The 288358-nt window shown below is 32.4% G+C and overlaps 10 protein-coding genes and 1 long non-coding RNA gene across 11 annotated transcripts; 2 read left to right on the plus strand and 9 right to left on the minus strand.

The window, feature by feature from the left end:
• The first annotated feature begins 12959 nt into the window (after positions 1–12959).
• LOC105337970 (uncharacterized) lies at positions 12960–29857 on the plus strand. The gene is made up of 20 exons (XM_011442923.4): positions 12960–13739; positions 19105–19245; positions 20344–20509; positions 21380–21507; positions 22141–22263; positions 22677–22826; positions 22952–23046; positions 23223–23377; positions 23987–24105; positions 24366–24473; positions 25453–25699; positions 26382–26469; positions 26623–26687; positions 26960–27095; positions 27553–27653; positions 27800–27892; positions 28028–28129; positions 28610–28744; positions 28840–28930; positions 29056–29857. The coding sequence occupies exons 1-20, from the start codon at positions 13256–13258 to the stop codon at positions 29215–29217; spliced, it is 2889 nt and encodes a 962-aa protein (XP_011441225.3). The 5' UTR covers positions 12960–13255; the 3' UTR covers positions 29218–29857.
• Positions 29858–31267: 1410 nt separating this feature from the next.
• LOC105337969 (adhesion G protein-coupled receptor L4) lies at positions 31268–51365 on the minus strand. Its single transcript, XM_034475865.2, has 26 exons — positions 51075–51365; positions 50895–50974; positions 50490–50735; positions 49025–49087; positions 48720–48863; positions 48029–48196; positions 47719–47820; positions 47185–47279; positions 46852–47046; positions 46368–46436; positions 45290–45410; positions 45005–45109; positions 44118–44190; positions 43793–43907; positions 41933–41982; positions 41228–41348; positions 40141–40241; positions 39013–39115; positions 38518–38695; positions 37046–37118; positions 36557–36623; positions 36335–36453; positions 36085–36211; positions 35190–35231; positions 32771–32920; positions 31268–32502 (listed from the first exon to the last, which is right to left on the minus strand). Exons 2-26 carry the CDS (start codon positions 50971–50973, stop codon positions 32476–32478), a joined length of 2733 nt encoding a protein of 910 aa, XP_034331756.2. The 5' UTR covers position 50974; positions 51075–51365; the 3' UTR covers positions 31268–32475.
• Positions 51366–53792: 2427 nt separating this feature from the next.
• Positions 53793–63666, minus strand: LOC136271292 (adhesion G protein-coupled receptor L3-like). The gene is made up of 23 exons (XM_066071002.1): positions 63348–63666; positions 63134–63220; positions 62685–62779; positions 61290–61499; positions 61078–61173; positions 60841–60940; positions 59816–59935; positions 59566–59635; positions 59068–59161; positions 58903–58961; positions 58569–58677; positions 58196–58302; positions 57873–57975; positions 57570–57720; positions 57307–57376; positions 57014–57074; positions 56622–56707; positions 56341–56467; positions 55971–56012; positions 55010–55090; positions 54817–54865; positions 54370–54419; positions 53793–54166 (listed from the first exon to the last, which is right to left on the minus strand). Exons 1-23 carry the CDS (start codon positions 63505–63507, stop codon positions 54140–54142), a joined length of 2154 nt encoding a protein of 717 aa, XP_065927074.1. The 5' UTR covers positions 63508–63666; the 3' UTR covers positions 53793–54139.
• Positions 63667–67850: 4184 nt separating this feature from the next.
• On the minus strand, positions 67851–68402 carry LOC136271410 (uncharacterized). Its single transcript, XM_066071416.1, has one exon. The coding sequence runs from the start codon at positions 68400–68402 to the stop codon at positions 67851–67853; it is 552 nt and encodes a 183-aa protein (XP_065927488.1).
• A 6647-nt stretch (positions 68403–75049) lies between these two features.
• Positions 75050–105220, minus strand: LOC105332667 (uncharacterized). Its single transcript, XM_066071417.1, has 37 exons — positions 104928–105220; positions 100830–101357; positions 97574–97687; positions 97207–97320; positions 95058–95171; positions 94641–94754; positions 93611–93724; positions 93234–93347; positions 91550–91663; positions 91161–91274; positions 90129–90242; positions 89731–89844; positions 89430–89543; positions 88011–88247; positions 86335–86700; positions 86087–86173; positions 85821–85915; positions 85300–85506; positions 84832–84912; positions 84214–84313; positions 82834–82956; positions 82571–82640; positions 82295–82388; positions 82105–82172; positions 81837–81951; positions 81598–81695; positions 81176–81278; positions 80512–80662; positions 80309–80378; positions 80143–80203; positions 79180–79265; positions 78055–78181; positions 77007–77048; positions 76200–76277; positions 75758–75806; positions 75596–75648; positions 75050–75508 (listed from the first exon to the last, which is right to left on the minus strand). Exons 1-37 carry the CDS (start codon positions 105019–105021, stop codon positions 75473–75475), a joined length of 4473 nt encoding a protein of 1490 aa, XP_065927489.1. The 5' UTR covers positions 105022–105220; the 3' UTR covers positions 75050–75472.
• Positions 105221–107256: 2036 nt separating this feature from the next.
• LOC136271296 (uncharacterized) lies at positions 107257–136358 on the plus strand. The gene is made up of 3 exons (XR_010709212.1): positions 107257–107555; positions 123626–124153; positions 136269–136358. It is a non-coding gene; the product is annotated as an uncharacterized lncRNA (long non-coding RNA).
• Positions 133125–144996, minus strand: LOC136271294 (adhesion G protein-coupled receptor L3-like). The gene is made up of 23 exons (XM_066071004.1): positions 144645–144996; positions 144385–144471; positions 143982–144076; positions 140924–141136; positions 140717–140806; positions 140480–140579; positions 139488–139607; positions 139228–139297; positions 138730–138823; positions 138566–138624; positions 138220–138340; positions 137847–137953; positions 137513–137615; positions 137210–137360; positions 136946–137015; positions 136650–136710; positions 136252–136337; positions 135903–136029; positions 135549–135590; positions 134603–134683; positions 134412–134460; positions 134030–134079; positions 133125–133826 (listed from the first exon to the last, which is right to left on the minus strand). Exons 1-23 carry the CDS (start codon positions 144802–144804, stop codon positions 133800–133802), a joined length of 2163 nt encoding a protein of 720 aa, XP_065927076.1. The 5' UTR covers positions 144805–144996; the 3' UTR covers positions 133125–133799.
• Positions 144997–147777: 2781 nt separating this feature from the next.
• Positions 147778–149880, minus strand: LOC136271416 (nuclear speckle splicing regulatory protein 1-like). The gene is made up of 2 exons (XM_066071426.1): positions 149869–149880; positions 147778–149505 (listed from the first exon to the last, which is right to left on the minus strand). The coding sequence occupies exons 1-2, from the start codon at positions 149878–149880 to the stop codon at positions 147778–147780; spliced, it is 1740 nt and encodes a 579-aa protein (XP_065927498.1).
• Positions 149881–171772: 21892 nt separating this feature from the next.
• LOC136271293 (adhesion G protein-coupled receptor L3-like) lies at positions 171773–230290 on the minus strand. Its single transcript, XM_066071003.1, has 33 exons — positions 230267–230290; positions 198697–198810; positions 198330–198443; positions 196182–196295; positions 194736–194849; positions 194347–194460; positions 193316–193429; positions 192918–193031; positions 192617–192730; positions 191198–191434; positions 183319–183684; positions 183091–183177; positions 182825–182919; positions 182304–182510; positions 181837–181917; positions 181219–181318; positions 179839–179961; positions 179576–179645; positions 179301–179394; positions 179111–179178; positions 178842–178956; positions 178603–178700; positions 178179–178281; positions 177525–177675; positions 177322–177391; positions 177155–177215; positions 175790–175875; positions 174657–174783; positions 173574–173615; positions 172744–172821; positions 172334–172382; positions 172172–172224; positions 171773–172085 (listed from the first exon to the last, which is right to left on the minus strand). The coding sequence occupies exons 10-33, from the start codon at positions 191253–191255 to the stop codon at positions 172050–172052; spliced, it is 2418 nt and encodes an 805-aa protein (XP_065927075.1). The 5' UTR covers positions 191256–191434; positions 192617–192730; positions 192918–193031; positions 193316–193429; positions 194347–194460; positions 194736–194849; positions 196182–196295; positions 198330–198443; positions 198697–198810; positions 230267–230290; the 3' UTR covers positions 171773–172049.
• Positions 191417–200726, minus strand: LOC136271417 (fibropellin-3-like). Its single transcript, XM_066071427.1, has 8 exons — positions 200663–200726; positions 198697–198810; positions 196182–196295; positions 194736–194849; positions 194347–194460; positions 193316–193429; positions 192675–192730; positions 191417–191434 (listed from the first exon to the last, which is right to left on the minus strand). The coding sequence occupies exons 1-8, from the start codon at positions 200724–200726 to the stop codon at positions 191417–191419; spliced, it is 708 nt and encodes a 235-aa protein (XP_065927499.1).
• A 9428-nt stretch (positions 230291–239718) lies between the features above and the next one.
• LOC105317147 (uncharacterized) lies at positions 239719–263987 on the minus strand. Its single transcript, XM_066071428.1, has 27 exons — positions 263954–263987; positions 262782–262964; positions 254105–256108; positions 253773–254003; positions 251350–251712; positions 251094–251180; positions 250687–250781; positions 247433–247645; positions 247226–247315; positions 246989–247088; positions 245998–246117; positions 245738–245807; positions 245240–245333; positions 245076–245134; positions 244730–244850; positions 244357–244463; positions 244023–244125; positions 243720–243870; positions 243458–243527; positions 243162–243222; positions 242765–242850; positions 242420–242546; positions 242055–242096; positions 241098–241178; positions 240904–240952; positions 240450–240499; positions 239719–240246 (listed from the first exon to the last, which is right to left on the minus strand). The coding sequence occupies exons 1-27, from the start codon at positions 263985–263987 to the stop codon at positions 240220–240222; spliced, it is 4818 nt and encodes a 1605-aa protein (XP_065927500.1). The 3' UTR covers positions 239719–240219.
• Between the last annotated feature and the right edge of the window lie 24371 nt (positions 263988–288358).

A 288358-nucleotide genomic window follows, 5' to 3' on the forward strand; every position in this document is an offset into this window, starting at 1 on the left:
TCCTTCCAAAACATATGATATTCAGCAACTTTGGGTAAACATTTAAGATAAGAAAAAGAAATATGTCCTGTATAAGTACATGCAGTGTTATTGAAAAAATGAGCTGGCCAAACAATAATTTCTCCATTGGTATGTTAAAGAATCAATGTGTTTCAACATTAACCTTTTTTTCGTATTCAAATCAAAAATCACTTCAATAAAATAATATTAATATTAACGAACATTAAATTATTATAAACTTAAAAATAAGCATTAGGATATGGGTTAATTTTCTCGCACTGATCTTCTAAAAGATCATATTGTTTTTGATAAATAGAATTAATGTATTCTTTTTCACATCATATTTGCAATAAACCAGTTGAAATATATTATACATTGATCTCCATTATTCATATCTATAAATCATATTCGTTCGGACATAGCCCAATATACTAGATAAGAAGTAAATTTGATGCATACTCAAAAAAGGAAAATGCAGTTGCTAAGCGATGAAGTTTTTGTCATATTTGGAGAATTCAAACCTCCCTAATTTTTCTATCTGTGTAAATTGTCGATATTGTCGTATGGGAAAAGGAAGAATTCTCTTCTAGAAACTGTTTATTAAGTTAGCTGAGAATACAATGAGTTCATTTTTAAATATATCACATTAGGTTAACAAAGTTAAAACAATCATTTATTGTATATAAAACTCAACTATTTTCACTATAAATCCTGAACATTTTTTTTCAAAGTGCGTTAATATCAACGATATCAACGCACTTTGAATTTTTTTTTCAAAGTGCGTAGACTCGGTCTAAAACGCACTTTGAAAAAAATTTCAAAGTGCGTAATTTTTCAAAGTGCATTGTAACACACCTCTCTATTTAATTTTCTGAGTGGTTTTTACATGTTTTACAGTTACTCTGTTGCACGATCGTGTGAGAACCACGCATTTGAGACATTTTACTGTTCAAAAACAAAACAATTTGTCATAGTTGCTTTTAAAGCTTTCGTTTCTTTAAACAGTCTGTGTAGGAATGTTTATGATATTGTGCTATATTTACTGTTCTTCCAACGATTTCATGAAAATTAATAAACTGCCAAGGATGTAGAAATACAAACGTGTCTAATAAATATTGAAGAGTACAAAGCACAATGCCATAGTCAAGTCCCATCAGAATATTACACTCGAAGATACCGGTATATAACATGTGATATGTTGTGAAAAGAACAAATTACAACCCTCCTTCAGAAAAGAATATTATTTGAAGGAACAATATTTATTTCCTTTTTACCCTGTGGTAAACTGAGAAAGGTACATGTAGTGACTAGTAATGCTAGTTTTAACAAGAACTTAATAGACTTTTGATGAGATGTTACTATCTAGTTTGCTCGTTAAAACAAGCTGTCAGATATTGATGTCCTTTCTTTTGATTCGCTAAAAGTTGATATTCATAAACTGTCAAACTTTAAGAGTTTATTTTCTCAGGAACTGCCTTGCTGTGTAAAAGTAAAATTGATGCAGTTTCAACTGAAATATACAGTCCTGGATGAAGTCGGACATCCATTTTGACTTTCTCACGTACCAAAGACAAAGCTTTTGTTAAAACGGCTCTATTATATTTTGGGCAATTGGAAGGAAAACATACGTATTTAAGTATGTGATAAGCTAGAATTGTTATGGGGTGTTCATTTGCCAACCTTATAAGATGCACTAGATGAAACTTCAATGATCATGCTTTGTTAATTAAGTTAATTTGTTAACTAAGGGTCTGGAAAGGCAACTGAATGGTATGTCATTCAGTAACATTTTAGCTTTCCTTAATTACCTAGTTTTGTCTTGTGATGGCAGTATTATTCATCAACGCCTTTTTGAGCTGCAACTTTGTTTTCTATCATTAATTGAGGAGGAGAGGCTGGTTCTGTATTACCTTCCAATACTACTATTCAAAAGAGAGCGCGCCTCCTTTTCGGTGCACTGAGGCTCCAGTTTCCAGGTTTCCAAAGCTCTATGAAAACAACAGAATTTTCAGTAATTTTCCCCCCACACAAAAATATAACAGTAGACTTAAGAAGTTGAACTACTGGTAATTGTTTCAGTGCTACGTGAATCATTCTGTTGATTATAATCAAAAGCAAACACGAGTTCATGGAACAAGAGGAAGTGTCACGAATTCATTCAAGAAAACTTTCAAATTGAGAAAAAAAACATACCAGCCAGAAATAAACAACAAACATATATACGTCCTACATCAATGTTTACTTCTACTCACAATCTTTCATATTCTCATTTGCGCAGCGCGGTTTCATTCACAAATGTTATGACTTAAATGTTATTTTAACGAGAATTTTTTTCCCACCTGCTTTCATGGGAAGACTAAGTACGCACCCCCCCCCCCCCATCAATTCAACGCAAGATGTCGGTTCTAATTTTCCTCGGGTGATGCTTTATTTATTAACAAATTGTTTTATTTCGGTCAAACTGCAAATATTGATAATATGGCCAGTTATGAATCTTATTGTCATAATGACAGGTTATCTGTAAAAATGATAAATAGAAAACAGTGATTATAATAGCGGTTCTTTATCAATACGGTGAGAGGTTATCAATAACATTTCGTGTTTAACCGAGTTTTTTTTTTATTAGGTTTTGTTTTCCAGTGCAATCCCACATTTTAATATAATAATGATTGTAGATTTTAAATAAGCTTCTAACTTTGAAAACATTACTAATCGCTCTTTGTTGAGTTCTTCGAGTTTCATGCTGTGTAGTAAATTGATTTGAGAACGTTCTCGTTAGATTTTCATTCTGAGCAGAAAGACAATTTAAATGTAAATAAATAGTTAAATAGTACTTCTATGCAATAATAAATTAAGGTATTCGGTATATTTTCGTTATTTTTAATTTAAGATCTAAAGTTATAATCTGCTAATCATTTTACTTAATAAAGTATTATCCAGGTTGTTTTTTATTTGAAAAAACAACAACTTTTTTAAATTAAGAATCCTGATACAATGTATCATGATTCATGAACTTTGAATCATTTCTCAAGAGCTTGGACTTTGAGAAGTTGTGTCAAACAGCAATGTGACGTAGCCCTGTCTATTTCATTGGTGGCCACTCAGCCATGGCTCTTTGAAATCTACAAATTTGTCTATATTTTAAGCTAATACTACATGTATACAATCTACAGCTAGCCATATTTCACCTGAAACTAGCGTCACTTTTAAGTTGTTTTGATGCAAGAAAAAGATGGTTAAGTCTTATCAAAAGTCCAATGTCTTGATAAAAGTGTCCTAACAGATTTAGTATGTATACAAGAACAACAGCAAAAATCATAAAAACAACTTGTCTTGAGCCAACTGAAAACATTGTTATGATTCCATGACCGCCCCCCCCCCCCCCCTCCAATCCCTCTTCCACCCCCACCCCCCTCGACAAAGCTTCTTTAGGGGATTTGGGGATTAGGTTATCTCGTAAACACTTTGATTGATAGAAAAAATCTAAGTTTACTCTAGCACCTTTTGATCTATCACTTATTGAAATATCTTTAGCGACAATCTTTACTCAGGAGCTTGGGTAATCTCAATGCGATACTGTATTTATTTAACGTGATGTTGATCTGACGAATCCGTGTGTGTATGTGTTCCAATAAATTGAATGTCAGCAATTTTCATCAGAACAAGACCTTGAAAACAAGTGCGTATGTAACCGATATTAAAAGACCATAAATCCCACGAGAGCTTTATGAAATTAAAATATTTTAAACGAAAAAACTAGGTTTTTGTAATACGTGATATGAACAGTCTCTCGAGGTGAATGACTAAATATCAAATGCAATTAACTTGCAAAGCGCATGACAAATATGCAGGATACAATTTCGATGAAGCATGACAAGTAAATATTGAAAGCTTTTAGAAAAAAAATACTTTTGAAATACCATTACAAATCAAATGCAGCAGCATGTATTTCTACTGCTTTTAAATAATCAATTTCTGTCATTCGATTTAAACTTGGTATTTTATGCACGCGCTGAGTTGCTAAATTCCTGAATAGGCCATTTCTGTCACATGATATAGTTACTATTTACATGCACCAAAGTTATATTTAAGAAATAATTGTTTATTGTAGAATCACATTTCAAAATGAATTGCCGCCTATAATATTGTTTTGAAAACATAACGTTGATAGGTAATTTAACTCTTAGTTATTTTCATTGTCCATTAAAGACATACGTTCTTTTCCGATAACAACGTGGAAGCGCGCCCGCGGAATAGAATCGACAATTTCAACTAAAACGTGTATTGTAAAGACAGAATACCCAAGGGGAATATTAAAATGCAGCATACTAAAAATAATATTGAGCAAATTTATCTTTAATTATATTTTGTTCATTATTATTTTCAATATGATGTATTTTTAATGATTCGCAACGAGGGGGGGGGGGGGTATTTTATCTTTTCGGGGGAAGGGTCCGAAGCCTCCTTTATTCGAAATTTTGCAATGGGAATTGAATGAATTTGAATTTTCAAGGCTGAGTCTTCTAATCCGCGCATGATATATCCGACATGATGGTCAGTTTTCAACTAATCGGCATAGTAAAGAAACATGACTGTTGACTTATTGCCCAGTGTTCATTATTGGATGTTCTGTCCATTCTCTTCCTAGTAATTGGATTACAAAGTTCAAGTTCATATATTTTTCCCTCATAACATATACTGTTACGTGAGGTGCAGAAGAATTATTATAATATACAAAAGTATAAGAAAAGCAGGATTTATAAAAGGAAAGCAGAAAAAAGAAACAATCAATTTTATGTACATGTAGTTATTACGTAGGATGACTGATCAAATTAAATATTTAAATAATAATTAAAGTACAGATTTTCATAAGAAATACATGGTTTGAAGATGACATAAGTGTTCTTAATTTTAACCTGTTTGGATTTTTTTTAATAATCACTAAATATTTTTTTACATGACTGTATGTGTGACAATGCACTACATTCTAAATTCATCGGCTTGATTGGCTTTTAACAAATAAGCCGCACTTGCGTCTTCACTTGGAGTATTCATATTTATATGAGTATTGTTCCGCCTACCAATTTCTATAGTGAGGCCGAAAACGTCTCAAAATGATACGCAGTTATGAAAAAAATCAACATTAATTTCATAATAGAAGCTATAAAATTTAAGGCCTACGTAATTGCTTAGAAACGGCTGCAAAGGTTGTATTTCTCAGTTCTGAGAAAATTCGATACATGTGGGGAAAGAGGCGTAGGCAAGTTTTTGTTGATCCTCAGATGAAATATTTCTAGTGGAAAAGATTTTCTTTCGAAAAAAAAGTGTAAATTCTGGGCTAAAAATAAACGATTTCTTCCCATTCAAAGTCGCAGAGTGTACATAACTCTTGACTGTCAGGCAGTGGAAATACAATATTGCATGCACAATTCGCATTCTCCTCCAGAAGCAGGCATGAATGTAAGGGTGTACGTCAGTGCTAGAGAAGATTAAAGTAACAACTTAAGCACTGACACGCACATTGGCGAACAGTGCCAATATAAGATGGATTAAAAAGTATGATAAATCGACTCGCGCGATCATCCTGTTCCTAGCATTCAGATTATGCAAGGATAAATAGGACAGTAAAATCTAATAATATACAGAATATGGGATTATATGTAAATATACTTGAAATGAATGAACAGACAGCAAAAACTTCAGTGCACTGATGCTGGAAATATAAGAATAAAAATAAAGAAGAAAATGATAAAAATTCAAAAAGGAAAAATTTACAAGTTCAATTCGGTAAAATTGTTTCAAGGCAATCAAAGTGATTCCCTGCCTGGCTAATTCCATCGGTGCTCTTCGATCATCGTAAGCAAAATTATTGTTAATGTTACCATCTTACCATCTTTTCTGAGCACAATATAGCTACTATCAACTAAAACAGGTATTATAAAGGCAAGCTCCCCCCGCGTTAGGGGGTTATGTAAATTTTTTCCTGCAATGATCGTTACGTTTATAACCCGCATGAATCATCAAAGAAAGCATTTCCTTGTTTATATTTACATTTTTCAACTAACAAATTAATAACTGATTGTAAAAAATAAGTAAAATTCACTAACTTGCTGTTAACGTACATCAACTACTTACGTTAGCTAAAAGAAACAGCCAAATCGTCTCCTTTTGGAATTTGAGTCTGACATCATCATGATTATTTCGTGCAGTCCGTGTTTTTCTTAGGTCGCTGTAGGTTTCGACAAATCGATAAAAGGAGCGTGAATATTTCAGTCCTGTCAATTTCTACAGTTGTTCTATAGAGTTACGAATTAACAATGAGTTTCCGTAAACACGGGACTACTTCCAATTGACTGTTTTAAACAAAACCTAGGGAAGGGGGGGGGGGCCTGGGGGGGGGGGGGGGGGAGGGCTGATGGGGCGGCGAAGAAATGGGCACGTATTATAATGTTTACCGCCTTTACCTGGTACTTGTACATACTCAGCTCTAGGTCTTGTCCGGGTACACAAGTGTTTAAAATTAATAATTGTTCAACTTTACTTTATACAACGAAAGGAACCTGTCATAATCTTGATTACCATCAAATATACCGGTTGAATAAACAGACTTTTCGTTCTTTAATAAATGATACTGATAGATATCAGATAAGACACATGCGCGGATCTAGAGGGGGGGGGGGGTCGGGGGGGGGGGGTCCCGACCCCCCCTGGAAAATGAAAATTTATTAAATTTACATAGTAAAATTATCGCGAAAATATGCCTCGGACCCCCCCTGGCAAACACAATTATCCTTCGGACCCCCCCTGGAAAAAATTTCTGGATCCGCGCATGAGACAGCAGGAAAAATTCATTATATGTCTTATGCCTCGCCGCCTTTGAAATTGCTTCCTACATATGGTGCATCAATTAACTGCAGTGAAACAATAGAGTTATCCGGATCCATCTCATTCGCATGCATAATTTTATGTAGAAGACAGATAAAGTGTGACATGGAATATTCCCGTTTGACTGATATTTATGAGAACAAAATGCTGTCTATACGAATTTAATTTGCATCCGATCATAAACTTGCATCAGAGAAGCATTTATCTGATCCTAAAATGCCTTCTTTTTTATCATCAGCGCTTACGGATTATTGAGTGGGTGAACGAGCGAGCGGTTAATATGAGCATGTGGGGATTTCGGCGTTAAAAAAACCCTGTCTAACACGGTCCCAGGGGCAAACATCGAGTCTATTTTTGCAAAGGAAAGAAGATCAATTGTATTAAGTCATGATATTCAAGCCCCAGTGATATAGTGATATCAAGAAATACTTGTTCCAGCGTTATAATTAATTAATGTGTTAGTGTATCAGAGCTCGTACGTTAATAATTAAAAAGCGTTTTGTTTCAGAAGTGCATGACATTTACAAACATATCCACGCAAAAAGTCCGATATATTACAAGGCCGCGAGAAATATTTCAAAAAGATCCCCTTTTATACAAATACGTTTTTAAAAAGAAACATTCTTCCTCCTATATAAATGTATAATATATAAATATATATTATTGTGTAATAATAAATACGATGTACTGCATGCAAAAGATATTATTTGTGTGAAAACTTCTTGAATCGAGCTTTTTCTGTTTAGGATTTACTCGAGCATACATGTACATTCATTTCAAAAGCAATTATTCTAATTTCAAGTTTTCAATACTTAAGAAATAGTTTAAAACATTTGTATAAGCTCGGATGTGTAGATATACATGTGTAAAGCAAAACAAATTGTATAAGTTTTGTAAATGACTCGACAGGATTTACCACTCAACGCTTCGTTTTTTATAAACATTAAAATTATCATAGAGGATATGAACATTTTGCGCTGACTTCATCTTACTCTGAATCAATGGAGTATAGAAATTAGGGGGAAGCCCCTAATTACTTCATAAGGGATAAAGAAAACAACTGACTTTGAAAAACCATGTCAATCATTCAAATGAGCTGGTATCAATTCAAATAACATCAGTTTTCTAAACATAAAGAATCGAGAAATGCTCTTCTAAATTAAAAGGAAAATACAGTTTGTGATTAGCAATTAATAATAAAGGGCTAAATTTCCTTTTTATATGAGTAATAAACACACAAGTCATATACAATTAAGAATTTAGAAAATCTTGAGTTTATTTACTAGTATGTGTTTATCTGGGGATGAGATTGATCACCTGGTCACTGACGTCCACATTTATTCACAAAACTACAGGCTCATTAATTTCATCAAAACAATATAATTATGATTAGCAGGTTTAAATACTATTATAATGAATTAATAGTTTTAAGACGTTTTGATGAGATATATCAACAATGTCGTTGCAAGCATGATCGAGCTTATATATATGATAGGCTTATTGGGTCGAAAGGTGTGCGATGTGGATTGTGCGTGTCTATTTTTATACATGTATGTACATGTAGCGACATTTGTAAAAATCAACATAGTACCTCACAATTGCCCCAAAATATAAGTTGTTTTTTTTAAATAAAATCGTTTGGATTTTCTTGGCATGTCAGATGAAATTAATGCTTATTTCTTCATGTTACCCTTGAAATGTCCGTTTTTTATTCTTAATCTTTAATGAACGGTGTTTTATTAATAAAAAGTTTATAACAGTTCTGCTTCAGACAAAAACCTAGTTCAGGATACATTTAAAGACAACTTTAACATCTTTTGAGTGAAAATTCAAATTCTCATGAACAATTTTTAAATGGCGGCGATTATTGCATTTGTTCATGTCTTTTGATGTATATTCAACCCAGGCACGAAGCATCGTTTTTGAAAGTGGGGGGCCAGACTCATCCAAAAAATCTTGACAAGCAAAAAAAAAAAAAAAAAAAAAAAGGAAAATTTAAACTTTTCCAAAATCGTCAAAATCCTAATCCGTGGGGGGGGGGGGGGGGGGGGGGGGGGGGGGGGGGGTGGTGGGGGGGGGGGGGGCTGGCGTAGTATATAACTTAAATTTCAATCCTCATTTCCTTATTTTCATATCAATTTTTTACATACTCCCAAAAAAGTGGGGGGGCCAACTTCATGGTAATTCAATTTTCTATATGTAAATTTTAAAAAAAATTTTGCTGCGAGAAAAAGTGGGGGGGCCAGGCCCCCCCTGGCCCCCCCTGATGCTACGTGCCTGCAACCTACATCTGTTTACAGTTTTTGAGGAAAATGCATGATTTATAAAATTAATGTAATGTAGTGATTATCATATCTAATGACAAAAAGGAAAATGAAAGAAAACAGACAAATTTAGCACTGCAGCAATTCAAAGATCAGCGGAAATATACGTTAATCATTTTCAAAGATAATTATAGTTTTCCTGTGGAATAAATTACATGTATATTAAACATCTGCTCAACGCTACAATTTCCATGTTAAAAGGCGATAAAACAATTATCAAGCAAGATTAAAAACAAGATTGGATTGTACAGGGGGTTTTCTAAGCGTGTGACTGTGTTTACAAAAACAAACAAGGGCCTGTTGGCAAAACTGCTCGCCTGAGCTTGTATGGACGAGTGAACATTCGCTACGTTTGTATTTAAAGAAACAAATACAGCTAAATATAAACAACTAAAAGAGATAATGAGTTGACAGAGAAAAATACAATTTAAACTTTAAAGAATAGTTTTACTTTTATATTAAGCAATATATTAATGTCTTTCTCATGTTAATTATGTTTTGAGGTCTAGAATAAATTTTCATCATAACTGGTAATTTAAAAAAAATCTTGAATCATAAAATTAAAAAAAAATCAATTTTAGGACTTACATGTACATATATGCATTTGTTCGAGGCACTTGCAAAGAAATAAAGAAAGTAAAATGACCATTAATAAAAAATGGGAATATTCTTATCAATTAGGTTGGTGTAAAGAAGAATTATTAACTTGAACCAATATTTTTTCAACGAAGTTCATTTGCTCTAGGCTATACATAGTTATAAAACTATCAAAGCAGCTATGTTACTTTTTAGAAGTACATTTATTATTTTAATAAAACATTTAAAAATAGTATTTTGATACTACTTTGGCTTATGTAGATAATTTTCCAGTAAATAAATAGTGCCTGTTTGGGAGGGTAACAGTTGAAATTGACACCCCGAGAAAACCATTGTCAACTGACGCGAAGCGGAGGTTGACAATGGTTTTCGAGGGGTGTCAATTTCAACTGTTATCCTACCAAACAGGCACTATTTATTTTGTTATACTGAATGTCTTAATTCTAAAGAAAACTGCTTTACATAGGAATAACGTGAATTCTACGGCGAACCGTACGCGCATAATTTTCGCGCATGTAACAATTTTTATTGTTTTACTTCCATGTTAAATACTGAAATCTGATTGGTTTAGACGCAGTTCATAATTCTTTCTATTACTCTCAGCGTTAGCAACGCACTTAGCAACGGGTAAAATTAAAAATTGTTACATGCGCGAAAATTATGCGCGTACGGTTTGCCGTAGAATATACGTTATTCCTATATAAAATCAGTAAAATTTTCTTAAAAATTAAGACATTCAGTATAACAAAATAAATAGTGCCTGTTTGGGAGGATAACAGTTGAAATTGACACCCCTCGAAAACTATTGTCAACCTCCGCTTCGCGTCGGGTGACAATGGTTTTCTCGGGGTGTCAATTTCAACTGTTACACTCCCAAACAGGCACTATTTATATAATGTTACCCGTTGCTAAGTGCGTTGCTAACGCTGAGGGTAATAGAACGGATTATGGACTGCGTCTAAACCATTCAGATTTCAGTATTTAACATGAAAGTATAACAATATTAAATCTTCATTCACTTATGTCAGACCATTCATACATGCAAGAGACTTAAGTTTGACTCAGGTGAGCTAAAAATAAACAAAATGCGATTGGTATTTCTTTAGAATGTCGAGCAATTATAATTTTGATTCTACTGTATAGTACTTTTATATAACCTAAATATGTACATTCACGTCTGTTGTTCCCAATTATTTCCCTACAATGCCCGTTATCGAACAAAACAAATATCTTGTTAACGTACGTGAATTACACAAGTCAGGCACGTAGCATCGGGGGGGGGGGGGGGGGGGGGGCAGGGGGGGCCTGGCCCCCCACTTTTTTTCGCAGGAACAAATTTGTTAAAATTTACATATAAAAAATTGAATTACCATGGAGTTGGCCCCCCCCCCCCCACTTTTTTTTGGAGTATGTAAAAAATTGATAGGAAAATAAGGAAATGAATAGTGAAATTGAAGTTATAAACTACGCCAGCCCCCCCCCCCCCCCCCCCCCCCGGATTAGGATTTTGAAGATTTTGGAAAAGTTGAAATTTCCTTTTTTCTTTTTTTCTTTTTTTTTTTTTGCTTGTCAAGATTTTTTGGATGAGTGTGCCCCCCCCCCCCCCCCCCCCCCCCACTTTCAAAAACGATGCTACGTTCCTGCAAGTAGAAAGAAACGTTCGACAAAAACTTATCTATGCAGACACATTTATCAAATGGATAAAAGAAATATGCATCACAGCTAAGCACAAAGTTGACGAGTTCAACTTGGAACGTACACAAGGAAAAATTAAATCTGATATACTTTCTGTGCGGCAAACTTTATCAGTAAAACTATGAATAATGCATGTCATATTAGATATTTACAAAATCAAAGTTTTGCCCCAATGTTTTCATCAAATTTTTTTTGTAGAATTGCACCCATCACTAGAAACTCGTTAAATTCTTGGCATAGACAGTCAACCATTACTGTTTTTACATTGTTGTGACGTAATGTACTATAAAACTGAACTTTGGCACCTGTTGAATACCCAGATAATATAAAATATGTTTTGATTCGAGATGGAAACGTTCGCATTTATTGCTTTAGGTCATTGTGGTCGGATTCGAGCTCCCTGCTTGAATATCCGGAGTTAACACATTAAAGGGCGATTGCAGCTTCTCGGGACTTTCCGGAGTCCTGAGCTTGAAAAACATTACGAATTTATAAACATTACCGGATGTTAGAATTTTATACATGCACAAAAATGTATTGCTTCCCATCAATTTAAGTATTAGTTAGACAACCTCGTATATCTCTTCTATGTTATATTTTAGGGTATAACATTGAATTTAATGATTTTCTAGCTCACGACTAAACAGATCGGAAATGTGTGTGTGTGTGTGGGGGGGGGGGGGGTGTTTATAAAAAGGGGGGGGGGATGGTTGTCGTCGATGCCTAAACGTATTGATACATTGTACATTCGAGATGTTTGTCCAAGCTCTGCCGGAAAGGCCGTAGTTGTTGTTGCTTTTTTGAACTGAATTTAAGGTAATGTATTTTCCAAAATTCTACAATCCCTGCCGTTACAATGTTAAGTTGCATGTATATGCCCTTAATCAATAAAAATAATCACTTTGTTTGCTGTATTTTTTATTTTTACACATGAATAGTAATGTTATGGAAATAGGTCTAGATTTATATGCATGTGTTTATTTTTCTATCTAATCAATTAGCAAAATAATTTACCTAATTGCAATTTCAAAATCACTACATATAGCTTTATTTAGAATGTATAGAAGAGGGGGCGGCATTTGATTCTGCTTAAAATAGATCTAGATAAACAAAAAAAAAGAAAAAAAAAGAAACCCCCAAATCTATTGATTTATCATTGCTCTCTCTAATGAGGATGCGCCTACTACCGTATCTTTAATATGGGTGGGAAAATTGGATGTTTGTATGTATGTATATAAATATATAATAGTATAAGCATCCAAACTCCCACCTCTGTTCTCGCTCGGTCGTTAAATTAAGAAAGCGATCAATATGACGTGCACCGTGCAGTCAGTGTTGCATGCCTCCCCCCTCCTCTCTCAAAATACATTCGTAGATCGCGTCTAGATAATTGACCTCGAACGTTTTGACACGAGGCGGAGACTGAAGGCTTTGCATATATAACCACTCGTCTCAGAAGCAATCCTTCTATCAATGAAATTCTATCGAACGCTCTTTCATTTGTCCGCATATGCATGTAGACGACTCTGCTTTCACTGAATCACTGCTTTCGATTTCTTTATTTTTATTGACGACCGGTGACGAAGACTAGAAAGTGTGAAAGAAAACAAATGTACAGGTTTAATGCGCTAATCCTCTTCAGCTAATTCCAGAGGTTAATCTGCGATTGCAACTTTTTAAATCACTTGTATTAATTATTTGTATGTGAGATATCGCGATCCATGGACCTATAAAATAACTCAGCGTGGTGCAAGATGGCAAGAAACGGAGTCGTATTCGTTCTCCTTCTGTCGTTCAATGTGATGTACGGACTAATCATCCACACAGAACCAGATAATCTACAAGTGGCTGTTACGGAAAATGTCGTACATGTGACTGGCTCGATCCTGTCCAGTAATCTAGACAAACTTAGAGGCCACGTACTTAAAAAACTCAGAGCAGGTTTAGAGGTGTCACCAGATTTCTTGACAAATTCAAATCTTTCTGCTACAATCAAAATATGGTGTCCAATATCTGGCTCTCGGGTCTTTTGGGTCTCGCCACAGATTCTAGTGAAACAGTTGGACAATGCAACGAAATTATATCTTGAATTTGCTCTGCCTGAAGAATACAGCTTTGAGTGCATCAACAGCGATTTTTGGAACTTGACAGTGTCGTTTTTAAATGGAGACAGGAAACTGAATACTCAACGATATAAACAGTCTTTAAGATTTGACAAGTTGGAAGCATATTTTCAAGGTAAGAAAATATAATCCACATTTTGCCTTTTCCTAGCAGAATATGTTTTTCTTTATTACGGTTGGTCAAACAGTTTCATAAACAATATAATACTAGGCTCTGATAGTGAAAAGAGACACATTGTATGGTAGGTGGGCTTAATGCGAAAAAAATGCTAGTATAAAGGATTACTTTTTATACAACCCCTCTATTCATCTCGACTGCAATCCGAAATTTATGATATTGAATTTCTGTTTTTTACACTCTTCTTTTCACTTTTTATTTTTTTAATCCCGATAAACTTGTATCTTGGATTTAAGTTGTTTAATAGATGAAAAACGAGTAAAATTTTCAGAACCATGCCAGTTTCATATGATATGTGCTTATCAAAAAATAGAAAGTTACATGTAGTGTAGTACTTTTATTTGTAATGTAAGTTCAATTAAAATGTCCAATTCATACTGTGACAAGTGTTCTATATAACTTATATCATATTCTCCATGACCTTAACAAAAATTCACTTAATAAAAAATTAAAAGTCAATCACTGACGTTTTTCTCTTAATCGTCGAAATGTATTCATGGGTATTATTGTCACGTTTGAACTTAACAGCAGTAAACATTATGAATGAACAGAGTTTCCAATCCCTCGAGATTTCCAGATTGAAATACCTAGAATTCGCGTGCGTTACCAATAAAATTGTAGGCTTAAACAACAGTGATATGATATAAACACTACAAAACAAATTAAGCAACTGGCACACAGAGCTGAGATTTGGTGCACATGGGGTTGAAAGCAGGGAACATTTTTCGCTTGGATGTTACTTATTTTATGTGCAGCTAATTGAATAAAGACATTGTAATTTGGTGTACATGTGGGTGTTGTAAAATTTAATTTTTTTTTTTTTTTACAAATATCTCGACAAATTACTAAGAGTTATGCATCGATTTTCAGAGTGATATGACAAAATGCGCTTAGTAAAGATATGCTCGACATCCACCCATTTTTCAATAAATCATTCAGATACGAAAGGTTAACATATTCCCATTAGAATCACTTATATTGATTTTTTTAGCTTCAAAAAGGCACGTATCTGAATGCGTCATTTATTTTAAACACCAGATTTCACGACAATGCTTTTATTTCCTGCTGTATATTACTTTCACACTTCGTTATTAATATTAAAAAAGAGCTACTGTTACTGATATAACGCAAGCTGCCTCTCAGAAATAATTCCATAAATCACGCTTTGCGAAAAAATCCAGAAACTTTCGTAACCTACATTGCACCTTAAAATGAAAGTAGAAAAAAGTAATTTTAAATATCTTTCATTTCTTATTTTTCACATCCTAGGGAGAAAATAATTTCCTCCTAGGACTTTGAAAGCCAATGTGTTGTCTACGCATTCCTTGGCTTTCTACCAGACGTATATCTTTTGGGGGTTTGTCAAGTCTGATGATTTTGCCTGATTTCCTAGAGATTGAGCTCTACATTTAACGTTTGTTTTTAACTATAATTCAGGGAAAATCGTCCTCGAATGGATTACAGAGAAGACGTGCGTCAATGGGTTCTCTCTGGCGGACGGCATTCCTTCCAATTCTTTTCAATTAGAGAGAAATGAGCGTGTACGAGAGCAAACCATTAAACGAGAATTACAGATCAAAGCTATTTGCCCCTGTCCCTTTTGTCTTCTGACGCGGGTTCAAATCAGAATCAATGGCAATTTATAGTTAAAATTTAAAAGATGTTGCACACGAAGTGACCATTGATAATAATAAATTGGTCATTTAGGTGATATTTGCTGAAGCATCTGGTAGTAGGCTGACTGGTTTTAAAGTAACAAACTTTCATGAGGTAGCATTTCAAACATCATGTCATTTCCACAAAATAGCAGAAAGCACTGTACCTTACAATAAAGAGGTTTTTTTTTTTATTCAATGAAAACAATACTTTATCAAACGTATCGGTTGTTTCTTGCTTAGTTTTCATGTTGTAATTTTTGCATTGACACTGACAAGTGATATATCGCAAAACTACATATTATTATGTATGCAACATGTGATCTGTTTTTACGTATTCATTGTATTTAAAAATTTTATGTGTGGAAAAACAACAACAGTGTACGTGTTTTCCGTTTACAAGCCCTCGTAAGAAAGTTAAAAGTAGCACAAATCTCTTAATGCACAAAAAACTACTACGGATTGTAAACAAGAGCATTAGCGACATAATCTGAAGATTTGGACGATCGCATAAATGGTATCCTCTCTTTGACCGCGTTAAAGCGAGCCCAGATTAGTCTCCAAATCCCTTTACCGTTTTAAGAGAACAATATTAGTCACCAACCTGTGGTGTCTGTAGGGTAAGATAAACAACAATTACAACATGACATTAAAGGAAGCGATTTGAATAATGATCATGGACATTATCTGTCCATTATACGCATCGACAGAAAGGATGCAGAGACTAGACAAATGGTGGTAAACAAAATTGACACATCCATTATGACTAAAAAAAATTGTGACGAAATCGATAATTTAGATCTTAATTAAGACGATTAAAGATACACCGATGTCGCTCTCCGTTTGTTCGACTACAACGGCAAAAAGGACTATGCGGAAAGTCAGTAACTTTACGATAACAAGGTTAATTAGAGGAGAGAGATGAAATAATCAAAGAAAAGTAGAATTAAAGCGATCGACAGCAGAGGATGGGCTTGCTGTATGCATCCAAGTTCGGCGAACTTGGGAGCAACGTAAGTTAGTTACGCAGACATGGACACAGTCGGTTTCCTTAAGAGTATTCAATCACAAATTAGCGCCGCATTATCACTTAACATTATGAACCACACAGAGAGCGGATGTTTTCGTCACATAAACCTGGGAATCAATCCGATATATTAGATATAAGGGAATATAATAGCTAGATTTGAATGCTTTTGTAAAGGAGGGGGGGGGGGGTCAGCAAAGTACATGTTCCTATCAGATCCATATTACATTTCATATGTAGATATTTTTTTTCAGCTTTAAACTACTATTTAGTGAAGAAAATTTTCGTAAGTTTTAGCTTTTAAATTTGAGCATTTTCTCATGTCTTTACACAAAGGTCTTCGTAGGAGATGTCATGTTGAAAATTTTGAATTTACTGGGTGGATGTAAATGCAAAAAATATACAACATGACGTAATTTTGTATTTACACCCACCCAGTAAATTCAAAATTTACAACATGAGATATAATACGTTCTAATACTGTCCAAGACCATACGACCCTCTTTATTTGTTGAATCCGCTGAAAGGTTCTCACTGTCAAATATGAACATGTGTATTCATCTTTTTAGACCTAGCTAAAGATACTCAGATAGGACCAAGAAATGCAACTGTTTCGAAGGTCGATTTTTAATGTAAACATATATATTCTGCGTTAAGGGGGCTAGGTGTGGTCAACAAATTAACACGTAGATCTGCCTTAAACGCTGATGTAATATAAAATGTGTTCGGGCATATAAAATAACAATTAGTAAAAAGAAAATTTTTGCATTAAAATTTGAACATTTTCCGAAATGTTTGAAAATGACCCCTACCATCAGCGCTTTTAATTTGACTAAACTAATAAATGAGGTAAACAGAAACAAACAAAATTAAACAAAAAACCATAAAAAGATCAAGTTGGCATCTGCTCCTAAGAAATTGTTTCACTCCACCGAAAACAAAACATGTTGTACAAAGTTTCACTAGACGCCCGCACGTCACAAGGTGGAATATAAATTAAAAGCATGCATGTTTGTTATTTGTGAATGGAGAAACATGAGTTTCCCACTTCTGAAATAACCTTGAACTTCGGTTTATCAGCAGTAATCCCAGCCTCTTTACTACGAATGACGCCAATTACTACGACATATATTTCAAGGTCAAGAAAAATGCCCTTGAAAGTACAACCACATTATAAGAAGTGCAAAGATTGAGCAAAGTTACCGCAAGTGTTCATCGTTACCCTCAGATAAAGCAAACATAACTATATCATATTTTAAAGACACATACGCATATATGCATAATCTTTGAAGCTGGACGTGTATTGGTGGATACGAAATTCTCCTATGGGAGATATCAAAATTCCAGCTACGGATATTATAATGTATTGACATTTTTATCATACATTATTGATAATGTCATTATGTTTCCAACTTAATAAAACGGAAAACGGGATCATTCTTCGATTCCTTATGGAATCAAAAATCGTAAAGTTCATTGTCTTAGCCTCGTTATATCAATAATTTACAGTGATGATATCTTTATTTGTGTCACTATGACGGTATATTTGCGTATTTTGCACTTTTAGGTGAGGCGCCAAGAGAGAGAAAGGAAATAAGCTAGTCTAAGAACATTACATGTATAAGTATCTAGCCTTTTGGCCGCTTGAGATCAATGAAATGGGCTAAGTGATAGAGAAGAGTTTTTATGGGGCCATTTTTATCGTTAGGAAAGAAAGTGCTGTTGTCTCAAGCAAGCTCTTAAGATCTTGTATTTTAAGTTTTCTATACACGTATCTTCGAAACTTAAATAAAATTTGACTGTTTCATGAAAACTATTGATCATTTTGATTTGAACAGACCATGTCGTAGGTGAATTAAATAGCTATTACATGTACGATTGTATATGGTTCACTAATTTACATGATGATGTAACTATCTAATAAAAATATCATTAATTGCCGACACTTGGTTAAACACTTTCAAAATATAAAAATGCTTAATACTTATTTATTAAAATAAAGTTTATTTTATCAGGTTGGATACTTCTTTGTCCAATGCTAAATGTTGATAGCCACATATCTAATGCTAAACATTGAAAGCTACATGTCTAATACAAATTAACATTGATAGCTACATGTCTAAAGCTAAACATTGATAGCTACATGTCTAAAGCTTAACATTGATAGTTACATGTCTAATGCTAAACATTGATAGTTACATGTCTAATGCTAAACATTGATAGTTACATGTCTAATGCTAAACATTGATAGTTACATGTCTAATGCTAAACATTGATAGTTACATGTCTAATGCTAAACATTGAAAGCTACATGTCTAATGCTAAACATTGAGAGCTACATGTCTAATGCTAAACATTGATAGCTACATGTCTAGTGCTAAACATTGAAAGCTACATGTCTAATGCTAAACATTGAGAGCTACATGTCTAATGCTAAACATTGAAAGCTACATGTCTATTGATAAACGTTGATAGCTATATCTTTAATGCTAAACATTGATAGTTACATGTCTATTGATAAACGTTGATAGCTACATCTTTAATGCTAAACATTGATAGCTACATGTGTAATGCTAAACATTGATAGTTACAAAACATGTATATTTTCAATATATTTCAGAGGCCGACTGTGACTATAACACAAGCTCGTGTTTTCCCTGGAAGACGGATGGGACAACTGAAAGCTTTAACTCTTGTACCTCTAGTTACTGTGAAAACATCCCTAAACTAGAGAACAGGCTTACGTACATGGCTGCCCCAGGTAAACAGTAATCATTTAAGAAATTAGGTTTCATTTTTGGATTTTCGGGTTAGTCACGTTATGACATACCCGTATTTATAAGAAACTATCCTGTATTCCTTTATCCTTTTGTAAATAGAATACCGTTTAATGAAGTTGAACGTTCGATGTTTTGTTGGTTGTTTAATCGAAAAGATGGGCCTTTTTTTTTAACTGCATCGCTCCTCCTTAATAGTTCTCAGTTAATGATATGAGTACATAAAATTAATCAAAACAAGACACAATCTGGATATTCATACATGTCATAGTTCAGGTTTTAATATGTGCATATTAAAAGTATGTCCAATTCAATTCATTATCTACAAATCGCCGTACATGAGTACAGGGCCTCTTGATAGTTTCCCATTCACCATTAAGATTTGTATTTTCATATTTGGTTATGGGAAGATCAAGAATATCTCGTTATGTCAAGTGTTGTGAGAGGGCGAAGTGCTACTGTTTGGCGTTACCACTTCGGATATATATAAGTGAACAGGAATCGAAGTTGTTTACTATACAAGTACCTTGTACTTGATGATGTCAGATGTAACACTGTCTGCCTGGTTCTACAGGGGTGTGATGAATAAAGCAAACAATAGTAGATATTACATGTATAGCATGATGACAAAAAAAAGACCAGAATAGAAATGAAACCCAACAGGTATATTAATATCGATCAAACTTGGCAATCAATCTAAAATCGATTGTCTTATTATTCGTGTTATTGCAGATTATACTTCAGAATCGTTTAGACTCATTTGCCCCTAGTAACTTAAACACTCGATGTTCTCTTCAAGGACGGGCCTTCCCCTATGTTTGAGACGTTAGCTGTTCAGTTAATGTGCAATAAACTTCGATTTTATCCTAGCGGCCGAGGAAAATTAGCATTGATTTGAACTATGAATTAACGCAAATCAACGGAAAGATAAACTATAGAATGCAGAGAAGCAGAGAAGACGTTTTATAAATGCCATCACTATGGCTTGCACATCTCTCTCTCTCTCTCTCTCTCTCTCTCTCTCTCTCTCTCTCTCTCTCTCTCATTAGAATATCTACAATATTACTTTTTGGATTTTGCAGAGTCCATCAGAACGTATTGGAAGTCACGTGATATATACGGAAGTGGAAGTAGCTGCTCCTTAAACCTCTACATGACCGCCCATTCGGCGACGTATCTTAGAGTGTCAATCAATTCATCTAAAGGAACAAGCTCCTTGTTGCGGGAGAAGTTTAACGAGGAAAACATGTAAGCATCACCAATTGTCAAACAGGCAATCGAAACCCGACTCATTCATTTAATACAAAATCCTACATTATACACAATATCTTTAGGTATTACTTTTGTACATATCACGATACCAACATATGCGTAATTTATCACTACATCTTTCCAATGTTTATGTGTGTATAATTCAGTGAATTGAAAGAAGATAGTTCAAGTCTTGGGTTACTTAATTTCTTTGCGCTATTATTGATCGACATGCATTAACCTGCGCTAACGAACGTCATCGCCAATTAACGAGAAAATGGTTAATTTTACTGGCAGTATTTCTTGTCAGGGTAATGAATTAGAAGTTCCACATCACGGGATTCATTCACCTGTAATGCAATCTCGTGGACATTAGTCAATGATTCTCTGACGTAAGCCGCCTTGATAGGAGTAAGAACATTTTGAAATTCGCAGGACACATAATGGAAAACAGTCTCCCGGGGACTAAAAAAAGAAGATAATATGTTTCATCTCCACGTACAACACTTTGTGTGGGATTATTTAGTGCATACATATGGATTGTCCGTAAATATGAAATGGAGCGTTCATACCTTAAAGCTGTTCTTGACACGAGTACCGCAATTCAATTATACAAATTATCACCGAAGGGTTAAAACACAATGAATGGAAAATCAATCGAACTATGCTCCCCTGAACATTTTGAAATCGTTCATTCATGTAAATAAATTTTCTCATTTTGGTCACAAATATGGATAAATGTAAAAAAAAAATAAAAATGCGGAATTGTCACGAAAAACAGATATGCAAGACAGTTCTGTGTTAATCGGATAGCGGAAGAAATCTTTCGTTTTGTTGAAATTGAATTGATTTTATTTGCCATTTTAGGGACTGGACAGTGGTTAAAATTCCTATCGGCAAAGTAGACGAAGTCTTTAGACTGAACGTGTGTATTTACACGATTTACATAGCAGCTATCGAGAGGATTTGGTTGGAGAATTGCACCGCCATGGAAGGTAAAAAAAGCAGAAAGAGCATCTTAAAACATTTTTGTTGCCCGGTTTTTATTCAACACTTTGATAGAAGCTTTTGTTTATCCAAATGATAAGATATTCAACAGATGCCTTTACTTCTTTGTTATAAGAAATATTTCGAAAGCCTCTGCCAAAGTAAAAATTAAAACGCAAAGCGGGTGCCATTGATTGTTTCCTAATTCTCATACAGTATACGTATACTACGTACATTCCCTTCTCTCTATGATCCATGCCCGTTCTTTAAATTTATCAACATATTCTTAATTTTCCCATTGATAGACCATTGTAATTTGGGTTTTTTTTTTCAATAATTTTGTTTCAATTACTAAAGAAATATCTTTATTATCTACTATGGTTTTAAACAATAATTTAATAAAAGTTATCATATTAAAGTAACATGTTTAAACTTTGAATCATTTCAGTTGGTTTCCTACAAAATAATGATGCTAAAGCGTGTTGTGAATTCATTTAAACTACTCATTTCACGTCTTCCTTGTCACAAGTAGTGACGCATATGTGCCTCTTTTCAAAACAACATCTACATAACGCCTCAAGACCATATTTTCCAACAAACACTTTTTGAGGACAGTCTAAATGATCTGTTTGTCTTTTTAGCGGACACCAGCTGTGCGGGCGATGACTTTCGGTGTTCCTCTGGGAAATGCATACCACGTGACCGAGTGTGTGACCTGAATCCTGATTGTCCACTTCTGGATGATGAAGACAAAGAGTTTTGTAGTATGCGTCATTATTGGTTTGTTTAAAGTATCAGCAGCGTTTCGTCCTTGAATAAACAAAAAGTCCTTGATTTTAACACCTCAGAGTGGGAAGGGGGGTGTTTTCTATTTTTGAAATGCATTTTTTTTTCTTTTGAGTTGAAGTTATATTTTTGAAAAGTATTCATCAATTATTTTTACCTCCGGTGTTGCGACATATTCTTTATCATAAATAAGCATTGTAAATCAATGATAACTGCATAACATTTATGAAAGTCTATTGGTAAATTACCCAATATCAAGTACCTTCTAACCATAGAGCATCAATATAAAATAATTGATTATAAATTACATAAATATAATGCTGACCAGCTTTGAATTAATGCATTTCAAAACGAGTTGCTACATGTACCATTTTTATACTTTTTGTTACAGAAAGTCAGATGTATGAGGAATTTTGTGATCTAGAAAGAGATACCTGTAATTGGACTCCAACTCCAGAGTGCTCGTTCGCGAAACAGGACCTCTTTATTTATGATCCAGTTCTAATGAAACATAAGAAATATTGCAATTATGATGAACAAGGTATCATATGTTCAGTATTTAGCAAGAAGATGAATTTGTAATTTCTGATTATGTTTCAAAGAGAAAGAAACACTAATTATTGGATACATTAACTTCTATTTTATATCGGTTATTATTTTTTTTAGATTTTGTCTTCGTTGCCCAAAATTGCAAAAATGGTGTCCATTCGTCTTTGACGAGTCCATTGATGCCTCCTTTTAATTCTTCAAAGGATTGCAGGGTAGAGACATTAAATGGAATAATTTTACAAAGATCCATTAAAGTTGTGCAATACAGTGTAATTAGAAATGGATTATCAGGTCTATCGTAGAAATTTAATTTCTAAGCAATAAAAAATGAAGACAATTTTTTGTTCTTCCTGTGGTTTAACAAAACGGTTTTACTTTTTTTTTTTAGTTACGTCTTTGGTATGTTGCCGATATGTTTGATGTTATCAAAGTCAAGGTGTGTTCTAACGAGTCCAGTTGTATCATCATCAAAAGCTTGACCAGTTGGGGAAGCGAGCCGGAATGGAACAGGGTGTCTATACCTCTACCACATCATTATCAGCCGTAAGTAGGATGCAATGCTATGAGTGATGCATGGTCAAAGAAGGGATCAGAAAACGTTTGGAAAACCTAGGCAATTAGAACCATTTTAACAAGAGCTTAGACTTTGGTTAGTTGTGTCAAACAGCGACGTGACGTAGGCCTGTCTATTTTATTGCTAGCCACTCAGTCATGGCTCTTTGAAATCAACAAGATATGTCTGGCTTTTGAGCTAAGACTACGCAATCGATGCTTATTTCGATATAAACCGCGTCATTGTTAATTTGTTTTGACGCAAGGAATAGATAGCTACGCCCTACTGAAAGTCCAAGGTCTTGTTAAAATGGTTATAATAACAGTATGTACATGGATCTAGTGCATGTCTAAATTACAATATATACATATAATCTAGTCCATGTCTAAATCAGGACTTCTTCCTTTTAAGTTAACTTAAAAAAGAATGTTTAAAATGTAAAAACTAACTTCAATGTGTATCTCTATTATATGTTAAAAGAATATACATGTATTAAAATACATTGATGTTTATTTGTTAACAACCTAGTTCAACTGACTGCATATCGTAACTTTGTCAAAAGTCTTAGCAAGTTGACATGTCGTTTGTGTCTTTAAAAGGTATTATGTCGTATTGCAAGGGAAGCAGGCATACGGCAAGGTGCTACTGGATCAGATTAGTTTTACGGCTGACTGCTTCACAAAGTCAGACACATGGCAAGAGCCACGTTTGGAAGAAGGTAATGGAAGCAGATGTATCATCAATTAAATCAATATTTGATAATATGAATATATACTTATCAACGAATTGAAGGAAGGTTAACAGTGTAAGAAAAACTGCTAAACATTTTAAACATGAGGTGGTTTTATCAACGTCAATCCTATCATTAAAAATCCTGATTTTGGATTTTTGTAGAGTCGAAATTCATAACATTCCCTAAGTCTATCTTTTATGAAGAAAAAAGAAACACAACAGTTTTATATTTTCGTACTCTTTTAGTGTCAATGATCAACAACACTGAAGACAGTTCGGACTACATTCTGACAGTGATCGGGGTGGGAGCTGGAGTTGTTCTGGCATTGATAACGGCCGTAGTCATTTTTTCAGGTATGTTTCACAATACATTCATTTAAATGTTATACATATGATAGATACATATATTATACATAAGAAGGATACGTCTGTTACAATGCACTTTGAAAAATTACGGACTTTGAAAAAAAAATTCAAAGTGCGTTAAATTTTGGGACCAAGTCAAGCACTTTAATTTTTTTTTTTTTCAAAATGCCACATACGTCGTGAATCTCATATAAATAGTCAAAATTAAAATGTATAGATAGTGAAATTATTTTATCTAAACATTGATGGATTTAACTTATTGTCCAGAAGAGACGACGAATAAGTATTAGATTGATTGCAACGAAATTCAGCTTTGCTTGATGTTAAAGCTGCTTGGTCCGATTTTATATCAAATTTTATGCACGCTTTTAAACGATGGCTATGCTTAGTATATGTATAATAATAGACATTGCAGTAGTTTTACCCGTCAATTATGCCAAATTTCAATGAAGAAAAATACGTACAAAATTTGCTAACAAAACAAACGACATTAAAAGGTACCGCGTTATTTCGCCTCATGTTAAATTTCACCCCTGACGACGAGACGGGTATGGTTGTATTACGACTTTGACATCGCTTTAAATAAAGGTCGAAATGATCAGACAATTACAAATAAACATGTGTACGTTTTGTTCGCTAATATTTCCAAAGTCTGCTTTCTTTACAATCGATGCATAGCATGCGGGTTGAATAACCCCAATCATTCGGGGGACGAAACCAAGCGGTTTCCTTTTCTAAACATTCCCGTGATGCATTTTGGTTTGTTTTTTCGTTTGCCCAAAGAGAAATTATTTTTATTTACTTTGAATATTTCTAACTTTGAAAGGAGACTGATTCTGCTGGTGTAAATAGGAGAAAGTCCATAACTTTCTAAGATGAATGATTTGTATGGAAAAAATTTTGATACTGTAATTACAAAAAAATCGGACCAAGCAGCTTTAATGAATTTTTATCTACAAATTTTTAGTTTTCAAAAAGAGACGAGACATCAAATCTAACGAAAGCTGCCAAAATATACTCCCGTCATCCACTGCATCTTCCGGTCTTGATGGAAAATGTTCTTTTCCGGTGGATATTTCCGATTCCTCGTCAGCGGACTGTGAGCGCCAGTCCTTGGTTCCCAGTAACCTAGCGGTCTCTAGCATCTCCCCGTATTACGAGTGGACCGAGGATAAAATCAGAGATATTCCGAGAAAGAAGATCACACTTGTAAAGTAAGTCAAAGTTCAAGGGTGAATTATTTCACAACTATTTACTGCGGTATTTTTCACCATGACAAGAATGTTTTCACATTGTGATTTTTTTTATTTACTTTATGGATTTAAATATAAAATTTACATTATATAACTTACTATATGTACATATCCAAGACTTATCACTGACAAAAGGTTTGTTCTTGCTCAAGTCGTCTCTCTTTATTTCCTATTTAAAAAAGATAAGAAAATGTTGATTTTTGACTGATTTTGATTAAGATACAGAAATACCGTTTCTTGTTTAAGATAAATCGGACAAGAGAACAGAGATATCGATCTTGAGTTTTAAATCTGTATTATCAATCACAGGCTTTAGTTATAATTGTACAAAATCTGCCAGAAAAACCCAAGCTTGGAAAAACAACGAACAACAGATTCTTTCAATTGTGCTAATATTTGAAATTACGTGACATCTGCACTGTTAATGTAAGAAAAATCGCTCAGTTTTTCATAAACTTATCAAATGAATGTTTGTGAAATTTGTCGAGTAATCTTTCACATAACATATATTTCTGAAAATGCATTGGTTTTTTTTCTGAAATAAAATTGATCAAAAGTTATTCAAAGAGAAAATGGGTTCATGATTATATATGGGACACCCTAAAAAACTGCTTAACGTAAAAGCTTAAAATATCTATCATAGGTTACTTGGTACAGGCGCATTTGGTGAGGTGTACTATGGGATGCTGGCGGACGTATCTCGTCGAAAAAATCTTCCTATAGCAGTAAAGGTAATTGAACTTTGCATGAAACATTCAAAATAATTTTAAATATGATAAGACAATGCAAACAACAATAATTATTGCACGTCCATTGTTATTTTCATATTAAAATGTAATTCAGTTCAATAAAAAAATCGGATTGAATATATTTTTGTTTCATAGAAACTAATTACTTTATGTCCGGAGCAAACAAAAGCAGAGCTCTTCTTTGAAGCAATAACCCTGAGGTGAGTAATTCGTGTAGTTTCTGATTAAAGCTTCACACTACATAGGGATTGCCATTCATACCTTTCGAAATCAATTTCTTGAGTGGTATATATGATCCAAAAATCTGTTTTGAAACTGGCAGTGTAAATTTGATGCACATGTTTTCTATTTACATGTAATGAAATTTACAGTTATAAAACACTGCACGCATATGGTTTTCAATAAACTTCAATGAACACTGTTTCTATGTTTTATATGACATCCTCGCCATTTTGCAATTGTCTATTTTTAGCAAGTTTAGCCATCCAAACATTGTTCGATTTCTCGGGATATCGACAGACGAGATGGACCAGTCCATGTATCTTTTGCTTGAGTTGATGGAAGGTGGCGACTTGAGGACATTTATCCGAGAGTCTCGTCCGAAGCAGGTATGTCTCTTTTTATAAAAAAAAAAAACCAAAAGGGGTGTGTTGGTATCCGAAAGTTGAAAGCATATGTTTTGGTAAAACAAAATCCATCAAATAAGATGGTTTCAAAACTGTTTGATCGTTGAATGATTTGTTCAAATTTTAATCCTTCTTAAAACAATTTTATATCATATTTACTCATCTAGATGCAGTCGTAGCAAAAAGATATATTTTTAATATATAACGTACATGCTAGATGTTTCGCTTTTCAAAAAAACTGTTGAGATACAATATATAGAGTAAGACATAAATTTATATTATCCCTTTTACATGCTAACCGTTGATATGAAGTTACGGAATTTTGACTTTGATGTTATAAGTTGATTAACTTTAAACATAATCAGTGTGTTTTAATTACGGATTTCATTTGGGAAGTTTACAGAAGATGTAATTGGTATTGACATGCTAATTTTTACAGCCAAATGAACCCTCCTACCTAACACTCCATGACCTCCTGAAGTTAGGAATGGATGTAGCTCGCGGATGTCAATACTTAGAGCAGAACAAATTCATTCATAGGTAAAACATCATATATGATATTATTTGACGTTGATATCAACTACATTGTACATGTACATGTAATATCCTAGTAGTATTGTGTTTACGTAGATGTGGAAATCAACTTGACGGCTAAAATTTAACTAATATTTGTTACTTTTATGTAGAGATATTGCTGCAAGAAATTGTTTACTAACAGAGAAAGGACCAAATCGTGTAGCAAAAATAGGGGACTTTGGAATGGCTAGAGACGTTTTAAGGTAAATAAATGAAATATAAGAAAATATCAACGCATTATCAAGAAGCTATTATTTATTTCCAAGGTTCGTATAAATTTTTGATCCCTTTTGATATAGCCTATTTGCTTGCTTAATAAAAACATTTTTATCCATAAGGACAAACTACTATAGAAAGAATGGTAGGGCGATGGTCCCCGTGAAATGGATGCCCCCGGAGAGTTTTCTTGATGGAATATTTACTTCCAAGACAGACATTTGGTACGTGTAATATTTAAGGAATAAGAAATCATTTTTTGTGTATTATGAGGTGATAATTTCGGTCGGAGCTTGGTCAAATCCAATAAAGACCGAAGGGCTTGATGATAGATTTGACCACACTCCGACCAAAATGATCACCTATTCATATTCAAAGAATGATTCCTTATTTATATTATTTCCGATTTTTACACTTTAAAACAATATATTTTAAAACCACTATTTTTTATGTAGCAGATACAATGTATTACTTCGCGGCGCAGTCAATTATAAATACCGCTTTTCGGTTATGCTATAAGACACTCATGTTTCATGAAGTTATTAGGTTTTAGGGTTCAAAATTAATTTGTAATGTTATCACTGACAAAGACATTTAAAAATTAAATATTAACCCATCAGTTTTTATGAAATATTGAATTGCTATTTGTGTTTGGATTTTCCAAAGCGCCTTTCATGAAATAAATAGAATGAATCTATTTACAGGGCTTTTGGAGTTGTATTGTGGGAATTATTTACAATGGGTCACGTGCCATATCCCGGCAAATCTAACGATAACGTAATGAAGTATGTCAAGGGTGGAGGAAGACTTGAACAAACGCCACTGAGTCCGCATCCAGTGTAAGTGGAAAATCACATGGCATTTTAGGACATGTATCACACATATTTTCTAGCGACTGGCAATTTACACCAAATGTGCACTTGTGTCTTTACAGATATGATTTAATGATGCAATGTTGGCATGTGAATCCAGATTTTCGACCAAATTTTGCATCAGTTGTGGATGAACTAGAAAGAATTTACAATGTAAGATCTGTTCAAATCAGCCTTTTTCAAATTTTTATCTCGTGCAATTTTTAAATATTACAAAACATTATATTTCTTATGTGATCTATGTTCATGTATTTATTTTACAATAATAATTCGTATAGGAAGAAGAATTATCATCCCTGATAACATATGAAGATATCATGGGTATCCCATCAAACACTTGTGATAAAGATCACATGACATCCGGTAGTGTGACGTATGCAACGGATATTAAAGAAAGTAGTAGCAGCTTGAAGTTGATGTCTGATGCTGATGGTGATTAAATAAAATGCTGGCTTTCATTACGTTTGAAAGAAAATATCATTCGGCTGTTTGATGCATTTCGTTTGGCATATTCCACAGGCAGCTTGTATATTTGACTAGTTGTATTGAGTTATGCATATTTTTCATCAAATCATTATGAAAATGAACAAAAATCAACGAGAGCAAGAGAGCAAAAATGAGAGAGAGAGAGAGAGAGAGAGAGAGAGAGAGAGAGAGAGAGAGAGAGGGGAATTAGCAGAGAAAAAATTACTTTTGAATGGTTACTTGGTTTTCTGTGTATTTTTTTATTGTTAATTGTTGACTTGTATATTGTGATTTCTGTTAAACGAGACGAGGAAAACTCTACAAATTGTAATGTTTTTTAAAAACCATATGATGTACTGCTTGTAACATTCCAGTGAAGTGTGTTCTTTTCACGCTTGATGTTTTACAAGAAGCTAAAAAAGAATGGCAAAATTAACCCGACTACATGCTTCAAATCTATAGACATTACTTAAACCTACTTAGTGTTAGTAAAGACGAATTGTAATATCTAAGAAGGTTTAAAAGTTTGATAATATGTATCTTATCCATCGTGATGTTGTTATTATTTGTGAGAAACGAAGTCAAACATAATTAATAAAATGTTTATAAAACAGATATATCAGGTTTAGTTGTTATGAATATTTTGTTAAAACAATTGTTGCAAGAAGGGCCGTTGTTTAAATGGTGACCATTGTCTGACAGTAGTAGAACGTACATGTCTTTCAATGTACCCCCTCTCTCCCCTGGATCAGACAGAAACCCATCTCAGGGTATAGAATGAAGAAAAAATGGAAAAATGTTTTAATGCCTCTCTAATTTTGTTTTTTATTCCGTTTCAGTAAAATTTTACGCAATGTATGGAAAAAAAGAAACACTAATAGCGATGTTGGCCCCGCTCTAGAATCAGAACCCCTACCTTGGGGGTGATACAATTTACAATTTTTGAAGAGGATTTTATGGTTTTTCTATATACTGAAATCTGTTTTTCCTCAGTTTGAGCAAAAGTAAATATTTTCAAACGCTAGGTAAATTAACATTTTTGACATTTTTCGCTCTACCCTGTAAGTAGAACCTCGGGGGACATGAACTTTACAACTTTGGTATAGATTATTTTTTTTCAGATGTGCAGCTTTTTTTTTTTTCAAATTCTCAATTTTCAGCTTTCTTTTTCCTGTTTTGGGACCTCTGTATAGAAACGGGCCCTCTTGCCTTAAAGATGATTCATACCACATTTAATAGAATTGGCGTAGTAGTTTACAAGTTGGCGTGTTCAATTGTTAATGCATGACGCACAAAAACGGACGAATACCAATTGCATTAAGTCACCTAAGTTATCCACGTGACCTAAAATACATGAGCATTTGTCGACGGGATTGTATAAAACACAGCTTATAGAAACCTACATTTAAATCGCTATCGTTCCCCACTGTTCATTTCCTAGTTTTCGTTTATTGGTCACCGGAGCCATAAGTGAGTGTGTATTTTTAGTTTACGGATGGGGATCTCGGCGGTTTTCAAGACATTTGGCCAATTTCTATTTACGAAGGGTTTGGAGCATTGAATTTCTATATGGTCATAACCTAAATATCCTTTTATACCTCTAAAAGATGATTTTAAAGCGTAAATCATATTTATATGTCAAGGTTAAACAAATACATTGTATTTTTCAAAGATCCCGACAAAAATGACAAGAAGAAAAGACATATTTTCATTTTCAAATGAGAATAAAAGAACCAGATACTGGTTCTTAAAAAAATAATTTTTGAATATTTCTCAAAAAATTTCAATAATTTTGAATTATCTTTCCTTGTAAAAGGGTTCTTAATTTTCACAACATTGAATTCCCTTTGCCTATGGATGCTTTGTGCCAAATTTGGTTGAAATCGCTCAGTGTTTGTGAGAAGATAGTGAAAATGTGAAAAGTTTACAGACGGACGGACAGACAGACGGACGACAGACAAAATGTGGTCAGAATAGCTCACTTGAACTTTTAGCTCAGGTGAGTTAAAAATCAAAGAAAATATGTTCCAATACGTATACTTTATTCAAAGCATCATTGTACAAAACAGGCAACAACATCATTACACAAATTACAATATACTCTGCATTTTGATTAAAAATTCCATTAAGTAAAATATTTATATGTAATAAAAAAATATTTGTAAATTAAGTCGATTGCGTTCAACTTAACATGGCACAGACATAATTAAATCAAATCATTAACATCATTAACATACATATTCGAAAACGCAATGAGTTTAAACAATGACACTAAGCAGAAAAACAACAATCAGAAGAGAGACAAAGGTAAATAATATCATAAAACAATGTATAAAGAAGTATGACTTTTAGAATCGATCTTGGCATGATTTTATCACGTTTACCAATAAATACATTTACAAATACCTATCCAAAAGTAAACATAATTTATACACTGTATAAATACTAGTATATATACTCACACTACCGTGCTTAATATATTTAAAGACTGAGTTGGACACTATGAGATTGTAATAGATGAAAGGTTATCGCGTTTAGGGTATACCGTGTATTCACTGGCTAAATGTTTTCAAAACGTAAAGTTGTTAAAATGTGAATAGAAAACAACAAAACATAATTTAAATGATTTAACAATTAAACGTCGTCCAGAAAACAGATAATGGAAGAAAATGGTATATATTATTCCTTTTAATTAATATGTATGTCACTATATTACGTGTCCTTATTCTTATTACTGTAAAACGTTCTATTTCCTTACCTTTTTTTAATTTCGCAACTACAGTTTATTTTATTGCTTGTTAAATTCCAAAATAGATTATGCATCTTAAGTAAATAAGAGGAGAGTAAGAATTCAAAACAAAAACATCATGTATATGTATGTAATTGACCTACATTTCTTCACTCAGCAGATTGATTTTATAAATATAAATCAGCTACAAGTACATTCTTACTTTATTCTTATTACACTTGTTCTGTATGCAAATATACTGAAAAATCCATTATATTTTTTTTTTTTGGGGGGGGGGGGGTCCCCAGCATTTGGGAAACATCAACATTTTTACGTACATTCAAGACGCATATTTATTTAGCATAGTATCTTTTGACCTTTCATACATACAAGAGATAATTATGATACATCACACATACTGAAAGAAGCAGCGAGTCCAGTGCAATGTACTTTATACATTTATTGTTTTATCTACATGTAATTCTTTTAAAACAATTATCCACCTTCAATTCTCTTTCGTAGTTTTGGCAACCTATGAAGAATAGAAAAGAATTTTAAAACTTAAATACTTTAATATGCTAAAAAGTCTCATGGTTGTTTATTTTATTTTATTGATAAGTGATAGAAACCCTATAATATTTTTTTTCGGAAAAATAAGAATTGACCTTCTGTTAGTCTAATTCTGAATCGATACATTCATAATATGAGTAAATGTTTAATAACACTCAAATGCTATATTTTAGTAAACATAAATGTATATTTTTAATGAAAAGAATAAGACAACTCAATGCTTCTTTTACCTCTGTGAGTTCATGGTTTGACCCAAGGCTTGATTTAGCTGTATTGTTACTTGTAACTTGGTGTGACGATGCTGCTGATTCAGATCCTGTTTGGCGGGTGTTTTTACTCTTATCAATTTTCCTGTATTTCTTTGCAAACGCGTCTTTCCACTGAAAAAAAATGGAAATTTGAGTCTTCTAAACAGAAAGATGGCTGCATTGAGTTATGCAGAAAACAGAAACAAGAGGCCCATGGGGCCACAACGATCACCTGAGCAACAATGGACGTTCAAAAGATATTGTGCCATATGGTCCCCCGGTAGAATAACAAAAAATAAATATTGTGAAGTATTCGAATGTTACACTTATTTTTGCATACACGTAATCTTTGACATTGTACCTTCATGAAATACAATTTTTTTTTACCAGAATAAGAACATCCTACGCAAGATATAAAACTAAACATTTGGTAGGGGTACACTGTTAAGTTGTTAACTTCCAATTCCCTATATTTTCGTTCTGCCTCCCCCCCCCCCCCCCACACACACACACTTTGTAAAGCGATCAAATATATGAGAGCATATAGGTACATTTTTTTCAACAACTACTTACTAGCTATTGTAATTAATAAAAAATATAATAGTTATTGATTTTTTATTTTAAAAAATCCTACATGTATAGATGTGGAGAAGAAAATTGTACCTCAATGTGCTCAATTCCTCAAATTAAAACATTCACAAATTTATTTGTCTTCTCCATTATAATTAAATGCTTGTTATTTACTTTGCGTACAAACCAGGATAATTTTCCGCTGTGATATTTTCTTAGGAATAGCGATAATTACTTTATCCCCGCAACAGAAATGTGTAAGAACTATGGAAACTGTTTAAAAGATGTCGTTTTTATTTACTGGTGTCTGAAAAACTATCAAAATTGATGTAGATTTCACATTATTTATTGTATAAAGAGGGGGCCCCAGAGAGTAGGTATATACAAAATATCATTCTTTTATTTTGTTTGTACAAGTATTTAACATACTCTAATTCATATAGAATTTCTAATGTTCAACCAAAATTTCAGCGTCAATCGTAGAATTATAAGCAAGATACAGAGCTCACAGTTCGCCTAGGTTTGAGTCATATTTTGTTCACATGAGTTTATTACATTCGGCTTAAGATTTTTAACTTGGTACTTCCTATTCAGCATTTAAAATGGAAAAAAAGAATGGCCTAAGATTTTATATTCTTTTATTCACTCAAGACCAGTTCACTGGTATTTGAGGTTCAAAATCAGTTTATACAAATGTACACAAACACAGTCAAGGATCACAAGTACAGTAGGAGTACTTAATAATGAAGAAAAATGGTTAAGTTTACAATACAATAAGTTGTTAAAGTTGGTTTCTTGAAGAACAGACTTTGAACATTTTTTAAATAAATATTGACAATTCTTTTACTTTTTTAATCTTTAGTTTTTAAGATATGTGTACAAGCATAAAATTGTGAGCAAATATCTCTGTATCTTGCTTATAATTCGAAGCTTAACACTCAAATATGGTTAGTAAATAGAAATTGTAAACAATTAAACAGAAGAAACATGCACTATAACAAATAAAGAACACAATTTTTTTTTTCGAAATGAATCATATATATACATGTATATACCTACATATTTCCGTCAGCGATATCAAACTCTATTTAAACTGAATAAACGTGAGAAAATGCCGAGCATCTCAACAAAACCTATTGCATTAATCTACCATTACGCAAAAGATAATGCCGAATTACCGATAGAATGAATTTTATATCAGTACCTTTTTGATATATCAGATATTGCTTAATTTGCGCAGGTAAACAGTTAACTGTAGATGGCAGATTAATAACTGCCAATCTTTTGATTTGCCCAGGCCAATTCTTGCCTACCCATTTTACCGGATGCCGAACCCGAAGCTATTAGACTGATTGAAACATGCCTTTCCTTTATTATTATTTTCGTAATAACTCAGATTTAAAACAGAATTCGCTCTTAATTTTGCATTTTATATCTTCCTTCCCATAAGGATGATTTATGCTAAACTACGTTGAATTGGAATCAGTAGTTCTAGAGAAGAAGATTTTTAAAAATGCACCCCCTTTTTTACAGTTTCAAGCTTTTCTCCGCTTTGAATACAGATCGGACTTTTATTTCTGCAATTTATATTTGCCCTCCCATAAGGATGCTTTGTGCCAAATTTGGTTGAAATTGGATAAGCGGTTTTAGTGAAGAAGTTCAAAATTAAAAAAGTTTACTGACGGACAGACAGACAGACAGACGGACGACGGACAAAATGTGATCAGAATAGCTCACTTGAGCTTTCAGCTCAGGTGAGCTAATAAAAAGTATTTGCGTTAAAGAAATTCAAGTTATACATGTAAGGTACAGCAAATACGGTATCACTTACTTTCTTGTTCAGTGGTACATGGACAAGAAAAATAAAAAGTCCCTGAAAATTTAAACAGTATAGAATCAACATGAGAAAGTTCAAAATTTTAGAAAAAATGTCATGTACTTAATTAATTAATTCCTTAACAGACATTTATTTCCATGCAAGGAGTGTGTGCAATTTAGAGTAACAAAAAATTAACTGCATGGTTCATAGATGTAAAAATTAGTTCCATTTTCTGTCAATTCTTTGACACTGAAGAAAACGTAACATTAAAGTAGCAATGTTATATGCATATAGCGTTGCTTATTTACCGTAAAATTAGAATTGCTTATTTATACAAACTAGTTATATAACAAAAATCCATTTTTTTTACCATATTTTTTTCGTATAAGGAATGAAACCACAAATCTTATATAAGATTATCAAAGTGACAGAAGCAAGTTACAATATTATAAGCAAGAAATAATATAAGTGCTAGACCGATGAAACCTTTATTTATGAAATCTCGATTTTATGTTACAAAATGTTACCTAGCTTTTTAAAACCAAAAATAAAATTCAAAATGTGTGCTATTGCCCATAATAAAATTATACAAAGTCGTTTAAGATATATAACTTGAAGACATTTTAATGATATTTTGATAATCTATTCACTTGAGTAATGATATTTTTGATAAGTTGGAAATGTGTGTCCATCTAATTCTAAAATTGATATACAAATGTGTGAAGTACATCTATATTTGTAATAAGAAAATCGATTAAAAGAAAAGCATGCCGAGTCATCTGTGGAAAATATTCAATTTGGCTTTGTGTTGATTCGGGGAACATAGAGTGGGCGTGCTGACTTGTCTGTAAGAATATGTTAAATTCGAGGAATACTTATACAAATTGTAAAGTTAGCCAACATTTACCTGGAGGGAGCTACTAATGGTGAAAAGATACTGGAAAACTTCTGTATCCTTGTTTATTGAAAGTATACCAAATAGCCACGTAAATCCGAGAACTGGAACAAGGACCCCAAAATTCTTTAATGCTTGTCTGGAAAAAAATGAGAGACAAATACATATTTTGGCAATTTTATTTCGAAAGTAATGTTTGGTTTAGACTTAAAACATTAACAAGAATGTCCCATGTCTATTGATACAGAAGGATTTAACTTACCTTGCTTTGGCAGCATTATCAGAATCACCGTTGCCCTCCGTTTGTTTGCGCAGACTTTGAAAGGGTTTTAAACGAGCGACAGATACTTTAATCAGTGCTATCAGAATGATGATGTTAATCTGAAAAGTCATGAAGTTAAATAGGTTTTTTTCCTTTTAGGCAGGGTATTCTATGAAGTGAAATTCAACGTGAAATTCAACGTATTTTTATGCAAGGTCTTACGAGTACAATAAGGTACGCAGGAACAATGAAAAAGTACAAAGAGCCACTCTCGGTTGATAACCAGCATCTGTATATCAAAATAAAAAAATTGAATCACACACTAGATTCTGTTTCACAACAATTTAACAAAGTACACATCATTAAAAGGCAAAACGATATATTAATACTGCTCCTCAGTTATATGATTAAAAGAGTGTTGTCGAGATAAGGCATGAAATAGTTAATAATATCGCCCAATTTCTAATATTTAAAGGCACTATCTTTAAATTTCTTGTGCTCAAGAACCTATTTTGAATATATTCTGTTGAATAATAAGCGATATAAACAGGTTTTTTTGTCTTTTGTTGTGTAAACAGGAATTAAACACATGATACCAAGAATTTAAAACGTGATGAAATACATTATCTATTTCAGAGTTAAATCAATCTTATTGAAAACGTTTGGAGTTAATGTTTTTATTTATCATATAAATGATGCTTATATCCTTACATGTTTGGTAAAACGTAAGTCCCTTTACTATAGAAAAGTCCTACAGTTGACAAAGATATGGCCAGTGGTATTCCTGTACGTAATAAGAAAATAAATTAATGCCTAGACTTTGAAAAAGATTAATTTTCCATGTTATATCCATAAGTACAATCATATATAATACATACATTCCAGTTATTAGCCCTCATTTGACTGGCTAAACTAATTCATATGTGTCGTATGACATAAATTGCCTACCTCACAATGCAACGCGCGTAAAAAAACGTATTCATCCTCTTGACGTATAAATTGGTTTCAATAAAATAATGGGCCATATTTTCTTATTTCATTTCTTTACTACCGAATTAAAGGACTATTCTGTTATACGAGTATAACATAACTTGGAATAGTATACACTTTTTTCATGCCGCTTCCCGATTTATGAAGCGTAAATTGCTCCCAAGTTAAGTTATATCATATAACTTTGGTAAAAAAAAAAATTAAAAAACATCTTTCGTTAACTGTTTACATACAAGATACTTCTAAGCTTGTGTAACATTGTCAGGTCATTAAGGTATATGTTTACTAAGAATGAAAAAATATTCCACTGATGATAATGAAAAACAATCTATTGGGTGTAAAAGACCTATCATGGTAGTACTATTTTTCACTTTCAAAAAAGTAGGTCAATGACCTATATTTTGAGATAATGGCCATTGAATATTTCTTGAAAATTTAAGAAAAGTCCCTAAAATGTTTACACCGTGTTTGATATTTTCTTAATTGTGTAAAAAATAATTGCTTAACTCTTTTAAAAATTGAATACAGTTTATGAATAGCAGCGACACTAAACAGACACAAAACATTAAGTTTTTATTCACAATTTTTATAAATATTCCAGTCCGAATTTCCTCTATCAGTTTTTAAATTCCTACCCTTTTTGATTCAATTGTACAAAACAACTGAATGATGATAATACTGAAAAAATTTATAGCATTAAATTAGGGATATTGACCTTACCCTGCAGGCATAAACGTTATATGAGGGCAATGATAAAAATTTTGAGATGTGGTGTCTTTTATTGTTTTTAAGCATTTTTCAATATTGTTGTACTGAGTGCCATTCGAATATCTAAACGAAAAAGTGAGATAATACCATCAGAAAATATGCAAAATTATGTTAACTAACAAATAAAATCTTAACTTTGAATATTACAGTACTACCAAAAATATTTCGGTGAAGAACAGAATCTGAAAAATTTTGTCCGAATTTCCTCTGTTTTGCTTAAAGTCCAACTTTGTTTGAGCCTAATTCCATAACATAGTAAAAAATATCGAATGGTTTTTCAATAATAATTCATTTCATAAATATTTTTTAGTGTTTAGAACAAATTTTACTCAAGACATTGAACTTTATAACAATCCGAATGTGAGAACTCAAACCCTGAGTAAACAACGTCCTTAACACATAATCCACTTATTGTAAATCCTTACCCCATCCAAAAAGAAGATACCAAGGCAACGATGATCTACGGGAAAATTGGTCGGCCAATTTTATCCAGATGGAAGCCAGTACAATGTTTCGCAAGTAATGTATACCAATACATTGCATCATAGAGAACATGACCAGCAGCATAAAATGTAGCAGGAAGGTAACGGCTGTACACAAGATCTGGGGTTATACAGAATAACTAGCAACGTAGTAAACACGGCATGAATAATTATTAGATTATCTGCGCTGTGCCAAACCTCTGCGTTGAACTTGGTTTCTTTTGATTAAAAAATGTGCTATTTGCTCAGGATAACATGTAATGGATAATTATTCCTTTCAAAACATTGATATAATAAGTCATATTCCTACCTATTCTATAAACATAAATGTTACTAGTATACGGTACTTATATTTTGCGCATTTTAATTCCCTTTTGAAAAACAATATTCATTTTAAGAAAGTCGCATTGTAGTGTGTTTATTTCTTTGAAGACAAACCTCATTGTCTGTCGAATCCGTTCCTGTCACAAAAACAGTGTAGGAAATTGCCAAAGCAGCACAGAGATTCATCAGCAGGACTGTGACGTCACTCTTGACGTAACTGAAAATATGCAATATGATAAACTATTATAACCGTGTTTGCTAATTCGTGTTTAAGTATTGAATCCTTATTTTTTGAAAGATATAGCCTCATAACTGCAACGGTGTGAGCATACGAATTGAATAACGCGCGTTAGCGCGTTATGAAAATTTGTTTGCACACACCGTTGCAGTTATGAGACTATATCTTTCAAAAAATAAGGATTTAATGCTTATATTTACATTTTTTTACCTTCTTGCCTTGGACGCAAATGCGAATTATACCTCAAATTACTGTATTATCCTATGGGTAAGTTCAAATTAATGGAAGAGCCACAGTAACAGCCACAAGCGTGAGGCCTGTTCAACAGAGCGAGCGCTCGCGAGCGCTCGCCAAAATTCCCTATACCCGCAACACAAATTTTGGCGAGCGCTCGCAAGCGCTCGCTCTGTTGAACTCGCCTTTGATTTTCGCTTGTGACGTTGTATTTATCAGCGTTCAACGTTTGTGACGTCACAATTAAAACTCGTGTTTTTACCTTTTTGTACTCTGTCTGTGTTATGGTACTATATCTGCAGTAGCTTTACATGCAAAATTTATGGGGAATGTAAATATTCAATAAACGACGTTAGTTTAGGGTTTAATATAAACCCATGATAAAATATATATTTAGGGAACTAGGAAACATCAAATGAATTATATGTTAACATGCTTTATTTAATATGTCTTGTATTAAATATAGTTATTATTTTAATCAGAAAAATATTCTTAAGGTTCATACATTCAAACTTTTTTACCATCTCTTTTTGGTGGAACATCTGGTCACTTTTATTTTTTATCAATATTAAGCACCAAGTCTTATGAAAAGGCTAACATGCCTATACAATTAGTATTAAAACGAATTTTAAAAATAATCGTAGTATGATAGAAAAGAAAGTCCAGATGATGATTATGTTTTAATAATTGTTTGTTTGGGTATATCTTATAACCAAAACAAAAAATAAACTTTAAAGCACCATTATTTGACACATCGTAAGTGAATTTACCTCCAAAGGATAATATGCATCACAATCGTCAAAATGGCAAAGAAAATTGAAATCGCACTTCCAATCGTAGATATTGTAGAAATAACGTACGCGTTTGTTATCTGTAAAGAAAATATTATGTGGCAACTACATATCTACATGTATAGTGCAACAGTACCTAAAATGGTAAATTTGTTGACAAGTATTGTTATGTAGTACAGATAAATTCTCATATTCATGCTGCATTCGAACACTTTGTACAACACAGAGGTTAGTACTTTTTTGTGAAGGGTTTAAGCTAATTTATGAGTCCCTTACTGGTTTCGCAGGAGGGTACTATAGCTTTCCTCTGCGTCCGTCTGTCCGTCCGTCCGTATGTCTGTCCGTCAGTCCGTACCACTTCAGTTTTCCATACTTTTATTCCTTATGCGTAAGAGGAATAATATGAAATTTGCTCAACAGCTTCAAAATGTCAAACTACAAATCAAGTTTACACTTTTGTAGCGTCTTGTTGACATATTTGCGAGAAAATTAATTCTTTCTATTCCAATTTTATAATGTTTGAGTTCGTTATCGGGTTCGGTGTGTATTGAAGAAACGAGGAAAGTATGTATTCAGTAATAATAATATTGTGCATTACTTGTACCATTCCTTTTATTGATTCAAACAAAGAAATAAGGTCTGTAAAATAGTTCCAAGCAGGGTGTTGTAAATTTAATCGACAGGGTTTTTGTATTATTACAATCGGGTTCGTTATCGGTTGGTCTGTTGATTCGGGGAACAGTACACGGTAAGAAATGATATTCTGAATTCTGCATAACAGTGCATTTTTCACAAATTTCTACTAGCAAATACTTAATGGACTTGGCGAAATTACAGGAGATAAAATTAAAAAGTATTATTTTACCCCTGTTTTATTTAATTTCTATATCAACTATGTAGTTTGAATTTCCTCTGTTCTTTTATCTCTGATTAAAGCATAACATCTCGTTTATAATAGTTTTGAAATAGATGTATGCTTCAAGGCTTTCATAGAATAATACAAACCGGTAGGGGATGTGTATTGTTTGTGCAATATTCTCAGAATGCTTGTTTATAAACAATTTACCGTCGAGTCTAAACTCATTAATACTGCAAAATTGGTCAGATGATTGCACTGGCAAACAATTTCATTGGTTGACAATGATACACGTGTACACCCGTCTGTCTTCCAAGCACCCCGACCGCTTCTACATAAGCACAAAATCAGACATTAAAACATAACTTTATAAAAGCATTACAACTATGAGGCACTTTTTTTTAAACCAACTTATACAGCGACGACTTGATTTTGTGATCAAATGGTGCGAGAAGTAATAATTTCAATCAAAACTATAGTTAGATCTCAAAAACAGGAGTACTGACAAAATAAGTTTCATTAACTTAGTTACTTAATTAGTATTTTAGACTTTGAAATAATGTGATACCAAATGAATCATGTCATTATGCTCAATATTCGCAAAGGCAACAATTTTTTTTATATAAAACTGCCTGTGATGATGTTATATTTGATTTTTACGTACAAGTACTAATGCGCTATTTAAAATAAATATCTTGCATAAAAATGCATACTAAATATGGATTAACACATAAAAAAGGGTAAAATATGTCATAAAAAAATATCTCATGGTCGAATTTGTGATCGTGTATCGCATACGCTCGGGGGTAAAAAATCTCCCAGCATTTATTAATGAATTTATACACTATGCCAAATTATGAGAGATACTTTAAACTGGTTTAAACTTTCGGCAACAAATTAGTTTTCTAATTTTACCTAGCTGCAAAATCCCAGTAGACACAAATTGCGGAAGATAAGTCACCAGTCTGTATAAAAAAATATAAAATCAAATGATTTTTAGATAATTATTTAAACTTTAAATAAAATATACATGTGTACCTAAAAAAAACTATGTGATAAAATTTTTATTTTCAGATAGACTTTAATGCAAATGATCAATAAATCGTACATGTGTACTAAATAATGTTGTAAAAATTGTGATAATCATGCATTTACTTTTTCTCAAACAAATATATGGGACCAAAGGAGACAATTTATAAATATTTCATCAATCTCAGGGCCTGAACCCCTGAGCAATGAGTGATTTTACAATTTTAATATTAGACGGATTCATTGACACCATAACCGATGCATTAAGTTTTCTTGAAATAGGAAAATATTTTTTGAAGATTTAATGAATTATTAACCATAGGGTCTTATTGGCCATATTATATGGCTTGAATATTTCTAAATTTTAGTAGAGAGCTTCATGGACATTATGTAATCATGTACAAGTGTATTTAGCTTTCTTTAAATATATATGGAAGAAGAGATGAAGATATTTTTTTTTAAAAGTTCCTACTTTTCATTACATGGCAATATTGACCTTACCAAGGGGTCTGAACCCCTAACCCAAAGGTTATTAATGATATATTTTAAGTAGAGGCCTAAATGGACTTCAAATTCATGCATTTAGCGATCTCCAAAGTACATGCGAAAGATATGAAGATTTTTCCTAAGATTTCATACATATTTATTATACGATTATGCTGGCCATACCTTTGGGCCTGAACCCCCTGACATAAAAGTTATGTTTTTTGCAATTTAATTAGAAACCTTCATGGACATCGTGATTATGCATTTAGTCTTCATGAAATATAGACTGAAGTTAATGAGAATATTTTCAAGGTTTAACTTTTTGCACTTTATAGTCATTTCTGCCTCGCCCTAGGGCCTTATCCCCCGAACCAGAGGCAGGGAATATCAAAATTCATTTTAAGAGGTTAATGGACTTTATAACAACGCTTTTTCTTATGTCTAGAGGTAGAGTTCAAAGATATTTTTGAACATTTGACATTTTTTGCGTATTTGAGCCGCACAAGAGGCCCCGGAAGAGGTAGGAAATAAATTCTATTATATTTGATTCCTCTTTTTCTAGAGAGACATAAAAGAAAGCATGATAACTATTGGCCTTGTAGTTTTCAAGAAGTTAGAAATGTAATATTATTAACGCACGACGTACGACGATTGAGGAATACCAATTGCAATTGATCACGTGATTGACTTATGAAGTCAATTAACGTAAAGCTGTTTTCTTTGATTTTAAAATGTAACAAAACAGCAACCATCTTGTTTTCAGTGGTTCTAGTATCTTGAATATCTCTGACGAAAAATAAAGTTTGAAAGCATAATTTTATGTCCATGTTCCTTACACTACTGGTTCTAAAAAGTACAGAAAGTGCCATTTTTACTGATAATTTCTTATGCATTTAGAATTTAAATATCCTGGTGGAGTCTGAATTTATCGAATAAACACTTGAAAATAAATTGCAATATTTCTGAATAATATGTTTTCTTTTAGATAAAAGGCAATTCTTTGGGCTTAAATAATATTATCAGTAATTATTAGAAATGTTCAGTACCATCAGTAAATCTCAGTAAATCTCAATAATTACCAACATTCACCGCAAAAACATCAGTAAATATCAGAACCGACAGCAATTATCAGTAACAACTGTAAAATTATCACAAAATATCACCAATTCTCAGCAAAAACAGTACAATGTCAATACATATTAGAAATTATCAGTTAAAATGGCACTTTCTATAGTTCTCAGAGCCTGTAGTATTACTGACCTTGTTTATCGTAGTAAAGTGTAGGTTAAGTGGTGGAGACAGCGTATCCGGAGCGGTGTCCAATTTTAAGGAAAGAACTGGTGTGCCTACCGACATTTTTTTGTTCCCCGGATTTCTATAAAACAACCTTGATTTGAACACAAGTTCATAACATATAATATTCTACAAAAAAATATTTATTTTCTTAAGCTTTTAACTGTTAATACGTTTCATAAAAATTGACTATTTTTCATGAAATATTTGTTATGTACAATATGAAATATTAACTCAAGAAACATGGAAAATCGTTATTTATATAATCATATAATTAGTACGAGTAACTTACGTAGATGAGTTAGTGATATTTGTAGAAAGAATGTCTCCAATTGTTTTATAAATCACTGCAGTGTAAAAATTTTCTGAAATGAAAATGTAAATCTCAAAGATGTTTCAGTGCTGCGATTATTTGTATATAATTTGTAAAATCATTAAGATATTTTATTCATATCGGATATAGAACTGCTCATTTATATGCAGCTTTTCAAGGAACAAAAACACTAAGACGTACGGATGTTCTAAAACTCAAGTGTGATTATCAAATGACCGACGTAACTTGGGGTTTTCAATTGGCAGATAGAAGGAAACTAGATGTTTACAATAAAACTCAAATTTTAGTGTACTGAATAACACGAAAACATGCTCTAAATCATGTCAGCCACAACATACCTTACTTGACATATTTTAACTCCTATAACATAACATACCTGACACATTTAAACTCATACAACATAACATAACTGACACATTTAAATTCTTTTAACATAACATACCTGACACATTTAATCTCCTACAACATAATATACCTGACTTAATCTCCAACAACATACAAAACTGACATTTTTAATATCTCACAACATAACATACCTGACACATTTATTCTCTAATAACATAACATACCTGACATATTTAAACCCCCACAACATAACATACCTGACATATTTAAACCCCCACAACATAACATACCTGACACATTTATACTCATACAACATAACATAATGGTAACTGACACATTTAAACTCTTGCAACATAATACATGTATACCTGACTCATTCAATCTCCTACAACATAACATACCTGACACATTTAAACTTCTATAACATTACATAACTGACACATTTAATCTCTCAAAACATAATATATCGGACACAAATAAGCTCCTGCAACATAACATACCTGACACATTTAATCTTTGACCCGGTAAAGAAAGGTAAGATGTGCCAGACTTGATAACTGGAAACGTAATGCTATTGGTTGAATTCAAAACAGCATAGTCCAAATCTATGGAGGGAAAACAACTCTTTTTATAACATTTTTATAAACAAATCATATTTTATATTGCTTTTTTGTTGTTGTTTTTTTAGGCTGAACTTTTAACCGCTCTAAATTAATTATAATTATTATTTAGATTAGAAAATATTTATCATTTTAATATAGACACTTTAAACAAAAAACACCCACAGAAGTTTTCTCCAATAAATGTATTCCCCTGTCTTGTTGATTGTTTTGCCTTTTGTTTTGCATAGACACTGAATCTCTCCACTAACTCCATAACTGTCCCTGCATCTGACACATTTGGTTTCTGCAAAGTATAAATTTTATATTTTTCTTTCGATTTTTTTTAGATGAAAAATTGTTTTTAGAATTTGTTAAAGACAATGCTTAATTTACAAGCACAAAAAGGAGAGGTTTCCTCATTTAAACTGATATCTTCCGACTGTTATATAAAAATTAGTGAAATAATAGTATGTATGTATGTATGTATGTATGTATGTATGTATGTATGTATGTATGTATGTATGTATGTATGTATGTATGCATGCATTGCATTTATGTATGTATGGTTCGTTCGTTGATGCAACTAGTACTGTGCTGGATGATTATGTCAGTGCCAAGGTGACATTTTTGCACCCGGCTTAGCTGCATGTGTCGAAAAATTCAAAATATGCCTTATGATAAACCAATGCGAGTTTTTCATCACCTTTGTTATTATCGTATCTCTCCTGCCAGGTGAGATATTAACCTTTAAAGAATAAATTTCGACAGGAAAAGAATTTTTCCCATAGGAAAAACAAATTCCTTATAGGATATTTGGAATGTCCTACCGGATTAAAAGAAATCACCATAGGAATTTAACTGCCGATAGGATTTGAACAAAACTCCGATAGGATTTAAAATCCGATAGGAAATCTTAATTTCGTGCTGGAAAACTAGCTGCTTGATTCAAATTCCTTTAGGAATTTTGTTTTTCCATGGAGAATTTAATTCCAATCGGATGTTTTTGAAAATTTTCAATCTTTAATGTAGAAAAGTTATTTCTCCTATGGGTATTATTGTTTCCTATAGGACAATATTTTTTAAAAAGTAATTATCTCAACTGTCAGGTGAGCCACAAAAAAACAAAACAAAGCGGGTTTATACTCTGTAGACAATGGTCTATTATTTGATATATCAATTTTTATGACGCTGCATTATAAGCGGGTGCAAAAATGTTACCTCTGCACTGGCATAATTATCTGACACAGTATTAATTACTTACCGTTGATAATGTCATCCATGCATCATTGTTTCTTGTTGATAAAATGTTGTCAACTGATCCAAAAAACGACTTAAAAATAAAAAAAAATTATACATACTAAAGTGTAGTTGATACATCGCATGTGCATTATTTATGAAAAAATACTACTTCGACGAAAGGTAACTCCCACAAAATTAAGTCTAGAGAAGCCTATTACATGTAAAGTACATATGATTAAAATCCTGGCAGCGTCATTTCCTTGACATTTGGAATCTTTTTTTTTTTTTTGAAACTCATACATGTATTTATTAACTGGCATTTAAGTATTGCTGTTTACAATAAACATCCATCAATTAGATTGTTAATGAAAATCTCAATAAAGAGGTGCAAAGACCATGCCGAATTTAAAAAAAATAATAACTGTAATGAAATTACTATATAACAGAATGATATTAAATTCACAAATGAGAAAAGAATCATAGATTTTGATAATGGGTTGAACAACCTCTTCGTTAATGGAATCGGACTTGTTGGCTAATGTTACGATTCTACTCAAAATTTGGAGTGTTCTGTTCAAACCTCCGGATGAACTTCCGTTCTCAGAAATTTTTTTAATCCCGCTTAAGGTAGAATTTATTGCATTGCTAATTGTAGTCGGGGTTGTCAATCCGTCTTCCATCTCTGCGTAGATCGCATCCAACTACGAACGACAAATGAATAGGTACAAAATTAATAACTTGCATACATTTTTCTAAGATCAGATTTATCATTCAAGAAGTAACTCTCTCTCTCTCTCTCTCTCTCTCTCTCTCTCTCTCTCTCTCTCATTATTCCTAACCTCCTGTTCCAGTGAATCAAAGTCGTTTTCTGCACAGTAGGACAAGTCCGTAAAATCCCATATTCCATACAAATCACAGTAACGAGATGAATAACCTGATTACATGAAAAAAGAAGAAGAAATTTCCAAAATATTACACGTATCTTTGAAAATATTCAACTTAAGAATTGCAAATCTAAGAACTTGGGTACTTGCCAATGTTTACGTTAGATTGTATGGCTATAACGGTAAAACATTTTTTTATTAGTTTAACGATTGCAAGTACCTTTTTTGATTTAGAAGTATATTTACAAAATAAAATCTGTTAGGTTTTCTCTGTATAGAGTCAATTCATGTATAGTACGTAAGAGTTGTGTTCAAAATAATTATATAGAAAAGGTTAGATGCAAAACTTTTAGGAAAAAAGAAATAAATAAAACTAATTTAAAACCTATCTAACATCTCTAATAAGCATAGACGCGTTTTAAAGTTTAGTGAATGTCAACCCCCCCCCCCCCCCCCAAAAAAAATAAAATAAATAAATAATAAAATCACCTGTTTTGTCAGTGGGGCACGATCCATATTTAATTTCTCCACCGTATGTGTTTGACCAGCTTAGTCCGTATTCATCAAGACTTGACGCACATATCGTGTCATCTAGTAAGAAAAAACTCCAGTTTAGAGCAAGTTTACTATTACAGAAAAGTGAATCTAAGAACATTAGGTCAGATTTTTGTTATACAAAAAGAGTGAGAAGAAATCGCAAACATTATGTGTTTACCTGAAAATTTATACCAATTTTCCACTTGTATTACTAATTTAAAAAGAAGGGAGAATACGAGAAAAATAATATTCAATCTGATACCTGCTGTATAGATGTCGACATCTACAAGTTTTGACTGAATAGAATACACATCTGAGGTTTGGTTATTGATACACCTGTATTGACCCGCGTCCGAGGCATATGCATTTTTCTTCATAAACACAGCATACGAATTATCACTTGAAGAGGTACTTATCCAAGTTTTGCGTTCTGATAATTTAAATTGGTAGGTTCAGTGGCAAATGACAATGTTCAAATGAATATTAAAAGAAAAAAACTTTGCCTATAATGGATGCATAATTTAAGTAAATTACAAGTTTATAGTGTGTGCTCAATGTAAATTGTTAGTAGTTTTCATTTTTTATTCTTAAAAATATTAAATTATTTCACCCTGGCCAACCAAGTATAAATCAGATTATTTTCTTATATTCAAGCCTTTTTAGGTAAGAAAAATAGTTGTCTATGTTATATCAATTTTTATTTTGACGTGCTAAGAATGTTTCCTATAACAAAGGTAAATCATTCAAGATTTGACCTTGAGCCGAGGAAATGCCTTATCATGCAAGTCATAATTATTATTATTTGTATCATGAGTGAAGACAAGTAATAAGAAATAAAAGCAAAGGAAAATTTTAGCAAAATACTGAACAAAACCAATAGGAAATATTAAGTTTCAACAATGAATTTTAATAAATGTGTTTTAAGCTTGGCAAGGTCATTTAAGCTTTCTCACCATTTACAGTATAAGGCGCTAGGCGAATCAGAGGAAATGATGTCTCGTGTCCGTTTTGTGTCCAATAGCATACAATAAATATTGTATCTCCTTCCTTTATCAGCAGTGTATCCCTTTGCACTTTGAGAATGGGTTTTGCAAATACTTAAAAAATCAAATGAATTTTAAATTTCCTGTATATTGTCATAAAAAGGATATCAATATATTGATTAAAGCTTGACGATGAAAAATCAAAGATATCTTTTTTATCTAATAGCAAGTTCTGTTGGAATTATTGTTTCTCAGTAAAACTTGAATTATTTTACCTGTAACTGTTGCTGTCCTTGTTATAGAAACGTTGTCTACTTTTACCCTAAATGTCCAATTCCCTGCAAGTTAATCAATGACAGACACGGAAATTACATGTCTCTAGATATGCTTCATAATGTCTTTTACTAATTAACAAGTTTTAGTTGTCAGTGAGTCCAAGACTATTTGCATTGACAATTAATAATTGTTAATTAGTAAAAGACAATCATGTATTAAATCCGAACAATTGAGGATTATCTAATTATTGCAACTATACGGCTAAGAAGATGTGTTCATTTCGTTTTTTAATAATAGATTATTTAGAGTTTTATTAACAGTTTTGATTTTAAGCTGAATGCGACTTAATTGTTGGCACAGGTACACGGGTACTAGTATATAAATCATCCCGTTCAGCTACATCAGTTTGAGACCTGAATGTCATGACCAACATGTAGTATACACAAGTTTTTCGTTGTCTAAGATTCTGCACAAAAATCTTATGATAACATCGCAACAGACATAAAAATGAAATGTTCTTCTAAACAGGTACAATCTGTGCAGCAAAACGTTTTGAAGTGTTAATGAGCACGGACTTTTATGTATATATCGGTCTTAGGGATATGGAAAGCTTTTTTGCGTTTTTAGCTTTGAATAGCGAACTTGGTACTCTGCTTTTGAATAATTTATGATTATTTATTAAAACAATTTATTTTAAATTGAATGAGTGTGCATTTAGAATAATACTGTTACAAGCTACTAAAGTTATAATTTAAGCAACGTATTCGAGTTGATAATTTATTTTGTTATACTCTCATGTTAAATACTGAAATCTGATTGGTTAAGACGCAGTTAATAATATTTACTATTACCCTCAGCGTTAGCAACGCACTTGGCAACGGGTAACATTAAAAAATGTTACATGCGCGAAAATTATGCGCGTACGGTTCGCTGTAGAATTCACGTTATTCCTATATAAAAGCAGTAAAATTTTCTTAAAATTTTTTAAAAAGACATTCAGTATAACAAAATAAATAGTGCCTGTTTGGGAGGATAACAGTTGAAATTGACACCCCTCGAAAACCATTGTCAACCTCCGCTTCGCGTCGGTTGACAATGATTTTCTCGGGGTGTCAATTTCAACTGTTACCCTCCCAAACAGGCACTATTTATATAATAACAATTAGTTATTTGTTTAGCAAACAACTGATAATTTGTTATAACAAATACAAAATATACTGCTGTAGTCCTTAAACGCCTCGTAGATAAGTGTCTTTTTGTATAAGAAAAGCTTAGACATTATTCACATGGAAGTCACTCATGACTCATGTATAAAGTTTGAACAGCCCGTCGGTTCCCGATAAGAATAAAACCGGAAATCCTAAACAGTAAATAACGGAAGTGTTAGACGCTGTCCAATGTTAATGCCCGTCCTGAGTTACAGGCTTACTAAGTGGCATAGTGTTGGTATGAAAACATTCTTACCTGTATCAAAGAGAGTCACATTTTTTATTCTTAATGTGCTAAACACATATGTCACATTCAGTTCAAAAATTCTCTGTATCTTTTCATTCAGTCTCGAAGTATTGGCTATCTTCATTTCATTTCGGAGCCACTGGACTTCGATGGTTTTATTGCGCCCTCCGTTGGTGACCACCTGTGCTTTTAGGTCTATCGTGTTTCCTTGGTGTGTTGTAATGTTGGTGGTATTGAGAATCACCACAGTAAAATCTACAGAGCGAAACATATAAACAAAAACTAAAACATGATGTTAAAAAAATCAGATCAATAATAACACGTTATCTGACAAATAAGTAAATAGAATTAATTAACACAACTTTATTCTAATCATAATTTATTAAACGAGAAGAGGAAAAGAATTTGGCATACTTGTAAATGAATATACGTTTTTTCGCTGTACCACAATTAATGTCACAACGAGATAGATGAGGTTATCAAGCACATTCATCCTGAAATAAAAGGATATTTTGTTTCTTGTTAAATTAAAGATAACGAGTATATTTTCATTATTTACTGAAGACACTTGAAAAAAGAAAAAATCATATTCACCTTATGGCCGTCCTTATCAGTTATCCATGAAACATATCACATAGTAAATCTGGCTTGATTTATATCCTCCATCAGGATAAATAACCGAAAGATACAATCTACTTATTGTGAAATTTTAAACACTTAGTGTTTGTTTTACAGCGACGTGGCCAGCAGAGAAAAAAAGAGAACTTTCGTTTTACTTCTCAATTTACATACATAACATATTGTGTTTATATAATGTATACCGACGTATTCCATTTGAATTGTTATAGTGGCTCAATATAAGGGTTTTAGTTTAAGATGCATCTTATATTAGCAACAAAATGGCGTATTTGGTAAAATTCATGTAGAATTTAGTTTTTACAACAAATGGTTTACTGATAACATTGTTCTTCTGCGCAACGTTATTATGCTGTATTTCCATATATGGAGTATGAATCCATATATTTCGCACGGAAATAAATTGTAAAACAAACCTCTGTAGAAACTTAGATGACTAAAAGTTATACGTTACGTTTATCCATTGGTCAAATATCAGCAACTCAGGAAAGATTGCGTACTGCGTGAAATAATAATGATGACACCAGACTCAAATTATCATAGGAATCGATTATGTTGTTTCTTTTAGCTAACTAACTGATGTGCATTAATAGTATTTAGTTAATTTCACTTACTTTACTTTTACAATCAAATTAAGAATTTGTTTAATAAAGATGTAAATATAAACAATACACTGCTTACTTTGACGATTTAAGCGGGTAATGAACGCTATGATAATTGCAAAATACTAACACTGCCTGCGGGTTATGTATTATTATTTTTTTGCAGGGTCGCCACCTTCATATCCCGCATTAATCGCCAAAGAAAGCATATTATTGTTTTATTATTTAAATGATCAAATTTGTTTTCTAAATCAATGATACGAAAAGCAATACTGAAAGCCCAAGTGAGTCTGTCTGTTTGTCTGTTCGTGTGTAAACGTTTCACAATTTCAACCTCTTCTCCAGAACCACTGGGCCAATTTTAACTTGGCACAAAGCATTATTGGGTGAAAAAGATTCAAGTTTGGTAAAATGAATTACAAAGGGCAGATAAATTAAGATTATTGAAAATATTTTTCAAAAATCTTCATCCCACAAACCATTTGGCAAGAAAAGCTTGAACTTGTATGGTGGCATCCTTTAGGTAATGTAGATTCAAATTTGTTCAAGTCACGACCCCTGGGGGGGGGGGCAAAATGGGGTGGGGTCAAGATTTACATAGGAGTAAATAAAGATTATCATTAAAATTCCTTCCTATGATGCATTTTTAGGTAATGTAGATTCAATTTGCTCAAATGGTTGGGCCACAATGGGGGGATCATAAGAAAGTTTTGAGAAAATGTTAAAAAATCTTTTTCTCAAAAACCATTTTGCCAGAAAAGCTTGGGTAGAAGCAACCTCGGGTAAATGTAGCTAAACGTTTGTTCAATTCATTATCCCCAAGGGTAGGGTGAGGCCACAACGGGGTGGGGGGTAAAGTCTGTTTTACATAAGAATATGTCAAGAACATCTTGAAAAATCTACTTCGCAAAAACTTAAGTCTGTGTTGAAGCATCATCCGGTCGAGTAGATTCAAGTTTGTTCAAATTATGATTCATGAGGAATGGTTGGGCCACAATGGGAAGGGGGGTCAAATTTTGACATAAGACGATATAGAGAAAATCTTCTGGAAAAAGCGTTCAGCCAAAAAAGCTGAAACTTGTGTGAAAACACCGGCTGTGGCGATGAAAGTTTGATCAAACCATATGCATGAATCTATGGAGAAGAGTGTGACCACAAAGGGAGTGGTAATTAAAACGGCAGATTTTTTCAATTTTTGCACAGGATCAACAAGGTCTACTGTACTTCATTTTTAAGAAATTTTGATTTTGATACCATAACCGATTTGATCAGAGTTATAGCGATTGTTGCTCAGATGAGCGATATGGCCCCTGGCCGCTTGTTTAAAAAGTCTAATAAAATAGAATACATGTTAACATTACAGGTTGCTAATCGTTGTATTTGACTTGGCTCTCAGGAGGTTACAATGCTTAGGAACTTTGTTACGTTTAACTAGCAGAAACACAATATTTGCTTTTTTAACCTTTAAATTTACATTTTCTCATTACGTGCAAATATTTTTTACTTAGCAGTCAGAAATTGGCGAAAATATTTGCTAATATTTAATAACTTTATACATACTTACTCATTTGTGTAGCTTAAGACGCACACCCAAGTACAAGAAAACTGTCCTTTTTTAAAAATGGTGGAAAAATATCAGAAAAAAACTTGTATATTTTGAAAATTGTTTTATAAACCACAATAATATTATAACAAATCATATTAGATATGAGGTTCAATTCCGAAAACTGCAAAAATATAAAACTGCTTATCACACCAGTAGTATAATTTTTGTAACAAAAAATTTTGTAGAAATGAAACGGCCAAATATATTATTACATAACTTTACAATAAAAATATTTACAAATATACAACAGTAAAGAAATCGTATTTCAATCATACGAAACTGAATATGAATAATATAAACGATCAGCTTTTCAATTTAATTACCGAAATATAGAGACACAAAAAATTAAAACACTTAAGATTCCAAACAGCGAATAGGACAATCATTAGGTCCTAATTTTGTCTTGTAATAAATTATTTATTACATATTGATTTGTTATAAAATATCTAAATTGACATCAGATAAAATTATTATGCATTTGGGTCAAAGGTTATAATTACAAGATTTAAATATACAGTAATAAAAAAAATGATACACAAAATACGCATAATTAAAACATTTTTTTTTAAAAAATTGAGTTTTCAATTGGAATAAACATTGCAAACAAATGAGAGAAATTTATTTACTCCCTTGCGTTTATTATCGATGCTACAAATACTGTACGAAATAAGTAAAAAAAAAAAAGAGAAATGATTATCTTATTACATCTGACAGGATTAGTATTATGCTAGTTAATCATATCACAAATCCTTTCCTCATGGATCCTTCATTGAACAGCTGTGCTGTAGCATAACGGAGTACGGCAATCTAGATGTTTACTGTCTCTTATTGAACAGTTTGTTCTACAATGATATAAATAGAATAGGACGTATATTGTCATTGCGTGTTCAAGCAAATACTTAATATACTGAACATTAAAATTATATTGTCTTTGATAAAAGTGTGCATTCAACTTATACATCGCATATGAAATTTAATACCGAATACTCTTATATGTATTATTGATAAAAATTAATGAAATATATCACTAATCATTTATACTCACTTGTACACTACAGCGCGGAATGATGAACATATTTGATGCCGCTGTGCCATCTATACAGAAGTAAATGATTATTGTGCTGTTTCAACATACATGTATTAATGTTATCAACCTGACGTAAATGGCCATGAATTGTATCAGTTCAGACATATTCTAATGAAAACTTGTTGCATATAATTTATATTTTTCATATTTTGTTACCCGAAAATTTGTCAGTTATAGTAAAGCGAAACTAAGCTGTCTGCGAAGAGTTATTAATCAGGTCAGTGGATGGATTGATTCAATAAACATTGGTTTGAATACCGCAGTAACAATAAATGTTTAAATCATTTTACCTTGTACAAATAAGTCAGATTGTTCTTTAGTTTGAAATTGACACTTTGAACAGAGCAGACAATTATAAGTAGTTTCTTAAGTACAATTGTAATTGTCTTCTTCCATTAACTGTACCTTCACGCTCTTCAAAGTTTTGTTCCTCTTCTGAATAAGAAGTCGACACCTTTAGAAATTGCAATGAAGTTGAGCTTTATTATTTTTTCATTTATGATTTTTTTCAATTCACAATTTAGTAATATTGAAAAAATAACATGTATTTCAAAAATACTTATTTCATTTTAGATTTCAACTAAATGTCTTTTCTTACAAATTTTGTTGTCTTTGAGGTCTTTGAAATTGATGATTTTGAATCGTATATTTTAATCTTTCTCGCAACTGCTTCTCGCATCTACAAACAAGTAATGCCATGTACTTAACAATTATCAGAAAATTCTGAATTTATCTTTGTAATTCAGTAATTCAAAGTAGCAATGTTTAGAATTTCATGTTTCATTTCCATAAATTGTATAAAATAGTTTACAGTGCATAGAGTTTTTAAATGCATACTCCAATACATAAATGACAAGATACTAAGTTCCTGTCTTGAATATAAATATGCAGTGATCTGTCACAAAAAAATGATATATAAAATGATATATAGATGATTATAAATCAAGTTATCTAGAGGAATATCACATTAATTCATTCTATACAATACACTCGGTTAGAGCGATGTCCTAGGGACCATGACCAGTTGAATTGCTTGCTAAATCCCTAATTCGGAATATATCCGTTTAATGAACTCGTAATAATAAGCACAACGAATTCTTTATATATACATGTTTCCTTCAATAGTACTATCATTTTTGCTTATTGAGGCATACACTTAAATACTTCCTCTAAAAGATATATAATAGGGTGGTGAATATAGGGATTATAAGGGGGAATCATTCAACAGGTTTTGTCAATTGTCATTGCTATGTTTTAAAACTATAAAAGAATGCACCGTAAAAGAAGTCAATTTTGTTATTTGTCACCTTTCCAGGGCTAAACATCAGTTCGCAGAATCCGTATATTCCTTATAACCAAGTAACCAAGACTAGACACTTCACAAAATTTCCCTTTATATGAGATTCGGTATGTTCGTGTTTGCTCGACACGAGTTTCACTGCATTATGGTGGGTTTTTTTTTATAAACAATTTGTACAATGTATTTCAATCTTAATTTGTCAGAAGCAAATAATTTCTATTTTTATGGTTTTTCTAGAAATAGATAGAAATGATTTTACCTGTGGATTCAAGGCAACATAAAACAGAAAGATGAAGAGACCCTGTATATAGAAAAATAACCATGCATGAATTTGTCTTTTTTTAACATGACGAAAAAATACGGGACACTAAACACTTCCGTTTACCTTTTGTATTATGGTCACTTGTTTTCGTTTGTTTTTTTTTTGTTTTTTTTTTTTTTTGGGGGGGGGGGGGGGCTTTTATTTTAGACACACTGTTTATATGTTTATCATAATTCTGATATCAATATGCAAATAAGAAAAAAAAGTTACAATTATTATTATATATTGAAAACTAATGCATAGTTCTTACAATCATGTGGTACTTTTAAAATTGACAAAATAATACATTATCTGCCGAATAATTTACCTGAAGGGAATTGAAAACTGCAAACAAATACTGGAAAATTATTAGATCCTGATTCACGGAAAATATTCCAAAAACCCAGGTGAGGCCTAATATTGGCAGCAGCCCACATACTCCCTTCAGTCCACTCCTGTTAAGTAAAATATAAACATGAAACATATAGACCAAATTTTCCTCCATATCTAATAGTAATGTTCATGAAATTTTTCTAAGAAAAATGGATATACAATATATGTAATTCCAAAATCTGGAAATTATATATAAATATATATTTTTATACTCACAATGTTTTTTCTTTCAGAGATTTTTTCATCATAAAAGAAGACGTATATATTCTGCGCATGACGAAGATGACAATAATTAAATTCACCTAGAAAAAATATTAAAGATCACGTTAATTCATGGGATGTACATTTTTGAAAAAAAATTAATTATCCTGTTGTACATGTAGTAAAAATCAAAGTATAGTAATCATATTTTGTGAAAGGGATATTTTGTGAACGAGGATGGTGAACTTTATATTGAAAGTGGAGATAAGAATGGCATTGCTAAAAATATTTCATTCTTATCCAATAATATTTAAAAGTGTAATATATTACTAGACGTTTTTCAATCCATATAAGAAGCGACGATGACTTCTTGTCAAAGGTTTTTAAAAAGCTTACCAAAAACTTACCAAAACTATACAAAGAACCGGGACGATGAACCCAAACAAAGTGGTGTGTCGTAGCCAACAGCTTCAGAAAATAAACAAATGCCAAATATTATATTTCGGTTAAGAATTTAACAATAGAAAACAAAAAGTGTTTTTAATATGTATACAAGAATATGCAAGGAACATGCAACAAATTGCTTTTAATACAATATATATTCATAAATATAAATGTTAAACTTCTCCCTATTATAGTACCGGCATATGGGATTATATATGTAGAACTTGACCTTATATTGAATTTCGATATGGCTTACTATGATTCATCACCATATCCCTCCAACTGAGATCCTCCCAAAGTAATAGCAACAATGACTGCCGGTAAACCTATAATTTAAAAAAAAATTAAACGTTAATAAGGAAAATTTAAGGGTGTTTTGTTTTAATTAACAATTCATTTTGCTTACAAAATGTATTATTGCAGTTTTGATAAGATTTTTTTTTTAATCTTTGAACTAATATTTGACTGTCTTGTAACAAAATTAGCCAGTTTTGTTTAGAATTCTAAACCACTACTTACCCCAACTAACCAGAAGGAAAATAGCAGACCTTGACCTTGAGCTGAAAACATCAAAAACTGCAATTGCAAGATCGATGCCTAGGCAGAGCATTGTAGTGAACATAGCCAGGAAGAAGTAGTGCAAAAGAGCAGCAATTATTATACAACCTGTCTAAAAATAGAAACAAAAATAATGTGATTCTCTTAAAAGAGAAACACCTCAAACTAATGATGTTTCCTCTTCTAAATAAAGAGATCACAAAAAGAGACAAGTTAAACATTCAATGTTAAGAGATTTCAAGATAGAGTGGAATAAATAAGTACCTTGTTTTCCGAATGTTCTACAGCAGTTAGGAACAAAAGATATGCAATACACAGAGCAGAACATAGATTAATGACCAACGTTGAACGACGAGATTTTATGTATCTGAAAAAAAGTTAGTTTTGTCCTCACATGAAATCTTTTGAACAATTTAAAACAGAACTTATATTAATTGATCAATCTGAATATACATGTAATGCCACTATACTCTTACCACTTTTTTAAATATCTAACCCATTATATATAGTAATCTATACACATACGAGAAGGATAAAAACTATACAACTGTAGTTGCATATTAAAACTATTAAACAACCTGCATTACCTCCAAAAGTAAATGTACAAGACGATTGTTACAAAAGCCCCAATTATAGAGAGGCTGCATCCGAAGACAGATATTATTTTTAGTCGTTTGATGTCTTCCTTTGGTATCTGCAATATAAATATGTATGTTGTTAGTTAAAGTAAATAACAAATCTTTCATTCTGCTGCCATTAGTTTTTCCTTTTATCGACAGTTTCTAGTCAAAAAAGGGACAAACTGCGAACAGATAATAACCTCCTCCCCCCCCCCCAGTTTTTTAAGAATGGAATTCATAAACCTTGTTCTTTTTATCAATTGGCTCGCATATACACGTCTCTAATATAGGTATTCAAATCAACTCAAATGTCCTGGAGAATTTTCAAAATTGTATGTACCTCTTCAGTATAACTCATCAAAATGGCGAAGTTGGTTAGATGGTTGCATGAACAGTTAACCTGGGAATCTGTAGAGTTCTCTAAAGAACATCCTGACGTATTCCAAACGCTATTAAATAATTTAAAAAGGACATATTAGCAGTATCTCCTTAGACATTATCAAATATAATATTTTTATTCCTTTTTTGTTAGAGTATTTTTCATAGGATTTCAATTACTGGGTTATCTATTCTATACACATAACTATAAGTTAATGTTATATCACAAATGTGCATGAACATTGTTTTTGTACATTTATATCTTAATTTATAAAATGTTTATCGAAAACCGTTACCTGTGTGTATCACTATTATGTTCCCACAAAAATACACACTCTGTCGAATTTCCGGTAACCTTGAAAAAAACCAGTAATGTGTTATATGTATACAGTAGGATTACCAGACAATTCAATATGGACTACTAGATTTGTTGAAAAAGGGTAATAAAATAGTTAAATTACATTTTTCCTTTGGAACAAAAGTGTGATATTTTCATGTAGATACTGTGAGTCCAGCCCATTGACAGTAAGGGACAAAACACTGGATCCGACCTTCCTGTTTAACACCAATATCATATTATACAAATATTGATCCGGGTTGGTGGCAACTTTGATCGTTTTAGCGCCAAGGGACGAAATATTTAATATCTTAGGTCGAAGGGGGCTGATATAATTTATGTTTGGCCCGCAAACACAGTCAATATCTGTTTTCTTATTAACATATGAAGAAACAAACAAAACAAAAAAATACCAGAAATGACGTATAAAATTTTGTTTTCCTTTTTAGCTTGTTTTCGTTGTACTTGGAAAGATAAGGAGACATAAATATACATGTGATGAAACTTTCATGAAAAGAATATCATATTAGTAACACTAGTAGTTGACGTTCCGAAAGATATTGATTTAAATATGACCTTAAAGCATACTTATGCTACATGAATGGTGTTCTTATAAACGTACGTGTAATTATTAGAGATGAACTCGGAGCCAATATTTTCATATTTAACAGCTGTGAAAGCCACTTCAGTCTCTGGAAAGTATTGATTTGTTGATTAATCATATTTAAAATTGATTTTTACACTATTTATTCCATCAAATAAACTATTCATGGCAACATCCTGTGACAAAATAATAATGTTTTGATGTAAAATATAATTATCTTTTTCAATTAATGGAATACATATTTATATAATCTTAATGTGAGGAATACCACTCATATTTTTAAAAGCTCCTTGTAGTAGCACGAAGTGGGTCGTCTGTTGACTGCTATCTTCTGTTTCCTTTGGAAACTTAATATCAGTATTTTTGTCAATCTTCTCTATACTCAACACTATACAAATGGAAGGACGCGGTAAAGAAAAGAAAATAAAAAAACGAATTATATACAGCATTACATTTCATTAAAAAAAATACGAATAGAAAGTTAAACAGATAGAAAACATTAATATTGCCTCGCGGAATAGATTGCGTAATAATCAAAAATAGATGAACATTGAATATATATTGACAAACTGACATGAAACATAATTATAATTGCGTATGGTAAATAGTCAACAAAGCGTCGATTGTCTGTGCATTTAATTTCGGAACTCCACTTGAACTATTCGAGTTGCTACGTTAAATTCAAAGTCCGATAACTCTAATCAACTTAATTAACTTTTTTACAAGCAACAAACTCAGCATCGCTGACAAATCACACAAGAACAACCAATACAAGTTAAAAATGATGTTCAAAAATATTAAAACGTTTATGCTAAAGAAAATTTTCTTAGTTGCTTGATTCAAAATCTATATTTAACTCGCTGAGTTTGAACGGTACCAAAGGGTCTTCTTTTGAAATGAAAACCGCCATTGTAAAAAATGGTGGAAACAGAAAACACATGATTAAAGAATGAGTAAAAACATGAATTAGAAATATGTACTGTTGACTTCAATCTTACTTTTAACTAATTAAAAAGTAAAATCATTTTCGTTTCATTTTCGAAGAGGGTTAATTATGTTTTTGCATGTTACTTTAAAGAAATTTCTATTTACTAGAATGTTTTAGATACTATTCCCCCCCCCCCCCTCCGAGTGCAAACCACGCTGGGGGTTTATTGTGGATAGGGTTCGGATCCCACGCTCCTGTGCTTTACACAGTGCTTTACACAGTTTTATCAAATATTTAAACGAAGCTAGCAAATGAAGTTCTAAATGAGATAAAGTTTTAACGTGTATAAAATTAAATCAACTTACACATATTGTGCTTTTTCACCGTGACGTTTTGGTTGACTTTCAAAGCACTCGTCACAGATTTCGCAAAACTATTCACAGATGCTAAGATTTTGCTTGTTACCTGTAAACAATAAACCATGATATCAAAGGTTAAATTAAAGAAAAGTTTAATTGATCCAAATTAAGCTTTACGCAAGAGGTGTTATAAACTATAGTGTTTCTCTCATATTATTACGCGTAAAGTTCGAAGATATATACCTTTTTCTCTTTCTCTTTTTTATGTGCATTAGTATATCTCGATGCCACATTATTTTTTCCCGGGCCAAGTATGTGACTCACTATTTCCATGAAAATCTTATTTTGTATCAGAAAGAAAAAATATATTAATTAAACAACAATAATTTAAGAGCATATGTTTGGCAATTATATAAATCATTTATTGATTAAAAAATCAATGATTAAAATCACACCTGTGTTGTCTTGTTGGCAGCCTCCTGGTCTGTGAAGCTGACTTTTGTAGATATGGTAGATATAAGGTCTACACTTTGTTTGATGTCATTGTCTGCAAGTTTGTTCTCATTTGAAGAAGAGGTAGAGTTGTTAACTACTAGTATGCTTGATATAGTGGATAAGGATGACTCCACGATATCTGCTGTTAATTTTCCAGTTTTGCTGAGAACCTGGTATATATAATGGATATCTCATGATTTGTGATGGTATATGATTTTTATCCAAAGAGTTGTGTGGGTTTTTTTTTTAAATCACACAATAAAATTTGATAAAATTCATATACCATCGCAAATCATGAGAGATTCTTTTTATCACATATTTTACTAAGTATCTTGGTAATCTTAACTTTTTCTGTAGAAATTGTAATTGTGCGCCGCGCAACCTATTATCTACAAGACGTCAACAACTTTACGCATGAAAAAAAAAGTTCCTTGACAGACAAACATTTCATTTTTCGAACATTTTTATGAATTCATGAAATATAATTGAAACAACCTCAAATGTTTCACATTAACAAATCAACACTTTTCATCGCATATTGAGCTACACATGTGATATAAAAGGCAACCTGAACTGTTTATTCTCAAATAGTTTATTATGATGGTTATCATCTCCCCAGGAGGTGAGATATGTTTAGTTTGAAAACTGGAGACTAATTTGTGCAAATTATCGGCATGGTCTGGCAAAGGATTCGATATGATACGATAAGTACATGTACATTAAATTAGTTTTTTTTAGATTTATGAAAGCAATCATTTCAAATATAAAATGTCGGGAAAAAGGCTAGACTTGCAAAAGTGTTCCTTGTCATTGCTCTCTTTCTACGGCTTTAAAGGGGTATCATTTACAGGAAAGCGGATACACATATTTAAATATCTATCAAAACATTATCAACATAATAAAGACATAGGCAAAAATGTTTTTCCAACCATTTTTTGAAGGAAGGAATTGATGAGCTGTGAGTATCAAGCATTTTGTCCGAAAATTGAAACATTTTGGAGCGTACATGTAGCATAGAAATCTTAAGAACGTTTAACGTTAAGGAAATCGTTTAGAATAGGAATATGCATACATTTTTAAAACCAAAATAAAATAGCTAAATACAGTAGTAAATTTTAAGAGGCGGTCCTTCGGTTATACATGCAATTTGCAACATTATTGATTTAAGTAAACATGAGAGTTGACTTTATTTGCACAATAGACCTTGTAAATATGGATAAGTAATATGTCATCATATAAAAGCATGCATTTCACATGCAAGCAAACTTGTTTGAAAATATTCGTGTTTTTCAGAGTGGTGAACAATACAAAATGAGTTCAAACAAGTGGCATTCAAAATGCAATTAAATACTTACGTTTTCAATCTGTTCTAGTTTTGCTTGTTTACAGTTTTCCGAATTGTTTTTATTATCCCATTTCCCATTTATTCGGCATATTTTAGTAACTACACCTTAAATTACAGAAAATCCAATATGTAAAACTGCTTATCGGTTCAATTAGGCTAAGTATACAAGTTATTTCAAATACGTATAATGATTTGGAGCCAATGGTATTTTAGACAAATGTTATTACTGTTAAATGACTAATGATGAAGATACTTGGGATGATATTGATGATGATGATGATGATGATAATGACACTTTTGAGAATCTTTTTATCTTTAGCAGTTCAAATTGATAATCAATATATTTGTAAGTTTTGTCATAAAATGTTTATAGTATTTTCCAATCCAAATATGATTTTAAATTCATTTTAATATTTCGATTTTTTTCAAAACAAGTATAAAATGAAATAGCATAACTACCTGAGTATCCCATGGGACAGGGGATTGAAGCGTTTAGTCCTGTTTGTGTTGATGGCCATTGATCGTCAGATTCACAAAGTTTGTCCCCTGCGTTTCAAAATTTAATGAATAAAATTAAAAAAGGAAAGAAAATCATCTGGATGGATAGACAATCATCGAGAGAGAGAGAGAGAGAGAGAGAGAAAGAAAGAAAGAGAGAGAGAGATGACTATACCTTGTCTCACTACAGTTATGGTAGACGTGATGGGGTTATTCGAACAGTTGCTTAACCCGCATTTTAATGTCATATTTGACACAATGGAAAAGTTGCAAGCAAAATTATACTTAGATTTTAAATGGCAGTCTTGAACTTCTGTCATGTTTGAAAAGCACATTTTTATAACCGTGCGGTTTCTAAGATATGTTTCGTTTAAATTTGCGACGTTACAATTGACACTGACTTCATCCCCTTTCGTCACAGAAGTGCGAATTGGTTTGATCAGAAGAACAGGTATTTGTTTAACAGTAACGTTAGTCACTGCTTGTCCTTGGTAATAAACTCCATGATCCTTTATGAGAACATCACATTTATATTCTCCTAAAAAAGTATTTTTATTTTTTAAATGTATTGTATTAAATGTAATACATTATATCATGTCACTGAATACTATACGTAAGAATTTTCATTATATATTATCGAACGAAATGCATAAAATTAACCAATCGATCTTATTATTAAATTCCCCACAGGTCATAATATTTCTTAAATTAGTATTCTCACTTATTCGAAGGAAATAACAATTTTAAGATAATCATCATGTGAAATAATAGGTTTTTAAAAATCAATGGGGAATTCTTTGTTGCGGTAGCGATCATAATGTTCAAAATGCTACATATATTTCATCTATCCTACGACTCGATTCATCTCAAGTTTCTGCTTCCAACACTTTATGTTCTATATTTTGAAAATCAATAATACCTCTGTGTCGAAGATTCGATTATCTACTCAAACGAAAAAATAATATTTCCCTGTGCTGAAACGCTTAATATCCCTTTAGGCTTCATAATACACAACTTACAAAAGTTCACGGGAATTTACATTGCAAGCGACATGAATAGTACATGTACCTGAATGATAATGTCGAAAATTGTGGAAGGACATTCGAGAATTTTCTCTAGGTTTACAAAGGGAGTGTGTGAAGGAAGAAATCCTAAAGTTTTTGACAAATATTGATTTGAACTGTTTTTCACTGACTGGTTTGTATATTGATTAAATGAAAATAAAAAGTGGTGGAAACGGTGCCTTGCGACATACACAGGACGAAAAACCATCTTTAAGCAAGTCCTTAAAGGTGGCTTAAAGGTGACTTAAAGGAGCTTAAAGGCTATACAACCTTTAAGCCGCCTTTAAGTCACCTTTAAGCAAGTGCTTATATGTCCTTAATGTCCAAACTTCTTTAAGCCACCTTTAAGCCACCTTTAAGCATCTTTAAGTGGCATTTACGCTCTCTTTACACTGCCTTTACACTGTCTTTAAGTGGCCTTTAAGTCAATATTGATCAAGCTGAACAATAAAAATATATATTAAATGCAAAAGCTCTTTTATAGAGATGGGAGGGGGTCATCCGAGTGATAATATAATTTCCAAGGAAGGGGGGGTGTTCCAGGCGGTTTTAATCGTCGCTCCATTAAACACAGATCGCTATCATCAGCACCGCTCCGATGGACACAGATTGCCGTTATAAAATTCTTTATAATTTTTGGGGGGTTTCAAAATTATTGTAGGGATGAGCGCAGTCTCTGTATCTTAATATGTGCATAAAACTAATTAAAGTATGTTTGTTTCCTATTATAAATTAATCGGTGAAAAAAAAATCTCTCTCTCTCTCTCTCTCTCTCTCTCTCTCTCTCTCTCTCTCTCTCTCTCTCTCTCTCTCTCTCTCTCTCTCTCTCTCTCTCTCTCTCTCTCTCAGTTCATCCGGTTATTAAACAAAATAAAGATAGTGAACCAAAAATGCATGATTTAATTTGTTAATCGGTTTAAGGTTTGTATTTTTTTTTTAATTTTCATTATTTCTAACTCTAGATCTGCTAGATACATGTTAAAGATGAAAAGACTCTCAACTGCCTTTGTTATATCGGGCAGGATATTACTGCTTTGTTTGTCTGGACATAGTTTTGTTTGTTTGTGTATATCTAATTAGAGTCTATTGTTTGTCCAACTTAAGAAAACCCCTGGAACTAACACAGAATATACAAGATATACACAACAGTTGTGTCGTGTGCCCATGTGCATGTTTGTGTATATCTAATTAGAGTCTATTGTTTGTCCAACTTAAGAAAACCCCTGGAACTAACACAGAATATACAAGGTATACACAACAGGTGTGTCGTGTGCCCAGGTGCACGTCAGGGTTTCTAAAGGCGTTGAATCTTAGTATGTACGAGTATACGATAAGTTTAATGAATAAAAGTTAATTTACATTTGTAATTTATTTTCAAAGTATTATTTCCTAGCTCTGGGTTTCAAAGATGTTACGTCTACAAATTAACGATACATGTATGTAAGAGTAAAATTTTGAGGCTAATTAATTAATGTACCGGTGATCATAAATAGGGGTTGATTATTTAAATATATGTATAAGGGTAAATATGTCAAATATACCCGGCCTGGCACATCATATAATTGTATGTACAAGTCATTTGCAATTGCCAAATGCAGTAAATACGTCACCGGTAATTGGTTAATTTTGTTTGTTATAGAATTGATAGTTTATAAATCATGTACATACAATTACATGTAAATATTTAAACATATTGGAACGGCGCCGCGATCATGAAAACCGGGAAATTGCGGGAAATTGAACAAATACCCTAATAGTATTAATGCATTTAATAAAAGAAATGATTTCATTTTCTTTCTTACATTTTTATAGCTATAAATAAGATGATCGTATATCTACTCGGTTTAAATTTATTAACTACATGTAAGAAAGGCTACTATAGTGAACCTAACGGTTTCCATTTAGGTATAATATATTTTTGTTCACTGAAGACCAAGTTCCGTATTTCATTCTAAATACATGCATGCATGTAATTTATAAATTAGATATAATTGATTGTTACAAACTGAATGGTTTGTCAAAATCTTTTCAAGTAAACACATTCAATACAGTGATTCAATATCCACTGATATATAGGATATAAAAAAATTCTGTAAATGTAAGTTGCCGTGGCGCAGAGGATGTGTGGTGATGCTAGTAAACTAAGGGTCCCGGGTTCAATTCTCGCCGTGGTCGGTTTTTTTTATGTGTTTTTTTTTTCATTTTTCTTTTTAGAACAAACACCGATTTAATACCTTTTCTTTCATAAAGTTAATACATTTTGTTGGAAATTAGGCACAATATTGAATTAATTTTTTTTAATGGCTTAAAGGTGGCTTAAAGGTAGCTTAAAGGTGGCTTAAAGGCGGCTTAAAGAAGTTTGGACATTAAGGACCTATAAGTTGTCCTTAAAGGTGGCTTAAAGGTGGCTTAAAGATAGTCTTTAAGCTGCCTTTAAGCCATCTTTACGCTTTCTTTAAGCCACCTTTAAGCAATACATATAGCTTAAAGGTAGCTTAAAGGTGGCTTAAAGACCGTCTTTAAGCTACCTTTAAACACCTTTAAGCTATCTTTAAGGAGGACTTAAAGATGGTCATTCATCCTGTGATACCTTAAATAATTATTACTCAAGCAAACATCAAACCTTTTGATAGGATGTTAACGTGAAGTTTCAGCTTAGATTCGCAGTTTGATCCATTACACGATGAATATATCTCAGTAATCGATGAATTAGATATTTTCAGACCATTTTTACTCCATGTAGTTGTTAGGTTGTTGCTACTTATAATCCTTTCAAAACAGCAGTCTATATATCCTATTTTCTGTTCCATGGTAAAGGCTGATGAATGTATGGATACATTAATTTTCACAGAAGTAGTGTTACTGGTCGTTGTTGCTAATGGAGCAGAAGTAGTGCTGCTGGTCTTTGTTGCTGATGGAGCAGAAGTAGTGTTGCTGGTCTTTGTTGCTGATGGAGCAGAAGTAGTGTTACTGGTCGTTGTTGCTAATGGAGCAGAAGTAGTGTTGTTGGTTTTTGTTGCTGATGGTGCAGAAGTAGTGTTGCTGATATTTGTTGCTGATGGTGCAGAAGTAGTGTTACTGGTCGTTGTTGCTGATGGAGCAGAAATAGTATTTTTGGTTATTGTTGCTGATGGTGCAGAAGTAGTCTTACTGGTAATTGTTGGTGATGGATCAGAAGTAGTGTTACTGGTCGTTGTTGCTGATGGAGCAGAAATAGTCTTAGTGGTCATTGTTGCTGATGGATCAGAAGTAGTGTTATTGGTCTTTGTTGCTGATGGATCAGAAGTAATGTTACTGGTCGTTGTTGCTGATGGAGCAGAAATAGTCTTAGTGGTCATTGTTGCTGATGGATCAGAAGTAGTGTTACTGGTCGTTGTTGCTGCTGGGGCAAAAGTAGTCTTAGTGGTCGTTGTTGCTGCTGGGGCAAAAGTAGTGTTAGTGGTCATTGTTGCTGATGGATCAGAAGTAGTGTTACTGGTCGTTGTTGCTGCTGGGGCAAAAGTAGTGTTAGTGGTCATTGTTGCTGATGGATCAGAAGTAGTGTTACTGGTCGTTGTTGCTGCTGGGGCAAAGGTAGTCTTAGTGGTCATTGTTGCTGCTGGGGCAAAAGTAGTCTAAGTGGTCATTGTTGCTGATGGATCAGAAGTAGTGTTACTGGTCGTTGTTGCTGCTGGGGCAAAAGTAGTGTTAGTGGTCATTGTTGCTGATGGATCAGAAGTAGTCTTAGTGGTCATTGTTGCTGATGGATCAGAAGTAGTGTTACTGGTCGTTGTTGCTGATGGAGCAGAAATAGTCTTAGTGGTCATTGTTGCTGATGGATCAGAAGTAGTGTTACTGGTCTTTGTTGCTGATGGATCAGAAGTAGTGTTCCTGGTCTTTGTTCCTGATGGATCAGACGTAGTGTTACTGGTCGTCGTTGCTGCTGGGGCAAAAGTAGTGTTAGTGGTCATTGTTGCTGATGGATCAGAAGTAGTGTTACTGGTCGTTGTTGCTGCTGGGGCAAAAGTAGTCTTAGTGGTCGTTGTTGCTGATGGATCAGAAGTAGTGTTACTGGTCGTTGTTGCTGCTGGGGCAAAAGTAGTCTTAGTGGTCATTGTTGCTGATGGATCAGAAGTAGTGTTACTGGTCGTTGTTGCTGCTGGGGCAAAAGTAGTCTTAGTGGTCATTGTTGCTGATGGATCAGAAGAAGTCTTACTGGTAATTGTTGCTGATGGATCAGAAGTAGTGTTACTGGTCGTTGTTGCTGATGAAGCAGAAGAAGTCGTACTGATCGCTGTTGGAAAAATGGCAGAAGTAGTCTTACTGGTCAATTATTGTGTACAGGATCATTTTATTTTAAATGAAAATGATTTTATTTATTAATCATCATTGAAAGATTATTATTTCATATTTATACAAACTCATTAAGAAAACCCATTTGAGTTTAAAAAAAGTTTCAGGACGACTATTTTTTGTCGGAAAGGTTTTATTGACAAAAGTGACAGAAACAGGAAATTTAATGAATATTCAATATAATTTTCCGTTTTTATATTTTATACTTAAGGCACTTTTTTAACATTTGATATGTTTGAGCACGATTTATGTGTCATGAACTTAATTAGATATTGAGAGTGTTATAGACTCTTAGCATAAAATCATGCAAATATAGAATAAAATTTGAAATGTTTTAGGCCAAAATTTGCAAGAAGCTTATAAAAGTTTATACTGGAAGCCCTCTATCTAAAATATTACATCACTCACCCCAAAATTTTGTTTTGTTAAAAAAATATTGAATATATACATGTATCTCGGCAAACTGGGTTAATCTCAAAACATTCTTGATATACAAAAGTCTGGCTGAAACTGTATATTAGGTGAAAAAAGGTCAAATTGAAAGGCCCATTACTCAGAGGGATGGAACTGCCTCCTCCCCCCTTTTTTGTATTTTTAAGTATGTTTTGTCTAAAGATTTCAATGATATACCTCACTAGAAATTCTTGAAACAAAAACACTGAGTGCCTTAGGACAATTGAAATTGTCAACAAATTTATCATAAGATTTTCCTTGAATATTCACTATGTTTGGTTTAGTTATAAACTATCAGTTAGTAGAAAAGGCAATTCTATACATTTATCTTAAAATATTTTTAAAAATACGTAATATTTTTATCAAGTGTTCTTTTTTTAGGAGATACACATGTAAATAGAGTTTTGAAATAGTCACAAACATCGAGCCCTCTTAATTGATTGCAATTTTGTGTTTGTGCTGTTTGGCGTTTGTTTCATTTGCTGCGGAGAAGGGGGGGGGGGGGTAAGGAAAAAGTCCATATTTATTTTTAGTCATGCGACAGAAAATCTTTGCATTTTTAAAGTTTTTTTTAGTATTCGAACCATATTTTTTCAAACAATCGCATTTTCTGTTTCTTTTAATTGACTTTTAATTTGCGTTTCAAAAGTTATGTTTACTTTCAAACTCAATCAACAAGTCTTATAATAACTAAAAACAATCAGAAAGCGGATTTTTTCCAATTAAAATTCGTATAAATGTGACCGTGACATTACAAATTTGACTTCTGCACCTTCCAGAGTGGAAGTCTCTATTTGTGAGTTGAAATTTGAATAAATTATAGCCCGCCAATTCGAGAAGCAAGGGTTGCGATTTACTACAGGACCTACAAGACATGACACTGACAATTAAATAAATGAGAGTTTTCATTTGCCATAATTATAATAATATCGTAAGAATCATTATTCATAATATTGCGAAGGTTCTTTGTATAACGCTCTCTAAGCCCAATGGCCCTTAAGCAGTTTAGTATCAGTCCAAATGAATCTTATTTCTTCACGATTTCAAGTAAAGCATTAAGTAGTTAAAGTAAGTTAAGTAAAGCAATTACCATTACACTTTGGAATATGTGATTGTTTTAAAATGAAGTATTGATACACTAATTTGATCAAAAGGGTAAAAAATGTACATAATTGCTAAAAAAAAAAGAAGTATAAACTATTTTTTAAAGGGGCATGGTCACGATTTTGGTCAAATTTTATTTTTCTGTTTTTATTATTTACAACGCTTTATGAATGCATTTTAAATGATCAAATGAAATTTGGGTGCCTGTCGATGAGTTTTAAGCAAGATACAGGGCTCACAATTCTTCGTCATGTAAACAAGGCTCGTGACTTGTTTTTGTTTACATAGGTTCAATATACCTGTAAAAAATCTTTTTCAAGATGATTTGTCTATATTCTTTTTCCTTTTCAGCATAAATAAACAGTTACTAACGATTAACACATTCATTTTAGGTTTAAAACTGGAATTTTCACTTCAACATTCAAAATGTAAACAAAAGCTTTGTTTACATAGCGAGAAATTGTAAGCTCTGTAACTTGCTTATAACTCAATAAATGCCCCTCAAATTTTGGTTGCCTATTAAAATGCCTTCATGCAGCATTATAAACATTAGAATCGAAAAAATAATTTTTGACTAAAATCGTGACCATGCCCCTTTAAAAACACACCAAATGAACGGTAATTCAAAATACATGCATCTCCAAGTTGTTTCATTTTAAAAGCGATGTAATTTAAAAAATGAAAGAGATTACGAAAGCCAAATTGGACACTCCCCTCCCCCACCTCTCAAGAAAAAAAATGTGAAGAACAGAAAGCTACAATATGTAGAATACATAAACTAACAAGAGAGAATTTTAATCTCTATACAACACAGTGAAGACTGTCAATAAATTTTTTCAGACAAAATGTACGGGAAAGTGCATTATGAAATCACAGTATATTACAAACCTCTTAAGTACCAATTAATTCATTTATAAGCAGAATTAATTCATACTAATTTTTTTATTAAAGGAGCATGGTCACGATTTTCGTCAAAATCTATTTATCTGTTTTCATTATTTTCAATGCTCTAGAAAAGCATTTCTACTGATCAAATGAAATTTGAGGGTCAGTTGTAAAGTTATGAGCAAGATACAGGGATCACAATTCTTTGTCATTTAAACAAGGCTCTTGCCCTGTTCTTGTTTACATAGGTTCAATATACCAGTAAAAAATCTTTTTCAAGATGATTTGTCTATCGTCTTATTCATTTTAAGCATAAATAAACAGCTCTTTACGTTTAACACATTCATTAGCTCTAAAATTGGAATTATCATTTCAACATTCAAAATGTAAACAAAAGCTTTGTTTACATAGCAAAGAATTGCAAGCTCTGTAACTTGCTTATAACTCAACGAAGGACACACAAATTTTGGTTCCCTATTATAAATGCCTTACTGAAGCATTGTGAACATTGAAATCGGAAAAATAATTTCTGACTAAAATCGTGACCATGCCCCTTTAAAAACATCAAATGCTAATTTTTACAATTTTGATGTCCGTTATATCGTACACACTGAAAATAAGCGAGAGATCGTTCTCGCTGTACTACAAAATATGACATTTTTAGAGAAGAGAAATAAATGTTATGCATGTAGACTAACGGAAAATTATAAATGAATATTTTGTTCAACATTATTATCAGTAGAATTCTACTTATTCTGGAACTTGGAACTGTACCAGTTACATCGGCTAAAATTTAACGTTTTCTTTTCGTATTTCCTTATTTCTTGATATTTTTTTGATAAAACTTGACATACTTTAAATCGGGAACTCCTTACTTATGCATCTTTTATACTATATCAATATTTAGAACCCAAAACATCTTGTTTTTGTGCTTTTTAGCACGCCCCGACTTTACCGAGTTTTCACGATTTACTGTACCAGGTATCAGTTTTGTGTTAATAACATAGTATAATCCCTGTACAGGTTGTTTTATACTCTGCTAAATGTAATTTGAAATATTCTCTTTGTGGGGTCAGCACACTATTCGTTTGTTATCATAGACACCATCGTAGACTATTCAGTACATAATTGTGCAATTAAGCGTTCAACCACGCTACTATTCTTTCTGACTTTAGTGAATTCCTTTTGTTTATACATGTTACATGTATTGATATTATATGTCAAATCAAAGAAGGGATATGATAACGTTGCACAAAGAGGTAATATTCTATTTTTAACTTATTACGTCACGTCCCCCACTGCTGAAAGTGCAAAGATGTAAATCAGTGGTAAATAATGATCGTTTAAGCTCATGTTTAAAAGTTTGAAGGCACACTTACTTCTCTCTTTTTGAAACAGACGACCGAATTAAAAAAATCTCGGATAGTCGCGTTCTAAAAACCCGAACTCTCAGTGTAGCCGATAACTGCTTTTAGCCGATAAATGATATAGTACATGTACCGGTATAGTTTTATTTTCAATTTGTTATATTGTATTATGCATCGTTAAATGAGGCAACCTCAGTTGTGTATGAAATATCGTATATCTTAATGCTGGGTACCTAATTAAATCATTCATTTGCAAGGGCATACACTTATCTGATCATGACAAGCTTTTACATGTGAATTTGAAATATGCTTTGTAATTCTAAAACTCCTGAGATCCTTGTTAAATCTTACAAATTAATTATTTTTTAATGAAATTAAAACTGTGACCTTCTAAATTATTCATCATATGCATTATTAATTATGGTTTCTATTAACAAATAATTTTTCCTAAAAAAGATCGCGGGCGTGTTTAATTAAGCATATGGGCAATTTAGCGTATTATTTTGACTGTTATATTCAAAATCGTGAAATGAAATAACTATTTTGAATAAGATAAAAAAATTAATAGTATCCTTTAAAACAGATGGCAGTGCAATAAAATCGGGTAGTGCATTACTGCCACATTGGTGCATTATCAACTATAAATAGTTTACGTATATATTCCTTAACATAAAATGAGAGAGAACAACACTACCCATCGGTTTCCAAAATAAAATAAACATACAAAGTGATGGCAAAACATCTCAGTTTAATCAAAACCGCTGCTAGAATTCTTTGTTCTACTTAATTAAATAGTTATTCATCCGGCTCTCGGAAAACCTTCCCAACTTTTTAAAGTTTCGACGGAAAACGGCATATGCATCAAAACAACACAAAAACATGGGATTCTAGCTGACCTTTTCAATTTAAGCATTGATCAAACTAACGATACGTATAAAATTTAAAGTGCAATATATACTGGGTAGTGTTGTTCTAGTCGGATTTTTATATCGTAAACAACGACATAGGAAAGCCTGGCCGAGAAATAAAAGCAAATTTACATACCTTTTAGCGAATGATTGATAAAAAGAACATCTCTCCCAGTATTTTAATGTTCAATTCTCCATAAATCACACCACAATACTTTATTAGAGTTCTTAGATTAGTTATATTTTGAATATGTTTACAATGCTTTCCAATAAAATTCACACGACATTGAAATTTTAGTCATGACGTCATCAATGTGTAAATTGACGTAATACAAACTAATTTCAGACAAAAAATTGTCTTCAGTATTTTGTATTTGTTTTTGGTCTTCGTTTCGTTGCTTAGATATTTGAATATGTACATAATAACTAAGATTTGTGATTTCACGGAATTACATGTAACTCAGGTTTCAAATATTTCCTTAACGCCCCCTCGTTTGCAACATTTTACAAAATCTACAATAAAACATCAAAATATTTTAAAGTTCAGTTGTACATTTTGACATGATTATGCCGTTGCAATATTGAAATTTTTAAATGACCCCAAAACCACAAATACCTCTGCTTGTACCATGCGATTACCATATCACAAGACCTCTATGAACATACAATATTGTATATATATATATACATGAATTTAAGCGACTGCTATTGATTTTAGAAATAACATGCCCGTTGAACTAAAGTATACGTGTTTCATCACACAAATTCACCGAAATTTTAATTGGCCGCCTTAACTGTACTGCGTATTTGTTGTATTTTAGACTTCTTCCTGGTTAAACTGGCAGATGGATGATGTCAGTAATACTTATAAACTTTTTTTGTTCACATTTGTTTTACACCGCATGTATTTGCCACGTGTAATGTCTGGTGTTCATTAAGAAATACTCTCAAAAACTTTGTTTTTCTCACCTGTAATTGCAATAATCCACAATATCCAAATCATCGAACGATCCATTTCTCTTCTTGTCTCTTATTTCAAAACAAAATAGCAATCTTGAGCAAAATGCAGAAAATTGTTTTCATTTAACAAAGCCAATGTGAAGAAACGAAAAAAGAATCCGTTATCACGTTATCGACTTCAACAAACTTGAATTATCAAAGTAAACGCTGTTATCATCCTTATCTCATAAATTGTACCTCCTTCAATTCCTTTAAAGTATTTTAATAAGATATACAAATGCATCAGAGTCGCTATATCACGGAATATTTTATGTTTTTGGATTTTTATTTTAGTTTTATTTTTTGAAATCTGTGTTTTCGCAGTTTTAAATGTTTTACTTAAAGAAATGGATCTCTTTCATATAGATTGATAAATAATTAATGCATTTGAGATTGCAATTCCTTGCATTAACATTTACATTTAATTGCCAAAATGTTTTAAATGTTTTAATTACAAAATTTCTATTTCATGGGAAAATGCCGAGACATTTTTTTAAATGTTATATCTGAAAATGATGTTGTATCAAATTGCATATATGTATCGTGTTATTTACTTTCACATATAAACGCATATATTGACATTTTCACTGTACCAATTTTGTATTAATGTAAATAAAAGAAAACTCTTTAAACGCATTTATATTATTGCACAACTCATAAATTGGTTGCTAAAACATACATATTCCTAAGTATGCCAAAACAAGGTATCACGACCCGGTAAGATAACACAGGACCAGGCCCTCTCAGTAAATAAAACTTACTAAATAACGGTATCAGCGATTTATCAAATTTGTTTACAAGACCTGTGATAAAAATATTATGCAATGTTTACAGATACATTTACCCTGATAATACACCTTAACTATCTAGCACTGATCATTTAGAAGAAGATTTATATATTTTTTTTTTATTCTGATAAATAACAATTGTAAATAACAGTTATAAAGTATCATTATATTGAAAACAACACAACACACACAGTCATTATTAAATCTTTTTTTTTCTTGTTTTCATTTAAAAAGAATCCTAAAAAAAACTTGTGATACCGTTATTTTTTAATTCTCTTTTTAAAGAATTCATAATCAAGTCCATTGTTTTACTCGAATTATTCGATAAACATAAGTTGGTAATATGATTTGGTTGGCTCCGTAAAAATATTTAGGAGTTCACGTTTCATTCAAGACTTCGTCAACTTGACTTGAAAGGTCCATGTTGTCCAACATTCTGTGAAAAAAAAATGATTTTGTAAAATAAACACAAACTGTTAAAATATCACAAAAACAACTTTGGCTATAACAGTTTGCAACATACCGATGAATCTATTTTTGGTATCGCAATTCCTGTTGATTCATTTCTAAAACCTTCTGTTTTTAAAAGAAGATAAGTTATTGTAAGTGTACAAAATATTATATTGTAATTTAAACAATAAAGCGCATAATGGTGATCTGCTAAAAAATAGGGAAAATACTTTACCGTTTGATTCCTCAAAACTTTGCATTTCCTTTGAACTTGATTTTGATACCTTAACGTTCATAGATAAAAAAAAATAATCATGAGTTAATCATTTATAAATAATTTATACATTTATGTAAATATTACATTTACAAAGTTTCGGGGGGGGGGGGGTATTTTCTTTGAAAAATAATTCTAATATTGACAGATGACTGATGTAATTCATGCTATTAAAGCTAATCAGAAAGTAACAACGTACAACAACTTAATAAGCTCAGCTACAGGAATTTACGAAAATAGACAAAAATGTCGACGTGTGATGCAAAGTGATGATATTTTTTATTTAGTCTTTTGACTAGGGGTTGTAAAATGAATCCAGCACAAATCGTATTTCACGAAAAGATCCGCAACTGAATAAAATACCTTACGTAACTTTTTAAATGTAGAAAAAATGTAAACTTACAAATTTGCTTTTTGATGTTTTTGTTGATAATGTTCTTGATTCATATTTCTTCACTTTCCTTGATACTGCTTGCCGAACCTATTAATAATTGTATGTTTAGAACATGCCGACACTTGCATATTTTATTTTAATTGTAATATACAATATGATAACATATGACAATATTCATTAATTACTGTAAATTCATAAAAGAACTTGTAATTTGAAATTTTGAATCATGTTTGGTTACAATATCCAATCTTGCCATTGTTAATCGGTCTAAAGAAATGCAAGGAACACATTAAACATTTTTGCTGACAAAGTTTTTGTAATAAATACTACGTCTCTTAAAGATGTCGATGGGTTAAAAATACTAGTCATTGAGAGGTTTTAAATAAAGAAATAAGATCATTTTAAGAATACACTTTGGAACCAAATTAATTGATGACTGCATAATGTTTGTGAAATGAATTATTTCAAAAGGGACGTACTTTCGAGAATTATACAATGCACAATTTGCGTTTTGTGATTTGTTGGATAATAGTTTTTCTTGGTAAATGGAACCCATTGACTGCACAAAAATTAAGTCAAATGAAATATAATTATTTAATAAGGTTGTACCATTATTTTGGTTTAATGCCAACTGTTTTCTTATCGGACCATGTTATTAATATCCTTAACCACCAAAACCTCTAAGATTCATACTATCATTATTTTCTGATAGGTTTTACTATATTTACATGTAAGATATGTTTCAATCTTTAATAATAAAAACATTTTTTCCAAGTTTCATCATATGAATCAAATACAATGTAAATAAACATGTACCTGGGTATTCAGTAGGACATGGAAAATAAATATAAATAGGCCCTGTAAAAAAAAAGAACATAGCTGAAAGCATTGTTAACTTATACCTTTCATAAAAAATAAATTGAAAGTGGGAAGAACCAATGTCCTTCAACTTTTGAAGAAATAAATATTTAAGTTTAACTTTTTGTATCCATAATTAAGATTCAACAAAATTATCTTCAATAAAGTTGCAAGGTAGCTAGATAAGTGAATATATTTCGCCAAAAATGATTTTCACATATTACATGCACATGTAGGACATTAATAAAGAAATAAGAACTATTTACTTATCATTTTCTGTGAAACAATATTTATCAAAATATTATACATCTAGTTTATAAAAATAACAATTTTGACCACCATTTTGTTTATTTCACTTAATGAGGAGTAGCGGCCGATACTGTGGAATCATTAGATCTCGTGGTGGCTCAATTTTCGTGGAATTCGTGGGTACCTCTCATCCACAAATTAACATCTCCCATGAATGAATAAATTAGGGCTATAAAGTCATATTTCTCATGTATGTATACGAAAATACACGAAATTACGTCCACACAAGCCTGTAAAATTTGAGCAATCCACCAAAATTGCCCCCCCCCCACGAATTTTAAAGATTCCGCAGTATACTAACCATCATATCTTCCTTATTTATTAGATATGATGTCTTTAGCTTAAACACTCTCGTTTAAAAAAGAAAACAGGCAATCAACATACTTCTGAAAAATAATTATTCAGCTATATACTCATATAGAGCTCTCCTATTTTAAGGGAGATTAAGAGTAGGAAAATGGTCACAATCCCCGAGCCTCTTAACCACTAGATTATTGTAACAACTTTTTAAATTAGACAAATAAAAATATTCGGTATTCTGAGAAAATAGAAACTGGTGCGTTTCGGGTTTTAATTGGAAACTTATGTTTGAAGATAAGTTTTTATTTACGGACAATTTTCCAAAAAATAAATTAGATTATACTATACATTTTGAACATCATTCACATAAAAAAAAAAGAATCCCTTTTTCACTTACCTGAAGAGAATTAAATATAGAAAATAAATATTGAAATACAACGGCGGCTCCTCCAAGAGACAAAACTCCAAAAACCCACGTTAATCCAAGCGTGGGCAGTAACGCACACATCCCTCGTAAGCCGCTTCTGTGATGTAGAAAAAAATAGTGCATTGTATAAAGAAAATAAACATCACATATTACAATGCAACGAAACAAATAACGTGTACGAAGTAATAATTGTTTTATAATTAACGATCTTAAGATTAATATTTGATCTCTCATGGTTTGTGATGATATAGGATTTTTTTAATTAACTTTTTTCATTTCACACCCAAACGTACATACAGGTAATGGCCTATTTAATACAAATAACTGTTCAAGTTGAAACATTTTTATAGAAATTGAAATTAACCAATATAGCTCTTGAGGTTAAATATTATAGATTTTTGATATCGAACATGAATTTTATCTAACGAGTTGTGTGTTTTCTATTCCAATGGTGGTGAAGGAAATCATTCAACGAGCTGAGTATAAATCATATACCATCGCAAACCATTAGCCAGTAGTTATCCTGTGTTTAAATCATGTTTATGAGATTTTTCATTGCAAAACTACCAAAGGCATTTAAAAAAAAAAATAAGAAAAGAAAAAACTTGTGACGTCATCACAGTTCAATAACAAAAAATCATTATATTTACAAATATTATCTACACCGCAATATGAGCTGAACATATGCATTTGACAAATATTTCAGTTAAACTCGAATTCTTTTATATTATGAGGTGATTAAATACGTCGGGGGAGGGGGTCAAATCCAAGAAGTCCCGAAGGGCTTAATGATAGATTTGATCATTCCGACCGCCTCTGACCATCACATAATATTTTAATAATGATTCCATTATTACTTATATGTTCAGCAGTTGTACGATTAAATATGAAAATAGTCATTGATGAATCGTTATAAAATTGATTCGTAGTGTAACAGAGGAAGACACTTGAAAATGTTGCAACTATTCATTAACTTAAACTTTGATTGTTTGGTTAGTATACATGTTATTAGTTAATAAATTTTAAAAAAACTCTTTTTTGTAGATCAAACATATCGACTTACTTTCACAAACACGGTAATTTTTTAATACTCACATCGTTTTCTCTTTTACAGTTTTCTTCAGCATAAATGACGAAGAAAACATCGTTTTCATAACGATGATAAGAATTATAAAATTAACCTGAAATGTAAAGTTAACATATGTATTTAAATATCATATCAAAAATAAAAGAGAACATTGCTCTTTATTAACAAAAGAATGATGGGCCAAATTTCTAACCTATGCAACAATTTCCAAACAAAAATATTGCAAGAAAGATACTACTTCAAAGAAAACCAAAGAGACAAGTAAGATACTTTTTAATTGCTTCCGAAAATTGGGATTATCGTTCGTTGATTATTTTTTCGTATTCAAAGATGTCCCCTTCACTGCTTAATATTCTTATCACAAAAACAGTTATATCTCAATATTATCTCTAGACACTTTCAGATACTAAGGTCTCATAGTACATGCATGAAAAATCTCCGATTTCTCTAGTTAGTCTATGAATTTGTTTCTAGCTGTAAAAAAAACAACGTTCATGTGTTAAGGTATAATTCATTTGCATACAGTCCAAACCCCAGCCCCAGCCCAACCCCCTCCCCCCTAATTTTCAAATAAATTCTATATAACATTAAACCGCCCACAACCCGCTGGAACTAAATAAATTGTGGTGATAGCCATCCTCTACCAACCCATTCCCAGTGTCAGGTTTGGATAAAAGCAAAAAAAAAAAAAAAACCACATATATATATATATATATATATATATATATATATATATATATATATATATATATATATATATATATATATATAGTTTTTTTTAAAATTTTTTAAATACAATAGATTGCACAGGAAACCTAATTTCAATTTGGTAAATAAACATAGCAGCTTGAAAGTAGTGTTTTCTTTTTGTTATTTTTGGTTTGACTGATGTTGTTTCGTTTTCTATAAATTGCGTAATGGCATAATATAAAAAAATATGAAATCCCTTATTGTGTCAAATATAATTTTACCAAGATTATTGCCAAGGCTGGACCAATAAATCCAAAAAGTGTATCATTTCTCAACCAACAACTGCAAATCAGAAAAAAGTACGATAAATTATTCGTTGATGTGTACTTTAATACATTATGCTTAAAGAATTTAGTGAAAATGTCAGAACGTAATATAACTACTCACAGTGTTTCATCTCCATAACCACCTACGTTTGTTGACAGTAGGGTTATTCCAACAATCGCAGCAGGCAGGCCTATTTGTGAAAATATTATACAATATATCTATTTTCCAAAACATATCTCAAATAATACACAATCCAAACTTTAAATTGTCAAGCTTATTGCATACTTTGTCAAATTTATAATAACAATGTAAAAGAAAGATACCCCAGCCTAAAAGTAGCAAGAGGCCGGAACTAGATCTTGAACTGAAAACATCCAATACAGCGATAGCCAGGTCGATTCCAAGCGCTAACATGATGCAAAACATGGCGAGGAAAAAGTACTGCAGCAGAGCTGCAATAACACTGCACCCCACCTAGAAATGGCAAGTCTACGTATCACCAATTATAAACTGCAAGGACTATTCACTGATGAAACATACTGATAACATGTACTGTAAATTCCTAATTAAACGCGAGGAAATAATATCCGCGTAAAATCGCGAGAAGCATCCTTCGCGGATTTTAAAATCTCGCCATAATATAAGGAATTTACAGTATATATTAGGTTCATATTTATACATTACCCTGTAACATTAATATTTTATCATTTGTGTAAATGAAGAACAGTGTCTATTTACTTACTTACTTACTTTTAACCATTCATTTACTAATTTCTGTCACGAATAAAACATAGTAAACATACGAAAAGAAAACGTGTATGTTTGCAGCCTTAAATTCCTAGATAAGTGAACAAGGACCTGTTTTTTTTTTATCTAAATGAAACATATCATTGTCGGATAACAATCGATCATATGTTATTTTACAAAGACTACAAAGCTTTTTCTTACACAATATTTGTTTCTCAAACATTTTTTAAAAATATTTACTGTATCATTGGTTTGATCCAAAACTGTTAGGAACAACAGATATGCAATGGAAAGCGCTAGACAGAGATTGATAATAAGTACAGACCGACGATTCTTCAAGTACCTAAAAACAAATCAACATTAAATAATTTAACATTTAGAAACATATATATATCCATGGCCAAATTAAGGTTATTTCAACCAAAATGGATAAAAATATCCATATAAAATATTGGAATAATATTGAAAATTAAACTGCATTCTAAGGCTTAACATTTGAATTAAACGATAATTAAAAGCTCAAAAACTTACATGTAATTTTCATGTGGTTATTGAGTTCCAGTCTGGTCAAATGTAAGTTAACTTTAGGGGTCCTTTTTATCACGTTAAGTTGTAGATAAAACACATTATTTTTTAAATGATTTTGAAAAAAATAAAAATACCTCCAAAAGTAAAGATAAATGACTATAGTGGCCAAAGCTCCTAGGACTGAAAAACTGCATCCAATGTAGGTAATTAATGTCAATGCTTGCGAATGGCTCTAGAAATTAATGTAATTGATTTTTTTTAATGACAACCTACAGAACACGCCAACTAAAAATACTAAACATAATGACCGCAAAATTATTAAAAAACAAAACACAATTATATTGTATTGAATAATATTAGTCAAATTATTTACACTGGGAGTCTTGGTCAGACTCATCAGAATGGCAAAGTTGGTTAGATGGTTGCACGTGCATGTAACCTGAGTGTCGGTGAAGCTTTTTAAGGAGCATCCAGACGTGTTCCATACACTAAAAAATAAATGTTGATTGTAAACAAAAACAGAGACAGAAGAAGAAAAAGAGAGAAAAAAATACCATTGTAAAAGGATCACAGTTTTTTTTAATGAAAAAGCTGCTGAAATTTTTTGAATTTCTGTGAGCAATTATGTCTTAAAATCTAACCTGACTAAATTATTCCGGTCTTCTGACAGGAAGACACAATTTGGAGAACTAGTAGTACTGTTAGAAACCTTTTGAAAAACAACATATGCACTTAAATATACACGTTTAACAAACTAGTTTTCTTTTCAAATTTTTAACAAGATTTCAAGAATTACTAGTTCTGCAAAACAGATAATGAATACGGTCGTACATTTCTCCTTTGGAATGAAAGTGTGATGTTTTCATTAAGATTCGTTGAAATCAATCCGTCAACGGTAAGAGACAAAACGCTTGAACCAATACTCCTGTATTGAAAAAGACAGACTATGTAAATAGTAAGCAAGGTTCTGTTCAAGTCATTAATATTTTATTTACAAACAGACTGATGGATATGCCAACAATACATGGGGTTGAAATATTTGATCAGAATTAGATTTTTTTTTTTTGCTGAGGGTTGATAAATGTTTATTGAAATTATGAAACGTACGTTTCATTTCCAGAGAGGAACTCGGAGCCAATGTTATCATACTTAACAGCCGTGAACGCAACACCGTCTCCTAAAAAGATCGATTGATGAAGTGATTGATTGTAATGCAAGCTTAGTCATATTTATGACACAATCCAGTATATACAGTTAACTTATTATCAAATATTTATTTTATATTATGCTTCTTATTTTGATGTTAGGCTTAAACCTTTCGTAAGAAATAAAATAACATCAAGATCTATTAAACCCCAATTAATAATTACCTATAATATCTCCTAAAGCTTCACTTGGCAATGTGAAATGGGTTGTTAGCTGTTGACTGTTGCCTTCTGTTTTCTTTGGAAACTTGATATCAGTAGTTTTTGCAATTTTTTCTATGCTTAAAACTGTGCAATATAAATAAAACATGATAGGTATTAAACACCAGGATATATTTGATCAAATCTGTCAGTTGAGTTTTCACATTGAAATTAATTCAACGTTTCTTCTCTGAGAATTTTTTTGTGCTACTGTGGGTTCAATTTTTTTATTATGCTTCATATTTGTAGATTTAGTGGAGTTAACCTGTCACATGAAAAAACATTCCAAACAAATTAAGAATCGAACTCATCATTCGTTACACACAGAAGCAATTTACGAAATCGCATCCGAGTGAGCCTGACAATACCTGAAATTTACTGATTTTAACGTATTCCTCGGGTATTACTCTGTACAGTAGTTTCAATTTCCAGAGAGAATATATGTCAACTTTTTCAACAATAAAACATTTGCAAAGTCAAAGCAATCAAGTTTATGATATACGCATATTTATGACTCTGTGGTATTCAAAGTGTGATGATTCGATCTAGATTTCGTTTAAAGAGTATTTTTAGTTAGATAAAAGGCTTGAACTTTGAAAGTTAAGATACCAAGCAACAGAGTAATGAATGTTTTATAGGGTTGTACAGTGGAGCCTCAGTTATCCGGACGCTTTCGTTCCCATGTCCAATCGCCCGGATAGGTGAATCGTCGGATATCTGAAATGTGTCTATTGTTTTCATGAATGATAATGTATTTGTATACAATGGCTCCCAGTGTTGATACTCGGGTTTTTTTGCCTTTTATACCATATAGCAACACATGCTAGAGTTGTCTGCTTATATGAACGTTTTTAGATATAAAGATCTCTGCTTTATTTTATTATTGTGGCATGAAATATTAACCGGACAATAATGATAGCCGAATCTAGCTAAATTCTTTGTGTCCAAGTGTGATATGTGTGTGATACACGGTTGTTTGCAATTTTCCAATTTTTGAAAGTGATTTGGGAGGTCAGTGCGTTTATACAAGCTACTCATAAGGGTCAAGCACGTAAAAAGGTGTGAAACTTAATTAACAGGGGTAATCTTTTGTACTGAGTAGGGTATTATCAAATCTTACCGTCCGGTTAAATGAAGCAAGATTAATAGTAAATCAGTGTTTTGTGGTAAAAACAGACCGTCCGGATTCCGAACGCGGAATTCCGGATAAATGGGACAAAATAATGTATAAAAAATCTGTTCCCAAATAAAATCGTCCGTAAACTTAAGCGTCCGGTTATCTGGCGTCCGGATATCTAAGGCCCCACTGTATATCTTAAGATAAATAAAATAAATCTTTCTTACGCATGTTAGTCTTGTTGACAGTTACTGATTGATTAACTTGTAAGGCCTTGGTCACAGATTTCGCAAACTTGTTCACCGATGATAATATTTTGCTCGTAACCTGCAAACAATTTATATTGTTATGAGTTTTTGACATATGCTTAATGAATATCAAATATCATTTAAAGGGTAAATAAAATATTTTATTTATTAAACATAACAAATCGACCGTACTTAATAAGAAAAAGTATTGCCAACATTTTAAAGTTTATATCTGAGTCTGTTAAATAATTGACAGTGAAAATAAGGACCTTAAAAGCGAGTGATAAAAAATTCAAATGTAAGCTGAAAACTGTATCCAATCAAAAATATTACATTTTATCATTTGTATTACTATAGATATTTTTTGGAAAAAAATTTAACCAACTTGAAGATCATTATATATGTTTTGTAATACATTTATTTAGACCAATTAGATTTTAAAACTTTTGTCTTATTATCGTAACAAGACAGAATTGTATTCAATAGGGATAAAAACATTTATTTCCTGAAGTAAGTATCTGCTTTATACAAATATTAGTTTAAAATCACTTTGATTTTCATTTGCATTGATTTTAATTACTATATTGAAATAACTACCTCTTTTTCCTTGGTTTTATTTTTAGCTTTCACTTGATTTTTTCCATTGTCAAGTATATCGCTAACGACTCCCATAAATACCTGTGTAAAAAATGTTATATCAAATCAGACTTTCATGTGAATGATTTATAAGAATAGAATTATGAAACATTGATGCATTATACACTGAAATAAGGTTGTTTTTTTTATTTTACAAATCTGCATGATTTGGTTTTTTAACAATAATTTAATATATTTTAACTCTTACATGTGTACAGCTTAAGTTATTTTCCAAACAACTAATGGCAATTTATTCAACCACGTTAACTTGCATTCCAGAATCTGTCTGTCTGTTTTCTCTTTTATTTACGGTTGTATGTTAAACAAAAAAATCTAACGAATTTTTTTTATAATACCACAGGACTTCTTACACTTCTTATGTAACGTCCAATCTTTTGTCGAGAGTATGTTCAGAGAAATAAGCATTACCTGTGTTGTTTTGTTGGCTGAAGCTTGGTTTGTAAAATTGACTGTTTTTTCAGATATGGTAGATATCAGGTCCACACTTTGTATGATGTCATTGTGAGCAACGTCATTATCATTGGAAGAGGTGATGGAGTTGTTGACGATTGATGAAATCGACGATAAAGATGATTCTAATGCATTCTCGGTTAACTCTGTGGTATCATTGAGGAGCTGGAAGCACAATGTATTGAGTTATATCTTTAGAATTACTGAATTGATTTATATTAAAATTAATTCTGATAATTTCTGCGAATTATAATCATAATAGCCACTGACGGATTGGTTTTAAAGACGTAATTTAACATCAATTAAGTTCTTTTTATGAACAGTTATAAAAACTGGAAAAAAACTCGAATAAAATCTTGTTCGCTGTGATTATCTTAACGTTGAATGCATGCTAAAATTACAAATCTCAAAGAAATATCGCCGCTTAAAATTATATGCGAAACTTTCACAAAGGTGCGGAAACCTTATTAAATTATTACGTTTTCGATCTTTTCAAGCTCTTCTTTTTTACAGCCATCTGAATTTATTACGGTTGCCCATGATCCAAGTATTAAGCATTTTCTAGTTTTTTCACCTATAATAATAAAAAACAATTTGATAGTTAAGATTTTCTGCTGTAATGGTATAAAAAAGAATCAGAATCTCATTTTGTTCAAACTTTTGATAATGCAACATTTTAATTGCAAAAATATATTTCTTTTGAGACATATATTTGTATCTTCTAAATTAAAGTCTAATTTATTACCCGAATACCCGTTTGGACATGGGATTATTGCTTCCTGTCCTGCTTGCGTTGTTGGCCAGTCACCTTCCTTTTGACAGAGTTTTTCACCTGAACACATAGGATAAGTTTTGCATAAAGAAATGTGCAACTGTAGTTTTCAATGTTTCATAAGAGAGAGAGAGAGAGAGAGAGAGAGAGAGAGAGAGAGAGAGAGAGAGAGAGAGAGAGAGAGAGAGAGAGAGAGTGTGTGTGTGTGAGAGTTACTCTACCTTTCTTCAAGACAGTGATTGCAGAGAATAATTCTGAGGAACTACTGGAGCAATTACTTCTCAGTTTGCATTCAACGGTAACATTAGACGCCGCAGTAAAATTACAGGTAAAGTTGTGATTAGAATTGTATTGACACTTTATTTCTGTCTTGTTCACACACATTTTGATATCCGTGCCATTCTTTATATATGCATTTTTCTTGTTTGTGACGTAACAATTAACATTGAAAGGACTTCCTTCCTCCACAGATGAACGAATAGGTTTAATCACGAGAATGGGTTTTTGCTTTATATTTATCTGCGTTGTCATTTGCCCTCTAAATATTATTCCCTGAATTTCTTCTTTTACGTTGCAAGTATACTGCCCTAAAATGATAGTAGAAATGATTAGAATACATCGGTATCAACGTGAGTCATGTGATACAACAGAATATATGTACCGGGAGAATGATATTTTGGGGGGAGGGGGTTATACTTTGTATTATTATTATTATTTTAGATTTATTTAAAAAAATATGCCAGATGTGCTTTTCACAGTTTTTTTTTCTTGTGGATATTAATTCCTTACGTTTAATCAGGAATCTGCATTAGTTATTAATTCGCAAACAATGCCAAGGCAGTGCTCATAATGACACATTATTATGAAGTTGATGTTATATTTCCACGTATTTATATTTGTACTATACAAATGAAAACTGTTACGTTACGAAAAAATGAAACAACATTTTAAATGTTAATTTGTTGAAATTGTAAATCAGCAAACGATTAGGAGATTTTTTTAATTTGTGAAATCAGCGTAACTTTTGAATTTAATACAATATCACAACAATAATTGTCTTCGTGAAGTGACTTAGCAATATGGTCAATGGAAATAATTTTGATTATAATCACTCAATTTTTGAATAAACTAAAATGGGAATTGTAATGTTTAAATTTCAAAACTTGTCGCGGTTAGGTATTGTGCTACGCTGTTTTAGGCAACAGAATAAAATAAAATGTTCCATTTTCAATCCACGATTTTTTAATAGTGAGTTACATTCACTTCCAAAGTGATATATTAAAGAACAATTTAAAAAATGACTTTTTAACGGTTGAGAATGATATATAAAAAAAATATACCTGAGGCAAATAATCTGGGTTTTTTTTTCTCAAAACACGGTAACAATTGCAATTGTTCATAATGTTTCTTTATGATAATTGCAAATGTATTACTACGTTATTGGGAACACAAATGTTGAGGTAATGAAAAAGTTTTGTTTAGGTCTGAAACATCTTCGATTTATAAGTATCTCTGACCCACCGTTATCCTCTTAGCAAACCCCAGACCACAAACACCCCGCTCCGGACCACCTGCCCCGAAAATATAAAATCAACACGACCCAGCCTACTCGGGAAAACACAGATCTACTTCCTGAAAATTATTACAGCAAGATACACATAAACAATTCTCGCAAGCTCTGAGAGAAGGGAATTCAACGAGAGCAATTGCTCAAATGAATTTTATTATCAGAAATATTCGTAGGTTTGAATTCTATGATGACCTCTCCCCATGTTAAATTGGTTTCAGTAAATTAATGGGTATATCAGAGATACTCTCTCTCTCTCTCTCTTTCTCTCTCTCTCTCTCTCTCTTTCTGTGCGTAATCATGCTAAATGAAATGAAATTTAAAACTGACCTTCTGTCAAAATGTCAACCTTTGTTATGGTAAGAGTGGACACGCAGGATAAATTCATATGGCACGTTGAATGAATCACGTGAGAATTTGAGTTAGATATCACAAGTCCATTCTTTGTCCAGTTAAAATGAAGATTGTTGATAGATGCATTGCGGTGTGAAATATAGCTGCAGGCTATCAGCCCATTTTCTTCCTCCACAAAAGGCGATGAATCTACTGCTACTGCCAACACACTATCTGAAAAAGCAAATTCTTTTTATGTACCATACCTATTATCGAATAATAAAAAAATGCAGTGTTCAATAAAAGGATTAGAGACTACTTTGTATCAAGTGTAAAATCTAAAGATGACAAACATTAGACATTTAGGGGCCAGTCCCATTGATATGATGTCAGCTGACAGGGATCAGAATTCATTTACCTTTTTCGACATTTAAAAAATGTTTAAGGGGGCAATCTTTAACTCATTTGAGGGACCATGTTACAAATGATTTCATATTGTTAATCGCTTTATTTTGAACATCTTTTCTTCGATTTTAACTTTCCAAATTGTTAAAATTTGAAACGAGACTTTTTTCATACTAATTGTTACACCATAATAAATCACCTAATTGTCTACGGACTTTTCCGGGTTTTTTCCTGAATACGACAAAGAGCACATGGCGAGTGTAACCGGTCAGCAGAGGATGCTCACTCATCCTAGCCACCTGATCCTACCTCTATCAGTTTTAGAGGTCTGTGTTCCTCTGCTTTGAATTTGGATTTCGTTTTATGGATTTTTGAGATGTTTGACAGTTTGTTATTGTCATTTTCCATTCTTTACTTTGCGATATTAAAGATCAAAATATTCGACTTTTTGTCATTTAAAATCCTAGATTACAAAACAAAGAGTAATGAGTGATATTCCATAGGTAAAAAACGTTACCACGAACATAATTTCTGCTATATAGTATTACAAAAAAATTGGGAATAAAAGTTACTCTCCGCCCCTATTAAGAAGAGCCAGTCCCTTGATGACAACTGAAAGCTCTTGTTGTTTTTTATATATTTTGTTTAACAACTGTTTAGAAATTCAGTATCGTTTTCGAGATCATTGTAAACATCGTTTTTATAGCCTACTCTTTAACACTTTTGAGCGGCCGTGTAACGAAGAAATTGTGCTTGTATATGTTTAAGAGCGTATAAGACAGTTCTGAGCATTATTTCTTCATTACTTTTATAACTTTTGTTTACAATATCAACATCCGAAATCGATTAGGAGAGACTTCTTCGACAAACCAACCAGCATAAAATTATAAAAACGTCAAAATTTTACTTTTGATTTGGGAAACAGAGAAGATAATTGAAAGCAACCTCGTACATGTACCTTAAGAATCATAAAATTTCATTCATAACACACTAAACATATGCAATACGTACTGATTTCACAATTCTTTCCGTTGAATCCAGGAACACAACTACAAGAGTAGTCACTGACCAGGTCTGTACAGGTTCCATTGTTTTGACAGGGACCTGGGGAGCACTCGTCAATATCTGCAATGTCATAAAGATATTTGTTAATTCAAGAGAAACAGAAATCTTTAAACTTTGGTCATCATATGCTCCAAAGGATATTTGAATCCCAAGTAATCGTCAATAATCAAACACTTGAGGAAACATTTAAATTTGTATTTTTTTAATATCCAATCATGGGGAATGTATGCACAATCATACTGCTTACTGTATTCACAATTTGTTCCATTGAACCCTGCGACACAAACACATTGGTAAACGTTTACAAGGTCTATACAAGTTCCATTGTTTCGACAAACGTCTGCTCGGCAGTCATTGATATCTAAAATAATTTTCAAGTGCATTTTTAATAAAAACAAGTAAAAAAGAATGACTGCGTCAAGTGCATAATTATCAAAACAAGTAAAAAAGAATGACTGCAATTTTTGATAAACATACTGCACACAAATATTTTCAGTTTTAAAGGAAAAGGTACACACTGTAATCAACTAAAAATAACTTAATGTCTTTCAAATAGAATGAATAAAATAATATTAAAAATATTAATACCATCTTTCCATTTTGTACAGTTTGATCTTAAACAAATACTTCTTTAAAAGTTCTTACCATTTTCACAGTTCGTTCCATTAATTCCAGGAACACAATTGCAGTGGTACTCGTTCACCAGGTCTGTACAGGTTCCGTTGTTTTGACAGGGATCAGGGAAACACTCATCAATATCTGCAATTTCATGATTTCAAAAAAAAAAATGTTGATCAGAAATAATTGAAATATGTTGGTCACCACTGTTTGCATTTACTACTACATTTGCTTTCAGTCTTCAAAAACAATGATACTCTAAGCTAGAAAATCGTCTCCTCTAATAGCATCTGAGAGTTTGAAACACAACAGTCAATCTATCACAGATAGCAAACGCTGCTTAACCAAAGAAAAAAAAATAAAATTAGATAGATATACTCAAATTTCAGGTACGTCTGACAAAACAGTCTTTACCATTTGTGCAGTTTGATCCAACAAACACGTCTATGAAATTTAACCGTTTCATAAAAATAGCAGTTAGACCTCCACAAGTTACATTGCCTGAATAATCTAAGTCTCAAAGCGTATAGTCTTAAATATGTGACCGGGTGAACGTAAAAAGTATATATCCTCTTACGCTACACAACAAAAATGTCACATTTCCTATACCTCCATTTGAAATTGACTCACAAACCGAAGGCAACATTCCGAACGAACCATAAAAAACAACAACTACAAGCATATATTTAAATCGTTGGTGCCCTTTCACTGTAATTAAATACCGTGTATAAGATACCAATAGAACTTTTTAACAATGGCACTTTTTCATTTCAATTCCCGATTTTTAGAAAAACACCCGAGAGGGACTCATTGTTCACTACAATACTTAATAAGACTCTACTGATTACTATTGATAACAAGGTCCCGAAATCTTATATTTCAAGCTGAATTTGCTGCATTCTATATACCTCATGTGTCGGCACAAAATATTCGACTCCGGTGCAAACACCAATATTTCATTTGATTCATTAAGAAAATATATACAAGCAGTTAACAACTCGAACATATTACAATTTACAGCGTTTCATTCAAAACAAATTACCCATACGCAGAACGTACTGTTTTCGCAATTTGTTCCGTTGAATCCAGGAACACAACTGCAATTGTAGTCATTGAGCAGGTCTGTACAAGTTCCATTGTTCTGACAGGGACCTGGTAAACACTCGTCAATATCTGCAATTTCATAAACATATTTGTTATTCCCAGGGAAACAGAAATCTTTAAAGTCTCGTCCTCATATGTGTCATGTGACATTTGCAACTTCATCGATCGTCACTACCATGATATATTAATCAAACACTTGAAGACACATCAATATTTGTTTCTCACACTCCACAGCTAGAATGGTGTGCATCAACTCACAGACCTTGAACATCTTACAAATAAAATGCAATCCTTGCATGGTGTACCATTGGATCTGAAACAAATACCGCATTAGCAGTACTTACCATTTTCGCAGTTTGTTCCATTATATCCAGGAACACAATTGCAGTGGTACTCGTTGATAAGGTCTGTACAGGTTGCGTTGTTTTGACAGGGATCAGGGAAACACTCATCAATATCTGCAATTTCAGGAGTTAAAAAACAAAATCATTGATCGTGATATAAATGAAATATGTTGGTCACCACTCTTTGCATTCGCTACTACATTCGTTTTCATCCTTCAAAACCAAAACCTATTCTTAATTAATAAATTGTCTCCTCTAATAGCATCTGAGAGTTTGAAATGAAAACACAACAGTCAATCCATCACAGATAGCGAACGCTGCTTAACCAAAGAAAGAACACAAAAATAAATCCGGATAAATAAACTCAAATTTCCGGAACGTTTGACATAACATTCTTTACCATTTGTGCGGTTTGATACAACTAATACGTTCATGAAATTACTCCGTTATATTTGAATATAAATTAGACTTCTGCAGTGCTGCATCTCGTAGTCTTCAAAATGTAATAGTATGATCGTAAAAGGCATCTATCCTCTTACACTACACAACACAAATGTCACATTTCCAATATCTCCTTTTGAAATCATCTCACAAACCAAAGGCAACATTCCGAACGAACCATATAAAGGAACAACTACAAACCATATATTCTATCTTAAGTGACATTGCATTTTAAACAAATACCCTGTACAGTGGAGCCTCAGTTATCCGGATGCTTTCGTTCCCAAGTCCAATCGTCCGGATAGGTGAAGCGTCCGGATATCTGGAATGTGTCTATTGTTGTCATGAATGATAATGTATTTGTATACAATGGCTCCCAGTGTTGATACTAGGTTTATTTGCTTTTCATTCCATATAGCAACACATGCTAGAGTTGTCTGTTGATATGAACGCTTTTAGAAGAACTTTGCTTTATTTTATTATTTTGTCATGAAATATTAACCGGACAACAATGACAACCGAATCTAGCTAAATTCTTTGTGTCCAAGTGTGATATGTGTGTGATACACTGTTGTTCGCAATTTTCCAATTTTTGTGATTTTGAAGTAAGTGTGTTTATACTACTTATGAGGGTCTAGCTCGTAAAAAAGGTGTGAAACTTAATTGACAGGGGTAATCCTTTGTACTGAGAAGGGTATCATCAAATTTTACCGTCCGGTTAAATGAAGCAAGATTAGTAGTAAATCAGTATTTTGTGGTAAAACAGACCGTCCGGATCCGGAAAGCGGAATTCCGGATAAATGAGACAAAATAACGTATAAAAAAAATCTGTTCCCAAATAAAATCGTCCGTAAACTGAAGCGTCCGGTTATCTGGCGTCCGGATATCTGAGGCCCCACTGTATATGATACGCAGTAGGCACTATTTTCACAATAGCATTTTTTTCTTGTACAAGTCCCGATTTTTAGACAAATACGCGAGAAGGACTCATTGTTCACTGCAATACTGAATAAGACTTTACTGATTACTTTTGATAACAAAGTCCCAAACTCTCATATCTCAAGCTACATTCGCTCCATCTTAGATACCTCATGTGTCGACAAGAAAAACACCATCGACTGTGCCCCTAACACCAATATTTCATTTGATTGACTCAGAAGATATTTACAAGCAACGAACAACTCGAACACTTTACAAGATATAGTGATTCATTCAAAACAAATTAGGCATACGCAGTACGTACTGTTTTCACATTTTGTTCCGTTGAATCCAGGAACACAACTGCAATTGTAGTCATTGAGCAGGTCTGTACAAGTTCCATTGTTTTGACAGGGACCTGGTAAACACTCGTTAATATCTGCAATTTCATAAACATATTTGTTATTCCCAGGGAAACAGAAATCTTTAAAGTCTCGTCCTCATATGTGTCATGTGACATTTGCAACCTCATCGATCGTCACTAACATGATATATTAATCAAACACTTGAGGACACATCTCACTCTCCACAGCTAGAATGGTGTGCATCAACTCACAGACCTTGAACATCTTACAAATAAAATGCAATCCTTGCATGGTGTACCATTGGATCTGAAACAAATACCGCATTAGCAGTACTTACCGTTTTCGCAGTTTGTTCCATTATATCCAGGAACACAATTGCAGTGGTACTCGTTGATAAGGTCTGTACAGGTTGCGTTGTTTTGACAGGGATCAGGGAAACACTCATCAATATCTGCAATTTCAAGAGTTAAAAAACAAAATCATTGATCGTGATATAAATGAAATATGTTGGTCACCACTCTTTGCATTCGCTACTACATTCGTTTTCATCCTTCAAAACCAAAACCTATTCTAAGTTAATAAATCGTCTCCTCTAATAGCATCTGAGAGTTTAAAATGAAAACACAACAGTCAATCCATCACAGATAGCGAACGCTGCTTAATCAAAGAAAGAATACAAAAATAAATCCGGATAAATAAACTCAAATTTCCGGAACGTTTGACATAACATTCTTTACCATTTGTGCGGTTTGATACAACTAATACGTCCATGAAATTGCTCCGTTATATTTGAATATAAATTAGACTTCTGCAATGCTGCATCTCGTAGTCTTCAAAATGTAATAGTATGATCGTAAAAGGCATCTATCCTCTTACGCTACACAACACGAATGTCACATTTCCTATATCTCCTTTTGAAATCAACTCACAAACCAAAGGCAACATTCCGAACGAACCAAAAAAAGGAACAACTACAAACCATATATTCTATCTTTGGTGACATTGCATTTTAAACAAATACCCTGTATATGATACGCAGTAGGAACTATTTTCACAATAGCACTTTTTTCCTGTACAAGTCCTGATTTCTTAATAAATACGCGAGAAAGACTCATTGTTCACTGCAAAACTGAATAAGACTTTACTGATTACTATTCATAACAAGGTCCCAAACTCTCATATCTCAAGCTACATTCGCTCCATCTTAGATATCTCATGTGTCGACAAGAAAAACACCATCGACTGTGCCCCTAACACCAATATTTCATTTGATTGACTCCGAAGATATTTACAAGCAACTAACAACTCGAACACTTTACAATTTATAGCGATTCATTCAAAACAAATTAGGCATACGCAGTACATACTGTTTTCACAATTTGTTCCGTTGAATTCAGGAACACAACTGCAATTATAGTCATTGAGCAGGTCTGTACAAGTTGCATAATTTTGACAGGGACCTGAGGAGCACTCGTCAATATCTGTTTATTTCATAAACATATTTGTTATTCCATGGGAAAAGATATCTTTAAGGTTTGGTCCTCTCGCGTTTCATATAACTTTTGCAACCTCAATGATCGTTAATAATACCATGACATATTGAGGCAACACTTGAGGAAACATCAATACTTGTTTCTGAATATCCACAGACAGGAATAGTGTGCATCAACTCACAGACCTTAAACATCTAACAAATAAAATGAATAAACTGAAACTGGATATTTCAATCCAATTTGTGCATGTTGTACCAGATCTGAAACAAATACCGCATTGGCAGTACTTACTGTTTTCACAGTGTGTTCCGTTAAATCCAGGAACACAATCACATTGGTACGCGTTGACTAGGTCTCTACAGGTTGCGTTGTTTTGACAGAGAATATGGTAGCACTCATCAATATCTGCAATTTCAAGATCTCAATAATACAATCATTGATCAGAAATAAATGAAATATGATGGTTGCCTCTGTTGGTTTTTGTCACTATATTCGTCTTCATTCTTTCGAAACATTGCTTCTTTAAGCTACTAAATATTCTCCTAAGATAACATCAACAAGTTGGAAATGAAAATTCAACTATCACTTCATTGCAGGTATTGAACGCTGATTAACCAAAGAAAGAACACAAAATAAATTCGGATGAATAGACTCAAATTTCAGGAACGTTTGACATACCGTTCTTTACTATTTGTGCGGTGTGGTCCCACAAACCCGTCGATGCAATTACGCCGTTACGAGAAAATATAAATAAGACCTTTACAAGTTCAGGTTTGACAGCGCTTTGTCTCATAGCCTTCAATTTGTGATAGGATGAACGTAAAAGGTATCAATCTGCTTATACTACACAACACAAATGTCACATTTCCAATACCGCCTTTTTGAATTCAACTCACAAACCAAAGGCAACACTGCAAACGAGCCAGAAAAAGTTATAATTACAAACAGCTTATCAATCTTTGGCGCCCGTTCGTTCTTAACAAATACCGTGTATATAATACGCAGTAGGAACTATTTTAACAATAGTACTTTTCCTTTACAAGTCCTGATTTTTAGACAAATACCTGAGAGGCACTCATTGATTGCTTCAAACCTAAGTAAGACTTCAATGATTACTCTTGATAACAAAGTCCCAAAATATCATATCTCAAGCTACATTTGCGCCATCCTAGATACCACATTTTTAGGTAGGATAAAAACATCATCCACGCCGACGCTATCACCAATATTTCATTGAATTGACTAAAAAGATATGAACAAACAGTAAAAACTCGAACATATTAGTATTTATATTGTTTTATCAAAACAAGTTAGGCATACACAGTACGTACTGTTTTCACAATTTGTTCCGTTGAATCCAGGAACACAACTATCTGACAACTAACTAACAACTAACTGTCAATATCTGCAATTTTATAAACATATTTGTTATACCAAGGGAAACAGAAATCTTTAAAGTTTGGTCCTCATATGTGTCATGTGACATTTGCAACCTCATCGATCGTCACTACCATGATATATAAGCCAACACTTGAGGACACATCAATATTTGTTTCTGACTATCCACAGACAGGAATAGTGTGTCAAAGCTTACAGACCTTAAACATCTAACAGATAAATTGAATAAACTTAAACTGAATATTGTAATCCCATTCATGCATGTTGTACCATTAGATCTGAAACAAATCAATATCTGCAATTTCAGGATTTCAAAAACAAAACAGGCACGTAGCATCGTTTTTGTAGGTTAGTGGGGGCACAATCATCCAAAATCTTTACACGCAATAGAACAAAAACTTTCCAAAATCTTCAAAATCCTAATCCATGGGGGTAGCATATCTATAACTTCAATTTCACTTTGCAATTTTCGTTCGATTTCCTTACAAACTCTAAAAAAAGTGGTGAACTAACTCCATTATAATTCAATTTTTTTAATGTAATTTAAAGAAAATCAGTTGCTGCAAGTAAAAATGTTGTGGGAGGGGCAGGCACCCCCTTTCCCCTTCCCACCTGATGCTACGTACATGTACCTGCAAAATCATTGATCAGAAATAAATATAAAGGTCGCCACTGTTTACATTTGCCACTACATTCGTTTTCATCCTTCCAAAATCATCCTTGGATAGCATCAAAAAGTTTGAAATGAAAATTCAACAATCAATTTATTACAGAAAGAGAACATTGCTTAACCCAAAAAAAAAAATAGAACACAAAATAACTCTAAATGAATAGCCTCAAATTTCAGAAAACCCGTATCTGCAATTTTATATACATATGTATTATTACAAAGGAAACAGGTACCTATCAAGTTTTGCCCTCAGATGTTCAATGTGACATTTGCTACCTCAACGATCGTCAATATCATAATACATTAATCAAACAGCGGATGAAACATCAATATATGTTTCTCCATTTTTACAGACAGGAATAATGTGCTTACTGTTTTCACAATTTGTTCCATTAAATCCTGCAACACAATCACATTGGTAGTCGTTCACCAGGTCTGTACAAGTTCCATTGTTTTGACAAGGTTGTGGTTGACAATCATTAATATCTAAACCAAAAACAAAAATGCATCTTTGAAAAATACAGATGAAAAAGACTGCCTTCATTTATCCAATTAATGCATACGTACAAATACAGATCGTACACTATCAATGTACATGTGTACATAAGTAGAACGGAAAAGATTATCAACTCACAAACCACAATACTTTGGATTAAAATGAATTACATGATACTAAATATATAATCCCATTCTTGCATTTTATATTTGGATCTGAAAAAAAGACCGTATTAGTACTTACCGTTTTCACAGTTTGTTCCATTAAATCCTGGAACACAATCGCAGCGGTAGTCGTTGACCAGGTCTGTACAGGTTGCGTTGTTTTGACAGGGATCAGGGAAGCAGTCGTCAATATCTGCAATTTCGAGATTTCAAAAAACAAAGTCATTGTTAAGAAATAAATGAAATACTTTGTTGCTCCACTTCGGTTTGCGTATGCTATAACATCCGTTTAGAACCATAAAAAGATGATGCTTATCGATACCACAAATTATCTCCTCTGATAACAATTAAGAGTTTGAAATCAAACTAAAAAATTAAAGTATTTCAGATCGAGAACGCTGCTTGATCAAAGAATAAAAATAATAGCATGCCCATAATTTCAAAAGCGTTTGATCATTCTTGACCCTTTGTGCACTTTGATCCAACAAATCCGCCTATTGAATTATACTGATACATGTAGATATTCTCCACAAGTTCTTATGTTTTGTCAAGGCTATGTCTTACACTCGTCAATATGTGATAGGATAAACGTATCTACCCACATAAACTTCACAATACAAATGTCACATTTTCAATTCCTTGTTTGGAATCAACACACAACCAAAGGAACATTCAAAACAAAGCGTAATAGGGAACGGGCAATAACATTCATTCTCTATTTCAAGCTACATTTTCTCAAGCCTAGATACCTTATATGTGGGAAAGAAAAAAATCAACCACGTTGACACCAACACCAACACGTAGCAAAAGATAAAAAAAATGTTTTGTTTTGGCAAATAACGTACATATAGAATATCAGACTTATTTATTGATATATCCGAGATCAAAACAGTAGTGTCTTGTTGTTTACACCTTATATTTAAAATTAAAGATTTTTATTCAAATTCAAATTCCAAATAAGGAATAAATTTGATCATGAAGAAGTTTTTTTTCGGAATTACAAAACTCGTTCGTTTCTATTGCTTTTGTAAAGAACTGTAAGAGTAGTCGAATTTTGTTGACAAAACATCGTGGTTTGATATTCAGAAGAAGGGAGTTTGTCGTCTGAGATTAATAAAATCATTTATGAGTGTAGAATGGTGAAATTCCACCGAGGGAACAAGATTCACGGTCTACGACGAGTATACTATAAATGAATATTTCTCTCGTTTTATTTTACATTAAAAAATGATGCGTGATTACTTTCTGTTACGATGTCAAAAAGAGTTCAATCAGTTTATCGACCCGCGTACTTTAGATCAAAAGTCAAAATGAGAGCATACGACAATTAAATAATATTCATATAAAAATATGACAAATTGTAATCAATTATTCAAAACAATTTTTTCATGGAAAATTTCAATTTATCAATATGCATTTCCCAAACAGCAGACAGCTTTAGTACGTACATTTGTAGGACAGAAAAATCTCACACTGCACGCTGTCTCACACTTGACAAACAGATCTCACACGAATGAAAATTCAAAATTATCAAGAAAAAAACTTCCATCATATGCAACTTCGTAACGGATCAAATTCTTTCACTTGGATTTCGTACGTTTCCTGTCAGATTCCACTCATAAAAAGTCAAACATTTACCTTTTTTTAACAATTTTTGATTTGGTTTTCTAAGATGTAGTCTAGTGGTCCATCCTTCTTTAAATCCTCCGTAATTTAAATACTGATTGATATCAAATAAAGCGCGCTATTGTTCTAAGTACACAACCGTTGCATAGGTTGTCTACCTTTACTTAGATACATATCACTGTTTGGCGCTATTTTTGAATTTTCAGTTTTCAATTTTCAGCCATTATTAAAGATATTCAAACTTATCAGGTAAAGCTTTATATCCCTTTATTGTTATTTTATCGATATTTCATAAACACATTTTAATAAAAGCAGATGTATTGTGGAATTATCGATTTTCAATTAGAGGGCAATACACCCCTTAGACGATAGGCTGAAACAGAGAAATATATGCCCCGAGGGTGATACAGTCCTAGCTTACGGCTGCTGTCTGACCTAGTCCAAAACACGCGTATCGGGGCTGTCTCGCCGGGTATGACCACCATGCGCGAGGCCGCTTTTGCTTAAGAATTTCTAATATCTAGAAAATCTTTAAAGATTCATTTAATTTTTTTAATTTCCAGAAAACAAGTATTTTTTTTTTATTTTAAAGCGCCAACACTTTCAAAACATCCAGTCGATTTTGCTTCAAACAGTTGTCCCTTATAGGTTCCTAACATAATGATCTGGCCACTAAATCATTTTATTTTTTAAAAGATTTCGAATTTTGTGATATTTTATTCTACAAGTCATTACAAATTGTTCCTTCGTCTTGATAGGACTTTTCATTTTAGGGATCAGTTACTACCTATTGGGAGTAGCTATGACAGGCTTAAAGATGGCATGTTATTTTAAACTAAATTTTGAACAACTACTCAACAGTAACCTTCATAATATTTTTATATGATTTTTTATTATATTATATAACTTTTCAACTGTTTAAGATATGGCACCATAAGATCCCTTATTACCTAATATATATATATCGAGGTTAAAAAGCGCCAAACAGTTGTAAATCATTGTGAAGATCTGTTTGCTTCATCAAAACGAAACCTCTGTCGGTATTTTTAGATTTAAAAAAAACGACTTTTTGTCGCTTTAGATCTCAATTTAAGGAACTGGCCTCACAATATTGAGGTCATTCAAATGCTTGGTATTTGCTGTATTTGGTCCTACAAAATGTTCCTTAGTCTTGAAATAAGTGGGAAAACCAGTTTTAGGTGCCACTCACATAACTCCTTACTGGGAATTCCGCACAAATTTTATTCTTTAATGATTCGCAAAATATTTGTTGTTTTGATTTACATTTACGAAATATGAAAGCTTTTAGATTTTAAACCCTAAAGATCACTTCGTACGAAGCATATCGACATTAAAAGGGGTCAAACTGTAGTAATACGCCAGTGAACATTTTTGCTATATTGATGCTTAACAAAATTTCAATATTTTTTTTTTGAATATCAAGAAAAGACTTATAACCCTTGGTTCCTTAATTCAAGAAGCCGTCCCCCAAAAAGGGGTGTCTGCATCAAAAATTTTAAAAACTGCCTATAATGATGACCTCAAGCAACCATCTATGGTGCTGGAAATATGTCCAATGGTCTCTACTATATCACTGGACAGTATTTGCAGAAAAAATCATGAAAACAGAAACAAAACAGTACAAGAAAAGTACAAGGGCTTTCGTTTGAAATGGAAGACGATTAAATAACTCAACAAAAAAATATTACCAGTGAAAGTAGTAGACAGTGGCTCGGTTGTTGTAATGTGCGTTGTTGTATTTTGAGTGGATGTACTGTCTGTCGTTGTTATTTCTAATTCAGTAGTTTCTGATTCAGTAGTTAGTTCTAAGGTTGTACTCTCTGTCGTAATAGTTGTTGGTTCAGTGGTTGTAATTTCCGTCGTGAGTGTTATTAGCTCCGTATTCGTGGAATTCAGTAATGAAGTAGTAGTTAATGTTGTTGCATTTGTTGTTGGTTCTGTGTTCGTGGAATTCCACCCAGAAGTAGTTATTGTTGTTGCTATTGTTGTTGCGATTGTTGCGTTTTCCATCGGTATCGTTGGTATTTCAGAGGTATTTCCACCACTCGTCGTTGTGGTTGCTGACTCGGTGGTATTGCCATGTTCTGAACTCAATGAGGTTTCTGACTGGGTGGTTGTTTGTACAGAATTTTGTGTAGTGTCTATTGCTATCGTTTCATAAAGCAGTGTTAATTCTTCAGTAGAAGTTGTAGTGGTTGAAGCCTGAACTGAAATTCCTGCAACAACATTAAACAGTTAAAAGGCGATTTTTAGATAATTTAAATTTGCATGAGATATACTAGTAAGGCATTGCATAAATTTATTTAAGAAATATTCAATTTTAAATTTCAAATAATTCGATAGTTACTTACTAGTAAATACATAAGGAGGTAAATGGCTAAAAACCATATTAAAGATTTAGAGAGACCATGTTCCAGGATCAGAAAACAATCTTAGACTTTGGTCAAAATTTGTAAATTGTCATATCGTCTTTTGATTAAATACATCGAAAAAAATTAAATTCATTTAAACTGTGGCACTATATTATGTTCATAATTACACATTTTAAGCGTGGATTTATGACATATTACAATTTCACAATTGAAAGAATTTTCGACTGAAGTCTAAAAATGCTTCAGAATCCCTAGGCCTGATTGGAAATTTTTTTGAGCATCCACTGTGGATGTTTTGTCATTATATAAAAGGTTTGAAGTATCACGATTACACAATCAATTGTTTTTCACAATTCATAAGTTGATAGATTTTTTTTTATCAAGAACATTCTTATTTAATCTGAACAACGAGCAATCCACGATGCCTTGGCAGCTAAGCTCCTACGTGATATGTAATTAATATTACCATTTTTCTACCCTATATATACAAAATATACTAAATTCTACCGTATCAGTGAAGTCTCCAATTCCGGGTCACGTCACACTGTTTCGTTAATATTTGGCAAAGGTGTTCATACTTTATACATATTGAAATAAGTAAAGTTTGTGAGCTATTTTACAGCCATTTCTTTTTTTTAAAATAAATTCCCGGGAACTTTATTTACGGAGGTATTTCAACAAGGCCTGGCTTCCCCACTTTCGAATCATTTCCTCCATTTCCGGGTCATGTGACTTTATAGTCTCTGTAATATCGGGGAATCGTTTTGGAGAAATCGTTTTTATGAATTTACAGCATTGAAAAAATATTACCGCTCAAGAAAAATATTTAAAACTACTGATACACAAGTAGCAGGGACCCATTTCTAAATATAAATGAGGGCAGTGATTCTGAATGAAATAATCATTATGAGACACTAAATATAATATACAGTAAGCAAAGAGAAACAACGAACAAGATAAATATAATGACAACAGATCGGCATTGACCATTTTATTGAATTGAATTTCTTTCTTTCCTAGCTCTTACAGGTAATCACAAAACCACAAAAAATATGTTTCAGGTAAACTGACCCGCAATTGTGTAAACTCCTATAGTTTGATTTATCAATAAATGTAAATCTAATTGAGCACTTATTAAATCGAACATTATCTGACGGATATGTGAATGCATGTGCAATATTGTGCAGCTATTAATACTCGGCCAAAACTTTCACATCAACCGCGCTGCAGCGTAAATAACGAAAGTACCATATCTATCAAAGATGAGTGAAAATCTCGATCTCGAAAGCGCTTGATTTCTTATTTCGTTTCTCGGATGGTCTGTTAATGTTTTCTTTCAAATACTTTTACTGATCAAATACAGAAAGGCCATAATTCGTGATCAGTCTATTTATAAAGTTTTTTTCTGCTATATTTTAAACAATATGACATAAAAATTATAGGAGTGACCCGGAATTGGAGACGACCCGGAATAGGAGACTTCACTGTATTTAGTGGGGTTATTATCAAAATGGACCAAATTTTGTTATATTTTGGAGTATCACAAATGAAGATTGGTACGATGGTTTCATTAAAAAATCAAGAAAAATAGTTTTGATATTTCGAAGTGATACACCTTTTACTTCTTCTTATATATTATCATTTATTACGTAAGTTCCTACAAAGCCTACTTTTATTATAACGTCATAAAAGCACTATGGCAACGCTCACCTACCAAACAACGGAAAATCGTGTTAAAAAATAAAATCTATACATTTTTATCTTTTAATTTATTGTGTTCAATTAAATAAATGGTATTGGAAAAATGTCACTAGGTATAACTACACTGTATTTTACTAGAATAAGCAACATGCGCAATGAAAACTAAAGTTAAACTTCATAATACGACTTCGCTGTTTCTTTTATCTAGCGTACTGGTTTACATTTACTTTTACAATCAATTTATTAATTTACTAAAAGAAAGATGTAAATATAAATGATAAAATGTATTCTTTGATGATTCATGCGAGTTATATGTATTTTTTCTGCAATGACATTTACCTCCATAACCAGCATGAATCACCAAAGAAAGCATTTCATTGTTTAAATGTTGATTATTATTCCTTAATGCAATTGGACTAAATTGCACTAAAATACATGTAATAGTATCACACATTTTAAGGTTGTGACTTTTATGATAATGAATTTATTGCAACATAGTGTCGTGTTTAAGGATATAGCATTTAAAATCTACAGCACAGGAACATCGTATCCAGTCCACTTTCTATGACATGTATATATTATTTATATGTATGTCATATCCGCATGAAACACGGATACGATGTCCCCGTGTCAACAGTAAGAATAAACCCACGTATACCAATCAAACCATGCTTATGTCGTGACTTGCATTTGTTTTGATATCGTTTTACCTCAATATCTGGGAGATTTAAACAATTCTTATTCGGTCGTTTAAATAAAGGAATGTCCCCTTCGCATATCATCTCCCGAAATACAGGACAACATGCCTTAATCTTGCAAAGTTTTAAACAAATATATACATAATGTAGTTATCATTTATTTTGATGCATATGCCTTTAATATAACAAATGGTTTCGTAATATGTACCTTTCCGTGTACGTATGTATGATATAATACATTAACTTATTATTAAACTTTAATAATTTTTGTACGTCTTATAATATGTTGATAAGTTTGCTATCATTGTATCAACAACAAAAAGTTTTATAACTACATCAATAGAGCTCAGAATTGTAGACTGTTTTTTTTTATTATTTTGTTTAAGTTTTATTCAAGTAGATTGCTTCCGTGGTCAACCTGCGATAATAAAGTTAAACAGTGAGCTAGTAGCGCTTTTCTCCATGGTTTTCTTTGCGAGAATAAGGGGTCATCTGTCTGTATATCTACTCATTGCGATATTGTTTGAGATCAGGGGTTTCCTGGAATGTGGTTGTACTTCAAGGTGGTGCAAAGGTGGTGGTAGTGGGGGTATAGATACTTAAATGACAGGAAAAGGAAATGGAAAGGGATATTTCATGTTACCTCAATGGAATGGGGGGTATAGATACTTAAATGACAGGAGAAGGAAATGGAAAGGGATATTTCATGTTACCTCAATGGCAGTTCAAAAGGATTGCTGTTGTCCGTTCAATTGAACTTTGATCGAATTTAAAAAGAATTTTCTGTGCATACATTGCACATGCAAAATGGGTGCATTGGCTATTGATATTATTTTTTTTAAACGGCGGCATGAAAAATACTACTTTTATATTTCCCCTTGCTTTTTAACACACCCATCATGACCAAGTATTATTTTCTAGTTATATATGTATGTATGAATACGTAGTTAGTTATTCACGTCTTGGATTCTGAGAATTAAAACCATGTACAAAGAGACACAATAATAACCCTTACCTTGCAAAAGACAGTAAATATATCCAAAATGAAATAAAATAGACATGCTGTTCCAGGAAAAAACTGGACATTTATTCACAAGTATGCCCCACATGCATTCGGTACTCAAGAGTACCTAATCAATAGTGATTTTATACACCTGAATATGTGTTTCTCCGGGTCTCACTCGTTTAAAGTGTCTGCTCTGATAACTGCAATTCTTGATTGAAATACAATCTTTCTAGGATGTAATAACATATGACAAATATAGTGCACATTTACACCGGGTACGTTACGACGTCTATTTTAAATGCACCGGGTAGCAAGGTGGATGGGTTTTTTAATTAGTCAGACATTTTTAAATGTCTAAAAGAAACCTCAAAAATCTGTCTAAACATTTTTTTTAAAAGAATGAATGTTACGCAGGTCTGTATTCGAATTCTGACTGACATTACCTTTAAACAGATGAACAGATCTACTGTTTCCTACACAGGTGCTTGAGGACAGGATCGACCCCCCCCCCAAATCAAACCCCCCCCCCCTCCCCGATTAAAGACCCCCGGGACTTTGTTTTTATTTTTCTTTTATTAAATTATCTTTTTATGATATATTTCTAATCTAATTTATACATTCATTACCCAAAATTACCTAAAACAAATATTTTTTTTAAAAATCAGACCCTCTACATATGTACAGAGGGTCTGATTTTTTTTTCAAAAATGTTTGTTTTATGTAATTTTTGGCAATGGATGAATAAATTAGATGAAGTAGTGTTACTATTGGGCGTTGTACCAAGAATAACAATACTGATGGTTCGGATTTTCATATATATATATTCTGTATTAAAATGAACAACCCTGAAATATACAATGAGAGTATGCCTTATAATATGCACAACATTATAATGATATAAACAATTTATACGATGTACATAATCATATGAGTTATCGCTCTTACATAAACAATTACTTCATCCATGTAATTTCTACACGTACATATGCAACATTACTATAAATCATATATTTATACATTTAGAGATATATCATATATATGCATCTCTATAATTACAACAATTTATAGATTTATTTAGGTAACAAAATATTGTAATACCTGATTGTGGATCAGGGTCCACTTCAAATAATTATTGCAAATGCTGTTAATCAAGTCAGGATCCTGTTAAACAATAATGTATGCGTATCGAACACTATTTTTGATAAATACCAACAAATAATAATTTCATTATCTGCTTTCACTCTTAGCATTCTCACTGAATAGTGTTTATGTAAAAACTATAGACAATCAAAAATATTACGCTATTTAATTAGAGTTTAACTGTGAATTAAAAAGTAAAAGAACTTACAGTATGAGGTCATGTCAGAAGTCGTATTTATTTGACGTATAATCTCAGACATAAAATATCCACCTCTCCTGAGCTCGACAAAAAACTAGCCCTCACTCAAAATCTACCTGCCGCGCACCGCGCGAAAATTCTCTCAGCCAATCAACAACCAGAATTAAATATAGAACTGACCATTTGCTATTTTTAACTTTAAGGGATAACACGTATAACACAACTTTTTAATATGAATGATTTTATTATTGTAATGATAAACGTTAATTTGTAAAGCTGAAATAAAAAATGCATAAAATAATATTTACGAAATTCAACACTATCACATACACATATTGCAAAACATCTCTGACCAGCATCCAGAACTCTTAAAGAAAAAAAAATCTGAATGATAAAAAACACAAAAAAGTATATTTGGACAATGAATGTCAATAGGAAACCACAGGTGCTTGAGGATACGATCGACCCCCCCCCCTTCCACCCCAGCCCCAATATATAGACCCCCGGGACTTTATTTTTCTTTTTTGTTAAATTATCCTTTTATGACATATTTCTAATCTAATTTATTCATCCATTGCCAAAAATTACATAAAACAAACATTTTTGAAAAAAAAATCAGACCCTCTGTACATATGTAGAGGGTCTGATTTTTTAAAAAATATTTGTTTTAGGTAATTTTGGGTAATGAATGTATAAATTAGATTAGAAATATATCATAAAAAGATAATTTAATAAAATAAAAATAAAAACAAAGTCCCGGGGGTCTTTAATCGGGGGGGGGGGGGGTGGATTTGGGGGGGGGGGGGTCGATCCTGTCCTCAAGCACCTGTGTAGGAAACAGTAGATCTGTTCATCTGTTTAAAGGTAATGTCAGTCAGAATTCGAATACAGACCTGCGTAACATTCATTCTTTTAAAAAAAATGTTTAGACAGATTTTTGAGGTTTCTTTTAGACATTTAAAAATGTCCGACTAATTAAAAAACCCATCCACCTTGCTACCCGGTGCATTTAAAATAGACGTCGTAACGTACCCGGTGTAAATGTGCACTATATTTGTCATATGTTATTACATCCTAGAAAGATTGTATTTCAATCAAGAATTGCAGTTATCAGAGCAGACACTTTAAACGAGTGAGACCCGGAGAAACACATATTCAGGTGTATAAAATCACTATTGATTAGGTACTCTTGAGTACCGAATGCATGTGGGGCATACTTGTGAATAAATGTCCAGTTTTTTCCTGGAATAGCATGTCTATTTTATTTCATTTTGGATATATTTACTGTCTTTTGCAAGGTAAGGGTTATTATTGTGTCTCTTTGTACATGGTTTTAATTCTCAGAATCCAAGACGTGAATAACTAACTACGTATTCATACATACATATATAACTAGAAAATAATACTTGGTCATGATGGGTGTGTTAAAAAGCAAGGGGAAATATAAAAGTAGTATTTTTCATGCCGCCGTTTAAAAAAAAATAATATCAATAACCAATGCACCCATTTTGCATGTGCAATGTATACACAGAAAATTCTTTTTAAATTCGATCAAAGTTCAATTTGAACGGACAACAGCAATCCTTTTGAACTGCCATTGAGGTAACATGAAATATCCCTTTCCATTTCCTTCTCCTGTCATTTAAGTATCTATACCCCCACCACCACCACCTTTGCACCACCTTGAAGTACAACCACATTCCAGGAAACCCCTGATCTCAAACAATATCGCAATGAGTAGATATACAGACAGATGACCCCTTATTCTCGCAAAGAAAACCATGGAGAAAAGCGCTACTAGCTCACTGTTTCACTTTTTTATCGCAGGTTGACCACGGAAGCAATATACTTGAATAAAACTTAAACAAAATAATAAAAAAAAACAGTCTACAATTCTGAGCTCTATTGATGTAGTTATAAAACTTTTTGTTGTTGATACAATGATAGCAAACTTATCAACATATTATCAGACGTACAAAAATTATTAAAGTTTAATAATAAGTTAATGTATTATATCATACATACGTACACGGAAAGGTACATATTACGAAACCATTTGTTATATTAAAGGCATATGCATCAAAATAAATGATAACTACATTATGTATATATTTGTTTAAAACTTTGCAAGATTAAGGCGTGTTGTCCTGTATTTCGGGAGATGATATGCGAAGGGGACATTCCTTTATTTAAACGACCGAATAAGAATTGTTTAAATCTCCCAGATATTGAGGTAAAACGATATCAAAACCAATGCAAGTCACGACATAAGCATGGTTTGATTGGTATACGTGGGTTTATTCTTACTGTTGACACGGGGACATCGTATCCGTGTTTCATGCGGATATGACATACATATAAATAATATATACATGTCATAGAAAGTGGACTGGATACGATGTTCCTGTGCTGTAGATTTTAAATGCTATATCCTTAAACATGACACTATGTTGCAATAAATTCATTATCATAAAAGTCACAACCTTAAAATGTGTGATACTATTACATGTATTTTAGTGCAATTTAGTCCAATTGCATTAAGGAATAATAATCAACATTTAAACAATGAAATGCTTTCTTTGGTGATTCATGCTGGTTATGGAGGTAAATGTCATTGCAGAAAAAATACATATAACTCGCATGAATCATCAAAGAATACATTTTATCATTGATTGTAAAAGTAAATGTAAACCAGTACGCTAGATAAAAGAAACAGCGAAGTCGTATTATGAAGTTTAACTTTAGTTTTCATTGCGCATGTTGCTTATTCTAGTAAAATACAGTGTAGTTATACCTAGTGACATTTTTCCAATACCATTTATTTAATTGAACACAATAAATTAAAAGATAAAAATGTATAGATTTTATTTTTTAACACGATTTTCCGTTGTTTGGTAGGTGAGCGTTGCCATAGTGCTTTTATGACGTTATAATAAAAGTAGGCTTTGTAGGAACTTACGTAATAAATGATAATATATAAGAAGAAGTAAAAGGTGTATCACTTTGAAATATCAAAACTATTTTTCTTGATTTTTTAATGAAACCATTGTACCAATCTTCATTTGTGATACTCCAAAATATAACAAAATTTGGTCCATTTTGATATTAACCCCACTAAATACAGTGAAGTCTCCTATTCCGGGTCGTCTCCAATTCCGGGTCACTCCTATAATTTTTATGTCATATTGTTTAAAATATAGCAGAAAAAAACTTTATAAATAGACTGATCACGAATTATGGCCTTTCTGTATTTGATCAGTAAAAGTATTTGAAAGAAAACATTTACAGACCATCCGAGAAACGAAATTAGAAATCAAGCGCTTTCGAGATCGAGATTTCCACTCATCTTTGATAGATATGGTACTTTCGTTATTTACGCTGCAGCGCGGTTGATGTGAAAGTTTTGGCCGAGTATTAATAGCTGCACAATATTGCACATGCATTCACATATCCGTCAGATAAAGTGCTCAATTAGATTTACATTTATTGATAAATCAAACTATAGGAGTTTACCCAATTGCGGGTCAGTTTACCTGAAACATATTTTTTGTGGTTTTGTGATTACCTGTAAGAGCTAGGAGAGAAAGAAATTCAATTCAATAAAATGGTCCATGCCGATCTGTTGTCATTATATTTATCTTGTTCGTTGTTTCTCTTTGCTTACTGTATATTATATTTAGTGTCTCATAATGATTATTTCATTCAGAATCACTGCCCTCATTTATATTTAGAAATGGGTCCCTGCTACTTGTGTATCAGTAGTTTTAAATATTTTTCTTGAGCGGTAATATTTTTTCAATGCTGTAAATTCATAAAAACGATTTCTCCAAAACGATTCCCCGATATTACAGAGACTATAAAGTCACATGACCCGGAAATGGAGGAAATGATTCGAAAGTGGGGAAGCCAGGTCTTGTTGACATACCTCCGTAAATAAAGTTCCCGGGAATTTATTTAAAAAAAAAAGAAATGGCTGTAAAATAGCTCACAAACTTTACTTATTTCAATATGTATAAAGTATGAACACCTTTGCCAAATATTAACGAAACAGTGTGACGTGACCCGGAATTGGAGACTTCACTGATACGGTAGAATTTAGTATATTTTGTATATATAGGGTAGAAAAATGATAATATTAATCACATATCACGTAGGAGCTTAGCTGCCAAGGCATCGTTGATTGCTCGTTGTTCAGATTAAATAAGCATTGTAGCAACCTCTAATGATACAACGTCCACTAATGATATAATGTTGCATTAGTGGTCAGGATGTTGACCACTAATGATATAATTTTATCATTAACGAACAACCTAACCGTCCGCTAATGATATAATTTTAGATTTATATCATTAGCGGTCAAAAACCGTAACCTCTAATGAAATGGGGAAAAAATGAGAAATAAGGACTACCTTGACCACTAATGATACACATTTGCACACATTTTTAATTGCATTAGTGGATGGATTTGCAACCTTTAATGATATAATATGATATAATTTAATATAAAAGTATATATATATATATTTGATTTGATTTTCATACGATACTGCATAAGAATTGGTTAATTTTTTTTTATTTTTTTGGGTGGGGGGGGGCGTTATTTGATCATATACATGTATTTTGTCCTTTAAAATACACCATTCTGACATTACCCTGATATTTTGCCTTTTTACTTGAACTGAAATAGTCGCATACAGACAAAATACATACCATTTATGACTTCGTCTGTTTACTTGAAGATTCAAATTGATTATCATTAATCAAAAAGGAGTTGTGCTAAATATTTTTAGTTGAAGAAAGTTTGAAGAAAAGCAATTTTACGATATTAAAACATTATTGATAAACTTTTAGCGGAATTTTATTAACATGAAAAAGGTCCAATTCATAAGACTTATTCTGCCTGGTGCAGGCAGATAGCTAACCTTGCACAACGCAAACAAAAGTCACACGGGTTTCATATTTTATTTTGTGTGGAAACGTTTCCGTCATGAATAATATTGGTAAAAAACTACGACAAATAGAAATAACAAATTACTAAATAGGAAAATATAGAATTTAACTTTATACCTTTAACTGTAAATTACATTAAAGACCATAATGGTGTGCCATACTTTTAAGAATGTTTTATCTGTAAAATAAATTTCCATCTGTAACTATACTTCAAAAATACAATTTAATACTAACAAATTTGAGCAATTACTTCAATAAAAAAGACTTACCTAGTGGTTCGAGGCACGCATCTAACAAGATTGAAGACGATTGACAAAGATAGACCGGACTGGTCAGTAAGGCTGACAGGAAGTGAGTGATTGACCAGATATAGTTAACTTGTACCAAAAATGATTACCGGGTATATTAAACTCAAAGTGGTTAGCTTGTAAAAAAAATATTTCTGAAGAATTTTAAAATTAAACCATAGACAACACAAGACTATTTGCTATTATGGTCTGTAGCACAATTGAATCACTAATTTATTGTTAAGTTGAATATGTGGGTTTGTTAATTATACCTTAGAACAACAAAGAATATGAAATAATGTTGGTTGAATTAAAACTACTTCAACAATGGGGATTATGTCGGTGTAACAAAAAATGTTAACCCGGGTTGAAAATTGACCCGGGTTTGATAAAATTATATCATTAGTGGTCAACATTCTGTCCACTAATGCAACATAATATCGTTAGTGGACAGTGTATCATTATATAAATAGTGCCTGTTTGGGAGGGTAACAGTTGAAATTGACACCCCGAGAGAACCATTGTCAACCGACGCGAAGCGGAGGTTGACAATGGTTTTCGAGGGGTGTCAATTTCAACTGTTATCCTCCCAAATAGGCACTATTTATTTTATTATACTGAATGTCTTAATTTTAAAGAAATTTTTCTGCTTTTGTATAGAAATGACGTGAATTCTACGGCGAACTGTACGCGCATAATTTACGCGCATGTAACAATTCGTTGTGTTACCCGTTGCCAAGTGCGTTGCTAACGCTGAGGGTAATAGAACAAATTATCAACTGCGTCTAAACCAATCAGATTTCAGTATTTAACATGAAAGTATAATAAAAGAGGTTGCTACATACCACGTTTTCAGTCAAATGAAATATTAAATGATTGAAGTCAGAAAAATCAACCTTTGAAATGTCAAATTACCCAAGACGGTGTAATGAAGAATAATGACCCCCGTAGAATAATGACCGGGGGTCATTTTTCTACGTAGAATAATGACCCCTCTAGCTGAAGAATAACTGGATTTTTCTGAAGAAAAAAGACCCAGGGGTTATTTTTCTTCATGTTAAACATGAAGAAAAATGACCCCCATAAAAAAATGACCCCCCTCACCTGTAAACATGAATAGAAATTGGTTACCCCGTATCCAAGATATGACTTTGAAATTGCTTAATTTTCACTCTGTTTAACTTATCTTAAAGTTATAAACACCGAACTTGTAAATAAATCGCTGTATATATAGTTTTTCATATCCGTAGCAAGCACACGCAAAACACTCTGACATTGCCACAAATTGATTGTTAACAGTTACGGTACTTCTCTCGTCGACATACGGCGGGAAATGACGCAAATAAAGAAAAATTCATATTCAATGAGGATATTGTGTGATAATAAACGAACAATAATCATGAAAGAATAATTGTTGTATAGATATAATATTCATTGATGAATGAATTGTCAATCGAAGAATGATACATGTATATATCTTTATGGAAAAAGACTAAGGGGGCAGGTAACGCAGGAATATGAATACTTCTTATTTACATTTCTTGGGGAAAGTGATTTTTAACAAAAGTCATTCTGCGTTAGTTTTGTTTTCTTCTACGTAATACAAGAACATCAATATTCTAAACATTTGTTGTAATGTTGTTTTGTGATCATGAATAGACTTTATTCTTTTAGAGCAAATTTGTGAAGAGTACCTGACTATAGTAAATCTTAATAGATAATAAACACTGATCGATTATGATAAGAAAAGATTTTTTGACAACCAAATTTTTCCAGTAAAGGAAATCCACCATACACCAGAAAAACCTGTACATTATCATAATCCAATGAGTCCAAGTTTGTTTGCAAAGAAAATTAAACAAGTTATTGCATTAGAGGTCGTTTATTCAATGAATTACATTTGTATTGTTTTAAAATGAAAACAACAGAGTAAATAATAAAAAATCATTGAATAAATGACAATAATTTTGCAAAGGTGGGGTTAAAAACCGCCACCTCACAAATAAACAGTGTTCATATGAAAATATGGGGAAAAAATCTTACATACTATATCGTATGTTTAAAGGAATGTGGGTGGGTGGGTTAAACAAAGTTCATGAAAATTTCTTGCGTCCAGCAGCCAGAACAGAAAAAATAGTAATGAGATAATATTCACATCTGACATGATATATTACGACAATAATTAAATAAAGATATTCGAATGCTAGACGTGTTAATTGAACTATGGTGAAAACATACTTGACACCTAACTCTCGGTGACCCTGTTGTGCGCAAATGCAAATTACAGACTATCAAACAACCTGGGTAACTTGACCACGGGGTGTTAATAGATATACCCCTGCATGCGTACATCTGCTTATTATACATTTATAATGCCAGCTTGATTTACAAAGAGATATAAAGTTGACACATACGTACCATGAATAATTACAAAATTTGTTCCCAAAAATGGTTTTATTTACAATAAAAGTAGTTGTTTCTAAAAGCGTTGATAACAGGTTAAGGCCCATGTTAGGGGTTTATATCCCGCTTGATTTTGATCACACGATCTTTATTGTATCCAAAGTTACCAATGCTCATACAAACTATTGATGCATTAATCATCTTGATATTAACTCAACTTACTAAAGTATGCCGAGGATAAAGTAAAATATACTTTCTGTACGAGTCCTCTCAGTACTTTGACGATTTTCCTTATTGGCTGTTAACCTCTACTGGCGTAATGGCTGCTGTCAGTGCCTACTAACTACAGCTTGGTTATAATGCCTAACAGTGGAGTAAACTTTTCATAATTTTGGTTTCATCATTAATTCTGGGTGATGAACTTGTAAACCCAGCAGTTTGTATTGTGGAAATCCTCAATGCAAGTATAATTCATGAACAATATGAAGAATATAGAAGATGCAACGGCGAAGCGCGAACATGCGAAGACGAAAGTGCTAAGTTGCGAAGGCGCCTTTGCAACTTCGAGCGCACTCTCGCCTTCGAATCTTCGCGCTTTCGCCTTTTAGCTCACCGAGACAAAGTCAATGGGAGCATATGCTATACCCCCGGCGTCGGCGTCCGGTGTCGTATATTTTAAGGTTCGGTCCGTAAAATGGTCCGGCCGGACCTTTAATGTTAGCATTTAAGGTCCGGCTTTCCCCTATAAGAAAAGGTCCTACCCGTAGTCACTTATTGCAATTTATCTCAGAGTTATTATTCTTTTTGCTCATGTGCATTTACATGTATCTAAAATATGTCTTTGTTTATATAAACCACTCGGCCATTATATAAATAGTGCCTGTTTGGGAGGGTAACAGTTGAAATTGACACCCCGAGAAAACCATTGTCAACCGACGCGAAGCGGAGGTTGACAATGGTTTTCGAGGGGTGTCAATTTCAACTGTTATCCTCCCAAACAGGCACTATTTATTTTGTTATACTGAATGTCTTTTTTAAAATTTTTAAGAAAATTTTACTGCCTTTATATAGGAATAATGTGAATTCTACAGCGAACCGTACGCGCATAATTTTCGCGCATGTAACATTTTTTAATGTTTCCCGTTGCCAAGTGCGTTGCTAACGCTGAGGGTAATAGTAAATATTATTAACTGCGTCTTAACCAATCAGATTTCAGTATTTAACATGAAAGTATAACAATAGCGAATGGTACATCACAGTATAGCCGTATCACTAAATTATGTTGTGGAATATTAAATATTGATAGCGGATTAGATTTTGACAAATTGTTTGCGAATCGGAGTAAAAAAGAATAAAAACATGAGTATTTTTACAATAATTTGAACACATTATTTACACGTAGTCCCGTTGTTTTTAAATCTCTTTCGGTGTATACGGATTAGCGGAGGATTTCACGACACGTACACACGGGTAAATGAAGCCCTGCAGGCATTCACACCTTACCTAATCAGAATAAACCCTAATCTGAGAGAAAAAAAAGGCTCCACTGTGGTGTTCTGCACAAACAATATTGTCTTTTTTTCTCGTGCTTTGTTTAATTTTCAATAGATCAGGAACGTTTGATAATATACTAACAATTCATACGTCTTTAGCTAGAGTCAATCATTATTTTAGGTAATTACTAAAAGGTCGCACATGTGCATTACCTGGACAGAGGGTTTACATTCACAATATACTTAGTAGTGTATACGTAACTGTGGTAACTATAAGGGCGTGTAAAGACAAAAGAAATTAATTAGATGAAACATGTACAATGTACTTAAATTAAAAAGCATCTTTTGACTGACTGAAGGTAAGGTGTTTAAAAAGGATTAAAAGTCTGATAATTTGTTAAGTTATAATCTCTCTCTCTCTCTCTCTCTCTCTCTCTCTCTCTCTCTCTCTCTTAAGGTTTCAAAAAAGATAGAAGGTATATTATTTGTGATAAAATTGCTATGATACTAAGCGTTTTGGTGCAGAAATATATTTGTAAACTGTCTCGCAATCATCTTCAGATTGCTGTCTGAGCGCCATTAAGGCACCATTTTAATTTGTTTTACTACTTCACATTTTAAAGCCTCAAAAAATTAGATGCATTTCTTTACATGAAATATTAAAGAATGATTTAGTTTAAAGGGAAAGGTGGAGAAAAATTATGACATTCTTTGATCGGAGCTAGTGATCAAAGAAAAAAAAAATTTATCAGTCAAATAATCTCTACATCATTCGAGCTTAACGTTAAATGAGACATTAATTTAAATTCGGAGACTTCACACTGAAAATGACATTCTTTGATCGGAGCTAGTGATCAAAGAAAAAAAATAATTATCAGTCAAATAATCTCTTCATCATTCGAGCTTAATGTTTAATGAGACATGAATAACATTCGGAGACACTTACACTTTTCAGATCACCAAATACACAACACTGTGGGATTGATACGAGGGTTGCTCCAAAAGTAGTGTCACAGTTGCAATAAAATCATGAAAACTCGCTGTAATGACAAAATTTCGAAGTGTATTATATTTACATATATTTCTTTAGATCTGAAAATTTTAGTGCAAAACGATATTTGTTTCCGAAGACAACGTATATAGAGCGTTAAGTAAGGACAGTCCCCGCACGCCTGCGACGTTGTTTATGTATTTTTATCTGTAAAATCCAGTCGTCCCGGTTACCAAACACAATTCTATGTTCTATTATTGTAATTTTCAATAGAATTTTCCAGATTGTTTTCAAAATATTACACAGTGTTGAAATGGCAAATACTTGAAAAGTGCATTTCTTCTGTTGAGATATTTCAGATCTTATTGAGATGTTAATTTTCTGAGTTTGTCCGCGCGAGATCTCAATAAAGTCTAGTGACTGAACAACCAATCATTGCTATAAAAATAGACCTTAACATGTAAATGTGCAGAATAGATACATTGTATCAGTTATTAGTCCATCACTTCAGTTGTCGCCGAAGGTGACATCAAAAATCGGCTTTTTTAATGAAAAATTCTATCTATTTTAGATCCTTTCTAATGAAATATTATATAATACGTTATCCTCATTTAAGATATTTCAGATATCTATTTGATATATTTCTTTTCTGATTTTGTACGCGCGATATATCAAAAACAGTAAGTGATTGAGCAACCAATTTTTGCTTTATGATAGACCTTTTTATGAATATGTGCAGAATACGCATCAATAACTTGTCTGTCAGTTCTGGTCGTAACCAGAAGCAAGCAAAATTGTACTTTTTGCTTTTATAATTTTCGAAAGAATTTTCCAGACTTTTTTTTTCAGCGCATTAGTGTAATGGTAAATACATGAGTATTGCTTTTTTCTACTGAGGTATCTCAGATATTTTAAGAATTTTTTCTGATTTTGACTGTGCAAGACTCAATAACGGAAACTGATTGAGTAACCAAGATTTGCTATATGATAGACCTAAACATGTAGATGTGCAGCAAAGGTATCAATGATTTATCCGGCATGTCCAGTCGTCACCGGAACCAAACAAAATTGTATTTTTTAAAACTTTCTAATAAATGATAGTATATATTTTAATTTTTTTTTTCAAAAATTCTACCCAGGATTAAAATCTCATGGTAAATCATCGAGATGATTATTGCGTTTCTTATGTTGAGATATCTCGGATATATCGTTGAAATGTCTCTTTTTTGTTATTTTCATGTTTTATTTGAAATGTCAGAGTATCAAGAGAGGAACACGTTTTTTTCTTTTTTTATTATGGTTTTCCGCTTTGCAATTGCAAATGCAACGAAGTGTTTAATGACAACTTTTGTAGTTTAGAGTTTAGGGTTTTAAAATTCGTCTGGAAGACCTATTCGTTGCTCGCAACGAGATTGCATCTAGTTATATTTACTTTTCAGTTATAGAAGTGGGGCCCATTGCATGTACATGCATTGTATCCCCAAAAATACAGAAAAATTAGTGTTATTTAATTTTTTTTAAAAAGAAGTAGTAAAACATATTTGTAACTAAGTTTCATCCGACGTTTTTTTTTAAATTGTGACAAACCCCTGGAATTAATTTTCAAACGATTGTCCGTCTCCTTGAAATAATCTTAAAATAAGGTAAATTTGTGTGACGGTTTTGATTTTCATCTAATGACCTTCTTATCTTTTTATAATGGAGGGGCCGGCAAGAAATGCATGTTATGATATTTGTGAAAACAAAATTAATGATACACGTATATGTGAGTGTAGAAGATTAGACAATTAGATAATTAAGGGGTCCTCTAAGGGGCACAGGTATAGAGTATACCTATGTTCACCTGAAAAGTACAAGAGTTGATTATTCATTATTACTTTCGTCATATGTTGAATTCATCTTATTTATTTGTAAAAAGTTTAAAGGAATGAACACGATTTCTTTAACTAAGATGTCACTCTCCTTGTTAAGGTAGAATAACACACCTGGAAAAAGTCACTCGAATTAAAAGGAAATTTTTTGATAATGAAAGATACAATAATGTTTTTCAAAGTTTGAGGATTCAGTAATTCTTGATCATATATTCAATGTAAGAGAAATGGAAAAATATGTGAAACATGCGTATAAAATTATCAAAACAAAAATAAAGATTAAATTTAAAACAAACGACAAGCAAAACAAATGGTTTGGCTCAAATCCTAATGTAAGAGAGAGAAATGCATTGAATTCCCTTGAGAAGATATTTCTTTTAACAACAATAATTTATAAGATCTATATATGGTTTTTTATCTATACTTGTATTTCTTAACTTCCCTCTCAATTTTCTTTGACAATATTAAAATGAAAACTAATGTTTAGGGGATATCTGAGTGATTCGAGACAGTTAGTACAATTTACATGTACAAATATTTAAAAAAAAATTAACTAGCTAGTATTTTTTTCTGTACATATGTCAAATTACGTATGTTATTCTTTTTAAAGGGGCATGGTCACGATTTTGGTCAAAAATTAATTTTCCGTTTTTAATGTATACAATACTTCATTAAGGCAATTTTGATAGGCAGCCAAAATTCGAGTGCCATTCGTTAAGTTATCAGCGATTTACTGAGCTTACAATTCTTTGCTATGTAAACAAATATTTTGTTTACATTCTGAATGTCGAAGACCTAAAATGAATGTGTTAAATATTAGAAACTTGTTTTTGTTAAAATGAATTTTAAGAAGATAGAATAAGCCATACTTATCCCGTAAAGTTGCATTTTAGTGCTGAAATTAATCAAATATGATACAATGTATATAATATGCTTGTATTTTATAATATTTTACTTTATCCCATGATATTGTATCATTTGATATGATACAATGTTGTATCAAATTATATTCTATCTTAGAATACAATACCATGCTTTAATATTTACATTCACTTTCTTTCCCTCTATTAAATTGCATTTGTTGATTTGAGTGATATTTACGCACAAAACAGAAGACCCGATCACCAAATCTGGTGCGTATGAATACATTTAGTATTCCTTCAGTATTTCTCGAAGAACAAGAACTGAATCTTCTCGCGACTTCAAATAGGATAACTACCTGATATTATATTTACGCTGATAAATATTTCATTGATGTAAATATATTTTGACAGTTAAATGAATTCAATTGATTAATTTCTTAGTTTACCAAGAGTAAATTCATTAAATTACAGAAAGAAAAATAAAATTGTGTTATTAGAATTTAAAACGCTGTGCACTATTTTTGTCAGCATATTTCGGCTGTTCCAGTGGCCATTCCGTCAATTTCGCACTACTCGTTGAATAAGACAGAGCTTTTTTAAAAAAATCATATTTGCGGGAAGGAAATACATGTTTAAAAAACGTAAATACAAGCATTGATTCATTATTTGAAACGATGAGTGCAAACAAAATTTCATAACGCGCTAGCGCGCGTTATACAATTTGTATGCACATACCGTTGCAGTTATGAGACCTCATTCAAAAAATAATGATTCAATGCTTGATATATCTCACAAATTGTTATGGTATTTTATGGTATTATATGATATATATTGTAAGTATGATAGGATGCAATTTTAATTTTGTATTATTGTATTGATTAACATATGAACATATGATTATCATACAATTTTTTAACAGATGATATACGATATTGTGTCAAAACAGAATCCATGAATATCCATGATCATAAAGGATGGTTTTCATATAATATGATACAGGTGGTCTCATAAAAGTGATGCCTCATAAAGGTGATGCCTCGTCTCGGTGAGCTTTGTAATATGTTATTACCTATGTTTTATAATTGCGGAGCTCTCCATCGTTTAAAGGGTTCCGAGGCATATTTTGGATTTTTTTTTTTATAAAATTAATAAAATTAAATTATCAAGCAGGATAGGGTCCGGACTCCTATCCCGTTTTACTGCGTAAATTTATTAATATTGAATTTTCCGGGGGCGGATCCCCTCTCCCCCTCTAGATCCATGCATGAGCAAAAAGTGTCGCATAATGAAATTAGAATGTTACTGTGATTGGTCCACGGTAAACAGACGGCTGGTAAGTGACAGGAGTCTAGAAGTGCAAATGTACACATTATGGCGGACATTAAATTGTGTGTGGAGTAGATAATGATTAGGCATAGCCAGCACTGGTAAACATATATGTTACATGTACACATTCAAATATTTATAAACATTCGTACCTGTATTAAATTCTATGTAATCGACCGAGACTGAATGCAATCAAAAAATTAAAGGCGAAGGCGAAAGTGCGAAGATGCGAAGGCCAGAGTGCAAAGTTGGGAAGGAGCGATAGTAGAATCGCTCCTTCGCCTTCGAACCTTCGCACTTTAGGCATCACATCTTCGCGCTTCGTCGTCGCATCTTCGCACTTTTGCTCATTCGCCTTCGCACTATCGCCTTTGCAACTTAGGTCGAAGTGGCCCTATCAGAACACCATAGATATATGTAAATGTAATTGTTAAGATGACAACCATACCCCGATGCAATACGTCAATATCTTGTTATAACGGAAGGATTTTTATTTTCTAAGACATACCCCTTCTTTCACTTTAAGTTTATTTGAATATGAATTATAATTTCTGTTACTTTCTGTAAACTGCAGCAGTAAAAATAACAATAGTGTAAAGACTATTTCACAAATAATAAAAAAATATACTGAACAACTTTAATCTACAAGGGGGTCATTATTCTACAGGGGTCACTTTTCTTCATGTGGAGTGTGTTCATTTTTATGAAAATGACACTTATTCTTCAGGCAAAGGGGTCATTTTTCTACGTAAAATAATGACCGGGGGGTCATTTTTCTGCGTAGAATAATGACCGGGGGGTCATAATTCTACGTAGAAAAATGACCCCCGGTCATTATTCTACGGGGGTCATTATTCTTCATTACAACGGCAAATATAGCGGATAGTATGAAAGAGTTAAAGTTTTGAAACCGAAACTTTTAAGTACACACATGTACAATTAAACTGTGAAGAGCAAGTTACACTTCTGTTCAAAGACAGTTCAAAACTCTGAAGTCGGAGTCAATTTTCAACAGGGTCAGTTTTCAACGTGTCGATGTCCTTAGAAGTTTGAAAAATATTTTTCAAGCTGTTGAAAACTGACCCCAGGTATAATTTCACGACTTTTGGTATCAATTTTTCAACGTTGAAAAATGATATCCGGGTCAAATTTCAACCCGGGTCAAGATTCCTCGTTACGCCGGCGAATGCGTCATAAATGTCCAATACTCCCTAAACACACCCACGAAAAAGTTTCTGTGTAGTGTTTGTATCTGTATTGAACACAATATTTTTTTCTGTCAAATCAAGATAAGTAGCTTATTAATCATAATTTTGTTAATCTTGCAAGTTTAAGAAAAGTTATCGTTAAGTTGAATTAATTAAATAATCACTGATCGCGACTTGTCTGATAAAGATATGAAAGCTGCTCATTATTGTTCTGTCAGTTAATTATCATGACTTCTCAAAATAAATTAAAGTTGAAGCGATTTACCGGAAATATAACATAAACGGCCGGTATTGGTTTGACAATCTTAGCAAACCACGGTCAACATGAACGATCATGGTGGAGAGAGATATATATATAAACGGACACCGGACCATGGCTTGAGACGATGTTGTTTGACATATATTCCTTTTAGCTCTATCTACACAGTTTAACAACAAGAGACAGAGTTCTTAGTCTTGATAACAAACTGTTGCTATCGGGAAAAAAACCCCAAACAAAAACAAACAAAAACAAAAATCCATATCGGCATGAATATCGGACAATATTAGGAATTAAAACATGGAGCTGAAATTTTTTATCAGATACAAAATAATTAGGTAGAGCAAGTTCCATTTCAGAGACAGTTCAAAAACCTGTAGTTGGTCAATTTTCAACGTGTGAGGTCATCAGAGATTAGAAAAAAAAACTTTTTTGAGCTGTTGAAAAATGACGTTTGGTCGCAGTATTAACGTTAGAAAAGCCCCCGCCCCTCCTCCCCTCCCCGCCCCCAATATCCCAAATCAATAATCAATGTTGAAAAATGAAATCCGGGTATACATTTCACGACTTTTGGTCTCAGTTTTCAACGTTAAAAAAGCCCCCCATCCCCACCCCCTCCCCGAATCAATAATCAATGTTGAAAAATGAAACGCGGGCCAATTTTTAACTTGGGCTAATATTCTTTGTTACAACGACATGATCCCTATTGTTTAAGTAGTTTTAATTCAACCAACTTTAATTGATATTCCTTGTTGTTCTAATCTATAATTAACAAACCCATATATATATATATATATATATATATATATATATATATATATATATATATATATATATATATATATATATATATATATATATATATATATATATATATAATCTTTTATCATGTTATATCATTAAAGGTTTCAAATCCATCCACTAATGCAATTGAAATGTGTGCAAATGTATATCATTAGTGGTCAAGGTAGTACTTATTTCTCATTTTTTTTCCATATCATTAGAGGTTACGGTTTTTGACCGCTAATGATACAAATCTAAAATTATATCATTAGCGGACGGTTAGGTTGTTCGTTAATGATAAAATTATATCATTAGTGGTCAACATCCTGACCACTAATGAAACATTATATCATTAGTGGACGTTGTATCATTAGAGGTTGCTACAAAGCATGTTCTTGATAAAAAAAAATCTATCAACTTATGAATTGTGAAAAACAACTGATTGTGTAATCGTGATACTTCAAACCTTTTAAATAATGACAAAACATCCACAGTGGATGCTCAAAAAAATTAGCAATCAGGCCTAGGGATTCTGAAGCATTTTTAGACTTCAGTCGAAAATTCTTTCAATTGTGAAATTGTAATATGTCATAAATCCACGCTTAAAATGTGTAATTATGAACACAATATAATGCCACAGTTTAAATGAATTCAATTTTTTTCGATGTATTTAATCAAAAGACGATATGACAATGTACAAATTTTGACCAAAGTCTAAGATTGTTTTCTGATCCTGGAACATGGTCTCTCTAAATCTTTAATATGGTTTTTAGCCATTTACCTCCTTATGTATTTACTAGTAAGTAACTATCGAATTATTTGAAATTTAAAATTGAATATTTCTTAAATAAATTTATGCAATGCCTTACTAGTATATCTCATGCAAATTTAAATTATCTAAAAATCGCCTTTTAACTGTTTAATGTTGTTGCAGGAATTTCAGTTCAGGCTTCAACCACTACAACTTCTACTGAAGAATTAACACTGCTTTATGAAACGATAGCAATAGACACTACACAAAATTCTGTACAAACAACCACCCAGTCAGAAACCTCATTGAGTTCAGAACATGGCAATACCACCGAGTCAGCAACCACAACGACGAGTGGTGGAAATACCTCTGAAATACCAACGATACCGATGGAAAACGCAACAATCGCAACAACAATAGCAACAACAATAACTACTTCTGGGTGGAATTCCACGAACACAGAACCAACAACAAATGCTAAAACATTAACTATTACTTCATTACTGAATTCCACGAATACGGAGCTAATAACACTCACGACGGAAATTACAACCACTGAACCAACAACTATTACGACAGAGAGTACAACCTTAGAACTAACTACTGAATCAGAAACTACTGAATTAGAAACAACAACGACAGACAGTACATCCACTCAAAATACAACAACGCACATTACAACAACCGAGCCACTGTCTACTACTTTCACTGGTAATATTTTTTTGTAGTTATTTAATCGTCTTCCATTTCAAACGAAAGCCCTTGTACTTTTCTTGTACTGTTTTGTTTCTGTTTTCATGATTTTTTTCTGCAAATACTGTCCAGTGATATAGTAGAGACCATTGGACATATTTCCAGCACCATAGATGGTTGCCTGAGGTCATAATTATAGGCAGTTTTTAAAAATTTTGATGCAGACACCCCTTTTTGGGGGTCGGCTTCTTGAATTAAGGAACTAAGGGTTATAAGTCTTTTCTTGATATTCAAAAAAAAAAAGATTGAAATTTTGTTAAGCATCAATGAAGCAAAATTGTTCACTGGCGTATTACTACAGTTTGACCCCTTTTAATGTCGATATGCTTCGTACGAAGTGATCTTTAAGGTTTAAATCTAAAAGCTTTCATATTTCGTAAATGTAAATCAAAACAACAAATATTTTGCGAATCATTAAAGAATAAAATTTGTGCGGAATTCCCAGTAAGGAGTTATGTGAGTGGCACCTAAAACTGGTTTTCCCACTTATTTCAAGACTAAGGAACATTTTGTAGGACCAAATACAGCAAATACCAAGCATTTGAATGACCTCAATATTGTGAGGCCAGTTCCTTAAATTGAGATCTAAAGCGACAAAAAGTCGTTTTTTTAAATCTAAAAATACCGACAGAAGTTTCGTTTTGATGAAGCAAAACAGATCTTCACAATGATTTACAACTGTTTGGCGCTTTTTAACCTCGATATATATATTAGGTAATAAGGGATCTTATGGTGCCATATCTTAAACAGTTGAAAAGTTATATAATATAATAAAAAATCATATAAAAATATTATGAAGGTCACTGTTGAGTAGTTGTTCAAAATTTAGTTTAAAATAACATGCCATCTTTAAGCCTGTCATAGCTACTCCCAATAGGTAGTAACTGATCCCTAAAAGTACAAGTACTAATGCGCTATTTAAAATAAATATCTTGCATAAAAATGCATATTGAATATGGATGAACACATTAAAAAGGGTAAAATAGGTCATAGAAAATATTTCATGGTCGAATTTGAGATCGTGTATCGCAGACGCTCGGAGGTTAAACATCTTCCAGCATTTCTCATTGAATTTATACACTATGCCAAATTATGAGAGATACTTTAAACTGGTTTAAACTTTCGGCAACAAATTAGTTTTCTAATTTTACCTAGCTGCAAAATCCCAGTAGACACAAATTGCGGACGATAAGTCACCAGTCTGTATAAAAAAATATAAAATTATATGATTTTTAGATAATATTTTAAACGTTAAATAAAATATACATGTGTAACTTTAAAAAAACTATGTGATAAAAGTTTTATTTTCAGATAGACTTTAATGCAAATGATCAATAAATCGTACATGTGTACTAAATAATGTTGTAAAGATTGTGATAATCATGCATTTACTTTTTCTCAAACAAATAAATGGGACCAAAGGAGACAAGTTTTCTTGAAATAGGAAAATATTGTTTGAAGATTTAATGAATCTTATTGGCCATATTATATGGCTTGAATATTTCTAAATTTTAATAGAGAGCTTCATGGACATTATATATGTAATCATATACAAGTGTATTTAGCTTTCTTTAAATATATATGGAAGAAGAGATGAAGAGATTTTTTTTAAAAGTTCCTACTTTTCATTACATGGCCATATTGACCTTACCAAAGGGTCTGAACCCTTAACCCAAAGTTTATTTATAATATATTTTAAGTAGAGGGCTTAATGGACTTCAAAATCATGCATTTAGCGATCTCAAAAAGTACATGCGAAAGATATGAAGATTTTCTCTAAGATTTCATACATATTTATTATATGATTATGCTGGCCATACCTTTGGGCCTGAACCACCTGACATAAAAGTTATGTTTTTTGCAATTTAATTAGAAACCTTCATGGACATCGTGATTATGCATTTAGTCTTTATGAAATATAGACTGAAGTTAATGAGAATATTTTCAAGATTTAACTTTTTGCACGTTATAGTCATCATTGCCTCGCCCAAGGGCTTTATCCCCTGAACCAGAGGCAGGGAATATTAAAATTCATTTTAAGAGGTTAATGGACATTATAACAACGCTTTTTCTTATGTGTAGAGGTAGAGTTCAAAGATACTTTTGAACATTTGACATTTTTTGCGTATTTGAGCCGCACAAGAGGCCCCGGAAGAGGTAAGGAAATAAATTCTATAATATTTGATTCCTCTTTTTCTAGAGAGACATAAAAGAAAGCATGATAACTGTTGGCCTTGTTGTTTTCAAAAAGTTAGAAATGTAATATTATTAACGCACGATGCACGACGATTGAAGAATACCAATTGCAATTGGTCACGTGATTGACTTATGAAGTCAATTAACGTAAAGCTGTTTTCTTTGATTTTAAAATGTAACAAAACAGCAACCATCTTGTTTTCAGGGGTTCTAGTATCTTGAATATCTCTGACGAAAAATAAAGTTTGAAAGCATAATTATATGTCCATGTTCCTTACACTAATGGTTCTAAAAAGTACAGAAAGTGTCATTTTTACCGATAATTTCTGATGCATTTAGAATTTAAATATCCTGGTGGAGTCTGCATTTATCGAATAAACACTTGAAAATAAATTGCAATATTTCTGAATAATATGTTGTTGTTTTTTTAAATAAAAGACAATTCTTTAGGCTTAATATTATCAGTAACTCTTAAAAATGTTCAGTACCAACAGTAAATCTCAGTAAATCTCAATAATTACCAACATTCACCGCAAAAACATCAGTAAATATCAGAACCGACAGCAATTATCAGTAACAACAGTAAAATTATCACAAAATATCATCAATTCTCAGCCAAAACAGTACAATGTCAATACATATTAGAAATAATCAATTAAAAATGGCACTTTCTATAGTTCTCAAAGCCTGTAGTATTACTTACCTTGTTTATCGTAGTAAAGTGTAGGTTAAGTGATGGAGACAGCGTATCCGGAGCGGTGTCCAATTTTAAGGAAAGAACTTGTGTGCCTACCGACATTTTTTTGTTCCCCGGATTTCTATAAAACAGCCTTGATTTGAACACAAGTTTGTAACATATAATATTCTACATAAGGATATTCATTTTCTCAAGCTTTTAACTGTTAATAAGTTTCATAAAATTTGACTATTTTTCATGAAATATTTGTTATGTACAATATGAAATATTAACTCAAGAAACATGGAAAATCGTTATTTATATAATCGTATAATTAGTACGAGTAACTTACGTAGATGAGTTAGTGATATTTGTAAAAAGAATGTCTCCAATTGTTTTATAAATCACTGCAGTGTAAAAATTTTCTGAAATGAAAATGTAAATCTCAAAGATGTTTCAGTGCTGCGATTATTTGTATAAAATTTGTAAAATCATTATTAAAAAAAAGATATTTTATTCATATCGGATATAGAATTGCTCATTTTTATGCATCTTTTCAAGGAACAAAAACACTAAGACGTACGGATGTTCTAAAACTCAAGTGTGATTATCAAATTACCGACGTGACTTAGGGGTTTGAATTGGCAGATAGAAGGAAACTAGATGTTTACAATAAAACTCAAATTTTAGTGTACTGAATAACACGAAAACATGCTCTAAATCATGTCAGCCACAACATACCTTACTTGACATATTTTAACTACTATAACCTAACATACCTGACACATTTAAACTCATGCAACATAACATACCTGACACATTTAATCTCCTACAACATAATATACCTGACTCATTTAATCTCCAACAACATACAAAACTGAATTTTTAATCTATCACAACATAACATATCTGACACATTTATTCTCTAACAACATAACATACCTGACATATTTAAACCCCCACAACATAACATACATGTACCTGACACATTTACACTCATACAACATAACATAATAGTAACTGACACATTTAATCTCTTGCAACATAATACATGTATACCTGACTCATTTAATCTCCTACAACATAACATACCTGACACATTTAAACTTCTATAACATTACATACCTGACACATTTAATCTCTAAAAACATAACATATCTGACACGTATAAGCTCCTGCAACATAACATACCTGACACATTTAATCTTTGATCCGGTAAAGAAAGGTAAGATGTGCCAGACTTGATAACAGGAAACTTAATGCTGTTGGTTGAATTCAAAACAGCATAGTCCAAATCTATGGAGGGAAAACAACTCTTTACATAACCTTTTTATAAAAAAATCATATTTTATATTGCTTTTTGGGGTTTTTTTTTTTAGGTTGAACTTTGAACAGCTCTAAATAAATTATAGATATTTTTATTTAGATAAGAAAATATTTATAATTTTTAATATAGACACTTTAAACAATAAACACCAACAGAAGTTTTCTCCAATAAATGTATTCCCCTGTCTTGTTGATTGTTTTGCCTTTTGTTTTGCATAGACACTGAATCTCTCCACTAACTTCATAACTGTCCCTGCATCTGACACATTTGGTTCTGCAAAGTATAAATTTTATATTTTTCTTTCGATTTTTTTTTTTTAAAATATAAATTGTTTTTAGAATTTGTTAAATACAATGCTTTATTTACAAGCACAAAAAGGAAAGGTTTTCATTATTCAAACTGATATCTTCCGACTGTTATATAAAAATTAGTGAAATAATAGTATGTATGTATGTAAGTATGTAAGTATGTATGTATGTATGTATGTATGTATGTATGTATGTATGCATGCATTGCATTTATGTATGTATGGTTCGTTCGTTGATGCAACTAGCACTGTGCTGGATGATTATGTCAGTGCCAAGGTGACATTTTTGCACCCGTCTTAGCTGCATGTGTCGAAAAATTCAAAATATGCCATATGATAAACCAATGCGTGAGGAGTTTTTCATCACCTTTGTTATTATCGTATCTCTCCTGCCAGGTGAGATATTAACCTTTAAAGAATAAATTTCGACAGGAAAATAATTTTTCCCATAGGAAAAACAAATTCCTTATAGGATATTTGGAATGTCCTACCGGAATAAAAGAAATCACCATAGGAATTTAACTTCCGATAGGATTTGAACAAAACTCCGAGAGGATTTGAACAAAACTCCGATAGGATATAAAATCCGATAGAAAATCTTAATTTCCTGCTGGAAAACTAGCTGCCTGATTCAAATTCCTTTAGGAATTTTGTTCTTCCATGGAGAATTTAATTCCAATCGGATGTTTTTGAAAATTTTCAATCTTTAATGTAAAAAAGTTACTTCTTCTATGGGTATTATTGTTTCCTATAGGACATTATTTTTTAAAAAGTAATTATCTCAACTGTCAGGTGAGCCACCAAAAAAAAAAAACAAAAGCGGGTTTATACTCTGTAGACAATGGTCTATTATTTGATATATCAATTTTTATGACGCTGCATTATAAGCGGGTGCAAAAATGTTACCTCTGCACTGGCATAATTATCTGACACAGTATTCATTACTTACCGTTGATAATGTCATCTATGCATCATTGTTTCTTGTTGATAAAATGTTGTCAACTGATCCAAAAAACGACTGAAAAATAAAAAAAAATTATACATACTAAAGTGTAGTTGATACATCGCATGTGCATTATTTATGAAAAAATACTACTTCGACGAAAGGTAACTCCCACAAAATTAAGTCTAGAGAAGCCTATTACATGTAAAGTACTTATGATTAAAATCCTGGCATCGTCATTTCCTTGACATTGGAATCTTTTTTTTGAAACTCATACATGTATTTATTACCTGGCATTTAAGTATTGCTGTTTACAATAAACATCCATCAATTAGATTGTTAATGAAAATCTCAATAAAGAGGTGCAAAGACCATACCGAATTTAAAAAAAATAATAACTGTAATGAAATTACTATATAACAGAATGATATTAAATTCACAAATGAGAAAAGAATCATAGATTTTGATAATGGGTTGAACAACCTCTTCGTTAATGGAATCGGACTCGTTGGCTAATGTAACGATTCTACTCAAAATTTGGAGTGTTCTGTTCAAACCTCCGGATGAACTTCCGTTCCGAGAAATTTTTTTAATCCCGCTTAAGGTAGAATTTATTGCATTGCTAATTGTAGTCGGGATTGTAAATCCGTCTTCCATCTCTGCGTAGATCGCATCCAACTACGAACGACAAATGAATAGGTACAAAATTAATAACTTGCATACATTTTTCTAAGATCAGATTTATCATTCAAGAAGTAACTCTCTCTCTCTCTCTCTCTCCCTCTCTCTCTCTCTCTCTCTCTCATTATTCCTAACCTCCTGTTCCAGTGAATCAAAGTCGTTTTCTGCACAGTAGGACAAATCCGAAAAATCCCATATACCATACACATCACAGTAACAAGATGAATAACCTGATTACATGAAAAAAGAAGAAGAAATTTCCAAAATATTACACGTATCTTTGAAAATATTCAACTTAAGAATTTCAAATCTAAGAACTTGGGTACTTGCCAATGTTTACGTTAGATTGTATGGCTATAGCGGTAAAACATTTTTTATTAGTTTAACGATTGCAAGTACCTTTTTTGATTTAGAAGTATATTTACAAAATAAAATCTGTTAGGTTTTCTCTGTATAGAGTCAATTCATGTATAGTATCTAAGAGTTGTGTTCAAAATAATTATAAAGAAAAGGTTAGATGCAAAATTTTTAGGAAAGAAGAAATAAATAAAACTAATTTAAAACCTATCTAACATCTCTAATAAGCATAGACGCGTTTTAAAGTTTAGTGAATGTCATCCCCCCCCCAAAAAAAAAATAAATAAATAATAAAATCACCTGTTTTGTCTCAGGATAAGGGTTCTAGTTTTAAGATACATCTTATATTAGCAACAAGATGGCGTATTTGGTAAAATTCATGTAGAATTTAGTTTTTACAACAAATTGTTTACAGATAACATTGTTCTTCTGCGCAACGTTATCATGCTTTATTTCCATATATGGAGTATGAATCCATATATTTCGCACGGAAATAAATTGTAAAACAAACCTCTGTAGAAACTTAATTGACTAAAAGATATACGTTACGTTTATCCATTACTCAACATCTTCAGCAACTCAGGAAAGATTGCGTACTGCGTGAAATGATAATGATGACACCAGACTCAAATTATCATAGGAATCGATTTTGTTGTTTCTTTTAGCTAACTAACTGATGTGCATTAATAGTATTTAGTTAATTTCACTTACTTTACTTTTACAATCAAATTAAGAATTTGTTTAATAAAGATGTAAATATAAACAATACACTGCTTACTTTGACGATTTAAGCGGATAATGAACGCTATGATAATTGCAAAATACTAACATAGCCTGCGGGTTATGTATTATTATTTTTTTGCAGGGTCGCCACCTTCATATCCCGCATTAATCGCCAAAGAAAGCATTTTATTGTTTTACTATTTAAATGATCAAATTTGTTTTCTAAATCAACAATACGAAAAGCAATACTGGAAGCTCAAGTGAGCTTTTCTGATCACTTTTTGTCCAGCGTCTGTCTGTTTGTCTGTCCGTGTGTAAACGTTTCACAATTTCAACTTCTTCTCCAGAACCACTAGGCCAATTTTAACTTGGCATAAAGCATTGTTGGGTGAAAAGGATTCAAGTTTGGTAAAATGAATTACAAAGGGCAGATAATTTAAAATTATTAAAATATATTTTTCAAAAATCTTCATCCCACAAACCATTTGGCAAGAAAAGTTTGAACTTGTATGGAGGCATCCTTTAGGTAATGTAGATTCAAATTTGTTCAAGTCACGACCCCAGGGGGGGGGTGGGGGCAAAATGGGGTGGGGTCAAGATTTACATAGGAGTAAATAAAGATTATCATTAGAATTCCTCCCTAGAATGCATTTTTATGTAATGTATATTCAATTTGCTCAAATGGTGGGGCCACAATCATAAAAAGTATTGAGAAAATGTTAAAAAATCTTTTTCTCAAAAACCATTTTGCCAGAAAAGCTTTAGTAGAAGCAACCTCGGGTAAATGTAGTTAAACGTTTGTTCAATTCATTATCCCCAGGGTAGGGTGGGGCCACAACGGGGGGGGGGGGGTAAAGTCTGTTTTACATAAGAATATGTCAAGAAAATCTTGAAAAATCTACTTCGCAAAAACTAAAGTCTGTGTTGAAGCATCATCCGGTCTAGTAGATTCAAGTTTGTTCAAATTATGATTCATGAGGAATGGTTGGGCCACAATGGGAGGGGGGTCAAATTTTTACATTAGACGATATAGAGAAAATCTTCTGGAAAAAGCGTTAAGCCAAAAAAGCTGAAACTTGTGTGAAAACACCTGCTGTGGCGATGAAAGTTTGATCAAACCATGAATCCCTGGAGAAGAGTGTGACCACAAAGGGAGTGGTAATTAAAACGGCAGATTTTTTCAACTTTTGCACAGGATCAACAAGGTCTACTGTACTTCATTTTTAAGAAATTTGAATTTTGATACCATAACGATTGTTGCTCAGATGAGCGATATGGCCCCTGGCCGCTTGTTTAAAAAGTATAATAAAATAATAAAATAGAATACATGTTAACATAACAGGTTGCTAATCGTTGTATTTGACTTGGCTCTCAGGAGGTTACAATGCTTAGGAACTTCGTTACGTTTAACTAGCAGAAATACAATATTTGCTTTTTTAACCTTTAAATTTACATTTTCTCATTACGTGCAAATATTTTTCATTTAGCAGTCAGAAATTGGCGAAAATATTTACTGATATTTAATAACTTTATACATACTTACTCATTTGTGTAGCTTAAGACGCACACCCAAGTACAAGAAAACTGTCCTTTTTTAAAAATGGTGGGAAAATATCAGAAAAAACTTGTATATTTTGAAAATTGTTTTATAAACCACAATAATATTATAACAAATCATATTAGATATGAAGTTCAATTACGAAAACTGCAAAAATATAAAACTGCTTTTCACACCAGTAGTTTAATTTTTGTAACAAAAAAATTTGTAGAGATGAAACGGCCAAATATATTATTATATAACTTTACAATAAAAATATTTACAAATATACAACAGTAAAGAAATCGTATTTCAATCATACGAAACTGAATATGAATAATATAAACGATCAGCTTTTCAATTTAATTACCGAAATATAGAGACACAAAAAATTAAAACACTTAAGATTCCAAACAGAGAATAGGACAATCATTAGGTCTTAATTTTGTCTTGTAATAAATTATTTATTACATATTGATTTGTTATAAAATATCTAAATTGACATCAGATAAAATTATTATGCATTTGGGTCAAAGATTATAATTACAAGATTTAAATATACAGTAATAAAAAAAATGATACACAAAATACGCATAATTAAAACATTTTAAAAAAAAAATTGAGTTTTCAATTGGAATAAACATTGCAAACAAATGAGAGAAATTTATTTACTCCCTTGCGTTTCTTATCGATGCTACAAATACTGTACGAAATAAGTAAAAAAAAACGAAATGATTATCTTATTACATCTGACAGGATTAGTATTATGCTAGTTAATCATATCACAAATCCTTTCCTCATGGATCCTTCATTGAACAGCTGTGCTGTAGCATAACGGAGTACGGCAATCTAGATGTTTACTGTCTCTTATTGAACAGTTTGTTCTACAATGATATAAATAGAATAGGACGTATATTGTCATTGCGTGTTCAAGCAAATACTTAATATACTGAACATTGAAATAATATTGTCTTTGATAAAAGTGTGTATTCATCTAATACATTGCATATGAAAATTAATACCGAATACTCTTATATGTATTATTGATAAAAATTAATGAAATTTATCACTAATCATTTATACTCACTTGTACACTACAGCGCGGAATGATGAACATATTTGATGCCGCTGTGCCATCTATACAGAAGTAAATGATTATTGTGCTATTTCAACATACATGTATTAATGTTATCAACCTGTCGTAAATGGCCATGAATTGTATCAGTTCAGACATCAAAATATTCTAATGAAAACTTGTTGCATATAATTTATATTTTTCATATTTTCATATATATTGATTCAATAAACATTGGTTTAAATACCGCAGTAACAATAAATGTTTAAATCATTTTCCCTTGTACAAATAAGTCAGATTGTTCTTTAGTTTGAAATTGACACTTTGAACAGAGCAGACAATTATAAGTAGTTTCTTAAGTACAATTGTAATTGTCTTGTTCCATTAACTGTACCTTCACGCTCTTCAAAGTTTTGTTCCTCTTCTGAATAAGAAGTCGACACCTTTAGAAATTTTAATGAAGTGGAGCTTTATTTTTTTCATTTATGATTTTTTTCAAATCACAATTAAGTAATATTGAAAAAATAACATGTATTTCAAAAAAACTTATTTCATTTTAGATTTCAACTAAATGTCTTTTCTTACAAATTTTGTTGTCTTTGAGGTCTTTGAAATTGATGATTTTGAATCGTATATTTTAATCTTTCTCGCAACTGCTTCTCGCATCTACAAACAAGTAATGCCATGTAATTAACAATCATCAGAAAATTCTGAATTTTTCTTTGTAATTCAGTAATTCAAAGTAGCAGTGTTAAGAATTTCATATTTCATTTCCATAAAATGTATAAAATAGTTTACAGTGCATAGAGTTTTTAAATGCATACTCCAATATATAAATGACAAGATACTAAGTTCCTGTCTTAAATATAAAATGCAGTGATCTGTCACAAAAAATGATATATAAAATGATATATAAATGATTATAAATCAAGTTATCTAGAGGAATATCACATTAATTCATTCACTCGGTTCGAGCGATGTCCTAGGGTCCATGACCAGTTGAATTGCTTGCTATATCCCTAATTTGGAATATATCCGTTTAATGAACTCGTAATAATAAGCACAACGAATTCTTTATATATACATGTTTCCTTCAATAGTACTATCATTTTTTGCTTATTGAGGCATACACTTAAATACTTCCTCTAAAAGATATATAATAGGGTGGTGAATATACGGATTATAAGGGGGAATCATTCAACAGATTTTGTCAATTGTCATTGCTATGTTTTAAAACTATAAAAGAATGCACCGTAAAAGAAGTCAATTTTGTTATTTGTCACCTTTCCGGGGCTAAAAATCAGTTCGCAAAAATCCGTATATTCCTTATAACCGAGTAACCAAGACTAGACACTTCACAAAATTTTCCTTTATATGAGATTCGGTATGTTCGTGTTTGCTCGACACGAGTTTCACTGCATTATGGTGTTTTTCATAAACAATTTGTACAATGTATTTTAATCTTAATTTGTCAGAAGCAAATAATTTCTATTTTTATGGGTTTTCTAGAAATAGATAGAAATGATTTTACCTGTGGATTCAAGGCAACGTAAAACAGAAAGATGAAGAGACCCTGTAGATAGAAAAATAACCATACATTGATTCGTCTTTTTTAACATGACGAAAAAATACGGGACACTAAACACTTCCGTTTACCTTTGTCATTATGGTCACTTGTTTTTTTTTTTTTTTGGGGGGGGGGGAGGGGGGGCTTTTATTTTAGACACACTGTTTTATATGTTTATCATAATTCTGATATCAATATGCAAATAAGAAAAAAAAGTTACAATTATCATTATAATATTTAAAAATAATGCATAGTTCTTACAATCATGTGGTACTTTTAAAATTGACAAAATAATACATTATCTGCCGAATAATTTACCTGAAGGGAATTGAAAACTGCAAACAAATACTGGAAAATTATTAGATCCTGATTCACGGAAAATATTCCAAAAACCCAGGTAAGGCCTAATATTGGCAGCAGCCCACATACTCCCTTCAGTCCACTCCTGTTAAGTAAAATATAAACATGAAACATATAAACCAAATTTTCCTCCATATCTAATAGTAATGTTCATGACATTTTTCTAAGAAAAATGGATATACAATATATGTAATTCCAAAATCTGGAAATTATATATATATATATATATATATATATATATATATATATATATATATATATATATATATATATATATATATATATATATATATATATATATACTCACAATGTTTTTTCTTTCAGAGATTTTTTCATCATAAAAGAAGACGTATATATTCTGCGCATGACGAAGATGACAATTATTAAATTCACCTAGAAAGAATATTAAAGATCACGTTAATTCATGGTATGTACATTTTTGAAAAAAAAAATTAATTATCCTGTAGTACATGTAGTAAAAATCAAAGTATAGTAATCATATTTTGTGAAAAGGATATTTTGTGAGCGAGGATGGTGAACTTTAAATATTTTGAAAGTGGAGATAAGAAGGGCATTGCTAAAAATATTTCCTTCTTATCCAATAATATCTAAAAGTGTAATATATTACTAAACGTTTTTCAATCCATATAAGAAGCGACGATGACTTCTTGTCAAAGGTTTTTAAAAAGCTCACCAGAAACTTACCAAAACTATACAAAGAACCGGGACGATGAACCCAAACAAAGTGGTGTGTCGTAGCCAACAGCTTTAGAAAATAAACAAATGCCAAATATTTTATTTCGGTTAAGAATTTAACAATACAAAACAAAACGTTAAATTTTTCATATGTATACAAGAATAGGCAAAGAACATGCAACAAATTGCTTCTAATACAATATATATTCATAAATATAAATGTTAAACTTCTGCCCATTTTAGTACCGGCATATGTGATTATACATGTAGTGCTTGACCTAATATTGAATTTCGATATGACTTACTATGTTTCATCACCATATCCCTCCAACTGAGATCCTCCCAAAGTAATAGCAACAATGACTGCCGGTAAGCCTATAATTTTAAAAACAATAAAACGTTAATAAGGAAAATTAAAAGGTGTTTTGTTTTAATTAACCATTCATTTTGCTTACAAAATGTATTATTGCGGTTTTGATAAGTTTTTTTTTTTTAATCTTTGAACTAATATTTGACTGTCTTGTAACAAAATTAGCCAGTTTTGTTTAGAATTCTAAACCACTACTTACCCCAACTAACCAGAAGGAAAATAGCAGACCTTGACCTTGAGCTGAAAACATCAAAAACTGCAACTGCAAGATCGATGCCTAGGCAGAGCATTGTAGTGAACATAGCCAGGAAGAAGTAGTGCAAAAGAGCAGCAATTATTATACAACCTGTCTAAAAATAGAAACAAAAATAATTTGATTTTCCAAAAAGAGAAACACCTCAACCTAATGATGTTTCCTCTTCTAAATAAAGAGATCACAAAAAGAGACAAGTTAAACATTCAATGTAAAGAGATTTCAAGATAGAGTGGAGTATATAAGTACCTTGTTTTCCGAATGTTCTACAGCAGTTAGGAACAAAAGATATGCAATACACAGAGCAGAACATAGATTAATGACCAACGTAGAACGACGAGATTTTATGTATCTGAAAAAAAAGTTAGTTATGTCCTCACATGAAATCTTTTGAACAATTGAAAACAGAACTAATATGTATCGATCAATCTGAATATACATGTAATGCCACTGTGGACACTATTCTCTTACCACTTTTTTTAAATATCTAACCCATTATATATAGTAACCCAGACACATACGAGAGGGATAAAAACTATACAACTGTAGTTGCATATTAAAACTATTAAACAACCTGCGTTACCTCCAAAAGTAAATGTACAAGACGATTGTTACAAAAGCCCCAATTATAGAGAGGCTGCATCCGAAGACAGATATTATTTTTAGTCGTTTGATGTCTTCCTTTGATACCTGCAATATAAATATGTATGTTGTTAGTTTAAGTAAATAACAAATCTTTCATTCTGCTGCAATTAGTTGTTCCATTTGTCGACAGTCTTTAGTCGAAAAAGGGACAAACTGCGAACAGATCTTAAAACAAATATTTTTCAATGGAATTCATGAACCTTGTTCTTTTTATAAAATAACTCACATATACATACATATGTATCTCTAACATAATTATTCAAATCAACTCAAACGTCCTGGAGAATTTTCAAAATTGTATGTACATGTACCTCTTCATGCAGACCGTCAGTATAACTCATCAAAATGGCGAAGTTGGTTAGATGGTCGCATGAACAGTTAACCTGGGAATCTGTAGAGTTCTTTAAAGAACATCCTGACGTATTCCAAACGCTATTAAATAATTTAAAAAGGACATATTAGCAGTATCTCCTTAGACAATATCAAATATAATATTTTTCTTCCTTTTTTGTTAGAGTATTTTTCATAGGATTTCAATTACTTGGTTATCTATTCTATACACATAACTATAAGTTAATTTTATATCACAAATGTGCATGAACATTGTTATTGTACATTTATATTTTAATTTATAAAATGTATATCGAAAACCGTTACCTGTGTGTATCACTATTATTTCCCCACAAAAATACACACTCTGTCGAATTTCCGGTAACCTTGAAAAAACCAGTAATGTGTTATATGTATACAGTAGGATTACCAGACAATTCAATATGGACTACTAGATTTGTTGAAAAGGGGTAATAAAATAGTTAAATTACATTTTTCCTTTGGAACGAAAGTATGATATTTTTTTCTAGATGCTGTGAGTCCAGCCCATTGACAGTAAGGGACAAAACACTGGATCCGACCTCTCTGTTTAACACCAATATCATATTATACAAATATTGACCGGGTTTGGTGGCAACTTTGATCGTATTAGCGCCAAGGGACGAAATATTTAATATCTTAAGTCGAAGGGGGCTGATATAATTTATGTTTGGCCCGCAAACACAGTCAATATCTGTTTTCTTATTAACATATGAAGAAACAAACAAAACAAAAAAATACCAGAAATGACGTATAAAATTTTGTTTTCCTTTTAAGCTTGTTTTCGTTGTACTTGGAAAGATAAACAGACATAAATATACATGTGATGAAACTTTCATGAAAAGAATATAATATTAGTAATACTAGTAGTTGACATTCCGAAAGATATTGATTTAAATATGACCTTAAAGCATACTTATGCTACATGAATGGTGTTCTTATAAACGTACGTGTAATTATTAGAGATGAACTCGGAGCCAATATTTTCATATTTAACAGCTGTGAAAGCCACTTCAGTCTCTGGAAAGTATTGATTTGTTGATTTGTTGATTAATCATATTTAAAATTGATTTTTACACTATTTAATCCATCAAATAAACTATTCATGGCAAAATCCTGTGACAAAATAATAATTTTTTGATGTGTAAAAAATAATTTTCTTTTTCAATTAATGGAATACATATGTATATAATTTTAATGTGAGGAATACCTCTCATATTTTTAAAAGCTCCTTGTGGTAGCACGAAGTGGGTCGTCTGTTGACTGCTATCTTCTGTTTCCTTGGGAAACTTAATATCAGTATTTTTGTCAATCTTCTCTATACTCAACACTATACAAATGGAAGGACGCGGTAAAGAAAATAAAATAAAAAACGAATTATATACAGCATTACATTTCATAAAAAAATACGAATATAAAGTTAAACAGATAGAAAACTTAATATTGCCTCGCGGAATAGATTGTGTGATAAACAAAAATAGATGAACATTGAATATATATTGACAAACTGACATGAAGCATAATTATAATTGCGTATGGTAAATAGTCAACAAAGCTTCGATTGTCTGTGCAATTAATTTCGGAACTCCTCTTGAACTAATCTAGTTGCTACGTTAAATTCAAAGTCCGATAACTCTAATTAACTTAATTAACTTATTTACAAGCAACAAACTCAGCATCGCTGACAAATCACACAAGAACAACCAATACAAGTTAAAAATGATGTTCAAAAATATTAAAACGTTTATGCTAAAGAAAATTTTCTTAGTTGCTTGATTCAAAATCTCGCTGAGTTTGAACGGTACCAAAGGGTCTTCTTTTGAAATGAAAACCGCCATTGTAAAAAATGGTGGAAACAGAAAACACATGATTAAAGCATGAGTAAAAACATGAATTAAAAATATGTACTGTTGACTTCCATCTTATTTTTAACTTTAAAAAATCATTTTCGTTTCATTTTCGAAGAGGGTTAATTATATTTTTGCATGTTACTTTAAAGAAATTTCTATTTACTAGAATGTTTTAGATACTACCCCCCCCCCCCCCCCAGAGTCCAAACCACGCTGGGGGTTTATTGTGGATAGGGTTCGGATCCCACGCTCCTGTGCTTTACACAGTTTTATCAAATATTTAAACTAAGCTAGCAAATGAAGTTCTAAAAGAGATAAAAGTTTTAACGTGTATAAAATTAAATCAACTTACACATATTGTGCTTTTTCACCGTGACATTTTGGTTGACTTTTAAAGCACTCGTCACAGATTTCGCAAAACTATTCACAGATGCTAATATTTTGCTTGTTACCTGTAAACAAAAAGCCATGATATCAAAGGTTAAATTAAAGAAAAGCTTAATTGATCTGAATTAAGCTTTAAGCAAGAGATGTCATAAACTATAGTGTTTCTCTCATATTATTACGCGTAAAGTTCGAAGATATATACCTTTTTCTCTCTCTCTTTCTTATTTGTATCTTTCGATGTCATAGTATTTTTTGTAGAGTTTAGTATGTCACTCACAATTCCCATGAAAACCTTATTTTGTATCAGAAAGAAAAAAATATATTAATTTAACAACAATAATTTAAGAGCATATGTTTGCCAATTATATAAATCATTTATTTATTAAAAAAATAATAATTAAAATCACACCTGTGTTGTCTTGTTGGCAGCCTCTTGATCTGTGAAAGTGACGTTTTTCTTAGATATGGTAGATATAAGGTCTACACTTTGTTTGATGTCATTGTCTGCAAGTTTCTTCTCATTTGAAGAAGATGTAGAGTTGTTAACTACTAGTATGCTTGATATAGTGGATAAGGATGACTCCACGTTATCTGCTGTTAATATTGTTGCATTTTGTAGAACCTGGCGTATAAAAGGCATCATGGATTGTTTATTTCCAAATACAGTTTATTATGATGGTTGACATCTCCTCAGGAGATAATATGTTAAGTTTCAAAACTGAAAATTAACTGCTTAGTGTGGCTAAGGTTTCGATATGGTGCGAGAAGTACATGTTACTATATCAAATTGGCTTTTTAAAACTTATGATAGTAACCATTTCAAATATAAACTCTCGGAAAAGAGGCTAGACTTGTAAAGGATCCTTGACACCCCATTACTTCTACTTTTGATGACAATACGCCACAACATGTCGATTTTAGCGCATTGTGAAACAGTTAATACTGCAAAAATTTGGTGTCTATCTCTGTGGCGCAGTGGGTGTTGATTCGGTTTACCAACCCCAAGCTCCTAAGTTCGAGTACTGCATTAATTCATATTTTCATGAACACCGGTAAAATTTGAAAAGTTGATATATTCCCCAAAAGTTTTGTTTTTTTTGGTTATTTAGAATAGGCTTGTAGGCAGAACTTTTCCCAGGTGTGCAGGAGACCCTTAAAGTTTTTTTTGTTTTGTTAGTGCTCCCTTAAATACTTTTTTTATTTTTTTAATATTCGTTTTAAAAACTGTAAGCAGGTACACATATTTATTTATTTTTAACAATTCAAACAAAATATAGAGACGTAAGCAAGTTTCTCCAACCATCTTTTAAAGCAAGTAAATGTTAAGTGGGAGAGCATTAAGCATTTCGTCCAAAAATTGAAACATTTTGGAGCTCAAATGAATCGGTAACCTTAAATCTAAAGAAAGTAACTATAAATTTCGGTAAATCGTTAAGAACAGAAACATGTAAACAAATTTAATTTTTTTTTTAATTTATAAAGAAGAGGCATATTTAAGGAGGCGGTCAGACACCCCGCTTCTCATCCTCTGGACCAATCTCATGACCTTTGATTTTACGGCTGTTAATTAGAATGAACATACATCCGCCCCCTAGTTCACTGGCACATCTAGAGTGATTAACACATAAATGTAATTGAGGTATAATGCAGATATGCAATTATTTTCAAGAACCCCTCAAATTCGACTCTCTCTCTCTCTCTCTCTCTCTCTCTCTCTCTCTCTCTCTCTCTCTCATGTGTTTGCCGTTAAACCATAGTATGATGAATTCTGCCCTCACATTGTGTCAACATCAAGAAAGTGTTGTCGACATGCAAGATGATAACATTCAGATGCATCATATTATTTAACAACCAAATTCTTCAGAGAAGCTAGTTGTCATTTTTGTAAATTTACTTACGGCAATGTCTGAGATTATACAAGCAAGATGCAACATAATTAATTTCGACGGCGAAAGTGCAAAGACGCAAAGGCAAAGGAGCGAAGGGCGAAGATGCGACGGCGAAAATGCTAGTTGCGAAGGATCGATACTACATGTACTATCGCTCCTTTGCCTTCGCACCTTCGCGCTTTCGCGTTCGCCTTTTTATGTTTATGGAGCTCTCTATCGTTTGAGGATAGGTTTAGTTGCATAAAATGACATCTGAGACAGAGAACGAACTTTCGAGAATTCATTTTCAACAGCCTGCGCAGACCAATAATTGTTTCATGGGCGGTTGGGGGGGGGGGGTCTAAGCCTTTTTATGTTTGTGGAGCTCTCTATCGTTTGAGGATAGGTTTAGTTGCATAAAATGAAATCTGAGACAGAGGACGAACTTTCGAGAATTCATTTTTAACAGCCTGCACAGACCAATAAATTTTTTCATGGGCGGTTGGGGGGGGGGGGGTCTAAGCCTTTTTATGTTTGTGGAGCTCTCTATCGTTTGAGGATAGGTTTAGTTGCATAAAATGAAATCTGAGACAGAGGACAAACTTTCGAGAATTCATTTTTAACAGCCTGCACAGACCAATAAATTTTTTCATGGGCGGTTGGGGGGGGGTCTAAGGGATAATTGTATTTGGGGGTTGGGGGCGAAGCATATTTTTTGGTTATTTTACAATATGAAATTATTGATGTTACATTTTCCAGTGGGGATAGAGTCTGGACTGCATTTCCCCATTTTTCTGTTGTAAACTAAAGAATCTCGAATTTTCCGAGGGGGGGGGGGGTCCGATCCTCTTTTCCCCTCTAGATCCATGCTTGAGCAAGGAATGTCGCAATAAATTAGCATCACAGACAGAGGGTAAGTGACGGGTCTAGAAGTGCATTATGGTGGACATTATATTTTAGGTGGGGTATATTTAATGATAAGACATGTATGTCACATTACACGGTTTAGTATTGATCAACATTGATAGTAAGCGCGAAAGCCTAGCGCATTCGTAGCAATGATATCTAAGATAAATCGGCAAACCTTAAGCGAGTAAGATGCCTGCATCTAATTAATGTAATCAACCGAAACTTGTTGAAGGCAATAAAAAAAGGCGAAGACAAAAGTTCAAAGTTGCGAAGGCGAAACACCAAGCACTAGTATCGATCTTCCGTTTTCAAACCATCGCACAGTCGCCGTCGCATCTTCGCACTTTTGTTGTTTCGCCTTCTCAACTTCGCACTCTCGCATCTTTGCCTTAAAGTATGTATTTTTTCAGCTAACATGCTACTGTAAATTCCCTATATTATGCAAGAATATAAAATCGCGATCTCAGAACATTAATACATATTTCCTATCGTTATCAACTCTCAAACAAATTATTGCGAGGTTTTAAAATCCGCGAGGGGTGCATCTCGCGATTGTACGCGGATATAAATTCCTCGCGTTTAATAAAGAAATTACAGTATATAGAATTCGCAAATATCCGTGTTCATTTAAAACATTGAAAAATACAGAATGAGTTAAAAGTGTCAAATAGAATGTAATCAACATCTTACGTTTTCAATCTCTTTTAATTTAGTTTGTGTACAGCTTTCCGAAGTGTTTGTTGTATCCCATATTCCATTTGTTAGACATTTTCTAGTAACTTCACCTTAAATTACAGAAAATCCGACATGTAAAAGTGCTTATTGATCCAATTTTGACTAAGTATACATTTTATTACAAATAAATAGAGTGATTAAGAACCAATATTATTTTAGAAAAATATTATTACTAATAAATTGATGATGATGATGATGTTATTTTTGAAAATCTTATTAATTTTAATCAATTAAAATAAACAACCAAACACATCTATAATAATTCTTTTCACAAAATTTCAAAAAAATTTTACAATCCAAATGTATTTTCTAATTCATTTCATTTTTTTTTAATTTAAAAATGAAATATTATCACTACCCGAGTATCCCTCCGGACAGGGGATTCTAGCGTCTTGTCCTTGTTGTGTTGAGGGCCATTGATTGTCAGGTTCACAAAGTTTGTCACCTGTATTTAAAGATTAATTGCATAAATAAGGAAGGAATGAAAATTAATTAGATTGATAAAAGATTAACTAAATCGATACATGAAGATAGATAGATAGATAGATAGATAGATAGATAGATAGATAGATAGATAGATAGATAGATAGATAGATAGATAGATAGATAGGACTATACCTTTCCTCACTGCAGTTATGGTAGACGTGATGGAATTATTTGAGCAGTTGCTTAATCCGCATTTTATTGTCATGCTTGACTCAACGACAAAGTTGCAAGTTGAATTATATGTAGAGTTTGAATGGCAGCCTTGTAGTTCCGTCTTGTTTCCAAAACACATTTTAATAACTGTGTCACTTTTAAGATATGCATCTTTTATATTTGCAACTTTACAATGAACACTGACATTTGACCCTTTCGTCACTGAAGAGCGAATGGGTTCGATCACAAGGACAGGTTTTTGTTTAACAGTTACATCAGTCTCTGCTTGTCCTTTGTAAGTAACTCCAGACTCCTTAATCAGTACACCACATTTATATTCTCCTAAAAAGTATTTTTTATGAAAATGTACCGCTTTATACGTCACAGCTACCATACGTAAGAATTTGTGTTCTTTTGACCAAAGCAAAATGCACAATATGTACCAACCGAACTGATTAATATATTTATCATGGTCACAATATACAGTGTATCGTGAATTATTCCTCTCAATATAACAACAACAGAAATATCAAGTAATAAAACCTATGTGGAATATTTAACTAATCATTATTTTTGAGTTCGACATTGCATGTTATGATAGTGATCATAATCTATAGATATAGTCATAGTTCTTACAGCTACAATAATATTGTATTTTTTAAGTTTTTGCATCCATCACGTTTTGCTTAAGCCCCTTTCACAATTGGCGCACGGGCACTTTTATGGTCGCTTCAAGTCTCCTAAAAATAGTGGACATGCTGACTATTCAGACGCGACCAAATGCGATCAAAATTATTGCAATGCAACGCACGAACATTAGAACGACGTTTTACAACGTTCTGTGTACTCGCGAAAGCGATGCACGATTTTTAAAGATCTTAAAATAAATTGCAGGTGTTAATGCGTCTGTTTGCGACCATGAGGCAGTTGCTAAAGGTGTCTCATGTAATCTTTTAACGTTTTACTATCATTGCAATATTTATCGGTGTCAGTGTCCATGCTTTGCCACTAGTATTTACTGGATACATGGTTATTTTCGTCTTGTGATAGTTTCGCTTTTGGCTGTTGCTTTTGTCACCTTCTTGGGTGGTATCTTTTCTTGCATTCAACAAATTTTACTGCGTCCTATCTCGTGGGGCACGTTCCGTCTTCAGACAATTTGGCCATTCAAGCGATCCGATCGCATTATCTTACAACACTCGCTATCATTGTACAACAGTTGCATATAGACGCAAAACACATCGCGAGATTCAATGCATTTGCTTTGCATCTAGCTGCAGGTCTGTAGCTCCCAGTCCCAGGTCGTCCATCCGATTTTTTCCAGACCGGGAGCTACAGACCTGCAGCTACATTGCATCACGCTCTTTCTGAATTGTGCGAGTTTTGTCCGAGTGCTTTTACGTATGCGATTATTTTGGCAACAGTTTAGGAAACATATCTATTTTTTTTGGTCGCATAAATATTCTGTCGCTTCAGCCAGTGCGCTAATTGTGAAGGAGCTTTAAAGAGGTTAGATGATTAAAAAAATTCATCAGATCTACCTAAAAGTTTAGGCTATGATTTGTCTAGCTATAAACTATTAATTGAAAAGGTCCATACAATAAACCCTTTAAATATGGTTATTTCTCTATATTTTCATACAGAGCTTTTCTTTTGAGGAAGATCAATAGAGTCTTTAAAGGGGCATATTCACGATTTTGGTAGAAATTATATATCTGATCTTAATGTTTACAATGCTTTTGTAAGGAAATTTTGATAGGCATCCAAAATTTGAGTGTCATTTGTTGAGTTTTAAGCAAATTACATAGCTTTCAATTCTTTGCTATGTAAACAAACTTAAGGTTTGTTTATTTATGCTTAAAATGAATAAGAAGATAGACGAATCAGCTTGAAACATATTTTTGTACTGGTATATTAAACCTATGTAAACAAAAACAGGGCACGAACCTTATTTACATGACAAAGAATTCTGAGCCCAGTAATTGCTTATAACCTTACGACTGACGCTCAAATTTTATTTGATCATTAGAAATGCATTCCTAACGCATTTTAAATAATTTAAACACAAAAAAGAAATTTGACCAATATCGAGACCATGCCCCTTTTTTAATAAAAAAGTTCAATTTATAAAATACCCCTTAAGGTTTGACATATGACAAATACAAAAACTGTAAAAGTCTGCGGGGATTTTGCACTGCAAGCGACATGAGAGTACCTAAATGATAATGTTGAAAAAGTGAGCACGGAGTCTCCAGAATTGTTAAATGGATAAAAGAGGTTAGATTTACGTATTATAATTCCAAATAAGGAAACTATTTTCGTTTCTATGAATTTCTCTGGTTTAAAGAGGAGATGTGTAATAAAAGTTATCTTAGAATGTTTGTCACATATTTATTTCATCTATTTTTAACTGACATGGATGCGTAATCGTTAAAAAACATGTTACATACTTTTAATAGTAATAGTTCAAGCAAACATCAAACCTTTTGATAGGACGTTCATTTGAAGAAGGGTCAGATTAGATTTGCAGTTTAATCCATTACACGACGAATATATCAAAATGGCCGATGAATTAGAAATTTCCCGACTATTTTTACTCCACGTAGTAATTGGGTTGTTGCTCGGTGAATTTCTTTGAAAACTGCAACTTATATATCCTTGTTCCTGTTCCACAGTAAACGGTGATGAATTTAAAGATACAGAAATATTCACCTCTACAAAAAAATTATAAAAAGCAATTCCAGAAATGTATATCTATTATTTCATCGCTACTATGTTTATTTAAACATTCTATAAATTAGAAAATATGTACAAACCTCCTGCATGATACACTGTTGTAGTGATTGTTGCATTGGTAACAACTTGTTGTGGTGTTGTGGTCATTTGTTCTTTTGATTTTGTTTCTGATGTACTGGTTGGTAATGGTATAAAGGTAGTATAATTGGCTGTTGATGGTGAATGTGGTATCGTGATTGATTTATTTGCCATATTTGTTGTCGAAGTGTTTGAGATACTGTTCACCATTGATAATTTCGCAGGGAGTGTGTTAATGTTTACTGTTGGTGATTTCGCTGAGATCGTCTTACTGCTTGCTATTAGGGATGTCGTTAGGTTATTGGAACTGTTCACTGTTGATGATTTGGTTGTGTATGTGGTACTGTTCATGGGTGATGATGTCGTTATGTTTGTGGCACTGTTCATTGTCGATAATGTCGTTGTGTTTGTGGCACTGTTCCTTGGTTGTGATGTCGTTGTGTTTGTGGCACTGTTCCTTGGTGGTGATGTCGTTGTGTTTGTGGCACTGTTCCCTGGTTGTGATGTCGTTGTGTTTGTGGCACTGTTCCCCGGTTGTGATGTCGTTGAGTTTGTGGCACTGTTCCTTGTTGATGATGTCGTTGTGTTTGTGGCACTGTTCCCTGGTTGTGATGTCGTTGTGTTTGTGGCACTGTTCCTTGGTGGTGATGTCGTTGTGTTTGTGGCACTGTTCCCTGGTTGTGATGTCGTTGTGTTTGTGGCACTGTTCCCTGGTTGTGATGTCCTTGTGTTTTTGGCACTGTTCATTGTTGGTGATCTCGTTGTGTTTGTGGCACTGTTCCTTGGTGGTGATGTCGTTGTGTTTGTGGCACTGTTCCCTGGTTGTGATGTCGTTGTGTTTGTGGCACTGTTCATTGTTCGTGATGTCGTTGTGTTTGTGGCACTGTTCCTTGGTGGTGATGTCGTTGTGTTTGTGGTACTGTTCCCTGGTTGTGATGTCGTTGTGTTTGTGGCACTGTTCCTTGGTGGTGATGTCGTTGAGTTTGTGGCACTGTTCCCTGGTTGTGATGTCGTTGTGTTTGTGGTACTGTTCCCTGGTTGTGATGTCCTTGTGTTTTTGGCACTGTTCATTGTTGGTGATCTCGTTGTGTTTGTGGCACTGTTCCCTGGTTGTGATTTCGTTGTGTTTGTGGCACTGTTCCCTGGTTGTGATTTCGTTGTGTTTGTGGCACTGTTCCCTGGTTGTGATGTCGTCGTGTTTGTGGCACTGATCCCTGGTTGTGATGTCGTTGTGTTTGTGGCACTGTTCCTTGTCGATAATGTCGTTCTGTTTGTGGCACTGTTCATTGTTGGTGATGTCGTTGTGTTTGTGGCACTGATCCCTGGTTGTGATGTCGTTGTGTTTGTGGCACTGTTCCCTGGTTGTGATGTCGTTGTGTTTGTGGCACTGTTCCCCGGTTGTGATGTCGTTGTGGTTGTGGCACTTTTCCCTGGTGGTGATGTCGTTGTGTTTGTGGCACTGTTCCCTGGTTGTGATGTCGTTGTGTTTGTGGCACTTTTCCCTGGTGGTGATGTCGTTGTGTTTGTGGCACTGTTCATTGTTGGTGATGTCGTTGTGTTTGTGGCACTGTTCCTCGGTGGTGATGTCGTTGTGTTTGTGGCACTTTTCCCTGGTGGTGATGTCGTTCTGTTTGTGGCACTGTTCCTCGGTGGTGATGTCGTTGTGTTTGTGGCACTGTTCCTCGGTGGTGATGTCGTTGTGTTTGTGGCACTTTTCCCTGGTGGTGATGTCGTTGTGTTTGTGGCACTGTTCCCTGGTTGTGATGTCGTTGTGTTTGTGGCACTTTTCCCTGGTGGTGATGTCGTTGTGTTTGTGGCACTGTTCCTCGGTGGTGATGTCGTTGTGTTTGTGGCACTGTTCCTCGGTGGTGATGTCGTTGTGTTTGTGGCACTGTTCCTCGGTGGTGATGTCGTTGTGTTTGTGGCACTGTTCCTCGGTGGTGATGTCGTTGTGTTTGTGGCACTGTTCCTCGGTGGTGATGTCGTTGTGTTTGTGGCACTGTTCCTCGGTGGTGATGTCAATTGGCTAGTGGTATTGCTCACTGTTGATGATGTCATTGTTTCTTTACTTTGATTTACTAGATAATTATAAACCAAACCGAATTGCCTATTTTAAGAAGCATTTGTATAAGGTAAAACACAAATAATGTAGCTTCTGCTAAAAAAAAAAAGGGGGGGGGGCCTTTTTCTCTTGTCACATCATGAGGCAAGGAGAAAAAATTACTCTTAATCAATTAAGAATAAAAAGTTAAAAGGGGTTTGGTCACGGAAAGTCACCAAATTTCTTAAGGTCAGACGACACGTTCCTCAATTTTAGATAACTTTTTCCAGGAATTTGTTAATTGTTTACTACTTCTTTGACAAGCTTTGTTGTAAAAAATTAGGGTACCTTATCAGACATTTCTGCAAAATACTAGAGTATGCAATGTCCTATATAATCTTCTTAAAATTACACTTGAATTGCTGATATAAAAAAATACATCTACAGCACAGCGAAATTCACTTTATTAAAACAATATCTCCGCCGGGGCGGGGCTTTGAACTCACGACCTCTAGAACCTATACGCTTTTGGCAGTGAGCGGCCACGGTTCTAACCACTCGACCATCTAGACATATAACCAAATTCAAGTAAATTTTGATCATTTTTTAAGTAATCATAAAATAAAAATATTTTTATTGGAACTCTTTATTACGAGGAGATAAAAAAACGATTTTTGAGGAACGTGTCGTCTGACCTTGAAATTTGATTCACGGATATCCCGAGGTAAACAGCAACAAGACACAAAAAATTGTATACTGTATTTTCTGAAACGCTAAAATTAATAGATTAAGTTTAATTATTTTGCTCACATTTACAATTTTCAATATATTATCAAATTCATATCATACAAAAAATGGTGGAAAAAACATTACTTTGTAAATATTAAAATCTGAAAATTTAAAAAAAAAATAGGGTTCATATATTTGGTATCAGCCCAAATGGGTTACCATCAAAACTTCCAATCAATATCTTCGCATTTTTTGTATTATATGTAAACAATTTTTGTTACTTAGAGGTGTTGTTGCTATAAACATTTATATAGTCAAGAAAATCACGCAGAAATTTTACTTTTTATTTCAAGCTGCAGTAAAGTAAATGAGCAATGAATACCAATGTTTATATTTTAAACATAAATAAGAGTCATAATAAGTGCTTCAAAATGTTAGCATTTTCCTTCCCTTTCTCAGCAGATTGATTGCAACCGTTCTAAATTTTCATTTTTAAAATGCTTTGACGGATAGCCTTAATGCTGGGTAAAACAACTTCATACTTGGTATTCAAATATTAAATTAAATGACAGAATCAACTTTTGAAAAATTTGTTAAGTTACGAAAAAAACCACTTTGCAAATGTATAGTGTAACAATCGTTAAAGATACAACGTCCCTTAATGATATTTATTTAGCATTGCGATTCCAACGTTTAATGCTATAACCCTTTGCATTAACAGTCGACATTTTCAACCGTTAATGATGAATCGCCGTTTCATGATAAAATCATATCATTATGCATCGGAATTGCACAGCAGCCAAAACGCTCAGTGAAACAAGCAAATATTTACACTTTTAACCGCTAATAATACTTTATAACATTAAGCGTTGAAGGCTCACTTATTAATGATACAAAACTTAAAAATTTTATATTCTAAGTAACTCCTGTTCATGTTACTAATTTGCTTAACATTAGTAATATGTATTTTACAATTAAAGTAATTTTACTTAAGGATGCCTTTTTGGACCTTTTTTTTTAGCAATACCTTTAAGTCTTTATTTTGTTTATCTGCGAAGTTTCAATAAAATCGCCCGTTCATTTGAGGGGCCATCTCAAAAAAGGTGTTCATTTCCTGTAGGAATATATCGGAAACTGTCATTTTCCACACTTTAAAGCAGATTAAAAAATACTACTGAATTTTTTTTTAAATTGTTATTTTATTAGTTATAATTATTTTCTATCTTATATGCAAACATTACAAAAATCTATCGTCTGGTTTTTAGTGAGTGCCGTCCCAAAATATTAAAATGCACCAAATGTTGTTTTATATTTGGAGAATTACAAATGTAGATTGGTATAGATTGGATTCATTCATAAAAAAGAAATTCGCCCTTGAGGATAATAGTATTCTGTATTTAAAATTTCAACTGTGTAAGATATTTACTTTTCCTTTTATGTTATTTCTTATAACGTACTTTCCGTTAAAAATCTAAATATTGTCATTTGTATTTTGTTTATCGTGTTCACTTTTAAAAGTGATATAAAAAAAAGTTCAAGAGAAGTGTGAATACACGGTATTATAGAAGAATGCGCAAAATTCGCTAAAATGCGCTAAATTCGGCCTGCTTAAAATGTTTTATATGTATTGATTTACAATTTTTCCACTTACGCAATGTAAGTGTCATCATTTTACCAATGAATTAAAATGCGGAAATTCTAGCGACTCTCTTTGTTTAGTAAGACGCGCTGATTCACTTACTTTTAGGACGCAGCATGGGTAAACCTTTTAAATACCGATTCTGCTCTTTAGGACCATTTCTTTAAAAAAATTAATGGTAAGCCTTTCCTATAGTATTACATGTATGTTTGTCCCTGATCGATTTCAATTAATTTTATCATAAATTTTCATCTAATAACTAACAATGGATTTAACCAAAGTTTGATTTTTTGACATTATAATGTCTGCCGTTTCCATCAGTTTCTTATTAAAGATGAGGATTTAAGGTTTGTCGAAGATCCGGGTATGAACTTGCATGCAATGAGGTATAAAGGAACAGGGGGTCGTACCATTGATGCAATTTTATGTCACGGTGTACCTGACATAAAGAGAGTCCAGCCGAATTATATCTTCTTATATATATTATATATTCTTATGATTAGGGGCAATGAAAAACTAGAATGCAAACTCTAGGCAGTTGTAACAGCTTTACATAAAAGGTGTAGTGTTTCATATATTCATGTATGTGAATTACTTCCACGATCTAGGCAGTCATTTGGGTTTATCAACTTTTCGATGCGGCAAATGTTCTTATAAATCAAAGTACTGAAGAACTGGCGGGAGTTGATTTTGTCGATGTTTATTTATTTTAAAATCAATGATATGTTATTTTGCATGACAAGTACATGTATACGTAGTTTCTAATTTGAATTACGCATATTTTTATAATATGAATTTTTGAACTTTTTCGACTAGAATGTCGAGAAACCTCCATATGAATCATGTTAAATAATATTTAAAGATAAAATTAATTCAATCAAACTATGTATCAGTGGTAGAAATATTTCTCGAAAATTGTATGGATCCAAGCAATATTGAACTCTAGTCTCGTTCAACCAATTGCAAACGCTCGGCTGACACCGTAAATTTCCGACAAGGGTTTACGGAGACAGCCGAGCGTCGAGTTGAACGAGACTATATTGAACTCTGGCGTAGGAATACATACGACTACAAAAAATATTTAAATTGTTCGTCCCATTCAAAATCTGACTATTTTTAAGGTATTTGTAAATAAGTTTCCTTGAAAAACAATGCTTCAGCATACATTACATCGAATTCATCAATTATTTTCAAGAACTAAGTCTTGTCAGGAGCAATGATTTGTGCTGAGGTCCAAACACTGTTTCACTTTCGGTTTGTCCGCGTGACTGCATAGGAGAGTTGATTTAAAATCAACTCCCAAAAAGGACATAACCAATTTGGATAATTTAATACCCTTTTGGGAAGGTGATGGATTATTACCGTAACCAGAAGCAGACAAACATTGCGATCATGAATTTCTAGCAGACGGCGTCCGTTTAAACAAGCCGGACAATGTTCATCTGTATCGCAGGTTGCATGATCTCATTCTCCATCTTTTAACATCTGTGATTCTAATTGTAAACCTTTGTACTATAAAAAAGCAGCATCTAAGAACCTTTTGGTCTCCACCGGAGATTTTTCTCGTGCACGCAATATTAAATAAAGGTCCGGTCCTCCAAGATATTTATTGATGTCAACGGTTCTGTCTACTTTCTGTGATTAAACGGTAAGAGATTCTTCAATTAAATGGAAACTTTCACAAAATGATCTTCATAAGTTATTTTGATGTCATTTGAAATATCGTTCATTTCTATGCCCTTTAACGGGATATTTTCTTAATAAGAAAAAATGCGTACAAAATATATAAAAAATTAAAAAACGAGTATGCTCCGTGAGACATATCTTATCAAGATAATAAAGTTGTATATTTTTTTAAGGTGCAATTAAAACAAGAAAATCTTTACATGTTTCTTAGAAAATGCGTCGAGATTAAATATGAAAAAAAGTTTCGCTGGTATTATGTGAATAGTCCGCTCACAATCGAACTTGTCCGCGAACTTTTCTAACCACCCTCGTACAAGCGGTCAGGGGAGTTGCGGAAGCAAAAGGTAAATGGTATAGTTATGATAAGGACTTCTGCTTCTAAATTAAACAAGGTCATGTGCAGTGGAGGACATTCATATAGAACTGAACGTAAACGCACGTCTTACCTTTTCTCAATCTATCAAAACAACTGATTTTCACAAGGAATGGAGTAAGATATCCCCAGAGGTGTTTATTTCAAAATTCACTCAGGCAAGCAATGCAGGTCTTGCCTGTCGTTTTCATCACAGGTGTTACAACTGTGGTGGTTCGCACCTTTTCACCCAGTGCACAAACCAGGTTCAGTGGTCCTTTAAGTATCAGTTACCACACCAAACCAAATTTGCCAATTCTTCGAAATCACTCCCTTTTTTTCCTTACAATGGCCTAACACCAATCAAATTAAATAGAATTGCAGATTGGCTGTCTGGTTACGACGAAACTGAGGCAAACTATTTAATAAATTCTTTTTCATTAGGGTTTGTTGGTGAATGTCTTGGTGTTGATTCTCAAAATCTTAGATCGGCTTTTATTTGTCCGGATATAATTGATAATCAAAGTACTGAAAGTACTCATGGGAGTTGAACTTGCATAAATTTCATTTCAGTAGTATGTTTGTAGTTGTACAATGTACATTAATAACTAGACAACATTGAGATGGTCACCATCTTAAAGGGCCCTGCTTAAGTAATGGATAATAGAATGAAAAGAATATCAAAGAACTTTGCTTTGACATTGACCCATAAGTTAAACATTTTCCAGCTGGCTAAGAACGTTTCTTTTCAAATAGAGATACCTGTTCGAAACGATTCAATAACACACATAGATATAGCCGACTCTAGGGAGAGCAAAGGACCATTTCCCACAAATGATTCACTTATATTGCATGAGAAAGCATCGTAACAATGTGTTTTTAAAACAAATTTAAAATTGACAGATCACATGCATTTAAATTAATATGTCTAGCATACTGACAAACATGCTGATACAGCTCATCTCCATTTTTCAAAATGAAATATATATCTCCTGAAGTCCAATACAGATATTCTTTAAATTGAGATACTTGTACAAAATATTGATGAGTGTATTTGAAACACATTGCCTTCCTCAACTCCATTCTGGAAATATATTAAAAACTTGGTGAAAATTACCAACCACTCTTTTTTCAACATCACTGCTACCACAAGCACCTTTTTGTTGTTTCTTCCTTTCATTAGAACAAGAAAGTGATATATATCTTTTTGGCATATTGGTTTCTCATAATAAGTTGATACACTGAACATACACATCAATACGCCCTTCCCTTTTATTGATGTATGTCAGGAAAAAACTGTTCTAGTCCCATATCCTTGATTTGCATTAAATTCCCCTCTTTTGAAAGTTCATCCGCAGAAAGGTCATCTCTTTGTTTGTTCCATTTATCATTGGATGCTCAACTCTACGATTTAATCTCAATAATCAATGTTATTTTTTTCATTTCCATGTTTTTCAACTCTTGATTAGTTCTTTATTTATTAAAATCAACATCACTTTTTTGGTTCATCCATACTTGCATTTGTTGTAAAGAGCAAAACTGAGTAAGATTTCTAGTATATAAGAGGTTTCAAATCAACTTTTTTTTCTTCATTTTACGGAATAAAAACCTGCCAACTCATAAAACTTTGCCTCTTACACCCTGCAGCACAATGATTTCACAGATCACTACCATGTACAATCATAGTAAATGCTATTGCACAAATTATTAAATACCACTAAAACATCAACGTCATTATCATTTACACACACCCTCAAGCACTGTACAAAGATATTTAATTACTTTCGAGATTCAGTGCACTCAAGACTTCAATCATTATAACTTTCAGATTCGCATACTAACAAAACACACTAAATATGAAACCACAAATCACGACAAACGTCTTTTTTCAGGTTCATTCTAAAATATTCAAATAATAGATTCTTATATCACAGACATAAACTTAATCAGAAGATTTTACATAGGCCTTATTCTACCTAAACCACAAAACGAAATTATGCAAAAAGGGAGCACAAGCGAGCGCATCATCATGCAAGTTCATGTACCTTTAGGGGTAGACACAACCCTAAAATGGCTTAGCGAAGGGGCAGCATATGGCAAGCTGACAAGTACTTTTCGTAAGCTGTATTCAAACTGGTGCTATATATGTAACAAGGTAAAACGAGAGGTCAACCATATCTTATATATAATATGCTTTCGCTGCCCCTTCCCCCTTGCTAAACATGAATACTACACATCTCACCTCTCATTTTTATATGTTCTATGTAGTTTATAGGCAGGGTCAAAATTCTATGGGGTCAGTTTTCAACGTGGGGGGGGATCGTAGATCTACAGGTCTGAAATGGTTTTTAACTATAGAAAATGGCCATATTTGTCATTGATAACTCACCCTGGATCAATTTTCTCCATAAAAATTATTCTACGGGGGTCACTTATCGTCGTTACAACGGATAACTATGCCAGTGTCAAGGTGGAATTTTTACACCCGCGTAAGATGCAGTTTTTGAAAAATCCATATATATATATATATATATATATATATATATATATATATATATAAATATATATATATATATATATATATATATATATATATATATATATATATATATATATATATTCATTGTTTTATATTTATACCAGGTGATAGTTCATTGTCTAGAGAGAATATAACCACTTTTGTTTTAAGTGTAACTAACCTCACAGGTGAGATATTAACCTTTAAAAAATATCCAATAGGAAAACAATTCCCATAGCAGAAAAACTTTCCTATTGGAAATATTCAAAATCCAAAGTCTTTCCTGCAGGAACTTATTCAGACAGGAAGATTTCAAAATCCTATGGGAGTTTAGTTCGAATCCTATCAGAATCTAAATAACTATTAGAAGTTTTTTTTATTCTTGTAAAAATTCCAAAAATTCTAGTAGAAAATTGTTTTTGTTTTTTATTTAATGAGAAAAAAGGATTTTTTTGTAGGAGTTTATTATTCAAAGGTTAGATACACTAATAAAAAGGGTGACTATAAACTTCTCAAGCAATGGTCTATTATTTATATGGCATATTTGAATGTTTCGATACATGTAGCTTAGACGGATGCAAATTTAAATGCCAGTTTGGCACTAGCATAATTATCCAACATAGTGTTTAATTTGTAGTATCTTATACTTATAGCAATTGGAGAACCGAAAAAAATAAACTGCTAACGTAATTATTGGATATTCTGTTATCATCGATTCAAAATATACTGCATACATTGAAGTGATTGTTGGGAATTCGATGAACCTATCAAAATATCAACGTGATCCCTAAAGTTAACAAAATGATTGAAGCATTACTAAGTTGAAGACAATTAAGCCTGAAATACATCGTCATTCTTTACAAACAAGAGTGTAAATTAGCACAAATAATCCTCGATATTCAGTTCATTTATACATAAAATCACTACGAAACGATTCCGGTATTGCTTTTGCAAAACCGAGGTTAATGAAAGGAATGGAAATGGATACAGACGGGGCTTTCTTTACCCTATAACACGCGGGTTATCTACATTCTGACAAACCAGTGCTATCCAAGCAGGGTGGTGTTCATATTTTTCTACTTTTTACATTCAAAAACATTTTAGAGGAGGTGGGATGTTAGGTTCGGACCGGTTAATATCTGCATGGACATCGACACTCGATGTGTGTAAAGTTGTTCTCATTTTTGATCCTTCATAATTTAATCGAGATTTTGATTTGTGTTAAAGTTTAAAGCTCTTTTAGCTGAAAGCTCAAGTGAGCTATTTTGATCACGTTTTGTCCGGCGTCCGTCTGTCTTTTTGAAACATTTTAAATATTGACTTCGTCTGTAGAACCACTGGACTGCATCAATTCAAGCTTGGCTTAAAGTATCCTTAGATAAGGGGGATTCAATTTTGTGAAAATTAAGTGTCACATCCTCTTATTTGGAGTAATGCTAAGAATCGTTGTTGATATAATAGAATTTCTAAAAACAATTCTCTTCTCAAACACCTATTGGCCAGTTACTTGTGTAAAGCATTTTCAGGTTGTATAGACTTGAGATTCAAGTTTGTTCAATTCATGATCCCCGGGGGTAGAGTAGAGCCACATTGAGAAACCAATTATACATTAAATTAACATCTATTTTGTTTCAAAATCACAACAAATGTTATAATATAAGGTATCACTGAATTGCAAGATCTTAACATATTATTGATTTTCAGTTGTTTAGACTGTGGCCGCAATTACTGGGCCCCACAAGGTGTTCAAGGTGTGATGTAAGTGTACATATAGCTGTTAAATATCTTTTTGATAATTGCAATGCGCAATATATAAAGTTAAATGAATATCAAAATAGTTCACCCCATGTTTAACATCTGGAGAAAAAAGTAAAAACTTATCCAAGATTTACCTTACTACAGTGTCTATATAATTTTAACCTGATTTAATTATATTTATGGCGATTATTGTTTAGGATAGCAATGTGGCCAATGTGCTATTTGGGGGTTTTTTAATTTGAAATGATCAAAATTGATTTTTTGTTTTACTTTTCTTTGAATTGTTTATTTTGTTTTTGTTTTTTTTTTAGTTTTAGACTAGGATGTGATTAGTTCATAATACGGCTCTACACTCTGTTCGTTTGCTTGTTTCTTTTTTTCTGAGCATAATTTAATGGTAGCAATTCAATTCAATTTTAAACGTAATGTGCATGGACGCTTGTTGGTAATGTTTTATTGGCATTTGTTTGTTTGCCTTTTTTTAATTTGTTAAATTTTAAAACTACTTAAGACTTAAATGCATATCGTTTTTATTAAGGTTATACATGTAATTTATGAATGTAGATAGATAATTATTATATGTTCAAATGAGTGAATATATTAAGGAAATGTAAAATGAAATGAATATAAAGGCTTTACTGTTTCTGAGCTCGATAATGAAGGTTCCCTTTTAGATATTTCTAGTAAATAACGTACATTACTAGTTATACGAGGGTTGATACAAAAGTATTGTCACAGATGCGATAAAATCGTGTAAAATCCGCGTAAAGATACAGAGACTTTTGCTTTGAGATATCTATCTATTTCAATTCAGATTTAAAAATGTTCATACATTATGATAAATATTTCTGAAAATAATATATTTTATAGAGCGTTAGGAAAGGATAGTCGCCGCCCGCTAGCGATGTTATTTCTATATCTTTGCCGTTCTGGTAGAATTTCGTGATTAAGTACACTATAAAAATTGGTCACGATGCTCTATTTTACTTTTTAATTCTTTTTAAATATGCCTCGTATCACTATTTGCATGTCTAGGCTTTTTATTCCTTGGTCTAGAGACAAAAGGCATTGCGCAGATGTCGATCGAAATGGACAGTAATGATCCCTAATTTTTTAAAACAGTTAAAAAAGTCTATGGTATATCTGTTTCAAAATATTGTGTCGTTTTGGTCTTATCATGACGTAAAATCATGACGCAGCGATGTCACGTATATATCAGGCTATAAACATCAATATCTTGTGAAGTGTTCAACAAAATTTAATCGAAATTTTACTTCAAATTAAACTTTTGATAAGGAAAATTTTGATCTATCATTTTATACAATACAGCCCCAGTGTTAAACGCGGTGCATAGTGTGACATTACTTGTGGATTAACCCTTGTGCTTTCAGTATAGTCCGGATCTCTCAAACTAGAGGAGGTGCCAAAACATTTAATTAGAGTGATTGACCACTGGGAATTTCAGCTTCCAAATATTTCAAATATTAACAAGACATTAGAAATTAACATTTTATTAAGAAACCCACTTTTCAATTTCGAATTACCATATATGTGTTCCAAATATATAATTTGTCGTTTTCCGTATTTAAAACTTGCTTCTTTTAAAAAAAAATATCTGTCTATTATCTATATGTCTGCATGCCTGTCGATTTGGATCTCATTGCAGCTATGTATGTATGTATGACTTTGTTTATCTATAAACATGTTTGTTATCATCTATCTATCTATCTATCTATCTATCTATCTATCTATCTATCTATCTATCTATCTATCTATCTATTAGTATCTATCTATCTATCAATCTATCTATCTATCTATCTCTCTCTCTCCCTGTCTGTCTGTCTGTCTGTCTGTCTGTCTGTCTGTCTCTCTCTCTCTCTGTCTCTCTGTCTCTCTCTCCGTCCGTCCGTCTGTCTGCTGTTATTCAGTTTCCTTATTAATGCAAAACTTGTACCAAACAGTACAAGGATGTGTAATAGTTTTTTAAGGTACCTCACTACACCAAGACTTAAACTTTTTAAGTACGTATAAGTACGCGTACGTTTAGACATTACGTCACAACATGGCGATGTAAATGTTTTGTTAAATTGTTTATAAGTTTAGATTCGGTTGTATATCATCGTAGCTAAGTGGTTAAAGTATTGGGCTTCTGAACCGCAGATTATGAGTTCGGATTCGCCTAGAGCTTTTGTTCATGTTTACTAAATTAAATTTTTGAAAATCCAAAATTGCACTTTTTTCGCCTATTTGACTTAAATACTTATCCATTATGATATATATCAAAATCAAGTAGTTTCTGCTGATTTGAGAAAATATTTCAAGGTGTAGTGAGCCACCTTGAAAAAGAAATAAAAAAAGATTTGCATTCAATTGTGTATCATTAGAGAGGTTTCGCAAACTATCGTGTACGCATATGTGTACGTGTAGGAAGGAGATTATGTGGATTACGTCGTCAGTTTTTGTAATGACGAAATTCTTTAAACACAAATAACCATACGTGAACGTTGCAAAATATACGTAAGGTTAAACTTGTAGGTTATATTTACTTTTTGGCTATTAATATGAAAAACTATGTTTATTTTTGTTAAGCCTGATACACTGATCGACTTGTGGTAAACATGTGATGACTCTTGATTATATTATCTGTTATTAAAAAATCGTACATATATAACACTGTGCCGGATAATTATGCCAGTGCCAAGGTGGCATTTTTGCACCCGCTAAAGCTGCATATATCGAAAAATTCAAATATGCCATATGATAGACCACTGCTTAAAGACTTAACATCCACTATTGTTATCATTGTATCTCACCTGTCAGGTGAGATATTTACCTTTCAAAAATAAATTCCTATAGGAAAATAATTTTTCCCATAGGAAAAACAATATTCCTATAGGTACTTTGAAATTTCCTATCGGAATACAAGAACTTCCTATAGGAATTTTAATTCCGATAGGAAAACTTAATATCCTATAGGAAAACTACATGTCTGAATCAAATTCCTACAGGAAATACCATTTTCCTATAGGAAATATAATTCCTGTAGGACATTTAAAAAATCTTATAGGATTGTCAATATTTTCCTAAACACACTGAAAACAAAAGTGGTTATATACTCTCTAGACAATGGTCTATCATTTGGTATACATTGATTTTCCCGAAACTGCATCTGAAGCGGGTACAAAAATGCCACTTGGCACTGGCATAATTATCCGGAACAGTGTTTTATAATTACTTTAAACGATGGTGTTCAATAAAAATAACACTCGCTACTTTCAGTTTTTGACTGTGTCTACATGTAGTAATACTCAGATAAACAGGAGGGAACATAAAAATTACATTTAAAACATTTATAAGTACACGTTATAACTGCTAAACAAGAAAAATTATGTGAACTGGTACTTGTAACCTACACGTATAAGTACGCGTGCCCGTTGGTCTCCTCTCTATTAAAGGGTGCGTTTGCATCGCTTAATGATTAAACTTTGTATCATTAGTGGTTAAAAGTGTTGATATTTGCTTGTATTATTACGCATTGGAGCTGTTGTACATTTGTAACGCCTAATGACACACTTCTTATAAATATTGGGAGTAAATTGAACATGTTGAAAATATGCTAAATTTAATTATTTCACTTTCGCGTGCAATTTATTAAACATTACCCAAATTTTGGTACGTGTACGTGTAAACATACTTATAGCTCCACACGTACCCGTAGGCGTATGCGTTCAAATGTTTAACCTTTCTACATTAAGCGGCTTTGTATCATTGACGGTGGTTACGTAATTATTTTTCTTTCGTTAGAAAAGTGCCAATTTCAATAATAAGCTCTCCACCTTGAAACCCTAAATTGGCGTTTTTCTCTCCACCTTGAAACCGTAAACTGGTGTTTTTATCAATAATTAGTTCTTAAATAAGCTTTAAAATGTCATAATTAAATTTCTAGTACAATGGCAACGAGACCACATAGCAATAATTGTTAAGCATCTTTTCTTATTAAAGTCCATCAAACTTTAATGTATGAAAAATTTGGCGACTATGCATGTAGTGAGTTTTGATTCTTATATAGAATTTATCTAAAAAAAAAAAAAAAAGAAAGAGGTTTGATGAACATACATTTTTTCTTTGAGATAAAATATGACTTACTTATCACAAGAATACCAGTTTAGCTTCACAACCTTTTCAATTTAAATGTGACCGAATTTTATCCATATTCTTGGTAACCACAGCATTTTTAGGTAACGTTGTTGCTGATCAAACAATTTCCCAGGTTCGAATTTGTGAAGCAAGGCATTATTCTCTTGACAGCATGTTTGAGGCTGTAAAGCTTCATCTAATTCCATAACTCGAGCACGAAAAAAATGTATTTATCCTATAATTGTAAAACAAAAATGTCCTATTTTATTGGATGCCCTATAACTATATATAACGTGGCAAGCTTTCATATTACCTGTGGGGTCCAATATGTTTTTTTTTTATCGATAATGCTGTGAGTCTTTTAATTTGCATCATGCTTTTCTTCTGTTTTGAAAGTGTTTTCTTGACACTAGTTTTTCGTTATAAAATATTTAAAATGTCTTCGGCGGAAGTGAGACCCGGAAGTGAGTTTCCGAAAGTAATTCGCCTTATTCTTTTTAACATTGTTTACATGTTGGTCAATCAAAGTGTTAAAATGGGGGACGATTGACAATATTAAATAGGAAACGTACCTATTCAATTAGATATAACAATACACTGAGACATTAACTTTACAATGTAACTTATTGTTCATTACAATGGTTAATAGGGAGTGAAATATCAATGACTTTCTTTTAATCTTTCCATAATCATGTTTACATTAATACTAATCTAACAATATACTAACAATAAACAATTTTATATCTCTTAGACAACATGTCCTGCAACATGAATAAATAGGTAAATTGAATGTGATAGTATTTTCATAAACGTAAATTAATTAGAATTAAAGTTATAACTAGTCCTTGCAGCTTGATAATACACATTTTTAAAAGTAATTTTTATCGTTTAACACCGTGATATTTTAGTTTGAAACTTACTGTGGAATTTTTTTTTAAATGCAGTAGTTACATTTTACTTATAAAAAGTGAAGAAAAAAATGTATGCTAAAAGAAAAAGAAGATAATTTTGTCTGGAAATTCTGAATTATACATAGACCAAACGAAAGGTTGGACAAATTGCAGTAAATGCAGGAAATCCATCAATATAATCAAATTTCAAATAATTTAAGTATGGGAAATTACCAAATCCGTAGTAGTTACAAAAAAATATATCATGATTAAAAAGGTAGAAAAATTATATCCTATATAATAATGTAAAAGACAGTATGATTTTATTTCTATTCATTGTTACATTGAAATGGTCCCGATTCAAGTTGACATATATTTGGTTTTGGTAATACTACCCGAACCATTTGTCTCAAACTATTATATATGTTTGACACAGCACATACTTGCAACGTAAAATGTCAATGTTCTCTACGAACTACTCGCATGAATTTTGTTTTTATTACCTGTTATTGCGATGATCCATAACATCCAAATTTTCAAGCAAGTCATTTTTGTCAGGTTCTTTTATCTCATAACCTAATAATAGAAATATTTGAGCAAAAGCGGAGAATTGTCCTCTTTTAACAAAACCAATGTGAAGAAATAAAATTCGGATTCAAAAAACGACTTCAAAAAACTTGAATTATCAAAGTAAACGCTTTTATCGCCCTTATCTCTATTTGACAATCGTACCTGTAATTTTTAAAGTATTTTAACAAGTTATAATACGCATCAGACGAGCTACATGTACATCATTTAACTTTAATTATGGATGTTTTTTTATTACTTCTTTTTCGAAACTGTGTTTACACGGTTTTTACAGGGTTTTTTTTCTCAAATAAATGCTTTTCTTTTAAAAGAGGTAAATATCTCCGCATTTGAGATTCCTATTCTTTGTATGACCATCTGCATCTAAAATGGTTCACATTTTTTTCCATTTTCTTTTATATTCCATGCAAATAATATAAAGAAATTACTTGTTTCAGCTGGGAATGTTGTCGTATTATAATGCATGAGCAAATATCGTTTAATTCATTTAACATATCAATTAATATATATAGTTCTATTTCCTCATCATGTAAATGATTGGATAAAAATTGTGTAGGCGTATTAATTTTTTATACACCTTATAATTCGATTACTAAAATTGATACATTTCCAAGTATGTCAGGCAAAGTATGACCCAGTTTGATAACACAAGACATTATAGCGGTATACACATGACCTGTGATAAAAATTATGCAATGTCAACAAATACATTATCCCTGATAAAACACGTGAAGAATCTATCGTTGATCAAAACTAAAAAAAATGTTGATTGTCTGAGAGCCATTAACATGTAAATGTTGATAAGGTTTATTCATTTATCAAATATTAATATAATTATATAGCAACTGTAAATAAAAGGGTTTTTTCCAGCATACTGAGGCCACAACAATAAACAAAATCGTCATTTAATTTTTTTTATTAATTTCAAAAGAATAATTAAAAAACTTTTTTAACAGTTATTTTTTAAAAATTTTCTTCAAAACATTAATCGTTAAGTTTTTTACTCGTGGTATATTTTAAACATAATTTTAAACCAATTGTTTCTATATTGTTTACTGATATATTTATTATCTCAGCGCTTTTGAATTTTAACATGTGCGCATGGCATGGAATCCCGATCCCCATTCTAATAAGGATAAATGCGTTATGTGCTAGCCTGCCTTCTGAACTACCCATAATCCTGTGCAATTTTCCCCATCACATCCGGTTTTACATCGCTTTTATATTTTCTGCGTGGACTTTGGGGGCCAAGATATTATGAAAGGTAGAGGGGGTTCCGACTAGATACACATAAATTTAGAATGAAAAGAGTATACCGACATGTTTATCCCTTCAATCATTACATACACTGTTCTCGAATATTTTAATGACTTTCAAATGTGGGGTGAAGGTTAATGTCTTAGAGGATTTTATGTAAACAGTTTACCCCTACCACGAATACAAATGTATATATTATATGTCATTGTCTTATCTAGGCTGGGGTTCTATGATGTTATAGTTATTAAATATTAAGTAAATAATGCAAAATTTAATGTATCAGAATTTCTGACTTTTTTATCAATTCACCAAGGTCGTAATTCACAACATACTTCACACAATGCACAGCACTAACAATTTAATTTATTTTCAAAAAAGATTGTATTCTAAGGTAGAGGGAAGACCGCCCAACCTACTAAACATGATATTCAGATAAAAAGTCATGAAAAAGGTAGCAAACGTAAATATGTACTTCTGTAATAATATAACAAAGATTTTATCCTGATTCAGGTAGGCATGCATTCAGTTGTGATCCGCTAACGTTTTTTACAAGTCAACTCTTCACACACCACAAATTTGCAACGTGTAATGTCTATTGTTTGTTATTCTTACCAGTTATTACGATTATCAACATTATCCAAACTATGGAGCGAGTCATTGTTTTGTTGCTTTTTGGTTTTTTGGTCTCTTATCATAATCTAGTAGAAATATATTAATCTTGTGCAAATTGCAACAAATTGTCTTCTTTTAAGAAAGCCAATGTGAAGAAATAAAAAAAATCCGTTATCTTGTTATCTATTTCAGCAAACATGAATTATCAAAGTAAACGCTGTTATCACACTTATCTCTTAAACCGTACCTCCTGCAGTTCTTTCAAGTATCTAAATATTAAGTATTACAAAATGCATCAGAGTCGTTATAATATGTTTACGGTGTGACCGTTGGGGCAAGCGCAGAAGGAACTACACATCTCTCTCAAAAAAAGGAAAAAAATACTTTATTGTTTGATTCCTCGAAACTTTGTAGTTCACTTAAACTTGGTTTTGATACCTAAGCGTTTTTTAAACGTTCGTTTATAAATTATTTCATGATCTTATAATCCTTTATAAAAAATGATGACATTTGTTATTCAGTCTTTGGACCAGGTCAGTGAAAAATTAGCATGAATAAAACGGATCCAGCACAAATCGTATTTCAAATAATAGATTCACAACTAAACAAAATATATTACATTAAATTGCAGAAAAATGTAAACTTACAAAGCTTTTTGATTATTTTGTTGTTAATGTTCTTGACTCATGTTTCATCACTATTTCATCACTATTTTGGCACAATTCAGATGTTGCATACTCCCAATTAGAATTAAAACGGACGATATAAGGGGGAACCTCTCGATGAAAGAATATGCAATTTTTGTGTATTAAATGAAATAGAAGACGAGAGTCATTTTCTGTTGAATCGTACAATGTATTCTGATTTTAGAAGGGAATTATTTAATAATATAGGATATAATCCAACAATGGTAATGTCAAATTTAGACTGTATTATTTTTCTACTGTCCAATTTTCCGAGACAAACCTCTAAATATTTATTTGAATCTTACCTTTACATACAATCATTATTGTATAAAAAACGCAATGCGTAATATTTGTTTATATGTTATAATTGTTTTTGCAGTGACATATAGGCCCAATGGGCCGGGTGTTTCATTATCTATTTTGTATAACATTTTGTAATTTGTTATAACACATGTCACTATAATAAATTATTTACTTACTTACTTACTTACACTTTCCTTTGTACTGCTTGTGGAACCTATTAAAATTGCTTCTCTAGTACATGTCAACAGTTGCATATTTTCTTTTAATTGGTAATATGTATAATAACATATGACAATATTCATTTGCTACTAAAGATTCATATAAGAACTGTTAAATACTAGTTTTAAATCATTTTTGTTTTATCAGAATATTAAATCATGGCATTGTTAATCGGTCAAAAGTAATGCAGGCAGCATACAAAACATTTTTGCTGACATTGTTTTTGTAATCAGTTTTACGTCTCTTAATACTAATATCATACTAAGAATAGGGTTACACTTTAAAACCGATTGAATGTAAAATGTCGGTAAAATATAATTTCCTATATTCCTATAGAAATTTTGGGAAGTACTTGGATGAATTATATCATGCCCAATAACAAATGTTTTACACATATGGACATTTTTTTCTATGATATAGGGAATACATGAATTTTTTCGGATAGAAAAAATAGGGCAGTGCACATTAAGCGAAGAAATATTTAAAATGAAATTGGATAATACTAGTTTGAATGAGCAGTAGAAATAAATATAAAGGGATCACGAAATCACGTCATATACTGCGTATCTTGATAATTTCACTTGTCACAAATTTGCGGAAATAGGAAAAATCATTTGCGTTTGCCATTTTTGTGCAATTAAAAATGTGTTACAGCAAACAATACCAGATACAAATTATGCGTATTGTATATCAATTTGCGATGTAAACATAATCACGAAAAAACATTAAATTATTCAAATTCTACTTTGATTTTGAAAATTTGTGAAAAAAAGAAAATAATTGGCAGACTTTATTTGTTTCGTTAACTTCAATTTTTTTTTATACCGAATGGCAGCAAAGTTTTTTTTTTCTGATTAGTGACCGAGTCTAATGAATAGAATTTGATAGACAATACAAAAGATCATATTAATCATATAATACCCGTTAACATATCAAATGGCTTTAAAGTTCCCCAAAACCGAAGGGGGGGTTAATGATAAAAACAATTACAAAAAAACCTTCATAAATAAAGCTTATTGGTTGTCAAGTAAGGCTGAACACGCTTAGCAAAATTCATTTCACAGGACACGTGCGTTTAGAGGAGTAACAAGTTTCCGTATTTCAAAAAAGGACTGCAATACGTGGCCCATATGCATGTGCTTGTAAAGAAAATGTGAAGTTTTTTAGGCTGTATAAAAGTGTTGTATGAAAAGCATAACAATATTTTCTCTCGGTTTGAAACTTGCCTAACATCACTCGCTGTTTTAGATATGACGTTACTTGACGTCATATTCACCATACCAGTAACTCTGACCAACAAAATGTGCAGTGCCTCCTGCAAAATTATTTAGCTGTTAAAAAATAACCGAATTTGCGAAGTGCCTGAAAGGCATGAAAGAACATTTCTTTTGACACAGTATATAAATTATGATGAACAGTTATCTGTACGATAGGAATGGTTTGAAAATCAGCCCGAGTATCGGACAATCCTTTCAAGAAGTCCAATTGAAAAAGTGTTATGATAACATATAAAGCAATAAATTCTGGAACACCCCTTTATAACCTTTAAATATATTCTTCCGTTTCATAGTTTTCACACTTCTACCTTAGAGTTTATTGGTCTACTCCAAACATGATATATGTGCATTATATTAGTAAAGATAACAAGTATATTAGTTTAAAGGTAGTTATTACCAATTGTTTCTATATTGTTTACTGATATATTTATTATCTCAGCGCTTTTGAATTTTAACATGTGCGCATGGCATGGAATCCCGATCCCCATTCTAATAAGGATAAATGCGTTATGTGCTAGCCTGCCTTCTGAACTACCCATAATCCTGTGCAATTTCCCCCATCACATCCGGTTTTACATCGCTTTTATATTTTCTGCGTGGACTTTGGGGGCCAAGATATTATGAAAGATAGAGGGGGTTCCGACTAGATACACATAAATTTAGAATGAAAAGAGTAAACCGACATGTGTATCCCTTCTGTCATTACATACACTGTTCTCGAATATTTTAATGACTTTCAAATGTGGGGTGAAGATTAATTTCTTAGAGGATTTTATGTAAACAGTTTACCCCTACCACGAATACAAATGTATATATTATATGTCATTGTCTTATCTAGGCTGGGGTTCTATGATGTTATAGTTATTAGATATTAAGTAATGCCAAATTTAATGTATCAGAATTTCTGACTTTTTTATCAATTCACCAAGATCGTATTTCACAACATACTTCACACAATGCACAGCACTAAGAATTTTAATTATTTTCAAAAAAGATTGTATTCTAAGGTAGAGGGAAGACCGCCCAGCCTACAAAATTTGATATTAAGAGAAAAAGCCATGAAAAAGGTAGCAAACGATAATTTGTACTTCTTTAATAATATAACAAAGATTTTATCCTGATTCAGGTAGGTATGCATTCAGTTGTGATCCGCTAACGTTTTTTACAAGTCAACTCTTCACACACCACAAATTTGCAACGTGTAATGTCTATTGTTTGTTACTCTTACCAGTTATTACGATTATCAACATTATCCAAACTATAGAGCGAGTCATTGTTTTGTTGCTTTTTGGGTTTTTTGGTCTCTTATCATAATCTAGTAGAAATATATTAATCTTGTGCAAATTGCAACAAATTGTCTTCTTTTAACAAAGCCAATGTGAAGAAATTAAAAAAAATCCGTTATCTTGTTATCTATTTCAGCAAACTTGAATTATCAAAGTAAACGCTGTTATCACCCTTATCTCTTAAACCGTACCTCCTGCAATTCTTTCAAGTATCTGAATAAGTATTACAAAATGCATCAGAGTCGTTATAATATGTTTACGATGTGACCGTTGGGGCAAGCGCAGAAGGAACTACACATCTCTCATCATTGTTAAGTGCAACCTGTGGACTTAAACATTTATTCAAATTGTCCCACCCTAGGCTAGTACACTCACATAAACTACATGTATCACTTAGCATTGATACAATGTTAAACAGAATTGTTAAAATATCTTTATGTAAAATACAAAGCCGTTTAAGGTTTTTTTTTATGTAAATATAATTATGTTTTATTTAGCATTCCTTTGCTTTTCATTAATGATCATTAAATCAGTAAAGAATAAATTACGGGTCTGGATTATTTCTCATTTTGTCCATTGTTCTTATTTGTGTTTTAATTATTTTCCTCTGTAAAATCAGTTTTGTTTTAATTTTTTTTTTAATTTTTGTATGCTATATATGCGTTGTAGACATTTGCCATTACCTTTTTTAGAGTGTGATATCCAATATTTTTTAAAGTTTGGCCACATATGCAACTATAAAAAAAACATGTAGATATTTAACATTTAATTTTTCTCATTTTTGTTTTATTTATTTTTTCTCATTTTTGTTTTATTCATTTATTTCAAAATGACGTGGCTGCACGTAGATCTCATAATTTTCTTTTTTAATAAATTTTGGTCACCTACCTAACGTATGCATATATGATTGGATCAATATACAGTAAATTAAGCATGGAACTTGCATGTGTATTTACTTACCAAAAACAAATATCAACACAAAAATATATAGCAAAAAAGTCGCCATTAACACCGATACTGAGTACTTCCTACATCTTGTAAAGATGCTTGATCCACCTCTAAATGCGAGATCACTGTGCCGTCATACTTAACTTTCTTGCTCTCGACAGTTTTCGTAAATGTTCGGATAAATTCGGGGAAGGAAACACGTCATAATTATGTCAACAAAAGTTCAGATAGGTACAGTTTTTTTACGTAAGCAAATGTGCATATGTGTTGTTTACTTTTTTAAAGGATTTTGTATTGTTAAATAAAATATATGTATGCGATTTAGAGGTAAGAATTTTCCTTTGAAACGCTGTCTGTTCCACCATAATGCTATGCACCGCAAAGGATTATTGGGATACGTAGCCTAGAACTTTTTCACGCGGGTCCACAAAATTTTCTTTGAACTATGTGCAGATTTCAACTCGAATTTCCTCCGTACACGTTGTTTATGGAGCTCGTTACGCGAGCGGCGCTTAGCGCCGCCTCGCTGCGCTCGCTATCAATCTGTTTTATGTTTTCGTTTATTTATTTTTTTTATTTTAAATCTGTGTTTCCACGGTAATAAGTGTTTTACTTAAAGAAATGCATTTCTTTCATGCAGGTTAATACTTTTGCATTTGATATCTCAATTCCTTGGCTGAGCATTTACGTTTAATTGCAAAAATCTTTTAAATGTTTTAAATTAAAAAAAAATCCTTCTTCAATGGAAAATGCTGAGACATTTAAATGCATGTTAAATCTTAAAATGGTGTTGTGTCAAATTGCAAGAACATGTATTGCACAATATACTTTAACATATAAACGCATATATTGACATTTTCATTTTACCCATTTTGTATATATGTTAATAAATGAACACTCTTTAAACGTATTCATATTACTGCACACCTCATACTGTAAACGTATTATATTTGGCGTGTTCGATATTTTTCGGAAATTAGTTTATGAACGTTTGACTATTCTTATATATACATGCATTGCATTTAGCGATGTACTTTATTAAGCGGAAGTCGCAATCCGCCAAAAACGCTAAATAAAATACACACCCAAATGTAGTACGTTTACAGTAAATTAGTTGCTAAAAAAGACATATTTCTAAGTATGCCAAAACAAGGTATCACGACCCGGTAAGATAACACAGGACCAGGCCCTCTCAGTAAATAGCACTTACTAAATAACGGTATCAGTGATTTATCAAATTTGTTTACAAGACCTGTGATAAAAATATTATGCAATGTTTATAGATACATTTTCCCTGATAAAACACCTCAAGAATCTATTATTGATCATTTAGAAGAAGATTTATAATTTTTTTCTTTTATTCTGATAAATAACAATTGTAAAAAACAGTTATACAGTATCATAATATTGAAAACAACACAACACAACACAACAGGCATTATTAAATCTCTTTTTTTTTCTTGTATTCATTTAAAAAGAATACTAAAAAAAACTTGTGATACCGTTATTTTTAATTTCTCTTTTTAAAGAAGTCTTTATCAAGTCCATTGTTTTACTCGAGTTATTCGAAAAACATAATTTAGTGATATGATTTGGTTGGCTCCGTAAAAATATTTAAGAGTTAACACTTCACGCAAGAGTTCGTCAACTTGACTTGAAAGGTCTATGTTGTCCAACATCCTATGAAATATAAATGAGTTTGTTAAATACGCACAAATTGTAAAAACTATCATAAAACTCTTTAGCTTTTGCAGTTTGCAACATATCGATGAATCTATTCTTGGTATCGCAAATCCTGTTGATTCATTTCTAAAACCCTCTGTTTTTAAAATAAGACAAGTTATTGTTAGTGTACAAAATATTATAATGTAATTTAAACAATAGAGCGCATGATGGAGATCTGTTAAAAAATGGGGAAAATACTTTACCGTTTGATTCCTCAAAACTTTGCATTTCCTTTGAACTTGATTTTGATACCTAAACGTTGATAGATAAAAAAAAATAATCATGAGTTAATCATTTATAAATAATTCATACAATAATATAAGTTTCGGGGGGGGGGGTTTCAAAAATAATTCTAATATTGACAGATGACTGATGTAATTCATGATATTAAAGCTAATCAGAAAGTAACAACAACTTAATAAGCTCAGCTACAGGAATTTACGAAAATAGACAAAAATGTCGACGTGTGATGCAAAGTGATGACATTCTTTATTTAGTCTTTTGACTAGGGGGTGTAAAATGAATCCAGCGCAAATCCTATTTCACGAATAGATTCGCAACTGAATAAAATACCTTACGTAACTTTTTAAATGTAGAAAAAATGTTAACTTACAAATTTGCTTTTTGATGTTTTTGTTGATAATGTCCTTGATTCATATTTCTTCACTTTCCTTGTTACTGCTTGTCGAACCTATTAATAATTGTATGTTTAGAACATGCCGACCCTTGTATATTTTATTTTAATTGTAATATGCAATATGATAACATATGACAATATTCATTAATAACTGTAAATTCATGAAGGAACTTGTAATTTGAAATGTTGATTCATGTCTGTTTAATTACAAAATCCAATCATGCCATTGTTAATCGGTCTAAAGTAATGCAAGGAACACATAAAACATTTTTGCTGACAAAGTCTTTGTAATAAATACTACGTCTCGTAAAGATGTCGATGGTTAAAAATACTTGTCATTGATAGGTTTTAAATAGAGAAATAAGGTCATTTAAGAATAGGATTACACTTTGGAACCAAATTAATTGATGACTGCACAATGTTTGTGAAATGAATTACTTCAAAAGGGGGGGGGCGTACTTTCGTGAATTAAACTATGCACAATTACAAAAGAATGCGTTTTGTGATTTGTTGGATAAAAGTCTTCTTGGTAAATGGAACCCACTGACTGCACAAAAGTTAAGTCCAATGAAATATAATTATTTAATAAGGTTGTACCATTATTTTGGTTTAATGCCAACTGTTTTATTATCGGACCATGTTATTAATATCCTTAACCACCAACACCTCTTATGATTCATACTATCATTATTTTCTTATAGGTTTTACTATATTTACATGTAAGATATGTTTCAATCTTTAATAATAAAAACATTTTTTCCAAGTTTCATCATATGAATCAAATACAATGTAAAAAAAACATGTACCTGGGTATTTAGTAGGACATGGAAAATAAATATAAATAGGCCCTGTAAAAAAAAGAACATAGCTGAAAGCATAGTTAACTTATACCTTTCATAAAAAAATAAATTGAAAGTGGGAAGAACCAATGTCCTTAAACGTTTGAAGACATAAATATTTAAGTTTAACTTTTTGTATCCATACTTAAGATTCAACAAAATTATCTTCAATAAAGTTGCAAGGTAGCTAGTGAATATATTTCGCCAAAAATGATTTTCACATATTACATGCACATGTAGGACATTAATAAAGAAATAAGAACTATTTACTAATCATTTTCTGTGAAACAATATTTATCAAAATATTATACATCTAGTTTATGAAAATAACAATTTTGACCACCATTTTGTTTATTTCACTTAATGAGGAGTAGTGGCCAATACTGTGGAATCATTAGATTTCGTGGTGGCTCAATTTTCGTGGAATTCGTGGGTACCTCTCATCCACAAATTAACATCTCCCATGAATTAATAAATTAGGGCTATACAGTTACATTTCTCATGTATGTATACCAAAATACACGAAATTAAGTCCACACATGCCTGTAAAATTTAAGCAATCCACCAAAATTGCCCCCCCCCCCCTCCCCACGAATTTTAAAGATTTCACAGTATACTAACTATCATATCTTCCTTATTTTTTAGATAAGATGTCTTTAGTTTAAACATTCTCATTTAATAAAGAAAACAGGCAATCAACATACTTCTGAAAATTAATTATTCAGCTATATACTCATATAGAGCTCTCCTATTTTAAGGGAGATTAAGAGTGGGAAAATGGCAACAATCCCCGAGCCTTTTAACCATTAGATTATTGTAACAACTTTTTAAATTAGACAAATAAAAATATTCGGTATTCTGAGAAAATAGAAACTGGTGCGTTTCGGGTTTTAATTGGAAACTTATGTTTGAAGATCAGTTTTCAATTACGGACAATTTTCCAAAAAATAAATTATATTATACTATACATTTTTTTTATTAAAATGTGTATTACAAAAGTTTAGATATCATTCACATAAAAAAAGAAAAAAGAATCCCTTTTTCAGTTACCTGAAGAGAATTAAATATAGCAAATAAATACTGAAATACGACGGCGGCTCCTCCAAGAGACAAAACTCCAAAAACCCACGTTAATCCAAGCGTGGGCAGTAACGCACACATCCCTCGTATGCCGCTTCTGTGATGTAAAAAAAATATTGCATTGTACAATGAAAATAAACATCACATATTACAATGCAACGAAACAAATAACGTGTATGAAGTAATTATTGTTTTATAATTAACGATCTTAAGATTAATATTGGATCTCTCATGGTTTGTGATGATATATGGTTTTTTAAATTAACTTTTTTCATTTCACAATATAACACATTCACACATAAACGTACATACTGGTAATAGCCTAATTAATACAAACTACTGTTCAAGTTGACACATTTCTATAGAAATTGAAATTAACCAATATATCTCTTGAGGTTAAATATTATAGATGTTTAATATCGAACATGAATTTTATCTAACGAGTTGTGTGTTTTCTATACCAATGGTGGTGAAGGAAATCATTCAACGAGCTGAGTATAAATCATATACCATCACAAACCATTAGCCAGTAGTTATCCTGTGTTTAAATCATGTTTATGAGATTTTTCATTGCAAAACTTCCAAAGGTATTTCAAAAAAGAAATAAGAAAAGAAAAAACTTGTGACATCATCCAAGTTCAATAACAAAAAATCATTACATTTACAAATATTATTTACACCGCAATATGAGCTGAACATATGCATTTGACAAATATTTCAGTTAAACTCGAATTCTTTTATATTATGAGGTGATTAAATACGTCGGGGGAGGGGGTCAAATCAAAGAAGTCCCGAAGGGCTTAATGATAGATTTGATCATTCCGACCGCGTCTGACCATCACATCATATTTTAATAATGATTCCATTGTTACTTATATGTTCAGTAGTTGTACGATTAAATATGAAAATAGTCATTGATGATTCGTAATAAAATTGATTCGTAGTGTAACAGAGGAAGACACTTTAAAATAGATTGCAACTATTTAACTTAAACTTTGATTGTTTGGTTAGTATACATGTAATTAATTTATAAATAATAAAAAATCTTTTTTGTAGATCAAACATATCGACTTTCACAAACACGGTAATTTTTGAATACTCACATCGTTTTCTCTTTTACAGTTTTCTTCAGCATAAATGACGAAGAAAACATCGTTTTCATAACGATGATAAGAATTATAAAATTAACCTGAAATGTAAAGTTAACATATGTATTTAAATATCATATGTAAAATAAAAGAGCACATTGCTCTTTATTAACAAAAGAATGATGGGCCAAATTTCTAACCTATGCAACAATTTCCAAACAAAAATATTGCAAGATAGCTTTACTACTACAAAGAAAACCAAAGAGACAAGTAAGATACTTTTTAATTGCTTCCGAAAATTGGGATTATCTTTCGTTGATTTTTTTTCGTCTTCAAAGATGTCCCCTTCACTACTTAATATACTTATCACAAAAACAGTTATGTCTCAATATTATCTCTAGACACTTTCCGATACTAAGGTCTCATAGTACATGCATGAAAAATCTCCGATTTCTCTAGTTAGTCTATGAATTTGTTTCTAGCTGTAAAAAAAAAACGTTCATGTGTTAAGGTATAATTCATTTGCAAACAGTCTAAGCCCCAGCCCCACCCCAACCCCCCCCCCCCTAATTTTCAAATTAATTCTATATAATATTAAACCGCCCACAACCCGCTGGAACTAAATAAATTGTGGTGATAGCCATCCTCTACCAACCCATTCTCAGTGTCAGATTTGGATAAAAGCAAAAAACAAAACACCATATATATATATATATATATATATATATATATATATATATATATATATATATATATATATATATATATATATGAGAAACACCTTCTCACATTAGCACGGTTTTGTATACTCTTATAACTTACTACTAGCCTTTCAATTTGAACGTTTATCTGACATCAAAACTGTTGATTAATAGCTTGCTTTTATATACAGTAATTTGGCAACTCGGTGTTCTTTCAGACGAATTTAATATCGGATTCTTACTTTTTGATTTTGTATTGAACAGAAGTTACACAAATATTTGCCTAGCTTTGTGTATATAGAATTTCATATTTTTGTCGAATTTTATTGGGACCAAAACTTTTTTAAGTTTTGGAAAAAAACATTCAATTTTCAATATTTTTGGCGAGGAAAAAATATAGAATTTGAAAGTGACAACAAAATACAATCAGCTGATTTGATCAAAAAAGGTCACTAATATTAAATAATGCATCCTATTAGTTTTTTTTTTAAATTTTTTAAATACAATAGATTGCACAGGAAACCTAATTTCAATTTGGTAAATAAACATAGCAGCTTGAAAGCAGTGTTTTCTTTTTGTTATTTTTGGTTTGACTGATGTTGTTTCGTTTTCTATAAATTGCGTAATGGCATAATATAAAAAAATATGACATCCCTTATTGTGTCAAATATAATTTTACCAAGATTATTGCCAAGGCTGGACCAATAAATCCAAAAAGTGTATCATTTCTCAACCAACAACTGCAAATCAGAAAAAAAGTACGATAGATTATTCGTTGATGTGTACTTTAATACATTATGCTTAAAGAATTTAGTGAAAATGTCAGAACGTAATATAACTACTCACAATGTTTCATCTCCATAACCACCTACGTTTGTTGACAGTAGGGTTATTCCAACAATCGCAGCAGGCAGGCCTATTTGTGAAAATATTATACAATATATCTATTTTCCAAAACATATCTCAAATAATACACAATCCAAACTTTAAATCGTCAAGCTTATTGCATACTTTGTCAAATTTATAATAACAATGTAAAAGACAGATACCCCAGCCTAAAAGTAGCAAGAGGCCGGAACTAGATCTTGAACTGAAAACATCCAATACAGCGATAGCCAGGTCGATTCCAAGCGCTAACATGATGCAAAACATGGCGAGGAAAAAGTACTGCAGCAGAGCTGCAATAACACTGCACCCCACCTAGAAATGGCAAGTCTACGTATCACCAATTATAAACTGCAAGGACTATTCACTGATGAAACATACTGATAACATGTACTGTAAATTCCTAATTAAACGCGAGGAAATAATATCCGCGTAAAATCGCGAGAAGCATCCTTCGCGGATTTTAAAATCTCGCCATAATATAAGGAATTTACAGTATATATTAGGTTCATATTTATACATTACCCTGTAACATTAATATTTTATCATTTGTGTAAATGAGGAACAGTGTCTATTTACTTACTTACTTACTTTTAACCATTCATTTACTAATTTCTGTCACGAATAAAACATAGTAAACATACGAAAAGAAAACGTGTATGTTTGCAGCCTTAAATTCCTAGATAAGTGATCATAAGTTTCATCTAAATGAAACATATCATTGTCGGATAACAATCGATCATATGTTATTTTACAAAGACTACAAAGCTTTTTCTTACACAATATTTGTTTCTCAAACATTTTTTAAAAATATTTACTGTATCATTGGTTTGATCCAAAACTGTTAGGAACAACAGATATGCAATGGAAAGCGCTAGACAGAGATTGATAATAAGTACAGACCGACGATTCTTCAAGTACCTAAAAACAAATCAACATTAAATAATTTAACATTTAGAAACATATATATATATCCATGGCCAAATTAAGGTTATTTCAACCAAAATGGATAAAAATATCCATATAAAATATTGGAATAATATTGAAAATTAAACTGCATTCTAAGGCTTAACATTTGAATTAAACGATAATTAAAAGCTCAAAAACTTACATGTAATTTTCATGTGGTTATTGAGTTCCAGTCTTGTCAAATGTAAGTTAACTTTAGGGGTCCTTTTTATCACGTTAAGTTGTAGATAAAACACATTATTTTTTAAATGATTTTGAAAAAAATAAAAATACCTCCAAAAGTAAAGATAAATGACTATAGTGGCCAAAGCTCCTAGGACTGAAAAACTGCATCCAATGTAGGTAATTAATGTCAATGCTTGCGAATGGCTCTAGAAATTAATGTAATTGATTTTTTTTAATGACAACCTACAGAACACGCCAACTAAAAATACTAAACATAATGACCGCAAAATTATTAAAAAACAAAACACAATTATATTGTATTGAATAATATTAGTCAAATTATTTACACTGGGAGTCTTGGTCAGACTCATCAGAATGGCAAAGTTGGTTAGATGGTTGCACGTGCATGTAACCTGAGTGTCGGTGAAGCTTTTTAAGGAGCATCCAGACGTGTTCCATACACTAAAAAATAAATGTTGATTGTAAACAAAAACAGAGACAGAAGAAGAAAAAGAGAGAAAAAAATACCATTGTAAAAGGATCACAGTTTTTTTTTAATGAAAAAGCTGCTGAAATTTTTTGAATTTCTGTGAGCAATTATGTCTTAAAATCTAACCTGACTAAATTATTCCGGTCTTCTGACAGGAAGACACAATTTGGAGAACTAGTAGTACTGTTAGAAACCTTTTGAAAAACAACATATGCACTTAAATATACACGTTTAACAAACTAGTTTTCTTTTCAAATTTTAAACAAGATTTCAAGAATTACTAGTTCTGCAAAACAGATAATGAATACGGTCGTACATTTCTCCTTTGGAATGAAAGTGTGATGTTTTCATTAAGATTCGTTGAAATCAATCCGTCAACGGTAAGAGACAAAACGCTTGAACCAATACTCCTGTATTGAAAAAGACAGACTATGTAAATAGTAAGCAAGGTTCTGTTCAAGTCATTAATATTTTATTTACAAACAGACTGATGGATATGCCAACAATACATGGGGTTGAAATATTTGATCAGAATTAGATTTTTTTTTTTGCTGAGGGTTGATAAATGTTTATTGAAATTATGAAACGTACGTTTCATTTCCAGAGAGGAACTCGGAGCCAATGTTATCATACTTAACAGCCGTGAACGCAACACCGTCTCCTAAAAAGATCGATTGATGAAGTGATTGATTGTAATGCAAGCTTGGTCATATTTATGACACAATCCAGTATATACAGTTAACTTATTATCAAATATTTATTTTATATTATGCTTCTTATTTTGATGTTAGGCTTAAACCTTTCGTAAGAAATAAAATAACATCAAGATCTATTAAACCCCAATTAATAATTACCTTTAATATCTCCTAAAGCTTCACTTGGCAATGTGAAATGGGTTGTTAGCTGTTGACTGTTGCCTTCTGTTTTCTTTGGAAACTTGATATCAGTAGTTTTTGCAATTTTTTCTATGCTTAAAACTGTGCAATATAAATAAAACATGATAGGTATTAAACACCAGGATATATTTGATCAAATCTGTCAGTTGAGTTTTCACATTGAAATTAATTCAACGTTTCTTCTCTGAGAATTTTTTTGTGCTACTGTGGGTTCAATTTTTTTATTATGCTTCATATTTGTAGATTTAGTGGAGTTAACCTGTCACATGAAAAAACATTCCAAACAAATTAAGAATCGAACTCATCATTCGTTACACACAGAAGCAATTTACGAAATCGCATCCGAGTGAGCCTGACAATACCTGAAATTTACTGATTTTAACGTATTCCTCGGGTATTACTCTGTACAGTAGTTTCAATTTCCAGAGAGAATATATGTCAACTTTTTCAACAATAAAACATTTGCAAAGTCAAAACAATCAAGTTTATGATATACGCATATTTATGACTCTGTGGTATTCAAAGTGTGATGATTCGATCTAGATTTCGTTTAAAGAGTATTTTTAGTTAGATAAAAGGCTTGAACTTTGAAAGTTAAGATACCAAGCAACAGAGTAATGAATGTTTTATAGGGTTGTACAGTGGAGCCTCAGTTATCCGGACGCTTTCGTTCCCATGTCCAATCGCCCGGATAGGTGAATCGTCGGATATCTGAAATGTGTCTATTGTTTTCATGAATGATAATGTATTTGTATACAATGGCTCCCAGTGTTGATACTCGGGTTTTTTTGCCTTTTATACCATATAGCAACACATGCTAGAGTTGTCTGCTTATATGAACGTTTTTAGATATAAAGATCTCTGCTTTATTTTATTATTGTGGCATGAAATATTAACCGGACAATAATGATAGCCGAATCTAGCTAAATTCTTTGTGTCCAAGTGTGATATGTGTGTGATACACGGTTGTTTGCAATTTTCCAATTTTTGAAAGTGATTTGGGAGGTCAGTGCGTTTATACAAGCTACTCATAAGGGTCAAGCACGTAAAAAGGTGTGAAACTTAATTAACAGGGGTAATCTTTTGTACTGAGTAGGGTATTATCAAATCTTACCGTCCGGTTAAATGAAGCAAGATTAATAGTAAATCAGTGTTTTGTGGTAAAAACAGACCGTCCGGATTCCGAACGCGGAATTCCGGATAAATGGGACAAAATAATGTATAAAAAATCTGTTCCCAAATAAAATCGTCCGTAAACTTAAGCGTCCGGTTATCTGGCGTCCGGATATCTAAGGCCCCACTGTATATCTTAAGATAAATAAAATAAATCTTTCTTACGCATGTTAGTCTTGTTGACAGTTACTGATTGATTAACTTGTAAGGCCTTGGTCACAGATTTCGCAAACTTGTTCACCGATGATAATATTTTGCTCGTAACCTGCAAACAATTTATATTGTTATGAGTTTTTGACATATGCTTAAAGAATATCAAATATCATTTAAAGGGTAAATAAAATATTTTATTTATTAAACATAACAAATCGACCGTACTTAATAAGAAAAAGTATTGCCAACATTTTAAAGTTTATATCTGAGTCTGTTAAATAATTGACAGTGAAAATAAGGACCCTAAAAGCGAGTGATAAAAAATTCAAATGTAAGCTGAAAACTGTATCCAATCAAAAATATTACATTTTATCATTTGTATTACTATAGATATTTTTTGGAAAAAAATTTAACCAACTTGAAGATCATTATATATGTTTTGTAATACATTTATTTAGACCAATTAGATTTTAAAACTTTTGTCTTATTATCGTAACAAGACAGAATTGTATTCAATAGGGATAAAAACATTTATTTCCTGAAGTAAGTATCTGCTTTATACAAATATTAGTTTAAAATCACTTTGATTTTCATTTGCATTGATTTTAATTACTATATTGAAATAACTACCTCTTTTTCCTTGGTTTTATTTTTAGCTTTCACTTGATTTTTTCCATTGTCAAGTATATCGCTAACGACTCCCATAAATACCTGTGTAAAAAATGTTATATCAAATCAGACTTTCATGTGAATGATTTATAAGAATAGAATTATGAAACATTGATGCATTATACACTGAAATAAGGTTGTTTTTTTATTTTACAAATCTGCATGATTTGGTTTTTTAACAATAATTTAATATATTTTAACTCTTACATGTGTACAGCTTAAGTTATTTTCCAAACAACTAATGGCAATTTATTCAACCACGTTAACTTGCATTCCAGAATCTGTCTGTCTGTTTTCTCTTTTATTTACGGTTGTATGTTAAACAAAAAAATCTAACGAATTTTTTTTATAATACCACAGGACTTCTTACACTTCTTATGTAACGTCCAATCTTTTGTCGAGAGTATGTTCAGAGAAATAAGCATTACCTGTGTTGTTTTGTTGGCTGAAGCTTGGTTTGTAAAATTGACTGTTTTTTCAGATATGGTAGATATCAGGTCCACACTTTGTATGATGTCATTGTGAGCAACGTCATTATCATTGGAAGAGGTGATGGAGTTGTTGACGATTGATGAAATCGACGATAAAGATGATTCTAATGCATTCTCGGTTAACTCTGTGGTATCATTGAGGAGCTGGAAGCACAATGTATTGAGTTATATCTTTAGAATTACTGAATTGATTTATATTAAAATTAATTCTGATAATTTCTGCGAATTATAATCATAATAGCCACTGACGGATTGGTTTTAAAGACGTAATTTAACATCAATTAAGTTCTTTTTATGAACAGTTATAAAAACTGGAAAAAAACTCGAATAAAATCTTGTTCGCTGTGATTATCTTAACGTTGAATGCATGCTAAAATTACAAATCTCAAAGAAATATCGCCGTTTAAAATTATATGCGAAACTTTCACAAAGGTGCGGAAACCTTATTAAATTATTACGTTTTCGATCTTTTCAAGCTCTTCTTTTTTACAGCCATCTGAATTTATTACGGTTGCCCATGATCCAAGTATTAAGCATTTTCTAGTTTTTTCACCTATAATAATAAAAAACAATTTGATAGTTAAGATTTTCTGCTGTAATGGTATAAAAAAGAATCAGAATCTCATTTTGTTCAAACTTTTGATAATGCAACATTTTAATTGCAAAAATATATTTCTTTTGAGACATATATTTGTATCTTCTAAATTAAAGTCTAATTTATTACCCGAATACCCGTCTGGACATGGGATTATTGCTTCCTGTCCTGCTTGCGTTGTTGGCCAGTCACCTTCCTTTTGACAGAGTTTTTCACCTGAACACAGAGGATAAGTTTTGCATAAAGAAATGTGCAACTGTAGTTTTCAATGTTTCATAAGAGAGAGAGAGAGAGAGAGAGAGAGAGAGAGAGAGAGAGAGAGAGAGAGAGAGAGAGAGAGAGAGAGAGTTACTCTACCTTTCTTCAAGACAGTGATTGCAGAGAATAATTCTGAGGAACTACTGGAGCAATTACTTCTCAGTTTGCATTCAACGGTAACATTAGACGCCGCAGTAAAATTACAGGTAAAGTTGTGATTAGAATTGTATTGACACTTTATTTCTGTCTTGTTCACACACATTTTGATATCCGTGCCATTCTTTATATATGCATCTTTCTTGTTTGTGACGTAACAATTAACATTGAAAGGACTTCCTTCCTCCACAGATGAACGAATAGGTTTAATCACGAGAATGGGTTTTTGCTTTATATTTATCTGCGTTGTCATTTGCCCTCTAAATATTATTCCCTGAATTTCTTCTTTTACGTTGCAAGTATACTGCCCTAAAATGATAGTAGAAATGATTAGAATACATCGGTATCAACGTGAGTCATGTGATACAACAGAATATATGTACCGGGAGAATGATATTTTGGGGGGAGGGGGTTATACTTTGTATTATTATTATTATTTTAGATTTATTTAAAAAAATATGCCAGATGTGCTTTTCACAGTTTTTTTTTCTTGTGGATATTGATTCCTTACGTTTAATCAGGAATCTGCATTAGTTATTAATTCGCAAACAATGCCAAGGCAGTGCTCATAATGACACATTATTATGAAGTTGATGTTATATTTCCACGTATTTATATTTGTACTATACAAATGAAAACTGTTACGTTACGAAAAAATGAAACAACATTTTAAATGTTAATTTGTTGAAATTGTAAATCAGCAAACGATTAGGAGATTTTTTTAATTTGTGAAATCAGCGTAACTTTTGAATTTAATACAATATCACAACAATAATTGTCTTCGTGAAGTGACTTAGCAATATGGTCAATGGAAATAATTTTGATTATAATCACTCAATTTTTGAATAAACTAAAATGGGAATTTGTGAGGATGTGTGATTATGCATCCTGATGAACTTACATAAATCAACAGAACAAGTATGAAATTTTTAACAAAATATTTAATAACAAAATAAAATAAAATTCAACAGAAAATTCAACGAGAAAAAACCAAACAAACAAAAATATACAAATTAAATAATGAAATGAAGGAAAAGTCTATATAGTCAGCCCGGTTCCGGTGCACGTGGTGTTTAAGAACCCTCAGGTGAACACGTGGTTACAGTCAGGCTTAGGTATATCGGCAACCACCAGAACTAAGTTGAAGTACATGTAGAAAGTTCACATGCTGCACGGGTCTATCGAGGCTTCATTAGACGAAAGTTTTCCTTGGAAATGTAAATAACCCATGGCCTCGTCCACGCTGATTGGAGGTTTCTTTCAATAAACTCAATAAACAGAATATAAGTTTTCAAATGACACAAATTATATAAATATCAAACTTTCACAATGTTAAGTTAAAGCACGTATCTGCATTGACGATTATAAATTGGTAAAACTGCGAGGATCACCCTCAGGTATAAATTCATAAGTAGTTTTAGAGATGTGTCGAAAGGGCCGCCGTAGTTCACTCACTCACTGTAGAACAGCGGTCTCTATAAATTATCCCATGAAAATGGAAACGGCTACTCATAAATACAGGAGCTGGAAATATTTCAGCACCCAAGAACCCTCCTTCCCTGACAGGTATTGACGTTCTGTAGGGACGGGGAAATTTACGGCAAAACAAGGCAGAAAAGACCCTTATAAAATAAACAAAAAGAAAAACATACTACCGAAAACCTATTCAAACACGTGTGGTTAAAACGTACAAAAATGGGTTGTTTAAATACCTGATGTTTTTCTAAAACAGGCCCCTGAGCACTAGACGGGATGACGACCACGTCTATCGGCTGATGTTCCCGGGTACTACCCGTGCATACTTTTACCAACTATTTAAGGTATCAACGAGGGGCTCCCCACAGGATTGATATGTTACCACGGTAACCAAGGGTCAAAGTATTAAAACAAGGGGCTCTCCAAAGGATAAACCGAAAAGGTGAACCAAGGGGAATTATAATTATACACAACGAATTTTAGTTTGTTACATACCTCCCTCTTATAAGACTAAACAACATTTAGTCCACCCAAACCAACAAACTAAAATTGAAAATAAACAAACGCAAACTATATACAAATGCATTATATAAATCCATATTTATCCAGACACAAAGCTATAGCATATAGTTAGTCAATCGCATCATCCGAACACATTCTTGACAAAGAGTCTGCAACTGAATTCTGTGTACCACGAATATACCTAATCGAGAACACAAACTCCTGCAAAAGAAGACTCCATCGTAACAATCTTTGATTAGATAGCTTTGACCTCTGTAACCACTGCAATGGTGCATGATCAGTCTCGATTTCAAATGGTTTACCTTCTAAATACACCCTGAGACTCTGAACCGCCCACACAATAGCTAGGCACTCTTTTTCTACCACAGCATAATTTCTCTCAGCAGGACTGAACTTTTTGCTTAAAAAACAAATTGGATGCTTACCATCTTCAAACTCTTGCTCTAGTACTGCTCCTGCACCGTGTGCGCTTGCGTCTGTGCGCAAAATAAATGATCTGCTAAAGTCTGGACTTCGAAGAACTGGTTCTGATAGTAACTTACCTTTCAACTCTTTGAAGGAGTGATCAAGGTCGTCTGTCCATTTGATCTTGTTGGGCGTTCTCTTTCTCGTCAGGTCTGTAAGCGGAAGTGCTACTGTGGCAAAGTTTGGAATAAATTTCCGGTAGAACCCAATCATACCTAGAAAAGACTTTACCTTTTTCTTTGTAGTTGGAATCGGAAAGTTTTGTATGGCTTCTACTTTCGACATCATCGGTTTTATTTTCCCACTCCCTATGGTATGACCAAGAAAACAAAGTTCATTAAAACCAAACTCACATTTTGCCGGTCGAGCTGCTAAGTTTGCTTTTCTCAAGGCTTCGAACACTGTCCCCAGATGTTCAAGATGTTCTTCCCAGGTGTTGCTATAGATACCAATATCATCAATGAATGCCTCCGTGAAATCCTCCAGCCCTGTAAGAACTTTGCTTACCAGTCTAACAAACGTAGCCGGTGCGTTCACCATTCCGAATGGCATAACTGTAAAACTGAAATGTCCAAATGGAGTTACAAATGCACTTTTACGCTTAGCGTCATCGTCTAATGGTACTTGCCAATATCCTTTTGTGAGGTCTAATTTGCTGATGAATTTAGCTTTGCTGATCTTATTCAAAATAGCATCTATTCTAGGCATTGGTCTAGGATCAAATACCGTAATCTTATTCAACTCCCGGAAGTCAACGCAGAATCTCAGCGAGTTGTCTTTCTTCTTGATGAGGACGACTGGTGCTGAATACGGACTGTCCGTTTCCTCAATGATACCAAGGTCCATCATTTGCTGTAACTCACGCTTCACTTTGTCTTGTAATGCATAGGGGATCGGATATGGTTTCATCTGAATTGGCACCTCCGTAGAAGTTTTCAATGAATGTTTCATCAAATGCGTTCTCTTGGGGACATCTGTAAAAATATCACCAAATTCTTCAACTAACCTCTGAATCTGATCCATTTGCTCTGCAGTCAGGTTTGTTGAATACTGTACGTCAGTTGCTGATTCTGTCTGTTGTAGGGTCGGAACTCTATCTGACACCACGTCGTCTGCTATCTGAACGTCGTCATTGGCTAAACTAGAAATAACATTCAAACATGCCATAATTTCAGACTTACTGTTTTCCTCCGGCTCTCTCTCGAACCATTCCTTCAGCATATTCACATGGTAAACAGTCTCTTTGCTTTTGGACAACCTCACTTTGAAATTAACAGGACTTACTTTTTGTGTCACCTCATACGGACCTTTCCACTGCGCCAATAGTTTCGAAGAGCTTGTAGGCAACAAAACTAAGACTTTTTGACCTACTTCAAAATTTCTGTTTCTGGCGTTTTTATCATAGTATCTTTTCTGATTCTTCTTTGCTAGAGATTCCATATCTGTAACCATTTTACGTACTGTCTCCATCCGTTCTCGGGTTTCCATCAGGTAACTTAAAACTGACGTTTGTTCCTCGGTTGGTTCTTCCCACTGCTCCTTTAATATGTCCAGGGGGCCTCTGACATGTCTGGCATAAAGAAGTTCAAATGGAGTAAAACCTGTTGTTTCGTTCGGGACCTCTCTATAGGCAAAAAGTACATATGGTAAATGAACATCCCATTTTAATGGCTCTACAACTGCATATGCTTTCAACATCTGTTTAAGAGTCCCATTAAATCTTTCTACTAGCCCGTTTGCTTGGGGATGATAAGGGTAGTTGACAGCTTACGGACCTTAAGCATTTTGCACAGTTCTGATATGAGAGATGACATAAAATTTGTCCCCTGATCTGATAAAATTTCTTTAGGAAAACCTACCCTTGAGAACATTTCTATCAGCGCATTTGCCACACTTTCTGCGTCTTGATTTTTCATCGGAAAAGCCTCTGGAAATCGAGTGGCATAATCCATACATACCAGAATATACCTGTTTTTCTTTTCTGTCATCGGTAATGGGCCCACAAAATCAATCGCTACTCTGGAAAATGGAACATCGATCTTTGGAATTGGCACCAATTTCGCTTTTGGCGTTCTCCCTCTTTGCGTCCCCTTTTGACAAATAGAGCATGACTTACAATACCGAGATATATCTATATACAAACCTGGCCAAAAGAAGTTTCTCATAATTCTTTCTCTTGTTTTCTTGTTTCCAAGATGTCCAGCCAGTGGCGTGTCGTGAGCTAATGACATAATACTACTGCGCAGATTCTTTGGAGCAACAATCTGGAATACCTTTTCGCCAGAGTCTGAGTCAAAAACTCTATACAGTAAATCATTTTTCAGGATGAAATAAGACTTTCCTTCATGTGGACCATTTTGGGCCATCTCTAACACCGATTTCAAGCTGTCGTCAGTTTTCTGATGCTCGATCAATTTCTCTCTATTACACCACATACCTTCATGTTCTGTGTCCACTTCTTTCAAATCATCCAGCTTTGGTTTCTTTGCATCCTCCTGTTTCCTTGTCTCTGATCTAGTTTGAACAACTCCACATTCTTTTTCATCCACTGTTTCTGCAGTCTCAATCATGGTCAAAGGTGCTGCCTCTTTCGGTACTACAATGCTTACATTGTTGCCAATGATTACATCAGCAAAAGGTGAGTCAAGACATAGCGCGTGCACCTTACCTGAAATGTATGGCGTTTTCACACTTACTATCGCCTCACTGCAAGTTCTCCTTGTACCATCGGCCAAAGTGATTACTTTTGTTCTCCCCGTTTTTTCATCATCTGAAACCAACTTACTATTTACAAACACAGTGGAACATCCAGTGTCCCTCAAAACTGAGACAACTTTTTCACCAACTTCCCCACTTACCAAATCTAGACCCGATTCACAACATGTTTCAAGACTAGACTCATCAGTAGCTGATACGCCAGACAACTTAACAACCATCTTATTCTCATGAACACCATCACCCTGATCAGAAACTATCATATTTTCATCAAGACACAAACCAAACCGCTCTTTCGACTTTTGATTCCCTGGGTGGTTTTGATTAAAAGGAGGTTTCGACTGATATGTACTACGCAAAGGACAATTTGGCGCAATATGTCCTACCCGGTTACACTTGTAACATGTTTTAATTTGCTCTGATGGCGAGACATGCTTACCCCTTTGGAACTGACCTGAACCAAACTTATTGGGTCTGGGACCCGGCTTTTCCCCTGCGTTACCTCGTCCACCACCTGCATTACTGCCTCTCTTTCAGCCCTAGCAGACTCTCTCTCAGCTCTCATTGCCTCCTGCTCCTGACGCCACACCTCTAAACAGTCCTTGACGCTTGACCCTTTCGCGATAAGCTCGGTCATCCATTTCGGCATATGTGACATTGTGAAAGTTTATGCGCTGAAACATACAAAAATAAGAAATATCAAAGTCAAAATTTCTAACATGCAAACACAAGAAAATCTTTTGATTTATGCAAGCTCAGATGCATCCCACCGCTGCCACCATTTGTGAGGATGTGTGATTATGCATCCTGATGAACTTACATAAATCAACAGAACAAGTATGAAATTTTTAACAAAATATTTAATAACAAAATAAAATAAAATTCAACAGAAAATTCAACGAGAAAAAACCAAACAAACAAAAATATACAAATTAAATAATGAAATGAAGGAAAAGTCTATATAGTCAGCCCGGTTCCGGTGCACGTGGTGTTTAAGAACCCTCAGGTGAACACGTGGTTACAGTCAGGCTTAGGTATATCGGCAACCACCAGAACTAAGTTGAAGTACATGTAGAAAGTTCACATGCTGCACGGGTCTATCGAGGCTTCATTAGACGAAAGTTTTCCTTGGAAATGTAAATAACCCATGGCCTCGTCCACGCTGATTGGAGGTTTCTTTCAATAAACTCAATAAACAGAATATAAGTTTTCAAATGACACAAATTATATAAATATCAAACTTTCACAATGTTAAGTTAAAGCACGTATCTGCATTGACGATTATAAATTGGTAAAACTGCGAGGATCACCCTCAGGTATAAATTCATAAGTAGTTTTAGAGATGTGTCGAAAGGGCCGCCGTAGTTCACTCACTCACTGTAGAACAGCGGTCTCTATAAATTATCCCATGAAAATGGAAACGGCTACTCATAAATACAGGAGCTGGAAATATTTCAGCACCCAAGAACCCTCCTTCCCTGACAGGTATTGACGTTCTGTAGGGACGGGGAAATTTACGGCAAAACAAGGCAGAAAAGACCCTTATAAAATAAACAAAAAGAAAAACATACTACCGAAAACCTATTCAAACACGTGTGGTTAAAACGTACAAAAATGGGTTGTTTAAATACCTGATGTTTTTCTAAAACAGGCCCCTGAGCACTAGACGGGATGACGACCACGTCTATCGGCTGATGTTCCCGGGTACTACCCGTGCATACTTTTACCAACTATTTAAGGTATCAACGAGGGGCTCCCCACAGGATTGATATGTTACCACGGTAACCAAGGGTCAAAGTATTAAAACAAGGGGCTCTCCAAAGGATAAACCGAAAAGGTGAACCAAGGGGAATTATAATTATACACAACGAATTTTAGTTTGTTACAGAATTGTAATGTTTAAATTTCAAAACTTGTCGCGGTTAGGTATTGTGCTACGCTGTTTTAGGCAACAGAATAAAATAAAATGTTCCATTTTCAATCCACGATTTTTGAAATAGTGAGTTACATTCACTTCCAAAGTGATATATTAAAGAACAATTTAAAAAATGACTTTTTAACGGTTGAGAATGATATATAAAAAAAATATACCTGAGGCAAATAATCTGGGTTTTTTTTCCTCAAAACACGGTAACAATTGCAATTGTTCATAATGTTTCTTTATGATAATTGCAAATGTATTACTACGTTATTGGGAACACAAATGTTGAGGTAATGAAAAAGTTTTGTTTAGGTCTGAAACATCTTCGATTTATAAGTATCTCTGACCCACCGTTATCCTCTTAGCAAACCCCAGACCACAAACACCCCGCTCCGGACCACCTGCCCCGAAAATATAAAATCAACACGACCCAGCCTACTCGGGAAAACACAGATCTACTTCCTGAAAATTATTACAGCAAGATACACATAAACAATTCTCGCAAGCTCTGAGAGTAGGGAATTCAACGAGAGCAATTGCTCAAATGAATTTTATTATCAGAAATATTCGTAGGTTTGAATTCTATGATGACCTCTCCCCATGTTAAATTGGTTTCAGTAAATTAATGGGTATATCAGAGATACTCTCTCTCTCTCTCTCTTTCTCTCTCTCTCTCTCTTTCTGTGCGTAATCATGCTAAATGAAATGAAATTTAAAACTGACCTTCTGTCAAAATGTCAACCTTTGTTATGGTAAGAGTGGACACGCAGGATAAATTCATATGGCACGTTGAATGAATCACGTGAGAATTTGAGTTAGATATCACAAGTCCATTCTTTGTCCAGTTAAAATGAAGATTGTTGATAGATGCATTGCGGTGTGAAATATAGCTGCAGGCTATCAGCCCATTTTCTTCCTCCACAAAAGGCGATGAATCTACTGCTACTGCCAACACACTATCTGAAAAAGCAAATTCTTTTTATGTACCATACCTATTATCGAATAATAAAAAAATGCAGTGTTCAATAAAAGGATTAGAGACTACTTTGTATCAAGTGTAAAATCTAAAGATGACAAACATTAGACATTTAGGGGCCAGTCCCATTGATATGATGTCAGCTGACAGGGATCAGAATTCATTTACCTTTTTCGACATTTAAAAAACGTTTAAGGGGGCAATCTTTAACTCATTTGAGGGACCATGTTACAAATGATTTCATATTGTTAATCGCTTTATTTTGAACATCTTTTCTTCGATTTTTACTTTCCAAATTGTTAAAATTTGAAACGAGACTTTTTTCATACTAATTGTTACACCATAATAAATCACCTAATTGTCTACGGACTTTTCCGGGTTTTTTCCTGAATACGACAAAGAGCACATGGCGAGTGTAACCGGTCAGCAGAGGATGCTCACTCATCCTAGCCACCTGATCCTACCTCTATCAGTTTTAGAGGTCTGTGTTCCTCTGCTTTGAATTTGGATTTCGTTTTATGGATTTTTGAGATGTTTGACAGTTTGTTATTGTCATTTTCCATTCTTTACTTTGCGATGTTAAAGATCAAAATATTGGACTTTTTGTCATTTAAAATCCTAGATTACAAAACAAAGAGTAATGAGTGATATTCCATAGGTAAAAAACGTTACCACGAACATAATTTCTGCTATATAGTATTACAAAAAAATTGGGAATAAAAGTTACTCTCCGCCCCTATTAAGAAGAGCCAGTCCCTTGATGACAACTGAAAGCTCTTGTTGTTTTTTATATATTTTGTTTAACAACTGTTTAGAAATTCAGTATCGTTTTCGAGATCATTGTAAACATCGTTTTTATAGCCTACTCTTTAACACTTTTGAGCGGCCGTGTAACGAAGAAATTGTGCTTGTATATGTTTAAGAGCGTATAAGACAGTTCTGAGCATTATTTCTTCATTACTTTTATAACTTTTGTTTACAATATCAACATCCGAAATCGATTAGGAGAGACTTCTTCGACAAACCAACCAGCATAAAATTATAAAAACGTCAAAATTTTACTTTTGATTTGGGAAACAGAGAAGATAATTGAAAGCAACCTCGTACATGTACCTTAAGAATCATAAAATTTCATTCATAACACACTAAACATATGCAATACGTACTGATTTCACAATTCTTTCCGTTGAATCCAGGAACACAACTACAAGAGTAGTCACTGACCAGGTCTGTACAGGTTCCATTGTTTTGACAGGGACCTGGGGAGCACTCGTCAATATCTGCAATGTCATAAAGATATTTGTTAATCCAAGAGAAACAGAAATCTTTAAACTTTGGTCATCATATGCTCCAAAGGATATTTGAATCCCAAGTAATCGTCAATAATCAAACACTTGAGGAAACATTTAAATTTGTATTTTTTTAATATCCAATCATGGGGAATGTATGCACAATCATACTGCTTACTGTATTCACAATTTGTTCCATTGAACCCTGCGACACAAACACATTGGTAAACGTTGACAAGGTCTATACAAGTTCCATTGTTTCGACAAACGTCTGCTCGGCAGTCATTGATATCTAAAATAATTTTCAAGTGCATTTTTAATAAAAACAAGTAAAAAAGAATGACTGCGTCAAGTGCATAATTATCAAAACAAGTAAAAAAGAATGACTGCAATTTTTGATAAACATACTGCACACAAATATTTTCAGTTTTAAAGGAAAAGGTACACACTGTAATCAACTAAAAATAACTTAATGTCTTTCAAATAGAATGAATAAAATAATATTAAAAATATTAATACCATCTTTCCATTTTGTACAGTTTGATCTTAAACAAATACTTCTTTAAAAGTTCTTACCATTTTCACAGTTCGTTCCATTAATTCCAGGAACACAATTGCAGTGGTACTCGTTCACCAGGTCTGTACAGGTTCCGTTGTTTTGACAGGGATCAGGGAAACACTCATCAATATCTGCAATTTCATGATTTCAAAAAAAAAATTTTGATCAGAAATAATTGAAATATGTTGGTCACCACTGTTTGCATTTACTACTACATTTGCTTTCAGTCTTCAAAAACAATGATACTCTAAGCTAGAAAATCGTCTCCTCTAATAGCATCTGAGAGTTGGAAACTCAACAGTCAATCCATTACAGATAGCAAACGCTGCTTAACCAAAGAAAAAAAAATAAAATTAGATAGATATACTCAAATTTCAGGTACGTCTGACAAAACAGTCTTTACCATTTGTGCAGTTTGATCCAACAAACACGTCTATGAAATTTAACCGTTTCATAAAAATAGCAGTTAGACCTCCACAAGTTACATTGCCTGAATAATCTAAGTCTCAAAGCGTATAGTCTTAAATATGTGACCAGGTGAACGTAAAAAGTATATATCCTCTTACGCTACACAACAAAAATGTCACATTTCCTATACCTCCATTTGAAATTGACTCACAAACCGAAGGCAACATTCCGAACGAACCATAAAAAACAACAACTACAAGCATATATTTAAATCGTTGGTGCCCTTTCACTGTAATTAAATACCGTGTATAAGATACCAATAGAACTTTTTAACAATGGCACTTTTTCATTTCAATTCCCAATTTTTGGAAAAACACCCGAGAGGGACTCATTGTTCACTACAATACTTAATAAGACTCTACTGATTACTATTGATAACAAGGTCCCGAAATCTTATATTTCAAGCTGAATTTGCTGCATTCTATATACCTCATGTGTCGGCACAAAATATTCGACTCCGGTGCAAACACCAATATTTCATTTGATTCATTAAGAAAATATATACAAGCAGTTAACAACTCGAACATATTACAATTTACAGCGTTTCATTCAAAACAAATTACCCATACGCAGAACGTACTGTTTTCGCAATTTGTTCCGTTGAATCCAGGAACACAACTGCAATTGTAGTCATTGAGCAGGTCTGTACAAGTTCCATTGTTCTGACAGGGACCTGGTAAACACTCGTCAATATCTGCAATTTCATAAACATATTTGTTATTCCCAGGGAAACAGAAATCTTTAAAGTCTCGTCCTCATATGTGTCATGTGACATTTGCAACTTCATCGATCGTCACTACCATGATATATTAATCAAACACTTGAAGACACATCAATATTTGTTTCTCACACTCCACAGCTAGAATGGTGTGCATCAACTCACAGACCTTGAACATCTTAAAAATAAAATGCAATCCTTGCATGGTGTACCATTGGATCTGAAACAAATACCGCATTAGCAGTACTTACCATTTTCGCAGTTTGTTCCATTATATCCAGGAACACAATTGCAGTGGTACTCGTTGATAAGGTCTGTACAGTTTGCGTTGTTTTGACAGGGATCAGGGAAACACTCATCAATATCTGCAATTTCAAGAGTTAAAAAACAAAATCATTGATCGTGATATAAATAAAATATGTTGGTCACCACTCTTTGCATTCGCTACTACATTCGTTTTCATCCTTCAAAACCAAAACCTATTCTAAGTTAATAAATCGTCTCCTCTAATAGCATCTGAGAGTTTAAAATGAAAACACAACAGTCAATCCATCACAGATAGCGAACGCTGCTTAATCAAAGAAAGAATACAAAAATAAATCCGGATAAATAAACTCAAATTTCCGGAACGTTTGACATAACATTCTTTACCATTTGTGCGGTTTGATACAACTAATACGTCCATGAAATTGCTCCGTTATATTTGAATATAAATTAGACTTCTGCAATGCTGCATCTCGTAGTCTTCAAAATGTAATAGTATGATCGTAAAAGGCATCTATCCTCTTACGCTACACAACACGAATGTCACATTTCCTATATCTCCTTTTGAAATCAACTCACAAACCAAAGGCAACATTCCGAACGAACCAAAAAAAGGAACAACTACAAACCATATATTCTATCTTTGGTGACATTGCATTTTAAACAAATACCCTGTATATGATACGCAGTAGGAACTATTTTCACAATAGCACTTTTTTCCTGTACAAGTCCTGATTTCTTAATAAATACGCGAGAAAGACTCATTGTTCACTGCAATACTGAATAAGACTTTACTGATTACTATTCATAACAAGGTCCCAAACTCTCATATCTCAAGCTACATTCGCTCCATCTTAGATATCTCATGTGTCGACAAGAAAAAAACCATCGACTGTGCCCCTAACACCAATATTTCATTTGATTGACTCAGAAGATATTTACAAGCAACTAACAACTCGAACACTTTACAATTTATAGCGATTCATTCAAAACAAATTAGGCATACGCAGTACATATTGTTTTCACAATTTGTTCCGTTGAATCCAGGAACACAACTGCAATTATAGTCATTGAGCAGGTCTGTACAAGTTCCATAGTTTTGACAGGGACCTGAGGAGCACTCGTCAATATCTGCAATTTCATAAACATATTTGTTATTCCATGGGAAAAGATATCTTTAAGGTTTGGTCCTCTCGCGTTTCATATAACTTTTGCAACCTCAATGATCGTTAATAATACCATGACATATTGAGGCAACACTTGAGGAAACATCAATACTTGTTTCTGAATATCCACAGACAGGAATAGTGTGCATCAACTCACAGACCTTAAACATCTAACAAATAAAATGAATAAACTGAAACTGGATATTTCAATCCAATTTGTGCATGTTGTACCAGATCTGAAACAAATACCGCATTGGCAGTACTTACTGTTTTCACAGTGTGTTCCGTTAAATCCAGGAACACAATCGCATTGGTACGCGTTGACTAGGTCTCTACAGGTTGCGTTGTTTTGACAGAGAATATGGTAGCACTCATCAATATCTGCAATTTCAAGATCTCAATAATACAATCATTGATCAGAAATAAATGAAATATGATGGTTGCCTCTGTTGGTTTTTGTCACTATATTCGTCTTCATTCTTTCGAAACATTGCTTCTTTAAGCTACTAAATATTCTCCTAAGATAACATCAACAAGTTGGAAATGAAAATTCAACTATCACTTCATTGCAGGTATTGAACGCTGATTAACCAAAGAAAGAACACAAAATAAATTCGGATGAATAGACTCAAATTTCAGGAACGTTTGACATACCGTTCTTTACTATTTGTGCGGTGTGGTCCCACAAACCCGTCGATGCAATTACGCCGTTACGAGAAAATATAAATAAGACCTTTACAAGTTCAGGTTTGACAGCGCTTTGTCTCATAGCCTTCAATTTGTGATAGGATGAACGTAAAAGGTATCAATCTGCTTATACTACACAACACAAATGTCACATTTCCAATACCGCCTTTTTGAATTCAACTCACAAACCAAATGCAACACTGCAAACGAGCCAGAAAAAGTTATAATTACAAACAGCTTATCAATCTTTGGCGCCCGTTCGTTCTTAACAAATACCGTGTATATAATACGCAGTAGGAACTATTTTAACAATAGTACTTTTCCTTTACAAGTCCTGATTTTTAGACAAATACCTGAGAGGCACTCATTGATTGCTTCAAACCTAAGTAAGACTTCAATGATTACTCTTGATAACAAAGTCCCAAAATATCATATCTCAAGCTACATTTGCGCCATCCTAGATACCACATTTTTAGGTAGGATAAAACATCATCCACGCCGACGCTATCACCAATATTTCATTGAATTGACTAAAAAGATATGAACAAACAGTAAAAACTCGAACATATTAGTATTTATATTGTTTTATCAAAACAAGTTAGGCATACACAGTACGTACTGTTTTCACAATTTGTTCCGTTGAATCCAGGAACACAACTATCTGACAACTAACTAACAACTAACTGTCAATATCTGCAATTTTATAAACATATTTGTTATACCAAGGGAAACAGAAATCTTTAAAGTTTGGTCCTCATATGTGTCATGTGACATTTGCAACCTCATCGATCGTCACTACCATGATATATAAGCCAACACTTGAGGACACATCAATATTTGTTTCTGACTATCCACAGACAGGAATAGTGTGTCAAAGCTTACAGACCTTAAACATCTAACAGATAAATTGAATAAACTTAAACTGAATATTGTAATCCCATTCATGCATGTTGTACCATTAGATCTGAAACAAATCAATATCTGCAATTTCAGGATTTCAAAAACAAAACAGGCACGTAGCATCGTTTTTGTAGGTTAGTGGGGGCACAATCATCCAAAATCTTTACACGCAATAGAACAAAAACTTTCCAAAATCTTCAAAATCCTAATCCATGGGGGTAGCATATCTATAACTTCAATTTCACTTTGCAATTTTCGTTCGATTTCCTTACAAACTCTAAAAAAAGTGGTGAACTAACTCCATTATAATTCAATTTTTTTAATGTAATTTAAAGAAAATCAGTTGCTGCAAGTAAAAATGTTGTGGGAGGGGCAGGCACCCCCTTTCCCCTTCCCACCTGATGCTACGTACATGTACCTGCAAAATCATTGATCAGAAATAAATATAAAGGTCGCCACTGTTTACATTTGCCACTACATTCGTTTTCATCCTTCCAAAATCATCCTTGGATAGCATCAAAAAGTTTGAAATGAAAATTCAACAATCAATTTATTACAGAAAGAGAACATTGCTTAACCCCAAAAAAAAAATAGAACACAAAATAACTCCAAATGAATAGCCTCAAATTTCAGAAAACCCGTATCTGCAATTTTATATACATATGTATTATTACAAAGGAAACAGGTACCTATCAAGTTTTGCCCTCAGATGTTCAATGTGACATTTGCTACCTCAACGATCGTCAATATCATAATACATTAATCAAACAGCGGATGAAACATCAATATATGTTTCTCCATTTTTACAGACAGGAATAATGTGCTTACTGTTTTCACAATTTGTTCCATTAAATCCTGCAACACAATCACATTGGTAGTCGTTCACCAGGTCTGTACAAGTTCCATTGTTTTGACAAGGTTGTGGTTGACAATCATTAATATCTAAACCAAAAACAAAAATGCATCTTTGAAAAATACAGATGAAAAAGACTGCCTTCATTTATCCAATTAATGCATACGTACAAATACAGATCGTACACTATCAATGTACATGTGTACATAAGTAGAACGGAAAAGATTATCAACTCACAAACCACAATACTTTGGATTAAAATGAATTACATGATACTAAATATATAATCCCATTCTTGCATTTTATATTTGGATCTGAAAAAAAGACCGTATTAGTACTTACCGTTTTCACAGTTTGTTCCATTAAATCCTGGAACACAATCGCAGCGGTAGTCGTTGACCAGGTCTGTACAGGTTGCGTTGTTTTGACAGGGATCAGGGAAGCAGTCGTCAATATCTGCAATTTCGAGATTTCAAAAAACAAAGTCATTGTTAAGAAATAAATGAAATACTTTGTTGCTCCACTTCGGTTTGCGTATGCTATAACATCCGTTTAGAACCATAAAAAGATGATGCTTATCGATACCACAAATTATCTCCTCTGATAACAATTAAGAGTTTAAAATCAAACTAAAAAATTAAAGTATTTCAGATCGAGAACGCTGCTTGATCAAAGAATAAAAATAATAGCATGCCCATAATTTCAAAAGCGTTTGATCATTCTTGACCCTTTGTGCACTTTAATCCAACAAATCCGCCTATTGAATTATACTGATACATGTAGATATTCTCCACAAGTTCTTATGTTTTGTCAAGGCTATGTCTTACACTCGTCAATATGTGATAGGATAAACGTATCTACCCACATAAACTTCACAATACAAATGTCACATTTTCAATTCCTTGTTTGGAATCAACACACAACCAAAGGAACATTCAAAACAAAGCGTAATAGGGAACGGGCAATAACATTCATTCTCTATTTCAAGCTACATTTTCTCAAGCCTAGATACCTTATATGTGAGAAAGAAAAAAATCAACCACGTTGACACCAACACCAACACGTAGCAAAAGATAAAAAAAATGTTTTGTTTTGGCAAATAACGTACATATAGAATATCAGACTTATTTATTGATATCCGAGATCAAAACAGTAGTGTCTTGTTGTTTACACCTTATATTTAAAATTAGAGATTTTTATTCAAATTCAAATTCCAAATAAGGAATAAATTTGATCATGAAGAAGTTTTTTTTTCGGAATTACAAAACTCGTTCGTTTCTATTGCTTTTGTAAAGAACTGTAAGAGTAGTCGAATTTTGTTGACAAAACATCGTGGTTTGATATTCAGAAGAAGGGAGTTTGTCGTCTGAGATTAATAGAATCATTTATGAGTGTAGAATGGTGAAATTCCACCGAGGGAACAAGATTCACGGTCTACGACGAGTATACTATAAATGAATATTTCTCTCGTTTTATTTTACATTAAAAAATGATGCGTGATAACTTTCTGTTACGATGTCAAAAAGAGTTCAATCAGTTTATCGACCCGCGTACTTTAGATCAAAAGTCAAAATGAGAGCATACGACAATTAAATAATATTCATATAAAAATATGACAAATTGTAATCAATTATTCAAAACAATTTTTTCATGGAAAATTTCAATTTATCAATATGCATTTCCCAAACAGCAGACAACTTTAGTACGTACATTTGTAGGACAGAAAAATCTCACACTGCACGCTGTATCACACTTGACAAACAGATCTCACACGAATGAAAATTCAAAATTATCAAGAAAAAACTTCCATCATATGCAACTTCGTAACGGATCAAATTCTTTCACTTGGATTTCGTACGTTTCCTGTCAGATTCCACTCATAAAAAGTCAAACATTTACCTTTTTTTAACAATTTTTGATTTGGTTTTCTAAGATGTAGTCTAGTGGTCCATCCTTCTTTAAATCCTCCGTAATTTAAATACTGATTGATATCAAATAAAGCGCGCTATTGTTCTAAGTACACAACCGTTGCATAGGTTGTCTACCTTTACTTAGATACATATCACTGTTTGGCGCTATTTTTGAATTTTCAGTTTTCAATTTTCAGCCATTATTAAAGATATTCAAACTTATAAGGTAAAGCTTTATATCCCTTTATTGCTATTTTATCGATATTTCATAAACACATTTTAATAAAAGCAGATGTATTGTGGAATTATCGATTTTCAATTAGAGGGCAATACACCCCTTTGACGATAGGCTGAAACAGAGAAATATATGCCCCGAGGGTGATACAGTCCTAGCTTACGGCTGCTGTCTGACCTAGTCCAAAACACGCGTATCGGGGCTGTCTCGCCGGGTATGACCACCATGTGCGAGGCCGCTTTTGTTTAAGAATTTCTAATATCTAGAAAATCTTTAAAGATTCATTTAATTTTTTTAATTTCCAGAAAACAAGTATTTTTTTTTATTTTAAAGCGCCAACACTTTCAAAACATCCAGTCGATTTTGCTTCAAACAGTTGTCCTTATAGGTTCCTAACATAATGATCTGGCCACTAAATCATTTTATTTTTTAAAAGATTTCGAATTTTGTGATATTTTATTCTACAAGTCATTACAAATTGTTCCTTCGTCTTGATAGGACTTTTCATTTTAGGGATCAGTTACTACCTATTGGGAGTAGCTATGACAGGCTTAAAGATGGCATGTTATTTTAAACTAAATTTTGAACAACTACTCAACAGTAACCTTCATAATATTTTTATATGATTTTTTATTATATTATATAACTTTTCAACTGTTTAAGATATGGCACCATAAGATCCCTTATTACCTAATATATATATATCGAGGTTAAAAAGCGCCAAACAGTTGTAAATCATTGTGAAGATCTGTTTGCTTCATCAAAACGAAACCTCTGTCGGTGTCTTTAGATTTAAAAAAACGACTTTTTGTCGCTTTAGATCTCAATTTAAGGAACTGGCCTCACAATATTGAGGTCATTCAAATGCTTGGTATTTGCTGTATTTGGTCCTACAAAATGTTCCTTAGTCTTGAAATAAGTGGGAAAACCAGTTTTAGGTGCCACTCACATAACTCCTTACTGGGAATTCCGCACAAATTTTATTCTTTAATGATTCGCAAAATATTTGTTGTTTTGATTTACATGTACGAAATATGAAAGCTTTTAGATTTTAAACCCTAAAGATCACTTCGTACGAAGCATATCGACATTAAAAGGGGTCAAACTGTAGTAATACGCCAGTGAACATTTTTGCTATATTGATGCTTAACAAAATTTCAATATTTTTTTTTTGAATATCAAGAAAAGACTTATAACCCTTGGTTCCTTAATTCAAGAAGCCGTCCCCCAAAAAGGGGTGTCTGCATCAAAAATTTTAAAAACTGCCTATAATGATGACCTCAAGCAACCATCTATGGTGCTGGAAATATGTCCAATGGTCTCTACTATATCACTGGACAGTATTTGCAGAAAAAATCATGAAAACAGAAACAAAACAGTACAAGAAAAGTACAAGGGCTTTCGTTTGAAATGGAAGACGATTAAATAACTCAACAAAAAAATATTACCAGTGAAAGTAGTAGACAGTGGCTCGGTTGTTGTAATGTGCGTTGTTGTATTTTGAGTGGATGTACTGTCTGTCGTTGTTATTTCTAATTCAGTAGTTTCTGATTCAGTAGTTAGTTCTAAGGTTGTACTCTCTGTCGTAATAGTTGTTGGTTCAGTGGTTGTAATTTCCGTCGTGAGTGTTATTAGCTCCGTATTCGTGGAATTCAGTAATGAAGTAGTAGTTAATGTTGTTGCATTTGTTGTTGGTTCTGTGTTCGTGGAATTCCACCCAGAAGTAGTTATTGTTGTTGCTATTGTTGTTGCTATTGTTGTTGCGATTGTTGCGTTTTCCATCGGTATCGTTGGTATTTCAGAGGTATTTCCACCACTCGTCGTTGTGGTTGCTGACTCGGTGGTATTGCCATGTTCTGAACTCAATGAGGTTTCTGACTGGGTGGTTGTTTGTACAGAATTTTGTGTAGTGTCTATTGCTATCGTTTCATAAAGCAGTGTTAATTCTTCAGTAGAAGTTGTAGTGGTTGAAGCCTGAACTGAAATTCCTGCAACAACATTAAACAGTTAAAAGGCGATTTTTAGATAATTTAAATTTGCATGAGATATACTAGGAAGGCATTGCATAAATTTATTTAAGAAATATTCAATTTTAAATTTCAAATAATTCGATAGTTACTTACTAGTAAATACATAAGGAGGTAAATGGCTAAAACCATATTAAAGATTTAGAGAGACCATGTTCCAGGATCAGAAAACAATCTTAGACTTTGGTCAAAATTTGTAAATTGTCATATCGTCTTTTGATTAAATACATCGAAAAAAATTAAATTCATTTAAACTGTGGCACTATATTATGTTCATAATTACACATTTTAAGCGTGGATTTATGACATATTACAATTTCACAATTGAAAGAATTTTCGACTGAAGTCTAAAAATGCTTCAGAATCCCTAGGCCTGATTGGTAATTTTTTTGAGCATCCACTGTGGATGTTTTGTCATTATATAAAAGGTTTGAAGTATCACGATTTCACAATCAGTTGTTTTTCACAATTCATAAGCTGATAGATTTTTTTTTATCAAGAACATTCTTATTTAATCTGAACAACGAGCAATCCACGATGCCTTGGCAGCTAAGCTCCTACGTGATATGTGATTAATATTATCATTTTTCTACCCTATATATACAAAATATACTAAATTCTACCGTATCAGTGAAGTCTCCAATTCCGGGTCACGTCACACTGTTTCGTTAATATTTGGCAAAGGTGTTCATACTTTATACATATTGAAATAAGTAAAGTCTGTGAGCTATTTTACAGCCATTTCTTCTTTTTAAAATAAATTCCCGGGAACTTTATTTACGGAGGTATTTCAACAAGGCCTGGCTTCCCCACTTTCGAATCATTTCCTCCATTTCCGGGTCATGTGACTTTATAGTCTCTGTAATAACGGGGAATCGTTTTGGAGAAATCGTTTTTATGAATTTACAGCATTGAAAAAATATTACCGCTCAAGAAAAATATTTAAAACTAGAGCAGAGCTCGTGGCAAAGCCACGAGTAGGTCTTCCGTTGTTGCTGCGAGTTGAAATTTAAATGATTTGGTGTCAAACGATTATAATGACTAATGACTAAAATTTCACTTCTGCTTTTGTTATAAAAACGTGTTGTGATTGAAAGCCTGTATAAAGACAGGAAGGAAATGTTTTAGGAAAACTATTTGTCGAACACAGTTTGTGTAATTGTTTTGAAAACTCTTTAAAGCCCTGTCACACCAAGTTGCGTTCCCAGGGCGTGTTCACGGCGTTGTAAAATTCATGGAATTCGTAGGATCGCAAGGAAAATTTACAAGTGAAAATGTCAAGGCATCCTGATGGGGACTGAGGCGTCCTTATAGAGCTCCCAACTACGTTTACACAGAGTTCTACTTGGCGATTGACTGCGCTCTCGCTGGGTATCCGCCGAGTGCTCATGACGTGCTAGGAGTTTTTACCACACGTCCAAAGCGTGCCCTGCGAGCTGTCTGCGTGCACATGCGCTGTCACGGCGTTCTAAAATGTTCTAGGATATCCCACCACGGCGAACGAAGATGCCGTTGCATTGTTAAGGCGCTGTAGTAGACTCTAGTTCGTTTACCATGGCGTTTTACATTATTCAATGACGCAGCGGGATCGCCGTGAGGACGCAGCTCCAGTGTGACAGGGGTTTAAACAATGAGAAGTTTAATGGCGAGTTAAATTTTTAAGGGTAGCAAGGATTGTTATATACATGTATTCATGATTCATGTAAGGAAATGCACGCAAAAACGTGCATAAAAAACACGTAACTTCTGTAATTAAATCTTTCTAATTTTTTGAAGACTATGTGCAAGTTTGAAATTGTTGCGTGCTGTCAAAATTTGGTAAATAGCCTAAATTGATGGCATCTTTGAAAATTTGTTCAGGGCTGATATTATTTGATAATACGAGTAGACTTGAACATTTAAAATAATAATCAGCTATGAAAGATCATCGGGAGAATTTATGCATAAGTGAGCGTCTAAATTTTACACCTGATATACAGACACCGTTATGTAACGTAAAATTAAATGACATTATTTACAGAAATGAATATTACTTCTCTCGACGATGCAAAAATATGCAAAATACCTATTTTTAAGTCATTTTTTTCTCCTTTATCGGATCATAAGTAATTCTCTCGGAGAAAGTTTACGTATGTATTTTGAAAAAAAGCCGGTAGAAACTTCAATACAAATAAGGGAAAAATTTTGGTGTTACGGTTTTTATTTTCAATTGCTTTAATTAAATGTGACAAAGGGGCATATTCGGTCGGAATTTAGGGGTAACATGTACATGAAGTAAATTTGATGCAAGTTCCATGTTTGTATTTTGTGGGTTTTTTGTTTGTTTTTTGCTTTTCTCTGTTTTATCATAAAGATATATATAAAAAATTACGTACGTCACAAGCAATATTTGCCTTCTCTATTTCTCTGGTATTTTAATAGAGTTGACCTAAAATTAGTATTCCACTGGCTGTAGCTAACCTTGTAAGTAAATTAAGTTGCATGACAACCTCAAACCACACAACTTCAATAAAACTTTTTTTTTAAGTCAATTTTCATATAAATAGCAATAAAGAAAATCCCAAAGAACACATGTCCCATCTCACTGAAGTGTAACTTTGAGAAGCGCTTATATTTTTTGGAGGCAGATATGTCACTATATTATAGTCTGTAAGTCAAGTGAACTAATCTGTCCACACTTGCAATACTTTGATGATTTCTATGGCGGTGTCGTATAATATCAGGTCCGGTTCGTAAAATGGTCCGGCCGGACCTTTAATGTTAAAATTTAAGGTCCGGCTTTCCTCTATAAGAAATGGTCCTACCCGTAGTCACTTATTGCAATTTATCTCAGAGTCATTTTTTTTTTGCTCATGTGCATTTACATGTATCTAAAATATGTCTTTGTTTATATAAACCTGTCGGCCATTAGCGTATGGTACATCACAGTAAAGCTGTATCACTAATTACTTTGTGGAATATTAAATATTGATAGCGGATTAGATTTTGACAAATTGTTTACGAATCTGAGTAAAAAAAGAAAATAAAAACATGAGTATTTTTACAATAATTTGAACACCCTATTTCGTCGATTTGTTTTTTTTTAATCTCTTTCGGTGTATACGGATTAGCGGAGGATTTCACGTACACACGGGTAAATGAAGCCCTGCAGGCATTCACACCTTACCTAATCAGAATACACCCCTAATCTGGGAACTGTATAATGACCTGATGTGTATAATGTCCTGATGACCTGATGGGCCATAAAATGAAAAATAAAGATTGTTATTATGAATAATTTTTGTTCTTTGTTATTGATTATGATTGTAAATAGTTTTTATTACTATAAAAAAATTACAAAACAATAAAACATATTTTCAGTATGTTTTTATTCGTCATTTAAAAAATAGATGTGTATAATGTCCTGATTTTTATGTATAATGACCTGATGACCTGATGATACATAAACAGTCAAAATAATGACTTCAAATATAATTTTGTAATTTGGGGCTATGCATATTGATTATTAATACTATAATACTATAATCAAGAGAAAAAAAATGACAAGAATAGAATTCCTGGGTCCCCCGCCGGTCAAGCAGTATACTAGTATCGAGTCTATCGACCAATGCTGATTTTCGAACTTGACCAAAGTATTAGTGGTATAAACATTTGGTATAAATTTAATGAAAATCTGTCAAAATTTGTAGGCATGAGAGCGCTTACAAGGTCAATTTTTGGATAAAACGGAGTCATTTTTGTGGTCAAAGTCCCATAACTCCAACAAAAAGTATCGACCAATGCTGATTTTCGAACTTGACCAAAGTATTAGTGGTATAAACATTTGGTATAAATTTAATGAAAATCCGACAAAATTTGTTAGCATGAGAGCGCTTACAAGGTCAATTTTTGGTTAAAACGGAGTCTTTATTGCGGTCAAAGTCCCATAACTCCAACAAAAAGTATCGACCAATGCTGATTTTCGAACTTGACCAAGGTAATAGTGGTATAAACATTTGGTATAAATTTAATGAAAATCCGTCAAAATTTGTAGGCATGAGAGCGCTTACGAGTTCAATTTTGGATAAAACAGTCATTATTGTGGTCAAAGTCTCACAACTCCAACAAAAAGTATCGACCAATGCTGATTTTCGAACTTGACCAAGGTAATAGTGGTATAAACATTTAGTATAAATTTAATGAAAATCCGTCAAAATTTGTAGGCACGAGACCGCTTACAAAAAAAGTGTGACGGACGGACACACGGACGCACGGACGGACGCCCGGCATTTCTATGTCCCCGCACCGCGTTGCGGCGGGGGACAAAAATATGCGTTCGATTAGATTTTATAGACCATATAAAAAGCAACTGTGTAAATGTCCTGATTTGTCGATACAATGACCTGATGCCCTGATCGGAGATCTGATCATGCTAATAGCGTATTCATCATGAAGACAAAATATGCTCTGTACGAAAGGCATAGTTTACTGCATATATTGTTCATCCGAATGTTCAAAGGTGTTATTAGTATTAAACTTAATAATGATTGTGTTGGTTTGCATTAAAAAGTTAACCGATATAAGTACATGTGTAAGATTTTCTCATCCATAAAGAGGATTTTATAAATTCATATAAATATAAAACTAAACATTATTTAATACATGTTTATATTGACAAAAATATCTAAAATATCATATTGATTTAAATTTTAGACCTAATAGCTAGTATATTGATCTCACTGATAATTATGGTAATTCAGCCACTCAACTATGAATTGAAATAATTATAACCAGTTGTTATAAAGCGGCAATTTTTACTTTGATACTATCGAGAAAGCAAATTTTCAAAAACCTTTAAAAACATAATAAGAAACAATTATCAAATTTGATCTAGATGAAGATAGTCTCCAACGATTGGTCACTGCATCTATAGCAATTTTCTTCTCAAAATTATAATTCACAAAGATGATTGGAGCGAAGATGTACATTGTTTATTTTGACCTGTCGTAAGGCAGAATATATTTTTTTCATTGGTTAAGTAAGTAATTTTTGCATGAGCGATCATACAAAAATACATATTCATATTGCTATTATCGTCTCATAATTAAATTTGTATCTATTTAAGATTACATTTTTCTCTACAAATGTAAAACGCGCTTCATTTTAAAAATGGGTTTTGCGTGTATTATTCATCGCATTGTCTTATTTATTAGGCGTTTGTTCAGGTAATAAAAAGATATGAATAAAACTTATAATATCATCATTCAGGATGCGCAATTTTGTACACTGTTCCTTGGTAAATATCTATATAAGTATGTAATGATAATGGGTTTTTTTTTTTAATGAATTCATGTATTTTTAACTTAATCATACTTTTGGGAAAAGTTTAATTTTGAACAGTGTACGCGATTGCCCAGGTATAGTATAACATGTATGGATACCTAACGGTGACAACTAAGTACATGTCTTTCTTTATTTTCACATGTATATACACCTCCTTTCATATCTGCGTCTGAGTTCCTTCGGGGGCTTCTGGGAGGAGATAATGCTAGACATTTGGGGGAGACTGCAATATAACCTAATCTGAGAGAGAATAAAGGCTCCACTGTAGTGTTCATCGTCTCAAGCCACGGGTTTTGTGTCCATTCTATTTCCATAAACTGCACAACCAATGATATGCTCTCTCTCTCTCTCTCTCTCTCTCTCTCTCTCTCTCTCTCTCTCTCTTTTAAGGTTTCAAAAAAAGATAGACGGTATATAATTTGTGATAAAGTGCTATGATACAAAGCGTTTTGATGCAGAAATATATTTGTACACTGCCTAGCAATTATCTTTAGATTGCTGTCTGAGCGCCTTTAAGGCACCATTTTAAGTTGTTTTACTACTTCACATTTCAAAACCTCACAAAATTAGATGCATTTCTTTACATAAAAAATTAAAGAATGATTTAGTTTAAAGGGAAAAGTGGAGAAAAATTTTGACATTCTTTAATGGGAGCTAGTGATAAATGAAAAAAAATAATTTTATCAGTCAAATAATCTTTACATCATTCGAGCTTGACGTTAAATGAGACTTTCACATGAATAGCATTCTGAGACATTTACACTTTCCAGATCACTAAATACACAACACTGTGGGATTGATACGAGGGTTGCTCCAAAAGTAGTGTCACAGTTGCAATAAAATCATGAAAACTCGCTGTAATGACAAAATCTCGAACTTTATTATTAAGGTCTTCCGTTTCCAACGGAAGACCTTTCTATTATTGTGCGGGAAAAATTATTTTTCTTTTTTTTTTTTTCTTCCTAGACGCGAACTTTGAGGCTTCATATCTTGCTTATTTCTGAACGGTTTTTGCTCAAATTTTCAGGGCTAATGTACTTTACAAAACACTATCTTAAGCAATTCATAAAATTTAGAATTCCCCTTCCGTTAAAGAGTTATTCCCCTTTTAAAAATTTTTAGGGCCTTTTGTTTCCAGACAAAGGCTCTGAGACTATGATAGCAGGGAATGGGAATCCAACGAATTTGAATAACAGAGACATTGTAGTTGTGCACATCTGTTTTTGTTTAAGATTACGTTTTTTATTTAGGAAAAGGTAGGGGATCAAAAAACAGGATTCAAAAAAGTGCGAAAATTTAGACATATTTTCCTTTATATCTTTTAAACGAAAAATATTTTGTTAAGACATGTAGAATAAAAGTTGTGCAAAATATAGAGGGCTTTCATTTGACACCAATAAAAAAGGGCTGGCCCCTTAAATTAAGGGCCAATGGCCCCTAAAAAATTTTGCTTAATAACTCAAAAACGGTTAGGATTTTGATATGGCTGTCGCTGGAAAAGTTGTTTGTTGGGATCTCATAAAGGTCGTTACAATGTTATTTTGTATGTGATTTGTGTAGTATGAGTGTAAAAAGCTTTACATGTTGACATGTACATGTTTTCATTTGACAAGTTAACGAAAGTCTTTGTGCGTACAACTGGCATAAAGTTGCCGCAGAAAGTATGCTGGTTTATACAGGAGGCATTAATTCATAAGAATTTTTGTTGTTGTTGGAGTATACGCTTTTTCTTTAGGAGTTAAAATTATTGTTGTTAAGTTCTTGTAGTGCACAATCATTAAAAACGGCAATTGTAAAACAAAACATTCTTTTTCTTTTCTAGTAAACCACAAAATATGGAATTAAAAAACTCTATGCATTACATTTTAGTTATTAACTCCATGCATTTAAAATCTACCTTGAATCAGAGCTGCATGTGTGTGTGTACCATTACGTAAGCTCTCCCTTGCCCGCGGCCGAGAAAATCGGTTACCATGCTCGCGGCTGGACTACCTAGCGGTCAGCGGTTATCTAATACACGAGAGTTGCGTCTCTCATATATGAGTTTATGTAGCCGCGAACTCAAGAATTGTTTTAGTTTTGATTACACAAAATTTTTTGTGGATTAAACGATTGGATGTCAAGTAAGAAATAGTTCATTTAATTAATAAAAGCAATGTCATTCTCTAAAGCAATAATAGACATAGATCAATTGTGGGGTTTAAGTTTAAAATATATAACTTCTATTTGATAGAGTAAGGTCATTATACTGCAAACTTTTCAAATCTTCCTTGGTTCTGAGCTGTGCGATTCTGTGCTTTGTACCTTTACGTAATCTATTCTTCGCCCACGGCCGAGGAGATCAGCCACGGATGCATTACCTAGCGGTAAGCGGTTATTTAATACACAAGATTCGCACACCGCGACTTACACTTACATGCATATGAACGTGTTTGAGTTAATATAGCCGTATATACAAGAACTGTTTTAATTTTATGTTATAAAAGTTTGTCCTACTTGTATATATATTTAATTAAATATTTGAGTGTAAATGAATATTAATGAACGATATTACTCCAAATCGGAAAAATCGTTAGAATAAACTAATGTTTCGTTTGTTTAAGTAAAGTACTTTAAAAACTGTACAATTAATGTTTTAAATCAACACCCCCCCCCCCTCAAATATTAAACCTTTAAATGATGATCATCCCTCGCACATGGCTGAGGAGATCCGGCGCGAGTGGATAAGTGATCCGCCGTCGGTCCGTGTTCTTCTACATGTAACACTGTGCCGGATAATTATGCCAGTGCCAAGGTGGCATTTTTTGCACCCGCTTAAGTTGCAGTTTCGGAAAAATCCATGTATACCAAATGATAGATCATTGTCTAGAGAGTATATAACCACTCTGTGTTTCACCTGACAGGTGAGATATTTACCTTCAAAAATTAATATCCTATCGGAAAAATGATAATTCCCATAGGAGAATTGACTCTCCTACAGGAAATATTGACAATCCTATAGGATTTTTTAAAAGTCCTGTAGGAATTATATTTCCTATAGGAGAATGGTAATTCCTGTAGGAATTTGATTCAGACATGCAGTTTTCCTATAGGATATTAAGTTTTCCTATCGGATTTTATCAAATCCTATCGGAATTGAAATTCCTATAGGAAGTTCTTGTATTCCGGTAGGAAATTTCAAATTACCTATAGGAATATTGATTTTCCTATGGGGAAAAATATTTTCCTACAGGAAATTATTTTTGAAAGGTAAATATCTTACCTGACAGGGGAGATACACTGATAACAAAGGTGGTTGTTAACTCTTTAAGCAATGGTCTATCATATGGCATATTTGAATTTTTCGATATATGCAGCTTAAGCGGGTGAAAAAATGCCACCTTGGCACTGGCATAATTATCCGGCACAGTGTTATGTACCTTATGACGCGTTTATGTTTCATATTTTGCACGGACACAACTATATTTTATTATGTTTTTAACTATTATATTGGTTTAAGATGAAAAGATAAATTTATTTTACTAGCATTGGTGTATACGATAGCGTACAAGGTAGTTTAAAAATCAAATCAAATTATAATCAAAGTTCCATGTTACATGTTTGCGGTAGGTGCTAGCACGATAAAAGAATGTCCTGAGTTGAGGCATTCGATGATTATTTAAAAGAATATTCACATGAGTTTTAAACAACTTTAGATTAGATTCTATCGGTCACAAATTAATCACTTCTGTAGTTTTTCTACATGTTCGTTTCATTATGGAAGCGAACTCATTGCCCCCCCTCCTCCCGCCCCGCTGACAGGAGCTCGCGCTGTATTTTTTATTTTTTTTGGCGAAACGATATCAAGATCTGTCGAAAATCATTTTTGGTGGCTTCTTCTTATGTGTAACATTTTGTTTCACTTTCCCAACCGTTTGTTTATTCGGTCAGTCTGTGTTAATTCAATCGCCACGTGCGACCGAGAATCTTGTGTCGCTTTAGCGCACACAGCTCAGAACAATATAGCCCCGGGTCATCAATTGTTATGTAATTGAGTAACAGTTGGAATGGTGCTTTTACTACATAAAATATAAATAAAAAATCATCCAGAAAAAATGTTACCGTAACTCAATAGTCAATACCAAAAATAAAAATCCGTATGATTACAAACTGAAATCGGTTTTTCAGTATTCGGCGGGATTTGATTTTTCTTCTAACATTAGTATTTTTATTGGTTTCAGAGAATACGATGTAAAAATACAAACAGGAAATAAATCTGATATTATTTACATTGATAATGTTGAAAAATATTTAAAATTGAATTAGTCACATTCGTTAGAAAACAATGTTATACAAACATCCGATAATTTTTTTCCTATGTAGTATCATTCGCGTAAATAAATATGTTCTGTACATATCCATGTACCTCAGAAAAAATTCAAATGATTAAACAAAAAAGAAAGTTGTAATTACTATTTCGGATTTTTTTCAAAGTAATTTAACATTGTATTGAAAAGAACAAGAAATAAAAATGATTTAAATTTTTGACTCAATCTTCGTATATATTACCGGCGCTCCTTACATGTATAACGGCGTACAGTGTATATAGATTATCATGATCTATTTGAATTAAGTTCCATTCGTAAAGATTCCCATAATAATGAATTGCATGACTGTGTACATTGTAGGCAAATCCCTGTGCGTTTATTACGTCTTGTTTTCCGTTAACAGTGGTTTAAGTAATTAAAATAATTACTTGTAAAAATATCCGTAATCGGGATTCCAAAGAACTTACTTCCCGCAATTCATAGAAATGATCAGTATGTTTTCTTTCTATGTTTAAATTTAATTTTGTTCAAATAATTAATAAATTTTCTATCATTTAAATTGTGTGCTTCATCAAATACTGATTCCAATTACCTTGAAGTCATTAATTTTTCCATTGGCTATTGACAAAAAAAGAGACGCTTGACCATCCAATGAAAACAAATACACAGAGTTTGATTGACAGGTTCAGCCAGGTGCAGGTCTCACCCGATGTCCGAGGTTATGTGTGTCGCGAGTGGTCTCAATAAGAGTTATCGATGTAAATAAATTAAAAAAGATACATGCTTATCAAAACATGCTCGTGTAAGTTAAAGTTGATTAAGGCTTGTTCCAACAGAAATCATATTTTGCTAACTGTATTTAATATTTTTTATGTATAGCGAATTTTAATATTGTACAGTCATTTTACCGGTAACGAATCAGTATGCGGTTTCTCATGCATGCAACTATTATTATCGGAATTCCAAATGTTTTTATTTTTTGTTTAAATCGCGTTTCTTTGTCCTTCTAAACTGTATCAAACCCGAAAAAATAAAGGATGAATTACGGAGACAGTAATTTCAACACCCCCTCCAGTTTCCTAGTTTTGAATTCGTTTCCCAGTATCGAATTAAGCGCCCTTTATCACTTCTGACCGAATATTTTGAGGCGAATTAATTTCAAAAATATACTAGAGGTACATGTTAATGGACTTATAAATGAACAAGGAAAAACAATTGTGGGAATATGTCATTTAAACAAATTATATGATCGTTATTTTTATCATACCGTTTTCCGGTCAAATTGAAACTGGACTTGAACAGTTTTCATTTCCGTTACTTTATAATATTGAATTTTCATACAAACACTTTATAGTAGTAATTGATGATAAGTAGTTGCCATTTTCCTTTGTTTTTCCCGTATATCTATCAATTTTTGCAGCCAAATAATACTTCTGTCGCAATGAACCGTAACTAGGAAAACTACACGTGGTTCTATTTGAAGTCGTAATTTCATTCAAAGCTCCATTATTATTTGATATGATGTATTATCTTTTTAAATGAATTATATTTACTAATTATTCACTAAATAGGGATCAATAACAAACTTATTTTCATAGTTAGGCTTAATTGTTTTCACACTTTCGTTTTTTCTGCTTTGAACATCCGGCAGCCCATATCTGGGGCACATTTTTAATTTGTAAACAATTCGGTAAATAATTGTGCAAATGGCAAACACTGATATAATATTTATTTCTATGTTATAATCACCTAGCTAGAATTTTTTAAAACCTCAACTTTGTCTTCCACCAATAATTTTTCTAAAAATTATTCGATACTGGCAAATATTCGTTACCGGTAAAACTGTACCAGTACTGAAACATCGTATAAAACGTTATATATACATGTACTCTGTAACAAGTCGTCTTTTAATACATATACCTTTCTTTTGTTTGTTAAAAATAAATTCAATTTTGTAAAAAGATAAGTATATCATTTCTTCTAGATTTTTTTTTCATGAAAATACCTACAAGAGAGTTTTGCCAATCACAAACAGTTTAAAGTACATGTAATGTAAAACACGGGCTCCATTTTGAAACAAATTGTCAGAGAGTTCCGAATGAAATCTGATAAACGTTTCACATGGTTCTCGCACGCTTTGCTCGAAACGATTTAAACGCATTGTCCGAAATTCTGCACGCTTTGTCCGAAACGCTAAACGGTTTACACGAAACGCTTCACGATTCACACGAAACGCTAAACGGTTAATACGAAACGTTTTTCGCACGTAAGTCGCACGCTTTTTTTTGTTGTAGTAGTACGTTTCAGGGTCTGTAAATTTTGTCAGCACGCAACAATTCTAAATTGCACATTGTCTTCAAAAATTTACAAATATTTAAATAAAGAAGTTATCTTAGAGAAAAGGTTACATGTTTTGTAAACGGGTTCGGTTTAAAATATAAAAAAAAAACCACAATTCCTGACATGACACATGAGTACATACTGTTTATTACAATGCTTGCTACCCTCTGAAAATTTAACTCGCCATTAAATATCTCATTTTTTAAATAATGTTTGTTACGATTACATAAACTGTATGCGACAAATAGTTTTCCTAAAACATTTTCTTATTTTCTTTTTCAAAACACGTTTTATATGCAGGCTTTCAATCACAACACGTTTTTATAACAAAAGCAGAACTGAAAGTTTAGTAATTATAATCGTTTGACACCATATCACATATATTTTCAACTCGCAGCAACAACGGAAGACCTACTCGTGGCTTTGCCACGAGCTCTGCTCTAGTATTTACATATATTTATTTAGATCTGAAAATTTTAGTGCAAAACAATGTTTGTTTCCGAAGACAACATATATAGAGCGTTAGGTAAGGACAGTCGCCGCACGCCTGCGACGTTGGTTATGTATTTTTGACGTTTTGTTTTAAACTCATACTTCTGTGCTTTACAAAGAAATGGTTGGGAAGCTAAATCCACACTTTACTGTAATTTTTTCTATTACATGTAAATATCAATGCATTGTATTTTATCTGTAACATCCGGTCGCGACGGTACCAAACAAGATTCTATAATCTATTATTGATATTTTCAATAGAATTTTCCAGATTGTTTTTGAAATATTACACAGTATTGAAATGGCAAATACTTGAAAAGTGCATTTCTTCTGTTGAGATATTTCAGATCTTATTGAGATGTTAATTTTCTGAGATTGTCCGCGCGATATCTCAATAAAGTCTAGTGACTGAACAACCAATCATTGCCATCAAATAGACCTCAACATGTTAATGTACAGAATAGATACAGCGTTTTAGTTATTAGTCCATCACTTCAGCAATCACCGAAGGTGACACCAAAAATCGGCTTTTAAAAGTTTTTGCTTTTCTAATGAAAAATTCTATCTATTTTAGATCCTTTCGAATGAAATATACGTTATCCTCATTTGAGATATTTCAGATATCTATTTGATATGTTTCTTTTCTGATTTTGTACGTGCGATATCTCAAAAACAGTAAGTGATTGACCAACCAATCTTTGCTTTATGAATATGTGCAGAATACGTATCAATAACTTGTCTGTCGGTTCTGGTCGTAACCAGAAGCAAGCAACATTGTACTTTTTACTTTTATAATTTTCGATAGAATTTTCCAGACATTTTTTAAAATTTCAGCGCATTATTGTAATGGTAAATACATGAGTATTGCTTTTTTCTACTGAGGTATCTCAGATATTTTCAGAATCTTTTCTGATTTTGTCTGTGCAAGACTCAATAACGGAAAGTGATTGAGTAACCAAGATTTGCTATATGATAAACCTAAACAAGTAGATGTGCAGCAAAGGTATCAATGATTTATCCGGCATGTCCAGTCGTCACCGGAACCAAACAAAATTATATTTTTTAAAACTTTCTAATCAATGATAATATATTCTAGATTTTTTCAAAAATTCAACCCAGGATTATAATCTCACGGTAAATCATCATGATGATTATTGCGTTTCTTATGTTTAGATATCTCGGATATGTCATTTAGATGTCTCTTTTTTTTTTGTTATTTTCATGTTTTATTTGAAATGTTAGAGTATCAACAGAGGAACACGTTTTCTTTTTTTACTATGATTTTCCGCTTTGCAATTGCAAATGCAACGAAGTGTTTAATGACAACTTTTGTAGTTTTAAAATTCGTCTATGGAAGACCTATTCGTTGCACGCAACGAGATCGCATCTAGTTATATTTACTTTTCAGTTATAGAAGTGGGGCCCATTGCATTGTATCCCCAAAAATACAGTAAAATTAGTGTTATTTTATTTTTTTTTAAAATAGTAAAACAATTTTGTAACTAAGTTTCATCCGACGGTTTTTTTATATTGAGACAAACCCCTGGAATCAATTTTCAAACGATTGTCCGTCTCCTTGAAATACTCTTAAAATAAGGTAAATTTGTGTGACGGTTTTAATTTTCATCTAATGACCTTCTTATCTTTTTTATAATGGAGGGGCCGGCAAGAAATGCATGCTATGATATTTGTGGGAAAAAAAATTAATGATACACGTATATGTGAGTGTAGAAGATTAGACAATTAGATAATTAAGGGGTCCTCTAAGGGGCACAGGTATAGAGTATACCTATGTTCACCTGAAAAGTACAAGAGTTGATTATTCATTATCACTTTCGTCATATTTTGAATTCATTTTATTTCATTGTAAAAAGTTAAAAGGAATGAACACGATTTCTTAAACTAAGATGTTACTCTCCTTGTTAAGAGCATTATGTATGTTAAATTAACTTATTGACTTATTAATCAAATAGTATATGCTACATAAAAAAAAATAGATACCTACTCCAAAATTTCCTAAATGTTTGTATTAGAAGCAAACAAATTTTCATAAGAAAGATTAGATAAAAATATGAAATTACTTAATTGAAAAACTTAAAATATTTTCAAAATTAAGGATATCGTTTTTATTTTGCTCATATTAATGAAAAGTAATCTATAAAACAAACGACATACAAAACAAATGTTTTGCCTTTTTATCAAATCCTAATGTAAGAGATAGAAATGCATTAAATTCCCTTGAGAAGATATTTCTTTAAACAACAATAATTTATAAGATCTATTTATGGGGTTTTTTTTTTTATCTACACTTGTATATCTTAACTTCTCTCTCAATTATTTTGACAATATTAAAATGAAAACTAATGTTTAGGGGATATCTGAGTGATTCGAGAAAGTTAATGCAATTTACATGTACAAATATTTTAAACCAAAATTTAACTAGCTAGTATTTTTTTTTCTGTACATATGTCAAATTCCGTATGTTATTCTTTTTAAAGTTTAAAGGGGCATGGTCACGATTTTGGTCAATAATTTTTCCGATTCTAATGTATGCAATTCTTCATTAAGACAATTTTGATAGGCAGCAAAAATTCGAGTGCCATCCGTTAAGTTATCAGCGATTTACTGAGCTTACAATTCTTTGCTATGTAAACAAATATTTTGTTTACAATCTTAATGTCGAAGACCTTAAATGAATGTGTTAAATATTAGAAACTTTTTTTTGTTAAAATGAATATAAAGAAGATAGAATAAGCTATACTTATCCCGTAAAGTTGCTTTTTAGTGCTCAAATATTACACATGAATATTTAGTTATGGAGAGAGACACATCATTATGATGGAAACACCAGGAGAGAGAGAGAGAGAGAGAGAGAGAGAGAGAGAGAGAGAGCAAGCATATCATGTAATGATTCGGGCTGGGTGGTTGGGTTGATTATGGGTGCTGATTCTAATATGTTAATATGATAATCAAAGTAACAGAAATTATTAAAATACATGTATACATGGATAATTAAAAAGATAAATTGATTGGTATCCTTCACTTTGGGACTCAGAATTGAATTGAAATTAAAACCTTCGAAATTAAAAAGATAGGAATGAAATGTATACCCCGGACCTTTTATGTTAGGCAGACCTCTTCTTATACGGGCCGGACCCTTTTATAGCAAAGGCGGACCTTAAATGTTCAAATTAAAGGTCCGGCCGGACCCTTTAACGGGGCGGACCTTTAATTATACGACACCACCTGCATAGCATAATGTAGTCGTATTTCATAACATCTAATCCCAAGAACAAATTACCTTTGACTTAAAACTTTTTATTATAATATATATAATTCTGTTCATAACTATACATAATAGAAGTTTAGCGTGTTCAACAGGTCAATTTATTATAGCCACGTTCTCAGATTATGTTACTCGCACCTTTAATGTGAAAATGAAAGTCTTATTGTTTGATAATTGACCACTTTGAAGAAAGCACCCTTCGAACTGTTGATTAATTACATAACTATTGATGATTTGCAGCCATAAATAACCTGGGGCTATATATGTTCTGAGCTATGTGCGCTGAAGCGACACAAGATTTTCGGTAGCACGTGGCAATTGAATTAACGCAATAAAGTTGAAATTTACAAAGACTGACCGAATAAAAAAACGGATGGAAAAGAGAAACACGTTCAAGAGAAACTGTTAAACATAAGAAGTCACTATCAAATGATTTTCGACAGATCTGGAATTAAAAAAAAAAGAGCACTTGGTAGCGGGGCGGTGGGAGGGCAACACAGATATAAGTTTGTTTTCACAATGAAATGATCGCAGGCACGTAGCATCAGGGGGGGGGGGGGGGGCGGGGGGGGGGGCCTGGCCCCCCACTTTTTCTCGCAGCAACAAATTTTTTAAAATTTACATATAGAAAATAGAATTATCATGGAGTTGCCCCCCCCCCCACTTTTTTGGGAGTATGTAAAAAATGATATGAAAGAAGGAAATGAGGATTGAAACTGAAGTTATTAGTAAGCCAGCCCCCCCCCCCCCCCCCCGATGCTACGTGCCTGCGATCATTTCATTGTGAAAACAAACTTATATCTGTGTTGCCCTCCCACCGCCCCGCTACCCCCCCCCCCCCCCCATGGATTAGGATTTTAAAGATTTTGGGAAACTTTAAATTTGGTGGGTTTTTTTTGTTTTTTTGTTTTTTTTTTTTGCTTGTCAAGATTTTTTGGATGAGTCTGCCCCCCCCCCCCCCACCTTCAAAAAACGATGCTTCGTGCCTGGATCGAACGACCATAGAGAAACATTACAGAAGTTAGTTATATGTGACCGATAGAATCTAAACAAAACTTGTTTCAAAACTCAAGTGAATATTCTTTAAAATAATCACCGAATGCCTCAATTTAGGGCATTCCTTTATCGTGCCAGCACCTACTGCAAACATGTAACATGGAACTTTGATCATAAATTGATTTGATTTTTAAATTACCTTATATGCTGTCGTATAAATCAATGCTAAATCAACTGTACAAGTAACATAAATTAATCTGTTCACCTTAAATTAATATAATAGTTGAAAACATAATAAAAATAGTTGCGTTCATACAAAATACCAAACATGCACGCGTGATAAGGTACATGTAAATGTGGAAGATGTCACTTGCGCGGGATCTCCTCGGCCATGTGCGAGGGATGATCATTATTTAAAGGTTTTAATATTTGTGTTGTTTTTTTTTTTTTGGTTGATTGAAAACATTATTTGTACAGTTTTTAAAACATTTAAGACTTTCAAATCAAACATTCAAATATGTCTGACGAGTTGGAGTAATATCGCTTTTATTAATTTTCAGAACGACTTTTTAATTTACTCTCCGATGTTTGATTTAAACAGATACAAAATGAACAAACTTTTATAACATATAGTTAAAACATTGTACAGTGTATTAACGGCTATATAAACTCAAACAAGTTCATATTCATGCAAGTGTGCGGGTGCGAATCTTGTGTATTTAATTAGATAACCGTTTACCGCTAGGTAGTGCAGCTGCGGATGATTTCCTCGGCCGCAGGCGAACGATAGATTACGTAAAGATCGAATTAACGCATACACACGCACAGCTCAGAACCTAGGAAGATTTGAAAAGTTTGCAATTTAATTACTAAAATCTATCAAATAGAAACTTTTTTTTACTTAAAACCCCCAATTGATCTACATGTCTGATATTGCATTAGATTGAGAATGGCATTGCTTTCATTAATAAACTGAACGATTTTTTAATTGACACCCTATCGTTTAATCCAATTGCAGATAAACCTTTATGTGTACGTAATCAAAACTGAAACAATTCTTCAGTTCGAAGCTAAATTAACTCATATATGAGAGACGCAACGCTCGTGTATTGGATAACCGCTGACCTCTAGGTAGTCCAGCCGCGACCACGGTGACCGATTTTCTCGGCCGCGGGCGAGGGATAGCTTACGTAGTGATACGCACACAGCTCTGATTCAATGTGGATTTTAAATGCATGCAGTATGATAACTAAAATGTAATGCATAGAATTTTTTTCAATACGTAGTTTGTGTTTTACTAGAGAAGAAAAAGAATGTTTTGATTTCCGATTCCCGTCTTTAAGGACTGTGCACTATAAGAACTAAGCAACAATGACTTAAACTTCGGAATTTTTTAAATAAAAAAAAACAGCATGTGTTCTAATTTTTTTCCCTCATGAATTAAAGCCTCCTGTATAAACCAGCATACTTTCTGTGGTCACTTTATGCAAGTTTTAGGCACAAAGACTTTCGTTTAGTTGCCAAATGAAAACAGGTACATGTTAACATGTAAAGCTTTTTACACTCATTCTACACAAATCACTTACAAAATAACATTGTAGCGACCTTTATAAGATCCCAACAAACAACTTTTCCAGCGAAAGTCATATCGAAATCCTAACCGTTTTTAAGTTATTCAGCAAAATCTTTTAGGGGCTACTGGCCCTTAATTTAAAGGGCCAGCCCTTTTTTATTGGTGTCAAATAAAAGCCCTAAACATTATGCACAACTTTTGTTCTATATGTATTTAGGAAATATTTTAAACTAAAAAGTTACGAAGCTAAAACATGAGAAAATTTTTGCTATTTTTAGAACATAGATTTCGATTGATTAATTCGAGTGGAATAATTGGAAAAAACTGAAATACAAAAATCAGAGGACAATATTCAAAGTGTCAATAATAAAGATTTTTAACTATAAATTATTTGCTACTGACCATTTCGGAGCCTTTGTCTGGAAACTAATGCCCCTAAAATTTTAGAAAAAGGGGAATAACTCAAAACCGGAAGTTGCGATTTCAATTCTTTTTGTGTTCTAGCAACCTTTTTTAATTTACAATATACCGTGAAAATTTGAACGAAATCGGATGACAAACAAATAAGTTATTGAGGATTTAAAAACGTCTAGAAGAAGAAAAATAATAATGAAGAAGAACCATCAGAATCAGTACAAGGTCTTCCGTTGGAAACGGAAGACCTTAACTACTGATACACAAGTAGCAGGGACCCATTTCTAAATATAAATGAGGGCAGTGATTCTGAATGAAATAATCATTATGAGACACTAAATATAATATACAGTAAGCAAAGAGAAACAACGAACAAGATAAATATAATGACAACAGATCGGCATGGACCATCTTATTGAATTGAATTTCTTTCTCTCCTAGCTCTTACAGGTAATCACAAAACCACAAAAAATATGTTTCAGGTAAACTGACCCGCAATTGGGTAAACTCCTATAGTTTGAATTATCAATAAATGTAAATCTAATTGAGCACTTATTAAATCGAACATTATCTGACGGATATGTGAATGCATGTGCAATATTGTGCAGCTATTAATACTCGGCCAAAACTTTCACATCAACCGCGCTGCAGCGTAAATAACGAAAGTACCATATCTATCAAAGATGAGTGAAAATCTCGATCTCGAAAGCGCTTGATTTCTTATTTCGTTTCTCGGATGGTCTGTAAATGTTTTCTTTCAAATACTTTTACTGATCAAATACAGAAAGGCCATAATTCGTGATCAGTCTATTTATAAAGTTTTTTTCTGCTATATTTTAAACAATATGACATAAAAATTATAGGAGTGACCCGGAATTGGAGACGACCCGGAATAGGAGACTTCACTGTATTTAGTGGGGTTAATATCAAAATGGACCAAATTTTGTTATATTTTGGAGTATCACAAATGAAGATTGGTACGATGGTTTCATTAAAAAATCAAGAAAAATAGTTTTGATATTTCAAAGTGATACACCTTTTACTTCTTCTTATATATTATCATTTATTACGTAAGTTCCTACAAAGCCTACTTTTATTATAACGTCATAAAAGCACTATGGCAACGCTCACCTACCAAACAACGGAAAATCGTGTTAAAAAATAAAATCTATACATTTTTATCTTTTAATTTATTGTGTTCAATTAAATAAATGGTATTGGAAAAATGTCACTAGGTATAACTACACTGTATTTTACTAGAATAAGCAACATGCGCAATGAAAACTAAAGTTAAACTTCATAATACGACTTCGCTGTTTCTTTTATCTAGCGTACTGGTTTACATTTACTTTTACAATCAATTTATTAATTAACTAAAAGAAAGATGTAAATATAAATGTATTCTTTGATGATTCATGCGAGTTATATGTATTTTTTCTGCAATGACATTTACCTCCATAGCCAGCATGAATCACCAAAGAAAGCATTTCATTGTTTAAATGTTGATTATTATTCCTTAATGCAATTGGACTAAATTGCACTAAAATACATGTAATAGTATCACACATTTTAAGGTTGTGACTTTTATGATAATGAATTTATTGCAACATAGTGTCATGTTTAAGGATATGGCATGTAATATCTACAGCACAGGAACATCGTATCCAGTCCACTTTCTATGACATGTATATATTATTTATATGTAGGTCATATCCGCATGAAACACGGATACGATGTCCCCGTGTCAACAGTAAGAATAAACCCACGTATACCAATCAAACCATGCTTATGTCGTGACTTGCATTGGTTTTGATATCGTTTTACCCCAATATCTGGGAGATTTAAACAATTCTTATTCGGTCGTTTAAATAAAGGAATGTCCCCTTCGCATATCATCTCCCGAAATACAGGACAACACGCCTTAATCTTGCAAAGTTTTAAACAAATATATACATAATGTAGTTAATATTTATTTTGATGCATATGCCTTTAATATAACAAATGGTTTCGTAATATGTACCTTTCCGTGTATGTATGTATGATATAATACATTAACTTATTATTAAACTTTAATAATTTTTGTACGTCTGATAATATGTTGATAAGTTTGCTATCATTGTATCAACAACAAAAAGTTTTATAACTACATCAATAGAGCTCAGAATTGTAGACTGTTTTTTTTTTTTATTTTGTTTAAGTTTTATTCAAGTAGATTGCTTCCGTGGTCAACCTGCGATAATAAAGTGAAACAGTGAGCTATTAGCGCTTTTCTCCATGGTTTTCTTTGCGAGAATAAGGGGTCATCTGTCTGTATATCTACTCATTGCGATATTGTTTGAGATCAGGGGTTTCCTGGAATGTGGTTGTACTTCAAGGGGGTGCAAAGGTGGTGGTGGTGGGGGTATAGATACTTAAATGACAGGAGAAGGAAATGGAAAGGGATATTTCATGTTACCTCAATGGCAGTTCAAAAGGATTGATGTTGTCCGTTCAAATTGAACTTTGATCGAATTTAAAAAGAATTTTCTGTGTATACATTGCACATGCAAAATGGGTGCATTGGCTATTGATATTATTTTTTTTAAACGGCGGCATGAAAAATACTACTTTTTTATTTCCCCTTGCTTTTTAACACACCCATCATGACCAAGTATTATTTTCTAGTTATATATGTATGTATGAATACGTAGTTAGTTATTCACGTCTTGGATTCTGAGAATTAAAACCATGTACAAAGAGACACAATAATAACCCTTACCTTGCAAAAGACAGTAAATATATCCAAAATGAAATAAAATAGACATGCTGTTCCAGGAAAAAACAGGACATTTATTCACAAGTATGCCCCACATGCATTCGGTGCTCAAGAGTACCTAATCAATAGTGATTTTATACACCTGAATATGTGTTTCTCCGGGTCTCGACATAAGCATGGTTTGATTGGTATACGTGGGTTTATTTTTACTGTTGACACGGGGACATCGTATCCGTGTTTCATGCGGATATGACCTACATATAAATAATATATACATGTCATAGAAAGTGGACTGGATACGATGTTCCTGTGCTGTAGATATTACATGCCATATCCTTAAACATGACACTATGTTGCAATAAATTCATTATCATAAAAGTCACAACCTTAAAATGTGTGATACTATTACATGTATTTTAGTGCAATTTAGTCCAATTGCATTAAGGAATAATAATCAACATTTAAACAATGAAATGCTTTCTTTGGTGATTCATGCTGGCTATGGAGGTAAATGTCATTGCAGAAAAAATACATATAACTCGCATGAATCATCAAAGAATACATTTTATCATTTATATTTACATCTTTCTTTTAGTAAATTAATAAATTGATTGTAAAAGTAAATGTAAACCAGTACGCTAGATAAAAGAAACAGCGAAGTCGTATTATGAAGTTTAACTTTAGTTTTCATTGCACATGTTGCTTATTCTAGTAAAATACAGTGTAGTAATACCTAGTGACATTTTTCCAATACCATTTATTTAATTGAACACAATAAATTAAAAGATAAAAATGTATAGATTTTATTTTTTAACACGATTTTCCGTTGTTTGGTAGGTGAGCGTTGCCATAGTGGTTTTATGACGTTATAATAAAAGTAGGCTTTGTAGGAACTTACGTAATAAATGATAATATATAAGAAGAAGTAAAAGGTGTATCACTTTGAAATATCAAAACTATTTTTCTTGATTTTTTAATGAAACCATCGTACCAATCTTCATTTGTGATACTCATTTTGATATTAACCCCACTAAATACAGTGAAGTCTCCTATTCCGGGTCGTCTCCCATTCCGGGTCACTCCTATAATTTTTATGTCATATTGTTTAAAATATAGCAGAAAAAAACTTTATAAATAGACTGATCACGAATTATGACCTTTCTGTATTTGATCAGTAAAAATATTTGAAAGAAAACATTTACAGACCGTCCGAGAAACGAAATTAGAAATCAAGCGCTTTCGAGATCGAGATTTTCACACATCTTTGATAGATATGGTACTTTCGTAATTTACGCTGCAGCGCGGTTAATGTGAAAGTTTTGGTCGAGCATTAATAGCTGCACAATATTGCACATGCATTCACATATCCGTCAGATAATGTTCGATTTAATAAGTGCTCAATTAGATTTACATTTATTGATAAATCAAACTATAGGAGTTTACCCAATTGCGGGTCAGTTTACCTGAAACATATTTTTTGTGGTTTTGTGATTACCTGTAAGAGCTAGGAGAGAAAGAAATTCAATTCAATAAAATGGTCCATGCCGATCTGTTGTCATTATATTTATCTTGTTCGTTGTTTCTCTTTGCTTACTGTATATTATATTTAGTGTCTCATAATGATTATTTCATTCAGAATCACTGCCCTCATTTATATTTAGAAATGGGTCCCTGCTACTTGTGTATCAGTAGTTTTAAATATTTTTCTTGAGCGGTAATATTTTTCAATGCTGTAAATTCATAAAAACGATTTCTCCAAAACGATTCCCCGATATTACAGAGACTATAAAGTCACATAACCCGGAAATGGAGGAAATGATTCGAAAGTGGGGAAGCCAGGCCTTGTTGAAATACCTCCGTAAATAAAGTTCCCGGGAATTTATTTTAAAAAAAAGAAATGGCTGTAAAATAGCTCACAAACTTTACTTATTTCAATATATATAAAGTATGAACACCTTTGCCAAATATTAACGAAACAGTGTGACGTGACCCGGAATTGGAGACTTCACTGATACGGTAGAATTTAGTATATTTTGTATATATAGGGTAGAAAAATGATAATATTAATCACATATCACATAGGAGCTTAGCTGCCAAGGCATCGTGGATTGCTCGTTGTTCTGATTAAATAAGCATGTTCTTGATAAAAAAAAATCTATCAACTTATGAATTGTGAAAAACAACTGATTGTGTAATCGTGATACTTCAAACCTTTTAAATAATGACAAAACATCCACAGTGGATGCTCAAAAAAATTACCAATCAGGCCTAGGGATTCTGAAGCATTTTTAGACTTCAGTCGAAAATTCTTTCAATTGTGAAATTGTAATATGTCATAAATCCACGCTTAAAATGTGTAATTATGAACACAATATAGTGCCACAGTTTAAATGAATTCAATTTTTTTCGATGTATTTAATCAAAAGACGATATGACAATGTACAAATTTTGACCAAAGTCTAAGATTGTTTTCTGATCCTGGAACATGGTCTCTCTAAATCTTTAATATGGTTTTTAGCCATTTACCTCCTTATGTATTTACTAGTAAGTAACTATCGAATTATTTGAAATTTAAAATTGAATATTTCTTAAATAAATTTATGCGATGCCTTACTAGTATATCTCATGCAAATTTAAATTATCTAAAAATCGCCTTTTAACTGTTTAATGTTGTTGCAGGAATTTCAGTTCAGGCTTCAACCACTACAACTTCTACTGAAGAATTAACACTGCTTTATGAAACGATAGCAATAAACACTACACAAAATTCTGTACAAACAACCACCCAGTCAGAAACCTCATTGAGTTCAGAACATGGCAATACCACCGAGTCAGCAACCACGACGACGAGTGGTGGAAATACCTCTGAAATACCAACGATACCGATGGAAAACGCAACAATCGCAACAACAATAGCAACAACAATAACTACTTCTGGGTGGAATTCCACGAACACAGAACCAACAACAAATGCTAAAACATTAACTATTACTTCATTACTGAATTCCACGAATACGGAGCTAATAACACTCACGACGGAAATTACAACCACTGAACCAACAACTATTACGACAGAGAGTACAACCTTAGAACTAACTACTGAATCAGAAACTACTGAATTAGAAACAACAACGACAGACAGTACATCCACTCAAAATACAACAACGCACATTACAACAACCGAGCCACTGTCTACTACTTTCACTGGTAATATATTTTTTGTTGAGTTATTTAATCGTCTTCCATTTCAAACGAAAGCCCTTGTACTATTCTTGTACTGTTTTGTTTCTGTTTTCATGATTTTTTTCTGCAAATACTGTCCAGTGATATAGTAGAGACCATTGGACATATTTCCAGCACCATAGATGGTTGCTTGAGGTCATAATTATAGGCAGTTTTTAAAAATTTTGATGCAGACACCCCTTTTTGGGGGTCGGCTTCTTGAATTAAGGAACCAAGGGTTATAAGTCTTTTCTTGATATTCAAAAAAAAAAAGGAATGAAATTTTGTTAAGCATCAATGAAGCAAAAATGTTCACTGGCGTATTACTACAGTTTGACCCCTTTTAATGTTGATATGCTTCGTACGAAGTGATCTTTAAGGTTTAAATCTAAAAGCTTTCAAATTTCGTAAATGTAAATCAAAACAACAAATATTTTGCGAATCATTAAAGAATAAAATTTGTGCGGCATTCCCAGTAAGGAGTTATGTGAGTGGCACCTAAAACTGGTTTTCCCACTTATTTCAAGACTAAGGAACATTTTGTAGGACCAAATACAGCAAATACCAAGCATTTGAATGACCTCAATATTGTGAGGCCAGTTCCTTAAATTGAGATCTAAAGCGACAAAAAGTCGTTTTTTTAAATTTAAAAATACCGACAGAGGTTTCGTTTTGATGAAGCAAAACAGATCTTCACAATGATTTACAACTGTTTGGCGCTTTTTAACCTCGATATATATATTAGGTAATAAGGGATCTTATGGTGCCATATCTTAAACAGTTGAAAAGTTATATAATATAATAAAAAATCATATAAAAATATTATGAAGGTCACTGTTGAGTAGTTGTTCAAAATTTAGTTTAAAATAACATGCCATCTTTAAGCCTGTCATAGCTACTCCCAATAGGTAGTAACTGATCCCTAAAAGTACAAGTACTAATGCGCTATTTAAAATAAATATCTTGCATAAAAATGCATATTGAATATGGATGAACACATTAAAAAGGGTAAAATAGGTCATAGAAAATATTTCATGGTCGAATTTGAGATCGTGTATCGCAGACGCTCGGAGGTTAAACATCTCCCAGCATTTCTCATTGAATTTATACACTATGCCAAATTATGAGAGATACTTTAAACTGGTTTAAACTTTCGGCAACAAATTAGTTTTCTAATTTTACCTAGCTGCAAAATCCCAGTAGACACAAATTGCGGACGATAAGTCACCAGTCTGTATAAAAAAATATAAAATTATATGATTATTAGATAATATTTTAAACGTTAAATAAAATATACATGTGTAACTTAAAAAAAACTATGTGATAAAAGTTTTATTTTCAGATAGACTTTAATGCAAATGATCAATAAATCGTACATGTGTACTAAATAATGTTGTAAAGATTGTGATAATCATGCATTTACTTTTTCTCAAACAAATAAATGGGACCAAAGGAGACAATTTATAAATATTTCATCAATCTCAGGGCCTGAACCCCTGAGCAATGAGTGATTTTACAATTTTAATATTAGACGGCTTTCTTGACACATAACCCATGCATGAAGTTTTCTTGAAATAGGAAAATATTTTTTGAAGATTTAATGAATCTTATTGGCCATATTATATGGCTTGAATATTTCTAAATTTTAATAGAGAGCTTCATGGACATTATATATGTAATCATATACAAGTGTATTTAGCTTTCTTTAAATATATATGGAAGAAGAGATGAAGAGATTTTTTTTTAAAGTTCCTACTTTTCATTACATGGCCATATTGACCTTACCAAAGGGTCTGAACCCTTAACCCAAAGGTTATTTATAATATATTTTAAGTAGAGGGCTTAATGGACTTCAAAATCATGCATTTAGCGATCTCAAAAAGTACATGCGAAAGATATGAAGATTTTCTCTAAGATTTCATACATATTTATTATATGATTATGCTGGCCATACCTTTGGGCCTGAACCACCTGACATAAAAGTTATGTTTTTTGCAATTTAATTAGAAACCTTCATGGACATCGTGATTATGCATTTAGTCTTTATGAAATATAGACTGAAGTTAATGAGAATATTTTCAAGATTTAACTTTTTGCACGTTATAGTCATCTTTGCCTCGCCCAAGGGCTTTATCCCCTGAACCAGAGGCAGGGAATATTAAAATTCATTTTAAGAGGTTAATGGACATTATAACAACGCTTTTTCTTATGTGTAGAGGTAGAGTTCAAAGATACTTTTTAACATTTGACATTTTTTGCGTATTTGAGCCGCACAAGAGGCCCCGGAAGAGGTAAGGAAATAAATTCTATAATATTTGATTCCTCTTTTTCTAGAGAGACATAAAAGAAAGCATGATAACTGTTGGCCTTGTTGTTTTCAAAAAGTTAGAAATGTAATATTATTAACGCACGATGCACGACGATTGAAGAATACCAATTGCAATTGGTCACGTGATTGACTTATGAAGTCAATTAACGTAAAGCTGTTTTCTTTGATTTTAAAATGTAACAAAACAGCAACCATCTTGTTTTCAGGGGTTCTAGTATCTTGAATATCTCTGACGAAAAATAAAGTTTGAAAGCATAATTATATGTCCATGTTCCTTACACTAATGGTTCTAAAAAGTACAGAAAGTGTCATTTTTACCGATAATTTCTGATGCATTTAGAATTTAAATATCCTGGTGGAGTCTGCATTTATCGAATAAACACTTGAAAATAAATTGCAATATTTCTGAATAATATGTTGTTGTTTTTTTAAATAAAAGACAATTCTTTAGGCTTAATATTATCAGTAACTCTTAGAAATTTTCAGTACCAACAGTAAATCTCAGTAAATCTCAATAATTACCATAATTCACCGCAAAAACATCAGTAAATATCAGAACCGACAGCAATTATCAGTAACAACAGTAAAATTATCACAAAATATCATCAATTCTCAGCAAAAACAGTACAATGTCAATACATATTAGAAATTATCAGTTAAAAATGGCACTTTCTATAGTTCTCAAAGCCTGTAGTATTACTTACCTTGTTTATCGTAGTAAAGTGTAGGTTAAGTGATGGAGACAGCGTATCCGGAGCGGTGTCCAATTTTAAGGAAAGAACTTGTGTGCCTACCGACATTTTTTTGTTCCCCGGATTTCTATAAAACAACCTTGATTTGAACACAAGTTTGTAACATATAATATTCTACATAAGGATATTCATTTTCTCAAGCTTTTAACTGTTAATAAGTTTCATAAAATTTGACTATTTTTCATGAAATATTTGTTATGTACAATATGAAATATTAACTCAAGAAACATGGAAAATCGTTATTTATATAATCGTATAATTAGTACGAGTAACTTACGTAGATGAGTTAGTGATATTTGTAAAAAGAATGTCTCCAATTGTTTTATAAATCACTGCAGTGTAAAAATTTTCTGAAATGAAAATGTAAATCTCAAAGATGTTTCAGTGCTGCGATTATTTGTATAAAATTTGTAAAATCATTATTAAAAAAAAAGATATTTTATTCATATCGGATATAGAATTGCTCATTTTTATGCATCTTTTCAAGGAACAAAAACACTAAGACGTACGGATGTTCTAAAACTCAAGTGTGATTATCAAATTACCGACGTGACTTAGGGGTTTGAATTGGCAGATAGAAGGAAACTAGATGTTTACAATAAAACTCAAATTTTAGTGTACTGAATAACACGAAAACATGCTCTAAATCATGTCAGCCACAACATACCTTACTTGACATATTTTAACTACTATAACATAACATACCTGACACATTTAAACTCATGCAACATAACATACCTGACACACTTAATCTCCTACAACATAATATACCTGACTCATTTAATCTCCAACAACATACAAAACTGAATTTTTAATCTATCACAACATAACATATCTGACACATTTATTCTCTAACAACATAACATACCTGACATATTTAAACCCCCACAACATAACATACATGTACCTGACACATTTATACTCATACAGCATAACATAATAGTAACTGACACATTTAATCTCTTGCAACATAATACATGTATACCTGACTCATTTAATCTCCTACAACATAACATACCTGACACATTTAAACTTCTATAACATTACATACCTGACACATTTAATCTCTAAAAACATAACATATCTGACACGTATAAGCTCCTGCAACATAACATACCTGACACATTTAATCTTTGATCCGGTAAAGAAAGGTAAGATGTGCCAGACTTGATAACTGGAAACTTAATGCTGTTGGTTGAATTCAAAACAGCATAGTCCAAATCTATGGAGGGAAAACAACTCTTTACATAACCTTTTTATAAAAAAATCATATTTTATATTACTTTTTGGGTTTTTTTTTTTAGGTTGAACTTTGAACAGCTCTAAATAAATTATAGATATTATTATTTAGATAAGAAAATATTTATAATTTTTAATATAGACACTTTAAACAATAAACACCCACAGAAGTTTTCTCCACTAAATGTATTCCCCTGTCTTGTTGATTGTTTTGCCTTTTGTTTTGCATAGACACTGAATCTCTCCACTAACTTCATAACTGTCCCTGCATCTGACACATTTGGTTCTGCAAAGTATAAATTTTATATTTTTCTTTCGATTTTTTTTTTAAATATAAATTGTTTTTAGAATTTGTTAAAGACAATGCTTAATTTACAAGCACAAAAAGGAAAGGTTTCCTCATTTAAACTGATATCTTCCGACTGTTATATAAAAATTAGTGAAATAATAGTATGTATGTATGTATGTATGTATGTATGTATGTATGTATGTATGTATGTATGTATGTATGTATGTATGTATGTATGCATGCATGCATTGCATTTATGTATGTATGGTTCGTTCGTTGATGCAACTAGCACTGTGCTGGATGATTATGTCAGTGCCAAGGTGACATTTTTGCACCCGTCTTAGCTGCATGTGTCGAAAAATTCAAAATATGCCATATGATAAACCAATGCGTGAGGAGTTTTTCATCACCTTTGTTATTATCGTATCTCTCCTGCCAGGTGAGATATTAACCTTTAAAGAATAAATTTCGACAGGAAAATAATTTTTCCCATAGGAAAAACAAATTCCTTATAGGATATTTGGAATGTCCTACCGGAATAAAAGAAATCACCATAGGAATTTAACTTCCGATAGGATTTGAACAAAACTCCGATAGGATTTGAACAAAACTCCGATAGGATTTAAAATCCGATATGAAATCTTAATTTCCTGCTGGAAAACTAGCTGCCTGATTCAAATTCCTTTAGGAATTTTGTTCTTCCATGGAGGATTTAATTCCAATCGGATGTTTTTGAAAATGTTCAATCTTTAATGTAGAAAAGTTATTTCTTCTATGGGTATTATTGTTACCTATAGGACATTATTTTTTAAAAAGTAATTATCAGGTGAGCCACAAAAAAAAACAAAAAACAAAAGCGGGTTTATACTCTGTAGACAATGATCTATTATTTTATATATCAATTTTTATCACGCTGCATTATAAGCGGGTGCAAAAATGTTACCTCTGCACTGGCATAATTATCTGACACAGTATTAAATACTTACCGTTGATAATGTCATCCATGCATCATTGTTTCTTGTTGATAAAATGTTGTCAACTGATCCAAAAAACGACTTAAAAATTAAAAAAAATTATACATACTAAAGTGTAGTTGATACATCGCATGTGCATTATTTATGAAAAAATACTACTTCGACGAAAGGTAACTCCCACAAAATTAAGTCTAGAGAAGCCTATTACATGTAAAGTACTTATGATTAAAATCCTGGCATCGTCATTTCCTTGACATTCGAATCTTTTTTTTTGAAACTCATACATGTATTTATTACCTGGCATTTAAGTATTGCTGTTTACAATAAACATCCATCAATTAGATTGTTAATGAAAATCTCAATAAAGAGGTGCAAAGACCATACCGAATTTAAAAAAAATAATAACTGTAATGAAATTACTATATAACAGAATGATATTAAATTCACAAATGAGAAAAGAATCATAAATTTTGATAATGGGTTGAACAACCTCTTCGTTAATGGAATTGGACTCGTTGGCTAATGTTACGATTCTACTCAAAATTTGGAGTGTTCTGTTCAAACCTCCGGATGAACTTCTGTTCCGAGAAAATTTTTTAATCCCGCTTAAGGTAGAATTTATTGCATTGCTAATTGTAGTTGGGGTTGTCAATCCGTCTTCCATCTCTGCATAGATCGCATCCAACTAGGAACGACAAATGAAAAGGTACAAAATTAATAACTTGCATACATTTTTCTAAGATCAGATTTATCATTCAAAAAGTAACTCTCTCTCTCTCTCTCTCTCTCTCTCTCTCTCTCTCTCTCTCTCATTATTCCTAACCTCCTGTTCCAGTGAATCAAAGTCGTTTTCTGCACAGTAGGACAAGTCCGTAAAATCCCATATTCCATACAAATCACAGTAACGAGATGAATAACCTGATTACATGAAAAAAGAAGAAGAAATTTCCAAAATATTACACGTATCTTTGAAAATATTCAACTTAAGAATTTCAAATCTAAGAACTTGGGTACTTGCCAATGTTTACGTTAGATTGTATGGCTATAGCGGTAAAACTTTTTTTTATTAGTTTAACGATTGCAAATACCTTTTCTGATTTAGAGGTATATTTACCAAAAAAAATCTGTTAGGTTTTTTAAGGCAATAGTTTTCTCTGTATAGAGTCAATTCATGTATAGTACCTAAGAGTTGTGTTCAAAATAATTATATAGAAAAGGTTAGATGCAATATTTTTAAGGAAAAAGAAATAAATAAAACTTACTTAAAGCCATCTAACATCTCTGATAATCATAAACGCTTTTTAAAGTTTAGTGAATGTCATCCCCCCCCCCCCAAAAAAAATAATAAAATCACCTGTTTTGTCAGTGGGGCACGATCCATATTTAATTTCTCCACCGTAAGTGTTTGACCAGCTTAGTCCGTATTCATCAAGACTTGACGCACATATCGTGTCATCTTGTAAGAAAAAACTCAGGTTTAGAGCAAGTTTACGTTTACAGAAAAGTGAATCTAACAACATTAGGTCAGATTTTTTTTATACAAAAAGAGTGAGAAGAAATCGCAAATACTATATGTTTACCCGAAAATTTATACTAATTTTCCATTTGTATTACTAATTTAAAAGAAGGGAGAATACGAGAAAAAATATTCAAACTGATACCTGCTGTATAGATGTCGACATCTACAAGTTTTGACTGAATAGAATACACATCAGAGGTTTGGTTATTGATACACCTGTATTGACCCGCGTCCGAGGCATATGCATTTTTCTTCATAAACACAGCATACGAATTATCACTTGAAGAGGTACTTATCCAAGTTTTGCGTTCTGATAATTTAAATTGGTAGGTTCAGTGGCAAATTACAATGTTAAAATGAATATTATGAAGAAAAAATTTGCCTATAATGCATGCATAATTAAAGTAAATTACAAGTTTATAGTGTGTGCTCAATGTAAATTGTTAGTAGTTTTCATTTTTTATTCTTAAAGATATCAAATTATTTCACCCTGGCCAACCAAGTATAAATCAGATTATTTTCTTATATCCAATCCTTTTTAGGTAAGAAAAATAGTTTTCTATGTTATATCAATTTTTATTTTGACGTGCTAAGAATTTTTCCTATAACAAAGGTAAATCATTCAAGATTTGACCTTGAGCCGAGGAAATGCCTTATTAAAGTCTTAATTATTATTATTTGTATCATTAGTGTAGACAAGTAATAAGAAATAAAAGCAAAGAAAATTTTTAGCAAAATACTGAACAAAACCAATAGGAAATATAAGGTTTCAACAATGAATTATAATAAATGTGTTTTAAGTTTGGCAAGGTTATTTCAGCTTTCTCACCATTAACAGTATAAGGCGCCAGGCGAATCAGAGGAAATGATGTCTCGTGTCCGTTTTGTGTCCAGTAGCACACAATAAATATTGCATCTCCTTCCTTTATCAGCAGCGCATCCCTTTGCACTTTGAGAATGGGTTTTGCAAAGACTTAAAAAACCAAATCAATTTTGAATTTTCTGTATATTGTCATAAAAAGGATATAAATATATTGATAAAAGCTTGTTGATAAACAATCAAAGATATCTTTTTAATCTAATAGCAAGTTCTGTTGGAATTATTGTTTTTCAGTTAAACTTGAATTATTTTACCTGTAACTGTTGCTGTCCTTGTTATAGAAACGTTGTCTGCTTTTACCCTAAATGTCCAATTCCCTGCAAGTTAATCAATGACAGACACGGAAATTACATGTATCTAGAGATGCTCCATAATGTCATTTACTAATTAACAAGTTTTAGTTGTCAATGAGTCCAAGACTATTTTCATTGACAATTAATAATTGTTAATTAGTAAAAGACAATCATGTATTAAATCCGAACAATTGAGGATTATTTAGTAATTGCAATTATACGGTTTAGAAAATGTGTTTATTTCGTCTTTTAATAATAGATTGCTTATAGTTTTATTAACGGTTTGATTTTAAGCTGAATACGATTTAATTGTTGGCACAAGTACACGGGTATTAGTATATAAATCATTCCGTTCAGCTGCATCAGTGTGAGACCTGAAAGTCATGACCAACATGTAGTAAACACAAATTCGTTGTTTAAGATTCTGCACAAAACTCAAATGATAACATCGCAACAGACAAGGCGAAGTAAAATGTTCTTCTAAATAGGTAAAATCTGTACAGCAAAACTGTTTGAAGGGTGAAAGAACACGGACTTACATGTTTATATCGGTCTTAGGGATAGGGAAAGCTTTTAGGCGTGTTTTTCATTGAATAGCCAACTTGGTAAGTACTGTGCTTTTGAATAACTTGTGATTATTCATTAAAACAATATATTTTAAATTAATTGAGTGTGCATTTTTTTTTCGAATTGAAATTTGAATAATGCTGTTACAAGCTACTAAAATTATAAAAAAGTAACGTATCGAGTTGATAATTAATTATAACAATTAGTTATTTGTTGAGCAAACAGCTAATAATTTCTTATAACAAAAAAAAAATATACTGGTGCGGTCATTCAACGCCCTTAGATAAGTGGTTTTTTGTTTAAGAAAAGCTAAGACATTATTCATATGGAAGTGACTCATGATCATACATATATAAAGTTTGAACAGCTCGTCGTGTTCCGATAAGAACAAAACCGGAAATCCTAAACAGTAAATAACGGAAGTGTTAGACGCTGTCCAATGTTAATGCCCGTCCTGAGTTACAGGCTTACTAAATGTCATATTGTTGATATGAAAACATTCTTACCTGTATCAAAGAGGTTTACATTTCTTATTCTTAATGTGCTAATCACATATGACACATTCGATGGAAAAAATCTCTGTATTTGTTCAGTCAGTCTCGAAGTATTGGCTATCTTCATTTCATTTCGGAGCCACTGGACTTCGATGGTTTTATTGCGCCCTCCGTTGGTGACCTGTGCTTTAAGGTCTATCGTGTTTCCTTGGTGTGTTGTAATGTTGGTGGTATTGAGAATCACCACAGTAAAATCTACAGAGCGAAACATATAAACAAAAACTAAAACATATGGTGTTAAAAAAATCAGATCAATAATAACACGTTATCTGACAAATAAGTAAATAGAATTAATTAACACAGCTTTGTTCTAATCATAATTTATTAAACGACAAGAGGAAAAGAATTGGGCATACTTGTAAATGAATATACGTTATTTCGCTGTACCACAATTAATGTCACAACGAGATAGATGAGGTTATCAAGCACATTCATCCTGAAATAAAAGGATATTTTGTTTCTTGTTAAATTAAAGATAACGAGTATATTTTCATTATTTACTGAAGACACTTGAAATAAGAAAAAATCATATTCACCTTACGGCCGTCCTTATCAGTTATCGATGAAACACATCACATAGTAAATCTGGCTTGATTTATATCCTCCATCAGGATAAATAACCGAAAGATACAATCTACTTATTGTAAAATTTTAAACACTTAGTGTTTGTTTTACAGCGACGTGGCCAGCAGAGAAAAAAAGAGAACTTTCGTTTTACTTCTCAATTTACACACAGAACATATTGTGTTTATATAATGTATACCGACGTATTCCATTTGAATTGTTTTAGTGGCTCAGGATAAGGGTTTTAGTTTTAAGATACATCTTATATTAGCAAAAAGATGGCGTATTTGGTAAAATTCATGTAGAATTTAGTTTTTACAACAAATGGTTTACTGATAACATTGTTCTTCTGCGCAACGTTATTATGCTGTATTTCCATATATTGAGTATGAATCCATATATTTCGCACGGAAAAAAATTGTAAAACATAACTCTGTAGAAACATAGTTGACTAAAAGATTTACGTTACGTTTATCCATTGGTCAAAATCTTCAGCAACTCAGGAACGTTTGCGTACTGCGTGAAATAATAATGATGACACCAGACTAAAATTATCATAGGAATCGATTTTGTTGTTTCTTTTAGCTAACTAACTGATGTACATTAATAGTATTTAGTTAATTTCACTTACTTTACTTTTACAATCAAATTAAGAATTTGTTTAATAAAGATGTAAATATAAACAATACACTGCTTACTTTGACGAGTTACCCGGGTAATGAACGCTTTGATCATTGCAAAATACTAACATAGCCTGCAGGTTATGTATTATTATTTTTTTGCAGGGTCGCCACCTTCATATCCCGCATTAATCGCCAAAGAAAGCATTTTATTGTTTTATTATTTAAATGATCAAATTTGTTTTCTAAATCAACAATACGAAAAGCAATACTGGAAGCTCATGTGAGCTTTTCTGATCACTTTTTGTCCAGCGTCTGTCTGTATGTCTGTCCGTGTGTAAACGTTTCACAATTTCAACTTCTTCTCCAGAACCACTAGGCCAATTTTAACTTGGCATAAAGCATTGTTGGGTGAAAGGGATTCAAGTTTGGTAAAATGAATTACAAAGGGCAGATAATTTAAAATTATTAAAAATATTTTTCAAAAATCTTCATCCCACAAACCATTTGGCAAGAAAAGCTTGAACTTGTATGAAGGCATCCTTTAGGTTCAAATTTGTAGATTCAAATTTGTTCAAGTCACGACCCCGGGGGGGGGGTGCAAAATTGGGTGGGGTCAAGATTTACATAGGAGTAAATAAAGATTATAATTAGAATTCCTTCCTAGAATGCATTTTTATGTAATGTATATTCAATTTGCTCAAATGTTGGGGCCACAATTGGGGGATCATAAGAAAGTATTGAGAAAATGTTAAAAAATCTTTTTCTCAAAAACCATTTTGCCAGAAAACCTTGAGTAAAAGCAACCTCGGGTAAATGTAGCTAAACGTTTGTTCAATTCATTATCCCCAAGGGTAGGGTGGGGCCACAACGGGGGGGGGGGGGTTAAGTCTGTTTTACATACGAATATGTCAAGAAAATCTTGAAAAATCTACTTCGCAAAAACTAAAGTCTGTGTTGAAGCATCATCCCGTCGAGTAGATTCAAGTTTGTTAAAATTATGATTCATGAGGAATGGTTGGGCCACAATTGGAGGGGGGTCAAATTTTTACATCAGACGATATAGAGAAAATCTTCTGGAAAAAGCGTTCAGCCAAAAAAGCTGAAACTTGTGTGAAAACACCTGCTGTGGCGTTGAAAGTTTGATCAAACCATGAATCCCTGGAGAAGAGTGTGACCATAAAGGGAGTGGTAATTAAAACGGCAGATTTGCAACTTTTGCACAGGATCAACAAGGTCTACTGTACTTCATTCTTAAGAAATTTTGATTTTGATACCATAACCGATTTGATCAGAGTTATAGCGATTGTTGCTCAGCGATATGAATAATAAAATAGAATACGTTAACATAACAGGTTGCTAATCGTTGTATTTGACTTGGCTCTCAGGAGGTTACAATGCTTAGGAACTTCGTTACGTTTAACTAGCAGAATTACAATATTTGGTTTTTTAACCTTTAAATTTACATTTTCTCATTACGTGCAAGTATTTCTTATTTAGCAGTCAGAAATTGGCGAAAATATTAACTAATATTTTTTAACTGTATACATAATTACTCATTTGTGTAGCTTAAAACGCACACCCAAGTACACGAAAACTGTCCTTTTTTATAAATGGTGGAAAATATCAGGAAAAACTTGTATGTTTTGAAAATTGTTTTATAAACCACAATAATATTATAACAAATCATATTAGATATGAAGTTCAATTACGAAAACTGCAAAAATATAAAACTGCTTATCACACAAGTAGTTTAATTTTTGTAACCAAAAATGTTATAGAGATGAAACGGCCAAATATATTGTTACATAACTTTACAATAAAAATATTTACAAATATACAACAGTAAAGAAATCGTATTTGAATCATACGAAACTGCAATAATATAGACGATAAGCTTTTCAATTTAATTACCGAAAAATAGAGACACAAAAAATTAAAACACTTAAGATTCCAAACAGCGAATAGGACAATCATTAGGTCTTAATTTTGTCTTGTAATAAATTATTTATTACATATTGATTTGTTATAAAATATCTAAATTGACATCAGATAAAATTATTATGCATTTGGGTCAAAGATTATAATTACAAGATTTGAATATACATATACAGTAAAAAAAAAATGATACACAAAATACGCATAATTAAGACATTTTTTAAAAAATTTGAGTTTTCAATTGGAATAAACATTGCAAACAAATTAGAGAAATTTATTTACTCCCTTGTGTTTCTTATCGATGCTACAAATACCGTACGAAATAAGGTAAAAAAAACCCAAATGATTATCTTATTACATCTGACAGGATTAGTATTATGCTAGTTAATCATATCACACATCCTTTCCTCATGGATCCTTCATTGAACAGCTGTGCTGTAGCATAACGGAGTATGGCAATCTAGATGTTTACTGTCTCTTATTGAACAGTTTGTTCTACAATGATATACATAGAATAGGACGTATATTGTCATTGCGTGTTCAAGCAAATACTTAATATACTGAACATTAAAATAATATTGTCTTTGATAAAAGTGTGTATTCATCTAATACATTGCATATGAAAATTAATACCGAATACTCTTATATGTATTATTGATAAAAATTTATGAAATATATCACTAATCATTTATACTCACTTGTACACTACAGCGCGGAATGATGAACATATTTGATGCCGCTGTGCCATCTATACAGAAGTAAATGATTATTGTGCTGTTTCAACATACATGTATTAATGTTATCAACCTGTCGTAAATGGCCATGAATTGTATCAGTTCAGACATCAACATATTCTAATGAAAACTTGTTGCATATAATTCATACTTTTTCATACTTTGTTACCCGAAAATTTATCAGTTATAGTAAAGCGAAACTAAGCTGTCTGCGAAGGGTTATTAATCAGGTCAGTGGATGGATTGATTCAATAAACATTGGTTTGAATACCGCAGTAACAATAAATGTTTAAATCATTTTCCCTTGTACAAATAAGTCAGATTGTTCTTTAGTTTGAAATTGACACTTTGAACAGAGCAGACAATTATAAGTAGTTTCTTAAGTACAATTGTAATTGTCTTGTTCCATTAACTGTACCTTCACGCTCTTCAAAGTGTTGTTCCTCTTCTGAATAAGAAGTCGACACCTTTAGAAATTTCAATGAAGTGGAGCTTTATTATTTTTTTCATTTATGATTTTTTTCAAATCACAATTAAGTAATATTGAAAAAATAACATGTATTTCAAAAAAACTTATTTCATTTTAGATTTCAACTAAATGTCTTTTCTTACAAATTTTGTTGTCTTTGAGGTCTTTGAAATTGATGATTTTGAATCGTATATTTTAATCTTTCTCGCAACTGCTTCTCGCATCTACAAACAAGTAATGCCATGTAATTAACAATCATCAGAAAATTCTGAATTTTTCTTTGTAATTCAGTAATTCAAAGTAGCAGTGTTAAGAATTTCATATTTCATTTCCATAAAATGTATAAAATAGTTTACAGTGCATAGAGTTTTTAAATGCATACTCCAATATATAAATGACAAGATACTAAGTTCCTGTCTTAAATATAAATATGCAGTGATCTGTCACAAAAAATGATATATAAAATGATATATAAATGATTATAAATCAAGTTATCTAGAGGAATATCACATTAATTCATTCTATACAATACACTCGGTTCGAGCGATGTCCTAGGGACCATGATCAGTTGAATTGCTTGCTATATCCCTAATTCGGAATATATCCGTTTAATGAACTCGTAATAATAAGCACAACGAATTCTTTATATATACATGTTTCCTTCAATAGTACTATCATTTTTTGCTTATTGAGGCATACACTTAAATACTTCCTCTAAAAGATATATAATAGGGTGGTGAATATACGGATTATAAGGGGGAATCATTCAACAGGTTTTGTCAATTGTCATTGCTATGTTTTAAAACTATAAAAGAATGCACCGTAAAAGAAGTCAATTTTGTTATTTGTCACCTTTCCGGGGCTAAAAATCAGTTCGCAAAAATCCGTATATTCCTTATAACCGAGTAACCAAGACTAGACACTTCACAAAATTTTCCTTTATATGAGATTCGGTATGTTCGTGTTTGCTCGACACGAGTTTCACTGCATTATGGTGTTTTTCATAAAAAATTTGTACAATGTATTTTAATCTTAATTTGTCAGAAGCAAATAATTTCTATTTTTATGGGTTTTCTAGAAATAGATAGAAATGATTTTACCTGTGGATTCAAGGCAACGTAAAACAGAAAGATGAAGAGACCCTGTAGATAGAAAAATAACCATACATTGATTCGTCTTTTTTAACATGACGAAAAAATACGGGACACTAAACACTTCCGTTTACCTTTGTCATTATGGTCACTTGTTTTTTTGTTTTGTTTTTTTTTTGGGGGGGGGGGGGGGAGGGGGGGCTTTTATTTTAGACACACTGTTTTATATGTTTATCATAATTCTGATATCAATATGCAAATAAGAAAAAAAGTTACAATTATCATTATAATATTTAAAACTAATGCATAGTTCTTACAATCATGTGGTACTTTTAAAATTGACAAAATAATACATTATCTGCCGAATAATTTACCTGAAGGGAATTGAAAACTGCAAACAAATACTGGAAAATTATTAGATCCTGATTCACGGAAAATATTCCAAAAACCCAGGTAAGGCCTAATATTGGCAGCAGCCCACATACTCCCTTCAGTCCACTCCTGTTAAGTAAAATATAAACATGAAACATATAAACCAAATTTTCCTCCATATCTAATAGTAATGTTCATGACATTTTTCTAAGAAAAATGGATATACAATATATGTAATTCCAAAATCTGGAAGTTATATATATATATATATATATATATATATATATATATATATATATATATATATATATATATATATATATATATATATATATATTTATACTCACAATGTTTTTTCTTTCAGAGATTTTTTCATCATAAAAGAAGACGTATATATTCTGCGCATGACGAAGATGACAATAATTAAATTCACCTAGAAAGAATATTAAAGATCACGTTAATTCATGGGATGTACATTTTTGAAAAAAAAATTAATTATCCTGTAGTACATGTAGTAAAAATCAAAGTATAGTAATCATATTTTGTGAAAAGGATATTTTGTGAGCGAGGATAGTGAACTTTAAATATTTTGAAAGTGGAGATAAGAAGGGCATTGCTAAAAATATTTCCTTCTTATCCAATAATATCTAAAAGTGTAATATATTACTAAACGTTTTTCAATCCATATAAGAAGCGACGATGACTTCTTGTCAAAGGTTTTTAAAAAGCTCACCAGAAACTTACCAAAACTATACAAAGAACCGGGACAATGAACCCAAACAAAGTGGTGTGTCGTAGCCAACAGCTTTAGAAAATAAACAAATGCCAAATATTTTATTTCGGTTAAGAATTTAACAATACAAAACAAAACGTTAAATTTTTCATATGTATACAAGAATAGGCAAAGAACATGCAACAAATTGCTTCTAATACAATATATATTCATAAATATAAATGTTAAACTTCTGCCCATTTTAGTACCGGCATATGTGATTATACATGTAGTGCTTGACCTAATATTGAATTTCGATATGACTTACTATGTTTCATCACCATATCCCTCCAACTGAGATCCTCCCAAAGTAATAGCAACAATGACTGCCGGTAAGCCTATAATTTTAAAAACAATAAAACGTTAATAAGGAAAATTAAAAGGTGTTTTGTTTTAATTAACCATTCATTTTGCTTACAAAATGTATTATTGCGGTTTTGATAAGTTTTTTTTTTAATATTTGAACTAATATTTGACTGTCTTGTAACAAAATAAGCCAGTTTTGTTTAGAATTCTAAACCACTACTTACCCCAACTAACCAGAAGGAAAATAGCAGACCTTGACCTTGAGCTGAAAACATCAAAAACTGCAACTGCAAGATCGATGCCTAGGCAGAGCATTGTAGTGAACATAGCCAGGAAGAAGTAGTGCAAAAGAGCAGCAATTATTATACAACCTGTCTAAAAATAGAAACAAAAATAATTTGATTTTCCAAAAAGAGAAACACCTCAACCTAATGATGTTTCCTCTTCTAAATAAAGAGATCACAAAAAGAGACAAGTTAAACATTCAATGTAAAGAGATTTCAAGATAGAGTGGAGTATATAAGTACCTTGTTTTCCGAATGTTCTACAGCAGTTAGGAACAAAAGATATGCAATACACAGAGCAGAACATAGATTAATGACCAACGTAGAACGACGAGATTTTATGTATCTGAAAAAAAAGTTAGTTATGTCCTCACATGAAATCTTTTGAACAATTGAAAACAGAACTAATATGTGTCGATCAATCTGAATATACATGTAATGCCACTGTGGACACTATTCTCTTACCACTTTTTTTAAATATCTAACCCATTATATATAGTAACCCAGACACATACGAGAGGGATAAAAACTATACAACTGTAGTTGCATATTAAAACTATTAAACAACCTGCGTTACCTCCAAAAGTAAATGTACAAGACGATTGTTACAAAAGCCCCAATTATAGAGAGGCTGCATCCGAAGACAGATATTATTTTTAGTCGTTTGATGTCTTCCTTTGATACCTGCAATATAAATATGTATGTTGTTAGTTTAAGTAAATAACAAATCTTTCATTCTGCTGCAATTAGTTGTTCCATTTGTCGACAGTCTTTAGTCGAAAAAGGGACAAACTGCGAACAGATCTTAAAACAAATATTTTTCAATGGAATTCATGAACCTTGTTCTTTTTATAAAATAACTCACATATACATACATATGTATCTCTAACATAATTATTCAAATCAACTCAAACGTCCTGGAGAATTTTCAAAATTGTATGTACATGTACCTCTTCATGCAGACCGTCAGTATAACTCATCAAAATGGCGAAGTTGGTTAGATGGTCGCATGAACAGTTAACCTGGGAATCTGTAGAGTTCTTTAAAGAACATCCTGACGTATTCCAAACGCTATTAAATAATTTAAAAAGGACATATTAGCAGTATCTCCTTAGACAATATCAAATATAATATTTTTCTTCCTTTTTTGTTAGAGTATTTTTCATAGGATTTCAATTACTGGGTTATCTATTCTATACACATAACTATAAGTTAATTTTATATCACAAATGTGCATGAACATTGTTATTGTACATTTATATTTTAATTTATAAAATGTATATCGAAAACCGTTACCTGTGTGTATCACTATTATTTCCCCACAAAAATACACACTCTGTCGAATTTCCGGTAACCTTGAAAAAACCAGTAATGTGTTATATGTATACAGTAGGATTACCAGACAATTCAATATGGACTACTAGATTTGTTGAAAAGGGGTAATAAAATAGTTAAATTACATTTTTCCTTTGGAACGAAAGTATGATATTTTCTTCTAGATGCTGTGAGTCCAGCCCATTGACAGTAAGGGACAAAACACTGGATCCGACCTCTCTGTTTAACACCAATATCATATTATACAAATATTGACCGGGTTTGGTGGCAACTTTGATCGTATTAGCGCCAAGGGACGAAATATTTAATATCTTAAGTCGAAGGGGGCTGATATAATTTATGTTTCGCCCGCAAACACAGTCAATATCTGTTTTCTTATTAACATATGAAGAAACAAACAAAACAAAAAAATACCAGAAATGACGTATAAAATTTTGTTTTCCTTTTAAGCTTGTTTTCGTTGTACTTGGAAAGATAAACAGACATAAATATACATGTGATGAAACTTTCATGAAAAGAATATAATATTAGTAATACTAGTAGTTGACATTCCGAAAGATATTGATTTAAATATGACCTTAAAGCATACTTATGCTACATGAATGGTGTTCTTATAAACGTACGTGTAATTATTAGAGATGAACTCGGAGCCAATATTTTCATATTTAACAGCTGTGAAAGCCACTTCAGTCTCTGGAAAGTATTGATTTGTTGATTTGTTGATTAATCATATTTAAAATTGATTTTTACACTATTTAATCCATCAAATAAACTATTCATGGCAAAATCCTGTGACAAAATAATAATGTTTTGATGTGTAAAAAATAATTTTCTTTTTCAATTAATGGAATACATATGTATATAATTTTAATGTGAGGAATACCACTCATATTTTTAAAAGCTCCTTGTGGTAGCACGAAGTGGGTCGTCTGTTGACTGCTATCTTCTGTTTCCTTGGGAAACTTAATATCAGTATTTTTGTCAATCTTCTCTATACTCAACACTATACAAATGGAAGGACGCGGTAAAGAAAATAAAATAAAAAACGAATTATATACAGCATTACATTTCATAAAAAAATACGAATATAAAGTTAAACAGATAGAAAACTTAATATTGCCTCGCGGAATAGATTGTGTGATAAACAAAAATAGATGAACATTGAATATATATTGACAAACTGACATGAAGCATAATTATAATTGCGTATGGTAAATAGTCAACAAAGCTTCGATTGTCTGTGCAATTAATTTCGGAACTCCTCTTGAACTAATCTAGTTGCTACGTTAAATTCAAAGTCCGATAACTCTAATTAACTTAATTAACTTATTTACAAGCAACAAACTCAGCATCGCTGACAAATCACACAAGAACAACCAATACAAGTTAAAAATGATGTTCAAAAATATTAAAACGTTTATGCTAAAGAAAATTTTCTTAGTTGCTTGATTCAAAATCTCGCTGAGTTTGAACGGTACCAAAGGGTCTTCTTTTGAAATGAAAACCGCCATTGTAAAAAATGGTGGAAACAGAAAACACATGATTAAAGCATGAGTAAAAACATGAATTAAAAATATGTACTGTTGACTTCCATCTTATTTTTAACTTTAAAAAATCATTTTCGTTTTATTTTCGAAGAGGGTTAATTATATTTTTGCATGTTACTTTAAAGAAATTTCTATTTACTAGAATGTTTTAGATACTACCCCCCCCCCCCCCCCGAGTCCAAACCACGCTGGGGGTTTATTGTGGATAGGGTTCGGACCCCACGCTCCTGTGCTTTACACAGTTTTATCAAATATTTAAACTAAGCTAGCAAATGAAGTTCTAAAAGAGATAAAAGTTTTAACGTGTATAAAATTAAATCAACTTACACATATTGTGCTTTTTCACCGTGACATTTTGGTTGACTTTTAAAGCACTCGTCACAGATTTCGCAAAACTATTCACAGATGCTAATATTTTGCTTGTTACCTGTAAACAAAAAGCCATGATATCAAAGGTTAAATTAAAGAAAAGCTTAATTGATCTGAATTAAGCTTTAAGCAAGAGATGTCATAAACTATAGTGTTTCTCTCATATTATTACGCGTAAAGTTCGAAGATATATACCTTTTTCTCTCTCTCTTTCTTATTTGTATCTTTCGATGTCATAGTATTTTTTGTAGAGTTTAGTATGTCACTCACAATTCCCATGAAAACCTTATTTTGTATCAGAAAGAAAAAAATATATTAATTTAACAACAATAATTTAAAAGCATATGTTTGCCAATTATATAAATCATTTATTTATTAAAAAAATAATAATTAAAATCACACCTGTGTTGTCTTGTTGGCAGCCTCTTGATCTGTGAAAGTGACGTTTTTCTTAGATATGGTAGATATAAGGTCTACACTTTGTTTGATGTCATTGTCTGCAAGTTTCTTCTCATTTGAAGAAGATGTAGAGTTGTTAACTACTAGTATGCTTGATATAGTGGATAAGGATGACTCCACGTTATCTGCTGTTAATATTGTTGCATTTTGTAGAACCTGGCGTATAAAAGGCATCATGGATTGTTTATTTCCAAATACAGTTTATTATGATGGTTGACATCTCCTCAGGAGATAATATGTTAAGTTTCAAAACTGAAAATTAACTGCTTAGTGTGGCTAAGGTTTCGATATGGTGCGAGAAGTACATGTTACTATATCAAATTGACTTTTTAAAACTTATGATAGCAACCATTTCAAATATAAACTCTCGGAAAAGAGGCTAGACTTGTAAAGGATCCTCGACACCCCATTACTTCTACTTTTTATGACAATACGCCACAACATGTCGATTTTAGCGCATTGTGAAACAGTTAATACAGCAAAAAATTGGTGTCTATCTCTGTGGCGCAGTGGGTGTTGATTCGGTTTACCAACCCGCAGCTCCTAAGTTCAAATACTGCATTAATTCATATTTTCATGAACAGCTGTAAAATTTGAAAAGTTGATATATTCCCCAAAAGTTATTTTTTTTGTCATTTTCAAGTCGAATACATGCTAGTTATTTAGAATTGGCTTGTAGGCAGAACTTTTCCCAGGTGTGCGGAAGACCCTTAAAGTTTTTTGCTTTGTTAGTGCTCCCTTAAAGGGACTTGGACACGATTTGAGATCAAAAATTTTATTTTTATTTTTTATGTATAAAATGGTGTATTGATGCATTTTAAATGATTGACCAAAATATTAAATGTTAAAGTCAAGATACAAGCGAGATACAGAGGTAAGAATTGATTGTTATGTAAACAAAGCTCAAGTCTTATAGTTGTTTACAAAAAAGTAATGTAGAGAATTACCATTTCTTAGACAAAATGGCATGTAAATAACAATTTTAACTAATTCAATATCTTCTTAAATAATATTTTCAACAAAAGAAAGTTACATTGGATTGAAATTTACACCAATACAACGATTATGTAAAAAATGACAATATTCGAGTTTTGTTTACAAACAAAGAATTATAAACTCTGTATCTTGCTTATAAATTGATATTTGAGTTTCAAATTTTGACATGGCATTATTAACTTCTATATTTATCAGTATAAACATTGAAAATGGAAAAATAAAATTTGAAAATTTTAAGTCAAATCGTGTCCAAGTCCCTTGAAATACTTTTTTAATTTTTTTAATATTTGTTTTAAAAACTGTTAGCAGGTACACATATTTATTTTTTTTAACAATTCAAACAAAATAAAGAGACATAAGCATGTTTTTCCAACCATCTTTTAAAACAAGTAAATGTTAAGTGGGAGAGCATTAAGCATTTCGTCCAAAAATTGAAACATTTTGGAGCTCAAATGAATCGGTAACTTTAAATCTAAAGAAAGTATACCTTTCGGTAAATCGTTAAGAACAGACACATGTAAACAAATTTTTAAGTTTTTTTTTAATTTATAAAGAAGAAGAGGCATATTTAAGGAGGCGGTCAGACACCCCGCTCATCATCCCCTGGCCCAATCTCATGACCTTTGATTTTACGGCTCTTAATTAGAATGAACAAACATCCGCCCCCTAGTTCACTGGCACATCTAGAGTGATTAACACATAAATGTAATTGAGGTATAATGCAGATATGCAATTATTTTCAAGAACCCCTCAAATTCGACTCTCTCTCTCTCTCTCTCTCTCTCTCTCTCTCTCTCTCTCTCTCTCTCTCTCTCTCTCTCTCTCTCTCTCATGTATTTGCCGTTAAACCAAAGTATGATGAATTCTGCCCTCACATTGTGTCAACATCAAGAAAGTGATGTCGACATGCAAGATGATAAAATTCAGATGCAACATATTATTGAACAACCAAATTCTTCAGAGAAGCTAGTTGTCATTTTTGTAAATTTACTTGCAATGTCTGAGATTATACAAGCAAGATGCAACATCATTAATTTCGACGGCGAAAGTGCAAAGACGCAAAAGCGCGAAGATGCGACGGCGAAAATGCTAAGTTGCGAAGGCGAAGGATCGATACTACTATCGCTCCTTCGCCTTCGCACTTTCGCGCTTTCGCGTTTGCCTTTTTATGTTTGTGGAGCTCTCTATCGTTTGAGGATAGGTTTAGATGCATAAAATGACATCTGAGACAGAGGACTAACTTTCGAGAATTCATTTTCAACAGCCTGCGCAGACCAATAATTTTTTCATGGGTGGATGGGGGGGGGGGGGTGGGGGGTCTAAGGGATAATTGTATTTGGGGGTTGGGGGCGAAGCATATTTTTTGGTTATTTTACAATATGAAATTATTGATGCTTCATTTTCCAGTGGGGATAGAGTCTGGACTGCATTTCCCCATTTTATCGTTGTAAACTAAAGAATCTCGAATTTTCCGAGGGGGAGGGGGGGGGTCGGATCCTCCTTTCTCCTCTAGATCCATGCATGAGCAAGGAATGTCGCAATAAATTAGCATCACAGACAGAGGGTAAGTGACGGGAGTCTAGAAGTGCACTTGTACACATTATGGCGGACATTACATTTTAGGTGGAGTATATTTAATGATAAAATATGTATGTCACATTACACGGTTAAGTATTGATCAACATTGATAGTAAGCGCGATAGACTAGCGCATTCGTAGCAATGATATCTAAGATAAATCGGCAAACCTTAAGCGTGTACGGTGCCTGCATCAAATTTTATGTAATCAACCGAAACTGGCTGAAGGCAATAAAAAAGGCGAAGACAAAAGTGCGAAGGTGCAAAGTTGCGAAGGCGATACACCATGCACTAGTATCGATCTTCCGTTTTCATACCTTCGCACATTCTCCTTCGCGCTTCACCGTCGCATCTTCGCACTTTCATTCTTTTGTCTTCTCAACTTCGCACTCTCGCATCTTTGCCATAAAGGCGAAAGTGCGAAGTTCGAAGTGGCCACATCGGAACACCATAAACCATTGGAATCATTTTTTTGGCACAATAAACCTTGAAAATAGGGATTAGTAATATGCCACCATTTAAAAGTATGCATTTTTTCAGCTAACATACTATATACATGTAGAATTCGCAAATAAAATACAGAAAGAGTTAAACGTGTCAATTAGAATGTAATGAACATCTTACGTTTTCAATCTCTTTTAATCTATTTTGTGTACAGCTTTCCGAAGTGTGTGTTGTATCCCATTTTCCATTTGATAGACACTTTCTAGTAACTTCACCTTAAATTACAGAAAATCCGACATTTAAAAGTGCTTATCGATCCAATTTTGACTAAGTAAACATTTTATTACAAATAAATAAAGAACCAATATTATTTTAGAAAAATATTATTACTAATGAATTGATGATGATGATGATGATGATGATGATGATGTAATGTTATTTTTGAAAATCTCTTTATTTTAAGCAATTAAAAGAAACAACTCAACACATCTATATATTGTTTTTCACAAAATTTAAATTTACAATCCAAATGTATTTTTTAATTCATTTCATTTTTTTTTAATTTAAAAATGAAATATCATCACTACCTGAGTATCCCTCCGGACAGGGGATTCTAGCTTCTTGTCCTTGTTGTGTTGAGGGCCATTGATTGTCAGTTTTACAAAGTTTGTCAGCTGCATTTAAGGATTAATTGCATAAATAAGGAAGGAATGAAGATTAATTAGATTGATAAAAGATTAACTAAATCGATACATGTAGATAGATAGATGGATAGATGGATAGATAGATAGATAGATAGATAGATAGATAGATAGATAGATAGATAGATAGATAGGACTATACCTTTCCTCACTGCAGTTATGGTAGACGTGATGGAATAATTTGAGCAGTTGCTCAATCCGCATTTTATTGTCATGCTTGACTCAACGACAATGTTGCAAGTTGAATTATATGTAGAGTTTGAATGGCAGCCTTGTAGTTCTGTCTTGTTTCCAAAACACATTTTAATAACTGTGTCACTTTTAAGATATGCATCTTTTATATTTGCAACTTTACAATGAACACTGACATTTGACCCTTTCGTCACTGAAGAGCGAATGGGTTCGATCACAAGGACAGGTTTTTGTTTAACAGTTACATCAGTCTCTGCTTGTCCTTTGTAAGTAACTCCAGACTCCTTAATCAGTACACCACATTTATATTTTCCTAAAAAGTATTTTTTATGAAAATGTACCGCTTTAAACGTCACAGCTTACCATACGTAAGAATTTGTGTTCTATTTGAACAAAGCAAAATGCACAATATGTACCAACCGAACTGATTAATATATTTATCATGGTCACAATATACAGTGTATCGTGAATTATTCCTCTCAATAAGTTTTTGCATCCATCACGTTTTGCTTAAGCCCCTTTCACAATTGGCGCACGGGCACTTTGGAACACCTTTCGAGTGGAATTTTTTTGGCATCGCACAATCTATCGCATACGTTAAACGAGATCATGCATTCGTTGCTTGCGTTTTTATGGTCGCTTCAAGTCTCCTAAAAATAGTGGACATGCAGACTATTCAGACGCGACCAAATGCGATCAAAATTATTGCAATGCAACGCACGAACATAAGAACGACGTTTTACAACGTTCTGTGTACTCGCGAAAACGATGCACGATTTTTAAAGATATTAAAATAAATTGCAGGTGTTTATGCGTCTGTTTGCGACCATGAGGCAGTTGCTAAAGGTGTCTCATGTAATCTTTCAACGTTTTACTATCATTGCAAGATTTATCGGTGTTAGTGTCCATGCTTTGCCACTAGTATTTACTGGATACATGGATATTTTCGTCCTGTGATATTTTCGCTTTTGGCTGTTGCTTTTGTCACCTTATTGGGTGGTATCTTTTCTTGCATTCAACAATTTTTACTGCGTCCTATCTCGTGGGGCACGTTCCGTCTTCAGACAATTTGGTCATTCATGCGATCCGATCGCATTATCTTACAACACTCGCTATCATTGTACAACAGTTGCATATAGACGCAAAACACATCGCGAGATTCAATGCATTTGCTTTGCATCTAGCTGCAGGTCTGTAGCCCCCAGTCCCAGGTCGTCAATCCGAATTTTTTCAGACCGGGAGCTACAGACCTGCAGCTACATTGCATCATGCTCTTTCTGAATTGTGCGAGTTTTGTCCGAGTGCTTTTACGTATGCGATTATTTTGGCAACAGTTTAGGAAACATCTATTTTTTTCGGTCGCATAAAAATTCTGTCGCTTCAGCCAGTGCGCCAATTGTGAAGGGGCTTTAAAGAGGTTAGATGATTAAAAATATTCAATCAGATCTACCTAAAAGTTTAGGATATGATTTGTCTAGCTATAAACTATGAATTGAAAAGGTCCATACAATAAACCTTTTAAATATGGCTTTTTCTCTATATTGTCATACAGAGCTTTTCTTGTGAGGAAGATAAATAGAGTCTTTAAAGGGGCATATTCACGATTTTGGTCGAAATTATATATCTGATCTTAATGTTTACAATGCTTTAGTAAGGAAATTTTGATAGGCATCCACATTTTGAGTGTCATTTGTTGAGTTTTAAGCAAATTACATAGCTTTCAATTCTTTGCTATGTAAACAAACTTAAGGTTTGTTTATTTATGCTTAAAATGAATAAGAAGATAGACGAATCAGCTCGAAACATATTTTTGTACTGGTATATTGAACCTATGTAAACAAAAACAGGGCACGAACCTTATTTACATGACAAAGAATTCTGAGCCCAGTAATTGCTTATAACCTTACGACTGACGCTCAAATTTTATTTGATCATTAGAAATGCATTCCTAAAGCATTTTAGATAATTTAAACACAAAAATAAAATTTGACCAATATCGAAACCATGCCCCTTTTACAAAAAAGTTCAATTTATAAAATACCCATTAAGGTTTGACAAATGGCAAATTCAAAAAATGTAAAAAGTCTGCGCGAGGATTTTGCATTGCAAGCGACATGAAAGTACCTAAATGATAATGTTGAAAAAGTGAGTTCCCAGAATTGTCAAATGGATAAAAGAGGCAAGATTTATTTATTATAATTCCAAATAAGGAAACTTTTTTCGTTTCTATGAATGAGGGGATGTGTAATAAAAGTTATCTTAGAATGTTTGTCATATATTTATTTCATCTATATTTAACTGACATGGATGCGTATTAGTTAAAGAAAACATGTTACATATTTTTAATAATAATAGTTTAAGCAAACATCATACCTTTTGATAGGACGTTCATTTGAAGAAGAGTCAGATTAGATTTGCAGTTTAATCCATTACACGAGGAATATATCAAAATGGCCGATGAATTAGAAATGTCCCGACCATTTTTACTCCACGTAGTAATTGGGTTGTTGCTCGTTGAATATCTTTGAAAACTGCAACTTATATATCCTTTTTTCTGTTCCACAGTAAACGGTGATGAATTTAAAGATACAGAAATATTCACCCCTACAAAAAAATTATAAAAAGCAATCCCAGAAATGTATATCTATTATTTCATCGCTCCTATGTTTTTTAAACATTCTATAAATTAGAAAATATGTACAAACCTTTAGGATTCACTGTTGTAGTGATTGTTGCATTGGTAACCACTTGTTGTGGTGTTGCGTAGGTCATTTGTTCGATTGTTTTTGTTTCTGATGTACTGATTGGTAATGGTATAGAAATAGTATAATTGGCTGTTGATGGTGATTGTGGTATCGTGATTGATTTAATTGCCATATTTGTTGTCGAAGTGTTTGAGATACTGTTCACTGTTGATAATTTCGCAGGGAGTGTGTTAATGTTTACTGTTGGTGATTTCGCTGAGATCGTCTTACTGCTTGGTATTGGTGATGTCGTTAGGTTATTGAAACTGTTCACTGTTGATGGTGTGTTTGTGTTTGTGGCACTGTTCATGGTTGATGATGTCGTTGGGCTATTGGCACTGGTCACTTTTAATAATGTCGTTGGGCTATTGGCACTGGTCACTATTGATGATGTCGTTAGGCTATTGGCACTGGTCACTTTTAATGATGTCGTTGGGCTATTGGCACTGTTCACTTTTAATGATGTCGTTGGGCTATTGGCACTGGTCACTTTTGATGATGTCGTTGGGCTATTGGTACTGGTCACTATTGATGATGTTGTTGGGCTATAGGCACTGGTCACTATTGATGATGTCGTTGGGCTATTGGCACTGGCCACTTTTAATGATGTCGTTGGGCTATTGGCACTGTTCACTTTTAAGGATGTCGTTGGGCTATTGGCACTGGTCACTTTTGATGATGTCGTTGGGCTATTGGTACTGGTCACTGTTGATGATGTTGTTGGGCTATTGGCACTGGCCACTTTTAATGATGTCGTTGGGCTAATGGCACTGGTCACTATTGATGATGTCGTTGGGCTATTGGCACTGGCCACTTTTAATGATGTCGTTGGGCTATTGGCACTGTTCACTTTTAAGGATGTCGTTGGGCTAATGGCACTGGTCACTGTTGATGATGTTGTTGGGCTATTAGCACTGGTCACTATTGATGATGTCGTTGGGCTATTGGCACTGGTCACTATTGATGATGTCGTTGGGCTATTGGCACTGGCCACTTTTAATGATGTCGTTGGGCTATTGGCACTGTTCACTTTTAAGGATGCCGTTGGGCTAATGGCACTGGTCACTGTTGATGATGTTGTTGGGCTATTAGCACTGGTCACTATTGATGATGTCGTTGGGCTATTGGTACTGGTCACTATTGATGATGTCGTTGGGCTATTGGTACTGGTCACTGTTGATGATTTTGTTAGGCTAATGGCACTGGTCACTATTGATGATGTCGTTGGGCTATTGGTACTGGTCACTGTTGATGATGTTGTTGGGCTATTGGCACTGGTCACTATTGATGATGTCGTTGGGCTATTGGCACTGTTCACTATTGATGATGTCGTTGGGCTATTGGCACTGGTCACTTTTGATGATGTCGTTGGGCTATTGGCACTGGTCACTTTTGATGATGTCGTTGGGATATTGGTACTGGTCACTATTGATGATGTCGTTGGGCTATTGGTACTGGTCACTATTGATGATGTCGTTGGGCTATTGGTACTGGTCACTGTTGATGATGTCGTTGGGCTATTGGTACTGGTCACTATTGATGATGTTGTTGGGCTATTAGCACTGGTCACTATTGATGATGTCGTTGGGCTATTGGTACTGGTCACTGTTGATGATGTCGTTGGGCTATTGGTACTGGTCACTATTGATGATGTTGTTGGGCTATTAGCACTGGTCACTATTGATGATGTTGTTGGGCTATTAGCACTGGTCACTATTGATGATGTTGTTGGGCTATTGGCACTGGTCACTATTGATGATGTCGTTGGGCTATTGGTACTGGTCACTATTGATGATGTCGTTGGGCTATTGGTACTGGTCACTATTGATGATGTCGTTGGGCTATTGGTACTGGTCACTGTTGATGATGTCGTTGGGCTATTGGTACTGGTCACTGTTGATGATGTCGTTGGGCTATTGGTACTGGTCACTGTTGATGATGTCGTTGGGCTATTGGCACTGCTCACTGTTGATGATGTCGTTATTATTAATTATTAACGATGTTTAATTTCCTATTTGAAGAAGCATTTATTAAAGCTGAAAGCACAAATAATTAAGCTTCTGCTAAAAATGGGCCTTTTTTCTTGTCACACACTGAAGCGAGGAGAAAAAAACATTCTAATTATCAATTAAGAATAAAAAATCCACGGATATCCTGGGATACACAGCAACAAGACACAAAAATTGTATACTGTATTTTCTTAAAAGCTAAAATTAATTGGATTTAACTCATCGAAGTTAAATCGGTTTATCAAAGCTAAATATTTCCACCATAATAATAATCATCAGTCGCCGCTTTGAATTTGAAAGGGTAAGAAGTGCTCTCTTTTTATCAGACTAATGTGCAATTAATAATTTTAAACATTTTATACGCTTATTCCGGTATTATTTGGAGCTCGATGTGTGCATATTTGGATAAGATGTCATTAAGCTAATTTAGTTTTTTACTGCGAATTTCATAGTTTATACTTATATTTGGTTCCATATACCCCCTTTCCTACCTCTGAGCGATGCCTAAATGGAAGGCGCAACACCAGCTCATGGCAAGACGGCGGTCGATGAGGCAAACCCCTGACGTCCCCGACGAGATAACACAAACCCCCGACGTTCAGTCTACAGGCGGCAAGACTGCGGGGACACAATCCGCGCCTAGCGATGGCGGGAAAATTCCGGTGCACATAAGCGACACCCAACTAAGACATTTAGCCGAGGCTATATCTGCGGGTATAGACAGAGGCGCCACACCATCAAGTTCCACGGAGCCTGCTCTTACCTTCGATGAAAATGCAGGTAATGGAATTTGTCAGGTTCAGCGGAAATTGGCTATCATGCAGGCCAAGTGGACAGGTTCAGTTGTGAGTTAGTCTATAATGTGCCCAACAAAATTAAACTTCAGATATCAAATGGACAGTATGTCAACTTATCTAAATTACGGCAAAATGCTTCAGATCCCGACGACGAAACCAAATTTCTGTCAGTAAGGGATGACAGCCTCGCTATGGCCAGTAAACCAAAGGCAAAAGTTGTTAATGATATCCAAACCTGGACAGATTTTTTCTTATATTTTCATCAATTTATGCTGCAGCATTCATATTCACATACATTCATACTGTCCGCTTAGGTTCTAGCAGGTCACTGGGTCTTGGGTGGCGCGACTATGATGTTCAGCTTCGCTTAAAAAAAGAGCAAAACCCCAATATGTCTTTCGCAATGGTTGACAAGAGTTATGGTTGTTGTACATGCAAGCCCTTCGTCTTTCCCCTAGAAACAACCACGAACAAATTGCAAGTGTTATGATTTTAATTACCGGGGGGTCTGTCAAAGAAGGCTTTGCCCCTATAAACACCAATATCTCCGTTGCTCACTCAACCACCCCTCCATCAGATGTCAGCTTTTAAAGTCTCCCACTAACTAGTTTGCTTCCAGGTCAAACATATAACAGTCATCGAGCATAGTCTTCTCACCACCAGCCACCAACACCCCAAAACCAATCCAGTCATTTAGACGTCAATAAAATACTAGCATCTACTACCATTAATGTATCACAGCTACAGCATTATTTACAATTTTATCCTGACCAAAACATAGCAGCCGAATTAAAAAATGGCTTGCCAGGGTTTTATCTATCTTATAGCGGTCCAAGACATGCAACAGATTGTCGTAATCTTCAGTCATTATTGGGCTTTGAAAATGTAGCAATTGAACTCATAACTAAAGAAATAAACCTAAGTAAGGTGGCCGGTGTAACGACGAAAAGTTACCCCATAGAATATGGAGCGGGGCTAATTTTTCTACGTAGAAAAATGACCCACTGGGTTGTAGAATACTTGGATCACATCATAAAAATAATGGTCTAAGGGTCATTTTTCTCCGTGTGGCTTGTTGTATTTCGACCATATATTATTATCATTGTCTTTAAGGTGAATACAGGACTAGTGTTGATCGTGTGTGTGTGGGGGGGGGGGGGGCATTGCGTGCTTTATACTTAGATTGTTTGAATTACCAGCTTAAGTACGATTTTCTGAACACCTGTTATTGCTTATCTTCATTATCTTGGTCTGTCATTTAAATTTTCAAGTAAAAAAAGTGAAAGATATAGTCATGTTTCGTTAATTAAAGCACACTGGTTATAAAATGTTCCCTTCATATTAACTCTTGGCTACAGATAAAAAAAGACGTACCTTAGATAACAACTGAATTTTAGATAGATAATTTAAATAAACGTGAATCTAGAAAAAAAATGAAAGGTTGGGGAAGTTGGCGGGAAGGGGGGAATGACGTATGTTTACATTGTCAAACCATGACTGAATAGGAATGATATCAATCTGAACGGAAAAAAACTCTCACTGTATGCAGAAATTAATACCAGTTAATTTACAGAGGAAGGGACTAGTATTCATCAGGTGTATTATCGGTTAATTTTATAAGTGAATTTAAAACGTTTGAATTCCTCTACTTCTTAAATCCGCGATTGCACGCAACATCCCATTTCCATATTTCTAACAACAATTTGTTCTTGTTTCAATAGGTTTAAGAAGAATATATTTTCGATCTCTTTTGTAATCAAAATTAAAACGTACTTGCAAAGTATTACATGTAATGTATTACATGAAGCAAACACTTTGACTTTAATTGAATGCAACCGCGGTACTTATAAATGACATTTAAATCTAGCATTCTGCGGTACTTATAAATGACATTTTAATCTAGCAATTAATTAATACAGGCATATTTTGACATAACTTTAAAGTTTCCTATGATTAAATAATAATAAATAATAATATATAGATGTAAGTGTCCCATGCATTCATACTCATTTTAGCAGTTTTTTAAAGTAGAAAAAACAGTGACCTCTTAACTGAATGTTAATATAATATATAACATTTTTTTTAGATATGTTTGTTGATAAGTAAAATATGAAGTCATCATCACCGTGTTGCATACTGCATACAGAAAGTCGGGAAGAAAAGTCCTTTACAGCATTGCATTGTATTTGACGGTGCGATACGGATCAGATTAATTCTAAAGTTTATTTGAGACAGAATGCATCAGTCAGGTAAAAAGCCATTCGGTTTAATATATGTATAATGTTTAATGGTTTAAAGAATATTTATTATGTAAAGTATTACATGGTTGTACATAGTATAGTCTAATATAATGTCTATGCGAATCACTGCAACATTGCATCCTCCAACAACGTTATTCATTGATGCAGTTACATGTAATAATTACCTTTTGATTAAAGTAGTGTTTCTTGCATGTGTTGTTTGTATATTTAGGAAACAATTTACCTTCTATGGGGGAACTTTGATATCAGAATTTGAATAAGCAAACCGTTTTGCGACCTTTCGTGTTGGTTGGAATAAACAAATTCGTCCCCATTATTTTTTTTCTCAAACAAGTATTTGATATAGATAATGTCTGATCCTGAGAGCAGTTTGAGGTAAGTACTAGTAAACTGAAGAAAAAAAACATGGTAATACAATGGCAGCATTACATTTTTAAATTACTTTGTAATCTAAACGCAGACTTGATCAAAATCTATTAGAATCAATTACTTATATCTGTAGTCATAAACTTGTTAAATAGAACTATATGTATCACTATAAGACTCTTAAAGGCATCTAGTATGATTTTTCATGTATATTGGACTTAAAGTCAATAAAATCATTAAATATGTACAGGAAATATGAAAAAAAAAATTGAGGCCAATTTTTTGTTTTGTAGAGACCAAGCCAAATTTAAGACCAAGAGTCCTCATTTCACAAAAAGTGAATGTGTACCTGTAACATAAGTCTGTCGGTGTAACGATGTTTTAATTGGTTGGCAGACATTTAAACATTCTAAAAAACAGATATTAAACCAATGATTTGGCAAATATCGAATTTTTACACAATTTCAGCATATTTTATATATAATATGAAAAGAGAAAAACAGAATTAAACGTTGTGTCAACGCCCAAATATTGAGTTTCCCTCCGCTTCATAGCCACGCAAGCGCAGGAGAATGTAGATACTTCAGCGTTGCATACATCTTGAGCCAGAAGCCTCTCATTGAAACATGATGTCGTCAAGAACTATATATTTATTAAAATGCACTCTCTATTAATGCATTTTTCTTACCACAGACATTAAATCGCTTCAAATTCTAATTCTTTTTTCAGTGTGCCAATCCCATTGTTACTACTTTTAGACAGAAATCGCAATCACGTGACACTTAACCAATGTCCAAGACAACTCGTTTTGTTTACATGTGCAATTTCCGGATGAGTTTGACTGACTTGTAAATTAATAAGTGATGACTTATGATGCGTGAAACCTCCCACATGATGAAATTTTGAGTAGCTCTTTTTATTTCCGTTGTCACAATCAAAAAGTGAAACATCTATTTTGAGTCACCGTGCCACTTTAAATTAAAAAATTCGCCTTACTTGTCGAAATTTTATACCTGTCTTTTAGATTTTTTCTTCTAAAAATATGCAATACATTTACATACATATGTCATTATTTACGTTTGTGAATGAAAAAATCCCCTATAATAGTGGGACCTATTCAGCAGAGCGTGCAGACACAAAATGTCGCATCATTACCGTCTTTAATTATGCAAAAAGGGAGCGCAAGCGAGCACATCATCATGCATGTACATGTACCTTTAGGGGTAGACACAACCCTAAAATGGCTTAGCGAAGGGGCAGCATATGACAAGCTGACAAGTACTTTTAGTAAGCTGTATTCAAACTGGTGCTATATATGTAACAAAGTAAAACGAGAGGTCATCCATATCTTATAGGCTTCCGCTGCCCCTTCCCCCTCGCTAAACATGAATACTACACATCTCACCTCTCATTTTTATATTTTCTATGTAGTTTATAAGCAAGGTCAACATTTTATGGGATCAGTCTTCAACGTGGGGGGATCGTAGATCTACAGGTCTGAAATGGTTTGCTACTGTAGAAAAGGGCCCTATTTGTCATTGATTACTAACCCTGGGTCAGTTTTCTCCATAAAAAAATTGATCCCCGGGTCAATATTCTACGGGGGTCACTTTTTGTCGTTACAACGGATAATTATGCCAGTGTCAAGGTGGAAGTTTTACACCCGCGTAAGATGCAGTTTTTAAAAAATCTCTCTCTCTCTCTCTCTCTCTCTCTCTCTCTCTCTCTCTCTCTCTCTCTCTCTCTCTCTCTCTCTCTCTCTATATATATATATATATATCTTGTTTTATATTTAAACCAGGTGGTACTCCATTGCCCAGAGAGAATATAACCACTTTTGTTTTAAGTGTAATTAACCTCACAGGTGAGATATTAACCTTTAAAAAAAATCCAATAGGAAAACAATAATTCCCATAGCTGAAAAACCCTCCTATAGGAAATATTCAAAATCCTGGTGGATTTTCTAAATATCCTATAGGAATTCAATTTCTTATTTGAGAAAAGTATTTCCTGCAGGAACTTGATTCAGACAGGGAAATTTTAAAATCCTATGGGAGTTTTGTTCGAATCCTATCAGAATCTAAATTACAATAAGAAGTTTTTTATTTTAGTAAAAATTCCAAGAAGGATTTCTTTTTTAATGAGAAAAAATGATTTTTTTGTAGGAATTTATTATCCAAAGGTAAATATCTAACCTGAAAGGTGAGATACACTAATAAAAAAGGGTGACTATAAACTTCTCAAGCAATGGTCTATTAATTTTATGGCATATTTGAATGTTTCGATACATGTAGCTTAGACGGGTGCAAAAATGCCAGCTTGGCACTAGCATAATTATCCAACATAGTGTTTAATCTGTAGTATCTAATACTTTTAGCAATTGGAGAACCGAAAAAAATTAACTGCTAACGTAATTATTGGATATTCTGTTATCATCGATTCAAAATATACTGTACACATTGAAGAGATTGTTGGGAATTCTATGAACCTATCAAATTATCAGCGTGATCCCTAAAGTTAACAAAATGATTGAAGCATTACTAAGTTGAAGACAATGAAGCCTGAAATACATCATCATTCTTCATAAACAAGAGTGTAAATCAGCACAAAAAATCCTCGATATTCAGTTCATATATATATATATATATATATATATATATATATATATATATATATATATATATATATATATATATATATATATATTACACAAGCATGCCCCTGACTGTTTTTTCCCTTCAGAGCTTCAAGAGAGGATTGAAATATATATATATATATATATATCATATCATATAATTAAACAATCAAACATTTTTTTAGAAATCAACGAATTTTGTATAATCATATGTTGTTCGTTTATTGCAATAATGTTCAGGAAATATGAAGCTTTATTCCCCGAAGAAAAACAAATTTCCCTCGGACGATGCCCTGGGGAAATATAATTTTTCTTGGAGAAATAAATCTTCACATTTCCTTCACCATCATGCAATAAATGTATATTGTTGAATTGTGGTCTGAAACAGAGATGCTTATACAGGGTATACATACTAGTGACAAAGCATGGCATTATTACTGATAAGTCGTTGCAAGATAACATGAGACATATTGAGAAACAGTCTCATGGTCGCACAATACGTGCATTAACAACTGCGATCCATCTTACGACCTTTAAAATTCGTGCATCACCCTTGCAAGTACACAAAACGTTGTAAAACGTTCATACTAATGTTCGTGCGTTGCACTGCGATGATTTGGATCGCATTCGGTCGCGTCTGAATAGTGTGCATGTCCACTATTTTGAGGAGACTTGATGCGAGCACTAAAACGCATGCAACGAATGCGAGAGCTCGTGCAACGTATGCGAGAGCTCGTGCAACGTATGAGAGAGCTCATGCGAATCTAAACAAGTATTCCTTTTAAAGGAATGATCGGCAATAATGATATATTGATAGCTAGAAGCAATCAACATGATCAGTTTGATGTAAAATAATTAAAAAAGTACTATATTTTAACAAAATATAGAAGATTTTGAATCTGTACACCATAATTTCATCATTATAAACCGTCAACAAATTTAATTTTGAAATAAATTTGGGGAAAGCCGTTCGTAAACTCCTTGTCTAGTTTTATATTTTTAACGTAATTATTAAATGTTAATGTTAGAATACTGAGTAGGGCTCTTCAAAGAGCATTAACACGTATACAAAAAAAGAGTTGTATTAATTTATTGAATAATTTAATAAATAATCTAATGCGACTAAAACATTGAATGCCATCATAACTTGCTATTGAGGTCACATTATAATGTAACCTTGTTTATAAATCAAGCCGTCTTCTTAGCTACTATTATGCAACATCAATAGATCGAGGTCAGTTCATGGAGCATCTTCTTAAGATTGAGGTCAGTTCATCGAGGTCAACTGCATTACTGAATGAATCTTTCGATCGAAAGTCTTACGCGTGAGACAAAATGTGCATTCTTGAATTAACAGGTGGAACTGTATTTTATGTATGTTTGCATCTCTTAAGGTAAATGAATTGAATTAAACTGAGTAAAATGTTATATAAATACTAAACCAAACTTCAAGTTTTTATAAGAACTACTTATGAAAGCGGAATGTGTGCGCACGTGGAAGCATTTGCCGGATGCCTCATATGGACACAACAGTGGTCGGCCGAAGCCGATCACAAAAATTCCGTCGCGCAGTGTTGTAAAGTTCTCGTGCACCAATTGTTTAAGGGGCTTTAGGTTCGGACCGGTTAATATCTGCCTGGACATCGAAACTCGATGTATTGCCACACCCTCCTATTAAGAGAAATGTTAAGAATCGATGTTGATTTAATAGAATTTTTTTTTTAAATCCTCTTCTCAAATACCTATTGGCCAGTTACTCGTGTAAAGCATTCTCATGTTGTGTAGACTCGAGATTTAAGTTTGTTAAATTCATGATCCCCGGAGGTAAAGTAGGGCCACATTGAGGGTCCAATTTTACATTAAATTTACATCTATTTTTTTTAAAATCACATCCAATGTTATAATATATGGTATCACTTAAATGCAAGATCTTAAAATATTCGTGATTTTCAGTTGTTCAGACTGTGGCCCTAATTACTGGGCCCCACAAGGTGTTCAAGGTTCGATGTAAGTGTACATATAGCTGCTAAATATCTTTTTGAGAATTGCAATGCGCAATATATAAAGTAAAAATGAATATCAAATTAGTTTACCCCATGTTTAACATCTGGAGAAAAAAGTAAAAAATTATGCAGAATTCACTTTACTACATTGTTCATATATTTTTAAACCTGATTTAATTATCTATGGCGATTATTGTTTAGGATAGTAATGTGGCCCATGGGCTGCTTGGTTTTTTTTTAATTTGAAATTATCAAAATTGATTTTTTTTTTACCTTTCTTTGAATTGTTTATTTTGTTATTGTTTTTTAATCGTAGGATGTGATTAGTTCATATTACGGCTCTACGCTCGTGGTTTTTTGTTTTGTTTTTTTTTAGCATAATTTCAATTCAATTTTAAACGTTATGTGCATGGACGCTTGTTGGAAATGTTTTTTTTTGCATTTGTTTGTTTGTTTGTTTGTTTATTTTTTTAAACTTGTTAAATTTTAAAACTATTTAAGACTTAAATGCATATCGTTTTTGATTAAGGTTATAGTTGATGAATGTAGATAGATAATTATTATATATTCAAATGAGCGAATATATTAGAGAAATGTAAAATAAAATGAATATAAAGGCTATACTGTTTCTGAGCTAGGTAATAAAGATTCCCTTTTTGATATTACTAGTAAATAACGTACATTACTAGTTATACGAGGGTTGATCGAAAAGTAATGTCACAGATGCGATAAAATCGTGTAAAATCCACGTAAAGAGACAAAAACTTGTGCTTTGAGATATCTATCTATTTCAATTCAGATCTAAACATGTTAATGCATTATGATAAATATTTCTGAAGATGATATATTTTGTAGAGCGTGAAGCAAGGATAGTCGCCGCCCGCTAGCGACGTCATTTCTAGATCTTTGGCGTTCTGGTAGAATTTCATAATTTAGTACTCTATAAAAATTGGCCACGATGCTCTATTTTTCTTTTTTCATTTTTTTTTTAAAAAATGCCTTTCACTATTCGTATGTCCGGTCTTTTTATTCCTTAATCTAGAGACAAAAGGCATTGCGTAGATGTCGATCGAAATGGACGGTAATGATCCCTAATTTTTTAAAACAGAAAAAGTCTACGGTATATCTGTTTCAAAATATTGTGTTGTTGGGGGTCTTTTTTCAAATTTTGAAATTATGTTATTTATACATAAATGCAAACCATAAAAAAGCTAGACGCGTAAATTCATGACGCGGCGCTGTCACGTGTATATCAGGCTATAAACATCAATATCTTGTAAAGTGTTCAACAAAATTAAATCAAAATTTTTCTTCAAATTAAAATTTTGATAAGGAAAATTTTGATCGATCATTTCATACAATACAGCGCCTGTGTTAAACACGGTGCATAGTGTAACATTACTTTTGGATTAACCCTTGTAGTTTTAGCATGGCTCGGATCTCTCAAACTAGAGAAGGTGCCAAAACATTTATTTAGAGTGGTTGACCAACTTTCAAATATTCCAAATATCAACAAGACATTAGAAATTAACATTTTATAAACAAAATCCACTTTTCAACTTCGAATTATCATATACGTGTTCCAAAAATATAATTTGTTGTTTTTCGTGTTTAAAACTTGCATTTTTTAAAAATATATCTGTCTATTATCTATATGTCTGCATGTCTGTCTGTTGATTTGTCTATCTAAACATTGCAGCTATGTATGATTTTGTTTATCTATAAACATGTTTGTTATTATATTTTAACTATCTATCTATCTATCTATCTATCTATCTATCTCTATCTGTCTGTCTGTTGTTAATAAGTTTCATAATTAATAAAATTGTTTATAACTTTAGATTCGGTTGTATATCATCGTAGCTAAGTGGTTAAAGAATTGGGCTTCTGAACCGCAGATTATGAGTTCGAATCCGCCTGGAGCTTTTGTTCATGTTTACTAAATTAAATGTTCAAAAATGTTATTGTTCATCCAAAAATTGCACATTTTTTGCCTATATATTTGACTTATATACTTCTTATCCATCATGATATATATAAAAATCAAGTAGTTTTCTGCTGAAATAAGAAAATATTTCAAGGTGTAGTGCACCACCTCTAAAAAAGAAATCAAAAAGACTTGCATTCAATTTTGTATCATTAGAGAGGTTCCGCAAACCAATGTAGAAAGGTGAATATGTGGATTTCGTCATCAGTTTTTGTAATGACGAAATTCTTTAAACACAAATAACCATACGTGTAGGTTGCAAAATACACGTAAGGTTAAACTTGTAGGTTATATTTACTTTTTGGCTATTAATATGAAAAAATGTGTTTATTTTGTAAAGCCTTAAAAATTAATGCGACTACTGATATCAAGAAACAAAAATTTCCAATAAAATTTATTGTGTGGTAGAGGTGTTGATACACTAATCAGTTTGTGGTAAACATGTGATGACTCTTGATTATATTATCTGTTATTAAAAAATCGTACATATATTATAATTACTTTAAAAGACGATGTTCAATAAAAATAACACCGCTACTTTCAGTTTTCGACTGTGTCTACTTGTATTTATACTCTGATATTAAAAGAGTTTTAAACTGGTACTTGTAACCTACACGTATAAGTACGCATAGCCGTTGGTCTGCTCTCTATTAAAGGGTGCGTTTGCAACGCTTAATGATAAAACGTTTGTATTATTAGTGGTTGAAAGTGTAGGTATTTGTTTGTATTATTACGCGTTAGAGCTGTTGTACATTTGTAGCAATGAGTTCGAATCCGCCTGGAGCTTTTGTTCATTTTTACTAAATTAAATTTTCAAAAATGTTATTGTTCATCCAAAAATTGCACATTTTTTGCCTATTTGACTTAAATACTTCTTATCCATCATGATATATATAAAAATCAAGTAGTTTTCTGCTGAAATAAGAAAATATTTCAAGGTGTAGTGCACCACCTCTAAAAAAAGAAATCAAAAAAGACTTGCATTCAATTTTGTATCATTAGAGAGGTTCCGCAAACCAACGTGTACGCATATGTATACGTGTAGAAAGGTGAATATGTGGATTTCGTCATCAGAGCTGTTGTACATTTGTAGCGCCTAATAACACACATTATCAGTTGAAGACAAAACTGGTAAGGAAACAGTACGGCGTATCTTATAAAAAAAAAAATTGACTTGAAAAAATTTCAGATCGGGTCCGGTATTTTTGTAATACTCATAAATGTATAAACTTTCAAAAAATATTTCATTAGAATTAATAATTACGAATAACCCATACATATTTACAACGCAATGTGTTACGAGGTGCAGCCTTCTATACTATTACGCATGCGTATTTACTGTAAACAAAACACATACAGGGCTTGCGAAGATTCTCCTAGACAAGTTTGATGATAGAAATATTTCTTTTCTACTTCTTCTAGGAAGTAAATGTAATTGTTAATTTTTTTTTAAAATAACCGTAGTATTATTTTTGCTTGTTTATAATAGGAGTTGCTAGAACCTGAATTCAATTTGTAAGTGTGGCCCTTGAGGGGTTATTTGACATATTTATGTCTGTTCATTTTAAAATGAACCGAAAATGGTAAGCCTTTAATGATTTATCGAGAAAGTGATGATGTGTTCCGGTTAGAGAGTCCCTTTTACCTCGTACATGTATACCATGATGACCGTAGTAGGGTGAAGATCTTGAAGTTTTCAGCACGTGTCAATATTTAATGTTAATCAAAATCCATGTGGTACAAATAAACAATATAAGATGATTCCGGTTTGTACGACCCTGAAATTTCCGGAAGCTCATAGTTAAATTAATAGGTATGTGAAAGGGGTTTTTAGGTATTTTAACTATTACAATCAACGTTATTTCTTATTTCCTAACGATACAATGGGTAAATCTTAAGTTTTTCACACATGTGTTTTCAGCTGTACTGTCTCTTTAGTGCAATAGTTTATAACATAGAAGCATAATTACATAAAAACAAAATTATAGCATAATTATTTACATCAATAGAGAGGTTAAGTATTTGAACGTGTTCGTGTGTGAGTACGTATAACTAGGGAAATCCCATAAAATATTTTTATGGTATTACGACAGCATACCGCGTAATTCTACAAGTTTTAGAAAACGTGTAGACTTAAATTAAGGTACACGGAGGTGAATACTTGAATACTTGAATCATTTTTAAATAGAAAAACAGACTTTGTGTATATCATACGTTGTTTATTGTAAAGCAGACGATAATTTGAGGACGAATGTGGTATTTGTTTCATCATATCTTTATAATTATTTCATGAACAGAGTAAACTAAACATGTTGAAAATGCTAAATCTTATTATATTACACGTTCGCTTACACGTGCAAGCTATCAAACATACATTTTTTTTACGTGTACGTGTAAACATACTTGTAGCTCCATGCGTACCCGTAGAAGAATGTGTTCAAATGCTTAAGGACGTCGTTTACTCAGGGTTTGAGTTCTCAAAATCCGGATTGTTAAAAAGTTCAATGTCATGAGTAATATTTGTTCTAAACACTAAAAGTATTTATGAAATGAATTATTATTGACAAAACATTCGATATTTTAACTATATCATGGAATTAGGCTCAAACAAAGTTGGACTTTTAGCAAAACAGAGGACATTCGGACTAAAATTTTCAGATTTTGTATTTCACTTAAATATTTTTGTTAGTACTGTAATATTCAAAGTTAAGATTTTATATGTTAATTAACATAATTTTGCATATTTTCTGTTGGTTTTATCTCACTTTTTCATTTAGATATTTGAATGGCACACACTACAAAAATATTGAAAAATGCTTAAAAACGATAAAAGACACCATATCTCAAAATCTTGATCATTGACCTCATATAAATTTTATACCAGCAGAGTAAGGTCAATATGCCTAGTTTAAAGCTATAAATGTTTTAGTATTATCATCATTCAATTTTTTGTAAAATTGAATCAAAAAAGGGTAGGAATTTGAAAACTGATAGAGGAAATTCGGACTGGAATATTAAAAAAAATTGTGGATGAAAACTTAAAGCAATATGAGCTGTATTTTTTAGAATTTTATTTTGCTGCAAAAACCTGTAAGTATGATAAGTCTGCATATAACTCAAACTTTTATGAAAAATAAGATTTGAAAACATCGTTAATTTTTGTCAAAGGAAATATTTTTCTTCTAAGGAATATATAGCAAATCAGTTTTTGTACAGGACGACAATAATTCAATTTTGCTCCAAATAAGGCTTCTTAACGGCCTTTTCCACAAAAATATGGCTAACAGAAATTTAAAAACCATGATATTTTTGTCATTTTAGTAGAAAAGAACATTTTAGTAAAAAAAAAATTCAGCATGAAAAATGCAGCTCATATTGCTTTAATGCTTTGTATCTGTTCAGTGTCACTGCCATTCATAAACTGTATTTCATTTTTAAAAGAGCTAAGCAATTTGTATTATTTTCATAATTAAGAAAATTTCAATCATGGTAAAAAAATTTTAGGGACTTTTCTTATATTTTCAAAAAATATTCAGTGGCCATGATTTCAAAAAGTAGGTCATTGACCTATTTTTTTGAAAGTGGAAAATAGCACTACAATGATAGGTCTTTAACACACAATAGATGGTTTTTCATTATCATCAGTGGAATTTTTTTTCATTCTGAGTAAACGTATACCTTAACCTCTCTATAATAAGCGGCATTGTCTCTAAGACAGTGGTTACAGGGCATTCATTCATAATTCTTTTTCTTTTGTTTGAAAAGTCGCAATTTTTATTAATAAGCTCTCCACCTTGAAACCCTAAATTGATATTATTATTAATAATTATAAATTTTAAAATAAGCTTTAAAATGCAATTTTTGCCATAATTGAATTTCTAGTACAATGGCAACGAGACCACATAGCAATAATTGCTAGGCATACTTTCTTATTAAAGACTATCAAACTGTAATGTGTGAAAGGTTTGGTGTCTATGCTTGTGCAGGTTAGCTTCACAACCCTTTAAATTTAAATGTGACCGGATTTTATCCATAATTCTTGATAACCAGGGGATTTTACGGTGACGTTGTTGCTGATCAATCAATTTACTAGGTTCGAATAAGTGTAGCAAGACTATTCTTGACAGCATGTTTGGGGCTGTTGAGCTTCATCTAATTTCATAACTCGAGCACGAAAAGCAGACCGTAGGAAGCACTGTACGGTTTATTCGTTATGTATTTATGCTATAATTGTAAAAAAAAGTCGTATTCTATTGGTTGCCCTATAACTATATATAACGTGGCAAGCTTTTATCTTACCTGTGTGGTCGCTATGCGCTTTATTTTTATCGATAATGCTGTGAGTCTTTTGTATCATGCTTTTATTCTGTTTTAAAAGTGTTTTCTTGACACTAGTTTTTCGTTATAGAATATTTGAAATGTCTTCGGCGGAAGTGAGACCTAGATGTGAGTTTCCGAAAGTAATTCGTTTGTTTACATGTTACAATGAAATAATTATATAGAGAGACATGAATTATCATTTTAATTCAAATGAGCGTGTTGCCATTATCTGTTGCCAACACTGATATCTAGCTGTAGTTCAGTTGATTTATTACTTCAATAATTTTTTACAGCAGCTTGTAACATTGCTTTGTGACATTGGCCATGGAAAAGAACCATTTTAGGAATTCACAGGAAACTACATGTACCACTAATCTCATTTAGTCCAAGGACTACAGACCCGGAAGCATTCAGGGTGTACAGTAGGGAACCATGCAAATACTGTGAGATTGATCGTCAGCAAACTTAGGAGGATGTACATGTAAATATGATAAGTGAACATCAGAGTTTAGACTAGGATGACGCTAGTTTTTTTTTTTTAGTTTTGCAGCATTAAAGCTTTAGCAAGGTATTTGCACCAAATATTATAACAGTATTTTATTCATTTCGCGAGGTAAAAACGTTGGTCAATCATTATTCATTACAATGGTTAATAGGAAGTTAAATATCAATTACTTTCTTTTAATCTTTCCTTAATCATCTTTACACTAATATTAAAACACAAACATATCGTTACATCCACATATACACAATAAACAATGGTATATCTCTTAGGCAACATGTCCTGCGACATGAATTAATAGGTAAATTAAATGTGATAGTATTTTTGTTAACGTAAATTAATTAGAATTAACGTTATAACTAGCCCATGCAGCTTGATAATAAACATTTTTAAAAGCATTTTTTATCGCTAAACACCGTGATATTTTAATTTGAAACTTACTGTAGAAATATTTTTTTTAAATGTAGTATTTCCATTTTACTTATAAAAAGTGGAGAAAAAAATGTAAGCTAAAAGAAAAAGAAGAAAATTTTGTCTGGAAATTCTGAATATATAGACAAAACGAAAGGTAGGACAATTTGCAGTAAATGCAGAAATGCCATCAATTTAATCAAATTTCAAATAATTAAAGTATGGAAAATTAACAAACCCGTAGTAGTGACAAATAAACAAATATCATGATTAAAAAGGTAGAAAAATTATATCATATATAATAATGTAAAAGACTGTACGGTTTTATTTCTATTCATTGTCACATTGAAATGGTCCAGCTTCAGGTTGACATATATTTGGTTAAGATAATACTACCCTAATCATTAGTCTCAAACTATTATATATGTTTGACACAGCACATACTTGCAACGTAAAATGTCAATGTTCTTTACGAACTACTCTCAAGACTTTTGTTTTTCTTACCTGTTATTGCGATGATCCATAACATCCAAAATTTAAAGCAAGTCATTTTTTTATGTTCTTTTATCTCATAACCTAAAAATAGAAATGTTTGAGCAAAAGCGGAGAATTGGCCTCTTTTAACAAAACTAATGTGAAGAAATAAAATTCGGCGTCTCGTTATCGACTTCAACAAACTTGAATGATCAAAGTAAACGCTGTTATCGTCCTGATCTCTGTTTGACAATCGTACCTGTAATTTTTTAAAGTATTCTAACAAGATATAATACGCATCAGACGAGCTACATGTATATCACTTAATTTTAATTCTGGATAATTTTTATTACTTTTTTCAAAACTGTGTTTAAACGGTTTTTACATGGTTTTTTTCTCTCAAATAAATGCTTTTCTTTTAAAAGAGGTAAATATCTCCGCATTTGAGATTGCTAGTCTTTGTATGACCATCTGCTTTTAAGAACATCCTTAATGTTTCACAATTTTCTCCATTTTTTCATATTAATATAAATATAATATAAAGACATTACTTGTTTTAGCTGGGAATGTTGTCGTATCATAATGCACGAACATACATCGTTTAATTCATTTTAACATACCAATCAATATATGAAGTTCTATTTCCTCATTATGTAAATGATTGGATAAAAATTGTGTAGGCGTATTCATTTTATTATACACCTTATTAAGTCGGTTACTAAACCTGATACATCGTCAGGTAAAGTATGACCCAGTTAGATAACACAAGACTTCACCCTTTCAGTAAATAAAAATAATTATAGCGGTATACACATAACCTGTGATAAAAATTATGCAATGTCAACAGATACATTATCCCTGATAATACACGTGAAGAATCTATCGTTGATCAAACTAAAAAAAATGTTGATTGTCTGAGAGCTATTAACATGTTAATGTTGATAAGGTTTATTCATTTATCAAATATTAATGTAATTACATAGCAACTGTTAATAAAAGGTGGGGTTTTTTTTCAGTATACTGAGGCCACCACAATAAACAAAATCATCATTTAATTTGTTTATAATTTCAAAAGAATCATTAAAAAACTTTTTTAACAGTTATTTTTTTAAAAAAAATTCTTCAAAACATTAATCGTCAAGTTTTTTCCTCGTGGTATATTTAAAACATAATTTGGTATTTTGATTTGGTTGGCTCCGTCAAAATATTTATGAGTTCACGTTTCAAGCTAGACTTCGTCAACTTGACTTGAAAGGTCCATGTTATCCAAAATTCTGTAAAACATAAATGATTTTGTAAAATGCACACGAATTTTGGAAAATATCACAAAAACAACTTTGGCTGTAGCAGTTTGCAACATACCGATTAATCTATTCTTGGTGTCGCAAATCCTGTTGATTAATTTCTAAAACTTTCTATTCTTAAAACAAGACAAATGGTTGTTAGTGTAGAGAATATTATGTAATAAAAACAAAAAAGTGCTACAGGTAATGGAAATCTGCATGATGAAAAAAAAGGAAAAAAATACTTTATTGTTTGAATCCTCGAAACTTTGCATTTCATTTGAACTTGATTTTAATACCTAAGCGTTTATTAAATGTTCGTTTATAAAGTATGTCATGATCTTAATCATTTATAAAAAATGATGACATTTTTTATTCAGTCTTTGGACTAGGTCAGTGAAAAATTAGCATGAATAAAACGGATCCAGTACAAATCGTATTTCAAATAATAGATTCACAACTAAATAAAATACATTACATTAAATTGCAGAAAAATGTAAACGTACAAAGCTTTTTGATTATTTTGTTGTTAATGTTCTTGACTCATATTTCATCACTTTCCTTTGTACTGCTTGTCGAACCTATTAAAATTGCTTCTCTTGTACATGTCAACACTTGCATATTTTCTTTTAATTGGTAATATGTATAATAACATATGGCAATATTCATTTGCTAATAAAGATTCATATAAGAACTGTTGAATACTAAGTGTAGTTTTAAATTATTTTTGTTTTATTCGAATATTAAATCATGGCTTTGTTAATCGGTCTAAAATAATGCCGGCAGCATACAAAACATTTTCGCTGACATTGTTCTTGTAATCAGTTTTACGTCTCTTAAAAAAGTAGATGACTAGTCAATTACATGTTTTAAGAGAGAGTTAATATTATACTAAGAATAGGGTTACACTTTAGAACCGATTGAATTGGTGACTGTAAAATGTCCGTAAAATATAATTTTCCTATATTCCTATAGAAGTATTGGGAAGTACTTGGATGAATTATATCATGCACAATAACAAAGGTTTTACTTATATTGATATTTTTTCCTGTGATATAGGGAATACATGAATTTTTTTCGGATAGAAAAAATAGGGAAGTGCATATTAAGCGAAGAAATATTTAAAATGAAATTGGATAATAATAGTTTGAATGAGCAGTAAATAAAAATATAAAGGGATGAGATCACGTAATATACTGCGTATCTTGATCATTTCACTTGTCACAAATTTGTGGAAATAGGAAAAATCATTTGCGTTTGTCATTTTTTTGCAATTAAAAATGTGATACAGCAAACAATACCAGATACAATTTATGGGTACTGTATATCAATTTGCGATCTAAAGATAATCACGAAAATACATTAAATTATTCAAATTCTACTTTGATTTTGAAAATTTGTGAAAAAAAAGAAAATAATTGGCAGATCTTATTTGTTTCGTTAACTTCATTTTTTTTTATACCGAATGGCAGCAAAATTTTTTTTCTGTTTAGTGACCGAGGCTAATGAATAGAATTTGATAGACAATACAAAAGATCATATTAATTCTATAATACCCGTTAACATATCAAGTGGCTTTGAAGTTCCCCAAAACCGATGGATGGGGATTAATGATAAAAACAATTACAAAAAAACCCTTCATAAATAAAGTTTAGCAAAATTCGTTTCACGTGCGTTTAGAGGGTAACAAGTTTCCGTTTTTCAAAAAAGGACTGCAATACGTGGTCCATATGCATGTGCTTGTAAAGAAAATGTGAAGTGTTTTAGGCTGTATATAAATGTTGTATGAAAAGCATAACAATATTTTCTTTCGGTTTGAAACTTGCCTAACATCACTCGCTGTTTTAGATATGACGTTACTTGACGTCATATTCACCAATCCAGAAACTCTGACCAACAAAATGTGCAATGGCTCCTGCAAACTTAATCAGCTGTTAAAAAAATAACCGAATTTGCAAAGTGCCTGAAAGGCATGAAAGAAAATTTCTTTTGACACAGTATATAAATTATGATGAACAGTTATCTCTACGAAAGGAATGGTTTTAAAATCAGCCCGAGTATCGGACAATCCTTTCAAGAAGTCAAATTGAAAAAGTGTTATGATAACATATAAAAGCAATAAATTCTGGAACATCCCTTTACCTTTTAATATATTCTTCCGTTTCATAGTTTTCACACTTCTACCTTAGAGTTTATTGGTCTACTCTAAACATGATATATGAACATTATATTAGTAAAGATAACAAGTATATTAGTTTAAAGGTAGTTATGACCAATTGTTTCTATATTGTTTACTGATATATTTATTATCTCAGCGCTTTTGAATTTTAACATGTGTGCATGGCATGGAATCCCGATCCCCATTCTAATAAACATAAATGTGTCATGTGCTAGCCTGCCTTCTGAACTACCCATAATCCTGTGCAATTTTCCCCATCACATCGCTTTTATATTTTCTGCGTGGACTTTGGGAGCCACGATATTATGAAAGGCAGAGGGGGTTCCGACTAGATACACATAAATTTAGAATGAAAAGAGTAAACCGACATGTTTATCCCTTCAATCATTACATACATTGTTCTCGAATATTTTAACGACTTTCAAATGTGGGGTGAAGGTTAATGTCTTAAGATGATTTTATGTAAACAGTTTACCCCTACCACGAATAAAAAATGTATATATTATAGTTCATTGTCTTATCTAGGCTGGGGTTCTATGATGTTATAGTTATTAAATATTAAGTAATGCAAAGTTTAATGTATCAGAATTTCTGATTTTTTTTTATCAATTCGCCAAGGTCGTATTTCACAACATGCTTCACACAATGCACAGCACTAAGAATTTTATTTATTTAAAAATAAGATTAGATTAAGGTAGAGGGAAGACCACCCAACCTACTAAATTTGATATTCAGAAAATATGTACTTCTTTAATAATATAACAAAGATTTTATCCTGATTCAGGTAGGTATTCTTTCAGTTGTAATCCGCTAACGTTTTTTTTTTCAATTTAACTCTTCACACACCACAAATTTGCAACGTGTAATGTCTATTGTTTGTTATTCCTACCACTTATTACGATTATCAACAATATCAAAATTATGGAGCGAGTCATTGTTTTGTTGCTTTTTTGGTTTTTTGGTCTCTTATCATAATCTAATAGCAATATATTAATCTTGTGCAAATTGCAACGACTTGTCTTCTTTTAACAAAGCCAATGTGAAGAAATTAAAAAGAATCCGTTATCTTGTTATCTATTTCAGCAAACTTGAATTATCAAAGTAAACGCTGTTATCACCTTTATCTCTTAAACCGTACCTCCTGCAGTTCTTTCAAGTATCTAAATAAGCATTACAAAATGCATCAGATTCGTTATAATATGTTTACAGTGTGACCGTTGGGTCAAGCGCAGAAGGAACTACACATCTCTCATCATTGTTAAATGCAACCTGTGGACTTAAACAGTTATTCCAATTGTCCCACCCTAGGCTAGTACACTCACACAAACTACATGTATCACTGAGCATTGATAAAATGTTAAACAGACTTATTAAAATATCTTTATGCAAAATACAAAGCCGTTTAAGTTTTTTTTTATGTAAATATAATTATGTTTTGTTTCATTGCTTTTTATTAATGATCATTAAATCAGTAAACAATAAATTACGGGTCTGTGTTATTTCTCATTTTGTCCTTTGTTCTTATTTGTGTTTTAATTATTTTCTTCAGTAGCATCAGTTTTGTTTTAATTGTTTTTTTAATTTGTTGTATGCTATATATGCGTTGTAGACATTTGCCCTCACCTTTTTTAGTGTGTGATATCCAATATTTTTTAAAGATTTGGCCACATATGCAACTATAAAAAAAACATGTAGATATTTAACATTTTATTTTTTCTCATTTTTGTTTTATTCATTTATTTCAAAATGACGTGGCTGCAGGTAGATCTCATAATTTTCTTTTTTAATAAATTTTCGTCACCAACGTATGCATATATGTTTGGATCAATATACAGTAAATTAAGCATGGAACTTGCATGTGTATTTACTTACCAAAAAAAAATATCAAAACAAAACTATATAGCAAAAAAGTCGCCATTAACACCGATACTGAGTAATTCCTACATCTTGTAAAGATGCTTGATCCACCGCTAAATGATAGTGCGAGATCACTGTGACGTCATACTTAACTTTCTTGCTCTCGACAGTTTTCGTAAATGTTCGGATAAATTCGGGGAAGGAAACACGTCATAATTATGTCAACAAAAGTTCAGATAGGTACAGTTTTTTTACGTAAGCAAATGTGCATATGTGTTGTTTCTTTAGTGTTTTTAAAGGATTTTGTATTGTTAAATAAAATAGATGTATGCGATTTAGAGGTAAGAAATTTCCTTAGAAACGCTGTCTGTTCCACCATGTTGCTATGCACCGCAAAGGATTATTGGGATATGTAGCCTAGAACTTTTTCACGCGGGTCCACAAAATTTTTTTTGAACTATGAGCATATTTCAATTCGAATTTCCTCCGTTCGTACACGTTGTTTATGGAGCTCGTTACGCAAGCGGCGCTTAGCGCCGCCTCGCTGCGCTCGCTATCAATCTTTTTTATGTTTTCGTTTATTTATATTTTTTATTTTAAATCTGTGTTTCCACGGTAATAAGTGTTTTACTTAAAGAAATGCATTTCTTTCATGCAGGTTAATACTTTTGCATTTGATATCTCAATTCCTTGCATGAGCATTTACATTTAATTGCAAAAATGTTTTAAAAGTTTTAAATCTAAAAAAATCCTTCTTCATGGGAAAATGCTGAGACAATTAAATGCATGTTAAATCTTAAAATGGTGTTGTGTCAAATTGCAAGAACATGTATTGCGCAATATACTTTAACATTTAAACGCATATATTGACATTTTCATTTTACCCATTTTGTATATATGTTAATAAATGAACACTCTTTAAACGTATTTATGTTACTGCACACCTCATACTGTAAACGTATTATATTTGGCGTGTTCTCTATTTTTTTGGAAATTAGTTTTTGAACGTTTGACTTTTCTTATATATACATGCATGGCATTTAGCGATGTACTTGATTAAGCGGAAGTCGCAATCCGCCATAAACGCTAAATAGAATACACACCCAAATGTAGTACGTTTACAGTAAATTAGTTGCTAAAAAAGACATATTCCTAAGTATGCCAAAACAAGGTATCATGACCCTGTTAGATAACACAGGACCAGGCCCTCTCAGTAAATAGCACTTACTAAATAACGGTATCAGCGATTTATCAAATTTGTTTACAAGACCTGTGATAAAAATATTATGCAATGTTTATAGATACATTTTCCCTGATAAAACACCTCAAGACTCTATTATTGATCATTTAGAAGAAGATTTATAATTTTTTCTTTTATTCTGATAAGTAACAATTGTAAATAACAGTTATACAGTATCATAATATTGAAAACAACACAACACACACAATCATTATTAAATCTCTTTTTTTCTTGTATTCATTTTAAAACAATCATAAAAAAAAATTGTTTTTTACCGGGTTTTTTTAAAATTCTGTTTTAAAGAATTCTTTATCAAGTCCATTGTTTTACTCGAATTATTCAATAAACATAATTTAGTAATATGATTGGTTGGCTCCGTAAAAATATTTAAGAGTTCACGTTTCACGCAAGACTTCGTCAACTTGACTTGAAAGGTCCATGTTGTCCAACACCCTGTGAAAAATAAATGATTTTGTAAAATACACACACACTGTTAAAACTATCACAAAAACAACTTTGACTGTAACAGTTTGCGACATACCGATGAATCTATTCTTGGTATCGCAAATCCTGTTGATTCATTTCTAAAACCCTCTGTTTTTAAAAGAAGATAAGTTATTGTTAGTGTACAAAATATTATAATGTAATTTAAACAATAAAGCGATGGAGATCTGCTGAAAAATGGGGAAAATACTTTACCGTTTGATTCCTCAAAACTTTGCATTTCCTTTGAACTTGATTTTGATACCTAAACGTTCATAGATAAAAAATTAAAAAAAAATCATGAGTAAATCATTTATCTATTTATGTAAATATTACATTTACATAGTTTCGGTAAGGGGAGGGGGGTATTTTCTTTGAAAAATATTGACAGATGACTGACGCAATTCATGATATTAAAGCTAATCAGAAAGTAACAACGTACAACATCTTAATAAGCTCAGCTACTTTTGTACAGAAATTTACAAAAATGTCGACGTGTGATGCAAAGTGATGACATTTTTTATTTTGTCTTCTGACTAGGGGGTGTAAAATGAAATCAGCGCAAATCGTATTTCACGAATAGATTCGCAACTGAATAAAATACCTTACGTTACTTTTTAAATGTATAAAAAAAAAATGTAAACTTACAAATTTGCTTTTTGATGTTTTTGTTGATAATGTCCTTGATTCATATTTCTTCACTTTCCTTGATACTGCTTGTCGAACCTTTTAATAATTGTATGTTTAGAACACGCCAACACTTGCATATTTTATTTTAATTGTAATATGTAATATGATAACATATGACAATATTCATTAATTACTGTAAATTCATAAAAGAACTTGTAATTTGAGATTTTGAATCATGTTTGTTAAATTACAATATCCAATCATGCCATTGTTAATCGGTCTAAAGTAATGCAAGGAACACCTAAAACATTTTTGCTGACAAAGTCTTTGTAATAAATACTACGTCTCGTAAAGATGTCGATGGTTAAAAATACTTGTCATTGATAGGTTTTAAATAGAGAAATAAGGTCATTTAAGAATAGGATTACACTTTGGAACCAAATTAATTGATGACTGCACAATGTTTGTGAAATGAATTACTTCAAAAGGGGGTACTTTCGTGAATTAAACTATGCACAATTACAAAAGAATGCGTTTTGTGATTTGTTGGATAAAAGTCTTCTTGGTAAATGGAACCCACTGACTGCACAAAAGTTAAGTCCAATGAAATATAATTATTTAATAAGGCTGTACCATTATTTTGGTTTAATGCCAACTGTTTTATTATCGGACCATGTTATTAATATCCTTAACCACCAAAACCTCTTATGATTCATACTATCATTATTTTCTTATAGGTTTTACTATATTTACATGTAAGATATGTTTCAATCTTTAATAATAAAAACATTTTTTTCCAAGTTTCACCATATGAATCAAATACAATGTAAAAAAAAAACATGTACCTGGGTATTTAGTAGGACATGGAAAATAAATATAAATAGGCCCTGTAAAAAAAAGAACATAGCTGAAAGCATAGTTAACTTATACCTTTCATAAAAAAATAAATTGAAAGTGGGAAGAACCAATGTCCTTACACGTTTGAAGACATAAATATTTAAGTTTAACTTTTTGTATCCATAATTAAGATTCAACAAAATTATCTTCAATAAAGTTGCAAGGTAGCTAGTGAATATATTTCGCCAAAAATGATTTTCACATATTACATGCACATGTAGGACATTAATAAAGAAATAAGAACTATTTACTAATCATTTTCTGTGAAACAATATTTATCAAAATATTATACATCTAGTTTATGAAAATAACAATTTTGACCACCATTTTGTTTATTTGACTTAATGAGGAGTAGTGGCCAATACTGTGGAATCATTAGATTTCGTGGTGGCTCAATTTTTGTGGAATTCGTGTGTACTTCTCATCCACAAATTAACATGTCCCATGAATTAATAAATTAGGGCTATAAAGTCATATTTCTCATGTATGTATACGAAAATACACGAAATTACGCCTACACAAGCCCGTAAAATTTAAGCAATCCACCAAAATTGGCCCCCACGAATTTTAAAGATTCCACAGTATACTAACCATCTTATCTTCCTTATATTTTTAGATATGATGTCTTTGGCTTAAACACTCTCATTCAATAAAGAAAACAGGCAATCAACATACTTCTGAAAATTAATTATTCAGCTATATACTCATATAGAGCTCTCCTATTTTAAGGGAGACTAAGAGTGGGAAAATGGCAACAATCCCCGAGCCTCCTAACCATTAGATTATTGTAACAACTTTTTAAATTAGGCAAATAAAAATATTCGGTATTCTGAGAAAATAGAAACTGATGCGTTTCGGGTTTTAATTGGAAACTTATGTTTGAAGATCAGTTTTCAATTACGGACAATTTTCCAAAAAACAAATTATATTATACTATACATTTTTTATCAATATGTGTATTACAAAAGTTTAGATATCATTCACATAAAAAAAGAAAAAAGAATCCCTTTTTCAGTTACCTGAAGAGAATTAAATATAGCAAATAAATACTGAAATACAACGGCGGCTCCTCCAAGAGACAAAACTCCAAAAACCCACGTTAATCCAAGCGTGGGCAGTAACGCACACATCCCTCGTAAGCCGCTTCTGTGATGTAAAAAAAATATTGCATTATACAATGAAAATAAACATCACATATTACAATGCAACGAAACAAATAACGTGTATGAAGTTATTATTGTTTTACAATTAACGATCTTAAGATTAATATTGGATCTCTCATGGTTTGTGATGATATAGGATTTTTTAAATTAACTTTTTTCATTTCACACACAAACGTACATACAGGTAATGGCCTAATTAATACAAATTACTGTTCAAGTTGACACATTTTTATAGAATTTGAAATTAACCAATATAGCTCTTGAGGTTAAATATTATAGATTTTTTATATCGAACATGAATTTTATCTAACGAGTTGTGTGTTTTCTATTCCAATGGTGGTGATGGAAATCATTCAACGAGCTTAGTATAAATCATATACCATCACAAACCATTAGCCAGTAGTTATCCTGTGTTTAAATCATGTTTCATTGCAAAACTTCCAAAGGCATTTCAAAAAAATAAGAAAAGAAAAAACTTGTGACGTCATCACAGTTCAATAACAAAAAATCATTATTTTTACAAATATTATCTACACCGCAATATGAGCTGAACATATGCATTTGACAAATATTTCAGTTAAACTCGAATTCTTTATGTTATGAGGTGATTAAATACGTCGAGGGAGGGGGTCAAATCCAAGAAGTTCCGAAGGGCTTAATGATAGATTTGATCATTCCGACCGCCTCTGACCATCACATAATATTTTAATAATGATTCCATTATTACTTATATGTTCAGCAGTTGTACGATTAAATATGAAAATAGTTATTGATGAATCGTTATAAAATTTATTCGTAGTGTAACAGAGGAAGACACTTGAAAATGTTGCAACTATTCTTTAACTTAAACTTTGATTGTTTGGTTAGTATACATGTAATTAATTAATAAATAAAAAAACCTCTTTTTTGTAGATCAAACATATCGACTTACTTTCACAAACACGGTAATTTTTGAATACTCACATCGTTTTCTCTTTTACAGTTTTCTTCAGCATAAATGACGAAGAAAACATCGTTTTCATAACGATGATAAGAATTATAAAATTAACCTGAAATGTAAAGTTAACATATGTATTTAAATATCATATGTAAAATAAAAGAGCACATTGCTCTTTATTAACAAAAGAATGATGGGCCAAATTTCTAACCTATGCAACAATTTCCAAACAAAAATATTGCAAGATAGCTTTACTACTACAAAGAAAACCAAAGAGACAAGTAAGATACTTTTTAATTGCTTCCAAAAATTTGGATTATCTTTCGTTGATTTTTTTTCGTCTTCAAAGATGTCCCCTTCACTACTTAGTATTCTTATCACAAAAACAGTTATGTCTCAATATTATCTCTAGACACTTTCAGATACTAAGGTCTCATAGTACATGCATGAAAAATCTCCGATTTCTCTAGTTAGTCTATGAATTTGTTTCTAGCTGTAAAAAAAAAAACGTTCATGTGTTAAGGTATAATTCATTTGCATACAGTCCAAACCCCAGCCCCACCCCAACCCCCCAACCCCTAATTTTCAAATAAATTCTATATAATATTAAACCGCCCACAACCCGCTGGAACTAAATAAATTGTGGTGATAGCCATCCTCTACCAACCCATTCTCAGTGTCAGGTTTGGATAAAAGCAAAAAAAAAACACCATATATATATATATATATATATATATATATATATATATATATATATATATATATATATATATGAGAAACACCTTCTCACATTAGCACGATTTTGTATACTCTTATAACTTACTACTAGCCTTTCAATTTGAACGTTTATCTGACATCAAAACTGTTGATTAATAGCTTGCTTTTATATACAGTAATTTTGCAACTCGGTGTTCTTTCAGGCGAATTTAATATCGAATTCTTACTTTTTGATTCTGTATTGAACAGAAGTTACACAAATATTTGCCTAGCTTTGTGTATATAGAATTTCATATTTTTGTCGAGTTTTATTGGGACCAAAACTTTTTTAAGTTTTGGAAAAAAACATTCAATTTTCAATATTTTTGGCGAAGAAAAAATATAGAATTTGAAAGTGACAACAAAATACAATCAGCTGATTTGATCGAAAAAGGTCACTAATATTAAATAATGCATCCTATTAGGTTTTTTTTAAATTTTTTAAATACAATAGATTGCACAGGAAACCTATTTTCAATTTGGTAAATAAACATAGCAGCTTGAAAGTAGTGTTTTCTTTTTGTTATTTTTGGTTTGACTGATGTTGTTTCGTTTTCTATAAATTGCGTAATGGCATACTATAAAAAAAATATGAAATCCCTTATTGTGTCAAATATAATTTTACCAAGATTATTGCCAAGGCTGGACCAATAAATCCAAAAAGTGTATCATTTCTCAACCAACAACTGCAAATCAGAAAAAAGTACGATATATTATTCGTTGATGTGTACTTTAATACATTATGCTTAAAGAATTTAGTAAAAATGTCAGAACGTAATATAACTACTCACAATGTTTCATCTCCATAACCACCTACGTTTGTTGACAGTAGGGTTATTCCAACAATTGCAGCAGGCAGGCCTATTGTGAAAATATTATACAATATATCTATTTTCCAAAACATATCTCAAATAATACACAATCCAAACTTTAAATTGTCAAGCTTATTGCATACTTTGTCAAATAATATAATAACAATGTAAAAGAAAGATACCCCAGCCTAAAAGTAGCAAGAGGCCGGAACTAGATCTTGAACTGAAAACATCCAATACAGCGATAGCCAGGTCGATTCCAAGCGCTAACATGATGCAAAACATGGCGAGGAAAAAGTACTGCAGCAAAGCTGCAATAACACTGCACCCCACCTAGAAATGGCAAGTCTACGTATCACCAATTATAAACTGCAAGGACTTTTCACTAATGAAACATACTGATAACATGTATATATTAGGCTCATATTTATACATTACCCTGTAACATTAATATTTTATCATTTGTGTAAATGAGGAACAGTGTCTATTTACTTACTTACTTAGTTTTAACCATTCAGTTACTAATGTTGTCACGAATAAAACTTAGTAAACATACGAACAGAAAACGTGTGTGTTTGCAGCCTTAAATTCCTAGATAAGTGAACAAGGACTTGATTTTTCTCATCTAAATGAAACATATCATTGTCGGATAACAATCGATTATATGTTATTTTACAAAGACTACAAAGCTTTTTCTTACACAATATTTGTTTCTCAAACATTTTTAAAAAATATTTACTGTATCATTGGTTTGATCCAAAACTGTTAGGAACAACAGATATGCAATGGAAAGCGCTAGACAGAGATTGATAATAAGTACAGACCGACGATTCTTCAAGTACCTAAAAACAAATCAACATTAAATAATTTAATATTTAGAAACATTTTAGGCTATTTCAACCAAAATGGATAAAAATATCCATATAAAAAATTGGAATAATATTGAAAATTATACTGCATTCTAAGGCTTAACATTTGAATTAAACGATAATTAAAAGCTCAAAAACTTACATGTATTTTTCATGTGGTTATTGAGCTCCAGTCTTGTCAAATGTAAGTTAACTTTAGGGGTCTTTTTTATCACGTTAAGTTGTATATAAAACACATTATGTTTTAAATGATTTTGAAAAAAATAAAAATACCTCCAAAAGTAAAGATAAATGACTATAGTGGCCAAAGCTCCTAGGACTGAAAAACTGCATCCAATGTAGGTAATTAATGTCAATGCTTGCGAATGGCTCTAGAAATTAATGTAATTGATTTTTATAAAATGAAAACCTACATAACACGCCAACTAAAAAATACTAAACATAATGAACGCAAAACTATAAAATAAAAAACCAAAATTATTTTGTATTGAATAATATTAGTCAAATTATTTACACTGGGAGTCTTGGTCAGACTCATCAGAATGGCAAAGTTGGTTAGATGGTTGCACGTGCATGTAACCTGAGTGTCGGTAAAGTCTTTTAAGGAGCATCCGGACGTGTTCCATACACTAAAAAATAAATGTTTATGTTAAAAAAAAAACAGAAGAAGAAAAAAGAGAAACAATACCATTGTAAAAGGATCACAGTTTTTTTTAATGAAAACGCCGCCGAAATTTTTTGAATATCTGTGAGCAATTATGTCTTAAAATCTAACCTGACTAAATTATTCCGGTCTTCTGATAGGAAGACACAATTTGGAGTACTAGTACTGTTAGAAACCTTTTGAAAAACAACATATGCACTTAAATATACACGTTTAACAAAATACATGTAGTTCTCTTTTCAGTTTTTTAAACAAGATTTCAAGAATTACTAGTTCTGCAAAACAGATAATGAATACGGTCGTACATTTCTCCTTTGGAATGAAAGTGTGATGTTTCCATTAAGATTCGTTGAAATCAATCCGTCAACGGTAAGAGATAACACGCTTGAACCAATACTCCTGTATTAAAAGAGTAAATGTAAATAGTAAGCACAGTTCTGTTCAAGTCATTAATATTTTAGTTACAAACAGACTGATGGATATGCCAACAATACATGGGGTTGAAATATTTGATCAGTATTATATCTTTTTTTTTTGTTGAGGGTTGATAAATGTTTATTGAAATTATGAAACGTACGTTTCATTTCCAGAGAGGAACTCGGAGCCAATGTTATCATACTTAACAGCCGTGAACGCAACATCGTCTCCTAAAAAGATCGATTGATGAAGTGATTGATTGTAATGCAAGCTCGGTCATATTTAAGACACAATCCAGTATATACAGTTAACTTATTATCAAAAATTTATTTTATACAGTAAAACACGGTTACAGCGAACACGCTTATAATGAATTGACGCTTACAGCGAAGTGACTTTCATTCCCCGTGACTATATTACATGTTGTAAACTTGACGGATATAACGAATTACGCTTATAACGAAGCAAAATCGCCCGTCCCTGGTGCTTCGTTATAACCGTGTTTTACTGTATTAAGCTTCTTATTTTGATGTTAGGCTTAAGCCTTTTGTAAGAAATAAAATTACATCAAGATCTATTAAACTCCAATAATTACCTTTAATATTTCCTAAAGCTTCACTTGGCAATGTGAAATGGGTTGTTAGCTGTTGACTGTTGCCTTCTGTTTTCTTTGGAAACTTGATATCAGTAGTTTTTGCAATTTTTTCTATGCTTAAAACTGTGCGATATAAATAAAACATGATAGGTATTAAACACCAGGATATATTTGATCAAATCTGTTAGTTGAGTTTTCATATTGAAATAAATTCAACGTTTCTTCTCTGAGAATTTTTTGTGCTACTGTGGGTTCAATTTTTTTTATTATGCTTCATATTTGTAGATTTAGTGGAGTTAACCTGTCACATGAAAAAACATTCCAAACAAATTAAGAATCGAACTCATCATTCGTTACACACAGAAACAATTTACGAAATCGCATCCGAGTGAGCCTGACAATACCTGAAATTTACTGATTTTAACGTATTCCTCGGGTATTACTCTGTACAGTAGTTTCAATTTCCAGAGAGAAAATATGTCAACTTTTTCAACAATAAAACATATGCAAAGTCAAAGCAATCCAGTTAATGATATACGCATATTTATGACTCTGTGGTATTCAAAGTTGATGATTCGATCTAGATCTCGTCTAAAGAGTATATTTAGTTAGATAAGAGGCTTGAACTTTGAAAGTTAAGATCCCAAGCAACAGAGTAATGAATGTTTTATAGGGTTGTACAGTGGAGCCTCAGTTATCCGGACGCTTTCGTTCCCATGTCCAATCGTCCGGATAGGTGAATCGTCGGATATCTGAAATGTGTCTATTGTTTTCATGAATGATAATGTATTTGTATACAATGGCTCCCAGTGTTGATACTAGGGTTTTTTTTGCCTTTTATACCATATAGAAACACATGCTAGAGTTGTCTGCTTATATGAACGTTTTTAGATATAAAGATCTCTGCTTTATTTTATTTTTGTGGCATGAAATATTAACCGGACAATAATGATAGCCGAATCTAGCTAAATTCTTTGTGTCCAAGTGTGATATGTGTGTGATACACGGTTGTTTGCAATTTTCCAATTTTTGAAAGTGATTTGGGAGGTCAGTGCGTTTATACAAGCTACTCATAAGGGTCAAGCACGTAAAAAGGTGTGAAACTTAATTGACAGGGGTAATCTTTTGTACTGAGTAGGGTATTATCAAATCTTACCGTCCGGTTAAATGAAGCAAGATTAATAGTAAATCAGTGTTTTGTGGTAAAAACAGACCGTCCGGATCCGGAACGCGGAATTCCGGATAAATGGGACAAAATAATGTATAAAAAATCTGTTCCCAAATAAAATCGTCCGTAAACTTAAGCGTCCGGTTATCTGGCGTCCGGATATCTGAGGCCCCACTGTATATCTTAAAATAAATAAAATAAATCTTTCTTACGCATGTTAGTCTTGTTGACAGTTACTGATTGATTAACTTGTAAGGCCTTGGTCACAGATTTCGCAAACTTGTTCACCGATGATAATATTTTGCTCGTAACCTGCAAACAATTTATATTGTTATGAGTTTTTGACATATGCTTAAAGAATATCAAATATCATTTAATGGGTAAATAAAATATTTTATTTATTAAACATAACAAATCGACCGTACTTAATAAGAAAAAGTATTGCCAACATTTTAAAGTTTATATCTGAGTCTGTTAAATAATTGACATTGAAAATCAGG

Source organism: Magallana gigas, chromosome 9 (genome assembly GCF_963853765.1).
Source record: "Magallana gigas chromosome 9, xbMagGiga1.1, whole genome shotgun sequence".
Classification (NCBI taxonomy): Eukaryota; Metazoa; Mollusca; class Bivalvia; order Ostreida; family Ostreidae; genus Magallana; species Magallana gigas.

Bases quoted from the DNA above. Each gene is read 5' to 3' on its own strand.
- LOC136271293 (XM_066071003.1), bottom strand. From the start codon at position 191,255: ATGAATTTATCCTGCGTGTCCACTCTTACCATAACAAAGGTTGACATT. The intron at 181,319-181,836 runs GTAGTTATTTCA...AATTGTTTGCAG, and splicing joins ATAAAACCAAGGAAAAAGAG to GTTACGAGCAAAATATTATC. The intron at 179,395-179,575 runs GTACGTTTCATA...TTTTCAATACAG, and splicing joins TTCCTCTCTGGAAATGAAAC to GAGTATTGGTTCAAGCGTTT.
- LOC136271292 (XM_066071002.1), bottom strand. From the start codon at position 63,507: ATGTGCTTTTCAAACATGACAGAAGTTCAAGACTGCCATTTAAAATCT. The intron at 62,780-63,133 runs GTAGTTATGCTA...CTGTAATTTAAG, and splicing joins CTGTCCCATGGGATACTCAG to GTGTAGTTACTAAAATATGC. The intron at 55,091-55,970 runs GTAAAATCATTT...ACTTGTTTGTAG, and splicing joins ATGTTGCCTTGAATCCACAG to ATGCGAGAAGCAGTTGCGAG.
- LOC105337970 (XM_011442923.4), top strand. From the start codon at position 13,256: ATGGCAAGAAACGGAGTCGTATTCGTTCTCCTTCTGTCGTTCAATGTG. The intron at 13,740-19,104 runs GTAAGAAAATAT...AATATATTTCAG, and splicing joins GTTGGAAGCATATTTTCAAG to AGGCCGACTGTGACTATAAC. The intron at 23,047-23,222 runs GTAGAGACATTA...TTTTTTTTTTAG, and splicing joins ATTCTTCAAAGGATTGCAGG to TTACGTCTTTGGTATGTTGC.
- LOC105337969 (XM_034475865.2), bottom strand. From the start codon at position 50,973: ATGAATGTGCTTGATAACCTCATCTATCTCGTTGTGACATTAATTGTG. The intron at 50,736-50,894 runs GTATGCCAAATT...TTCGCTCTGTAG, and splicing joins AAACGTATATTCATTTACAA to ATTTTACTGTGGTGATTCTC. The intron at 32,921-35,189 runs GTAAGTGATACC...ATTTTTTTTCAG, and splicing joins ATGTACCACTGAACAAGAAA to TGGAAAGACGCGTTTGCAAA.
- LOC136271410 (XM_066071416.1), bottom strand. From the start codon at position 68,402: ATGACCACTAAGACTACTTTTGCCCCAGCAGCAACAACGACCAGTAAC.
- LOC105317147 (XM_066071428.1), bottom strand. From the start codon at position 263,987: ATGAGAATGCTTTACACGAGTAACTGGCCAATAG. The intron at 246,118-246,988 runs GTAAGTTGATTT...CCATTTGTATAG, and splicing joins GGTGAAAAAGCACAATATGT to TGTTGAGTATAGAGAAGATT. The intron at 243,871-244,022 runs GTACTTATATAC...TTCTATTTTTAG, and splicing joins TAGAACATTCGGAAAACAAG to ACAGGTTGTATAATAATTGC.
- LOC136271417 (XM_066071427.1), bottom strand. From the start codon at position 200,726: ATGGTGGTCATACCCGGCGAGACAGCCCCGATACGCGTGTTTTGGACT. The intron at 196,296-198,696 runs GTAAGTACTAAT...TTGAAATTGCAG, and splicing joins TGGAACAAACTGTGAAAACG to ATATTGATGAGTGCTACCAT. The intron at 194,850-196,181 runs GTAAGTACTGCC...TTGAAATTGCAG, and splicing joins CGGAACACACTGTGAAAACA to ATATTGATGAGTGTTTCCCT.
- LOC136271294 (XM_066071004.1), bottom strand. From the start codon at position 144,804: ATGTGTTTTGGAAACAAGACGGAACTACAAGGCTGCCATTCAAACTCT. The intron at 138,625-138,729 runs GTAATTTAACTA...GGTTTTTTCAAG, and splicing joins TTTCGTTCCAAAGGAAAAAT to GTTACCGGAAATTCGACAGA. The intron at 137,016-137,209 runs GTAAGTAGTGGT...TTAAAATTATAG, and splicing joins TTTCCTTCTGGTTAGTTGGG to GCTTACCGGCAGTCATTGTT.
- LOC105332667 (XM_066071417.1), bottom strand. From the start codon at position 105,021: ATGTGGGGCATACTTGTGAATAAATGTCCAGTTTTTTCCTGGAACAGC. The intron at 80,379-80,511 runs GTATCTTTCTTT...TTTCACAAATAG, and splicing joins CTTGCTACTTTTAGGCTGGG to GCCTGCCTGCTGCGATTGTT. The intron at 78,182-79,179 runs GTGAGTATTAAA...TCTACATCACAG, and splicing joins ACTGTAAAAGAGAAAACGAT to AAGCGGCTTACGAGGGATGT.